The sequence below is a fragment of the Heteronotia binoei genome, chromosome 3 (genome assembly GCF_032191835.1).
Source record: "Heteronotia binoei isolate CCM8104 ecotype False Entrance Well chromosome 3, APGP_CSIRO_Hbin_v1, whole genome shotgun sequence".
Lineage (NCBI taxonomy): Eukaryota > Metazoa > Chordata > Lepidosauria > Squamata > Gekkonidae > Heteronotia > Heteronotia binoei.
In genome coordinates, this window is record NC_083225.1 from 65,913,599 (window position 1) to 66,201,956 (window position 288,358).

General features: G+C 41.2%; 1 protein-coding gene across 2 annotated transcripts; it reads right to left on the minus strand.

Moving 5' to 3' along the window:
• Nucleotides 1-12,837: 12,837 nt before the first annotated feature.
• On the minus strand, nt 12,838-177,585 carry ANOS1 (anosmin 1). Of its 2 annotated transcripts, XM_060233931.1 has the most exons (14): nt 177,187-177,574; nt 141,835-141,882; nt 89,879-89,941; nt 83,010-83,232; nt 73,433-73,617; nt 70,371-70,500; nt 46,993-47,198; nt 45,864-46,011; nt 39,981-40,070; nt 21,037-21,134; nt 20,307-20,478; nt 17,065-17,285; nt 16,794-16,932; nt 12,838-15,898 (listed from the first exon to the last, which is right to left on the minus strand). In XM_060233931.1, the coding sequence occupies exons 1-14, from the start codon at nt 177,409-177,411 to the stop codon at nt 15,840-15,842; spliced, it is 2,007 nt and encodes a 668-aa protein (XP_060089914.1). In that variant the 5' UTR covers nt 177,412-177,574; the 3' UTR covers nt 12,838-15,839. The 2 variants fall into 2 exon arrangements, with proteins under 2 accessions (XP_060089914.1, XP_060089915.1); XM_060233932.1 differs by lacking the exon at nt 17,065-17,285 and having other exon boundaries at nt 15,606-15,898; nt 177,187-177,585.
• Nucleotides 177,586-288,358: the final 110,773 nt, after the last annotated feature.

The following is a 288,358-nucleotide window of genomic DNA, read 5'->3' on the forward strand; positions in this document are numbered from 1 at the left end:
AGATTTTGATGGTGGAGTCTAGGGACTTTAGCATGGTACAATGCCATATAGTCCACCCTCCAAAGCAGACATTTCAATGAACCATCCTTCATAAGCAGCCATGAACTTATTTTGGTTATCTGGAGATCAACTGTAGTAGCCAGATATCTCCAGGTGTTACCCAAATAGGCAGTCTCCTAATTAGTTGGGGGGAAATAGCTTTAAGGAGACAGAGCGAGAGGGGGTAACTGAGATTTCCCACCTTTGTATATGGCAATTTCCTCCTTTAAGATAACTCTCAAATAAACCAGGCAGATGTTCAAGCAGGAAGGTTTTTATTTAAAGGAAAGAAGAAAACAAAAAATGCACACATACACATAAAAGCTGACTTAAGACAAAATAAAAAAGGAAAGAGGGATTTCATAAAGTATTTCAGGCCAGTATTTCATAAAGAGAAGAGAGGGTGCCAAGAACACACACACAGCACTGGTGGCTAGGTGTTCTTGAGACAGGGCAAAAGGGGCAAGCTGATATGATACCCCCAAAACAATAACTTGAAGAGTTTCTTGGAGATTGTGGGGGCGGGGGGGGGGAGGAATGGAGAGGCTTGATGGGTTTTTCTGAATTATGCAAAAGGCGTGAAAGACTTGATGACCCTGCAAATAACAGATGGAAAGCAATTGGTTTTATAAATAGATCTGAGAGTTGATTAAATGACGCTTAATTAGGGAAAGTGGGTGTAGAGGAAGTAAGGTTGGACTTGATCAGATTACTCCAACAGTGAGTCAACAGATGTTGGGAAACCCATTGTCCTACAGTTCTACATCTCTTCAGGGCATGGAGGGGGACATTAGCCAGTCAGCTTCTCTGACTCACCTTCCAAAATATTTCCCCAGGCTCTTATCTGGCTGGCATTCATTCATTTTAGCACCTTATAGTATGATTTTTGAGATATTCAAAGAAGGATGTTTCTGCTTCTCTAAGCTATAAACTATTCCTCTGCAAGAGGAGGGGTGTGACTGATAACACAGATGCCATCTGAAGGTTGGCAATCCCTATGAGTCCTAATCAATTCTCTTGTTTCTTACCACTCATAATGGCTGCCCTTCGATGCCAAAATGTTCCTATTTCTGTCTGTGTACCCTATTTCTATGCTTCTTCATAACATTTAAATATACTTTTCATGTACACCCGGATGGGGAGTTGTATAAACTCAGAATGTTTGTAGCCTTATCATCAAATGGGTACACATGATATTTAAATAAACAGATCCTGTGATGTTGCATCAGTACTTTGAACATTGGGTTATTCACAGAAGAGTACACGTATGTCTCTGCCCCCCTCCCCTAAGCATATTCTTATTAAATCTATTGCTATTCAAGTTCATGTTGCAAATGTAAGATTTTTATGCAAAGACAGTTTTGACTTCTGTATGATTCAGTTTGTCTGTATACAAACTAGTTTATCCATGGCATGCTAACAGTTTTCTCATAAGGATTCTATTGGCCAGTTGAATGGCAATATGGCTTTTAAATTATCCTACAACCAAACATTCATTATTAATGTCAGGATGTCAGGGTGTTATTTTTGAGAGTAGCCTTTTTTAAAAAAAGTCACAATGCATGTGGTCATTGTGAAGACGAAGAATAATTTTACACCCTAAAGATAAACTAACATGAACATAAACATTCTCAAAGAATTTTTACCATAATAAGCTTCAAAATATTTTGTTTAAAATAATCTAATAAAGGCTTCAGCAAACTGGTAAAAATGCTCAAGAAATTCCACGAACTAAAATAGTTTTTAACATAGCTGAGTTTGGAGGATCCCAAGGAAAAATAAACTGAATGGAATTTAAGATACTCCCTTCTTAAACAGTATTTGGTATTCAGCATACACACTTGCAATTGCTCAATTCCCAAAGTGATTTTGAGATGATGATTATCAAAACACTCTGAAACAACTAGTCTGTTCTTCTCACTTGTGACACAATGTATGAAAACAAAATGCAAATTATTCATGAGAGACATACCAAAAAGGTATGAAATGACTGAGTTCACATTTGTAGTTTCTGAGGGACAACCACATAGCAAAGATTTAAAGTAGTGTCAACGTTGTGTTGTATGATATTATCCAGACACAGGGAGCTCAAATAGCTTTTTGGGGGGATATCTATCCATCTAACTGCCTCTGTTATTCATTCACATCTGTTTAGCCAATGAACAAATAATGGTCCACAATCTAGATCACGTAACTCAAGAATAATTCTTAGGTCTTGCAGTGTTTGCCAAGCTATAGGTGACAATGATACCTACCAGAAAAATAGCTTTCAACCTTACTTACAGACCTATGGTCACATAGCAACCTTTATAAAAGAAAAAAAGGAAGAACAATATGTTCTGGCCACAGAAGTAAAATATTATGCTTAACCAACATATTATACACTATCTAAAATGTTCTGGTAAAAAAATCATTCTTCTTTGCTATTTTATTACTTTATTACTTATATATGTATCTTTATACCAGATTATTCATTTATTTTATTTATTTATTACTTCAGTCTTATATCCCACCCTCTTGGCAAGCGGACTCAGGGTGGCTGACAGTCAATTCAAAAAGCATTTACAATTGTAATTTAAAATAAAATAACAATTTAAAATACATTTTAAGGTGCTGTTCAACCTCAATATAGGTGGGATCTTCTCTCTTCTGGCAGTGATCCTGTGATGATCATAGTTCCTCAGCAGTGTAGGGTGGCAGTCCTCTCCCGGTTTAGGTGTTAAAGGCCTGCTGAAATAATTTTTTGCAGGCCCTGTGGAATTGAGAAAGATCCCACAGGGCCCTTATGGCCTCCGGGAGGGCATTCCACATTTCTGGTGCTGCCACTGAGAAGGCCTTAGCCCGTGTGGAACATAGTCTGGCCTCCCTTGGTTCGGGCATAGATAGTAAGTTTTGCGTCCCTGAACGCAGTGCTCTCTGGGGGACATATGGGGAAAGGCGGTCCTGTAGATTGGCAGGCCTTCGACCATATATTTCCCCAATGGGCCAATGCATGCCTGGAAAACAAATTTGTTATTGATTCCTTATTTTTTTTAAGTCTGTAGATTAGAAAATAGTTGCAAAAAGTATTTGGCTGACAGGTTTGAACCAATACATTTGGAAAAGTGTCAATATAAAGTACAATTAAACAACATTATAAAATCTTGTGAAATGTAGCCAGATATTCTCAAACATGACACATATTTGATGCAGATAAAAAAACAACAGCCAAAGAGTAATCCAAAAAGAATGTATACCTGTGGAGTGGCCAAGATTATTAAAAGGAGATGATAGGTCATTCTTCCTTTTGGTGTAGTGGTTAAGTGTGCGGACTCTTATCTGGAGAACCAGGTTTGATTCCCCACTCCTCCACTTGCACCTGCTGGAATGGCCTTGGGTCAGCCATAGCTCTGGCAGAGGTTCTCCTTGAAAGGGCAGCTGCTGTGAGAGCCCTCTCCAGTCCCACCCACCTCACAGGGTGTCTGTTGTGGGGGAGGAAGGTAAAGGAGATTGTGAGCCTCTCTGAGACTCTTTGGAGTGGAGGGCGGGATATAAATCCAATATCTTCTTCATCTTTTCTTCTATATGTCTGAATAATCACTAATAAGAAGAATGCAGGTGTTCATATACTGTGTTGAAATCAAATGTCTGTGAGAGCTCAGTAATTTCCCCGCCAAGAATTGAAGTATTTAATTAACAGTAAGCTATGATTAATGGTCATATCAGAGATGACAGAAGTCACTCAACTGAACATACCATGAAGTGAAGGACCAGCCTTGTCCTTTATAGCAGTGATTTTCAAACTGGTCCGTCCAAGGAACCCTATACATTAAGCATAGAAATTCTTTATATTGCTGTGAGTTCTAGGTAGCATTCTAGGACACATATTCAATCCATGTTGAGACAAATGTTGGAGATGTGGCAGCATGTGAGCAATTGTATTAACATAAATACTGATAACAGAGCATAGCTAATCCAATGAAGCTCTAGAGGGAATAGTAGTGAATTCTTTCTACAGTTCAGAGTTTATTGGATGCTTCACTTGTTTCCATTGCATCTGCAGTTTAGTTCTTCTGCCTTTGAAAAGCCTACAGATGTTTCTGTTTGTTTTTTTACAAATTCTGTTGTGGTGGTAAACTCTATTGAAAGCCTGCATATGTGGTATTGTATTATTTCCCCAACTCGGCTAACACATATGTAATCTAAGTGGTGTACAGCACACCTTGCACTTCTCTGCTACTGACCATGACAGTGAAAGATAAATTCTGGCATGAAAATGCAAGTGGAGCATTTAGTTTCTTTTAAGTGTGTCCTAGTTTGTTAACTATGCTGTAGTGCTGGAGTGGCCAAACTGCGGCTTGGTAGCCACATGTGGCTCTTTCACACGTATTGTGTCACTCTTGAAGCCTCACCACTGTTGGCCAGCTTGGAGAAGGCATTTGCCTTTTTGAATCACTTATCCAAACCAAAGCCAGCCAATGGCTTGGATAATGTATTTAAAATTAAAAGTTGCTTTCTTACCACCTCTCCCTCTCGGCCATCTATTTCCTTTCTTCCTTGAACATATGAACATATGAAGCTGCCTTATACTGAATCAGACCTTTGGTTCATCAAAGTCAGTATTGTCTTCTCAGACTGGCAGCGGCTCTCCAGGGTCTCAAGCTGAGGTTTTTCACACCTATTTGCCTGGACCCTTTTTTGGAGATGCCAGGGATTGAACCTGGGACCTTCTGCTTCCCAAGCAGATGCTCTACCACTGAGCCACTGTCCCTCCCCCACTGTCCCTCCTTCCTGTCTTGTGGCTTTCAAACATCTGATGTTCATGTCTTGGGGCTCTCAAACATCTGCTGTTTATTCTATGTGACCCTTATGTTAAGCAGGTTTGGCCACCCTTTCTTAGTACTTCCTTTTGGGGGGGAAATATCTTTCAATGAAATTGAGAATTACAATGAAACTCAATCCTGAGAAGGCAGAAGTAATGCTGGTTATGAATGCAAACACCTTGAAAGACATTTGCTTCCTACCTTTGACTGGGTTCAGCTGTGTCTTATAGACTTGATTAAGAGCCTAGAGGTTATACAGGATCCAACATTACTGCTGGAGAAACAAGTTAACAGAGCTGTAAAGAAAGCTTTCATTAAACTCCATTTAGCCCACAAGAAGGTTTGATGAGTCCTAACTTGCCTTAGATTCATGCCATGGTAATATTAAGGCTACTGTAATGCACTCTAAACATGTAATGCACTCTAAACATGTAATGCACTCTAAACATGCCAAACACTCCACTTAGGGTTGGCACCCAGAAGGATACTGGAGGGTGCCATCACAACAATGGCTTGATGTCATTTCCAGGCCGAACCCAGAAGAGATGTTCCACTGCCCTAGAAGTCATTGGAAACTCTGATTTCCCCCCAGAAATTATATCACTATCAATGCAGAGGTGATTTTTGCACTATTTCCTATAGCAGGAGACCTAGCAACCCTCAAAGTCAACTCAGAGATTCCTGTTGGCGCAGAATGTCACACCACCTCAGTTATTATCAGGACCTAGAAGGAGCCCTGTGGTGCAGAGTGGTAAAGCTGCAGTATTGCAGTCCTAAGCTCTGCTCATGACCTGAGTTCGATCCTGGCAGAAGCTGGGTTCAGGTAGCCAGCTCCAGGTTGACTCAGCCTTCCATCCTTCAGAGGTCAGTAAAATGAGTACCCAGCTTGCTGGGGGGAAAGTGTAGATGACTGGGGAAGGCAATAGCAAACCACCCCGTAAAAAGTCTGTCGTGAAAATGTTGTGAAAGCAACGTCACCCCAGCGTCGGAAACGACTGGTGCTTGCACAGGGGACTACCTTTACCTTTTTAGAAGGAGTATATTCTATAGCCATGCCTCTGGCTGCCCATCATTTACTGAGTTCACTTCAAGGTACTAGCCCTTCACAGCCTTGGGCCCTCATATCTGCAGACTTGCCTCCCCCCCATCATGACAGATTCATTCATCAGTGTAGACCCTTCCGCAGATACCACTCTGCAAATGGACAAGATCACCAATTGCCTGTACATGGGCTTTCTCTTTTGTGTCCCCTCCCCTCACTTTATGGAATGGCTTACCTGTTGAGTAAGAAAGGCTCCAAAACTCCTGAAAATCCATAAACCATGCATAGCTGAATTATTCATGAGAGCATTTTTACATAGGTAATAGGGCTATACTATGATGGAATGGTTCACAAAGATGCTTTAATAAAGGGAAAGGGACTGTGGGCTATACTGCTATGTATAATATGTATTATTGGTTGCTGTATGTATTATCCCATACTATTTCTGCATTGTTTAAAACATCATGTTAATACTGATACTTTTGTTTCAGACTTCTCTTTGGTTTCAGATTTTTGCAGTCCCAGTCCTACTGCATGTCCATCCTGTTGACTGTATTGGTTTATACTGGGTAACCTGCCAAATCTCATTGAGATAAGCAGACTTTAAAAAATATATATATATAATATAGAATTAATCTGTTATTTGTTTGCTCAACTGGACTTCCATCATGTTGCTTTCGGTGTCTAGAGGGCCAAAGGTTTTGTATCTAGCTTTTTTTAAATTGAAAAGCCTCCTCTCTCCTTTCCCTGCAACAAACCCTTACTTGTAAAAAAACCCCCAACCCTGAGGATCAGATCTCTAGGAAGGCATTCTATATACAATTTTCAATTCTATGTAGTTCTCAAATTGCAGTAATCATAGTCTTCATAATAATACATAGTCATCTCTAAAAGTATGACCAGGAGATAAAGTCGGGTTACCTGTTGCCCAATTTTATTGTAGCTATCTAGCTGCTTGTAAGGAAATCTGACACCTGTCGCATTACCTGGAATTATACATATTAGTTATACAGCAAAACCTGTGTCCATCAACAATCCACAATCTGCTTCCTTTGATTTTATTTCTCTTGAATTGTAATTGGACAGAAGCCAGTATTTTGGCTTTAGGCCTTTGTTGGGGAGACTGACTTTTTTCCAGGTAATAAAAATATTACACCAGTAAATGAAGCAACTCAAAAATTCTTCCTTTCTCCCACTACCCAGCAATGTAGTACCAAAGGTATAACTGAAGAACTAACTGCAATAATATCTTTTGCTATCACTACTGTCATTTTATTTGAATTGGCGCAAGATTACATTGGCTGTGTAGTTTAGGGAACCAACATGTATAAAATATTACTGCTAACATTGAAACATATCAGGCGATAAAATGGTATCTGTTACTGGACAGGCTGGAGTTTGGGTACTTAGCTTTCAAGTGCCATAAGATTCTTTAGGATGATTCAGTTGGTATGCTTAATCCATTATCACCATCCCTCCATTGCTTCAGAACGCTGAGCTGCTGAAAGAAATGGCAGTGCTATTTATGATAAACTTCTTTTCTTGGGAAACCTCGAAGTACTCTATAATACGAAAGATTAAAACCAATGCAAAGTCTTATGCATATTTCATTTGAACTGAATCCCCGTTGTGTTCAAAGTAATATGGAGAGGATTGTAACTTTCAACCTAATCATGGTTAGAGGTGCCATTTGCTAAGTATGCAGCTGTCATATGATTCCTAACTGTCTGAATCAAAACATTTATAATGCAAAATGGAATGGCAGGAAAAACTGAGAACATGGAAACATACGTATTTGGATGTCAATCTTTATGCACTCTCTCTCTCACTCTCCCATACACACACAAAGATGTCTACTTGGATGTTTACATATATCCTATCCATTCATAACACAATAAACTTCCATACATTTCTCAAATGCAGGGTTCCCCAGGGAACACTTATTTCCCTGATGTTATTTAACATTTATATGTGCCCCATCTGGTGCGAAGTTTCAGAGTGCAGATGACACCCAGCTTTTTCTGTTGATGTGTGGCCAACAAGACACAGTTCCCATGAATTTAGCCAAGGGTTTGGAGTCCATGGTTGGATGGTTAAAGTCAAGCCAGCTGAAACTGGATTGGATAAGACAGAGGTTCTCTGACTCAAGGTGGGGAGACAGCCAATGTTGGGTTGCCAACTCCTAGCTCTTGATAGGCTCCTACCATCAAGAGCCTGGGAATGATTCTGGATGCCACCTTTTCTCTGGAGGCTCAGCTCGCAAAAGCCGGCATTTCTTCAACTGCACTAGGTTAGGCAATTGGCTCTCTACTTGTCTTGACGCGATCTAGCCACCATAATCCATGCAACTATCACCTCCAGGATAAAAAGGTAAAGGTAGTCCCCTGTGCAAGCACCAGTCATTTCCACTCTGGGGTGACATTGAATCACAACATTTTCATGGCAGACTTTTAACAGGGTGGTTTGCCATTACCTTCCCCAGTCATCTACATTTTACCCCCCGCCAGCTGGGTACTCATTTTACCAGCCTTGGAAGGATCGAAGGCTGAGTCAATTTTTTTTATGTTTAAAACAATTTTATTGGTAACATATGGTAATAAATCTATATCTTACATCTTTTTTAAAAAAGCTTCTTTTATCTACCCCATATATTACTTTCTACCCACCCCTCCCCACGTTACTTGATCCCCACCGGTGTTATTTACTTAAAATGCAAATATTTAAAGGTACCCTTAACTATTAAAACAACAATTTATATTCTTTTTCTTTTTAAAACTTAATCATTATCAAAGATTGTCCAATGTTCTTTTATTTTTCACTCTTTTTCTAAATATCTTCTAAACTTTTTCCATTCCGTCTTAAAAACTTCTAAATCATAGTCTCTTAATATTCTTGTTAATTTGTCCATTTCACTCCATGTCATAACTTTTATAATCCAATCCCATTTCTCTGGTATTTTTTCTTGCTTCCACAACTGCGCATACAATGACCTAGTGGCTGAGAGCAAGTACCAGATTAAAGTTGTATCTTCTTTTGTAAATTTTTCCATTTGTAGTCCCAACAGAAAAGTCTCTGCAACTTTGTTAAACTCATATCCCAAGATCTTAGGAATCTCTTGCTGAATCATCTGCCAAAACATTTTAGCTCTATCACAAGTCCACCACAGATGGTAGAAAGAACCTTCATGCTTTTTGCATTTCCAACATCTGTCTGGCATATTATTATTCATCTTTGCCAATTTTTTAGGCGTTATATACCATCTATACATCATCAAAACAGTTTTCTTTAATACTTTGACATGTTGAAAGTTTCATAGAATTCTTCCACAAATATTCCCAAGTTTCCATCTGTATTTCTTTATTTACATTAATTTCCCATTTAATCATTTGCAATTTCACTACTTCATCTTCTGTAGACCATTGTAGAAGTAATTTATATACTTTTGAAATTAATTTATCATTGTCTCCAAGCAGAACTTTTTCCAATTCTGTTTGCTCTTTCCTTATTCCTTCAGTTTAATATCATTCTCCACCAAACTCTTTATTTGTTGCATTTGAAACCAATCATATTTATGATTCAACTCTTCAGCAGTTTTCAGTTCTATTTTGCCACTTTGTATTTTTAATAATTGATTATATGGCAACCACTTTTCTTCGCCTGTCTCAGCCGTTATTTTTATTACTTCAGCTGGCACTATCCATAATGGTCTTCTCTCATCTCCATATTTCTTGTATTTAATCCATGTATTTAGCAAATTATTTCTTATATAATGGTGAGAGCAAAAACCGTCCATCTTCTTTTTTCCATAATACAAATACGCGTGCCAGCCAAATTTATTTCCATGACCTTCCACCACTAAAAGTTTTTTGTTTAACAATGTTATCCATTCTTTCACCCACACTAAACAAACTGCTTCCTTATATAATTTTAAATTTGGCAGTTGAAACCCACCTCTTTTTTTTGCATCTGTCAAAATTTTCACTTTAATCCTTGGTTTTTTCCCAGACCACACAAATTCTGAGATTTTCCTTCGCTATTTATCAAATTGTTTGCCATCCTTCACAATAGGAATAGTTTGAAACAAATACATTATTCTTGGTAAGATATTCATTTTGATTGCAGCTATTCTACCCAACAATGACAAATTAAGCTTATTGCATTTTAACATGTCTTCATCCTTTTTATGCCTTAACTTTTCATAATTATTTTTAAACAGATCAATATTCTTCATTGTTATCTCCACCCCTAGGTATTTTACCTTAGAGGTGACTTCACAACCCGTTAGTCTTTGTAATTCTAGTTGCTTGTTCATCCACATATTTTTACACAGAATTTTTGATTTTTCTCTATTAATACAAAGTCCCGCTAGCTCCCCATCCTCTTGTATTTTAGCTAGCAGCATATATCATCAGCAAAAGCTCTATATTTGTAAGTAAATCCTTTTATTCTTAATCCTTCTATTTCTTTTTCTTCTTGGATCTGTATCAATATTTCAAGAGTCATTATAAACAACAATGGTGATAGTGGACAGCCTTGTCTAGTACCTTTGCTAATTTTCATATCTTCTATAAGATCTGTGTTTATACACAACCTTGCACTTTGTTCAGAATATATTGATTTTATCATTCTTATAAAGTTTTCACCCAGCTCCATTTTTTCCATTACTGCAAACATAAAGTCCCAATTTAAATTATCAAATGCTTTCTCTGCATCTGCAAAGAATAATGCTACTTCTTTTTCTGGATGTCTTTCATAATATTCTACAATATTTACAACAGTTCTAATATTGTCTCTTATTTGTCTTTTGGGAAGAAACCCTGCTTGATCTTTCTTTATAAAGTTTATCAAATCTTGTTTAAGCCGTTCTGCCAAGATTCTTGTAAATATTTTATAGTCATTATTTAATAGCAAAATTGGTCTATAATTTTTTTCGTTTGTGACATCTCTATCTTCCTTAGGTATCAACGAGATAACAGCTTCTTTCCATGTGTTTGGTACTTTCCCTTTTATTCCTATCGTATTCATCAACTTCTGCAATTTTGGTATTAACTCATCTTTAAAAGTTTTAAAATATTTAGCTGTATATCCATCAGGCCCAGGTGCTTTCCCATTCTTCATTGCGTTAATTGCTGCTTCGATTTCTATTTTTTTTCAATTGGATCATTCAAAACTTTTTGCATATTTTCAGTTAAGGGCTCTATTTTTATCTTTTGTAAATACTCATCCATCTTCTCTTTCTTTATTTTAACACCTTTAAACAATTTGGCATAGTACTTAAAAATTCTCTTTTTATTCCCTCTTGAGTAACCACTTCTCTTCCATCTACCACAATTCTGTTAATAATTCTATTTTCTCTCTTTTTCTTCAATTGCCAAGCCAAATACTTTCCCGGTTTATTTGCTCCCTCAAAGGATTTCTGCTGAAGTCTTTTCAAACTCCATTCCACTTCTTTATTTAACAAATGTCTCAATTGAGTTTGTAATATTGTAATTTCCCTTAAAATTTTCTTTTTCCCTGGCCTTTTTCTCAACTCCCCTTTCTTTTTCTTTATTTCATTTTGAGTGTCCAACAAATGTTTTTCTTTTACTCTTATCTTTATTATTCAAAGTAATCAACACTCCTCTCATTACTGCTTTATAGGCATCCTAGACCATCTGAAAGTCAATATCCTCTTTGTCATTCGCTTGGAAAAAAGCTTTAGTTTCATTTTCTAGATATGTCACTGTTTCTTTATTCTGTAGCAAATCTTCATTCAATCTCCATCTTCTCACCTTCTTGGACAATTTTGTAATCCACATTATTGGGTTATGATCAGCACCAATTTTAGGTAAAATCTCTATTTTCCTTGTTATAAGACCTAAATTTTAATTCCCCACAACATGCCAATTCTAGAAAAAGTTTTGTGTCTTGCAGAAAAGAAAGTATAGTCCCGAACTTCAGGGTTAAATTTCCTCCATATATCTGGAAAGCTGAGTCAATTTTGAGCAGGCCACCTGAACCCAGCTTCCACTGAAATCAAACTCAGGTCATGAGCAGAGCTTGCACTGCAATACTGTAGGGTACCACTCCGCACCTCCACGATAGACTACTGTAATTCACTCTGTTACAGGCCAACCCTTGCACCTGACCTGGAAGCTCCAACTGATCCAGAATTCAGCAGCATGGGTCCTTATAGGGATCCTTCAGACTGCATACATTCAACCTGTGCTGCATGAACTGCGCTGGCTCCCAGTGGAGCACTGAATCTGGTTCAAGGTTTTGGCTTTAACTTTTAAACCCCCTAGCAGTCAGGAACTCACATACCTTTGGGACCGCCCCTCTCAGTGTGCCCCTAGAAAAGCATGATGCTCTAGTAGTAAGAACCTTTTAGTGGTCCCCAGTCCGAGAGAGGTCTGGTTGTTCTCAACTACGACCAGGGCCTCTTCAGTCCTGGCCTCTGCCTGGTGGAACACTCTGCCTGAGAACATCCATGCCATACAGGAATTTCTACCTTTCCATAGGGTTTGCAAGGCAGAGATCTTTCTCCAGGCTTTGGCTGAGCACAGCAGTGGTTTGGCACTCTTGTATTCCCCCCTCCCCTTCATATTCTTTGATATCCCCATCACCCAGGGGTGGTGGGTATAATTCTTTTTCCTATGCTATCTGCATATTATACTAATTTATTGTTGATGTTTAAATTATTATAATGTTATTTTAATTCTTATTATCTGTTGTATATATTTATGATGTAAGCCAACCTGAACCCTATTTTTAGGGAAGGGTGGTCAGCACATTGAATTTAATAATTAATGATTAATAAAACTGTAACTTTTCCTGTTTCATCACTCTTTTCCCATGGACAATGAGAAACTTTCTGGGGCTAAGCATACACATCTACAATTCCATGTGCACACAGTAGCTCTGACCCAAACCTCAAATAAATCATCATTCCAGTGCAAATCGCATGAGTCTATGTTTCTATATAGAAGGGTAATTTATTAGTTAAACATATGTACAAAATCTAAACAGGAAAATAAGGAGAAACCATACAGCATATTATGTACAATATATTTTTTTACAAAATATTTTTACAAGAATCATTATTCTCTAAGTAATATGACACACACAAAAATCAACTTTCTTCTTTATAACGTATATAAATAAATATGGACTTTTAATTTTTAAGGAACCATTATAAGAACATGATTTCTACAGCCAATTTAGTTAACAGATAAGTAGTTCTGTTATACCCACACTACAATATAATTACATAGAAAGGAAAAATATTTTTACATATAGAACCTCTGTTAATTACTTTGTAAATTGTACTTTACTAATATATTCAATAGAGATGATACAGTCATACACTTCATGCCTATAACTGAGTTATGAGTTCTGGCATGCAAAACCATATAGATCCATCAACATCTGTAGGTATTAATTTATTTTTTAAATATAGTTTTGAAATTAAAAATAAAACATGCAACAATTTATAAGCTTCATATTCCTGCATTATAATACACAAATGTGTATGACATTTATATTTTGTGCATCCACAGGTCCTGATGAAAAGATTTAAGAACACTTTGCAAAAAAGGATACTTAAAAAATAAATAAGTTAGTATCTCAACAGTTTTAAAGATAAATGAGGGAAGCACCTTTTTAAAAAGAGGAATTACACACTGGAATAAAACCACTTGGTCCATATGTTTTTGAGCTCTGTCCTATGTTTTTTGAGCTTTGACTGAAGACATATCAACTCCTTAAACCATGTTTCTGTACAAAACAATCACATGCATACATTTCAGTGACTCCAATACAATTTTAGCATCTATTTAACTATTAAAAAGTGGGGAAAGTAACAAAGAAATTATATGGAAGGTTGCCTCTTTGGGTTTATAAGCTGGTTTTGTATGAGCTGATTCATACACTGATTACTCAAAACATGATTGCTTGTCATTGTGCTGGAGACGTAGGCATTTTATCAGCAGTGTGCATTATCAAACTGTAAAGATGCAAGTTAAACCACCTGAATGATACACAGAGTGAGATGTTCTATGTGGATGTCTAAGTCTTCTCTATTTAGTTCCATCAGTAACAAATGAAAAAAATACATTTGCTGAGATGTAAATGCATATGTCCCGTAGTATCTCTTTCAGCTACTCTATATGTGCAACTTAACAAATGTTCTGTCTCCAGAGTTTGACATGTCAAGTGATACTAGGTGAAATGATTTTTTTTTCTGTGATGGTCAAATCCAGATAGTATTTCATATATTTGAGTCTTAACAATAAGTGTTTCCATACAGTAACTGTTGGATAGTTGTTCTCAAACTTCATAAATACTTAGGGAATAACTCTGTCCTTGCTTTCCTGTTTTCATAACAAAGCCTGTAAATAGTAGTATGGCTTTTCTTTCCCTTTTGAAAGAAATTACCTCTCATCTTTCTAAAAATCTTAAAAATTACTAAAATAAACCTCTTTTTCAAGCTGTGGAGAAATACATGAACATGGAAATGTGGTACAACCCTGTTATTCACCAATTAGTGATGGGGAAGGACCACTGTTTCTTTTAGAATCGAACAGCTAAGTCTTTCATTAGCATACACTATATAGGATACAAATATGCTGGATAGATAAGAAACTTTCTATTGCCAATGTTAAATGATTTTTACAAAATAATGGGGAGAAAATGTGTAACCATGGGTTGGATCCAACCACCTTTTCTACTGGTTAAAAAAGAGAGATTGCCTTTGGCCACCAAAATAAGCTATGCTGAGAATGATGTAGACTTGCACGAAGAATAATCATTATAACCAGCAGGGGCATAGTTAAGAAATGACTGAAAAAGCTGGTTGGATCTAACCTATGCACTGCATTACTGAAAATATGTGTAATTGCTTGGGCTATGTGTAATAGTTTGTCTCAGAGAAGATGCTCACATAAATCATGGCACTGATCTCTGATAATTTAAGAACATTCCAAATTCTGTTATCCTGATATGAATGTTATATGCAAAAAGTTTCCATTCAACATGGAACTCTTCCCTATGTGGGGGCTTCCACTGAAGGAAAATACCTGTGTATGTTTTTGCATGAGCAAAGCTCCTACCACAACACAAATAAATGGGCAAGCTATTACCAACTGGCGAGCACAGCACATATTTTATGGACACGTATGAATTGCTCTACTGTTTGGTTAACTGTCTGATTAAGCAATGGAGAGGAAACATCTGGACTCAACAGCATCTTTGAACTCAGTATCATCATAGTCTTTTTCACAGATCTGTCTAGGTGACATTTAAAGATCATGATCCACAACCCACTTAAACCAAACTACTATTATTGTTTATTATATTTACATACCACATTTGTTTTTATGCACTGACTTTCTGCAAATGTTATCTGGAAATGTCAAGATTCACATATGAATGTCACATGTAAAAGGTGATAGTTACCAAATTTTGGCCATTCTCCTATATGGAAAAAAAATCTGATATTTCTTTTACTCTGCTGTCAGATTTAGATTTTATAAAACCAATATATGAACATAAGGAATTTGCATAATTAGTCACAAGGTTTGTTTATTACTGCCATTTATGCAAATTTGATTTTTTCAACTAATGATTTAACTTTTAAATCTTGAATAACATCAAGTTTTGAATAATTGGGATGGGGACAAAATTATTTGAAAAGAATCAGTGTCACACATTGTAGTCAATGATGATAATAAATCACTATACTTTTAATTTTCACATACGACAAATATTTTTTTACATGAATATAGTTGATCCTTACATGACACTTCAGTCTGGCATTAGTACAAATATGCTTCTTTTAGTCCATATGATGCAGATGTATCTAAACAATTCATCCACCAGAAGCGTATGTCATTCTGTAATTCAATATGTGTGCATTGTTCTGATCTTCTTGCAAGAGCTCAGTTTATAATTTTTCCAGCTAACAGATCCAATGAATTCTAATATTTTTCAGGTGGTGGCTTGTAGTGATGTGAATGGTGCTGTTTCAGATGCGGCCCTAAAAATGAACAATTGCTAAAGTAACTATACGTTTTAAAAATATATATATATCCAAAACCCTATGTTCATGTTTCTAGAAAAAAAATAATGCTGTATTCACTACCAGAAGAGCTACCAATAGTAGTAGTAGTAACAGTTGAGTTTAGCTCTATTGGTGCAAGAGCACTTCCTGTAATGGAATGACATTTTTGTTTGAAGAGGAGCAGGAGGAGGGAAATTTTCCCCAATTCTCCATTCCACTACAGACTTGCATATTGCCTTCCACACTGTTCCTGGGATTCTACTGACTAGTAGGAACATAATTTCAGGAGCTAGAGAAGACTGAAATTGGAAAGGGAGGCAGGGAAATTTTATCCTTCAATAATTCAAGTCCATTTGTGTTGCTTAGGGACTAACCTAGGATGAAAATTCAGCTCTCTTGCATTTCTGATGCCACCAAGTAAGTTTGTATGGGATAAGGAACAGTGAGCAGAAATTAGACTATCCCAAATAGAGATTGACGTTTTGAAGGATCTGATCCCAATTTGTAACAGAATTAAGGGGCTCCAGTTCTGCATTTTTCTACCATCAGGACTGAGAGTAGGGCTCACTATGGCTTGCAAACACCAGAATTTTCTTTTGTCCTCTCAGCCTATTCCAGTCTGAACAGCCTTACTGCTGCTCATTGGGATATGTAAAAAAGAAAATTGATTACACAGGGAAATTAGGAAAAAAAATCTGTGGCATAACCATTATTAAGTGTTGTGGATTTTAGATACATCATATAGTTTAATAAAACAAACATACCATACAGACTGATACTATACCTACTCTTTGTGTGTGCATAAGAGGGAAACAAGTCTCCTTCTGCACACACATGAGTTAGTCAATAGCTATAGCTGGTCAATACTCACTGTGTGGAGATGTCAGCAAATCAGGTGTTCGGAATGATTTTATTATGGCTGGTCCTTCTCCATTTGTTGTCAGCACTTGGACTTCTAATCGGTAAAGAGTTGATGGTCTCAGATTGGGCACAGTCAGAACATAGTGATCCTTAAAGGAAAATAGGAGCTGTTATCCCAAGAGGAAAATGGTATTGAATAGATTCAAAATTTTATCATCATTGATCTTACACAAGTGTCCAATCAGCTCCGCCCCCACATCTGTAAAGTAGCAGACACTTACTACTGGCAATATTTGTGACTGGGAAATAATACTGTTGGGCAAACTGTTTTGCCTGCTTTCTGTTGTGACCTCTGCCCAAGTGACCTGGAAACCTGTCATGGGTTGGTGAAGATTCTCTTTTGATATTTTCCAGGAAAAGTGGCCAGTAATATTTACAGCCTGAACAATGAAAGAGGCAGAGAGATTCTCAGGTTTTGCCAACACTTTGGAGACAATTGAAGCTGAAACAAATAACAAACAATACAATGTTAGTATTTCTGCCAAGGCTTCAAAAACAGTTTTTAAAAACAGGTACAGAAGTAGCAACTTGAAATCTTAAGGTTTTAATATTTGCAGTTTTGCTTAAATTAAGCAGCTTTTTCTCTCAGATATCTAAGAATACAGAATTTAGCAATGAATGTATTCTATTCTCTGCACTGTTCTGTTCAGTTTGGACCTTCTTTTTCTTTTTGACCTGTGCTGTTTCAGTCTAAGTTCTTCCTTTACCAGACCCTCCTTTTTGTTTAGACCAGGGTTTCCCACACTTTCCCCCCCCCGGGCCCAGTTATTTTTACACTTCTCCTTCGTGGCCCAGTAAAACTTGGGGGTAGAGCCAGGAGACTTTGGGGGTGGAGCCGAGAGGCAGGAAATGATGTACAAACAAGCCTAAAACTTTTGCAATATTTTGTTTAGGAAAGGCAGGAGAATGGTGGGATTTTGCAATGCAATTTTAAAAATAAAAAATCAAGAAAAAGCACAAGGATCACACAGCTGAAAACTAAAAATATAAAATGCTCTCATCCTGGGAAAACATGAAATTGCAGCCTGGAAAAACATGAAATAGCAGGGTATTTCAAGCTTCTCCCCCCCACAGGTCTACTCAGTTTAGCAATGGCAAGGAAGGAAGGAAGGAAGGAAGGAAGGAAGGAAGGAAGGAAGGAAGGAAGGAAGGAAGGAAGGAAGGAAGGAAGGAAGGAAGGAAGGAAGGAAGGAAGGAAGGAAGTGTGGGGGAGGAATAAGTCGCCCGCCCATTCCAGGCACGGTCTCTTCGAAGTGCTGGCGGCCTGCCGTTTTCCTCACTGAGGAGGTGGTTGGCAGAGGAAGGGGGGAGCTTTACAAAGCCTGAAATTTAACAGCAGTGGGGAAGGGAGGGAGAAGGAGGCAGGGGGGGCGATGCGGGGGGGGGCGGCAGCCAGGGGACGGGAGGCCCCAGGGCCCGGCATTGAGCCCTGCGTGGCCCAGTGCCAGGTCCCGACCCTGCAATTGGGAAATGCTGGTTTAGACCAAAATCTCCTGCTTAATCAAATCCTAGTGTGGACTACAACTCTGCCAGAAGAACAGGCACTTAACTTGGAAGTCTTCAAACTTTGCTAAGATAACTTTTGAGATTCTGGCTACTGTGTCCTTTTTCTCTTGATTCTCTACATACCTGGATTATTTTTATATATCCTATCCATGGATTTAAATAATGGCTCAACGACTCACCATGGTCTATTCCAACTGACAACTGCTGTCTAGAAAAAAATATCTTTCGTAACATTTGCTACTTGAGATTTTTTTCCCAGCAGATGCTGAATCTGGATCTGCTGACAATCTGGATTTTTTTCTTTTCTTTTTTTATAAAAAAACATTTTAGTTTGCATTTGAAGCATTTAATGTACTACTGAGCCAATCTCCTTCTCTTCCTCTCTTTCCTTCCTGAATACAACTCTTCATCTGTTTCCTCTTAAGAAATCTTATCTCAGTTCTGCTTACTTTGCTTTAAATTTCAGTTTAATGTTCAGTTAAAATGGCCTCAAATGAAGAAGCATTCCATCAAATATTACTCAAGTCTGTTTTTAAGTTGTCTTTGCTGCATTAAGTCATGTTTCATGTAACTTCTACTGTCAGTTTTATATACCTTCTAACATTTTTTGTTTAAAAACAGCTTTTTAAACAACCTGCTTCTCTTTCATGCATAGTTTTTATGCTGCTTGTGTTCAATGGCTTATTTATAAATGGCTTCTATTGTTGCACTGCTTTAATTGCAAGCTACATCAAGCAGGGCTCTGAAGAGGAGGCACAGAAATATCTTAAATAATAAAAAAATTAAAAAATATCTTTTTAGTGCATTTTGTTTTTTGCTTTCTTCTGAGATAGTTAACCTCTGTGTTAAATTCTATTTATGTTAATGCCTAATACAGTTTTGTGCAATCCATAATTCTTCCCTTCCCCTAGCAATCACCCTAAGAAAGCTCACCTTTTTTGTATTCTGTTGAATAAATGTAAACATTATCTTATAGCATATTATTAAACTGATATTCATACTTTATACAGATAATGTATACTGAAGACTGTCATATTTGTTTCTCAATTAAATGCCTGAAGAGGTGTGTGACAGCTGGAAACACAACAGGAATTCCACAGCAAAGAGTTTCAGGTACAGAGGAAGCCAACTAAATTCCTGCCTCTCACACAACTGTGAAAGGTACAGAGTTAAAAGAGTTAAAAGATTCAATCTGGCAGTCCTTTGTGATACATGTCTCTAGCCCTGTTCACAAGTTAGAGTAACACACATACAATCCTTGATTTTTCTTTAAAAGTGCACTGAATAATTCTTGTCACATTCAATGCATAGAGCTCAATGTATTGTTTCAACCAGGGGTGCCAGGAATGCAGTTCTGGCTGGCTAGGCATCTGGGTGTATGGCCTAATATGCAAATGAGTTCCTGCTGGGCTTTTTCTACAAAAAAAGCCTGGTTTCAACCCCACATTGATCCAGGTACAGGTCCCTGACTTCATTTACAAAGTGAACATGCATTGGCTCTCTCTCTCTCTCTTTTTACAAAGATGCACACTTGCACATGCAAGATATATGTATGTTCACTGTAGTATGTGGATAGGGCTTCTATGTTACAGATGAATGTTGTAAAATGCATTTCAATGACTGCATAGGAACTGGAAAGTGGCAAAGGTGGCTACATTCCTATATTCTAATATAATACTCTATACCACACAAGAAGTTTTATTTGTACAAATGTCCTCTCAGTAGGATACACTATACTATAGTAATTTTTGTTACTAAGAAGGAGTAAAGTAAAAAAATCATATGAAATCATCATATTGACGTTACAACAGCATGCAATTTAGATACCGGTATGTGGATATGCAGTTATTATATAAGATAACTTCTCTGCAATTATTCTGAATTTTTCAGAACATTTTAGAGAACTAACATGAATGTCTACAAATGAACTCTGAATGTTTGTCAGAGATCTACTTACCTCCTTCAGTAGGACAGCTTATATGCTTGTGTTTTTTTCCTTTAAGATCAGAACAAGATGGCGTAGCAAAGAAAATACTCTCAGCCTTCAACCGGCCTTTGGATCTTGTTGGTTGGACTGTAACTTTGTATTTGCATGAAAATGACAGATTCTGCAGAATTATATAATTTTCCTACAAGCAGACAGAGATTTTATAAGTAACTGACATCTAGACTCTATGGCATTTTGCTTTCCCCTAGGATAAATCCAACTTCAATTTAACCTCAACCTCTATCACATAGTGTGTATCAAGATGATCTTCATTTAGAAAACAAAAGATTCATTACAATATTTTTGTAAAATAGTTATTTATCATTCGATTAAATTGTTTTCTCTAGTTCTATTCACACTTGTAAGTCAATCATAAATCACTTCCATGAACTCTGGAGATTACTTACATTTGTTTTATGAATTGGACACTGTCAGTGGCATGGAGATATAAAATTATTTTAAACAAATAAACTTTGGAATCTGCCCATCTTCTACTGAACATAACTAGCACACTGTTATGAACCCAGCACCAAACATACTATGCCACTGTCCCCCTGAAAACAATTAAGAATGGAAGTTAATATGAGATTTTCAATAAGGTTTAAGAAGGACCATTTTCCTTCCGTGTGTGTTTTTTAGATCATTATCTTGTTTGCATTTTCAGTTTTCAAGTTAGTCAGAAGATTAAACTTCCACTTACATATGTGACACCACTGGATTTTTCAGATCCTTTTGTCTCATTGCGTGTACAAGATTCTGTGAACCACTGAACATGGTATCTACTCCTACCAGCAGCATCTAAATCAAATAAAAATACACATAAAATAGTCTTATGTGCTAAAAAGCTAGCAACTTTGACTGACCTCTGATTTAAAAGCAGGATAATGTTGACACCTAAAGCACTTTTATCATACATAGGAATTTCATTCTTATACTATGGAACAAGACTACATTCACATGATCAAGTAAAAATGGCACAGAAAGCCAATATAAATTAGATGCACTGAAGTTTAAGAATCACATTATTTCCAGTAAGAGGGCCAGCACACTTTCTGTTGCACAAAACAGAGACATGACAAAACAGAATCTGTACCAATTATCTGTTCATCAGTACTGGGTTAGCAATATGACACAATTTCAGAAAGCTAATGTCTAGGAGCGTGATGTTGACAACCTCCAGGTAGTTGCAGGAGATCTCCTGAAATTACAACTGTCTCGAAAGGTTTGTTTCCTTAGAAAAAATGGCTGCTTTGGAAACTGGACCCTATGGCTTATATCCTGCTGAGTTTCTTCCCCTCTGTGAAAAATACCCTCCCCATACTCCTGCCCCCAAATCTCCAGGTATTTCCCAACCCAAAGCTGGCAACCCTGCTGTTGTTTTACTGAGGCTGAATGCTTAAAAAGGTCTTAGAAGACGTCCATCTACAGTATTCACTTAGACTTTTAAGCCCAATTTTTCTACCACATCTGAGGTAAAAATACAAAACTACAACTTAGGTAAACAAAATCATATAGAACTTGAGGTTTACGGTGAACAGTAGTAGATATAATACATCTGAATCAATAAAAATCTGTTGTTTCTATTGACAGACTCACATTCACAGTCCAAGATTATGTATGTAAAATGTAACACAATGATATTGCTTTCCTGTTACATGTTTTTTGCAACTTTGAGACAGATAATGTATGCTTCAATGTTACTACTAGAAATTAGGGATGGGTATGAAATGGCTTACAAACTAAAGTTCATGATTACTCTTGAGCAATTCATGCTTCACGAAGTCAAATTTGTGGGATGTCAACCAGCACAAAATTTCCACAAACTTTCAGGTTGTTCATGCCAATTTGTGAGCAGAGACATTTCCAGACAGTTTGTAATATAATATTCCACTCAATCAAAATGTTTACAAAACTTCAAAGCAACAACTTGGAGGGCATATAGAGGAGCATCTGGGGAGAAGTCTCCTGAGAGTTTTATGTCTCTGGCTTGCACATGATCTGTTATCTACACTCCTGAACCTTGGTCATTTTGACTCTCTCTGCAAACTCATAGGGACAGGCATGCCATGAACCATGAAGTGAACCGAACTGCATTTTTTGGGTTTATGCTCATCCCTATTAGAAATTATCCATTGCTATCAACTTGGGTAATATACATTCATGAATCCTCTCTCTCTCGGCTTGGCTTCGCGAACGAAGATTTAAGAAGGGTGCAATAGTCCACGTCTGCTGCAGGCTCGCTGGTGGCTGACAAGACCAATGCGGGACAGGCAGGTCCGGCCACAGTGGCTGCAGGGAAAAGTCTGATTTAGGGTTGGTGCTGTAGCAGTGCGATTCTTCCTCAATCTCCTTTTGTCCTCAAGACCAGCTATGCGTGCGTTCTCAAAGGAAGAGACAGCCTGGTGGATGGTGTGCCTCCATGCTTTGCGATCTGAGGCTAGGTCAGACCACTGGTGATGGTTGATGCGACAGGTGCCAAGGGATTTCTTCAAGGAGTCCTTGTACCTCTTCTTTGGTGCCCCTCTATTTCGATGGCCAGTGGAGAGTTCGCCATACAGGGCAATCTCGGGAAGGCGGTGGTTTTCCATCCTAGAAATATGCCCTGCCCAGCGCAGCTGCACCTTCAACAGCAGTGCCTCAATGCTGGTAACCTCTGCCCGCTTGAGGACTTCAGTGTTGGTCACAAAGTCACTCCAGTGGATGTTGAGGATGGTGCGAAGGCAGCGCTGATGAAAGCGCTCAAGGAGTCGCAGGTGATGACGGTACAAAACCCAAGATTTGGAGCCGTAGATGAGGGTTGTCATCACAACCGCTTTGTAAACATTGATCTTTGTGCCTTTTTTCAGATGCTTGTTGCTATCAATGTTTAATGTACATATATTTTCCATATTTGCTGTAACAAAAATCCATGTAAAATAAATATTTAACAATATCTATTTTTAACTAAATATAGTGAAATATCCAGAACACCAGAAACATAACATAGCAGGAAATATTTTTAAGCCAATATGTTATTGAGAATCATTGTCAGGAATTGGAAGTTGTTGAATTATGTCATTTTTTATTACAGTCACAGGCCACTTAGAAGCAGAATAAATGCTTTTATAAAATTAGTTTGTAAAATCTTAACATACATCATTCGTCTAAGCTAATACTTTAAGGGTTACAAGATGGGTCCATCCCTGGGCTACTCATGAAGCTACTCAGGCGAATTGAATTAGATAAAACAAAGTACGGGGGGACCATTTTTTGTGCCTTCAGTTCTCACTTTGCTTCCCCCATCCCCAGGCTTTTCCAGCTCTTTTGAGATCAAGTTTGCCCCAAGATCTTTGTGAAGCTGATTCTGAGTTAGCTTTCTCCTAATGCATAATGTTTCTATAGCCTTTCTTTGTCCTACCCACCTCTAGCCCATTTTCTCACTGACTGAACTGTCTTAAAAACATAAGAACACAAGAGAAGCCATGTTCGCTCAGGCCAATGGCCCATCTAGTCCAACACTCTGTGTCACACAGTGGCCAAAAAAACCCCAACCCAAGTGCCATCAGGAGGTTCACAAGTGGGGCTAGAAACCCTTCCACTTTGCCCCCTCCCCCCAAAGCACCAAGAATACAGAACATCACTGCCCTAGACAGTTCCAATAATATGCTATGGTTAATAGCCACTGATGGAACTCTACTCCATATTTTTATCCAATCCCCTCTTGATGCTGGCTATACTTGTAGCTGCCCCATCTCCTGTGGCAGTGAATTCCACATATTAATCACCCTGTGGGTGAAGAAGTACTTCCTTTTATCCATTCTAACCCGACTGCTCAGCAATTTCATTGAATGCCCATGAGTTCTTGTATCGTGAGAAAGGGAGAAAAGTACTTCTTTCTCTACTTTCTCCATCCCATGCATAATCTTGTAAACCTCTATCATGTCATCACGCAGTCGACATTTCTCCAAGCTAAAAAGTCCCATGTGTTTTAACCTTTCTTCATAGGGAAAGTGTTCCAAACCTTTAATTATGCTTAATTACATTATCCTGTCATTATCCTTAATCCACTCCCCCCCAGAATGATTTCAGTTTTTAAAGGCTCAAAAATATTAATATAACACTCCAGTTTTGTAATAATAGTTTAAGCAGGTTCTCTGAATTCCCAGCTTTATTTTTTAAAAGTTATTAGCCCCTTCCCTTATAGATATATGTCTTTTTCTATAAATCTCCACAAGTGAAATGGCTAGAGTAGGCGCATCAAACTTACAGGTTGCAGGCCGCAACAGACCTGCCCAGGGCTTTAATCAGGCCTGTGGCTCTTTTATCTCTCCTCCTCCTTCTCCTGTCATCACCCTTTGAAGTTCTGAGGCTGCCGAAATTCCCAGCTTCTTCTGCCTTGTCTTAACCTGCTTTGGCAGAAAGCTCTTCTGAGTCTGCAAAGCTGCAAAGAAAATGTGGAATGGATTTTCCATAAAGTTCTCTGCATCCAGAGAGACTACTTTGGGAGTAATCTATCTGGGCCCAGAGGTCTTAATGGAAAATCCATTCTGCATTTTCCTTGCAACTGTGTCTGTACTGCAATATATTTCAATGCAGTGGAGTGATCTCCTTGCAAATAAAATGTTGATGCTTTGAATCAGCTTGTATCTGCTGAATGGACCTGAGAACTGGTACCTAGTGAGTACTCTAACTGGGAAACCACAAAGGATATTACACTGGAAAGCCATTGCCAATCTGAGTGGACAGGCAATGTTTGAAAGTGAGGATTACCTTTCTGTAACTTATAAGTAGATTCTTAGGGCTTTTTCTTTTAAAAATGTCATCGGGGTTTTGCTCAGCATAGCCAGCTAAGCAGTTACAAGTCTGTGATTTTTTGAGCTATGGATTACAGGAGCCATAAGATCCTAATTAGGTGAATATTTTTATTTTTATGTCACATTATCAGATTTCAAGCCCAGAAATGGGTGGGCCAGGCTAGCCCAGTCTCATCAGATCTAACCAATGACCACTTCTACAGATTCAAAATTATTGTACAATGCCTAATTTTAGGCAAAACATTGTATTGGACTGCTTATGTTAACACCTAAATGTAGAAAAGTCCAGATCAGCTGCCCATGCCAAGCAAGAGACTATTTCCAATAACTCCACTAATTTTCCTTTGCTGTGCCAGTCTGAATTAGTTCCTAGAGTGGCTGATCTATGCTGGCCAAGAGAAAAACAGCAAACCTCACTGGGGTGTGTATTTGGCTAAACAGAGCCAAACAAATACCCAACTACCATATCAGTATTTTCCAGATATTCTTTCAGCCAGTTAGTGAGTGGGCCATGTATTTGGCTAACAAAGGCTAATCCAAAATAATTCTGAAAATATTTAGCATTTTGGGTCAGCTGAAGATCTGCAGTTGAAGTGCATTTAACAGGACTGCAAGCCCTTTAAATACTTTCTGAGTTCGCTTACAAGTTCCTGGGGCTCACTTGTCCAGCAGCCAGGTTTAAACCAGACCACAGGAAAAAGCGAGACCAGGATTTTCTGTGCTTCCGGAAGTGGCATAGCAGCTCCTGGGGCTCAGTTATCCTGCAACCTGGTTTAAGCTAGAATGCAGGAGAAAACTTGCTGCTTGGAGAAGGCACTGAAAGGGATAAATCCCTTTAAACCCCCTCCCCAAGTGGTGAGTTTAAACACCTTTAAACCCCTTTCCCCAAGTGGCAAGTTCACTCACTGCTTGGAGAAGGTGTCCAAAGGGATTGATCACTTAAAACACCCTCTCCAAGCAGTGTTCAAACAGCTGCCTGGAGAAGGTGTCCAAGGAACCAAAAAACTAACAATTCCAATTATTTCCCAAATCCCAATACCACATCAATATTCGGATTTGGTAATATTGGGAAATACTGATTTTTTTTATGTTCAATATTTCCAAATCCAGAAAATACCAGTTTTCTGTACTGGAGGGATGACTTGCTCCTCTTTGCTGACATCCCAGCATAATGGTATAGTGAAATCACATACTACCAAGCTCAATCTAAGGAGAAAGAACACTGGTAAGCTCAAAGAAACTTCTAAAAAATCATTGAAGAACAATACAAAATATTTGTAAGATGATTCCTTATGGCGGCATCAGTTTTTGGATATGGCAACAGTAGTGATAACAAAAACCACTTAATTTTTATTCAAGTTTCTCCATATGCTAACAGTCTCAGAAAGAGAGAAATCAAGAACTTATTTACAATAGGTGTGAACAGAGATAACTGAGAAGCAGAATGTGTTGCTGAATCAAATAGTTCAATAGTTGGCAACAATGGTTTTCATTTCTTATGTAAGTGTTCATTTGTCAAGAAATAATTTTCATACCTGTCAGACAATCTACATCTATCGTCAGCAATGATATTAACCTGCTTTGCACAATTTTGTTTACAAATGGGATCTATTCAAAGCCTGATTTTTTCATCTGCACTCAATCAGCACTCTATTTGATCCTTAATGTAAACATTAAAAGACTTTGTACTTTGCAAGCTTGTACTGAAAACAAACAATGCTTGTAAATATAGTAAAGGACAATCTGAAGTAGATTTAGCTATTCCCCATTAATAAAAATTCAAGTTATTTCAGTTATGGCAGAATTTGGGATTAGGGAAATCATCATAAAATAAAAACATATGTAGGAGGGTCATAACTCGCAAATATCACTCCCCAGTCGTTTCAGTGAGGCTATGTTTAACAGCCATATAGTATTCTTTATTTTGAACACTATAGACAACTAAACATTCATATAATGAATATTAGTTCTCCCAAAAGGAAAGCTGGAACTGCATTCCTGTGATGATAAATTTAATAGAAACATTGTAAGGGATATGTTTGTTCTGCGGGAATGTCACTGAGCAAAGAAACAAAACTGGACACTAGCTGTGGTAACTGAAGGTGAGATTTATTCCAATTTCTCACCATAAAAATACAGCAATTGTTGTTTCAGTAAATGACAGCATATTTAAGTAAAGATCTAAGTGGCAAAAATGGATCATCATGGGCCTGAACAAGGAAATGAGGAGATGGAGATGTGGAGTGGCAAAAGGGAAGGTGATGTTGGTCATTGGTGATTCCCTGCTAAAGGGTTAGAACACACTTCCAGGCTGGACTCCTTGATTTAACAGTTGTATTACTTTTCCTGGATGAAGATTAGGAACATCATGGATAGGAGGATAAGGTTTATTAATCCCACTGATTATCATCTCCCTGTTATGATTCATGTGGGAATGAACAATGTGGCTGATCTCCATTGAGCATGTTAAAATGTTAAAATGGACTGTGAGGTTTTGGGGAGACAGTTAAAGGATTTGGGAGTTCAGAATGCATTTTCCTCAATCCTTCTCATATAGGAAGGGGGTGCAGCAGATCTTAGAAGTAAACTGATGGCTGAGATAGTGGTTTCTGATAGAACATTTTGGCTTTTACGTATCACTAATAGGATTCTCCTTGAAGATGGGGAATAATGTGTTTGGTCAGTGTTTGGCTAGATTCCTTAGTTATACTGATGTTGAAGGGGAATTAAGATGTTTGCTGAAGGGCTTTGGACATAGAGGGAGATTTGATAATATGGAGGCATTGGGGAAATGGATGGAGAACCCAAAATGACAAGGGGATGCCAGGCCTGGGGCATGAAGCTAGCTGTGCTTGTATACTAATGCCCAAAATATGGGGAATAAGCAAGAGGTGGTTGAATTGATAACCTGGGTGGAAAGATACTACAGATATGTGGCATTATGGAGACTTGGTGAGGTGATTCTTATGACTGGAGTGTGGTAGTGGAGTTGTTTTAAAAATGAAAGAGTTAAAGAGAAGGTGTGGCTTTGTATATTTGGAGAGGTTATGAGTGTCAGGGAATACTGGATGATGAATATGATGGTTCTGTGGAAACAACTGGGTCACAATAAAGAATGGGCAGACCAATGGTATTGTAGTTGCAGTTTGTTACAGACTTCTTGATGAGGGACAGGAGGAGGTGCTCTCCTCTTGGGACAACTGGCCAATGTATCCAAACAATATAACCTAGTGGCTATGGATGATTTTAATTTTACTGATATGTGTTGCTCTGTCAACTGCCAGTATTATGAAATCTCCTGCTATCTTCGCAGGATGTCCTTTTTCAAAAAGTAGAAGAGGCAACTATGGCATCAGCTATTTCAGATTTGCTTTTAACTAATAGGGAAGAGCTAGCAGAGAAGGCAAGAGTTGTGGGAATGGTGGGAAAAGCAATCGTATGTTATTAGAATTGTATGGGAGAGCCGGTTTGGTGTAGTGGTTAAGTGTGCGGACTCTTATCTGGGAGAACCGGGTTTGATTCCCCACTCCTCCACTTGCACCTGGAATGGCCTTGGGTCAGCCATAGCTCTGGCAGAGGTTGTCCTTGAAAGGGCAGCTGCTGTGAGAGCCCCCTCCAGCCCCACCCACCTCACAGGGTGACTGTTATGGGGGAGGAAGGTAAAGGAGATTGTGAGCCGCTCTGAGACTCTTCGGAGTGGAGGGCGGGATATAAATCCAATATCTTCTTCTTCTTCTATCTTCATCTTCTTCTTTTTATGGGATATTAAGAGTATTTGCAGTGAAACATGTATGCTGGATTTCACTAGAGCTGATTTTAGTAAATTAGAGAAATGGGAAGGATTCCATGGGGAAAAGTGTTGGAAGGGAAAGGGGCAAGTGAAGGCTGGGTGCTCTTTAAATGTGAGTTGCTATAATAATAATAATAATAATAATAATAATAATATAGGCTTAAATTATTGCTGTTCCAACAAGATGGAAACATGACAGGAGATCCAAGAACCTGGATGAATAGAGAGGTCTGTGATAGGCTGAAAGAAAAAAGTGTTATATTTAGAAAATGAAAGGAAGGGCAAATTACCAGGAACAGTATCTACAGATTGCTAAATGCTAAAGGGTAGATACCAAGGAGGCCAAGATTGGCTAAGATTAGCTAGATAAATGCATAGGAATAAGAAGGGTTTTTTATTTTTGTTTTTCTATTTATTTGAGGATTAAATGGAAAGTAAAGAAGGTATGTCAGCTACTAAGTAAAAATAGAGAAAAGTTGATGGAAGAGATAAAGCAAAAGCAGGAAATCTTACTGCCTGTTTTACCTCAGTCTTTTCTTTGAAGAACAGTACAGGCTCACATGGGTCAGTGGTGTGCAGGATTTGGGTTTGCAGGTAGTTATACGTATAGAGATTATTCAGAAATATCTGGATCCTTTGGATGAGTATAAGGGCCAGATGTTGTCCATTTGAGAGTGTTTAAAGAACTAGTTGGGAAATTGGCAATGGGGATAGGCATGAATCAGCTCACGAATTTTGGGTGATTCGTGGTCATGAATTTCCACACATTTTAAGGCAGTCCGTGGCGGTTTGTGAAGATCAGGAAGCAGGATGTTTTGATTGCCAAGTTAAAGGGTTAAGGATTAGATTTTAGGCTGGTTAGGTGGATAAGGACTTGGTTGGATAAGCACAGTCAAAAAGTGGTAGTTAAAGGTTCCTTGAGTGTTGGAGGCTAGTATCTAGTGGGATGCTGCAGGGATCAGTTTTGGGCTCAGTGCTTTTTAATATTTTATCAATAATCCAGATGAGAATGTGAAGGGACTACTCAGTAAATTTTCAGATGACAGCAAATTGGGTGGGATAGTGAATCCTCTAGATGATAGAGATAAAACACAACCAAGCTTGAATACTTTGGAAAAAATGGGCAGATGAGATTTAATAGATATAAATGTAAGGTCTTACATCTGCATAGAAAAAAAGCTAAGCAACACGTACTGGATGGGGGATACTCTTCTGTCATGGTGTCTTGGGTTTGGGGGGGACTGCAAATTGAGTATAAGTAGCCACTCTGATATGGCAACAAAGAAGGCAAATTCAATCTTAGGGTTTATCAATAAATATGTAGTGTCTAAGACACAAGATGTGTTAGTACCACAGTACACTGCACTGGTCAGAACCTATTTTGAGTATTATCTCTAGTTCCAGAGAACATTTTATAGGAAGGACATAAAAACTTATAGCAAATGCATAGGAGAGCAATGAGAGTGATTAGGGTTTTGGAGACTAAACCTTACTAAGGCTGCAGGAGTTGGAAATGTTCAGCCTGGAGAAGAGTAGGTTGAGGGAGGATATGATTACTCTTTTTAAGTATTTCAAGGACTGTCATTTAGAGGAGGATAGGGTGCTGTTTCAGTTGGTAGTGAGGATAGGGCATAATAATAGGTTTAAATTATGGATGGTGAAATGTTGACTGGATATTAGTAAAAACTTAATTATCAGTAGTTTAGTGGCTGAAGCAATTGCCTAGAGATGTTGTGGGTTCTGCCTCCTTGAAGGTGTTAAAATTAATACAGAATGAGTATTTGTCAGGGATATTTTACCAGTTTTCAAAAGTTTTTATTAGTTTCAGAAAAGTTTAGAAAATAGGGATCAGGGAAAAGGGGGGATGAAAGCACAATACATTCTGGCCTTGTTTTACATAAAATAATTTCCAAAAACAAAAGGATAATTCTACAGTATTTTCTTTATATAAGTTGTTTCATATTATTTTATCTAAACTATATATAAGCCATTTTAAAATTTTATAAAGTAAATTTACCAATTTCAGTCAAAATAAATTTGATAATTCAGTAAAGATAAGCGTTATAATATAAAGCACAGGAAAAAAAGAAAAAAAATTCAGATCACACCACAGAATCTTAAGAATCTTGAGTGTCCAGCCAGGCATACAATTTCATCCCATTTTTTCTTGTTTCTTCTTTAGACTTCCCAATCATCAACTGGGATAAAAATTCCAGCTCTGCTGTCTCTAAAACTTTTCCCACCAAGTCCATTTTCGTGGGAATTTCCTGAGATTTCCATCTCTGCGTCAGAAGGATTCTAGCTGCCGTATTAAAATGTGCCAACAGGTGTCTCATCTCTTTAGCATAGTCCTCTGGAAATATGTTCAATAAAAAAGTTCTGGTTTGAAATGTATCTGAGTCTTCATAATCTTCTGTAACATTTCATGTACCATTTTCCAATAGTCTTTCACCATCTCACATGTCCACCACATATGGTAAAAAGTGCCAATCTGCTTAGTGCACTTCCAACATTTGTTAGACATATTAGTATAAATCTTACACAGTTTCTGTGGGGTCAGGTACCATCCATACAACATTTTATAAAGGTTTTCTTTAAAAGTTACTGACATGGTTAATTTAACATTAAACTTCCAGAGTCTTTCCCATTGTTCTAATGTGATATTATAACCAAAGTTTTTTGCCCATTGAACCATGCAGTCCTTTACAACTTCATCTTGTGTCTTCATTTAATAATAATAATAATAATAATAATAATAATAATATTTTATTTATATCCCACCCTCCCCGCTGAAGCAGGCTCAGGGTGGCTCACAACATGTAAAACTTACAATTACAATATAAAACATTTTCCAACAGTATATGCAATTTACTAAGTAAAACCATATAATTACAATATTAAAAGCAGAAAATTACAATAATAATTAACATTTTCATTGCTGTACTCTAGATGTTCTCCTTGGTAGGTTATGATGGCCGAATATACGGGATCAATCCACATTTAAGTGAAGGCCATTTGAAAAAGGCTGGTCTTGCAGGCCGTATGGAACTCATCAAGACTCCGCAGGGCCTGCACTTCATCCAGTAGTTGGTTCCACCAGAGTAGAGCTGCGATTGAAAAGGCCCTTTCACACGTACTCTTCAATTTGGCCTCCTTCGGCCCAGGGATTGTCAGCTGATTTTGTATACCTGATCTCAGTACTCTCAGGGGCACATATGAGGAGAGACGGTCCCTAAGGCAGGCAGGTCCTTGGCCATATAGGGCTTTAAAGGTAATAACCAGCACTTTGTAATGAATCCGGTATACAATTGGCAGCCAGTGCAGCTCGCGGAGCTCCGGCTGTATGTGCTTTCATTTCAGGAGCCCTAATAACAGCCTACAGCCGCATTCTGCCCAGCTGCCGCTTCCTGGTTCGGCACAAGGGCAGCCCCATGTAGAGGGCATTACAGTAATCCAATCTCGAGGTGACCGCTGCATAGATCACTGTTGCCAAGTCGTGACGCTCTAGTAAAGGGGCCAACTGCCTTGCCTGCCTAAGATGGAAAAAAGCAGATTTGGCAGTGGCTGCTATCTGGGCCTCCATTGACAAGGAAGGCTCAGGTACAACCCCCAAGATCTTCACCTTGTGTGCCACTTTCAATGGTGCACCGTCAAAAACTGGAAGGGGGATTTCCCTTCCTAGACTGCCACGATCCAGGCAAAGGACCTCTGTCTTCATTGGATTCAGCTTTAACCTACTCAGCCTGAGCCAATCTGCCACGGCTTGCAATGCTAGGTCCAGATTTTTTGGGATGCAGTCAGGCTGACCATCCATTAGTAGATAGAGCTGGGTATCATCCGTATATTGATGACACCCAAGCCCATATCTCCGGGCAATCTGGGCAAGGGGGCATATGTAGATGTTAAATAACATCAGAGAGAGCACTTCCCCTTGTGGCACCCCACAATCTAGTGAGTGCCTCTGGGACAGCTCTCCCCCAATTGCCACCCTTTGTCCCCCTTCATCAAGGAAAGAGGAAAGCCATTGTAAGGCCAGCCCCAAATCCCTGCGTCGGTGAGGCGGCAGGTCAGCAGCTGATGGTCGACCGTATCGAACGCAGTCGATAGATCCAACAACATCAGCACTGCCACACCACCTTGATCCAGATGCCTCTGGAGATCATCCACCAAGGCGACCAGCACTGTCTGCATTCCATGACCCTGGTGGAAGCCAGACTGATTAGGATCTAAGATGGAAGTGTCATCCAGAAAACTCTCCAACTGTAACGTTACTGCCCTCTCAATGATTTTACCCAAAAATGGTAAATTTGAGACCTGTCGATAATGTGCCAATTCGGCCGGATCTGATGTAATCTTTTTCAGGAGAGGGCGAACCACTGCTTCTTTAAGAGGTGCTGGAAAACGCCCCTCTGAGAGGGATCTATTTATGATGTCCCGTATAGGACATCTAAGTTCTCTCTGGCAGGATTTAATTAGCCAAGAGGGACATGGGTCCAAATCGCAGGTTGTTGGGCGTACAGTGGAGAGGATTCCATCAACTCCCCCAGGCTAAGTGTGTCGAAGTGATCCAGAATTGAACCAGAAGACAGGCACGGAGCCTCGAGTTCTTGTACTGTATCCAATGTGGCGGGGAGGTCGTGGCGGGGCGACATGATTTTATCTGCAAAGAATTTCGCAAAAGCCTCACAGCCAATCTCTAATTCTCTAGCATTTGGTTTGCCTTGAGGCAGTATTGTAAGGTTCCCAATTATCCTAAACAATTGTGCTGGGTGCGAATTTGCAGACGCAATCTTAAACGCAAAGTAATCCTTCTTAGTGGCTTTGACTGCCATCTCATAGGACCTCATAAACTCTCTATAAGATGTTCTCGTCGCTTCGTCTCAAGTATGCCACCATTGCCTCTCTAACTGTCTGAGCCCTTGTTTCAGCTGCCACAGCTCCAGGGTATACCATGGAGCCAGCTTAACACGAGGGCGCAGAGGGTGTCAAGGTGTGATCTCGTTGATGGCCCTGGATAGTCGGCCATGCCAAGACTCAACCAGGTCATCAAGGGAATCGCCAGGGATCCCACAGAGCCATTTGGAACCACTCAGGGTCCATTAGACTCCGCAGGCGAGCCAAAATAGGCTCGCCGCCCATACAGGGTTGGGATGGTGCATCCACACGAGACTTGAGGGCAAAGTGGTCTGACCATGGCACCGCCTCAGCGGTAATACCGTCCACCAAAACCCCAGCTGCAAAGACTAAATCTAATATGTACCCCGCCTGGTGAGTGGGTGTTGTTTGAAGTAGATATGCATATAATTTGGAAATTAACTTTTCTTGTGGTCCCAGAAGGACTTTATCAAATAGGTAATGTTTAGTGGTGAAGCCTATTGCCTTGTCTTTAGCATATCTGGATTCAACTTGCATTTTCAACCACCAATTCATTTTAATGTCCATATTTTCCAGTTCTTCTTTGGTTTTCAGTTGATTATCTTTCCCCAACAGATCATCATACCTATAATTCTGGTTTAGTTTTAAAATATTTGGGTGAGTAAATGCTTCTACTGGTGAAACCTATCTTGGAATTTTTTTATAAATTTTAGGCTTTAACCATGACCAGGTATGATATAAAGATTTCCGAAACCAATGACTCTTAAAATAAGAGTGGTCTTCAAGTCTTTGATACCACAAATAAGCATGCCATCCCATAGTCAAATCATGTCCTTCTAACAACAATTGCCTCTTATCTTTCAACAATATCCAATCTCTTATCCACAAAAGTGCAGACGTTTTATAGCACAATTGCCAGTCTGGCAGACCCATACCTGCTCTTAATTTGGAGTCGTGCAAAGTCTTTAATTTAATTCCAGATTTTTTGCCTTGCCACACATATTTGACAAGCATTTTGTTTAGTTCTTGAAAAAATCCACTGTTTAAGAATATTGTTTGAAACAACAATAGTAGCCTTGATAAAATATTCATCTTTATTAGGGCTATTCTTCCCATTAAAGATAAGTTCAAATGGTGCCATTTTTCCAAAAAAAATTTAGTTTCTTTAAGTAGTTTGTCATAATTATCTGCTTTTAAATTACTACATCTGTTTGAAATCACCACACTTAAGTATTTGATTCTTTTGTCATACAAAAATCCTGATTTTTGTTGGAAGACCAGAATTTGTTCCGCCGTCATGTTCTTTGTCAAAAATTTTGTTTTATAGTAATTAATCTTTAATCCTGCCCAATAGCCAAATTGTTTAATCTTGTTTATTAGACAATCTATTGAGTCCATTGGTTGTTCTAATATAAAAACTAAGTTATCAGCAAATGCTCTAAGTTTATATTGTTCATCTTTTATCACAGCTCCCTGTCAGGGATATTTTATATCATCCTGCATGATGCAGGGTTTGGACTGAATAGCCTTTTGGTCCCTTTAATTCTACGCATATAACAAGATCAGAATCTTTGTGAATTAAATCACACTAAAATCCAGAGACCCCTGCTTTTGGGTCACACAATCTACCTATCTGACTCATGCTCTAAAGAGACATGCCTGTGTTTTCATGAAGACTCTGCACTGAATGTTCTAGTGTCCCAGGTACATAAGCAAACAACTCAAGACATACAAGTATTATTAATTAGAGAGTTAAAAACTGTCAATAAAAATGCCTCTCTGCTTAAAAATGAATATAGCTAGAACTCATTATCAGAGAGCAAAATGAATGGATAAGCAATTCTATTGATTCTATAACAGCAAAATATGTGTTTAAAAGGTCTGAGGCAGCAATCCTTAACAACGAATAGTCTAATTAGCTCTCCAGATGTTTTTTCCCTACAACTTCCATCGGCCCCAGCCAGCATGGCCAATGGCTGGGGCTGATGGGAGTTGTAGGCAAAAAACATCTGGAGAGCTAGCATTGGCCACCCCTGGTATAGAAAATGAAATTAAAGTGATGGGCCTGTCTATATAATCACTGTTCTTGCTTACATTTACTGCTGCATTCCAACAGATCAAAAAAGAGGATGTTAGACATTGAGCGCCAGAAGTTAAATAGTCTGGCTAACAAAATCTGCCCACCTCTGAACTTTGAGATTCCTCTCACTGTAGAGAAGATGGCCTCTTATCTATGTCTTTGCAGGTGCCACAATAATGCAGAGCGTTTTCTCTCGCTAGATGCAATGTTATGCCCGCTGCCATTCTTGATGGCAGATTCAATGAAATAGCCTATTCAGCTAGGTATTGCCCTTGTAAACAAAAATGTGTTGAGTCAATTTCTCATGTTCTCCTGTACTGCCATCTGTATACAGATCTACGTTATACATATTTATACCCTGTTTTATCCAGTATGATTGACTGCTCTGATGCACTTAAGGTCCATAGACTCTTGAATGATTTTTCTATCAATGTTACTGAGAGGTCAGCCAAGTTTCTGTACTCTGCTCTAAAGTTGTGCCAAAGGATATCACAAAAATAATTTCTGTTCATACAAGTGTACATGAAAATTGGTTTTTTATCCTGTTTTACACTATATTAATTTTGTGCTGTTATTTTTATGCCAATAAAGGCTGACTTGACTTGATTACTGAGAAAAAAGGAGCCATATGCTTTGGGTTGCCTAGCAACAGCCAATGAGGACTTATGTTCCTTAAAGCTATAGGTACTTCTTTTACCATTTTGGGTTTTTTAAACCCTTCCTCATGTAATCTTGTTGCCATTTTCAGGTTTGTAGAAAGATCTGTCTTGCCTGCCCACAGCTCCAATCATTGGATTTAAGTATCCAAAAATCTGGCCAATTTCACTATTAGAATATAAGATTATAAATGCTTTGATGTATGGTGGCCACAGAAAAGGCAGCTTGTAATGAGTTGGATCCTGTAGCAAAGGGGTGGCCACAGAAAAGCCAGCTTGTACAAAATTCGATCCTGTAGCAAAGGGGTTAGGGAAACCTCTGACTCTCTCCTCATACTGATCCTAGAAGGGGTCTCTTAGCACCCAAGATTGGCCTTTCAAAAGGCATTTGGGCTGCAGCAAGCATGGGGAGGCATTAAAAATCAATTCTGCTGACAGAGGTGGTATGTCAGTGATGGCCACCATTTTCTAATATTCCATTGACTTATATATTGTTTACAATATGAGGGACCACAGTTTAGTTGGCTGGGGACAGCATTTTGTACACAGATATTCCCAGAATCACCCCCTGGCATCTCCAGTGAAATGATCTCTGGTAGCAAAGGTTATAAAATAAATCTTTATAAACGGCAGTTAAAATAGACTATAGTAGGTTAAGATGTTCTTTGGGTCTGAATCAGAATAAAGCAAACACGTATTAAGTATACAGCCTCCTTCCATAGCCCTAATGCACAATCAGCACTCAATTAACTGCAGAACAAGAACTGCTTGTTCAGTTGTGATCTGGTGTCAGCTATACTAAAGAAAGTGATGAGCAAATCAGGCATGTCATGACAAACCAAGCTGTAGCCTTAAACCTCATTATGTGTTTACATGTGAATGTCAGTGTTGAGTCAAGTAAGATATTTCACTTTAAGTACAATAATAAGGCAACTATAATCAGCACTGCCAAGGAGGTATTCTTTCAGTATGTGATCCTAATTTTACAACACTCAAATGTTCACTGGATCTTAAGCCACTTACTGCAATATTGGGGTACATTCTTCTTCTAGGAACCTATTGAAAGGACAAAGGCCTTTGTGCTAGCTAGATGACTTTGAAACAGATGCTAAAGGAGTTTCCTAAATATTCCTAAAACATTCAAGCCATTCCAAATAAAGACTTTAGGACATGAGTCTCAATTTTATTCTGCCAGTTCACCACAGTGCAACTTCTCAGTCTTCAAAGATGGAAGACTACTACCAAATCTGCTTACACAGATAGGAATCTACATTTTGGGCACAAATGCACCGAAAGAATTTTACATCAGAATTTAAAACCTCTACAGATTTCTTAGGAAGGATCTGTGAACTGGACTTTACAACTGATTTTTTTAAAAAAAAACAACAACTCTGCCTAGCTTTTCTCTGAAGGCTACACTCGAGAACTCAACATAACATCCAATGAACTACCAGACCATCTGAATGTCAACAATTAAACAGTGTCAATGGCTCATTTAAACAATCTGGCTTGCATAATTTCATGAAGTACTGTTCAGTTAGAAACCTGATTCACTCACTACTACTAAATATTCCAAAGTCCTGGAGCAGCAACAGAAATGGCTCCAATCTGGGCTGAATGAGATTTCTCTGCTTTACAGGAAGGCACTATTAATAATATGTGGGAAGTCTTTCATTCCCAAATTAATATTTTTTGCAAACATTACTCCATGGTAATAATTTCATATGTACTCCTCTGAAGAAAAGCGCTTCCTTCGAAGAAGAGTTTCATTACAACAGTCCAACACAGCTGGATACTTTCAGCTAACTTTGTTGCTTGCAATAGTAAGCTACACAGTTCCATGGACTTGTTCCAATATTTTGTATAACTTTCTTGCCCCCAAGACATCCCACTCTACACTGTGCAGCCTGCATGCCACCTCAGCTCCTTTGGGGTCAAGTGTTTCAGAATCCAACTCTGCCTTTTAAATTAGCAAATATATCACAATTGCTAACTACACACAGATAAAAACCTTTAAAATGCAAGGGAGGCAATTTTCCATTTTAAAACCCTGAGCTTATTGACACAAAAAAGTCTTAAAAACTTTGCATCCAACCGCAATAGCTTCAATTATCCATTCATCAAATGGCAGTAAAGGGCGGGTGCTATGAGAAATCTTTCTTTTTATCAATTTTAGTCCTGCACATGACCCCAGTTGTCACATGCAGTTAATCTTGTTTGAGCACGCATCCATTTTTGGCAACAGACTCCTATGCATACTGTTGCCAGCGCCAAGGAGTTAAAAATGATTTGTTTGAATAAGTTAAACTGAGATGCATAAATAGCATATAATTGCAAATTTCACACAGCTAAAATAGCAAGAAAATCCACACACAAGTAATTTTTTCCTTCTCATTGACAAAACTTGAATTCATGCTCACTGCAACATCTACAGACTTTCTCTAACCCCAGCCCCAGACCAAAAGGAGCAAATGAAAGACAAGTTTTTCATCTCCAGAACAAATAATTGTCTCTGACTAAATACTACACAGTTCTACAATAATTATATCTAAGAATACTATTTTCAACCTACTTTATAGTAGCTCAAGTATATTCACACATCCAGAAGTAAATGTAGTTTTACTATCATGAAAACAGCATTTTATTCTAACATTTTCTTTTTTAAAAGACATTTTTAACAAGTGATTCATTATATTTCCCAAACCTGTTCAACGTGACATAGCGGATAAACTGGTAGATTTGGAGTAGACAGACCCATTTTGCCTGACTTACCTTGCAGCAGCAGTTATCCTGGCTTTGAAGGTTCTTCAAAAGATCCACTTTCACGATCCTGGGCCTCATTCAGGATTATGTTCCTTCTAATCTGGTATTCTATAGCATGATCACTTACTTTACCTAGAAATTTGTCTTTGTCATGACCTGAATATGCAGTTTCCCAATCAAAAATGATTACAGCACATTATCTTTAGCTAATTCCCCCCCCTCCCCCCATGTCAAAGTCTCCTAAGTGAGCAGGAAGACATTTCCACCTTATTTTTAGAACTGGTATTTTTATACATTGTGATCCTGCAGTTTGTGCCCCTAAAGTGTTAGTTTATGTACTTGTTGACATATAGAATTGGAATGGTTTCAGTAGAATTGGAATGGCTGTCAATTATCAAGCTTCCATTAAACTTTTAGGAATCATGACAAGTTGAGCATCAAACCCATTCACATAGGAAGGACTCCATGGAGTCTTATCCCAAAAGTGTGCTTAAAATGTGATTTTGTAACTTGAATTGCAAAACAGTGTATTCTGAAACTGTATTTATGACAATCCCACAAAAATCTATTATCTGGAATTCTTCTAGGATCTTCACTGAGATTCTTCTACTGAGACTAGGAAGGTATTCATAGTCCTGTCACCCCAACAAGATATATTTGCGCTAGTCGGAGAGAATTTTCACAAACCTTCTGTCTTCTTCCAATAAACTTTCACCTGAAGCTGCTCATCTTGATAGAAAGGTACTCCAACTTCAAGAAGACGAGTGGGTCTTCTTCCTTTGAAGGATGGAAGAGCATCAATTAATCCATTCTTTGTTTTCACTGCTATAGAAACATGTTCTTCTGCAAGATAAAACATAGCTAGGGAGTTTTCTACTTGAACAGATTTAAGGCAACTCTTGAAATGTTATGCAATCAACTCTTGAAATGTTATGCAAATATTATGCAGTCTGAAAATTCAACAAAATACATTTATTTATTTAGTTACTTTGTTTCTGCTTCACCATCCTCTATGATTGTGACCCAAAACAGCAAATGATAGTGTAGGCTCTACAGAAATCTACTTATATGCTAAATTTCTTACATAACTATAATTTCCAGAACTCTCTGGAGAAATCAAATAACAGGTAAAGTAGCACTCCGAATTTTACTGTTGGTGATGTTATTGGTTATTGATTATATTATTGGTTATTGATTATATAATTTAACTGATTATTGACTGTATAGAAATCTTGTCGATTGTTTTATGTTTTGATGTTCTTGTAGTTTTAATGGTTGTTAGCTTCCCTGAGCCTGCTCACGGGGAGGGCGGGATACAAATCCAATAGATGAAATGAAAAATACTGTGTGAAATGACAAAATCTTGCAAATAGTGGATTAAAACTGCATTATTTAGTATGTGTGAAAGCACCCTAAGGAAAAGGCAATCAAGATGAAGCAGATAGCATATTTCTGAAACAGAATTCAGACTGTTTTCTGAGGGAGGGAAATGATAAGAGTCCATAAAAGATTAGACTATGCCTTAATTTAGCTGTTAAGGTAACAGAAAAGATGCCCTTGAAGTAAACATAAACGGATGAAAACAGGAAGCCTCACATGAAGAGATTAATGTAACAAAATCTAGACTTGCAAAGATTTTGTAAAATGTACATACAATATGACTAGCAGCTGAGACTGGAAACTCCTAAGTATATAAAAAGGGGATTTTCCACACTTATTCTCTTTTGCACCTGTGTTCTACAGAATGAAGGGGAAACAACCGTGAAGTTATGAACCTTACTATACAAAAACTAAGTATTCAAATATTTTCCACATTTCTTGTAATCCAAGTAAACATTTAAAAACTCAGCAATTCCTTAGAGAAAAATGAAATTGTATTTCAGATAATTTGCCTTCTGTGTGCCTTGCTATACTCAAATATTAATAACAATTGTACTAGCACAAATTATGTAAGGCTTTATGTTAAAACAGTTTAACATACATAACTCTATAAGCTTAACTACACACTACAGCTAAATACATTATAAAATAAATAATATTAAATTTACAGTAACCATATATACTATAAAATTGCTTATTTATTTACATCATTATACTCTGCCTTTCTCCCCACTGGGACCTGAACAAGGTTATATCATTCTCTTTTCTTCCACTTTGCACTCACAATACTGCTGTAAGATAGATACATTGAATGTGTCACCTACCAAGGGCTCCCAGGTTTTCATGGCACAGAGGAGATTTCAACTTTGGTCTCCCAGTTTCTAGTCAACCCCTAACAAACATACCACTCTGGCTCACATAGGTCACTATCTGCATTACTACATTCTAATGGTCAAAATGTAGTTCAGGAGCCCCGTATGGCTCTTTTGCACATATTGTGTGGCTCTTGAAGCCCCCATAGTACCATTAGCTGGTTTGGAGAGGCATTTCTATCTTTAAATCATTTAAAGTTGCTTTCTTTCCACATTCCCTCCCCCCATTTATTTTCCTTCCTATCTTGCAGCTCACAAACATCTGACGTTTATTCTATGTGGCTCTTATATTAAGCAAGTTTGGTCACCCCTGTTCTACTACATAGTTGAGTCACAATGTGGAAAGCAGACTAAACAGGGCGTAACTAAATAACCAAACAAGCTCTTTGAAGGCCTTAGCACTTGCTTTGCATACAGAAGGTCCCATGTTTAGTCCTTGACAGATTTAATTCAAGGAAAGACTTTGATAGCTAGTGCCAGTCAGAGCAGACAATATCAAACTAAGTAGACTAATGGTCTCATGCAGCTTCATGTGTATAGGGTGTAACCACAATGAGAACCATGCTCATATGTTGTTGCATATGTATTCATTCAGATACAAGGAAGTACACACAGATTGGGCACTGAAGTTCAATAGTGGATTCCCAATATATGCTTTTTACCATAAACTGCTCAAACTATAGGAAACATGCACATGTATGTGAAGTAGCCCTTGATCCTTCTATTAATAGGAAACAATGTACACAACAATGGATGGGATCACACTGGGATTTGGCGCAGCTCTTTGATGCATGCCCAGCAATCACACAGCCTCACCTTGCCGCCAGGAAAGGCACAGGCTGCACACGCACAAGAGGAGAATTCTGTTTGGGGTTTACAGATGTTTTAGCAGAGTTGTGTGGAGAGAACCACAAAAACAAGCCAGGCAGACGTTTTAGCTTAAGAATAAAGTAGTTTACTTTTACTATGAGGAAAAGGTAGACTGGGATTACTAGAAAACAAAAGAAGGATTCATTATCCTATCTAGTCTCTAGACTACATCTCGACTCTCTTGAGTCCAAACTCTAACAGCATGGAGATCTGAGGGCTTTACACAAAGGGCAATAAAAACTGACCAAATGGTTTCCTCCAGACCACCTCCCAAATATATGGATTAGCCAATTAGGGCTTTGCTTCAATGGTCACTATACATAAGTGACACCTAGCCTGAGCGGGAAATACGTGCACACATTCTCATTGGCTCTACCTCTAACTGGCTAAACATCAGCATGCATACACATTCATTTAATTAACTCATAACAACAGGAAGTGAAATTGCAATAGAAACCCAACAAATTCAGACTGCTCCTGCACATGCAAGGTGTATGCACTGCACATCCCAGCCATTCAGACAGCCAGGAAATGCTCCCAGTCCAAGCCCATCCTAAGAGGATGTAAGTATGGGCAGGAATCTAGGGGGCAGATATGCATGTCGGATCATGCATAATCTGAAGGGAAGGCATGGCTATGTCATGCCAAGTTTCTTATGTGATCATACCCAATATAAAACTTTTCCTCTCTTCATGAATCCTCATTAGAACCCTGAGAATATGGGAGAACATATAAAGAACCCATCCAAATATGCAGGGCCCAACTGTGTGATCTTTCTTACAGAATCAGTACCATAAAATTTGAATATTCTTACAGGATAAGGGCTGACATATGTACAAATGAGTGATTGCTTGGCAGTATTAATAAATTTAGCTTGTTGAAGATCAAATTCAATCCCAGGGACTTCCATAACAGACCAATTTCATTTTCTTCTTTGATCAAGTGACAAGCTTACTGGATCAAGGGAATGCTGTTGATGTTGTTTACATACATTTCAGTAAAGCAAAATCTGCAAAAGTTCCTGCTATAAAAAAGCCCTGTTTTTATCAATGATCTAGATGAGGATGTGGAGGGGCTACTCATTAAATCTGCAGATGACACCAAATTGGGAGCGAATACACAGGAAGATAAGAGTTAGAATTCAGCAAGATCTGAACATGCTGGAAAAGTGGGCAGAAGTGAACGAGATGCAATTTAACAAGTGCTGAGTGCTACATCTCGGTAACAAAAATGAGAAACACACATACTGGATGGGGATACGCTTCTGGGTAGCAGTGTGTGTGAACAAGATCTTGGGGTATGGGTGGAATATAAATTAAACATGAGCAGCCAGTGTGATGCAGTGACAAAAAAGGCAAATGCCACCTTGGGGTGCATCAACAGTGGCATAACTTTCATATCACAAAATGTCATAGTTCCGTTGTACACTGCATTAGTCAGTCCACACCTGGAGTATTGTGTACAGTTCTAGAGGCCTCTCTTCAAGAAGGATATAGATAGAAAGAAGCGGGTGCAGAGGAAAGTGACGAGAATAATCAGGGGCCAGAAGACCAAACCCTATGAAGGAAGGCTGAGAGACTTGGGAATATTCAGTCTGGGGAAGAGGAGGTTGAGGGAAGACATGATTGCTCTCTGTAAGTATTTGAAGGGTGTCACTTAGAGGACGGCAGGGAGCTGTTCCTGTTGGCAGCAGAGGAGAGGACTCATAATAATGGGTTTAAATTAAGGGTGGGAAGGTATCGACTGGATATTAGGAAAAACTTTTTTTACAGGAAGATCTGTTTGACAGTGGAATCAGCTACTGATCAGGAATGCTCTAGGCCAGGGCTGTCAAACATGCATCCCGGTGGCTGAGTCAGGCACCCAGAAGGCTGCTATCAGGCCCCTGAGCAGCTGGTTGTCATCAGCTTCCTTCTCCCTCTCTCTTGTTTACTTCTGCTTTGCCAGGCTTGCTCAATAGCACAGGAGCCACAGAGCAAAGCTTCTATTTTATCCACTGGCTGTGGCTCCTCACTGGGGAAGAAGGGGGGAGGGAGAGCTTGCTTTGCCAGGCTCTCTCAACTGCACAGCAGAGCTACTGAGCCAAGCATTTCTTCCTTCTATCAGCTGAGGCTCCTCCTAGTCCCCTGGGAAAAGAAGGAAAGTACCAGAGCTTCCTTTGCTCAGTTCCTTGGATCACACGGGAGAGAAACAAAGCAAGCACCTTTAAGACTGACTGCTAATGTTGCAAGCATGTTTTAAAGTTTTTTTAAAAACCTTTAATTGTGTTTGTGTCCTTTATACAATTTATATCTCCACTACCTGGCATTACATTTTATGATGCTCACAGCTCAGCCCAACAAGGTCCATCCCTCATAACAAAATGAGTTCAACAGCCTGCTCTAGGCTGATCCTGCATTGATCAGGGGGCTGGACTAGATGGCTTGTGTGGCCTGGTCTAACTCTATGATGCTGTGATTTAAGACCCTGACACTTTTTGTCATAATATTAGGCAAGATAAACAAAAGCTATGTTTCAGACTCTTTATTAGCTGGAAACATGGTTGGAAGAATGTGTTAAGGATACTTTAATCTGTAACCTCTAAGGTTCTTTCCTTAACGAACTTTCAAGTGCTAAAAATTTCCATACCAATTTTTCTTCTTCTGAACTTCTAAGAAAAATGGCTAAATCATACCATACCCACCCACACAGACCCTTAAGGAAACCAAGGTCATAGTGTATCTATACTAGACAAGCTCCTGTTTTAAAAAAGAAATGTCCAGTGATAATGGAATTCTGGAGAAAAATTCTGCCCACTATTGAACACATAATTGGTCATAAAGTTCCCTTTACTCCGGACTCTATATTGCTCAACCTTTGGAAAAACATGGAAGTGCCTAGACACAAGAGTGATTTGGCTGCATTACTTATCTTAGCAGCGAAATTAGTAATAGCCCAACACTGGAAGGCCTCTCTCTTACCTACTAAACGTGTTTGGTTTTTAAAAATTTGGGACCTAGTAGTGATGGACAAATTAGCTACTGCTATAAGAATTTCTGAATCATCCGATACAGGCCAGGTAAAAAACTTGTTTGTGGAAAAATGGTTCCATTTTTTTGATTATGTACAATCTGAACAAAATACACTGTGTAAATTGCCGGACAAGTACTTAAATTTTGCTTTATATTAGAACAACACTATGCTTGGCATGTTTAGTAATGTGATGGCTCATGGATAGACTCTATGTTTGTTAGTGTTATAGTTGATGTTTGTTAAATGTTATATATGTTATTATTCTAATAAAAATTTAAAATTGAAAAAAAAAAAAAGAAATGTGATGGCATATATAAAAGCAAGCAATATAAATGCCATTCAGGCATGTAGCAAACGTCATTTATTGCATTTCTATCTAAATATTTCTTATTAAATACAGGTAAAAAATATTCAGCATTTTTAACATATAACTTACTGCTGTTAATGGCTGTCTGGGTAGAACTGAAGTAGAGAGAGACCTTGGGACTTTTCATGCGAACTTGACCCCAATATGTAACGGCTTGAAGTTCAACCATGTAGTTACTGTTAGGTTGAAGTCCTTCCAAGACTACATAATTCTGGGACTGCAGTTGAACAGATGTAAGAACAGATATAGTCTGTAAGGTGCCACTAAACTGCTTTTAAAATTATTTTGGTGCTACAGACTAACATAGGTATCCATCTGACCTCAGAACTACAGTGGCAGCTCAACTTGCCTAGGCCCTTTCACATTACCATTTTCAACTGCATGTTATTCGTCATTAGTCTGATTCTGATACAGGGGTGGGAATTTCACAAAGTATATTTCAATCCATTTTTGAGCCATATCTAAAGCACTCTGAACATTTCAAACAGCATCACTAACCCCCACCACCACCCTTTTCAGGGCATGTTCTTTCTATCTTTTTGGGGATGTTCTATGTTGTGTGCTATATTTCTAGACCAAAACAGGTATTTCAATGGTTCCGTTACAGCACTGAACCTCTGTTTTGGTCTAGCGCTATAGTGAGAAAGATGGCACTGTGGAAAAGTGGGGGAAGTGGCTCTTTTGGAAACTGCCGATGTTTTAGACAGCACATTACAGAAATTCAGAAGCACAAAGAAGAGATGAAAATAAAACAATTTTTTTTAAAAGACTCAGCCCCACTTTGCCACCTGGACACAAGTTGTTTTGTATGAAAAAAGATAAAATACAATATATTAGGAGCCAGAAGCTAAAACAGTTGTGTCTGAAATGACCAGCTGCTAAAATGGATTATAAAAGCTGCCTTGAAGGAATTTTGAATTCACCTAGCTCAGCAAAAGACTTGAAGATAGCTGTTATCTCTATAATACAATTAATATGAAATCAAATTACATATTAATGTTTGCTACTAAACAGTAACCATTAATAGACTTCATGTTCAGTACATCTCATTCATTCTCTAGAACTGTCTGACTTACAGTATATCTATCTCCTCTAACATTTACTTTTAAAGACCAAACGAATTATAAGATTCATACAAAGAGGAATGCCAATTAAAAAAAACTATAGCGATTAAAAAAAAATACTACACACATATTACCCCATCTGTTGTCTTCCTTCTCTTCTTTTTAGCTGGAACAAGTGACTTGCTGTTAACTGTCCAGCTCCAGAACACTTTGTAGTGATGGACTGGGATATCAGGTTCTTCAGGGAGATCCCAAACAATCCTTGCACTAACACTTCCATCACTGTTTGCAGTTGAGTTGGCAATCCGGAGATTAGACGGGGCAGGTGGAGCTGATGGGTCTGATAACAAAAAACAAAAAAAGGGAACTTAAAACACTGTTCCATGGAACTACTGTGCAATATTCCAGCACTTCTATTGGGGAGGGGCTTTTTGTGGATTCTGCCATGAAACTTTCATGTATAAATTGTCAAGTTAACTTTAGGTCAGAACTAAATAATGCAATATATATTATTAATATATAATAATGTAAGCTGCACCATCCTGAGCTCATTTACTTGAACCATCCAAAGTATACTATATGCCTTCATGTACCAACAGTGCCCTTCTACCATCTACACTGGACAGGAATGTTGATCTCTGCATAGGAGAATCAATGGACATATATTCTGATTTTTGCTGCCTTGGGGACCCAGTATTAGGTGGAAAGATAGCACAGAAACATTATAAATAAAAATTGGATATAAGAAATCGCAACATCCATAAACCAGTGGGAGAATCTTTTATTCTCTCTTAACATACTATCACAGACTTGAAATCCACTGCTCTATATACAATATGAATGTGCTGAATTAGAACTCATCAAGAAGTTAAACACTGTGTTATCCTGGCTTTAACAGAGACTTGGTTTTTCTTACTATGAACTCTAATAGCTCTATACGACCCACCTTTCAGACATTTTCATTAGCTGTTCTTAACATGTTTTTGTCAAACTATAACCTTGTAGAAATATTAATTTTCACTTACACTATTTATTATTCTTCATTGCTTTGCTTAAATATCTACCTCGTCATGCACTGTGCATAACTGCTAATTCTGTTGATTTCTGATGAGATTCATGCTTAATCTTTCTACTACTACTCATTTTTCTCCTTTACAATCTGCCTTTGAAATAGACATTGTGAAATTCATACCAAGCCTCTCTGCCTCAGCTGCTACCCCCATAAAAAGAATTCCCAGTATGATTTTTCTTCACATATCTGAAGAAGTGAACTGTGACTTACAAAAGCTTACACTGAAAAAAATGTTGTTAGACTTTAAAGTGCTTCCGGATTCCTGTTTTATTTTCCAAGAAAGAAATTAACCTCCAAATAAGATATATATTGAAATTATAACAAAATGCTATAACTGTACACAAGATCCTGTGAAACAGTTTTGGCAAAATCAGTAATAAAAAAAATCTGATTTACCCAAGTGAAGTTTTGTTAATGTCACCATGCCAATCAATGGTCTATAATACAAAACTGTTAACTGAACCCATCTTGCAATTTTGCTACATCATTTCACCGCTTCAGACTATAAAGTCTGATTATCAATATAATCTAAGATTCAGGAAATTACATTTTCCACACTGAACTACATGTAGAACTTTAGACCAAATTGCAGAGCAGACTTGTATTTTAAGAGATGATGGCAGTATCCTCATATAAAATGCATCCTGGATATTACCTGAAATCACACTCACTAGGTACCAGTTCAACATCCAAACACTTTTACAAAATGCGAAGGGTTCAAGCTATGGGGAGGGTATGTGTGAAAAAACACTGAAACACCATTGCAGTACTGGACCCAAAGGGATCCTAGCACAACCGGAAAGACAACTGATAAAATGTGTTCCAGATATTCACTGACTTTACCATTCATTTTCATTTCTCTGGCCTGCATCTGAAGCCATTCACTGAAGAGTTGCATTTTAGGGGAGTGGAAAAGGCAGAAGGAAAGTTCTGTTCTGTAAGTAAAATACTACTCATATTCTCCTCATAATACTATGAGGAACATATTGTAAAAAACATAAAGACCAACAATAAATTTTTTTTCAAATATATTAGAAGCAGGAAACCAGCCAGGGAGGCAGTGGGGTCCTTGGATGACCAAGGGGTCAAAGGATTACTGAAGGAGGATAGGGAAATGGCTGAGAAGCTGAATGCATTTTTTTGCTTCTCTCTTCTCAGTAGAAGATGAGAAGTGTTTGCCCCCCAAGGTCGGAATGAAGAGTCAGACACAATGCATTGGAATAAAATTTGGCCCACTTTATTAATTAACAGCATAAACAGCAAGGGGACCCCACCAGCGGCCTGGCCAGGGCTAGGGGTCACCGCGACCTCTCCCCTGCCATTAATGGGCGAGAGACCCAGCCCCCCCAGCTGGAGCTGAGCAACTCAGCTCCCTCCAGGCAGGCCCAGCAGGGAGGCCCGCACCAGAGGGCCCAAACCCAAACGCACATCTCAGCGGAAAGGCACCCTCTAGCCAAGCCTCCTGGACAGTCTGCAATCTCCAAACCCGGGTCTCCAAACCCCAAGGTTGTTCATGCCAGACCCCAAATTCCCCAAAAGGGGGATGCTTCGCAGTCCTCCCCTAGCCGCATAGTGTCCTAAACCCCAAAAACCTGCCAACTAAAGTGACCACCTATTTAAAGGCACCTTCCCTAAGCCAATTCCACAATCCACTGCACTGCTATGCAGGGTAGGCGAAAAACACACCCCAGCAACAGCCAATCAGCAGAGGCGTAAAAATTCCTACCCTGCTCCTCAAATGAGGCAACCAGCGAAGCCTGCATAACAGACAGGGCGGGTGGGAGGGCCGATTGACGAAGGACTGCTGGGGGAAAGCTGGAGCTAGCCATTAAAGCGGCTAGCCCCACCCCCCACATTGTGCGCCCAAACAGGCGAGCTCTGAATCCTCCCTCCCAGGGAGGCAAACAGAGCCGACGCAGCCTAGCAGCTATGCTGCAGGCTGCAAGCTCACGATTGCCTTCTCCAGAACCACTTATATTGGAAGGGGTGTTGAAAGACCTGAGTCAGATTGAGGTGACAAGAGAGGAGGTCCTACAACTGATAGACGAATTAAAAAAGACAGGTTGCTTACCTGTAACTGTAGATCTTCGAGTGGTCATCTGTGCATTCACACTCATGGGGATAGAGCGCCTGCACCGATCACCAAATTGGTACCTAAAAAGCCTGGGATTTTTTCATGCTCGGCACCAGTTTAATAGTCTCAGTGAGCCACTTTGAAAGCCGCTGAGACGAGATTCTGGAACCCAACTTAGGAGCAGCGTAAGAAACAAAAAGATGCTGGTTTTTACGAAAACTCTTGGAGCGAATCAAATAAAACAATAAGGCACGCTTAACATCTAGAGCATGTCACCTACGTTCCTTATCCGAGGAAGGTGTAGGATAAAACATGGGCAACCAAACGTCTAACTTAAGGTGAAACTGAGAAACCACCTTGGGGAGAAAAGAAATATCAGGAGCTAATATCAGGACACTCCAGAATCCTGAAAAACTAGATATGGGTAGTCACAACGCATAGCCGTGAGTTCCCCTGCATGACGTGCTGATGTGATGGCTACCAAAAAAAGCACTCTTTCAAGATAGAAGCTGTAACGAACATGTGGCCATTGGCTCAAAAGGATGCCGAGTCAGCCTGTCGAACACTAAAGTCAAATCCCACAACTGTGGGAGTGAACTCGACGAAGGATGAAGCCTAAACAAACCCTTCAAAAATCTCTTAGAATGAGGGTGTGCAAAAACTGAATGCCCCTCAACTGGCTCATGGAACGCAGATATTGCTGCCAAATAAACTTTAACAGATGAAAAAGCAAGGCCAGCATCCACCAGAGATAACAAAAATTCAAAAATCACCGATAGTCCCACCTGTTGGGGTGAGACTGCAAGAGCAACTAAAAACTGAAAAAACTTCCGCCACTTCCTATCATAGGAAGTGCGGGTAGACAACTTCCTGCTGTTCAGGAAGATGTGTTGGACTTTGCTGGAGAACTCACAGGGTCGATGAACCACGCTGACAGCTTCAGGTGAGGCACGTTGTGATGGAATACATGACCGTCCTGAGCTGAGAGAAGGTCTGGTTCCGCCGGAAACTGGTAGAAGACCCCCCTCGCCAGTTGGAGCAAGAAGAAGAAGATGATGATGATATTGGATTTATATCCCGCCCTCCACTCCAAAGAGTTTCAGAGCGGCTCACAATCTCCTTTACCTTCCTCCCCCACAACAGACACCCTGTGAGGTGGGTGGGGCTGGAGAGGGCTCTCACGGCAGCTGCCCTTTCAAGGACAACCTCTGCTAGAGCTATGGCTGACCCAAGGCCATGCTAGCAGGTGCAAGTGGAGGAGTGGGGAATCAACCCCGGTTCTCCCAGATAAGAGTCCGCACACTTAACCACTACACCAAACTGGCTCTCCCTGCAAGATCGAGGACCAGTTCTGCCGAGGCCACCAAGGAGTCACCAGGATGCAACATGGTCTCTCTCTCACGATCTTGTTGACAACTCTTGTCAGCAGTGGCAGAGGTGGGAACAGATATAGGAACCAACCATCCCACGGGAACAACAGACAGTCTCCCAACAACTCTGGATCCGTGCCCCCTCTGCAGCAAAAAAGAGAACACTTCCAGTTTCTGGCTGTGGCAAACACATCCACCTGAGAGTACCCCCAGAGCAGAAACACAGGTTGAAGGAAGCACCACTGTATTTCCCACTCACGTGGGGAAGCTGCACCCCTGCTCAGCGAGTCTGCTTGCAGATTGAGCACCCCTGGGAGGTGCGCAGCCTTCACAAAGATGTCATGATCCAGGCACTCCAACCACAATTCCAGTGCCAGCGCACAGAGCCGTCAAGAAACTGTCCCTCCCTGCCTGTTGATATAACACAGGGCAGTAGTATTGTCTGTTAGCAGAGCAACAACCTTCCCCGCCACCATGGGGCAGAAGGATCGAAGAGCAAAGTGAACTGCCAGAAGTTCCAGGTAATTTATATGACAGTGAGTCAATTGAGAAGGCCAGGGGCCCCACACACACACAGAGTCCATGTGAGACTCCAGCCCCACAAAGATGCATCTGTTGTGATCGTCACTGTTGTCGTAGGTAGGTGGAAGGAAGCTCCCTGACAAATGTTGTCCTTTGATTTCCACCACTGCAGTGTTCAGAGTGTCACAGGTGGAATTACAAACCTCTTCCGAGGTGAGTCTCTTAATGGTCAAAAATGTCAAAGAAACCATAGTTGTAGGCCTTTCATCCTCAACTTCGCAAAGAGCAGTACGCTTGTAGTCGTTGCCATCAGCCCCAGAATCCACTGCAGCTGCTGCGCCATGCCCCACTTTCGACTCTGTAAAAGCTTAACAAGAGTGATGATGTCCATCGCTCTCTGCTGAGGCAGAAAAGCGCGGTGAAGGTTCGTTTCCAGCAAAACTCCTATGAACTGAACTGTCCGTGATGGAGTAAGATGTGACTTCTCCAAATTGACCTGCAGACCTAAGGTGTAAAGAAGACAAGTGGTGGCAATATGGTCTGACAAACTCTCTTTCGACTCCGCCACAAGCAGCCAATCATCGATGTATGGAAAGACGACTATCCCTTAAAGCCGGAGGTGAGCAGCCACAACGCTCATCATCTTTGTAAACACCCGAGGTGCAGTGGACAGACCAAACGGAAAGGCTTTGAACTGGAAGTGTTGAGCACCTACTGCAAACTGAAGGAAACGTCTGAACGCAGGATGGATGCTGATGTGGAAGTAGGCATCCTTGAGTTCCAGCTTTGCCATCCAGTCCCCTTGGTTGATGAGGGGCAGAATTGTTTGCAGAGTGGACATTCTAAACTTCTGGTACAGAATAAACTTGTTCAGATTCCGAAGGTCCATGATTGGTCTCAGACCCCCATCCCATTTGGGAACGAGGAAATAATGAGAGTAGAAGCCTCCCGTTCTGACCTCCCCCGGGACCCATTCTATGGCTTGTTTTTGTAGGAGGTTGCTCACCTCCGCCAGCAGAGGTGGTGTCAAGTCTGATGTTTCAATAACGAGGCCTTCTTGATAAAAAAAGTTTCTAGTTTATTGTAACATGTTGCAAGACTGTAGAAGCAGACTGAGAGACTGGCGAGCATGCACAAAGAGCAAACATTTAAGGTATACATCAAAGGGATTCCTGAGGGAGGGGGCACTCTATGCAGGGCACATTCACACATTGTTGTTGTTTTATCGTTCTCAAGCACCGGCTGGCCTTGGGCGCTTTCTTAGCACCGGCTATCTCTGAGAAGGCACCACAATCTTGTTCCCATATTCCCAGTTCCAAGCACTGCTACATAACAAAGGAGGGGAGGGGGGAAGGAGAGCTTGAGCTAGCAGCATCTGAATACAGAGTGGTTTTACCCAGGATCCTTTTCCTGAACCAAAGTTTAGCACTAAACTCCTCATACATTATAGCAGACTTGACAGGTGGGGAAGGGGGTGTGGTGATTACCACAGATGGGTTCAGAATCTGAGCAAAGTCTATTTTGTAGCCTTCCGCGATGATGGAAAACGCCCACCTGTCCATAGAGATGGACTCCCAGGCCGAAAGGAATGGGCGAAGGCAGATAGAAGAAGTGGGGACGGTGACGCGTGCTACCAGAAAGTCAAAGGCCCTGCTTTTGGGGGCGAGCGCCCTTGAACTTGCCAGTGGTCTGTGCTGAAGCATATCGGTTTCTGTTGTTCCCCCTGTATAGGGACCTACTCTCAGGTTGGGCAGGGCGAGGTCTCTGCTGTTCCAGGGAAAACTTTTGATATGGCTTCTTGGACCAGGGTTTATGACACTGTTTTGGTTTAGCAGCTCTGGAAGAAGCTGGGACACCCAGGTTCCTGAAGGTCTTTATGCTCTTATCCATTTTCTGAAGAGCATTGTCCGTGGTCGAGCTGAAGAGGCCTTCACCATCAAAGAGCAGATCTTCAACTAAGGCCCTGGTGTCTTGCTGGAGGGCCGTTGATCTAAGCCAGGAGTGGCAGCGGAGGCAGACAGTCAATGTGATCGTCTTCGCTGACACATCTACCATATGCTTTGCTGCAGCCAGTTGTTGCTTGGCTACAGCAAAGCCTTCCTTCTGCAGCTTCTTCACAGCAGACCTCTTCTCCTCAGTCAGGGAAGACAGGAGCGGGGGTGAGTTGTTCCCACACGGAGTATTGGTATCTAGCCATGCACGCAGCATAGTTAGATACCTTAACCCCCAACGCTCCAGCTGAATAAAACTTTCTTCCCACATTATCCAGCTTCTTTTCCTCCTTGTCCGGTGGGGAGGAGTGCGTCTTGCAAACTTTTGATGAGGAGGAATGACCACCGAGTTTGGCTTCGGGTGGGTGAAAAGGAATTCGGCACCAGCCTCTTGGACACGGTTCATATGGTCCAGTCTTCTTGATGACACAGGTGTAGAAGCTTGCTTCGCCCAGGTCTCCTTCACCGCCTATAAGATGACCTTCGTAACAGGCAGGGCAACTGCCGTAGACTTATCCCGCTGCATGATGTCGAATACAGTATTGTCTACGATGGGTTGCCGTTGTGTCACCGGGAGGGAGAGGGAGAGTGCCATCCTCTTCACCAGGTCCCCATATGACTTCAGATCCTCCAATGGTGAAATGGGAAGATCCTCAGCAGTATGTGACACTGGCAAAGGTTCCAAAGCCCTGTCTGGATCATCGGTACCGACCCGACCTCGGAGTCCGACGATGAAGACTCTCTCCTCAAGGAGTGTTCCGAAAGCACCGGCATTGACGCTCTGACGGGTGACCAGATTGACACCGATGACCTAGCCTGGACTTCCTCCTCCACCACGCCGCGTCTTTCAGTTGGGATGGACAGAGATGCCAATGGATGCAACCTGGAGTGCTGTGAAATCCTGGACATATTAGACGCCTCGGATTGCTGGTCTCAGTCAACAAATTAACGAGGGGGGTACCATTGGTATGGCGGGTATGGGTAGGTGGAGGGAGAAGGCCACTGGTGCTGATCCCACGGTGGAAGCGGTGGGAAGTGATGAGCTATGGTGGATGGTTCCAGCTCTCTCCGACCCCTTGCCTGATCCAGCGGTGCAGACAGCTCCATCGGTACCGACACCTCCAAGACAGAGTTGCTCTCACTCCGACGCCATGACCTGGAAGAGTGGGAACGCTGAGTAAGGTCAGTCTCTTGCTCTGATGCTGATAGACGCAACTTCTGCGAAGCACTGACTCTCGACACTGAAGGGCTACGATGTGGGGACGCCAAGATTTTTCTAGGTGGAGCAGCCGGCATTGATGTCAAAGCATCCTGAGAAGGGGAAGGAGTGTGGGACGATCTCTTCTTCCACTTCTCCTTGGATTTCACCTTCTTTGGTACGGATGATTGGGTCCCCGAGTCATCCCAATGCTTCTTAGCTGGGGTGTCCACTGACCCTTCAGATGGTCATTTTGTGGAATGCCCGCGCTTGACCTCCCTATCCTGGTTGTTTATTATCAACCAAAGGCCTGGAGTATTGTGTTCAGTTTTGGACATCACATTTTAAGAAGGATATAGACAAGCTGGAATGGGTCCAGAGGAGGGCGACGAAGATGGTGAGGAATCGTTACAGCAAGAAAAAACAAGGAACACTCCCACAAATTAATCAGTAAAGAATATCTATATTAAGGTATAAATTCCTCAGTGGAACAGGCTTCCTAGGGAGGTGGTGGGCTCTCCTTCCTTGGAGGTTTTTAAACAGAGGCTAGATGGCCATCTGACAGCAATGAAGATCCTGTGAATTTAGAGGGAGGTGTTTGTGAGTTTCCTGCATTGTGCAGAGGGTTAGACTAGATGACCCTAGAAGTCACTTCCAACTCTATGATTCTATGTATATGTGTGTGGGACATATTTGTGAGTTTCCTGCATTGTGCAGGGGGTTGGACTAGATGACCCTGGAGATCCCTTCTAGCTCTATGATTTTTCTGAAACAGAGCCAACGAAAATGACTTTCACAATGTATAAGGAATTCCAATAACTTGAAGCAAATCTTCCACAATCAAGCTTGGACACAAAGGTATCCACAATGAATTTTAACAGGAATAATAAAGACTGATTCCAATCAAAATGTGCATACCAATTTATTCCATCGCCTTTATTAATTTCTCTATGGTATTTCGTTATCAACAGTTTTGGATTGTTCCTTTTTCAAGAAATGATAATATACATCCAAAAATGGAATCATGGCTTTGTATAAAATACATAGTCACAGTTTAAAAACCGAGGAACTTCCAGGGCTGGAACATGGTAAGCTGACCTGCTTCTTTTAGGAGGAGCAGACTGGAATCTTTGTTTTGGGCATAGAAGGCAATCTAATGCCTGCTGCCTACATTTTCCAGTAAGGAATCTGTCTAAGACACGCTTGGAAAATTTTAAGGGGACTTTCTTTGGCTGACGAGAGATCCCGGGGGGGGGATTTCTTTTCAGCTTTGAAGAATCCTCGATGAAGAATTGCATCCCATTGTCTACAAAGTATCTCCGGAGTCATTAAACTGACATAAACTCATCAATATTCCAGCTTTCTATGGATTATAATAACATCTGAAGGCAAAGAAGACGGTATAAAGAATAGACTTCGTTAAGGTAAAAGATCTTTATCACTGGGACTAAAATAAGACTGTTAAAAGATTTAAGATCTGGAACTATTTGCAAGAGCATAAAATCAAGGAGAAGTGGAAGGGGGTAAAAGTGGAGTTTTTGTAGTTAAGAGCAAGCAGAAAAGTGCAGAAAAATAACTGATGTTTGAAATTCTTGTGGCTTTGAAAAAAACTCCCAGCCATAACACAGCTGCAGACTCTTAACACAACACAGGAAGTGATGTTTTATAACTATCGTGGTATCTATAACCATAGAGAATGAGACTTCACGGCCAGAGTCAGGAAGTAAACACTGAAAGAAGAGGAATCTTTAAGCATCCGGGTCTTCTCTAGAGCCAGAAACCATAGAGAAACATCGGCAGCCATTAAAGAAAGGCCAAAGGTTTTGCACAAAATAAAGTGGAACTGGACTTTAAAAATTTACAGAACCGACACACGTCATCCCCAAAAGGTAAAATAGCTTAGATTATTTGTTTGAAATTAAAAAATAAGCCCTAGGAGAAAAAGAAAAACTTTTTTAAAAAGGGGCTTGGAAATATCTTGGCTACCATTTTGGAAAAATTAGGAACTTTAAAAATTAATATCTTGAGCTAGGAAGCTCAGAAGACGGCAATTTTGGACTTGCTGGAAAGGGCAGGCTCTAATCTACTGAATTCTGCCATCAGATTGTGGATTGGTGAAGTCAACTTAAGAACCCATTTTATGCAATGGGAGGACAGTGATTTCTGATCAGAAGCTGGGACCAAGGCTTACACGTCTGAGAGCAGCCTCGGTGGGGGAAGGAAACATGGCTAAGCAAGTTCAAGAACAATTGGATGCTATGGAGGCAAGACTGGTGAAGGTAATGAAAGATTTAATAACTGGAAGTGAGAAGAAATTAACTAAAGAAATAAACTCCAGTGCTGAGGAAGTCAAGAAAGAGATTAAAAAAGACATTGATGATCTCAGAAAAGAGTCTCAAGCAACAGCACAGAAGACACAGCAAATAGAAGTTAAAATTAAGGATCAAGATGCTACTATTAAGAAGATGCAGGAGAAAGCAATATTACAAGACTGTAAGTTAATGGAGAATAAGATCCACCTAAAGGGGGTGCCTGAAAATGACCAAGAGGATCTAAAGAAGTACCATTGCTACAATTATTGCTGAGTTTATGGGAGATGATCCTGAGGTGATGGGACATTTGTGTGACTAATCAGAATTTGCCAGAAAGCGCAAGCTACCAAGGGATGTGGTAGTAAAATTTACTACAAGAGATATGGTGGGAAGGAACTTAAAGTCAACAATTTGAGAGCCAAATGGTTGTGGAGGAAAGCAGAGTAAGGATAATGGAGTTGCCAAGGAAGGTCATCAGTGACAGAAGACAGTTCAAGAAATTGACAGACGAGTTAAGAGAGAAGGGAATAAGATACAGATGGATTCTACCTGAAGGTCTTAGCTTTGAGTATAAAAGACTGAGAATGGCAATAGTAGATACTCAAGGCATGGAGAGGTTTTTTGCGGACAATAAAGAGTTTGGGGGGAACAGAATAATTGAGAATCATTATGGATTACAAATTATTTTCTTGGAATGTAAATGGACTTAATTCACCGCAAAAAAAAAGAAACCTTCCATTGGATTAAAAAACAGAAATGTAATATAGTTTGTCTACAAGAAGTACATATTAAACGAATGGATTATAAATTTTTATGGAATAAACCTCTTGGTGAAGAATTTTTCTCATTGGCTAAAGAAAAAAAAGGGAGTGGTTTTTTACATTAAAAAAATTGTAGCCAAATTGATTTTTAAAGAAAATGAAGGTAGATTTGTTGTAGTGGAGGTGTTTATGAATGAGAAAGACTTTGTTATTGGGATTATATGCCCCAAATGGGACGAAAAATGCCTTTTTTAAAGACACTATGCAACAACTAGACCAAGTGACTTATGATCAAGTAATGTTAATGGGAGATTTTAATGGAACTATTAAGAACTCTTTGGACAGGTTTGGAAATAAAAAAAAACAAAGATGGCAAGCTGCCAAAGTCATTTTTTGAACTAACAAAGCAAGAAAGTCTGGAAGATATATGGAGAAAGTTAACCCTAACATGCGTGATTACACTTTCTTTTCAGCAAGGTATAACTCCTTCTCAAGAATTGATATGTTATCTAAGGATCTGGGACTTATTACTAATAAAATAGAGAGTCTTCCGAAAATAGGTGCAGACCACAATCCATTAATGTGCCTAGCTAAAGAAAAGAAAAAGGTGAAAAGATGGAGGTTAAATGAAGATTTATTGCAAAAAGTAGAAATAGTGACATCACTTGAAAAGGAAACCAAAGCTTTTTTGCAAATGAATGAAAATCAGGATGTTAAAATTCAGACCGTATGGGATGCGTACAAAGCTGTTATGAGAGGAATATTAATTACATTGAACAATAAAGATAAAAGAGCCAAAGAAAAACAATTGGTGGATTTACAAAAAGAAATAAGTAAAAAAGAAAATGAACTGAGAAAAAGACCAGCGGAAAAGAAAATATTGCAGGAGATTACAATTTTGAAGAACCAATTGAGACACTTATTGAATAAAGAGGTGGAGTGGAATCTAAAAAGGATACAGCAGAAGTCTTCTGAGGGTGCTAACAAGCCGGGGAAATATTTGGCTTGGCAACTGAAGAAAAAAGGAGAAAAAAATTATAAATAGAATTATTTTGGAGGGTAAAGAAATTGTGGATCAAACCAGAATTAAAAAGGAGTTTTACAAATTTTATGCTAAACTATTTAAAGGTCAACAAGTAAATAAAGAGAAAATAAAGAATACCTGCAGAGAATAAAAGTGAAACCCTTAAAAGAAAACATGGAAAAAAACTCTGAATGAACCAATTGAAAAAGTAGAAATAGAAGCAGCAATAAGTTCAATGAAATTGGGAAAAGCTTCAGGCCCTGAAGGTTTTTCAGCAAAATTTTATAAAGTTTTGGCAGAAATATTAGTACCCAAACTTCAAAAATTGATGAACAGTATTAGACAAGATGGGAAGGTGCCAAATACATGGAAAGAAGCAGTTATTTCATTGATACCGAATGAGGAAAGAGATGGCACGAATGTCAAAAAGTATAGACCGATTTCACTAGATGAAGAAGATGATGAAGATATTGGATTTATATCCCGCCCTCCACTCCGAAGAGTCTCAGAGCGGCTCACAATCTCCTTTACCTTCCTCCCGCACAACAGACACCCTGTGAGGTGGGTGGGGCTAAGAGAGCTCTTAAAGCAGCTGCCCTTTCAAGGACAACCTCTGCCAGGGCTATGGCTGACCCAAGGCCATTCCAGCAGGTGCAAGTGGAGGAGTGGGGAATCAAACCCGGTTCTCCCAGATAAGAGTCCACACACTTAACCACTACACCAAACTGGCTCTCTGAACTACTGAACAATGACTATAAAATATTTGCTAGAATACTAAAAGAAAGACTCAAACAGCATTTGAACATTTCTATTCAAGAGGAGCAAGCGGGTTTTCTCCCCAGAAGGCAAATAAGAGACAATACCAGAACAGTAATAGACATTGTAGAATACTATGAAAAGCATCCAGAAAAGGAGGTGGCTTTATTCTTTGCTGATGCAGAAAATTTTTTTGACAATCTCAATTGGGACTTTATGTTTGCAGTGATGGAAAAACTGAAACTAGGAGGTGATTTTATAAGAATGATTAAGACAATATATACAGAACAACAAGCTAGACTTTGTGTGAATGCTGACCTGACAGAACAAATGATAATTAGCAAAGGCACAAGACAAGGTTGCCCTCTATCTTCGTTGCTATTCATAATGACTTTAGAGATCTTGTTGATTCAAATTAAAGAGGTTAAAGAAATAGAAGGGTTGAAACTGAAAAGTTTTTCCTACAAATACAGGGCCTTTGTGAATGATGTGATGTTTATTAAGGAAAATCCATTACAAGTGACACCCTTGTTAAAGAAAATTAAAGAGTATGGAGACCTGGTGGGTTTTTATATAAAGAAAAATCGAAAATCCTAAGCAATCTGTCATCAAGCAAACAGAAAGAGTTACAAAGTGTTACTGGATGTGAAGTTACCTCAAAAGTAAAATATTTAGGTGTGGAGATTACAATGAGAAATATTGATTTATACAAGAACAATTACGAAAAGCTTTGGCATAAAATTGAAGAGGATATGTTAAAGTGGAATAAAGTGAATTTATCCATGCTGGGGAGGATATCCGCAATTAAAATGAATGTTCTACCAAGAATTATATTTCTTTTTCAAACTATTCCAATAGCGAGAGATAACAAACTATTTAATCTTTGGCAGAGAAAGATTTCAGAATTTGTATGGGCGGAAAAAAATCAAGAATTAAAATGAAAATTCTGACAGATGCGAAAGAAAGAGGTGGCTTCCAATTACCTGGTTTAAGGTTATATCATGATGCAGTTTGTTTGGTATGGATTAAGGACTGGATAACTTTGCTTAACAGAAAATCATTGGCATTAGAAGGCCATGGAAATATTTTTGGTTGTCATGCTTATATGTACTATGGGAAGGAGAAGATGGATGAATTTTTCTCACACCATTATATAAGGAGGAACTTGTTGAATACTTGGGAAAAATATAATAAATATGGTGATGAGAGAAAACCGCTTTGGGTTGTGCCAACAGAAGTTATAAAGTTATCTTCAGATCCACAGGAAGAAAATGTGTATCATATAAACAACTGCTAAAGATCCACAGAGGCAAAGTGGAAATGAAACCGGCCAAAGATTTGCAGGATAAATTTAATTGGTTTCAATTCCAACAGATGTCTTTCTGGTGGGATTACAAATGGAAAGCTTTCCGAAGCGAGACAGGACATAGTTGTGGTATTTGCTTTCAGCTCGAGAACATTGTATGCGCAAATGTGGAAGCAAGACAAAATACCAAAGAAATGGGACTGGGTCTTAAAACTACTAAACTGGAGTAAAATGGACAAATTTACTAGAATCTTGAAAGAATGTAATTTAGAGAAATTCAAAGAAGACTGGGAGAAATTTCAAAACTATGTGGAGAAAAACTGGAAAGAGCCATTTAGTGGTTTTTGATAATATTAATTGAACTTTTAATAGGAAGAGGGAAACTGTGATTATTGATATTTGATTTAATATGTAAGCTAGACGAATAAGAATCAAGTAGATGATAAAATATAATAATTATTCTTGTGTTAAGATAATGGTAATTTTTAGTGAAGATTCTATAATTGTAATTTAGATTGTTTTTTTACATATTTTAAATACCGGCGGAGGTCATGAATTAGAGGTGAGGGAGGGGGGAGGAAATTTTGTAATGTATTGGCTGATTATTTTTGGTGTTTGATAGAGTTATATTTCTCAATATATTGCAAAAATAATAAAATTGATTTACAGAACAATTAAAAAACCGAGAAAAATATGTTTTACAGGTGGAAAATATAACAACTATCATACTTACAGTAACCCCTGAGTACAGATAGTTTCCAGACAGATTACAAACCTCTACTCAGACTTCCACAACACAAAAGTGAACAATATATCATACCTTTGTAATTTAACCCCCCCCCCGCCCCCAATCTATTCATTTGGCAAGGTCATTCCATTCTCCCATGAAACGCCAACTTTCACAGGGGAAATTATTAACTTATCCATGTTTGTAAAAAGTCCCTTTGTCTTCATTTGGTGCATACACTTCCAGGACCAAAATCCTAATTCCAAGTATATCGATTTCTGCCTCTACTGATTTACCATGTTCATCTATCAATACCAAATCTGGCTTTAATTGGGGGTTAATACATAATACAACTCCATTTTAATGTTGACCGAAATAAATTCTTTGCACAAAGCTTTATAGACCAACAATTTTATATCCTTTTTTTCTAATATGAGTCTTTTGTAGGCACACAATATCTCCTTTTTTCAAATAACGAAATATTGTCCCCCTTTTGAGGAGCATTTCCTCTGTTTGTATTCCATTTTAACTCTATTTTAATTCCATAATTAAACTTTAAGTTTAGAAAAGTCCATACTTGTACCATCTACTTCAGTATCCTCCTCCTTTTCCAATTCCTATTGCACCTATAACGGGTCTTGTATAGCCTCTTCTTGGGTCTCAGTTTGCATCTCTTCAAACTCTCTTAAATCTTTCTAGAAGTTCTCTCACTGTTTGGTCAGAATTCAATCTGAATATCTGCTGTCTGAAAGTAAGAAACAAGTCTTCCAATTTATCCCAATGAAATTTTATCTTTTCTGTCTCAGTTTTTCCATTAGGAAAAGATTTTTTTTTTCTTCTATGCAAAATTCTGATAGATATTTCTTTCAGTATAATAATCTCTATATCTTTAATCTCGTATTAACATGTTGTTGCCACATCTTATCTCTGGTCATCTTCCTGAAAATAATGCACCTAAGTGTCCCTTTGGACCTTTCTTGCACAGGCAAATCTAATGTTTATTCTGTACACTTTGTTTCATAATCCATATCGTCTTTCAAATCCAAGAAGTTTGCCAATGTTCTAAGAATCCTTTCTTCAATAATTTCATTTAGGCTCCTGGAACAGATCTAAATCTCAGACTGATTTTTTTTTTTTACTCTGTCAGCTCCAGGACAGCCATTTTATCTAATTATTTTTCTAACTGTGTATCTGTGATTTCTAATTTAGTCTCCAAATCTTCCACTTTATTATTAATTTGATTGACCTCTCCAGAATTTTGCTTTATAGAACATTCCAGCTTTTAAATATCTAGTTTCATCTTTCCTTTCATTTTTGTTATTACTCATCTGATCAAATAACTCATTTATGTTATTACTCATTTGTTCAATATTAAAATTTAAAAAGAGTCTCTCTAACAAGCAGGGAAACAAACAGAAAGCAAACAGGTTTTTTAGCACACTCGGTTTCCACAGTCTGTAGCCAAATCCTGTTCAGGTCTTATCTTTAGGGTCGTGGGTAAGTTGCATTTTAAAAATGTTTTATTTCCATGGAAGCCTGTTCAGGAAAATATATTGTGCAGTTTATAAACCAGGACTGCTCTAGTATCTTAAATACTAACTGAATTTTATTACAGAGATAAGACTTTAGAAAGCAGACAGCAGCTTGTGCGAGCATACTTGCAGGAATATGGATACCATATTTTCAACTATGTACCTGACAAGTTTACCTATAATTCATAATCCTTTCAAGCATTAAGATGAGGGCATTCTGCTCTTATTTAGAGCTGGATCACCTCTCCAAAAGACACAGCAGACAAGTTTCCAACTCTGAAATACTTCCGTGGCACATGTAGAGGAACTGCCCATTGGAATAGGAACATATAAACCAGCTGTTCAACAATATAAAAAACATAACTGTTCCCAAGGGAACCACAGGAAATCTTTATTGCTACAAGTGGATGTCTGTTCAGATTTCACTAACATTCATTTTAGGTGTATGCAAGAAATTACATCCAGCGCAGGCAGTTACATCCTGTGAAAACAATACTTTCTCTGCTTAGTTGGCTCTTGAAACTTACATTGTGGATAATAACAATGTACTTCATCCCAAGGAGGAGAAGCAATAAAAACTGCAGTGGATGTTTCAGAATGTGAACAACAATGCCTGTTTTAATGCAGATTGTTCTGACTTTTTGTGTTCTGTTTTCATCACAACAGTCTACAGTAGTTGGCCACAGGATAGAAAAAACAAAATGGATTTATGGAGAAAGTCTAAACATGCAGCTAATTCAGTGTACACAAACTATCAGAGATGTTTGTTCTTTCCTTATCTCTTCATGTGAAAGAAGTTTGTAGCAAAACTAAGGCCTGATTCTTCTGATGGATTTATTTTTCCAGTCTGTACGCAAGTCTTTTTTTTTGAAGCTCTCTGTTATACATTCTCTTTATTATATTTTCACCATCTTATTTTATAAATGCAGTAGTTCTATATTTACATCTACATGACTGATAGCTTCATTCAAAATGTGATTAACTGTAACTCCCTGAAAGACAAACCTTACTAAATCTAGTATTAAGGGGGACTGTTGCTTTGTCCTTTCTCTTAAAGGTAAGTGATACAACTGTATTTATCCGATGAATAGAATTCATGTGTATTCAACTTTACACAAAAGCCTCTTTACAAGGTATGCAAAATCTCCACACAGCAACGTGCTCAAAAGACAGCTGTGTGAGAACAACATAATAAATCACACTGGGAAATGTAGCAATGCATGCATAACCAAATATATTGCACCATTAGGATCTCCATTCAGAAGACATAACAGACTAAACATTGTTTACCAGTAAGTACACTAGTGTGTGCTCCACCTTCTGCTGCTTCCATGGTACTCTGGATCACAGAAACTGGTTGCACTCCAAAAACTTAACTCCCTTTATATGCCAGTCAAGGTGACGTAAACACAGAACTGAGAGCTTAAACCTATAATGACTACAATGGGACTTAAGCTTATTCTTCTTTGCACACCAATGGCCATAAACACCAGTTGAGCAAAAAGTACAGTCCATATTACTATCTAATGAAAATCCTTTTCTAAATCTGAATCATTTAGACATATTGTATACATTTCTAGCTAAATGCCATAGTTTAATTTAAAATTAATTTTCAAAGGTCACCTTGTTACAGACACTGCTTTGTTACAAGCAATGCTTTACGTCTCTTAATTTTGATTGGGAAATTAGCTAAGAGACTAGGTAGAGTGAATTTATTTATTTAGGATTTGTATCCCGCCCTCTCTGCACTGGGGTACTCCATTTTTATCCGGCAGCGCCTCTCAGTAACAATTTTCACCCACAAAGAATAACAACAATGGTACAGATATTCACTAAAGAGTACTTAATGCATTCAAAAATAAAGTTGCTGGTCCTCCAACAAGAATATATAATTTGTCATAATATAAGTCTATGTTCTGTAAGAAAAAACAGCCAATGTCACACTAATTTTTAAAAGGATGCTGTTAAAAAGAATCCAGGGAGGACCCAGAAAACTGTAGAGTTGTTAATTTAACGCTTGCCCCAGAAAAATTGGTGGAAAGTATTAATAATGACAAAAATCACTAAACAAAAGAACAAGCCCCACTGAAGAGAAAACAGTTTCTGTGAAGTAAAATCCTGCATTCAACACCCCCGCCCCACACACAAAAGGGATAAATACCCAACCAAAAAATATAGCGTAAACCAAACAGACTGACAACACCAAAAAGAAACAATGTATGTTGCAATACTCAAATAAACCAATTCAGTTAGTGCACAGCACTTAACACCAGCATTTTAATATGTCAACCAGTCAAAAACGGAAAACTTCTCTCCTTTTCCCCATAATACTAGTTAGAAATAATCCACATTATTATTTCAAAACAAAACAATACAAACAAACAAAAAAGGGCAGCTGGGGCTCACCCTGGCATCATGCTTTATTCAATACATCTCATCATTTCAGTCCAGTTAATTCTGATGTTAAGATTTTTATAACTGGCATACAGTGTGATTAGATCTAACCCTTTCAGATGCATAATTTCTGCTGTTTTTGTCTTCCCAGTGCAGCACCCTGTTTCTCTCTATCTTAAGGATGACTGTGGTCTGATGTAGTAATGGGTACTAGTCAATTTTAGCCATTTGGTTATACTTCTGTAGTACAACTAAAAACAAAAAAGGGAAAATAAAACAAACTAGATTAAGTACCAAAAGGTTAAAAAACCATAAACATACAGACCAAATAATGTCGGACAATTAAAATTAACAGATATTAACAAATATACAAAAATGATATACAATGACATCGAAAAGTGACCAGTATTGACCATTACCAGACTTGTTTCAGCTCCACTGGTCTTCCTCACTGGTCAAACTAATAACAGTGCAGCATGGCTGCTGACATAATAATAACATTCATTTATCATAAACTGACGAAGGAATAAGTGTGCCTGACCGTGGCTGTGGATTCTTTAGAAAGAGATTTTTGGTCAGTGTTCTTTCCTTAGGTCCCAGATAATCATTATCAAATAACTTCATCTTGGCCCTTCATCTGAGGAAGGCCAATTGGTCAGGACAATATTTTTCACTTTTGGATGTCATTGAGTATTAACAATGATAATTCAGGCTATTGTAAGCACCAATATCTGTTTTTAATCTATTTTGAAATTAATACATGTATATTTGTTAATATCTGTTAATTTTTAAATTTGGCCTGAATGTTTATGCTTTCTTAACCATTGCATACTTTTTTGCTAGCCAGTGTGGGCCTGTTGTGACAGTGGCTACAATGGGAGAGAATGATCTTTCCAGCTCCTGACCTAGACCATTTTAGCAGCAGTGAAATTTCCCACATTGATATTTTTAAATCTCATTATCTGCAATTTTCCATGGCAGATTTTTTCTTACCAGGCGCAGACCCAAAGTTTTTCTCTTCTCACCCCATGTTTTCTGAATCCCATTTTAGAGCCTTTTTTTTTACCTTGAGACCAAACGGGCAGGGGTTTTTTTAGTGGGGAAATCCCTGAATTTATTTTTGCACCTCACAGCCATTTCCGGTTCCACTTTTTCATGCTTGCCCCACCTACCTAATTAATGTCACCACCCTTCTTTTCCGGATGCAGTCTTTTAAAAAATATATATGTACTTTTTGCATTATTGCACTGTTAAACTGTCAAGACAAGCAGGTCAGGCAGGTGCAGCTTGTTTGGCCAGCTTGTTGATTTTTTTTCCTGCAGCAAAACTTCAGCAAGTGGAATGCAGGGAGAACAGAAGGCTTCCTAACAGTCAAGCTGGGTGGAAGGGAATAAAAGACACATCAATCCTGGTTCCTTTGTTTAAAGAGGAAAGTTTAGGAGACTTAAGGAGGAACCTTCTGTAGTACAGTGGAAATATCCCAGTCTCATAACCAAGAGGTACTGAGTCTGAACACCAGAAATGGCATTTATTAAAAAAACAGTACTACCAGGCAACTGGTGTGGAAAAAGCTGTATTGTGGGATGAGAGCTGCAGACTCACCACATTGAGTGGGAGTTCAAACTAACACTTATGAGAGGTAAAATCATACTGCGGAAATAGTCCTATTCTACAGCACTGCAGATTTGTCACAGGAAACAATATAATAACTTTCTCATCTACAACTTCTTGCTTCTTCTGAGCAGATCTGGCACCTGGGGTTCTGCTGCCTGAGGCAGAACCCTAATGCACGCCCCCCTGTGAGTAAATTTTACACATGCGCAGTGTGATAACATCACCCAGAGATGATGTTGTCAACCGGTTTTTGGAGCAATGCCTCCTTTTTCCAGATACCAATGACTAGGCTGAGACATGTGGTTCAGAGAAACAGCTTTAATTTTCACTTTTGCAAAAGTGGAGAGGAAGACCAGGTAACAAGGCTGTCTCCCTCTGGCTAATTCGTGGTCAAGCCTGCGCTTTTATCAATTCCCGACGTCACAGATCCCTCCCTTCCCCTGTGGCAAACAGCCAACCAGAGGGCACAATCTAGCTTCTACGTCCGCTAGCTCAGGCTATGACCATATCAGATACAAACATCCTATAACCATATAAGGTGCAAACATCCTAAAGCATTGTTTTCCCCTTGTTTTATTCTATTAAGTACAAAGTTCTAAACCTAATATAACTCTACAACTAATACCTGCCCTAATGGCCTACTTGTTAGGATTATACTGACTTGGCTCACTAAGATTCTAAAAATGCTTTTACTAATATATTTTAAACTCAACCCATAAAGAATAGAAAGCAATCAAGACAGATCTTTAGCTCTCATTTCAGAGTTGCTATGAAGCTTCAAGAGGAAATGGCACTCGCCGCAAACCATACTGACGAGGACAGGAAATTGCTAGCAGAGAGATAGGTACACAGTTTTAAAGGTCAGAGGAGCAGTGGGGGCTCCTCTTCGGGGTCTTATACTTGGCGTCCCTGCTAGTTACTCATTTATCCTTTTGCTCATGCTAAATATTGATTATGCCTTCGTTTCCTAGCAAGCCTTAAAGCAAATGAGAAGCAGTTTTGTTTATCTTTGATTAGTAAGGGCTAAGATCTATAAGAGAACAGTGAGAGGGGCTGGTTCTGCAACAGATGTTAGCAAGTCAGGTACTAACTATTGCCCACAAACCACAGCAGGAAATTAGCTTGCAGAGCCAGCTCAAATGTCAGGCAGGTGTGCTATGTTTGCGGAAAGCATGGGGGGGTTCTTTTTCGTCTAAGTCTTATCTTGCTTTATATGTTTGAACATGATTGAATCAAGAAGAAGGTGGGGGCTCTCTGACTCCTAGTAGGTGATACAAACTGCTAACAAGCTTCTATAGGAAACTGCTTACCCGCAAACCACAACAGGTGGGAGGGGGACTTCTTGCTGCCTCATCTAGTGTTGAATATATGTTTTATATAGAGAAACATAATTGAATAAATGAACATTCTAATCATCATTATTAATTTCCTAACAATGTCATCACGCAGGACACTCGGCGCATCCCCTGCGCAGTGCTCGCCGAGCTCCCCCGACCCCTTAAAGCCAAGAAAAACACTCCCGGTCAGTGCTTTCACTCCCCATGAATTTTGAAGAGAATTCCGGCATGTGAAAAAGGTGTAAGGTCTGAGGAGAACAAGAGCATCTCAGCCTGTAGTACCAGAAGCTCAATCAGGATTAGGCCCTTGAAGCATTTTTAAATCCTTTTAAAATGGTGCAGGCATCTGCAGGTCAGACCCATGGATGCCATCAAATCCAGTTTGGTTCACAGTTGAATAATTTTTTTACAGAAAATACTTTATATGTTTTAATAGTTTATTGTGAATATTAGAGCATAAGAGTTCCACAGGCTTTGTAACTGTTATGATCATAACATTAAAAGCAGATTTTTGGACTTTGCAGGATTTTCCTAATGCTCATGTACAAGCCTGCAAATGAAATGTGATAAGTATACTGGTTCTCAGAATCAAGCAGAAACACAGTGGATTAACTAAAAAGAAACCCAAAGGTATAGCAGGATAAGAAGAGCTAACAAAAAGATTAGAGTACATGAATATTTGCATATCAGAGCAACTTGTACACTATTAAAGAACACTAAAGAGTGTAATGGCTTTTATGAGCATGTCTAGATTTTAATGTATTTGTAAACATTATTTAAATGCAGTGTTTACTATCTTTCTTGCATCTTAATTTATGAACTTAAGGGATTGACTGGCTTTTCTCAGAGACTCACTTAGAAGGTCTTCTGATCTGAGCCAGCAAAATCATCCTGGTACACTTAAAATGAAAACGTGTATTTTAAAAAAACCCTATATTTCTCAAGTTAAATCCAATTTTGTGAACTGTTTTTTTTCCTTAGCTTTAATTCACAGTGAAGACAACTTTATATTCTGAAATGAAGTTGGAAAATCTTCAGACACAGAAATGCTTTGCTTTGGTACAGTACATGCAGAGAAAAAAACAGAAAAGATATATTCTATATATGATGGTTTCCTGTTTTCTTAAAATCATAAGATGCTACAATGACTCACTGCACACTACCTAATCAACACTGCACAGCATCTAGCCCTGCAGATCACAGATCAAAACAAAGCTTCAGGATCAAAACAACATGTTCAAAAACTCTCAGATGCTTGTTTATTCAGTGTCATAAAGAAAACCCCAATTATTATTATTAATGCTGAGAGAAACTGAAAAGGGAGTTATTCATTCTGGTATACCTTGCAGAATACAATTTCAGTGGCATCTTCAAGGTACATAGTAACTTCACAAAAATGAGTCCAATCATAAACACAGAAAAACAACCTGTTAAAAACCAACAGATACAAAAAATATTAAGAAAACTGGGTTCTGTTTCTTGAGGAATCTAAAAAAATCAGGTGCATGAAATTAACACAAACCTTTTGAAGAGCGGAAGTGCTTGCTGGGAGCTGTGAAGCCTCTTGTTCCATGCACATTAATGGCCGCCACTCGAAACTGGTACCACCTGCTGGGCCTAATGTCAGACAATTGTACCCTCTCATCTGTGATCTGTAGAGAGAAGCGTTAAACATACTGAGGTTTTATCACAGCCTGTGTGTTTTATGCTGTTTTGTTTAGGAGACATGAGAACAATGGTAAAGTTTTGTTTGCATTCTTAATACCCATAAGTACAAGTTAAACTTTGTGAATTACTGCACAAAATCCATATTGTTTTGTACATTTCATTCTCTAGGACTAATTATCATCCCTCCATATAGTAAGACATATTTTTGTTGTTGTTCAGTCGCACAGACGAGTCCGACTGTTTGTGACCCCATGGACAAAGTCACGCCAGGCCCTCCAGTCTTCTACCATCCTCCGAAGTCTGCTCAAATTCGTGTTAGTTACATCAGTAACGCTGTCCAGTCATCTCATCTTTTGCCGTTCCCTTCTTCTTTTGCCTTCTGTCTTTCCCAAGACATATTTACTGATTGCTTTTACCTCTCATAATATAGTTTGTAATATGTAACCTAAGAGTTCTACTTATAAACACATAACAGCTATGTATATTTACTATCCACCAACTGGAAGTTTGATTTAGCAGCCTGACCCTGTCTAGCTGATTAAGAAAGTTCTTTTATTTGTGCCACCTTCGATTTCTGATCTGTAAAAGGGAGTTAAGAATGACCTCACTTATGGCACTGGAATTGAGCTGACAGAATGACCTCTGACACAACTGATCACTCCATTTTTCTCTATGGAGTTGGCGTTAATGTCCCATTGGTGGTTTCACTCCCTTCTATCTTACCCAATGCTGCATGAGTAAATGAGTGGGGTGTTATTAAGTGTGACAGGGTTCCATTCTCTCACACATACTTCTTAAAATATATATATGCAGCCAATGAATGAGACTGTCTGCAGTGTTGGCATAAGATGTCACCAATATGCAGATGATGCCCAGCTCTCTATATTTCATTATACAGGCTTCCAGATGCATCCATCATGGGTTTGAACTGGTGCTTTGAGGCTGTTGTCTGGATTCAGCATGTTCTACCATAGCCACTTGACAAAGAGGTAATGTTCACTGAGAGGACTGATATTCTAGAGGGATTGAATCTACTTGTCCTTGAAGGTGTGGAGGTGGTTTTCTCAGAGCACAAGAGCTTGGAGGGGGCTCATGGACCCTATTTAGCTCTTTGAAAAGCAGGCTGGAGCACCTTCCATCAGCTGTATCTGGTTTACCAACTCTCTCATGACCTAGACTCAGTTAACCTGGCCTTGTTGACCCATGCTTCTGTAACCTCATTGTTTGATTACTGCAATTTGATTACATGGAACTCTCCTTGACAACCATGTGGAATCACTGTTTGATTACATGGAACTCTCCTTGACAACTATGGTCTTCAGACAGCCATCTCTTTTCTGTCCCACCAATTCGGATGGCCTTCCTGGCATTGACCAGAGCCTGGGCCTTTCCTATCATGGCTCCTGCTCTGTGTAATGGCCTCCCTGAGAAGGTGAGGGGACCCGCTTCCTTGGACATCTTCAAAAGTGCTGGCACTGCAAGATGTACTTGCTCACCAAGGCTTTTGAGACTGTTTGAATGGCAAGCATCTTTTTAGAGGGGAGGGAGGGAAAGATTTGGGGTTTGTTATTTTATTAATGTTTTAATTGGATTATTTTTTAAAAAAACTATTATTGCTTCTAAATGAAGAAAAGAATATCCAGTGGCTGATATATTACCAAATGGTATCCAAACACGAAGAACAAATAGCAAAAGAAGAAGATCGCTTAAGAGAGAAAACAGCTTAGGGACAACTATTACTGGAGACTTAAAACACTGATTAGGAAAGCTATATAAAATGCTGTTGCAATATGAAACAGAAACAGAGCAAAAGAAAGACTGTATGACTAAATGGATGACGGTTTTTGGAGGCAATATTTCTATGAGCCAGTGGAGAAACTTACAGACTAAAGAAATTAAATTTACTGTGTCCCAAATTTTAAGAGAATTGGTATAAAATGTTTTTGAAATTGCAAAAACCAAGAGTTATAATAGAAAAGTCAAAGTATAGATGAAACATTTTACCATATGTAGCGGACTCGTAAGAAAGAAAGCAAATATTGAATAAAGCTTCATGAAGAGATGCAAAAGATACTAAAATTTAAGTTTGCATTAAATCCAAAAAACATGCTATTAAATATTTTACCAAGTGATATTACAAGAACACATAGTGAACTATTTAAATATATGGTAACCATGACAAGGGTGACATTTGCGCCTAATGGAAGGTAGAAAAATGCCTAGAGCTGACAAAATGGAAGAATAAATTAACTGAGTACTCACAATGGCAAAAGTAGTATCTTATTTAATAGATTAAATTAAGAATTTCAAGAAAAACAGAATGTACTTTTTGACTATATAGCTGAAAATTAGGACTAAATTGTTGAAGTAGAGAATGATTAAGATATACAGTTGGACAATACAGTATGGGCAATATATGTATGTAATAATGAAATATTAGATATGAAGCAGTGAAGAAAAGATAGAATAAAGATAAAGCAAAAGTGAAAAATGTAGTGTATATATGTAATGCAAGCAAGTTCTGATTGACAACTGTATTAAATAGATCAGTGTAGTATTGTAGTTTATGTAGGAATAGGGATTGTAGATAAAGTAGATGACCACAAATTACAGTCTATGGTCAAATTACAGTCTATGTTTATGTCTGTCTATGTAAAACGATCATCTATATCATATGTATAATTGTAGTAATACATATTTTTTGTGTTTGTAAAAATAAAAACAATCTTTTAAAAACTTACTATTGTGAGCTGACAATGATGAGGAAAAGGCAGGATAGAAATGTTTTAATAAATGAAACTGAGGTCAGGCAAAATAACACATACGCACATGTACTACATTTAACAAGTGATATATGATTATCAAATATATTAACAAAGAAGAACCTAAAATGAAAGATATTTAGGAAAAACTGACCTGTGCCACAGTTTGCCAACTGGTAGCATCATCCTCACTGGGATGAATCCCATAGTTCCATCTCCTTTGTACCACATAGAGAACAGGCTCAATTGAAATATTGAATTTTGAAGACCATTTAACTTCCAACTGTCCTGTCTGAAGTTCAGTAAACTTTAATTCCTTTCTGGGTTTCAAAGGGACACCTGAAGTATAACAATACATAAAAACAAGAAGTCTTTCCATACTGCACATAGAATGATTTTATCATATGATACACATTGCCTTGCTTAGCATATTTTTATTCTGCCCTTCCCCTCCTTCATTTTAATTCTCCCAACAGTCCTGAGAAGTGGATTAGGCTGAGAGTGAGTGAATTGCCCACCGACACCCTATTAACTTCATAGATATATTTAAACTTGACTTTCTTTGGTCCTAGTTCAACTATTACACCACACTATATTTTTATGGACATATATTAATAATTTTTTTAAAAAATAAAGATTTGTACTATCAGTCCGCATTCAAGAAAAGATGAACCATCTGAATAAATGTTTTCATAATTAAGTTTTAACAGTGACACATTTTGGCTCCATAAAAACAAAGCTAATATTGTGCAGTGGCTAGAGTGTCAAGCTAGGTTCTGGGAGACCTGGATACAAATCCCCACTCTACCATGGTGTAACCCTAGACTGGTAACTTTTTAATTCTTTCCTTCCATTTTATCCTAAAGCTGTGCTAACTGGCGAAAAAGAAACAGAAAGGTTGAGCTTTGACTTCAGAATAACTGCTCTATAACTTATGCCATAAATGGGACTGCCACTAAAAACAGAAATATCATTTCAAATCCTCTTCATAACATGCAAAATTATACAGCCAGACAATACAACATTGTAAAGGTATTTATCCCTGCTCCCCATCACTAGCTGGCACTGGTACACAAGAGTTGTGATAGTAGGATGTGGATAGGTTTACTACATCTTCGAAATACAGAAATGGTAGCCTCAAAACAATCTTACCAGATTTAGCAGCCAGTCCTTGTTTATTGTAGTTCTACTCTCTGAAACTGTATTTTCTCCCATTGAATATAGGGATTTTTTTGAGCCAGAACATACCGAAACACAGTCAGTGCTCCAGGTCAAAAAAAGGTCTCTGGCAGAGGGAAGGCATTAGGCAATCATGCACTCCCAGACCAGCATGGCTGCGAGGTAAACAGCCTACTTAGTTTTCAGTCCGGAAAGGCAGGGCTTGCTGCAGGAAGATGTAGGACAGCATGTGAAGTAAGAGCTGGGCCAGGCTGGGAGAGGCTGCAGGGAATGCAGCAATGAAGAAAGGGGAGGGATATCAGAGGGGCTGGGGCTTCCTCCTGCCCTCCTCCCAAAAGTTCCTCCCATGCAATCCGTGTATCTGCTCCTCCTCCAGCATCCCTTGCAGCATGATCAGAGTGCATGCTTCCTTGAGAGGAAGCCTCCTCCATCACCATGTGGCACATCCGCAAGTCACCGTGCGAGGCATCTGTGCCTTTATGCACCAATCCTTAGTGCAGACAAAGTTGGGAAGGCAACCTCCCAAGTCCATTTTTGCCGGATTGCATTTTGGAAGTTACTCTCAAGGAAACCCAACACGGGAGCATGCAGACCATGCTAATTCAGAAGGAAGTGCTGCTGATTGGAGAGAACTTCTCCCTGAAGCAAAAAAGGGCTAAAGTGTGGCAGTGAGTTCCCTGCATGCTTCTGACATCATTTGGGTGCTCTAAAGGAGCATATTGGCTGTGCATTGTGGTGTCCTGGTCCTGTGTGTGTAGGCTGCACAGTTAGCGAGCTTGAGTGGGGCAGCAGCAATCAAGCAGGAGGGATAAGCCACAGAGGGAGCAGCTGTGGCTTTGATGTGAAGGAAAGGAGGGGTGGCACGTGGGGGACTGAGTGGCTGGCAGACTGATGCCTCAAAGTTACATGTGCTCCCAGCAGCCCTTAGTTGGGCCAGGTGCTGCCTCTTGCCTCTATGTGCTAAGAGTTATGTGCACAGGCTCTGACCTTACACCTACCTTGATCAATTGCGGACCATGTGGTTATGCATACAATAAGATACTGTAGATAAGGCTGTAGAATAAGAAGCCTCAAGAATATCTTTAAGCCTTTGTCACTTCATTAAATTTTCTTGTGGTCCAAGCATTGTTCTCGTTTTATTGTATTATTAGCCAACATGTCTACTTACTTTTCTGACTGAAGAACATTCTAGGTCGAAATGTGTCAAGTTAAGTGTGTTCCCATTGTGGTTTTATGACTGTACAAAGCATATAGGTTAATGATACGCCCCTAAATGGTTTTAGCTTTCTATAATAAATGCATGTATGTTTGCTTATGATTTATTATACAGTTTGCTTTTAATGCTTGGCCCTTTAATTGCATATTAACCTTTAAAGCTTGAGGGGAACCTTCTCCTCTCTCTTTTCATTAGACAAAAGTTCCCATTTTCAGTCCTCCCATAAAGAAACAAAACTGCCTGCTTTTATAATTCCAACCAGCTTATGAGACTTTCTTTTCTTTTTTTTGTGTGTGTGGAGTTTAGAACATGAAGGCAAGCAAGATTGGAGAATGGATTGCACTGAGGAAGAGTGGGGATGTGTGGTTCTGTTAAATAAAAGCAGGAGAGATCCTGAGAGAACAGGGATGGCTTGTTAGTATCATAAACAACCAAAACAAAGGTATAACTGAGACATATAACAAAATTTTAAAAAGGCAAAAAAAAAATCTCAAAAATTGTTCAAAATAAAACCTGCTGGAGGGAGTGGCTGCAACCAATTTCCAGACCAGCAGCCATTACTTGTCTCTTGTCTCTCACATGCTCTAAATTTGAATAATTTTACCCTTTATAAAGCAAAAAAAATTATTTTGAAAGATGGCTCCTAAAGGTGGTAAGAAGGGGAAACAGAAGGAGAAAGAGCTTAATGTTTAACAGAGTTCTTCCCAGCTATAGACGGTCCATCTACCTCATCCGCAATGCTGGGGAGGAACAAGCTGATAGTTGAAGAGAGTGCAAACTTTTTAATGCAGGCATTAAATAAACACTGTCAAGAATTGACATCATAGAAATGCTGAAACCAGTGTTTCAACACATAGATGAGTCAGAAGAGCTTCACAAATGGACAAATCAGAAGGTAGAGACAGCTCTTAAAGTTACTGAGCTTAATATGCTTGGGCACCTTGGATGCTTGGGCACAGGAATGGATTTTGTCTTTAGACTATCATAGTTGAAAACTGTGCCTAAAATTCAGGGGTTCAAACCAACGTTGAAGCTGGAACAGACTTGAATATATTTATGATAAATTGGCTAGCAAGCACTTTAAGCCTCGAAGCTGTTGTTACTCCCCATTTTCAGAGAGCTTATTGCATTGGCAAGGTACATGACAAATCTACGGGACCTAGGAATAAGATATCGCTGGCTTTGTACGGGCAAGTTATGTGTTCGACAGGGTTCAACTTCTTAACACTGCCTCCGACTCTGACTCTGCTGAATTAATGCTGGCCACCTTAAATTTTTCTCCTCCTACTCCAACTGCATCAAGAGAAAGCAGAACCAGCAAAAGGAAAGAGCATTCTTCTCTTGCACCAGTGAAAACAACTTGAGTATGTGCTCCAAAAGAGCACAAAGATCTTGAAGACAGTCTGAAAGATCTTGTAGACAGTCTGTTTAATAATGGGATTTGGGTAATATAAAGTATTTTTTTCTGATGCTACAAGAGCGATGGGACAGTGGTAGATGTCTGGGTATGTTCCCCCAACATTTATTAGATCCTTGAAAGGTAGGGTTTTGCTCCTTTCCCGGCCCAGTGGCCTCTTAGGGCCAAGCCTAAGTATTAGAAGAATAATTAGTTTGTAGACCAATTTGATGCTATATTGTAAATATATTAGAATGAGCTAAGACTGAGAATCTTATAAACTTTATCAACGAATTTATGAGAGAAGAAAGAAGGAAGATGAAGATAAGTGTCTAAGTGAAGTTATGTTTGTTACCATATAAATGATTTGTTGGTGTTGTTAAAATACAAATTCTTCAATAAAAGATATGTAAAAATAATAAAACCTGTTTTCCAGTTTCTTCAATGCATCATACTGAAGTTAGTAAGAAAGCTGGAATGTTGTTGGTTTCTACGTGGTATAAGCAATAAAGCAGGGTATCTTAAAGAGACAGCTCCCATTTTCTTTTCTCTGTCATCACCTATGCAGAATATTTATAGCTAAATCAAACCAGTAGTCTTGGATTTGTAAAAATGTGAGGATGAAGGCAAGTCAGTTTCCACTTACTTGAAGTGTTATTGCTTAAAGTCAGTTGGTTTTATAAGTGTAAATATTTAGCCCCCCCCCCCTCTTTGCCTGAGATACTTAATCTTCTAACTCAGTCATTCTTTTCTTTTCTGGGAGGGATGGCAGCTCAGTGGTAGAGCATCTGCTTGGTGAGCAGAAGGTCTCAGGTTCAATCTCCGTCATCTCCAACTAAAAAGGCTCCAGGCAAATAAGTGTGAAAAACCTCAGCTTGAGACCCTGGAGAGCCGCTGCCAGTCTGAGTAGAAAATACTGACTTTGATGGACCAAGGGTCTGATTTAGTATAAGGCAGCTTCATATATTCATATGGGGGTATGTTCAACAACTCTTTTGGAGTTTGTATTCTTTGCAATTTAATTAAAGTGTTGTGCCTAGAAATTAAGCAGAAATAGTGCTGTTTAATATTAAACTGTACTATTGCCCTGTTAGTTCTGAGTTCCATAAAGTAATGTGTGAATTCTAGTAGCTCCTGTAGTATAAATCTAAAACAGTTTAAAGCAGGGGGTGTGGCCTAATATGCAAATGAGTTCCTGCTGAGCTTTTCCTACAAAAAAAGCACCAACTGGATATATACAAGTGTATATCTCCATTTCTTCAAACAACTCCAGACCTGCTAGGATTTGTATTCGACATTTGTCTGATCTACTTGACTCTCTCCCAACATGATTTATACATTTGGAAAGTCTGAGGTTTATCTTTCCAGCTTCTACACTTTCTTGGATAAACAACTGCCTTTTCTGGAGATATAAACCCTTCCCAGAAGTGTTTCAATTATACATATCTGCTACAATAAACAAACATATATATGTGATGAATAACCCTACATCACCAAGAATAAAAACCAGCATGCAATTCCTATTACCACATAAGTTTAACCCTATATATCAAAGAATAACCACCAGTCTTCATGTACTGTAACTAGTATTAACATCAGTTCATATTTCAGCATTTTAACATTCATCTTTAATTGTCATGTACAGTATTTTTTCAATCTGCATGCTAAAAAAATTCTATCTGCTTTTCAATAGTGTCAGTTGGATTCACTTGATTGAAAATAACTCAGCCCCTCTGGTGGCTGTAATTGTGTGCAGATGGACCTCATGGGCACTAAGAGGTAGAGCATAACACAAGTGCATTTTGGAAGATTCCAGTGCAACCAGAATTACTAATTTTATGTCCAGATGCATTCCCTCAGTCATTCAGAAACATGCTTTTTGTTGGGTAAAACAGTTCAGTATCATCCTTTATTGTAGCACAAATTAGTCTTCCAAACCTCACATGCTCAGTCTCTTAGGAAAGTATAAATCTTTTAGCCTTTCATGGGGAGCCTCTTTAATTAGTGACCAAGCCTATAGGTTTTTCTGCACGTTATTTCATCAGATCTGTGCCCATACTGCATTTTTCCCCATTTCCACATGTATTTTGCTCTCTCTATGGTTGCTTCAATCTATCCTAGCTGTTTCTTCAGTTGTTTCACGAGCAACTTTGAAGTGCTTGGAGAAAATCCAGGGGGGGGGGGGGAATCAAAGTGACCCCTATAGAAAGCAAAACATGTGGAAAACGAAACAGAAAATATCCGCAATCACTAAATTTTGGATTTTTGCCTTAATATGTCCACAACTTCCCTCACACACAAAAAAATGTGTATGTTTCAATGGTTTGGTCTGATTGTGTAAGCAAATATAACATTACTTAAAAAAAAAAAGCTTCAGATGATCCAAAAAAAGTGTTCTTGATCCATGCAAATTTAAGAACTTACCTGCTTATTTCAATGGAACTGTTAGATCACTTCCTTAAGCCTTTTTTATGACATTTCAGAGCACTGAGGTTAGATTAAAGCCAAAGTTTTATTATTAACCACTGCACCTAACATATTGTATTTCTGATGGGGAGGAAGGGGGAATGCAAAAGATTTGCTGTCAACAAGCTAGCAGCAGCTAATTTCCATCTAGGTGAAGTTTGTCTTCTTCTTCTTGAATGTACTTAAAGCTCTTAAGTGCAAGCCAAAGAGTAAGGCCATGGCTCACAGCCTGGGGCCTATGTCATGCAAACCTAATGATCAGAACTGGCCTTGTCTTAATTGCATTACTTGAGAAATTTTATTTCACTGTTTTTTTGTGAGCCACTTTGAGTCAGGAGGGCTATGTCATGAATGCTATGTGTTCATATATACAATCAGGCTTCCACAGTTGCAGCTTCCTAGTTATAGGCAGGAATGTCATGAACTTCTCAGCAAACCTGTTTATCAGACAAGTTTACTTTGTTTGACGGTCACAATAAGAAAGCGAAAAGATCAAGGATAAGTTTGCATCACACTGAGTAGCACTAAGAGCGCTACATTTTCAGCTGTTTTTTGATCAGAAGACAACTCACAGCTGAGATTTAGGTTCTTATCCACCTCAACCCTTAGCAAAATAACTACATAGTGAGGTTGCAAAAGGTGTTGGAGAAGCAGCCGCTGAAAGAATTGTTTAGTCCACTTGTATCTGGAGGGGGGGCTATGGTGCATTCGATAGTGTTAAGGGTTTATTAAATGTTTTCTCTTGCAATTCAACTTATATCTTGTTGTTTCTCTGTCACCTGTGTATTAGTATGTGTTAGTGCTTGTATTCTGAAGGCCTAGTTGTTGTATTAGTGGTCTGCAGTCAGTTATTGTCTTTCTGTAGAAGTCTTTCTTTTGCAGTAAAGGTCACTGAAAGCAAACACCAAAGTGTAGATTGAGTCAGTTCACAAATGCTGCCAACAAAAGGGACCTCTACCCTCCCCTACAAGCTTGGTGGGACAGCAGCGATGTTCCCCCCCACCCCCACTGCATTACAAAAGAAAGAGCTGGAATCTCTCGTTTCCTGCAGCTCATGCCCACAGGAATATTAAATACGAGAGGCAGTTGGTGCAAGGGCACTTGTTCCCACTCCCCCTCTACAAGAGTTGATGACTCTGGGATATACTGTTGGAGAATATGGACAGCAGTCTTCTTCCAACAATGGTTAAGAGATCAGATCAAACATTGGGGCTGCACTCTTTCCCATTTCCAGGATGGGAGATCAGAACAACCCAACCTTCAGGTGATCCTCTGTTGGGGGGTAGCTTGTGATGCCACCCTCCAAACACTTTGCAAGTGTACAGAGTAAAATTTCCATAGCGGAATATCAGAAGGCAACTCTCACCTGATCCCTAATCAGCTGAGAGGCTGCTTCTGATTACTGTAGTAGCCTGTTCTGGAAAATAAACTCAAACAAGCTGCAAACAGCCCCTTGACTCACTGGATGTCTGATCACCACTGGTGAGTGGGAAATGAGCCCAACTGGCTGATGTTTTGAGTATTCCTAATGACAAAGCAACTATCTGCTCTAGAAGGAAGAAAAAGCAAGTTCCAACTTTGGAAAGATTAAAGAGTCTTGTCTGTTCAGAGAACTGAAAAGCAGCACTATATACATTTGACCTTTCCTCAAGGTGTTGCAGTCATGAACTAACTAGTAATATTTGACAGAATTAGAAACATTATTTATTTTATTTATATCCCACCCTCCCATGCAAGCAGGGGAGTCAATATGGTCAGTCAGTATGGTCAATATGGCTGCAATACAGACTGAAATACACATGCAGGCTAAACTATGCTATGTACTGTTATTTGTCTAGGCTTAAGCAGGTCCTTTCTCTAGCTGTAAGGATCTGTCCTGCAAAGACTATGTCAGAAGGATGCATGATAAAATGATACCTGCCTCCCTGCTTACTGTCTGCTCTGAACTGCATCTTACAGCAGTGTCAAGGCAAACAAAAAACCTGATGCCTCCAAGCTTTAAATCTATGCCAACACATGATAGAATTTACTCTATTAAAATGATTATATAATTGCAATCAGTGTGGCCTGACACTATACAGTGTTACAGTATGACAACTCCAGTATGTACAGTATGACAACTCCATATTTTATAGCCACTTTTTATGTGATTAGATGTCTTATTAAAACTCACTTTAATCAAGTAAAAAGAACAACCACCATATAATCATTCTCTCATGATTACAGAGGGCTTAATCCAATGCCCACTAAAACCAGATAGCTCAAGCACTAATTCCATATCAGTTGTTGCTTTTCAACACAAATGAGGAATTTAAATTAGATTCAGTAAATTACATATACTGAAATAATATTTTGTCCTTGTTTTTATTAAAAGTAATCCAAATATTGATAAAGTGCTCTTGTAGAACATATGATCCATTCAGGGTCATTTTTATGTAACTTTCCAAAGGGATTAATAAAATGTATTTATGGCATATATACTTTATTATCACACCCATTTTTAAAGCAGTTTGCTGCGAATACCTTCCTACAAAAAAGCAATTATACAGTTTAGTCGACATGTGCCATATTCTGGTGGCTCAGGTAGGAGATGAACCAATAGACATATGTACATAGTGTACATGTTCAGGCTGCATCCCAGGGCAGAAGCACTGGTACTAATAATTGGAATGAAGTGTACATGCACACACTTTGTACAAACATAAGCACTGTGTTACAGCTACAGATAGTTGTAGTTGGTGCATGGACACTTGTTCCCATTCTCCCTCTACAAAAGCTGATCACTGGGATTTACTGTTACAGAATATGGACAATAGTCTTCTTTCAACAGTGGTTAGATCAATCACTAGGGCTTCACTCTTTCATATTACCAGTATTAAAACATGTTTAACATTAAGTTCATGGTTAAACATTAACTGGGGTTCACTATTACTTAGAAATTTTATCATTCACAACCATTTCTGAGTAAAACCAAACACTAATTGGCAGTAACCACAGTTAATACTGGCATAGTAAGGCTTGGGCCCAGATGCAGAAAAAGAAATGGACTTAGCACAGTTCTGTTTGCTCAAGGTCTTATGCAAAATCTTTCCTCCTTATATATATTTGCTGCACAATATCTTGCATAAGCAGGAATATAATATGCTTATTTAAGTGCAAGCAGCTACTGTGATCTTTTTCTTGCCCAAGAGTTCTAGCAGAAGAGGCAATTTTACTGGATCCAACCTGTGTAACAATTATTGTTAAAACAAGTGGGAAAGGGATGTAGATCAGATGGATGAAGGAGCACAAGAGCCCAGGAGTTTTCCCAAGTCCTTAGCCACAAGCTAGTTATGGGGCAGGCAGCACAGCAAGCCTTTATTTTTTTCTCTTTCCTTTTTTTCACAGTCCAATGCAGCACATAATCCTGCTCTAAAATGAAAGCGGCTTTACTTCTAGCAAGCTCTAAGAAGAATACCTCCTAACAATCTCTACCTTTGTACAGATTTTTTGGTACTTGGCACGTATGTCCACATCCATTGGAGCAGCATTTTTTCACGCCAGAGCATTCACTGTCAGCCTCACAGCTTTCAACACAGGCAGCCGCAAAGCCACTGGCCTTCTCAGGAGCAGGGCAATCTCCTTGCTTCACCGACAGGATGTATTTCAGAAATTCACAACTAGTTAGGCATTCATAGTTCTTCTTGGGGAAAAGAGGCTGAGAGAAAAATGACAGAATTGTACAAAGCATTTAGTAGAATAATGAAATACTGCTAAAATATTTCCAGAAAGAAATTTCAGATTTACAGCTATTGTAAGACTATCTATTATACAGCTATTTAGCTTCTACAAACAGCTAGTAAAATACACAAAGATGAAACTGGATTATAACATCCTATTTAATTCAATCAGTCTTTGTAGCTTTTCCTTTTCTATAAACTTTCATTTCCATTTTCCTTTTCTATGTTTCCAGAAATCTGCTCAGATCTAAAACTTTTAGAAACAAAGGAAACATATTAGCTTGAGAAACATATTAGCACAGATTGCTTTCCTCCTATCTTCCAGGTAGGATACAAGCTGTCACCCTGTGCACTTCTCTTCCTCCACTGTTGATAGCCAACAATGCAAGGCAAGAGCAAAACAAAGTGATATAACATCAGGCAGCTATATATCTAGTTCTGAACTTTATCCAAGAGGGTGGATAGGGAGGGGGGAAAACCTACAATGGGGCTAAGTACACATAGGGAGATATTCCTGCAAGCCTGGAGGAGCCCTCTCTCTCTCGGCTTGGCTTCGCGAACGAAGATTTAAGAAGGGTGCAATAGTCCACGTTTGCTGCAGGCTCGCTGGTGGCTGACAAGACCAATGCGGGACAGGCAGGTCCGGCCACAGCGGCTGCAGGGAAAAGTCTGATTTGGGGTTGGTGCTGTAGCAGTGCGATTCTTCCTCAATCTCCTTTTGTCCTCAAGACCAGCTATGCGTGCGTTCTCAAAGGAAGAGACAGCCTGGTGGATGGTGTGCCTCCATGCTTTGCGATCTGAGGCTAGGTCAGACCACTGGTGATGGTTGATGTGACAGGTGCTAAGGGATTTCTTCAAGGAGTCCTTGTACCTCTTCTTTGGTGCCCCTCTATTTCGATGGCCGGTGGAGAGTTCGCCATACAGGGCAATCTTGGGAAGGCGGTGGTTTTCCATCCTAGAAATATGCCCTGCCCAGCGCAGCTGCGTCTTCAACAGCAGTGCCTCGATGCTGGTAACCTCCGCCCGCTTGAGGACTTCAGTGTTGGTCACAAAGTCACTCCAGTGGATGTTGAGGATGGTGCGAAGGCAGCGCTGATGAAAGCGCTCAAGGAGTCGCAGGTGATGACGGTATAAAACCCACGATTCGGAGCCATAGATGAGGGTTGTCATCACAACCGCTTTGTAAACATTGATCTTTGTGCCTTTTTTCAGATGCTTGTTGCTCCACACTCTTTTGTGCAATCGGCCAAATGCACGGTTTGCCTTTGCCAGCCTGTTGTCAATCTCCTTGTCGATCTTGGCATCTGAGGAGATGATGCACCCCAGGTAGCTGAACTGCTGGACTGTCTTCAGAACTGATTCACCCACAGTGATGCAGGGAGGGTGATAATCTTCCTGGGGTGCAGGCTGGTGGAGAACTTCTGTCTTCTTCAGACTAACTTCTAGGCCGAATAGCTTGGCAGCCTCTGCAAAGCAGGATGTCATATGCTGCAGAGCTGATACCGAGTGGGAGACGAGTGCAGCATCATCAGCAAACAGTAGCTCTCGGATGAGTTTTTCCATTGTCTTGGAGTGTGCCTTTAGTCGCCTCAGGTTGAACAGGCTGCCATCGGTGCAATAGCGGATGTAGACACCATCGTCCTCATCTAGATCTACTGCGGCTCTTTGAAGCATCATGCTAAAGAAGATCGTAAAGAGAGTTGGCGCAAGAACGCAGCCTTGCTTTACACCTGTGCCTATTGGGAAGGGCTCCGAGAGGTCGTTGCAGTGTCTGACTTGGCCTCGCTGGTCTTCGTGTAGCTGGATGATCATGCTGAGGAACCTTGGGGGACATCCTAAACGTTCCAAGATTTGCCACAGGCCTTTCCTGCTAACGGTATCGAAAGCTTTGGTAAGGTCGACAAAAGTCACATACAGACCCTTGTTCTGTTCCCTGCATTTCTCTTGGAGCTGCCTGAGAACAAATACCATGTCGGTGGTGCTCCTGTTAGCTCTGAAGCCGCACTGGCTCTCTGGGAGGAGTTCTTCTGCAATGGTGGGCACCAGTCTGTTCAGGAGTATTCTGGCAAGGATTTTGCCTGCGATGGAGAGCAGGGTTATCCCCCGGTAGTTGGAGCAGTCTGACTTTTCCCCTTTGTTCTTGTATAGGGTGATGATGATTGCATCGCGAAAGTCCTGTGGTAATTTGCCTTGTTCCCAGCAGGTGACAAGTACTTTGTGAAGTGAGCTATGTAGTACTGTGCCCCCATGCTTCCAGATCTCTGGTGGAATTCCATCAACTCCTGCTGCCTTGCCACTTTTCAGTTGCTTGATGGCTTTAACAGTCTCTTCTAGGGTGGGGATCTCATCCAACTCTGTTTTCACCGGTTGAAGTGGGGTGAGGTGGATTGCTGAATCTTGAACTACGCGGTTGGCACTGAAGAGAACCTGAAAATACTCCGACCACCGGTTCAGTATGGATGCCTTGTCTGTGAGGAGCACTTGGCCGTCTGCACTATGCAAGGGACTCTGAGCCTGATATGATGGACCATATACTGCCTTCAGGGCTTCGTAGAACCCTCTTAAATCACCAGTGTCTGCACACAGCTGGGTTCTCTCTGCAAGCTTGGTCCACCACTCGTTCTGAATGTCTCGAAGCTTGCGCTGGAGGTTGCTACATGCAGCGCGAAAGGTTGCTTTTTTCCCAGGACAGGAGGGCTGAGCAAGATGTGCTTGGTAGGCAGATCTCTTTTTTGCCAGTAATTCTTGGATCTCTTGATTGTTCTCATCAAACCAGTCCTTGTTCTTCCTTGTGGAGAACCCGAGGACTTCTTCAGAGATCTGCAGGACGGTAGTTTTTAGGTGTTCCCAGAGTGCTTCTGGAGAAGGGTCTGTGGGGCAACTGAGGTCCTCAATTCTTGACTGGAGTTTTGCCTGGAAGGCAGCTTTAACTTCGGCTGACTGGAGGCTGCCAACCTGAAACTTCCTCCGAGGGATACCTCCTCTCCTGGGTGTGGGTTTAAAGTGAAGACGGAGATTGCAGCGTACAAGACGATGATCCGTATGACATTCTGCGCTGGGCATTACTCGGGTGTGTAAGACATCTCGAAGGTCTCTCTGGCGCACCAGAATGTAGTCGATAAGGTGCCAATGCTTGGACCGTGGGTGCATCCAGGTTGTCTTCAGACTGTTCTTCTGCTGGAAGATAGTGTTGGTGATGGTGAGCTGGTGCTCCATGCAGAATTCTAGCAGGAGGCGCCCGTTGTCATTGCAGTTGCCAATGCCGTGTTTGCCAAGTACTCCTTTCCAGGCTTCCGAGTCTTTACCTACTCTGGCATTGAAGTCGCCTGGAGGAGCCCACAGGTTGCATAAAAGTCTTAAATTTTACGAAGAAAAGGGTAAAAGAAAATCAAATTCCAAGAAAATTACATTTTTAAATTCTGAGATTTTGCAACATCTCCTCATAAAATCTTGGCAGCCATTTTAGTGATCCTAGGTAAATCCAAAATGTAGTTGTCATTCGAAACTGGAGGTTATGGGAACAGGAGGATGGGGAATGTTACAGACAAAGAAGGAAACTGAGAAAGGAAAGCGAAATATAGGAAGGAAGGAAGCAAAGAAATATCTACAGCAGGCAGTGCAAGGATAAGGACTCTTTTTCCACTGCCTTCTTTCCCTACATGTAGTTTGGTGTGCCAAATCTTTCTCTTGAAGCAACTTTTCACTAGAAGAAAGGATTTTGGAAAAATTATTTCAGATAGCATGTTGTTAGATTTTAACACAAAACTTTAGATTTTTTTTGTGTGTATACATTTTATCTTTTACCTCACCCAGTACTATCTTTCAAAATACTCATAATTTGTTCTTTAAGATAAACTGTATTCTTCCGTCATTCAAGAAATATTCAGCACTTCTGTTTCCAGGTGGCCTGTTACTACAATTTGAAGGGGCAGGGAGGTGCTCTTCTTATTCTGTTTCATTGTTTCAGAATGACTCAAAGGTTCCCTATCTTTCTTTTGTGCACACAGATCAGAAGCACACCTGCATCACAGATTGGGCTGGGATCCTCCACTGTAAGTCTGAGTCACAATGCTTTGTGAAAACAATAACAGGACTATATATATATATATATATATATATATATATATATATATATATATATATATATATATATATATATATATATATATTGTGTGCAAGTCTGACAATAACGTGGCAAACTGTGCAAGTGCCCTAGGCTTGCTTAACATAATTTCCATTTCCATTTGGCTAAGAATAATGCCAAATAAAGTGAAACTGGCAATTTGTGATTGCAGCTGACAAGGGCAGAGGTTAATCAAAACAAAATGTATCTGATATTTGTGATTTATGTTTGGGGTGACAGATGGGCAGGTGTACATGTCTGGGTATGTGCCTATATAAAACATCACAAATTTGCAGCTAGTTAATTAAAAATATTTTATAGTCCCTTGAGGCATAACATTCCTTTGAAGCTTCTCTTCTTCACCCTAGTTTACAGCTCATTTTTTCAGCAAAATGTTCAATGTACAGCTTCTTATTACTACCCTTTTAAGTTCCAAGTTTAGCAATTTTGAGCTTGAAGCTAATTAAACAAGGATGCTAGAAGATCCCAACTACAATAGGGAAAAGTTAATTCTCTCCATTCAGTCAGCTCTGTTGCTGAGTGACATATGCACAAGCCTAATATTTTTATTTTGTATTTATAGATCAGAGAATCTGGCTTCTCTGCCATGTTGTTTGTCACATCCTTCATGGAACAGAACTATCTTCAGACATTTTAAAGAAACATAACTAAACTGAAAGTAGAGCAGAAAAATTTCCACCAAAGCAGATAACCTTCCTGTTAAAAAGATAGTTCCCTGTGCAAGCACCGAGTTTTTAATGACCCATGGGGTGATGTCAAATCATGACGTTTTCTTGGCAGACTTTTTTCGGGGTGGTTTGCCATTGCCTTCCCCAGTCATCTACGTTTTACCTCCAGCAATCTGGGCACTCATTTTACTGACCTTGGAAGAATGGAAGGCTAAGTCAACCATGAGCTAGCTACTTGAACCCAGCTCCCTCCAGGATCAAACTCAGGTCATAAGCAGAGCTTAGACTGCAGTACTGCAGCTTACAGAGCCACAGGGCTCTGTAACCTTCCTGTTAGACATCTATATTATTTTATTCTTTTAATGCATGAATTTAAGAGCTGTTTAAAATGTGAGTTCTGCTGCTTTTGTTTGATGCAGTTACTAGGATCATTTCAGATGCTCTACCCCCAGTTATGCATCATCACTGAAACAGAAACAAGGCACCTACATATAGGTTCCATCCTCATGATTGGAAACATTAGAGAAAGCATGGGGATGGAGCATAAACATGACAGGATCAGGTCGTTGCACAGTTTCACCCCCCACCCCCACTCCAGTAAGGTTTACACCCTACGTATATCATCCAAAGATGGCTCTTTATTGTTTACTATAAGTGGACACAGATGCATAAAAATAAGTAACTAAAGTAAGGGCCCATGCCATTGTAGTCATAGCCTTAAAGATTTGAAACCTGAGGAGAGATGTGACAACAAGAATGACTAAATCACAAGACAGAACTACAGCTAGACAAACCATCTATACTACCATCTAGTGGCAAACAAACTGGGATGAAAAGAAAGTCTACGAACAACCTGGCATAATACTTCTAAAATAAATGGGAGAATGCATGCAATGAATTTAAAATCCATATATGAATAAGCTTATGATATTCCATTTTGATTTCCATAAGTGTTCATGCAACAAGATAGTCATCATAAACAGACAATCTGAAATGAATATTTCATAATCTAGTTATCGATATGTTATGCAGCCACTATAAAGCAAAGAACAATTCTGAAGTGTCTCAGGGACCATTGTTAAAATAACATTAGAGCCACACACAAAATTTTTGCTAAGAAAGGGAATTTGAACACATAGAGAAGATACATGGACACCTATGCAAAATTGTTTTTAAAAATCTATGTTCCAGAAAAATATGCACTGCCTCCAAATGTAATGTGCTGTCTTAGAAATGACACAGCCATAAGTCCAGACCATTCAGAAAGCAACTGGGGAACCCTTTGTATGAAACCACATTCATACTGGAGTATCTTCTACATATGGAAAGCTGCCACATCACTAAAAAGACTTCTAGTATAGGAAGGCATGCTTTCAAACAATCTTCAGTGTTGTGTACTCACAAAGATACTTGTAAATTGGACCTGCTTGTATGTTTTGAATTATTTATTTATTGTATTCATGGTCTGTCTTTCTCACTGAGACTCAAAGTACAAAGAGTGGATATCCCCTCTAAATTATGTTACTTTCTAAAATAAAATTAAAAAATAAAAGACTGTACAAGGAGCATTCCACAAAACACTTGCATTAATTTTAACAGAGGAAAGTAATGAGACTCATACTACCACAGAAGGGCTCCATCTCTTCATGTATACTAGCCTAATAACAAACATCCTCTCATCTGACATAATTTTATTCTATGTAGTTTATTTGTAATTTGTAACACAAAATAATAAAGAACAGATCTATTAGCTAGCTGTCATTAGCAACCAACAACTACACAGAACAGAACCTTGAGATAGAGATGACATACCTCACAGAAACTTTGGCAATGATTTTTCTTCAAGTCCCAGGACTCTTTGCAAGGCTCCAGACACTGTAAAGAACCATAAACAGTGTCAGGAGAAAAAGGAGATCACATTCACATCCTGTTCAGTATACCTGATATTGGATCTTTGTTTGAACCAATGGACAATAATATAACTTTTATTATGCAATTGCTGAGTGAAACAAAAGTTAAATTCAGATGTAAAGACAGAATGAGCTCCAAACTGTATATTACATCTGTGTTAAACCCAAGTCACTCTGATCCATAATAAGATTAATGTTCCCAGGACTTCCTACTCTACTTTTTTTTATGGCAAGTTCCATCAACATGCTTGTTTAATCAAGTTTCCAGTCATAGCTCCTTTTTACTTGATTGTTCCATACAGCCCAGGAACATCATGAGAGATTTAAGGAATTCCTTCTTGAAAAGCAGATAAGATAATGTAATAGCACTTTGCATCCACTTTATTATAAAATGGCAAAATGCCCACATAGCTATGATTTTTGCTTATTGTCTGGTTTCAAAATTCTATATCAGCAAATGTCTTATTATGGTACTCAAGTTTTCTGTACACAAACATTCACTGATTCTTCCTGCTGGCAGGTTGTCCCATAGCCATCCTTTTGCACCAAAACTCATGTTCTTAAGGTTGCCCATTTTGAGTCTGGAAATACCTGGGAGAGCCTGTGGAAGACAGAGTCGGGGCAGGGGGAGGTTAGCAGGATTTTGATGCCACAGAGTTCGGCTTTTGGAGCTATCATTTTCTCCAAGGAAACCAATCTCTGAATTCTGGAAATCAGTTGTAATTCTGGGAGAACTCCCAGTTTCACCAGGATGCTGACAATTCTAAACGTTTCTCAGGTGAGCTGAGAAAAGGGGACAGAAACAACCTCTGGGTCATACTAACCCTGGAATGCATTGCCATGTTCTTCCAATTCACCTCTTCGATATGTGTTGCTAACTTAGCATCCATGGTCCCAGCCGCTTTACCTTCAATTCATCTGCAGGTATTAGTGCACTCTGCAATTAGGCTCCGTGTATAATATAAATACCCCTTATTCATACTACTTAGATAGATCCAAGTGGGCAGTCGTGTTGGTCTGAAGCAACAGAACAAAGCAGTAGACAAGTTGTACCTCTAAGACCAACCAAGTTTTATTCAAAATGTAAGCTTCCATATGCTCTAAGCAGACTTCATCAGACAAAATTGGAATGGCAAGCCATCTTTAAATACAGAGAAAATGGGCAGTGAGTTGTTATGTAGAGGCATGGGAATGTTTTTAGAAGATTAAAAGAATCACAAATTGGGATCTGTGTTTGTTTGTTAGTATTGTTAACTAGGCTGTAACAACAGTGAAGGGTGATAAAAAGCAGACATGTCATAGATGTGAAGTGCCATAAATCTGGCTGTCGTTCTGCCTTTGTCAGTTGTGGGTTTAAATGGAGGGCATTAGTATCTACCTAGATGTTCTTGATAGTTTCTGGACTCTCATTATTTGTTATGATTATGAAGGCTGTAATTAGATGCAAAGATCTACCGACCCGTCAGCTTGACGTCTATACCTGGAAAAGTTTTAGACTAAATCATCAAACAGTCGGTCCTGGAACATTTAGAAAGAATGGATGTGATTACTAAGAGCCAGCATGGTTTTCTCAAGAACAAGTCATATCAGACTAACCTGATCTCTTTTTTTGAGAAAGTGACCACCTTGCTGGGGGAATGCTCTAGACATTTTTTATCTTGATTTCAGTAAGGCTTTTGATAAGGTTCCACATAGTATCCTTGCTGACAAGTTGGTAAAATGTGGTTTGGATCCTGTTACTGTTAGATGGATCTGTCACTGGTTGACAGATTGCACCCAAAGAGTGCTTGTGAATGGTTCCTCATCCTTTTGGAGAGGAGTGACAAGTGGAGTGCCTCAAGGATCTGTCCTGGGACCTGTTTTCTTCAACATCTTTATCAATGATTTGGATTAGGGAATAGAGGGAATGCTTATTAAATTTGCAGATGATACTAAATTGAGAGGGGTTGCAAACACAAAAGAAGACAGAAAACAGGATACAGGATGACCGTGACAGGCTGGAAAACTGGGCTAAAATCAATAAAATGAATTTTAACAGGGATAAATGTAAAGTTCTGCATTTAGGTAGGAAAAATCCAATGCATGGTTATAAAATGGGGGAGACTTGTCTTAGCAGTAGTATGTGCGAAAAGGATCTAGGGGTCTTAGTGGATCATACGTTGAACATGAGTCAACAGTGTGATGCAGTGGCTAAAAAGGCAAATGCAATTTTGGGCTGTATCAACAGAAGTATAGTGTCCAGATCACGTGATGTGATGGTATCGCTTTACTCTGCTCTGGTAAGACCTCACCTGGAGTATTGTGTTCAGTTTGAGCACCACGTTTTAAGAAGGATACAGACAAGCTGGAACAGGCCCAAAGGAGGGCGACGAAGATAGTGAGCGGTCTGGAGACCAAGTCCTATGATGAAAGGTTGAAGGAGCTGGGGATGTTTAGCCTGGAGAGGAGGCGGCTGAGAAGTGATATGATTATCATCTTCAAGTACTTGAAGAGCTGTCATATAGAGGATGGTGTGGAATTGTTTTCTGTGGCCCCCTGAAGGTAGGACCAGAACCAGTGGGTTGAAATTAAATCAAAAGTGTTTCCGGCTCAACATTAGGAAGAACTTTCTGACCGTTAGAGCGATTCCTTAGTGGAACAGGCTTCCTCAGGAGGTAGTGGGCTCTCCTTCCTTGGAGGTTTTTAAAGAGAGGCTAGATACTATAGCCATCTGACAGCGATGAAGATCCTGTGAATTTAGGGGGAAGTGTTTGTGAATTTCCTGCATTGTGCAGGGGGTTGAACTAGATACCCTAGAGGTCCCTTCCAACTCTATGGTTCTATGATTCTAAGATTTTCTAGCTTCCATATTGAAGACTCTCTTAATGGAAAAACAAAAGGAAGTTCTTTTTAAGGAAATAAAACGGGCTAAGTGACAGGTGTAAGAATGTTCTGCTGGTATCTCAGCTACTGTTGATTAGTGAGCACCACCCTTTGGTGAAAAGAGGAAATTCTATTCTTGAAGCCCAGAGCCTTAATTCAATTTGTTCCAGTTAAGATTTGGCAACACTACAACATATAGTAGGAACTGAGATGATGCGACCTAAAAACAATTAACTCAAAAGCACTTTTGAAAGAAATCCAGACTCTGAATCTCCAATGGTCCCTATATTTGTAGATGAAGCATATGGCTGGATTTAAGTTATTATGTTAGTAGGTCAGGCAAATAATGCAAATATTCTACAAAACAGAATACATAGAAGAGAGAAAGCGTATGTACAGCATGGATTCTACACTCTGGATACTTTGTTACAACTGTTATACACATCTAAAGATTTTTATTTCTTGTCAACCTGTTCATATGCCCAAAAGTACCAATTCATGTCAAAGCAAAACACTATTACAATTACCCCACCCAAGCTATATAAATGAAACAGAAACAACATGTTCTGCATAAGGCACTACTATCAACAATGCAATTATTTATATTCAGGGAGAAGAGGGAATAGTATGAGGCCTGTGATAAGAGTTCTATTGAACAAGAAGTTAACACAGCTCCCCAAGACTGTTGGGCCTTGAGATTGGTGCTCTAGTCTAGGCAGGGGTTCTAGTGGAAAAAGCTGCCAGCAGATCTCTATAAATGTTGTACTGATATACCAATTATTTCACTGTTGGCCTGTCTTCAACTTTTTGCGCTGTACTGTTCTCAAAGCCAAAATTCAACATTAAGGCACCTTCTTATTTAGAATTACCATTCAAAAAAGACCTTGGTATAACCTAACAGTCACTTGAACAAGAACAAAACAAAAACCCTTTATTGTTTCTAAAATAAATAAATCACTAATTTTAATTTTATACTGTTACTTTACTAAGTAATTATATATTTAAAAAAAAATGTTGAGGACACAGTTCTGATATGTGATACATATCATAAAAGTATATCTTTCCCACAATTTTTCAACTATAACTCGTCAGTGTCTCCATATTCTTTTAAAAAAAGAATTCAAAAAAAGATATACCCAAACATGACAAATTATAAGCAAAGAAGAATTTCAAAGTAATACATATTTTTTGCTTAAAATGTACTCTACACATTGCTTATTTGGTATCGTTAGATAATATATAAATGTATAACATATATACATAACTGCTTTAAAAATTACATTAATAGTGAGTATAATTTCTCCCTCTCCACATAATTATTCCAGGAAGTCCCTCTCTTTTTTGTATTAGATAATACAGACTTGTAATTAGTTATTAACCACCATAAGATGCGTAATATGCTTTCCATTTCTGCTGAAATTCTTCAATTGGTCTCTAATTTACTAAGTTTGTTAAATTTGCCATTTCAGCGTATTCAGCTAATTTATCACACCAGGCTTCTTTTGCTGGACAATCTTCTGTCTTCCAAATAGATGCAAACTGTGTTCTTACTGCTGTTAACATGTATCTAAGTAATTCTTGTGATGTTTTTTCAACATTATCTGGAATCATTCTCAATAACGTTGCCTCTGGATTCAATGGGAATTTAATTTTAAGAATGTTCTGAATCTCTGCATAAATTTCAATCCAGTTTTTCTGCATTTTTGAACCACCACATATGGTAGAACATAACATATTTCTTTACATTTCCAGCAAGTTTCTTTATAATTGTTGTCCATTCTGTGGATATGCATTGAAGTAAATACCATCAGAAGAACATATTGTACAAATTTTCCCTTAAGGCCTGACACGCTGTAAATGGACCTTTAGTCCATAGGCTTTCCCAATGTGAGAGGAGTATCTCTTTGTCAACATTTGCATCCATTTTATCATGCATACTATACCTTGTTCTGTCTCCATATCATAATGGAGTAATAATTTATAAAGTCATCCTGGCAAATGGTCTATATATTGTGTAATTATTTTTTCCAACTCAGCCAGATCTCTTACTCATTCTGTAAAATTTTCCAATACATTATTGTGTTCTTCAGACCTAATATAAATATAAATGTTCAACTTCTCAGAGGATTTTAGGTATCTTTTCAATTTATTTTTAACCATAATAATTTACTGGTACAGTAAAGTCGTTAGGTTATGTACTTGGCACAATACAATCAAAAGCAATCAGATTTTTTTAATGTTAGTTTTCCCCTGAAAACGGAAACTGATCCTAGATATTGTGACATGTCATTAAAATTAAGCTATTTGATTTGAAAACCTGATGTCACTCTAACGTAATAGTTTTTCCATTCCAAGCTATTGTAAAGTAGCTTCAGATACACACACAAAATGTTAAAAAAAACCCATCTTGTTATGGTACTTGCTCCTTCTTTAATAAAAGGAAGTGGTGCTGCCACTGCTTTATGGGTTCAAATAATTACCATAAACAGTGGAATCTTCTCATATATCCTTCTGCAAACTCATATGCAGAGGTAAAACAACAAAATACTTTATTTCCACTGTAGCACAATGGTTTTACAAGTCAAACAATAAGAAATGGAATGGGGAGCAGTCTTTGTCTACCCTGTGACAAGGTTTCTCTTTTTGGCTTCCCTTTCCCTTTCTAGCACTATCACAGACATCCAGGGTGACATATTCTGCATCACCAAATAGCAAGGTCCATAGGGCTTTTCACTTCAAATTTCACGGTATAATAAGATGCAGTGGTTGTTTCATTGTAAACCCTGAAAGGCCTCTCTTTGTCAGGCCTATTTGATGGTCAAGTTAAGTACCACATTCTGGCAGCAGACATCTGTGTTTTTTCCAGGGAGGGATGGTGGTGGAGAAAATGATGGAACAGTTAAAGAAAGCAAGTCTTTATTAATCTAAGCACACTAATTTGTCAGTGAACAAAAATAAAATTGCTCTCTCCTTAAGGGACGTAAAGATCACTTAAAGTCTACTGTGGTAGGGTGTGATCTTTTGTCATCATTGTTCTTATTACTGACAAATTGTTCATCATACCACTGACACTGCATGACTGCCAAGTGGAATATTCAGAATTTAACCTTTACATTTCTGTGCCTTATCTTGTAGGTGAAAGTAGCAGCTGTGAAAACTGTTCTTTCACACATTACCTTTGCAGTACAGGATCACCTTTGAACGCAACTTCACCAAACACTGAGAAGACAACATCAGAACACCTCAGTCATAGGGTTGCCAAGTCCCCTTGCCCATAAGGCAGGGGGGATTTGGGGGGAATTCCAAGGGTGGGCAGAGATGTCACATGATGTCCTTGACATGATGACATCACTCAGAAGTGATGTCATCGCCCTGGGGATACTGCATGGGAGCGCTCTGGTATTAGGGCAGAATTCTGGTTTTTTCCATCTTCACAACCAAAGGTTGCCCAAATACCAGAGCATCCCCATGCAACGTCATCACATCAGGAACATCACATGGTGACATCCCTGTTTAGGGGAGCAGTTTCCCCTGCCAGCCAGCCAATACATGGCAGAGATGAGCCCCACAACCAGGAGATGCCTGCTGGGACCTGGGAACTGGCAACCCTACATCACAGGGAAGGAATTACAATGTAGATCCTGCCTGAAACAACAGCAACATTGGCAAAGGAAGTAGCTATGTCCCAGACTCCTCCAATATTACCCAAGGCTTCTGACATTACCATCATGATATGGAAGCAGTGTCCCCTAAAATGCCTAGAGCAGGGTTGGTCAATGGTAACTCTCCAGATGTTTTTTTGCATACAACTCCCATCAGCCTCAGCCAGCATGGCCAATGGCTGGGGCTGATGGGAGTTGTAGGCAAAAAACATCTGGAGAGCTACTGTTGACCACCCCTGGCCTAGATAATTAATCCAGGGCAGGGGTGGAATTCTAGCAGGAGCTCCTTTGCATATTAGGCCACACAACCCTGATGTAGCCAATCCTCCAAGAGCTTACAAGTCTCTTTTTTGTAAGCTCTTGGAGGATTGGCTACATCAGGGGTGTGTGGCCTAACATGCAAAGGAGCTCCTGCTAGAATTCCACCCCTGATCCAGGGTATCAATACATGAATCATTACATTATTCATATCACCTTACAAAGAAATATCTTGACAAAATTGCAGGAATTCTCACAAATTCAAAATAAAGCTATGCCTTTAGAGCAGTGTTTGTCAAAAGTGGTTTGTGAAGCCTCTGCAAACAGGTTGCAGGCCAGCCATTCCCCAATGGCTGCCCTTTCCCTTGTTCTCTTTTCTATCTTGGAAATCAAGATCTGACCATCTATGTCATACCTTAGTTGGCAGTTTTTCTTCACTGTATATGCACGTAGATCAAGTTAAAAGTGTCCGGATGGTCACTACAGTGAGTGAGAATTTTAAGTGGGATTAAAGGGAGTAACAGAGAAGGTGAGGGTGATCAAAAGCTGGAATATACCTTCCCTATAAAAGACTGGAATGCCACTTGCTTGGGTTTCATAGTGGTGGCAGCTGCATCCTTTGTGAGATGTATGTTGGTTTATCAAAACCATCTGGTTAGCTCCTATAGAAAGGAAAGTTCCCCTGTGCAAGCACCAGTCATTTCCAACTCTGGGGTGATGTTGCTTTTACAACGTTTTCACGGCAGACTTTTTACAGGGTGGTTGCTATTGCCATCCCCAGTCATCAACACTTTCCCTCCAGCAAGCTGGGTACTCATTTTACCGACCTCGGAAGGATGGAAGGCTGAGTCAACCTTGAGTTGGCTACCTGAAGACCCAGCTTCCACTGGGGATCGAACTCAGGTCATGAGCAGAGCTTAGGACTGCAGTACTGCAGCTTTAACACTCTGCGCCACGGGGCTCTCTCCTATAGAAAATTGAATGATAAATTGATAGGTGTCAGTTCATAGCCTGCCTAGGACACACACACAAAAACACCCTTGAGCCAGCCCTGGATGAGTCACAATATCATATAAATTTGAAGACTGGGAACCAAGAAGGTTGGGAACTGCTCTCTTAAAGAATAATTAAACCATTGCTATAGTAGTTGACCTTTTTTCTCTGGGTAACAAAACTGTCAGAAACCTGAACAGCACACAATTTAGTGCAACTAATGTTCTTATTACTGTGGATAGTTTGCTAATAAATTACTGACCAGGTATTCAATTACCATTTCATTGTCACTATAGAAAAATTAGCTTAACTTAAAACAATTTTTAAATATTAGTTTAACTTAAAATAAAAGGTAGGATTTTTTCTGTTACTTCAAAAAAGAGAATAATTGAGAAACTGAAATGAATGAATGACAATGAGAGGTTCCCTAAAATGTATATTCCTATGCTCAGGGTATGTCAGCAACTCTTAAAGTTTAACTTCAACTCGATTTATTTATTGATTTAAATATTTATGCCTGACTGACCAGATTGCATTCAGAGACATGCAGCTGCCAGGAGATGAGTCAAGGGAGGGGTAGCAAGCATGCCACAACAGCAAGGCTGAACTGGGACTACTTATAGGAATGCCTGCAGATGTGGCAGTTGCTACAGATCCTTTCAGTCTGGTCTCAGGCCTGGTTATAGGACTGGAATAGCCTTGGTCATCCTGGTGACCAGCACCAGAAGTTGGACAGAGGGAGTACAACTCAGTTGATTCTGGTTTCAGAAGGTGGTGTACTTCTGGTTTCAGAAGGTGGTGTACTTCTGGTTTCAGAAGGTGGTGTACTTCTGGTTTCAGAAGGTGGTGCTGGGAACTACAGCTCAACCCCTTGTTCCTTGGCCTGTGCATGGAAGCAGTCTGGGAGTGGATGCACACTAATAAAATGAAGCTTAATCCTGACAAGACTGAAGTGTTATAGATGAGCAGAAGGACCGACTTAGGATTTAAGAAGTCACCCATTCTGGAGTGGGGTTGCACTCCCCTTGAAGGAACAAGTGTGCAGCCTGGAGTGTTCTTTGACCTCTTTCAGAGGCCCTTCTCAGATTAGGAAGGTGGCAATTCAGCAGAGGACCTTCTCACTCACTCCAGAACTCTCTCGCAAAGGAGACGCTTTCTCTTGCCATCCTCTGTCGGTTGATTAAGACTTTTTTTGTTTCATTTGGCATTCCCAAAGTGACCCCCCCACACACCAAATGTTTTCATTGTTATTTGTTTTCATATGTATTTTAGGTCTGGTTTAAATTACGTGGGTTGTTAGTTTTAATCGTTTTTAAACTGTGAGTTTGTTACGTATGTTTTTAATTTGTTAGCTTTTTTGGTGAGCCTTATGAGGGCATAAAAGTGGGGTACAAATGGCTGCTCTGGTGTGGACTCTATGGCATTATACCATGCTGAGTTCCTTCCCCTCCCCAAAACCCTCCCCAGGCTTCACTCCCCAAATCTCCAGGTAGTTCCCAACCCAGAGCTGGCAACCCTACACATATGTGTTCAATTTATCTCAATAAAAGCCCTCTAAGGACTGTTAAATCACTGGCAAACGTAGGCAAAACAATACCAAATATCAATATGATATACAGTGTTTGTAGCTATTCTATTACCCGTTCCAGAGAAAAAAAACACTCAATGTTGCTAGCCGTATTGTTTACATTCATGCAATAAATTGCTAAACATTTTTAAATTTCAATAACATTGAGGCAAATCAAATACAGAAATACATTTAAAAGAGTGATATTTTCCTACAGAAAGATGCAGACAGAACCTTTAAATACAGTATATGCTTTCATAACAAATCGTTGGGTAAAATGCCCAAGAAAACAAAACAATATGGAAAAGAGAAAGCAGTCTTGCATTGATCAATATAAATCCATTGTTTTCCAAGTAATCCTGCCTTAATAAGCAATTTAAACCCTTAGAGAATAACATCTATGTGAAACCATGAAAAATGTCTATGGGAAACCATGAAAAATGTCCATAATCTAGACCAGGGGTGTCAAATGTGTAGCTGGTGGGATGGATCAGGCCCGCGGAGGGCTCCTATCAGGCAGGTGAACAACTCTGCTTCCTTCTCCCTCTCTCACTTCCTTCTGCATCTCAGCTTGCTTTGCCAAGCTTGCTCAATTGCAATCTGTGTCCTTTAAAGTCTGTATTTCTGTTACCCGGCAGTACATTTTATGACACATCACAAATGCTTGGCCCAATAAGGTTTCATTTATGTGAGATCTGGCCCTCATGACATTTCACAATTCAATCTGATATTTTAAAGAGCAACATCAACTTTTCTATAAATGTCATTTCTAGTATACCCAGCTATAAGGAACACCTATCTGGGTATTTTTGCCACTAAACAGCATTAAAGATGAAATTTTAAAAAGATGAGAGGAAGAAGTCATTGCAAAATTCTGAAAGCTTCAACAAACATTATTTATGTTCAGACCAGATTTAGCCTCTGTTTTCTAGTAACACCTTAATCTTTTTAATTAGCTGTAGTTTTTCACCTTAATAGTCACTTACAAATTCTGATTTTAACAACTGTTTCAACCAGGGCTTTTTTGCAGCAGGAACTTCTTTGCATATTAGGCCATACCCCCTGATGTAGCCAATTCTCCAGGAGCTTACAGGGCTCTTAGTACAGGGTCTATTGTAAACTCCAGAATGATCACCATCTTCAAGTACTTGAAGGGCTGTCATATAGAGGATGGTGTGAAATTGTTTTCTGTGGCCCCAGAAGGTAGGGCCAGAACCAATGGGTTGAAATTAAATCAAAAGAGTTTCCAGCTCAACATCAGGAAGAACTTCCTGACTGTTAGTTCCTCAGTGGAACAGGCTTCTGAGAGCCAGTTTGGTGTAGTGGTTAAGTGTGCAGACTCCTATCTGGGAGAACCAGGTGTGATTCCCCACTTCTCCACTTGCACCTACTGGAATGGTCTTGAGTCAGCCATAGGTTTTGTAGTTGTCGTCCTTGAAAAGGTAGCTGCTGTAAGAGCTCTCTCAGCCCCACCTACCTCACAGGGTGTGTGTTGTGAGTGGGGGGAGGTAAAAGATTGTGACAGCTCTGAGATTCAGAGTATAGGGTGGGATATAAATCCAATATCATCTTTTTCTTCTTCTCAGGAGGTAGTGGGTTCTCCTTCCTTGGAGGTTTCTAAACAGAGGCTAGATGGCCATCTGACAGCAATGAAGATCCTGTGAATTTAGGGGGAGGTATTTGTGAGTTTCCTGCATTGTGCAGGGGTTGGACTAGATGACCCTGAAGGTCCCTTCCAATTCTATGATTCTATGAAAAAAAAGCCCTGGTTTCAACAGTTCTCTAAGGATCAGCTCACATAACCCCATGAGTGTATGGTACCATCTTACATCATTTCATACACTCTTTTCTCTGCAAATGCCAAGCCAGTCTCCACATACAGGGCCATGCTTTCAGTTTACCATAAGGCTTTTCGCAATGATATGCAAAAAACCCTAACTCCTATCAATCACCAGGGACTGCACATATAATTCCCACTGCATCCCTATATCATTGGACTGTGCATTACTATTGTGCTATAGCAATAATTCATAACCAGATTTTCCTGTGGGGACAACTCAATCTAGCCACAAATCTAGCCACAGCATAATATCCAATGGTGTGTGCATTATCACATTATCACTGACTCCCATCAGTCGGGCTTCCGCCCGGGTCATGGGACGGAGACAGTGCTGGTCGCCCTGGTGGATGATCTCCAGCGGCATCTGGACCGAGGCGGCTCGGCGGTACTGATGCTGTTAGACCTGTCAGCAGCGTTCGACATGGTCGACCATCGGTTGCTGACTTGCCGTCTTGCCGACGTGGGGATTCAGGGGTTGGCTTTACAATGGCTTACCTCTTTCCTCAAAGGTCGGGGACAAAGAGTGGCGATTGGGGGTGAATTGTCCCAGAGATACCCGCTGGATTGCGGGGTCCCTCAGGGAGCAGTTCTATCCCCGATGTTGTTTAACATCTATATGCGCCCTCTTACCCAGATTGCCCGGAGATATGGGCTGGGTTGCCACCAGTACGCTGATGACACCCAGCTCTATCTACTTATGGACGGCCGGCCTGCCTGTGTCCCAGAAAACCTGGACCTGGCATTGCAGGCCGTGTCTAGATGGCTCAGGCTGAGCGGGCTGAAGCTAAATCCGACGAAGACAGAGGTCCTTTGCCTGGGTCGCCGTGGTCCAGGGAGGGAGATTCCCTTACCGGCCCTCGATGGTGTGCCTCTGTCAGCGGCGCATAGGGTTAGGAGCCTGGGGGTGCTACTGGAGCCTACCCTAACTATGGAGGCCCAGATAGCAGCCACTGCCAAGTCCGCATTTTTTCATCTTAGGCGGGCAAGGCAGTTGGCCCCTTTCCTGGAGGGCGACGACCTGGCAACAGTGATCCATGCAACGGTCACCTCGAGGCTGGATTACTGCAATGCCCTCTACATGGGGCTGCCCTTGTGCCGAACCCGGAAGTTGCAGCTAGTGCAGAATGCCGCTGCCCGGCTGTTGTTAGGGCTCCCTAGACGGGAGCACATCCAGCCGGGGCTTCGGGGACTGCACTGGCTGCCGATAACATACCGAGTTCGGTACAAGGTGCTGGTTATGACCTTTAAAGCCCTTTATGGTCTGGGACCTGCCTACCTTAGGGACCGTCTCTCCCCACATGTCCCCCAGAGAGTGCTGAGGTCGGGGTCTCAGAACCTCCTTATAATCCCTGGGCCAAAGGAGGCCCGTCTGAAAGCGACCAGGGACAGGGCCTTCTCGATTGCAGCTCCCTGTTGGTGGAATCAGCTCCCGGAGGAGGTGAGGGCCCTGCGGAACCTTGAACAGTTCCGCAGGGCCTGTAAAACAACCCTCTTCCGGTTGGCATATAATTAACTGTGAGCAGAATGCCTGAATATTAAATCTTAAACATCAGATTACTGAATATTGGAAATTTGAAGGACTGATTTAAGGAATAGTAGCATAGTGTATATCGATGTGAGCTTTATGTATTTTTAGGCTTTTATGTATTTTATTGTATAATTTTAATTGTATTTAAATCGACCTTTGTTAGCTTTTATTGTTGTAAGCCGCCCTGAGCCCACCTCGGTGGGGTAGGGCGGGATATAAATCGAATAAAGTAAAGTAAGTAAGTAAGTTATCATGGGGTAAGGAATCAACACATATAGCTACTGCATATAATTACTGCAAGTATATTTTAAAAAAAAACTGAAAGATTTTTTTAAAAAAATTATGCCCATCCTATTCTGGAAACCTGGGAGATGGCTTACAGAAACATCACTGAAATTCATCTTAAATTTGAAGAATGGCAAATTACAAGAAATACCTAGAGAACTTGCTGGGTTGAAAGATATGGCAAATATAGCACTTGCAGCACAGAACCTGAAGATCCTTTGCCTCTTACAGAGAGGATGCACAATACACAGAGAGTGGCAAATAACTGTGCTTCATAGCTTCTGCTATGCATGTGATAGAAATGGTTACACTACTATAGTACACATCAATCTCCTGAAGCATTTACAGGATGGTCCTGTGCAACAGTAGCTTACTTATTTGCATAAGAATAAAGAAAGCTTCTTTGCTCAAGCTAATTATGTTCCAGGCACAAGTATCTACAAGCCAGTTACTTAGCAAGGCACTACTGAAGCTTCAGAAAAAACACTATATAATTATGCTTTGCCCATTAAAAAGATTTAAGGTCGCCCACTCTATAATGGGCAATTGTCATATACATACCAATGTTATAAGAAGATGATAAAGGGGGGGGGGGGAGAACCTGCTGCTCAGTCTACAGCTCTTAATTGCTTAAACAGAATCAAATTAGCATTCACAGCTTGTATTTCACTAACAGGCTTTCAAGCTGCAAATAATTTGTAATTCAAAAAAGGCCTCCGGTCAACAGACTGAGCATGTGAAACATGCTTTGCTCTTAGGAAGACCAAGACCTGTTGAACACACAAAGTATTAGTTTTCATGTTTTCTTTTCCCTTCTGAGCGGAAAACAATTAAAACTGCAGTACTATCTAAAATAAGTGGGGAATTAATCAGACAGTGAACTCATGTGTGCTAATTAGATGGTATCTCTGTTGCCTAAGTAGGTTTTTGATGACAACTCATCACTGAATGACACGGCTGTATATTATACAGCAAATCCTTCCACAGATTTTAAAATTATAACTCATTATAACTCATTGCTAATTTTCAAGGAAAAACTATTTGGGATAGGGTTTTGTAAATACCAGTTAACAGATTTTTCAAAATATTTGCCCTGTTTGAAAAACTGTACCATACATGTAAGGTTGCCAGCTTTGGGTCGAGAAATACCTGGAGATGTTTGGGGTGGTGCCTGAGAAGGGTGGGATTTGGGGAGGAACTTCAATAAAGTATAATATCATAGATTCCATCTTCCAAAATGGCCATTTTCTCCAGGTAAACTGATTTTTGTTACCTGGAGATCAGTTGTAATCCCAGGAGATCTCCAGCCATCACCTGGAGGCTGGCAACCCTACATGTAATGTCAGCTTTCATACCGGGAGAGGTTCCATTGCTTGTCCTTTTTGCTAAGACCTCTTGATGTATTTCATTACAAACACTGTGAGCATATTATGCAGGGGTCAAGTAGCACTTTAAAAACTGAATTGATCTTGGTGGTGTCACAGCCATTTTCACTGTGGAACAAACACTAAATGGGGCTGTTCAGACACACAGTATAATCAGTTGTTGCTGCTGTTTCATACAGGATTAAAAGAGGCTGATCAGACAGCAACATCTGCCTCTCAGTATTAACTAGTAGTAGTCCCGCCCCAAATCCTTCTCGGAACCAGAGTATTTTGTTACCTGCTCCTTTGCAGTGTTTTTTGAGTTCTCCGGTTTCACCTCGTAGTTTCCCCGTCTGGATAGTTCTCAACCAACTTCCGGATGTCTGAAGGCTGTCCTGGAGCAAAAGGAACCTCAGACATCCCGTTTATGGTCACCATTTTTTCTTTACTACTTAGCAATATGCGCATAACCGCATAACCACATAATATTTTCACTTATTCGCATATGCAAATAATGCATGCATGCACCTCATGCATGCATGCACATAATGCTCATAAAAGTGGAGGGAAAAAAGAACTGCATGGTGCCATCGTGTGGAAGGCAGAAGACGGTTTCACTCTGCAGAGTAATTCCAATTGCAGTATGGCAGTCTGATCGATAATATCCGGAACACTTATATTCAGAACAGATTTAACATGGACTCAACACGCTGTGTGAACTGGGCCAATAAATGGCTGATACAAAAGTTAGATGAAGATGGATGCAGTTGTCCAAATTCGGATGAAATCAAATTAAACATGGAACCACAAAACACATCACCTCTTCTTGGGAATGTAATCCTGATGCAGCTACTTCTCTAAAATTAGCTTACCCAGTTATAATTAGTATGTTTTCAAAAAACTGATATTGCCAAAAATCCACTTTAGCAATCTAACTATAAAGCAAGAATAAGTAAAATGTTCCTCCTGAAAAAACAGCAGGGAAATTGCTTGCAGAATGTATTTAAAAAGCCCTGATCAAGTCATAGCTGACTTATGGCTTCAAACTGAGACATTCAGAGGTGGAATTGCCATTGACTGGCTCTGCAAATTCCTGGTATTTCTTGACCCTGCTTCACTTCCAAGATCTGATAAAATTGGGCTACAGTATAGTATATAGTAACTGAAAAAAATAAGCCTTGAAAATTTGTCCAAGGTAAAATACTGGAATCCTTTGCTTCCCCCCTTCCCAAACCACAATGTAAAATACATTCTTACCACCATGATAAGAAATTCCACTAGCATTAAAAATACAAAACAAATTGCTCAGACAGACTTTCAATTGATGTATTTACAAATTTATAGATTTATTATATATAAATAATGGCAAACCAAAACCAGGGAATTCTCTGGCTCACATGCTCTCCTTCCCTATATCCACAGTTCAGTACATTCAAACATATCAACTTTTATGGCAAAGCATAGCATGAATTGTCATTACATCTGTGCCACAAATTCAGATTTATTACCTACAATTTAAACCGGGATGAAACTATAATTCTGAATCATAGTTAAAGTCAGACATAACAATGGTTTGCCATAGACCTTAAAATATATGTTTGTGATGCTTCACTCATTTGTTGGGGGAGGGGGACTTGACAATTTCGATACCAGTGTGGGGCCTAACTGTATAAACACAGTCAGTGGCCAGACATAACTGGAAGAGAACTGGGAGGATGTTTCATTAAATTCATGAGAAACAGGCGTCAGGCTCCCCTTGAAGCCTGGAGATCTCCTGAAACAACAACTGACCTCCACTCTACAAAGACCAGTTCCCTGTGAGAAATAGCTATTTGGAGAAAGGACTCTATGGCACTATACCTGCTGAGGTCCCTCCTCAAACCCTGACCCCTTCCCAGGCTCTATCCCCAAATCCCTAGGAACTTCCCAACCTGAGTTGGCAGCCTTAATGTGAACCGAGGAGAGAATTAAGAGAATGAAAATTCATGACTTATTATTATTTCTTTATATCTAACTACTGGCCTTCATTGGACTAGTTCTGCTGGATGCTTGGAATCACAAAACAGAAACTGCATAAGGAAATAAGGGATTTTAATTATTACCCTAATCAGAAATATACAGTGAGAACGGAACTGAAATGGAATTGTAGGTATATCCACGATATAAGAAGCATTCGTTGTTCAGTCGCACAGTCAAGTCTGACTCTTTGCGACCCCATGAACAAAATCACAGGCTCTCCTGTCTTCCACCATCCTTCAAAGCCTGCTGAAATTTGTGTTTGTTACATCAGCAACACTGTCCAGCCATCTCATCTTTTGCCATCCCCTTTTTCTTTTGCCTTCTGTCTTTCCCAGCATCAGGGTCTTCTCCAGTGAGTGCTCCCTTCTCATTTGGTGGCCAAAGTATTTGAGCTTCAGCTTCAGCATCTGACCTTCCAGGGAACAGTCTGGGTGGATTTCCCTTAGGACTGACTGATTTGATCTTCTTGCAGTCCAAAGGACTCTCAAGATTCTTCTCCAGCACCAAGGGGGAGTACGAATTCAAGCATTTTCCTGCAAGAAATCTCATACTCCCTCAAACTAGATCCAGACTATTAATCAGAGATTCTTACTTACTGTAAAGCTAACCCATTTTAGAAACAAACTTTGTCAACCTTGACCTTTAAAAAAAATTAAATCAATTTTCTGCCAGGCATCAATATTTGGAAAAATTGAATAACAAAAACCCACCAACCAGAAACAATCATCTAAAGTAATGTTCTTCTGCTGGTTGCAAATTTTGCTATATTTATGAAACAGCATATCCAGTTTCTATTCTTACAAAAATTGCATCCAAAATTTATCAGTAGCCAAAAAGCCTCAAACTGCTGCTTTAAATAAATATAACAAGTTCCAGATTTGCATAAACAGAGACTTTTGCTGAGTCCACACATTTGGTCCATCCCTCAGTTGTTACCTTGTGATATACATGGAAACGTATAATGCAATAATAAAGTATAATAAAAAGTTAAGCGGTTTTGCATTAAGCAAATAGAAGGGTCATAAAATTATTGTAAAGCAAAACAAGGGAGCCACTCCTATGAGGTCGGGTAGCATGTCATGTAATGGCATTTTTAAATATCTCTTCCCATTCTACTAGAAAGCAACATAAAGGGCAAAAGATGGAGGAAAGGAGCTTTTTAGCGTCAGAAGAAAGAAATGAAAAGGGTAGGTAATATACCTTTACAGTTTCCACTTCCATCCTAATAGCCAAATCCTTTCTCAGGGTGCTTGTTGGTATGAAAAAGTCCAATTCTATGAGCCCCAAAAGAAGGTGCACCCAAACTCCATTGTTTCTAATGAAGAGAAGTCATTTAAAAGGAGTGAGGTCCCTTTAAATATGATAACCAGAACTCCCTTCAGAGTTCAATTGTGCTTGACACAACATCAGTCATGGCTTCACCCCAAAATATCCAGATATTTTCTGAATCAGACCTGGCAACCCTTCTCTTAAGAACCCTAAGATCTCTCATAGGGTTACCAACCTCCACATGGAGCCTAGATAGCTCCCAAAACTACAAATTATTTCTAGATCACAGAGATCAGTTCCCCTAGAGAAAATGGCAGCTTCAGTCTCTATGGCATTATACTCTGCTGAGATACTTCACCAATCCTGCGCTCCTGAGGCTCAACCTCCAGATCACCAGGAATTTTCCAACCTAGAGTTGGCAACCCTATCTCTCAGGCTTCTTTCTACTGGGACTTCCCTCAGTGACTTCTCTCGGTCTTCCTGCTTTGGGCTGAAATGGAAAACAACTTCAGATTCTTTCAGCTGTCTTCTACTCGAGCCTGTACTCTACCATCAGCTCCTTGCTCCCCCAGTCGGAATGAAGAGGCAGACACAGTGTGTTGGGTATAAAACCAGGCAATTCAGAACACAGTGAAAATGTTAACCTGAAGTCTCCGTGACCTCTTAGGTAATACAGATATGTCATTTGTTTAATCACTAGGCCACAAACCAATCTGTTTGAAAACTACAGCTCTCTGAATTATTACTATATTCAGGACCTGCAGGATTCAGTATATTATAGTCAAGCTGGAAATCAAACAGTAAACAGAAAAAATCAAACAGAGTAAGATCTACTGAATTTTTATAGGTTTCTAATCTGATTTTATTTCTTACTGAAATACTTCTCATCCACATGGACTGGAACAAACTGAATCCATTACAGTATCTGCATGGCAATCCAGATCACAATTTCTATATTTGCCACACAATAATTTCCTTCTCATACCAACTGAAAAGCTTCATTGACTTTAGTGAAAGATTTGCTACAAGAACAGAGTACAGTTTTCAAGAATTTTGCCCATCATTAATTTTGTCCTATGAATCCTTTGAATCTGCCAGGTAGCACAACGGTTATTCCAGCTGCTGAACAGCAAATAAATTATTATGTCTTATGTGATTATTTCAGCATTATTTAAATTTTATGTATTTATACACAAAGGAAGATTTTCTTGAAGTAAAATTAAGTTTTCCATAATATGTTTTTAACAAAGGAACTATCAGGAAAAAACTGACAGTTTACATATAATTTTTTACAATAGTAGTTTAAATATAAGAATATATCCCACTTATTGAACTTGGAGGGGGAGAGTAAGCTGTCTTGAGAAGATAAAAAAGAAAATGTTAAAAAATGAAAACCTCTGCAAGTATCAAGTATCAAGTCAAACAAGCAGACAATAGATAGGCATGGAGAGATCAGCAAGGTGAGAGAGAATTTCTGCCTCTAAAGTAAAGTTTCCCTGTCCCTAATTCTGGCATTATTCTAGAAACATACGTTATAGAAACTGAGTGTACTTGGAAACATTTCCCTCCAATTACAGCCTTATTGAAGCTACATGTACAAACATCTGCAAGTAGTGTTGTATAAGTGCTCTGTCTAGAACAACAAGTGGGTAGTAAAACATTTAGTGAAACAGTAAAGGTTGATTTAAATCAGGGGTGGGGAACGTCAGACCTGAAGGCTGAGATCACTTGGTCTGGCCCTCAGGAATTGCTGGGCCAAGCCGAGTCATTTGGCGGCCACCCTGGGGCCTGGCTAGCCATCAAGGATCGTGGGGCCCAACTACGCTGTGCGGCAGTCTCCATGGGGCCTGGCTGGTCAGCCAGGATTGCTGTGGGGCCTGGAAAATTCACTGTCACAGTTCAGGTAAGTTTTCTCCTAATTTCTTTATTTACCTTTCTATTTCTTCTCATTTTTTGTTTCCCTTAATTCCCCTTTCTTCTCCCTCTTTATGTCCCTTTCTTTTTCCCTCATTTCTTTATTTCCCTTTATCCCCCTTTTTATTTCTCTTTCTTCCCCCACATTTATTTCTGTTTATTTTCATTTCTTCCCCCCAATATTTTCCTTTATTATCCTTTCTTCCCTCCATTTCAATTCCCTTCCCCCCCCCATTTCTTTATTTTCATTCCTTCCTTCCTCTCTCTCTTTCTCTCTGTGGAGTCTGAGTGGTGGGCATTGTGAAGGACTGCTGCTGGGGTATGTGGGTGCCTTTAAAGGTCTGCTGGGAGCAGCTGCAGTTTCTGCATGAAGGCAGGGAGGGACATAAGAACATAAGAGAACATAAGAACTCATGCTGAATGAGGCCAATGGTCCATCCAGTCCAACACTTTGTGTCATGGTGGCCAAAAAAACCCAATGCTATAATATCCTTTTTGAGCTGCGGTGACCAGAATTGTACACAGTACTCTGAATGAGGCCGCACCATCAATTTATACAGGGCGCTATGATACTGGCTATTTGTTTTCAATTCCTCCCTAATAAGGGAGGAGTGGCAGGGGTAGGGGGGTTGGAGCCAGCTACCACCAGCTCAATTTGCACTTGATTATCCCAGATGATGTGGCCTAATATGCTAATGAGTGTGTGGCCTAATATGCTAATATTAGGGGATGTGGTATAATATGCTAATGAGTTCCTGCTTGGCTTTTTCTACATAAAAAGCCCTGGACTTAGGCACCCCTGGGGGGGGGGGGTGCGCCAAATTAGGATCTCCTCACATGACTTCAAATAGAAAACAATTATTTGCATTAATTTTGTCAGCCTGAATAGTTGTCCCTTGATGGAGCACTGTTTTTTAAATTGATAATTTTGTATGGCCCACAATGATGTTATAGATATCCAAATGGCCCTTGGCAGAAAAAAGGTTCTCTACCTCTTAAATAAACAACAACCCCGATGCATCTGACTAGACATTCCCTATAACGCCAAAGACTCACCGCCCCCCTTTGGGCGACGGATGTCTTCTGCTGCCTTCTCTCCTGCAGCCTTTTCCAAAGAGAGAACAACTTCCCTTTCTACCTAGTCCCTATTTATGCTTTCCTTCCAGGTCCTACCCCTCTGGGTTAGTTTTCCCTCCAAAATCTCTGCCACTCATTCAGAGGGACAGAAGAGATCCTGGGAGATGTAAGCCCACCAGCAATTCCAATATAGATTTCTCCAGGCCTGCAGTCCGCACTAGGCCTAGGATCATGACAACACCCATAATAGAATTCAAGGTAAAATACACAGGATTTCTAAGTCTGTCCCAACTCAGACTTACTTAGCTTCAGCAATGTTGCTGAAGAGCCAGTCTGAAGTAGTGGTTAAAGCAGTGGACAATAATTTGGAGAACCAGGTTTGATTCCCCATTCCTTCACATCCAGTCAGCTGGGTGACCTTGGCTCAGTCACAACTCTCTCAGAGCTGTTCTCACAAGAGCCGTGATCTCAGATTCTCTCAGCCCCATCTACCTCACAGGGTGTCTCTTGCGAGGAGAGGAAGGGAAGGAGATTGTAAGCCCCTCTGAGACTCGAGTGAAGGGTGGGGGTATAAAACCAACTCTTTATCATCACATGTTAAGGTTTTTGTACACTATATAATTAGGATGCCCTACCCCTAATCCCCATTACTACCTTAGCAATCATTTATGGACATACGCTTCTTTCCTTGTATAATCTAGTTTAAAGGGAGAGAGAGAACAGGTTGATCAAATTATTCTAAGAAGGAAGGCCCATGAAACCCACACATCTCATGTACCTGACTTGTCCACCATCCACTTTGCCATGACTGGAGGCAGCTCAAGCCTCAACAGCAAGTTGTTGCCTCCCAAATTTACCTTTGAATACAGGGTGTCATCAGGTCTCTGATGCATTTTCCCTGGCACAGTGTATCTACCAACAAAGCCAACCCCCAGGAGAGCCTGCTGCCTTGTTGGTGACACAATTGGCATTTTTTCTTGTTGTCACTGATTACTGGGGTCTTTTGATGAAAATATGTTTTGTTTCTTCAGCAAGTTTATTGCATGCTTAAATTTAGCACCATCCCTCTTTAGAAATCCAGGTAAACCCTATGCTTTTTTGCAAGCAAGTGCCTCTGAGCTTGTTAATCCAGTTACTAGTAAAACTTTCAAGAAGACACTGTAACAGTTTCACACATACACCCCCAACCTTCTGTACTGCTGTGAAATCCAGTAGCTAACAAAGGTGGGGGAGAGGAGATGTGAATACTTAAATACCTGCTTTTTAACACTCCTGAACATCTGAGAATGATTTAGCCTTTTGAGAAAAGCTTTCTTTGATAATCATGGTGAGAGGCATGACGATGGAGCAGGACAAATGCACAAAAGATAGATCTACTTAGGTAGCAAACTGGAATCACATTTAAGTGGACATTTATAATTTGCTAGGAAATCTGTAAAATGATTGCCTATCATCTATTTATCTGATAGTCACATATGGCCCCATCTGCAGACATCTAAATCCATAGATTGGGGCTACACAGAACAGAGATTTTTTTCCAAATGTGGGGTACCCCCCTCCCCGCAATGTTTGCAGAGAAAATCTTAAAATCTACTAAAAGAGTTACAAATAAAAACAAAAACAGATAAAAGTTGACTGTACAGAGGACTGTTTACTGAATGCAGGCATTCCGGCAAGGGGAAGGGTGGAAGGGGAAAAGAGACAATTGCACACTGCCAAGCTACCACAGACAACAAGAAGGAAGATGACAAAAAGACTTCAGCAGCTATTGTACTTCCACTCCCCCTTAGCCAAGTTTCAGGTCGCTTATCCCCAACCGAGGGCAGGGTAGGGAGAGGAAAAGGTGTTTTAGCATGCTTCCCACAGGTGAAAATGACACAATTACAGCAGAAACCACCACAACTGTATTCTTCCCCCAAATAGCTCAGGCAAGTGGAGGAGAAGGAGGAGCCTTTGCTGTCTCCAATTACTTGATGCAACAAAGAATCGATTCAACAAAGAATCCCCCATCCATGCAACAAAGAACCCCCTCATAAATTCCAGCAAACAGTGCTCCTTTGCTGGTTCGAGGCAAGCAGGGGAGGAGAGAGGAAGGACAGGAGCCACCATCGCCATCATCATTCCCTTCAGAGCAATAGAGAGGACAAATGGTTGATCTGAGTCTGGGTTAGAATGGGAATGAACGGGGGGGGGGGTGGTACGCATGCGCTGAGGAAGCCGGCTGTCTGCTCGTCCTCCTCTTCGGATTGGAATTTTAAATAGCTCAAAAGAATGTAAATAGCCCTTTGGCAAGACTAATTGAAGAAGGACCTTACTTACGAAGGTCTGAAGAACGTAAGAATTCCTTTCTGGGGTCCCAGAGGGTAAGATAACAACTCTTATTATCAAATTAAGGAGGCAACGCCCAGGCTAATTACTCAGCGGTTGCGTGTAGCTCCAGAAGAGTGAGAAACTATGGCTAAAACCATTAAGGAGTTATCAGAGCAGATGTCTGCTTTCCAGGCTTCAATAATGTCATCCCAGGACCAGATAAGATCCGAAATTAAGTCAGTGAGAGAGGCAGTTTCAGAACTTGCAGCTGAACTCAAAGACACACGGAGCATAGCTATCTCAGCTAACGAGCTAGCTTTATCTAACAAGCAGAAGATAGCCCAGCTGAATACGCAGCTTGCAGAACTCTCTGACCGTAACAGAAGAGCAAATTTGATTCTGGGTGGAATTTCAGAGGAAATAAATAATAAACTGCTGGAAGGAACTCTTATAGACTGGATGGGTGAGCAAGGAGTTACTCTGCAATCTCAGGACATTGAGAGGGCTCATAGACTGCAAAGGAGACAAGATGGAGGTGCCCCAAGGGAAGTTATAATCAAATTTTCAAGGGAAAAGACTCAGCAGACAGTTTTCAAGACTTTGAAAAAAAAGAAAGATCTCTCTTTTAGAGGAAGGAAAGTCTGGGTGAGGGAAGACTTTTGTCAGGAAACCATCAGAAAGAGGAGGCTAATGAGACCCTTTGGGCAAAAATTATATGACAATAAGATCAAATTCTCTTGGGGGTACCCTTCCTCAATAATTATTTTTAAAGAGAAAAAAAGGCTGGTGGCTCGCAACCCTAAGGAAGCAACAGATTTCCTTACTCACCTGGGCATCGCCACAGACGACCTGAGAGACCCGAGAGAGGAAGAAGAAGAAGAAACAGTGGATGTCGATGTGGACCTGGGGAAAGGAAGCTCAAGCAGACAAGAGAAAAGGCCAAGGACGGACTACTAAAGGGAAGTATAAAACTATTTGAGCTAACTTTAGGTAGAAGCTAGAAGGGGAGGGTCTGGGTGCGTACTCCCTGGAAGGTGGAAGACAGGATGATTGCCTCATCCAGAAAGTTGTCTGTGCCACAGGGGAAGGGAATGGGGGGTGGGTTTTTAGTAAGAATTAAAGTAAAATACCCTCAGCCAGTAGGGCCCAAGTTTGTTACAAATAAAGAGAACGGATAGGTCTTTAAGAGTGCTTTCACTGAATGTGAATGGCCTAACATCAAATCTTAAGAGATTTAGAGTAATTAAAATGGCTAAAGAACAAAGAATTGATCTGTTGTGCCTACAGGAAACTCACAAAAAAAAAAATGATAGAAAACCATTGATAAAAGACTTGAGGTGGCAGGTTTTAGCAGAAGCAAGAGGGTCTTCCAAAGCCAGAGGGGTAGCTACATTGATTCGTAGGGATACTAAAGTGGAGGACATTGAAAAATTAGTAGATAAGGAAGGTAGATATCTGTTAGTTAAATTTAAGCTGGAAGCCATAAAAATCACTATAGTAAATGTTTATGCACCAAATAAAAGACAACAGAAATTCTTAAACTTGGTTTTTAAGAAGATACAACAGTTTTCAGAGGGCGAACTAATTGTAGTGGGTGATTTAAATATGGACATAACCAAGAACAATAGTATTAAGCTAAGAGATTGGGGCTTGAAGGACGCTCATGAGTTTACCGACACGAGACCCAGCCCGACACACATTTCTAGTAGACATAAAACAGCATCCTGCTTAGATTATATAATTTTGGAAAAAAATAATAATATGGCGGTTAAAGAGATTAAGACCCATCCAATTTTGATTTCTGACCATGCCCCTATAAGTATAGAACTAGAACTAAAACTTCCCTCGACAAACAGACCTTGGAGATATAACAACCTGGTAATGGCAAAAGAAGAGGATAGGGAATACTTAATGACACAGTTAAAATTATATTTTAGGGAAAATAGAGGTACTGTGTCAACTAATATATTATGGGATGCTGCTAAAGCGGTAATAAGGGGCCATTTGGTTAGGAAAGAAAAAGACATGAAAAGAGAATGGTATAAAAAAAGGCAAACGAAACTTAATGAATTGGAGGAGTTACAAAAAGAAATAATGGGAAAGTGTAATCCTAGTTTACAGATTAGAATTAAAGAGATTCAAAAACAGTTGGAGGCCCTAGATATGGCAACAATGTGGGAAAAGGAAATAAAGGTTAGGAACGACTTCCAGAGGAATAGTATTAATACAGCAAAAAGGTTAGCTAATAATTTGAAAGTTAAAAAGGCAAAACAATCAATTAGAAGTATAAAAATTAATAATAATACAACTCAAAACTCTAAGGAAATCACTAAGGCATTTGAGGATTTCTATAAAAAGTTATATATGAAAAAGAATATAACGGATGTGTGGGACGCACCTAAGCTAATCATAGAGGAGGAACCGAAAGCCTTACTGGAGGGGTGAGATTGCACTCCAAGAGATAAAGGAAGTAATAAAAGCACTCAAAAAAGGTAAATCACCAGGGCTGGATGGCTTTACTTCTGACTTTTATAAAGAAATGGTAGAAATCATAGCACCCGAATTGCAGGTAGTTTTTAACGAAGTCTTGGAAGGAAAGAAAGCCCTGGACTCATGGAAGGAAACAGAAATAATTTTGATATTAAAGCCCCAGAAAGACCCGGAAGAAGTAGGTTCGTATAGGCCCATTAGTTTACTAAATCAAGATCTTTGCTAAGGTTTTAGCAAATAGACTTAAGAGAGTTATCCCCTCAATTATAAAAGGGGACCAATACGGCTTTATTGAGGGTAGATCTATTGCTCATCCCATTAGAAATATTTTAAATGTACTGCATCAGAAAAAAATAGCTCTGTTAAAGTTGGATGTTTACAAAGCCTTTGATACTCTTTCACATGAATTCTTGTGGCAAATATTAAAGAAGATAGGTTTAGAGGAACGGTTCTTACAGGCCATACAGGAAATATACAAAGGTGGTAAGGCAAAAGTAAGAGTCAACACTGATCATTCACAAGCGTTTCAATTCAAGGGTAGGTAAGACAAGGCTGTCCACTATCCCCGCTCATATTTATAATAGCTATAGAACAACTAGCAGAGCGAATTAGGAACGCGGGGAGAATAGAGGGGTATAAGTCAGGTAACGAAGAAATGAAAATTAATTTATTCGCGGATGATATCATAGTAATTATGTCAAACCCCAAAGACGGAGTTAAAGAGATTAAGATAATTTTAGATGATTTTGAAAAGTGTTCAGGGCTAGGAGTGAATATGGCAAAATTCAGAAATTCTATGCCTTAATGTTAATAGAGAGGAAAAACAGGAAATAAATAGGATTACGAATATAGGAATGGGAGCCAAGAGACTTAAATATGTAGGGATAGTCCTGCAAAAAAATATGGACAAAATGATAAAGGAGAACTATGGTAAAGTATGGAAGAAAATAGAGAGAGATATGAATAAATGGAATCATAAAATACTAAGAATATCAACTAGAATAAGATCCCTTAAAATGTTCTTGATACCAAAGTTAATGTATTTATTCCAAACGTTGCCCTTAGGTTTGAGGAAAAATCAAATTGAACAATGGAATAAAGCAATTAAAGTGTGGATTTTTATTAATAAAAACTGTAGGTTTCATAAGAGAATTCTATATAACCTTAAATAAGAATTAGGTTGGGGAATCCCAGATTTAAGTAAATATTATGAGGCCTTCCAACTAAGAGCGTTACTAGAACTGAGTGAGGAAAAGGTACAGAAGTGGATTAATTTCAAGAATGCAGTTAACAGTGGTATTGGAAGATTTGGTATTTTTTCCACAGTGTTGACAAAAGATCTAAAATTAGCAATAGGGCCCAGAAGAGCATCACTAGAAACCTGGATGAAATGGTACCCACAGTGGCTAGGAAAGGTTTCAAGATGGAACCCCCTAGAAGCTATTGTAAAGGAGGCACAAGCTATAAAATGGTGGGAAAGGCTAAAAAACAAAGGCTATTATAGAGTAGGCGATATGTTTAGGGGTGGTAAACTAAAACCTTTACAGGAAATTACAGAAGATTTAGGTAATCAATACTGGTTAAACATAGCAGGCTTACATAAGATAGTTAAGAAGATCAGTGAAAAGGGAGAGCTTTGGTTAGACGCTCCAATAGAAGAGATGTATAAAGTAACGGCCAAACAAAGGAAGGGTCTAGTGGGGTTACTATACAGAAAAAATGATTTCAAATAAAGATAAAATAATAATATATTTACAAAAGATTTGGAGTCATGAAGGTCAGTTAACAGAGAGGTTGGCTGGGAAAATCTTGGAAGGACTAGAAGGGATTAAAGTAATCAAATTTAAAGAACTGGAATATAAATTTCTCACAAAATGGTATAAGACACCCGCACAAATAGCCAATATATTCCCAGGAATGAGTTCCAAGTGCTGGCATTGCAAACAATCTAAGGGTTGGTTTGCACATATGTGGTGGGAATGTGAAGAGGTTAAGCCCTTCTGGGGGGAAATTATTGAATTTATTAGAAAAGTCTGCAATGTACCATTAACCATTGGCTTTAACATGATGTTGTTAAGTACAATAGGAAGTCCGGCACTAAGTAGACCCACTCAAAACCTTGCCAAGGCAATGATATTAGCGGGGAAGGCGGTCATCGCTTTGGGGTGGAAAGATAAAAGTAAATGGTCAATAGAAATCTGGCACAACTATTTGTTTGATTACATACAGTCTGACATCGTGGCAACAATCAACAAGGATTCCACGTGGGAAGATAAAGTCAAGGAAATTGAGACCAGATGGAACCCTTATTTAGAATGGATCTCGGGAGAAACAAGGAAGGACATTCAGTGGAAGATCAAGACTTTGTGCCCTTGGCTGAGGGGGGAAGACTAAGAGTAGATGGGGAGGGGGGGGGGAAGGGTTATTTGTAAATGTAACCATCATATGTTGTAATGGTCAATTTTACAAGAATTAATAAAACATAAAAATATTTATAAAAAAAAGAATGGGAATGAACGGGGGAATTATAAGGGGGCAGGTGGGGGTTCAAGGCAAGCAGGGGAGGGAGAGGAAGGACAGGAGCTACCATTGCCATCATCTTTCCCTTCAGAGCAACAGAGAGGACAAATGTTTGGTCTGAGACTGGGTTAGAATGGGAATGAACGGGGGAATGACAAGAGGGCAGGTGGGGGGAGACAAAAGCAAGGAGGCATGAATGGCCAGGAAGAAAGGTGGAAGGAGACAAAAAATGAGGGAAAAGGGGTGGGGGAGAGAGCAGGAAAGAATGGTAGAGGGAATGGGATGTCCCTTCCCTGCAAGTTATTTTAATATTGTAATATTCACTGGTTTATGAACTGGTTCATAAACCAAGAAAGTCTGTGGAAAGTTGTGATTTGTGAACCTCATGAACCACAAACCTCTGTAAACCTTCATTTTTCCAGTCCATTAATCATTTTTTCTATATCCAATGGCTTATATTCAAAGACACTGACGGATTTCACACTCACCCTTCTGCCACTCTCATGTCCATCTTCTCAGTGTGGCATCCTCCCGATTAACCAGTATTTGTTCCGGGGCTGCAGCAAACATCACATTTTTTGCACAGCAAATGGAAACCACTAAAAACCAGTTTCTGTTTGCTGCATGAAAACAGCAATGTTTGTTGCAGCCTCGATGTAAATAGTGGGAAATCGGGAGGATGCCATGCTGAGAAGACGGACATGAGAGTGGCGTAAGGTGAGTGCAAAATCGGCCACTGTTTTGTGAGTAAACAGATCATAAAGGAAATAAAGCTGAGACTGGTTGTTCACTTCAAGAAGGAGACCACGTCATCCACTTTGAAAGAACTGAAGTCCTTTCTACGGTCTCACATTATCATACCCGCCTGATCAGAGAAGCTATTGAGATTTACAAACACCAGCACAATTTTAACAGAAAGGAAGAAGGCATTTTCATCCACTAATCTTGGTACCCAGCTCTGCAAAACACCCTACAGATTATAAATTGCAGAAAGTCTCAGAACAACCAGCAAATTCCACAGAACAATCAGCACAGTCAACAACCATCTTCCTTATCTTCAAACCCCTTCCAACCTTCCCAGCAATTAACACAGAACAATGGTCACATTCAACAGCCAGTTTCCTTATCACTACCCTTCCAGGAAGCCCCACCTAACAATGGGCACATCCACAAACCAATTGCCCTTTCATCACACCCCCTCCAGCCTACAAATAGCAGCTCTCCAGCAGCCCTGGCCCCACTCAATGCACAGCAGCCAAGAAGGTCTGAGCGCCTGCTCCGGCTGCAACGCTATTGAGGATGTTCTCCGCAGCTGAGAACGAAACGTCTGGAAGGAAAACTTTCTCCAGTAGAACACGGCACTTGATCCCGAAAGATTCTACAAACCCTAATAACATTAATAAGTAACAATGATAGATGTTTTCCTCCAAAATGTATACTGGTTCTCTAATATACTGGGCTAAAAAAATGGCTATTGTGAAACACATCTGTTGCCGCAAACATGGATCGTGGCTGCTGGATATAGAACTAGGATAAAAGTTCTAAATACCTCCTACATAGGACACGTTTTCCAAAGTCCTGTCTATATACCAGGCACCTTAGTGCTCAAATGGACAAAATATTTGGAATTTGTGAATAATGTTTCCAGCATTTTTTAATTCTTCTCTGAAAATCAGGTTCATTCAGGCATAGTTTGGATCAAAACCATAGCAAAAGGAGAGGAAGTTTAAGCCTTTAACACTGACAATTGTCTGTTCTGAAATTGTTTTTAGCTGCATTTTCTTGCTATCAGCAACCAGTGGAATGGGAATACCAGAAACCTACAATGACGGCTAGGAATGCCAAATGACTCCATTTTGATTTGCTACAGGAACCAGAAAGGACCGTACCCTGTGATCTAAATGTCAGCTCTGCAAAGAGATTTATATCTAGAAAACAGGAGGTTGAAAAAACTGAATGTAATAGATGTTGAAATAAACACACGAGATCAAACTGTATAGGAGACATTACGTTATCAAGTCAGCAAAAGACAAAATCATTTATTTGGAACTATTTCATTTAAAAAATACATGGAAAATCTGCTAAAGCTCTGTACAGTTCTTCTGAATATGAGACATATGCAACTAGAATGAAGAACTTGTTGAATTATTCCACTAATAGGGTTGCCAGTTCCAGACTGGGCAATAAATGGAGATTTTGGAGATGGAGCCTGAAGAGAGTGGGGTGTAGTGAAGTGAGGGATTTTAATGGAGTATAATGCCATATTGTCCACATTCCAAAGCAGCCATTTTCTCCAGGCGAACTGATCTCCATTGCCTGGAGATCATTTGTAATTGCCTCCATTTGGAAACCACTTGGACGCTGGCAACTCTATCCACTAGACTTCCACACTTAACAGTTGTTCTTACTTTGCTTTATTATTATCCTAATTTTTTTTTAAAAAAAATTGAATATAGGCCATATCTTGGTCTCCCAAGAGAAAAGCAAAAAAAAAAAAAAGCAGCAAATCAGTGATTCATTCATATTTATAGAAACCTTTCCCAATACTGTTAAAATATACTAGAAATCTAAAATTAATTTAATATTTTCACAATAATGTAAAAATTAAAAAATTAGTTGAGGGATAAGTTTCTGTTGTTCTAATAAGGTTGACTCTTTAAAAAATACTTAATGATTAATTTACAATAGCCTAGCCCTGATTATTATAATAACATCTGACTGTGAACATTCTGGAAGCTACATTTGCTCAAGCTGAATTTAAAATATTCAGGTTATATTTAGAATAATCAGGACTTAACTGAACATCATTTACCACATGCTTGTGCTGGTTCTCTAACTTACCCTTTCATATTATTCCCTTACATTATTTACATTCCATAACATTACTGATTTAAAAATCTATTTCTGAATTAATTCTCATTTTTTTGCAAGTTAATCCAAGTAATGCATATGGATTACATTATAAAATGCAAAATCTTCCTAACTGCTCAGGACAGTCCACAAGAACCAAATCATGTCTTAGCAGAGAAGGATGGCGGATCCTTCCCTGTGGCTAGATCATGAATTTGTAACTTAACACACTGGAACCAATACAGTGACATCAAAAAATACTGATGTGAACTTCACTGTTCCAACTGATACTTAGTTTTAGTGGAATTGGTTCAGACTAATGCTTTTCCTCATTTTCAGATTCTTGTGCTAATTAGTCTATAAAATTGGCTTACAAAAGTTAAGCTATTTATACATTGCCAAGAAATCACAATAAACTAATGCTTAACAATATCAACCTGGATACAAATCCCACTGAAGTTAGCGGCACTTTGGTTTGGAATTGGAGTGCTGATTGTTTTCATTGTACTCTAATAAAGCCAAAGCAACCCCAAAAAAGCTCAAAGCTCATGGCTTATATACTACAATTTTAAATGTAATAAATTGTATCTTATACTAGAAAAATATACTAGCATACTGTACACACTATCTTGTTACAAATAATATGTATGTGTGTAAGCCTAATTTCGAAATGTCACCATTTTCCCTTTCAAAATACTCCACTTTTGGAAACTGCAGGAACTTCAAGAAGTCTCACTGTTTTTATGAAAACGAACAAGTTTTTGATACAAGAATGAGAACAGAATTTTATCTAATAGCTTTATTCACAGATTTTTACAAACTAACTTTTAAAGGATAGAAATTCTCTTTTAGACAAGGTCAGATTACTTAAACTGATTCTTATGTCCTAAAGTGAACAAACCCTGCTGCTAATGCCTGTATTTGTGCATATAAATCTCTGGCTCTGTCCTATTCGCCAAGAATAGTCCATCTAGGTTTGGTTTAAAAACGGTGGGAAGTCGACCTACACAACAGAGTACTCTTGTAAATGACTAGAGGTCAATGTTATTATCTCTGCTGGCTACCAATGATGCATTTGTTCCACCCTATATAGGAGTCATTCATTTATAACAAGCTCCTCTGTGTTTTGAAACTGCTAGGAGGAATGGGTGTGAGGAGTTTATCTTCTTTCGATGAAACATAAGGTGATTCTCTCCATCCCAAAATAGAGATCCTTAATATTTAATGAATCAATGAAAAGATAATTAACTATGTTATAAATTAAAAGAAAAAAACAATAAAGAGGAATGCTCATTATATTACACTAGTAACAGAAACACCATCCATTTGTAACAAATTTAAATTCTTACTTTATACATATTCATTTCACAAATGAAGAAAACTCCACTGTTGCTTTGTCTTTAAATTCAATGCATACTAATAAAGGAAAATAGGACCCTTGCAATTTTTTATTTTATTTTAAAAAGTTTGTATGCTCCCTTTCTGCACAGTTAGGGCTCTCAAGGATGGAAACAATTAAAAATACATTAAAGGCAGCTTTTGGAAACAGTATATATGTATAAATCCATCAATTAAAAATAAAGATAAGGCGGATCTGGAAGTGTACACCAGATGAAACAGAAAAGTCTTTACCTGCTGGCAGAAGATAATGATTGACAAGGACAGACAGGACCTGTATTTGTGCATACCTAGATGTCTGGTACCCTAGGCAAGGCTAACTTCTGATGCCCCCCTGCACTGATAATTTTGCCGGGTCACATGGAGGGTGCCCAATTTGGTGCACCCAGATGGCTGGCACCCTAAGTAATCACCTAATTTGCCTAGTGGCAGGGCTGGCACTGAGGACAGATAAACCCTATCTCCAATTTTATACAGGCCTGAAGTCCAGATTTAATGTCAGATAGAATGGCACATCCTAAGAGAGCAGCACTTCATAATTCCAAGGTGTATTGTTCCAAGATAACCAACCTGTACAAAACACGCTGGCATACAAAATGATATCTTGGGCTAATGGCAAATTTAATCAGATATTTAATAACATCACAAGTTTCCTTGCCTTGTGCAAGCGGAAATATGCACCTGCTCATCAACCATTCTGACTAAACTCTGCTTAGGAATGCCACCTCCAGGTTTGGAAATACCTAGAAAATTAGCGGGTGAAGCCTAAAAAGGGCAGGGTTTGGGAAAGGAGGGACTTCAATGGGATACAATATCACTGTCTACCTCTCAAAGCTGCCATTTTCTCCAGTTTAACTGATGTCTATAACCTGGAGATCAGCTGTAACAGCAGGGGATCTCCAGCTAGCACCTTGAAGCTGGCAACCTAAGTAGGAAAATCTGAATTTTAACGCACACTGCATCACACATAAATGAATATCACACATAACTGAACAACTAGCATTCAAATAGAAAGCAAGTTAATTATGAATTATGAAAACAAGGTAATTATGAATACACAAGCATCAACAAAAAGAGAACAGATTAGCGTTTCTCCACAGACCTCCACTGTTTCAGCTACCTTTCTATTTATTCCAATATACTAAATGAAGTGTTGTTTCTTGTGCTGCATTTACAGCAAGTGGTATTTTTAGGTAGAAAGTGATAAAAAGTAACAGTTAAAGCTTTCCTTACTATGAGCCAAAGATGTCAACACCGATAATATTATGTCACTGCCTCGAAACGTTACAGCACAGAAAAACTTGACAGCCTTTCCAGGCTCTGTTTACTGTTCTTTCTGCATTCAGGGTACCTGTGATCCATAATCAAACAAGGGTACAGTGTCATGTTATCCACATACACAATAGAACTGGGCACAACAGTGGAGCTCATATAACTAGTAGTACACAAGATACACTTCATTTCAACCAAAGCCCTGTGGAAGTATTTATCTCACTGACTGGCTGTCAGCTTCCATTTTATCAACAATAAAAATACTTTGGCTTGGATCCTACCTAGAATGTCCATGCACACAAGGAGAGAAGGGAACTTTCTCTCTCCTGCAGCAGTCTAAAACACCCTCTGAAATGCTACTCCTGAGGGACTGAGAACTTCCAAGAATAGCTTGCAAGGAAATTAGAAGTCTTCCATGAGAGGGGACAGTCAGTAAAAAATCAACACACCCATAGAATCATGGCTTTTTTTGAGCAGGAACTCCCAAGAATGCAGTTCCAGCTGGCTTGGCACCATAGGGTGTGGCCTAATATGCATATGAGTTTCTGATAGGCTTTTCCTACAAAAAAGCCCTTTGTGAAACAATGGTGATGGCAGAGGGTGTGGCCTAATATACAAATGAGTTCCTGATGGGCTTTTGATACAAAAAAGACCCTGCGTAGAATAACTTCTCAGTGGGACAACTGACTGGTCAAAGCAACAGAACAAAGTCTGAGTCCAGTGGTACCATTAAGACCAACAAAGCTTTATTTAAGGTATGTGCTTCCATGTGCAAGCACACTTAGAACCAGATAGGCACACACAATTTAAAAGGTATGAACATTAGGTAAATAAAAAACAGGGCTTTTTGTAGCAGGAACTCCTTTGCATATTAGGCTACACTCCCCTGATGTAGCCACTCCTCCAAGAGCTCACAGGGCTCTTCTTACAGGGGCTACTGTAAACTCCAGGAGGCTTGGCTACAGCAGGGGCGTGAAGCCTAATAAGCAAAGGAGTTCCTGCTACAAAAAAAGCCCTGAAAAAGGAACTGTTCCAGAGAGTAAAATTTGGTCTAGTCTTCTGCTTGATAACAAAGCTGTAATTGTTTATAAATTTATAAATACCAAAGGTTAAAACTTGCTGAACTAAAAAAGGTTGATTAAACACAAGAGCTAAAACATCTAAGAAGATTGACACTTTTACAGTTCAGCCTTTCTCTTGACAGATGTGCCGAACACAGAGAGTTTGTTTCAAGTGACACAAGTTTCTTAAAGTTTGAAACTGCTCCATACTGTCCAATAACGTGCCATCATTCATCAAGTGAAAGTAGTAACAGAGACTTCAATTTTTCTTAAAAAAATTATAAATCATATAATTTACTGTTTCATGATGCTGTACGAGCTTTCTTAGTATGATTGACTGGTATATTTCAGTTTTTCATGACAGAAAGTTGGAAGCACACACTGACCCAAGTTCTGCAAGAATTACTATACTGAATTGTCTTGTTTACAACACTGTTATCTTTTGCAAATTTTAAAGTTTAAAACTTGAATACATAACCACAATACCGATACAGGGAAGATTCATTACAATAGTTGTGAGCTTAACCATCGACTACACACTGGGTGGCCTTGGATAAAACCCTGCTTACTTTAAAAGATTGCTGCAAGAATAAAAATCCAGATATATTGCACAGAGAAAAGGGCAGAATACAACCATTGTAATAAAATTATCTGTTTGCATTCTTCAGCACAATTTTGTAAAGCAGATTAGTATTATCATCCACATGTTGCAGATGGCAGGATTTACAGAATAGCGTCTTCCATAAAACCAATTTAGTTAAAACACAGCTGAGATTTGTACTATGGGTTTTCTGACTGAGAGCCATGCCTTTTAGTTGCTGCATTACCTACCAATAAATAAAGATCTCTGCTGACAGACAGTCAATTATGTGATGTGTGAGCAAAACTCATCAGAAAAAATGTGTGAGGCTGTATGTTTGCCAAAACACTGGCCTGCAAATCCCATCTGTGAAGCAACACAAAGTATAAAAAGTTTACAACCAACGGCGCAGAGAATTTGCTCCAATTCTTTATGACTATTAGTTCAAAAACCTTTTGCCTTTGCAGTTGCTATGGTCAAAATTTATTTATTTCTGTTAATTTGTATTTGTGGCAGGGAATATAGCTTTTACTTTAGAGATAAATTTCTATTTCAGTAGCAAGTTTTACATGCTTAGGTCTTTTAAAAATTCAGAACTGCAAGTCTTACAATCAGAAATAAAGATTAAGGATTTCTGTTTGAAAATGTGCAAAAGGTAGCTGAGAGACTTTGCATTATTGTCATGTAAGTGTTCATAGCCATAAGTGTTAAGGTGAGAAAACTTAATAAATATACAAGTACTCAACAGACCACAACTTAAAGATCTCCCCCCGCCACCAATCATTTCTTGAGATGTAGTCTAAGAAATATTTCATGAATCTGTGGTTTCTCAAGGAAGATATTAGATGCTATTAATTTCAGAGATTTAAAACCATATGGTGTTAGCTGTCTTTGTCCCGTACCTCCCTCACAGCTACTTTTGACCCTGCCTAAATTTGCACTCAGCATTTAAAGTCCTTCACATCCGTATCTACCACCCAGTGAGTGAATAATGAGAATTACAGATATCAGCCAGCACGGCAGTCCAGAACCAAACAAATATTAACAACCATTAAGCAGGCCAATGCCTTCCTGCTGAGCATGGCCAAACCTCACATCAGTACATTTGCCACCCAAGAACAGAATAGCTAGCTCACATAATAGTAAATGAAAAGATCAAATTTTAAGAAAAAGAAAAAAGAGTGTGTTGGGTATAATTTTTATACAACACTAAACTCCATACAGATGCTGATACTGTGAATTAGGCAGATCATGAGAAGGAGGGCAGGAAGAGTTGCATGAATGCTTAGATCTCATGGCCCTTTCTTACATCCCCAGAGAAATGTTGATTGCTACTATGGGGTCAGTCAGTAATTTTTCTCCAGGCCACTTTGCCAAGGGATCCTGGAAGCTTCTGCCAACTTCCGGGCATGGAGCAGAGGTCACTGGGGATGTGTGTGGGGGGGGGGAGGTATTTGTGAAGTTCCTGCATTATGCAGGGGGTTGGACTAGATAACCCTGGAAGTTCCTTCCAACTCTGACTTTATTATTCTATGATCACACTGTCTTGGAAATGAACTTTTCTCACCTCAGTGGAAATTGATCATCTGTATCATTCTGCAAAAAGAAAATGTTTTACCACATACAACTAGTGTTCCCTCTAAGCTGAGTTAGCATGAGCTAGCTCACAGATTTTTAGCCTCCAGCTCATACATTTTTGTCTTAGTTCAGGAAGCATGACCCAGAGCACACTAATTTCTACAGCAGCTCACAACTTTAATGTCAGTATTAATTAATTTTTGCTCACAAGACTCTGTAGCTTAGAGGGAACATTGCACAACCAATCCTGCTCTCTGACAACCCCCTATCTGAACTGAAGGAAATGGCCTCTGATATGACCATAGTACTAGGCATTGGATCCATACTAAATCAGTGATACAGAACTCTTCTGCTTCCCCTGGAGGACAGGTAAACCTGAGGAATGTAATTGGGATGGGAGGTGGAGGGTGGAGTTTCTTTGTAGAGAGGAGATAGAATTGGAAATTTCTGTTAATGGAAATTTAGTGAGGATCCTAAGCCAGTAGTATGCAAGACCTCATGACAGCCAAAGCGAGTGGAATGTAAGAACTCATGATAGTCAAGGAGCTATCCAAAGAACATCTTTGCCCCCGTTACTATGTCACAATGCACTTTAAGTTTTTGACTGGCAGACAATAATCTGTGACTGAGGATGTTATCAGCACTGTCCTTAGCATGATTAAGTGGTCCATGCTTTTTTTACTCCATACAGATAGAAGGGCAGTTAGGCTGGTCTGCCATTTACATGCATGGATTTAGCTGATTTTCTAAAGTCTTTAGGGAAAAATAATTTATAAACAATATGCCTGACAGTCTGCTGATCCCTGGAATTTAAAAAGACTCCGGTACCCAGGTACTCCTAGATATATAAGAAACAAGTCAGCTCCATGGTGGCAGTGAAGCGGTGGGAGGGCTGCAATGGCAGCAACATTCTTCCCAGAAAAAAATAATATTTTTTCTTAATTTCCTATCAAGGATAGCAGTAGATTGTCACCATATTCCACTCATTTCACTACTGTTATTATTTATGCTTTAAAAAAGATGTATATCCCACCTCTTCCAAATGCAGACCCAAAGCTCTTTATTACATTTCACCTCTCCCACTTTATTATCAAAGCAATCAGGCTGTGAGATTTAGAACATTTAATTTAAAAGCATAAATTAAAACCAGGGGTAAAATTCTAATTAAAAGGCTTTTTTACTTATTTATTAAAGTCTTCAAACATACACAGATTGTGATGATGTGCCCCAGATGACCCTGCAAGTTTCCACATCAAAACAGACCTAAACCTAATTTTCTTAGGTACTAGTATGACACTCTACCACTACTCACCTGGTCTAACCACTACACAACTGGTCTCTGGTTTACACATGAACACACACAGGGAACTGAATTACAGCCCAGGACAGAATGTTGGTTCTTAGTGACCATCTTTGATGAGTGAGGGCTGCTTGATATATACAGAATTGCTACAAGCTTCACTTAAGTTTCTCATTTGTTGTTGTTCAGTCGCACAGTCAAGTCCAACTCTTTGCGACCCCATGGACAAAGTCACGCCAGGTCCTCTTGTCTTACACTATCCTCCGAAGTCTGCTCAAATTCGTGTTTGTTACATCAGTAACGCTGTCCAGCCATCTCATCTTTTGCCGTCCCCTTCTTTTTTTGTCTTCTGTCTTTCCTAGCATCAGGGTCTTCTCATTTGGTGGCTAAAGTATTTGAGCTTCAGCTTCAGCATCTGACCTTCCAGGGAACAGTCTGCGTTGATTTCCCTTAGGACTGACTGATTTGATCTTCTTGAAGTCCAAGGGACGCTCAAGAGTCTTCTCCAGCACCACATCTCAAAAGCATCTATTCTTCTGCGCTCGGCCTTCCTTATGGTCCAGCTCTCACAGCCATACATTACCACTGGGAATACCATTGCTTTGACTACATGGACTTTTGTTGGCAGAGTGATGTCTCTACTTTTTATTATACTGCCCAGGTTCACTATAGCTGTCCTCCCAAGGAGCAAACGTCTTTTAATTTCATGGCTACAGTCACCATCTGCAGTGATCTTGGATCCCAGAAATGTGAAGTCTGTCACTACTTCCATGTCTTCCCCTTCTATTTGCCAAGGTGTGATGGGGTCGAATGCCATGATCAATTTTTTAATGTTGAGTTTCAAGCCTACTTTTGCTCTCCTCTTTCACCCTCAACAAGAGGTTCTTTAGGTCCTCCTCACTTTCTGCCATTAGAGTGGTGTCATCTACATATCTGAGGCTGCTGATGTTTTTCCCGGCAATCTTAATTCCGGTTAGCGCTTCATCCAGGCCAGCAGTCCGCATGATGTACTCTGCATACCGTTTTTGTCCTTTATCATGGCCATCTTTGCACAAACGTTCCCTTGATTTCTCCAGTTTTCTTGAAGAGATCTCCCGTCCTTCCCATTCTATTGTTTTCCTCTATTGCTTTGCATTGTTCCTTCAGGAAGGCCTCCTTATCTCTCCTTGCTGTTCTCTGGAAAGCTGCATTCACTTGGGTGAATCTTTCCTTTTCACCTTTGCCTTTCATTTTCCGTCTTTCCTCAGCTATTTGTAAAGCCTCATCAGATAGCCACTTTGCTTTCTTGCATTTCTTTTTCTTTGGGATGGTGCTGATGGCTGCCTTCTGTGCAATGTCATGAACCTCCGTCCATAGTTCTTCAGGCACTCTGTCTATCAACTCTAGTTCCTTAAACCCAGGCCTCAGAATCAGTGGGAGCTCACAGGAGCACAGTTCCTGAACCTTTCTGAGAGTTCCACCTCCTCCTTCTGAGAGTTCCATCTCCTTGTCCATTTAATAGTATGCGCAGCTGCATAACAATTCCTGGATGAGCTCCACCACCTATTTTTCTACAAAATGACTGCTGCTTAAATTCTTCACCTTCAATGTATATTCATAAGGGATGTGATCACGGTCAAACCTGAATGGCCCAATGGCTTCCCCAGTTTTCTTCAGTTTAAGCCTGAATTTTGCAATGAGTAGCTCATGATCTGAGCCGCAGTCAGCTCCAGATCTTGTTTTTGCTGACTGTAAGGAGCTTCTCCATCTTTGACTGCAGAGTATATAATCAAGCTGATTTCTGTGTTGCCCATCAGGTGATGTCCATGTGTAGAGTCGCCATTTAGGTTGTTGGAAGAGGGTGTTTGCGATGACCAGATTGTTCTCTTGACAAAATTCTATTAGCCTTTGCCCAGCTTCATTTTGTTCTCCAAGGCCAAACTTACCAATTGTTCCGGTTACTTTTTTACTTCCTACTTTGGCATTACAGTCCCCTATGAGAGGACATCTTTTTTTGGTGTTAATTCTAGAAGGTGTTGTAGATCTTCATAGAAATGGTCCACTTTAGCCTCTTCAGCATCAGTGGTTGGGGAATAGACTTGGATTACTGTAATAGTGAATGGTTTGCCTTGGATACGGACAGAGATAATTCTTTCATTTTTGAGACTGTATCCCATTACTGCCTTCCTACTCTCTTGTTAACTATAAAGGCCACACCATTTCTTCTATGGAACTCTTGCCCACAGTAATAGATGTAGTGGTCCTCTGAGTTAAATTCACCCATTCCTGTCCATTTTAGTTCACTGATTCCCAAGATGTCGATGTTCAGTCTTGCCATCTCTTGTTTGACCACATCCAGCTTACCTTGATTCATGGATCTTACATTCCACGTTACAATGCAGTATTGTTATTTGCAGCATTGGACTGTTCTTTCATCATCAGACACATCCACAGCTGAGCGTCCTTTTGGCTTTGGCCCAGTCGCTTTACTCTTTCTGTGGTCTTGCCCTCCGCTCTTCCCCAGTAGCATGGTCTAAGGTGGTTGGGGAAACTATGTGGCACAGAGGGACTCAAAATTATAACAAATATTTATTTACAGGCATTTTTTTTAAAGTGAACAGAAGCAACAAATCATAGTAGGGGGAAAAACGCTCCTTCTCTCCCTCTTCTAATACTTGCCCTGACCATACATTCCAGAACAGACTCACCAACTCAACTGAACTGACTGAATTTCAACTCAAACTGCCGGCTTCCCTGCCGTTCCAAATCTCCAATATAAAACCTAGTTCCCGCCCAGGAACTGGTTTACCCTGCTTCAGACTTCTGGGAAACTAGCCTGAAAAACTTCCTGTCTCTCTAGGAGGCCTCCTCAGAATTTCTGGTTCCAGGCAGGAGGGGAGGGGGGAGGAGGATGAGACTAGGCCAAAGCCTTGCCTAGAGTTTAATAGACTCCTCCAGGCAACTCCCAGACAAGCACAGGCCTAAAATGGTGTTTCTCCTCAGTTTGTTTCAGCCAAGGTGAGTTGCCTCTGCTGCAAGTCGGGGCTGGCCCCACTGCTGGACAATATAAAGTATACAAAACATACAATTTTTCCACCAAATAATTCACATTGGATTATTATATGCTCTTCAGCAAAAAGTGGCAGAAGGGATTTTCCTTTTCAATGTAAGATGCTCATGGAAAGTATTCTTGCACCAGAGTAATGCATCAGCACTCGATGAGCATAATGGTGGCATACAACCACTCATATAAAACATGTATCAGTTTTCCCCAGGAAGAGGGGGGGTGCAAATACAATCAGCAAGACATTTTTATTACTCTAAATTTTCCATATATGCACCTTGCAAAATATTGACTTCCTAGATTTCACACAGTTCCGACTATGGAGAGAATAAATAGTAGGGAATGAGAAATACAAAGGTTAGAATTCGATGTCTGGGGAAATGGGAAGGTTGTGTAAAAATGTTATGCAATAAATCTGTTACTTTAAAACAGACTTAACTGTTAATTTATCTAGTGTCTCAAAAGCACCATCTGTCTTTAAAGTGTTTGATCAACTCTGCTTCACTGCTGATTGAACTACCGTTAGATGCCACTTAATCAACTGCTTTCTAGATGGCAAAGATTTACAGCTGATTAGCCTGCATAGTTCAGTTGCTTCTACTAAAAGTTCTAGGAAAGGATTATTTTTGTGCCCAAATAACTCAAAAGAAAGGAAGCGCTTGCTCACAGTCTGCAGATTGAATATCTTGGATTCTCAACACAGTGCTCACTGAAGCAGATAAAGCCATGTTAAAGAAGCATTTAGTGCTTCAAAATGCCAGCCTTAATAAGTATCTTTTTGTGTGCAGTTCTTAAAAAGCTTTGGTGCTCAACTTCTTTCTTCCCTCTCTTTATTGAGTAGGAACTCACAATAAATAGCCAGTGATATAAATCCAAGCCACAAACATTTCTTTAGGAAAGTTCTACAAACCTTGCTCCTGAGCAATAGAACTGAGAAACTGGTAAAAATTCTGTATCTTCTGAGGTAGAAAGGGGAAAAAAACTATAGTGAGTAATAGGTATTTTGTCTATGGCTAACCACATTAAACATTTAAAATTGAGCATAAAGTAACCAGATAACTACTTTTATGAAACACTAGACAAAATTCAGTAATAGTAATGGACATTGCATGATACTGCCTGCATAATTCCTGAATCATAATAGTATGGGCTTACCAGAAATTTGAATGAGTAAATGAATGATGTGTGTGACTAAATGTACATAAAAGCCTCCTTAATGATAAATTGCTATTTTTTTCCCCTCTTTCGACATAAGAAAGCGAGGGAAAGGAACCAAAATGACCATCAGAGTCAGCTTCCTCAGTTCTGGCGAGCAGCCACATCACAGTGCAATTCATACTCTTAGCCTTTTTTTCAAAAAAGTCCATCTCCTTGATTTCAGTTGTATTTGCTGTGAAGTATAGTTAGAAGCCCAGATTTTACTTATATGTAATGAAATTTCAAATGCAAAATAATATATTCCCTTCAAGTTTCTGATGGACTGCATAGCTCGATCCACAATAACCTGTACTCTACATGTGCTGATAAATAGCAGAATATATGCCAGTTGGCTACCAGTTCTGAGAGCACAAACAAATCAAACACACTGGAATATGGTTTAGGACAGTGTGGCACCTTTGAGCACCATAGTGTTCACTCATGTTTCTTGGCACTCATTTTCTTCTTCCAAGTGCTTATTTTCAAAGCTAAGACCCAGTTCTGGCTTTCCTTGAACTCAGTGGAGCAGGAAACAACCTCAGAAAACCCTAAGAAACATCACATTTGCGTCCATCAGGCAAAAGCCACACAGAAACAACTTTCTCCATAATAGGGCAATGCTTGGTTTGGAACTTCTTGAGTTTTGACATGGACCATAACCATAAGCAATATGAGTGCAGCTGTACTAGAGAAAGAAAATGGTTCACCTTCCCAACATTTACAAGCTTTCTGTGTCTTCTGAAATTGTGCTGCTGCAGATCAGTGGCCCAAGCAGAACAGGTAGCAACTTGGGAATCTGCAGCAAGTACAGGAAATTGGCTAAAACCTCCCTCTCCTCCACAGATAGAAGAGCTTTTCCACAAGAAGACCTACTATTGCACCAACACAACAGCACCTTAGGATCCACATCTATGTGATGTGACATGTATTTTGCCTGTGGACTTGCCCCTAAGCAGCCATCAAATCTCCAGTAGTGCCTACAGCTCAACAAGGTTCAGAATCACTGATTTATTGTTAGTCCAGAGGTCACTTCTTCATAAGCAGGTGTTTCTTTAGAACCTAACAGTCTTGGAGTATATAGTATTCACTCATGTGAACAGAGCAACATGGCTATTTCTTCAACTGCAATTTTGTGTCTTCTGTGTATTTCACAAATGTTTGGTAAGACAATAAACAGGTCCTGACAACACTAAACCCTTCTGTATTTGCATGAACTTTCTCATCCACCAGTTTGCCAATCACTGCCTTAGTGTGTTGGATCAGCTTTGGTCACGTGAAAATAATCCAGGATATATTCACATCCAATGAAGCAGTTCTTTAATACAATGACATCTAATGATTTCATGATGTTGCCTTCAGAAGGCTTTTGCATCTGGTCAGAGAAGAGGTACAGGACTGGCTTGCTCAAAAACTATACACTTAAGTGGCATTGAGGGCATTTTACCACTGATCAAGAATGGCTTATTCCTAATAAAAACCGCAGAGAGCATTTAGCCATCAAAATCCAGAAGGTCTGTGCATCTGGCAAGAGAAGAGGTTCAGAACTGCCTTGTTCTTACATTAATATATGAATTGAGAGCATTTTGCCATCAAAAAGAATGTCTTACTCCTAATATAAATATTGTAGAAAGCATTTTGCCAGCTAAATCTAGAAGGCTTTTGCATCTGGTTAGAGAAGTTCAGGACTAGCTTAAATTCCTAATATAAAAATATACACTTAAGTGGTATTATTATTATTTATTTGTTTATTTATATTCCACCCATTCCCCCAGTGGGGGCTCAGAGCGGAGTACAGCAAATAGAAATAAAATCATAATAAAATCTGCGGGATCTGCCTACGTTCCGCAGGGCCTGTAAGACCGAATTGTTCCGACAGGCCTTTGATATCTAACTGAGAGAGAGCTGCCACTGGACATCATATAGAGCACCATGTAGAGTACTGGTGGTCACCACCGAATTTGCAGAACCGCCTATATTGTATTGTATTAATACAGCACCATGAAATGGTTTTAAATAATTTAAATATGTAATTATGTTTTATATGTTTTATTGGTTTTAATGGTAGTAATGTAATGTTGTGAGCCGCCCTGAGTCCGCTTGCAGAGAGGGCGGGATATAAGCTTAATGAATTAAATGAATGAATGAGTGAATGAATGAATGAATGAATGAATAAATAGGTAAGTTTTTAACAACAATTAACCATAAGAATTATCCACTTCCATTCAGCTTTGTGTTGTATCTCATTGTAATTACCATGGTTTATTCCAAGATGAGAGATCTTGAAGAAAATAAAGATGTTGCAGAGAGCATTAACATTGAATTGTAACAAGAAGCTGATAACCCTGAAGAAAACAGGAATACTCCTGAGGAAGTTTTTTGACGAAATAAACCTATATCCGGATGCTCTTTGGATGGACCTTTCTTGTAATATTGTAACATTGTAATGTATAAAATGATTATATGTTTCTTTAAAAGGTTTTACTAAGCATTGCTAGCCAGTACATCACAGTGTTTTTTGTATCGTCTGTAATATGAACTATGATCCTAGGTTGTTGGATCAGCTTTGATAGTGAAATTAATCCAGGATATATTCACATCCATGATTACATGACGTTGCTTTATACTGAGCCCTATATCTAGGGCAATATTGTCTAATCTGACAAGACGCAGCTCTCCAAAATCTGAGGCAGAGGGTCTTTCAGAATATTCTGGATTGTTGTTTGTAAAATATCCCCCCCCTTTGTTGAAGAATCTTTCCCCCTCATTTTTACAAACATTTGTTCTGTACATGGAGGTGGATGCCTCTACTTATTACAGTCCTAACATGTGTATGCTAATTTGGGCAACAACACCTTCATAGGTACAGTGCAGCTCAGAATATAAAATAAATCCACAGTCCATCATATCCCTAATCTTTTATATATAATTCTCCTTTTGTCTTGGCAAAGCCAAGCTCCAGCATTGGTTGGGACTCGGTGGAACTGTGGTGCATCAACCTTTGGCCCATCAAACCAGCAATCAACTGCTCTTGTGTCCCTGACTTTGCTCTCCTTCACCCACAACTTGCCCCAGGACAGATGAGGTTTGGCCCTCTGGGCAACTAATCTTGCTTCTCTCAATAAAAGCAACCAAGCTTGGTTCTCACAACAGAAGCTGGTGTGGGAGGCACTTTAAAGTCCTACTTTAGCTGTGAGGGAGAACTCACTGGTTGACTTCACTCCTATCTCCCACCCAAGTGGTTGTTGCTAGCCAGCCAAGCTAATTCTGTCAGTAAAAGGCAAGCAACCTTGGTTCTGGCAGTTGCTGCCTCTCCCTACTCTCCCATTGGCTACATTGCCTGTCGCTCTATTCTACAGAAGAGAGAGAGAAAGCCTTCTCTTGACTGGCAAAGAGATGGAGGAGGAGGGAAAGATACATAGAGAAAGCCTTCCCATGATTGGCTGAGGGAGAGAGGAGGAGGGAAGGCTTTGTCTTAATTGGCTGAGGACTCTTCCCTATCCTCCTCTGGGAGGGAAACAACCAATGACAGTTGGGCAAATGGTGTACTGTCGCAGTAGCCAGATACAGAGAGAGACAGAAAGGGAGGGAAAGCAAGAGACAGAGAGAGAGAGAGGTCGAAGACAACATTATCAGAAAGAGACTATTGGTCTGAAAGGTATCATTAAAGGCCTCTGAGGGAGAACTCATTGGAACCAGTACTGATTAGGACTGCTAGTTTCAGGTTGGTGATAAATTCCCAGAGATTCTGTGGTGGAGTTTGAGGAGGGCAAAGGAATTAGGGCTTCAGAGCAGGATCTGCCAGACCCAGGTTCTTGCTGGGGAAGCTGACTGGGTGATAACAGACCAGTCACACACTTCCAGCCTCATCTACCTTGCAGGGTTGTGGTGCGGATCAAAGGAGGGAGATATAAGTTTCTTTGTCCTCTCCCGACTGTAGAGAAAGACTGTCCTTTTCCTAAAGAGGCTGCAGGGAAGGGGGAGGCAATGGAAAGCTGAAGTCAGGGGGGGGCAGATAAAGTGAAGGAGATAAGAGTTGCCAACTCTAGGTTAGGAAATTCCTAGAGATTTAAGGGGTGGAGCCTGGAGAGGATGGGGTTTGAGGAGGGGTAGGACCTCAAACAGGTACAATGCCCTACACTGCACCCTCAAAACCAGCCATTTTCTCCTGGGGAGCCACTGTTACCAATCTTCAGGTGAGGGCTGGAGATTACTCAGAATTACAGCTGCTCTCCAGATGGCAGAAATCAGTTCCCCTTGAAGCGGGGGGGGGGGGGGTGAATGCATACAATTGGGTGGGTGAGAAGACAGCAAAGAGGGGAGCTTTCGTATTTTTCTTCATAGCAGGCCTTCTTCCTAGTCAAGTTATATTTCTTAACACTTTTTCAGCTGTGATGCCGCTCAACAGATGACAGTAGCCCAGCATACTTCCCTGCCGCGCTGGTAGTTCCTGATGCTTTTTAAAAAGTTCATAGCTATGTAATATTCTAACTACTGCAGGCTAACAATCCCCTCAAATGCACACTAATCAGTTTGATAATACTGTCCCAGCATGAAAACACAGAACACTTACCATAAGAATGACACTACTGTGGGCAGGGCAAATCACAACAGAATTTCAGGATGAGTTTAATGCTGGAGGCACAAATGAGAATTATGCAGTTTATTTCAGTGGATTTTGACAGATGGAAGGGTAGCAGCAAATCTCTAATTGTGTAGATCATTAATTCATCTTTCCACCTGCATTCTCACTAGCAAGAACTCAGCTGGACACTTTGAATAACAGCTCACAGGAAAAAATTTAAAGCATAAACTAGTTTACAAAGCAACTTCAGACTTATATTCTAGGAAAGAGTATTTATTTGGCTACTATGTTAGCAGTCAGACCCCTCATCCCACAGAGGGGCAGTTTAGCAGTTAGAGAAAGGCATAAAAGCACATTATACAAATGTCACCTCAAAAATCATAAATATACACTGTTGGGCCTAAAAATGACACACAAAATGGATGCCAGCCAGAGAAAAGCCTGGGGAAAATAGTCAGTCAGAAGCGGCTGACTGACTAACGACCCTCTCCACACCCTGAGGAGATACAGAATTATAGAACAATGGGTCTCCCAAGATAGGTCTCCAGACCTCCAACAAATCTCATCATGAGTCAGCCTTGTTTTCCGCTCACCCATTTACCCTAATTAGCCCTATTCACACAACCTCGTAGTTTTTCCATCCGATGCTTAAAGAAGAGAAGAGATTGAATTTATATCCTGCCTTTCACTGGAATCTCACAGTGGTTTACAATCTCCTTTCCCTTCCCCTCTCCACAACAGAGATCCTATGAGGTAGGTGAAGCTGAGAGAGCTCTGAGAGAACTGCTCTTGAGAGAACAGTGACTGACCCAAGATCACTCAGTGGGAGTATATGGAAGAGTGAGGAATCAAATCCGGCTCTCCCAGATTAGAGTCCATGCACTTAACCACTTCACCAAACTAGCTAAAGGGTCATCAAGAAACATTAATACCTATAGTTCACCTAAGGTAAACTCATCAGAACTTCACCCATATCGTTTATCTCCAGAAAAGCAATCAAGTTATTGTTTGGGGGGCATACATGTCAGATTGCCCCAAGGAACATTTTTCCTACAACTGCCAGCACTCTGTGCCATAGTGGTCTTTATGTGTTCTTGACATCAAACATCCCACACATCCCACATGGGTGCATGTGGGCCACCTCTATTTGCTTCATGAAACATTGGCCATTTTGCTGCTGCCTTCCATGGACCTCTCTCGCTGAGACTGGTATCTATTGCCTTCCCCAAAATTACTTTCTCTCACTTCCTTTCTGATTTCCTATTAGCTAGCTGGTGTGTTTTTCTGTGTGTATGTATGTGTATTTTCCCTTTTATTCTTATTTCATTAAGAACCCTTTCCAATTTAATACTAGACTGATTTATTTTGCAAGTTCTCTAAGGGAAAGCTCCCCATACAAATAGGTGATCCCAATTACCCACCTCTCTGACTCCATAAAGGTAATTCCTTCCATCAAAAAGGAGACTGCCTCTTTAGGTAACACCTCTATTTGTATCCTTATCATCTTTACTTTCACAAAATCCTCTTATTCTGAAGACTCCAGATGGCTTTTTGGACCCACAATCAAGTCAATCAATCAATGACTACTGTCAATATATTGTTAACATGGAGCCAAAAGAAGAAGCAGCTGAACTGAAATTCACAGGACATCATGATAAATTCTCACTTATTTTCAATCCCTTGTAAATATCACTGCACAAGAATCTTAAATTATGCAATCCTACCCTCCACCCCTCACGTGGCCAGGGCTATCTAGCAAACCTAGCACAACCCCCCTCCCCAAAAAGACACCACACAAATAAATCATCCTTCTATAAACGTCATAAAATCATTCTATAAGCTCCAGCTGGGACAAAATCCATCCCTCTTATTGCACAGATCTCAGAGAATTGGCTGAACAACTTTAGCCAGTTTTCCTAACAGCTGGAAAGTGTGCACCTGTCTCATTGCCTCTGTGGCAAAAGCTCCACAGAACAGGGATAACTACTACAAATGCCCATCCCCTGGCAGTCCTGACTGTTCTGTGTGTTGAAAACACTAACACCCAAGTGAAAGACTGGAGTTGCTACACAGTTTTGTATGGGGTAAAGCAGTCCTTCTGGTAGCTTGCATCAGCAGAATAGACAAAAAGGACATGTTTGCTTGGATTCCCCCACTTCACTATAACTCCCTGAATGCTGAGAGTGAAGTTTTGACACAAACAGCTCACTGTTTGGTGAAGAAGAAGGTGGGGGAAGATTTATCCCACAAATATTTGCTGCAAACTTTTCTGGTTCATCCAAACTATTACAGTTACACATCAACACATGGAATGGAAACTTATTTTGGCAGTATCTCTGCATGTGTGCTCTGTCTCCAAATAGCTTCCCAAGACAATACCTTATAGAATTTTCTGAATTTCCCTATCCTCGTGTCATCTATTCTACCACCAACTATAAATCTTTCTTACTTTTCTACCTAGAAATCACTCATCCAAATTTGCCCCCCAAGGTCGGAATAAAAAGTCGGACACAATACATTGGAATAAAATTGGGCCACTTTATTAACTTAACAGTGTAAACAACAAGGGCACCCCACCAGCGGCCTGGCCAGGGCTAGGGGTCACCGCGACCGCTCCCCTGCCATTAACGTGCAAGAGACCCAGCCCCCCGGCCGGAGCTGAGCAACTCAGCTCCCTCCAGGCAGGCCCAGCAGGGAGACCCGCACCAGAAGGCCCAAACCCAGACGCACGTCTCGCCGGAAAGGCACCCTCTAGCCGAGCCTCCTGGACAGTCTGCATTCTCCAAACCCGGGTCTCCAAACCCAAGGTTGATCATGCCAGACCCCAAATTCCCCAAAAGGGGGATGCTTCGCAGTCCTCCCCTAGCCGCATAGTGTTCTAAACCCCAAAAACCTGCCAACTAAAGTGACCACCTATTTAAAGACACCATCCCTGAGCCAATTCCACAATCCACTGTAGTGCTATGCAGGGTAGGCAAAAAACACACCCCAGCAACAGCCAAACAGCCGGAGCGTAAAAAATTCCTACCCGGCTCCTCAAATGAGGCAACCAGCAAAGCCTACATAACATACAGAGCGGGCGGGAGGGCCGATCGTCGTCGAAGTGCCTGGAAGGGAGCGCAGAGCTAGCCGTTAACACGGCTATGCTCCACCCCCCAGAATTGCGTGCCCAAACGGGCGAACTCCTCCTCCTCCTCCCAGGGAGGCAAACGGAGCGAAAGCAGCCTAGCAGCTACGCTGCAGGCTGCATGCTCTAGAATCTGTCTGCTTATATGCAATAATTCTGTTAACTAATGTTTTGTTTTTGCTCAGATCATTATTCTAACCCTCTATAAATAGCAATCAGTTCTAACAACAACAGAGTAGTAGTCTGAGTACAGGATTTGTTCAAAGAAATCAAAAGTTGCTTTAAGTACGCATTGCATTTGCATTGTCTCTATAAACTCAGCAGTGACATTCAACTGAATGGATGTTACGTTTAATATCTGCAAAGGCCATTCAGCCACTCTTTTTATATTTTCTTGCTTCTTTTTATCCAAAGACTACTCAGATATCATTTTTTTAAATTCAGATCGACACAGAATCATATTTGATAAATACTTAAAAATAAAGAGATATCAAAAAAGAAGAAAGGATATTAAACACCCCTGTTAAAAGCTTTGCTGCCCAACAAGATCTGGGTTGTTTTTCATGACATATTAATTGGACAGTATTTCTTTAAAATTAGCTATCTAGAAATTCTGTATGAAATACAGCAGTATACACAGATTGATCCAGTACAATCTGGAACAAATTGGGTCTGAGATTAAAAAGAGATCATGTGCAAACTTCTCTCATAAGAGTTCTATTATTTATTTAAAAGCTACTCTTTCCATTAGCCATTACGCTACTACAGTATAAACCAACAATTGTCTTCAAGTTTAAATTTCTGAATCAAACCAACAGCTTACAGTAGGATCATATTAAAAGTATTATGTTTCTTAACATGAAATGCCTCCATTCATTGAACAAAACACTGTACCACCAATTATCATTCATACTGCTACAGAGTTGATGTTGCCCCATTTATGATAGATTGCTCAGAAAACTTTCTACTAAAATTAAATTCTGGCATGTTACAATGAACATTATTGAATTACTACATAATTATGGAGGTTTGAATTGAATAGACATCTCACCATTTCTTACTACACAAGTTTCACTTTCTTAGGTGAAATTCTAAAGAAGGGAATAAATATTTTATAAATGAATGAAAAGAGCAGTCGGTGACTAAGCCCTGTAGTTCCACTTTGACCCTCTAAAGCTGAGGAATCATTGTTGTTACTCTATAGGCAACTTAGCAGGTTGCTGTCCAGTGGAATCAAATGGATATTTGCTCATTTATGTACTAATCTTTTGAAAGTCAACATACACAAAAAAGCAACAGAAAGACGAACAGAATTCTGAAAAGAAATTAAATGTTAAGGATATTAAATTACCATAAGGAATAAAATATTGGGCATCAAAGTACATCTATGAAGCTGTTTTAACAGATCAGTCATTCTCTTTCCATGCAGTAAATACCATTAGAAATGCCTTCAGTTCATGTTCAGCTCTGGCAGGATTTTTAATACTGGATTTTAATTAACATTCTTTTCAGTATTTTATGTTTTTATTATGCTTTATTTTGTAAAGCACCTCATGCAAGTCTCCTGGAGAGGCACCATATCTTTTTTCTAAGTAAATAAATTAACTGTAAAATTAATGGACAAGATCCAGGCTTTTTAAGACCACTGAATTGTATGGAAGAGAGTTAAGTATGTACTAAACTCTTTCACCAAAGCCAAAAGGATTTAAAAAGTACTTAATCTGGATTTAACCAATCTGTTTAACTTTATAATAAACCTTTAATTACTTTCATTAAGTGACAGTAATATACAGCAAGCAATTATACATATTTTGTGTCACTGATGATAACCAATTAAGACACCAATAAATAAACACTGAAGAAAAATCTCCAGTCTAATTAATATATATCTTCCTATAAATGAACTCCATACCTTAGAACATTGTTTGTGATTCTGACACCAGACCAAAGATCCATTATTCTGGAAAAGAAAGAAAGAAATCAGAACTATTAGTGATATCTTCAAATAACAGCTATAATCAGCTTTCAAAATTTAGAATTATTGAAATCAGGAAGATTAAACTGGCAGAGGCCAACCATGATGCTACCTGATCATATTTGTAGGACGACTTGCTATTCAGCTTCTACTCTTGGGAAAGTAGCAGAGACACACATATGCACAGACCAGAAGCTTCTTTACATCATCAGAACAAGGTGCTCAAAGGGCAAAAGCACAGCCCATCCTGGTAGGGATGGTAGCATTAAAATCTTTCTTGTCTGTCTTCTCCGTAAGACATGAAGCTTCTTTCTAGCAGGAGCACAAGGTACTCAGAAGATAAAAGCAAGGTCTACCCTGATAGGGATGGTAGTGTTAAAATATTTGCTTCCTTGCCATCTGCATACCCTGTAAAAGAGTTCTTGCTGTATAAGGAAGGAATGGCTATCATAATCAAGGCAGCCATTCACACACTTCTCTATATTTTTATGCTGGGAGTGCCTCTCAAAAGTATTACTTACAATCAAAACTAAAAGAGTATTCACATCACTTGGGAGCCAATTCGCATATTGGCCAGCCTGCATTCACCTATTACAACAAACCATAGTTTGCTAACTGCAATCTTTGGGCTTCCCATCTCTTCCCCACCCCTGGATGTGTGTCTTAGAAATCAATTATTTATTTGATTTCAACAAACTACAATCTGCAGTTTGAAAAACAAGCAATGGATTATCACAAATGCCGAACTTGTTAATTTCTGAGTTGTGCATGAGCCTATGGGTACCTAAAGAATACCTGTATAACAAACAGCCAGCTTATGTCGTCAATGGCACCATTCAGACAAATTCTGGTTTGCATATGACCAAAAAAATCCAGAAAGTCCTCAAACTAATATGCTCCCTGACCTGGATGGCCCACGTCTGCCCCGTCTCCTCAGGTCTCAGAAGCTAAGCAGGATTGGTACTGGTTAGTTCTTGAACTGGGGACTACCAAGGAAGTCTTGGCTTTGAAACTAGACGACTGGGAAGCACTGCAAGGATGGGCAGGAACTGAGACAGGTGCAGTGGAAGGGGAGGGATGGAGCTTGAGCCGCACTGGCTCTTATAATATTTAATTTAATTGGTGCCCCACCTCCCCCCCCCCATGAGAAAAAAAATCCTGGTTACAGATCTGAGATTAATCCAGTTCACATAGGTGCATCTTATATCTCTAAACTGGCATAATAACTACTGTAAAATACATGCTATTAATATCAAACTAAGCTTATTTCAATTATTTACAAAAAATGATTATGGCTACCCCAAATATTTTTTCTCATAAGATCATTACAGTTTTAAATATTCGTAATGCTCTTATGGTTGGCGGAGACTCTGGAATTTATTTACAATGTATTAAGGCACATATATAAGTAATGTGAAACATAAGACTTACAAATGCTTATAAAAAGGACAGGCATAGAAGAAATAAAAGTTTAGGAGGATGCCATAAATAACAAACACTTAACAGGACTACTTTAGCAGTCTCAATGCCAGCCAAGAATTTATTATTTCCTTTTTCAAACCTAGCCAATGGTAATGTTAAAGTAATATTTCATGCGCCACTTTCTATTCCTTCCTCCTTTCTTCTAAAGATCAGGAGTGACAGAAGAAAGCAATGATTGCAAAAGCAGATTAGTTGCAACTGGCTGCATTATTTTACAGCTTTGCAGCTTTTCATAAATCAGATTAAACACTACATCTGAATTTAGTTCTGTTACCTGGAACAATACTATAGAAAACAGACACTAGTCTGTTATTTTTCCTACTGAAAGCTAGTATGTAGAAAGTTTTAAGCACAATGACTTTAATGTACAGCATCTGCTTATAAAATAGCATGAAAATATTATTTATATGGAATCCTACTTTCACCATCATTTGCAACTACGGGGCTGTAAAAGAACTTGACAAGCCTATTTGATATGCCAAAACACGACAAGTATTAACTTTATAGCAGGAGCATAAAAACTAGATTGCCAGATCAGACCAGAAGTCCCATCTGCTCCAGCATTCTGTTCCAAACAGTGACCAACCAATTGCCCTAGTGGGCCAACAAACAAGACACAAAGGCCAAGGCATTGCCTTGGTGTTGCTTTATAGCACAGGCATCCAGAGGTTTCCATTAGGTACCATGGCTAGTGGCCAATGATGAACCTATCTTTCTTGAATCTGCTGATCTCATTACAGCCATTTATTCTTGCAGCTATCATTACAGTCACTGGCACTGAATTACACAATTTAATTATCCATGGAGTAAATGCATATTTCATTTATCCACAGCATGAATCTACTGTCCATCAACTTATTGGATTCCTCAATGAATTATATTATGGGAGAGGAAGAAAGTTGTCAGAATAATTTCTTTGGTGGAATGTGCCATAAAGTCTCATATGGCAACCCCATAGGGCTTTCAAGGCAAGAGCTGTACAGAGATGGTTTGCCATTTCCTGCCTTTGCATAGTGACCCTAGACTTCATTGGTGGTCTCCCATCCACTTACTAACCAGGGCCAACTCTGCTTAGCTTCTGAGATCTGATACGATCAAGCTAGTTTGAGCCATCCAGGTTATAAGGACCCCGCTGCCGCCTCCAGCCAAGACCCCTTTAGTCAGTGGGATCCCGCTCTTATATTGGACTTGTTTTAATAAGCACCCCCTTTGAAAGCCTGAATGCCAGGGGATCTGGAACTCAGGGAGTCTCATAAAAGAACCTGGGTACATGAAGGACCAGGAAAGAGGTGTGCTAGTATTACAAACTGATTAAGTGCAATCTCTCCCAGCTCAAGGTTCTCAATAACAATAAGATTTCACTTCATTTTCAATAACAAAAAACTGGCATAATCCAGAGAGGTCTGTTTAACCCAAGGACATTATTTTGAGATATCTTCACTGAGATCCACACTAGTATACACAGACTTACTCCTGCATTGCTCATTCTGGAATCCCTTTTAAATTCAATTTCCCCTTCTCTGGGTCCAATCTGGGTAACAAGGTCAGGGTCATATTTTCTCTACTCCATGTATAATTGTATAAACTTGTATTGTACTCCCTCCTCAGCTGTCTTTTTTCTAAGCTCCATAGTCACAGACTTCTCATACAAAAGGTCTTCAAACCCCTTAAAATCATTTTGGATGCTTTCTTCCACACTTTTTCTGCTTTGCAATCTTAAAACTGTATGCAGAATTTTACAAAGCCACACTACAGATCTATGCAGAGGTATTACAAAATTATATAGAAGCATTATAATAGCAACTGTTTTAATTTGAATTCCATTCCTAATAATCTCCAACATGCCTTTTTTACTACTTCTACACTGTGAGTTGACAATTTCACCACATTATCTACTACAATCTCACAATCTCCTTGCATTTCAGTATTGGCTCACTGAGACCCTGTCACCAGCAGGGGGCTTTGAGGGGGGCGTTCCTGGAGGGTGCAGGGACACACAGAACTGACCTCATCATGTTGGGGACGCAGCCCCTTGAAAATGGCCAGCAGCACCCAGTTGCAAAAACCATTTGAAGGAAATTTTCCCTTTAAATGGCATTCTGCAAGTGGAGGCTGCCTGTGCCTGAATTCCAAGTGGGTTGCAGCCAGCAACTCCTCCCCATCCCTATTCTCTTGTAAAATTTAAAGTGTCTTCCAGCTAATTGCTAATTAGCTGGAAGGCCTTTTATATCTTGCAGAAAAGGAAGGAGAGGGGTGGCCTCCAGTGGTCATTGTTGGGTCAGGGCTTCCCCCTGCTGGTCAGCTGGCTGGTGGTGGGCAGAAGCCTGCAAAATCAAGGGATCCTCCACTCCCACCTGGGGACTGGCAACCCTACTGAGACCCCATCAACACATGTTTAAAGGTGTTCTGACATCATTTTATCTACATTGGACTTAACTATCATGTTGTTGAGCTTATGCTGCTACACAGTACAACTTTAGCAACAATAAAAAGAGATAGCATCAGGTAGGTAGTTATGTTAGTCTGTAGTAGCTCGAGAACAAAATTTGAGTTCAATAGCAAACAATGTAAGCTTTCGCGAGTGATATCTATATCTAAAAAAGTGAACTTTCACTCATGAAAGCTTGCACCCTGTAAAATTTTGTACTAGACTCAAATTTTGTTCTATGTACAGGAGACTGTATGAAAGATAAAGACTGCTTTTAACTATTTATGATAGTTTAAAAATGTACTTTGATCTCTGTGATTGACAGAACTGACGGGCAGAACATCTAGCAGTTTTGTTAATAAATAGAAGATCTCTTTGGACTATGAGGTAAATTCAAGAGCTGGATCATTTTTATTTATAGTCCACCTTTCTCACTGAGTCTTAAGGTACATTAACACAGATCAGTACAATCAATAGGATGAAGAGACAAAATAAACAATGTTAACAAGATGAGGATTTTGGAAATCTGAACATGATTAAACATGACACAGAGATATAATGCAGTGAAAGTGGGATAAAAAATACAGCAACAGACAATACATATTAGTGGAATAAGCCACAATCGCACTGTTTCTATTGAAACACTGTCTTCAATCATTTTCTTATAACACAGCCCTGTTCCTTTATAAAATGCCCCCCCTGAACAGTTCTGTTTTGCATAAACCCAAAAGTGTGGCACCTTCCTGACCTCATCAGGCAGGCTATTTCATAAGGCCCCTACAAAGAACACTCATGTATGGGCAGTGGCACCTGTAGAAAGCCATGTTCAGATAAGCAAAGTTGTCATGGTGGGCCACAGGTATAGAGGTGACCCTGCAGATATGAGGGCTCAGGTACATACTTTGTATGTGATGGCCAGCAACTTGAACTGAACTCAGTAACTAAAGGACAACCAGTGGAATGACAACAGAATTGGTGTAATATGCAAACACCATCTAGCTCCTGATACTAACCAAGCTATGGCATTCTGCACTAACTGGAGTTGCAGAGCTGATTTTGAGGGGAGACCTATTTAGAGTGTAGTACAGTAGTAAAGTCTCATTGTCCCCATGTAGTGGATCCAGATGGTCAGAGCATCTGGGTCAATGTAGGCCAGGCATGGCCAAACAGTGGCTTGGGAGCCACATTCAGCTCTTTCACACATATTGTGTTGTGGCTCCTGGAGGTGATGAACAATGAAAATCTGTCATTAAGCATATCGAAAATATCCCCAGCATTACCTTTCTGATGTAAATTTGATTAAACTGCTCTGATTAATCAAATATAGCAAGGGTGGCCAAGGGTAGCTCTCCAGATGTTTTTTGCCTACAACTCCTCTCACTGGCCATGCTGGCTGAGGCTATGGGAGTTGTAGGCAAAAAACATCTGGAGAGCTACCCTTGGCCACCCCTGAATTATAGAGTCTTTCTTAATAGATGCATATTTACATGATTTGAAACAAATTATACAATAAATCAATTGTGTATTCAATCCAGAACCAAGAAGAAGACTGCAGATTTATACCACGCCCTTCTCTCTGAATCAGAGACTCAGAGCAGCTTACAATCTCCTATATCTTCTTCCCCACAACAGACACCCTGTGAGGTGGGTGGGGCTGAGAGAGCTCTCACAGCAGCTGCCCTTTCAAGGACAACTCCTGCGAGAGCTATGGCTGACCCAAGGCCATTCCAGCAGCTGCAAGTGGAGGAGCAGAGAATCAAACTCAGTTCTCCCAGATAAGAGTCTGCACACTTAATCACTACACCAAACTGGCTCCCATACAACTCTTCAACCCAGTTCAGCCATATTATTACTACTACTATTATTACTATTATTATCATCCCACCCTGTCCCATGGGTGTGGTCAGGGTAGCTTACCATATAAAATCCATAAAACGATAAAAGCAATAAAATTGTCCTGAGACCTGTTTTGTTTAACATCTTTATAAATGATTTGGATGAAGGAATAGAGGGAATGCTTATTAAATCTGCAGATGATACTAATTTGGGAGGGGTAGCAAATACAGTAGAAGTTAGAGTCGGGATACAGGATGATCTTGGCAGGCTGGAAAACTGGACTAACACAATAAAATGAATTTTAACAGGGATAAACATAAAGTTCTGCATCTAGGGGGTGGGAAATCAAATGCATAATTATAGGATGGGAAAGACTTGTTTAGGCAGTAGTTTGTGTGAAAAGGGGTGTTAGTGGACCATACACTGAATGTGAGTGGGCAGTGGGATGCAGTAGCTCTGGTTAGACCAGTTACTCTGCTCTGGTTAGACCTCACCTAGAGTATTGTGTTCAGTTTTGGGCACCACATTTTAAGAATATAGACAAGCTGGAATGTGTCCAGAGGAGGGCAACAAAGATGATGAGGGGACAGGAGACCAAGTCCTATGAGGAAAGGTTGAAGGAGCTGGATTTGTTTAGCCTGGAGAGGAGATGACTGATATATGGTAAGTACCTTTCAAGTACTTGAAAGGCTCTCATAGAAAGGATGATGCAAAGCTGTTTTCTGTTGTCCCAGAAGGTTGGACCAAAAGAAACAGGTTGAAATTAAATCAGAAGAATTTTTGACTAAATATTAGGGAGAACTTCCTGACAGTCAGAGTGGTTCTTCATAAGAACATAAGAGAAGCCATGTTAGATCAGGCCAATGGCCCATCCAGTCCAACATTCTGTGTCACACAGCGGCCAAATATATATATATACACACACACACACACACACACACTGTGGCTAATAGCCACTGATGGACCTCTGCTCCATATTTTTATCTAACCTCCTCTTGAAGGTGGCTATGCTTGTGGCCGCCACCACCTCCTGTGGCAGTGAATTCCACATGTTAATCACCCTTTGGGTGAAGAAGTACTTCCTTTTATCCGTTTTAACCTTTCTGCTCAGCAATTTCATGGAATGCCCACGAGTTCTTGTATTGTGAGAAAGGGAGAAAAGTATTTCTTTCTCTACTTTCTCCATCCTATGCATTATCTTGTAAACCTCTATCATGTCACCCCGCAGTCGACGTTTCTCCAAGCTAAAGAGCCCTAAGCGTTTCAACCTTTCTTCATAGGGAAAGTGTTCCAGCCCTTTAATCATTCTAGTTGCCCTTTTCTGGACTTTCTCCAATGCTATAATATCCTTTTTGAGGTGCGGCGACCAGAACTGCACACAGTACTCCAAATGAGACCGCACCATCCATTTATACAGGGGCATTATGATACTGGCTGATTTGTTTTCAATTCCCTTCCTAATAATTCCCAGCATGGCATTGGCCTTTTTTATTGCAAACGCACACTGTCTTGACATTTTCAGTGAATTATCTACCACGACCCCAAGATCTTTCTCATGGTCAGTCTCTGCCAGTTCACACCCCATCAACTTGTATTTGTAACTGGGATTCTTGGCCCCAATGTGCATTACTTTGCACTTGGCCACATTGAACCGCATCTGCCACGTTGACGCCCACTCACCCAGCCTCAACATAACCCTTTGGAGTTCCTCACAATCCTCTCTGGTTCTCACCACCCTGAACAATTTTGTGTCATCCGCAAATTTGGCCACTTCACTGCTCACTCCCAACTCTAAATCATTTATGAACAAGTTAAAGAGCATGGGACCCAGTACCGAGCCCTGCGGCACCCCACTGCTTACCGTCCTCCACTGTGAAGACTGCCCATTTATACTTACTCTCTGCTTCCTATTACTCAGCCAGTTTTTGATCCACAAGAGGACCTGTCCTTTTACTCCATGACTCTCAAGCTTTCTAAGGAGCCTTTGATGAGGAACTTTATCAAAAGCTTTCTGGAAGTCAAGGTAAACAACATCTATTGGGTCTCCTTTGTCCACATGTTTGTTCACCCCCTCAAAGAAATGTAGCAGGTTAGTGAGGCATGATCTTCCCCTACAGAACCCATGCTGAGTCTTTCTCAATAACTCGTGTTCATCAATATGCCTACTCATTCTGTCCTTGATAATGGTTTCTACCAACTTCCCCGGTATTGAAGTCAGACTGACTGGCCTGTAATTTCCTGGATCTCCTCTGGAACCCTTTTTAAGGATGGGGGTGACATTTGCTACCTTCCAGTCCTCAGGAACGGAGGCAGATTTCAATGAAAGATTACAGATTTTTGTTAGAAGATCCACAAGTTCAACTCTGAGTTCTTTCAGAACTCTCGGATGTATGCCATCCGAACCCGGTGACTTATTAGTTTTTAATTTGTCTATTAGTTGTTGGACCTCCTCTTTTGTCACCTCAATCTGACTCAGGTCTTTCAACACCCCTTCCAACATTAGTGGTTCAGGGGTGGGCAAAAAGTTCTCATCTTCCACAGTGAAGACGGAGGCAAAAAATGCATTCAGCTTCTCAGCCATTTCCCTATCCTCCTTCAGTAATCCTTTTACCCCATGGTCATCCAAGGGCCCCACTGCCTCCCTGGCTGGTTTCCTACTTCTAATATATTTGAAGAAATTGTTATTGTTGGTCTTTATGTTTTTTGCAATATGCTCCTCATAGTCCCTCTTTGCCTGCCTGATCACAGTCTTGCATTTGATTTGCCACAGCCTTCAGTGGAAGAGGCTTCCTTGGGAGGTGGGAGGCTCTCTTTCTGTGGAGGTTTTTAAGTAGAGGCTAGATGGCCATTTGACAGCAATGCTGATTCTGTGAATTTAGGAGTAGCGCAGAAGGGTTACGTGCCCAGGGAATTGCTGTTTCCCACTCTGGGGTCAGGCAGCAATTTTTCGCCAGGCCAGTTTTTGTCATCTTCTTGGTGTGTACCAGGTGTCACTGGAGGTGTGGGGGGGGCAGTGCTTGTGAGTTTCCTGCATTGTGAAGGGGGCTGGACTAGACCCCTGAAGGTCCCTTTCAACTTTATGATTCTTTGGATGGCAGTAATAAATAATAAAAGAAAACCCATGCCTCCTGTCATATGGGTACAGGCACCCCCCAAAATTCCAGTGCCAAGATTAATATCGAGAGCAGCAAGATACTGAGGAAGGAGCCAAGAACAGAGGAGGCCAGAATATTGAACATCCACTACATCAACCAAAGGCCTGGCAGAACATCTCAGTTTTACAGGCCCTGCAATAAGTTCTGCGGTACTATGTATGAAGTGCGACTGTTTGTGCTCAGGCACTACACTTATTCAAAGGTACATAATGCTCCCATGCAATGAAAAGCCTAGGAAATACAAAACACCAAGGCCTGGTACTCATAGAGGCAAACATGGACAAGAGACAATATTTCAGATTCCAACCAGACCCACAGATGCATACAGTCTAACAGCTACTCTCAAATTCTTCTTCCCAGAATACCCACTGTCTTCTTAGTCTGGTATAAACATAGGGTTGGATTAACCTATAATTATTCAGATTACTTTGGACTACTGGCAAGAATCAGGGAATAGATTCTATAAAGCCTACAGAACATTACACAGCAAACTGGCAGATAACTGAACCTTTGCTATGATGCTAGCATTCATTCTTCTGGCAACAACTTGAGGCTGGCAACTGTAGTTTGGGTTATGGGGTGTTTGCAAGTGGTCAAAACAAATATGAAAATAACCATGCTGGATAACACGCTGAAGTTACAGATGGTACATGAGGGTGGGGCAAGCAGGTAGCACAAGGAACTGAGAACTTCTACTCCATCTCCCCCCCACCTTCCATTTCTGGAGTGACACATACTGACACCTTCTCTCAACAACACAAGAATACATTTATTGTTTTTTCTTTAGAAGAGCTTATGAAGAGCAGAGGGGTGAACAAGCACAAAGGGGATACCAATGTATTGACTATTTACAGCTAAGGAGAGCTGAAGAGCTGCTCCACAAGGATTACAATATCCCACACTCAGGTTTACAGAAATGACAGAGAGATGGAATAGCTCACTAAACCTAGGAATTTCAGAATCTTAAAATAGTGTTAGCATGTCTCTCAGGATTTTCCCCCTCTGTTTCCTCACAAGTCACTATTATGTTACTTCTTCGAGGTAAGCTGCCTCTGTGTGGGCACTTGAGACCTAAAGACATAGTTCTATTGATGTCTTAGCCCTGAGGTATTTTTTTCCATTGTTGACTTTTTTCTCTCTTTTTTCTCTTTTGACCCACTTTCTCTCTCTCTGAGAAATCTACAGCTTCCCATTGGCTGGAAAACGGAAATTTTCATACACAGATTGTCTATGATGCATGGAAGGCAGAATTGGAAGCCATCTATCACACTAACAGATGACTAAACAGGTATAATGCTTTGGCTGATATATATCAGCTTATTACTGAGTACAGTGGAATACACTCAACTTCTGAACATGGTAAGTTATAGCACTCTGGTGTTTAGTTTTCTTGGGATGGGACAGTATGTTGGCTTCTGTCTTCTTAGTCCAGTATAAAGCCTGACATGGACTAACCTATAATTATTCCAAACCATTCCAAACTACTGCATATGAGAGCTCATGATGCGCTATGGTTCTCAATGTCATGACCCTGAGCAGAATTCCATGCAATTCCTGTTGCTTTGAAGACCAAACATAATATCCCATGAAAGTCATTTCTAGGTGTAGTACTCCTTTAACAAGATCGTCCATTTCTTATACAGAAAGTTTCTCGTTCTCTTTCTGCTTGCTGCTCCTGCACTGATTTCTGGCCCATGTCAAATGATAGGCAAGGCATGCCTAGGTCCTAACTGAAGATTCACAACAAGCTTGTATCCAAGTGTGTGTTCTCCACAGTAGATCCACAAATTCTCTTTCTGTCCATCATTCCCCTACTGATATTAAACTCCTTTTCTGTCCATCACAGATGTCTAAAATGGAGGATAAGAAAATTATGCAAACCCTTTTCGATACCACTGAAGCAAAACTCAGGGTTTAAGCTGCTTAGACTGAGCCTGATCTCAGACTGAAGCAGTCTGTTTCCTATCAGATTTGCCTAGTTACTGTAAGGCAGGGGTGTCAAACTCATTTGTTATGAGGAACAGATCTGACATAAATGGGACCATGTTGGGCTGGGCCATGTGTGTCATAAAATGTAATGCCAGATAGCAGACTTAAAAACTTTATAAAGGCCACAAAGACAACTAAAGATTTTTTTCTTAAAGCATGCTTAAAACATTAGCATGCTTGCAATATTTTGTTTTAAAGTCTGATAAATGTCATGTCTTGCTATGAATTATTGCATCAAAAACTGCAGGTACTGTACCAATCTTAAACATGTTATTCAGGTGTGCACATCTGTAAGTTACAAACCTATTTTTGATTTATTGACCTTCATTACAGAGATCTCAAGGTCAATGCTTTAAGCCTAAGACTCAGAGGAAAACATGAAGCAGCTGGGCATTGTGAGCTTTTGTACATAAGTTGTTTCATGTGCTGGTCAAGAACATGTGAAGGCACCATAGCACAGACTGAGTGCTATGCGCTTGTCTACAAAACTATAGTCTTGGAAACTGAAAGAAAAATCAAGGGAAATCTGCTGAGTAAACCTGGGCTGAACGCATCCTGGGTTGTTGTTATTGCTCCTCTAAATAGTTCACTTGCTTTCCGACAGAGAAAGACTGGAAGACATGAATACAGTGAAAGAGGAGAACCCAGTTGCACCCATAACAAACCCAACAAAACACTCTCTCTCTCATACCTTCAATAAAACGTTGCTACTCTTAAAAGTGCTTCCTTTATATCTCTCACGATGGTGGGGATGGGCAGAGGAAGCCCTGATGGCTCTTTCCCTGCCTCCCCAGGGTACAAGAAGAGGGAGGAGCTTCACCACTAGAAGGAAGAAAGGCTTGGCTCAGTAGCTCTATGGTGATTGATTGAGCCTAAGAAACTTACACAGCAGAGCTATAGAGCCAAGCTCCTGCATTGGCTGATGCTCCTCCTCCCTTTGGGAAAAGGGAGGGGGAAGAGGGAAAGAGAGGAGAAGTGCTTTGCTGGCTGCTTAGTGTAGAGGAGAAACACAAAATGGTGACCAGGAAGCAAGCGAGGGAGAAGGAAGCAGACCATGGCCAGTTGCTGGTGGGCCTGATTGAAGCCCTCTGGGGGCCAGATCTGGCCTGTGGGCCATATGTTTGACACCCCTGCTCTAAGGCTTCTGGATTAATACTGCTCAGGGCCTGCTCCTAAATGTGCCAACTACAGGAGTCTGATCTAGTCCACTAAGATCATTACAGGGCAGAAAAACTGATAAACAGTTTCCCACCAACTGCCATGCATGGTGGGTGCTGTTCATCATCTCCCTGTTAAGTTACTTATTCAGATAAACATTTGATGCTGCTTCAGTCTTAAAGATTCTTTTCCCACTACAGTATCTTTCCAATTCCTAGGCCTTTTGCTCCATTTTTGTCATTCTCATAATTATTGAAATAATAGAAAATATATTGATATAATATAATATTGATAATAGAAAAAGAGCTTTCATTTTGAACAACTGAGTAAAAAATTCAGAGTTTATCATGTGCTCTTCTTCAATGACCACTCATCTTGTTTCCAACAAGGTATCTTGCACCTGGGCATGCATCAATCTTGACCTATTCTACCTAAAAAAACAGGGATCCACCCCACCATGCAAAATTCTTTTTAACAATTATTGTACTTTATTCTGTAAACTGCTATTTTAGTGCTTTTATTTCTTACAGAAGTATGATTATTTCATTGTTATCCTTAGTCACCAGCTCAGTTTCCCTTCAAGTAAACAAATCTATTCCACCCTAACCTCAAGGTTACACACAGTTAACGCTTCCAACTGAAGAGAATTTCCAGAAGCAACACGATAAGCTTTTGTAAGTAACTTTTGGAAGAGAGCACATACTGGATATTTATGATGAAACATTAATTCTATTTACAAATATACAAAGCAGAACTTGGAAAGGGTGAATGCAATCATATAAACAGATAGGTTCAGATTCCCAGAGAGAAACTTGTTCAGCTTGTTCCTCATCAAGCCCCCTTCCCCATTTCAGCTGGCCAGCAACTACTTTTTCTTTCCATCTTCATCTGTTGAAAATTTAATTCTGCACTCTCTCTAGTTCATTAATATAAAATAATTATTTACTCCACAAATTATTATAATGTGGACATTATTTCCAGAGGATGCTGACAAAGTTCCTTTAATGGAACCTTTGGTTAGGGCAGGCAAAAGCTAAAACAAAATCCTGGTGAACGAATTCTCATGACCCTAGGCTAACTAGCCATCACCAGTTCTTTTACTAACTTGCCAGGCAGGAGATTCAAGGCCAGGACCTCCAAAGGTAGTGTTATCAGAAGGGCTGCCTGTTTCACACACAGGCACAAATTAGGAGTCTCAATGCATGAATGAGGTGATAGTGTAGGAAGGAAGAGTGTAAGTTTGATCATATCACCTCTCAGTCATCTCCTCTCCAGGCTAAAAATACCCAGCTCCTTCAATCTTTTCTCTTAGGTCTCCAGACCCCTCGCCATGTTTGTTGCTCTCCTCTGGACACATTCCAGCTTATCTGTTGTTGTCCAGTCGCACAGTTGAGTTCGACTCTTTCCAACCCCATGGACAAAGTCACGCCAAGCCCTCCTGTCTTCCACCATCTTCCAAAATCTACTCCAATTCATGTTTGTTACATCAATAATGCTGTCTAGCCATCTCATCTTTTGCCATCCCCTTCTTTTGCCTTCTGTCTTTCCCAGCATCAGGGTCTTCTCCAGTGAGTGCTCCCTTCTCATTTGGTGACCAAAGTAGCTGAGCTTCAGCTTCTGACCTTCCAGGGAACAGTCAGGGTTGATTTCCCTTAGGTCTGACTGATTTGATCTTCTTGCAGTCCAAGGGACTTTCAAGCTTGTCTATATTCCTCTTAAATTGTGGTGCCCAAAACTGAACACAATACTCTAGGTGAGCTCTCACCAGAGCACAGTAAAGTGATACCTTCACTTTGCATGATCTGTACACTATACTTCTGTTGATACAGCCCAAAATCACATTTGCCTTTTTAGCTACTACATTATGCTGCTGACTTATGTTCAGCGTATGATGTACTAAGACCCAAAGATTCTTTTTGAATATATTACTGCAAAGACAAGTCTCCCCCATCCTATAATTATGCATTTGATTTTCCCCAATGCAGAACTTTACATTTATCCCCATTAAAATTCATTTTGTTTTATCTCAGTTTTCCAACCTGTCAAGATCATTCTGTATCTTGACTCTATCTTTTACCACATTTGCTACCCCTCCCAATTTAGTATCATCTGCATATTTAACAAGCATTCCTTCATCCAAATCATTTACAAAGATGTTGAACAAAACAGGTCCCAAGGCAGCTCCTTGAGGCACACCACTTCTCACTCCTCTCCAAGAAGATGAGAAACCATTTACAAGCACTCCCAGGGTGAGATCTGACAACCTGATTCACCTAACATTAATAGGATCCAAACCACATTCTACCAACTTGTCAACAAGATGATGTGAAACCTTATCAAAAGCCTTACTGATATCAAGATAAACTATGTCTGCAGCACAGGACATGTGCAAGGTGAGTTCCCCTCCCCAACAAAAAAATAACACTGGTAGCTGTAGCCAAGAAAGACTCAAAATACTGGATTCAGACTGAAGTCCCAAAGCCCAAATAACACCACAGAATACAATAAGGTTTATTAAAAGAAATAGGCAGTAAATGGCAAGGTTAAAAATAATATAAGCTAAACAGTTAACTCACAGTGCTTATACAAGCACTGGTTCTCTAATCCAGATGTTATCTGATCAGAGTGAGACACTGAGCCCAAGGGCAGGTGTTTCAGCCCTACAAGGGCCAACCTGGCTCAAGATGTCAAAGACAGTATTACAAGTCAAACAAAAGAAGTGTCTATACCAGAATGAGAAACTGCCAACAGTTAGCATTACCCTAGTTGACCAATCTAATGTGTTACCAGCTAGGTGACCTAGCCAATCAGATGGGTTGGTGGGCATGTGACCACGTATTCTGCAGCTGCCAGAAACACAGTTAAGCAAGCCACCTTCCCCCACCCAAGGTTCTTTGCATTAATGAAATGGAATGTGGGGGTGAAACTTCCTCCTTGAAGCTGATAGGCTCGTGATCTCACACCTGTACCTGTTTCCCATCTCTCTCTCTCTCTGAAATTGCAAGATCATTAAATTTCCCAGACAGAAGCTTTCTAAAATTTTGCTAGGCCAAAACCTGAGCAAAAGTTTTAAAAGCAGAATTTGAAAAGTCAAGAAATGGCTAGGAAGGCCAGTTTCTTGACAAATGTAGTGATGGCCACAAGCATAGATGGCTCTAAAATGGGATTAGACTGACTGATAGAGAATAGATCTATCAGTGGTTACTAACATGGTGACTAAAGGGAACCTCAAAATTCAGAGGCAGTAAACTTCTAAATACAAGTGCCAGCAAACAATCTCAGGGAAAGGTCTTGGTCTCTATGCCTTGTTGTTGGCCCTCCCTAGTAATTATCTGGCTACTGTATAAGGGAGGATTTTGGACTGGATGGACCAGTGATCTGATTTTGCAGAGTTTTCATCATGTTTTATATTTACCAATACAATGCTACAGATAACTGCTGGAGATCCCAATTCCTGGAGGTAAACTGTCCGTTTAGGGGCCCATCCACATTCACAAAGAAACTTTGTTGTGTTGGGGGAGAGGGGTTAATCAAAGGCCCTGTGCGTACACACACATACATACACTTCTAAACCATATACTGCTGAAGAATGCAGTCAAGGTCTTCTTCAATACTTCTCTTTTCATAACCAAGAATGACAGAAAATCCATACTCAGCAATATGGAAGAAAGTCTCTTGAACAAGGAACATAATTTTCATCTTCTGTTTTCTTTCATCACTGTGCTCAAGGACTAAGATTTAAATTGCAAACTCATGAAGTTAACGATCAATGCTTTTTGCAGGCACATGATGATTTGATGCAATTTGACAAAATTGATTGCTTCAAATGGAGAGGATGCATCATCCACTGTTAAAAGAATGGCAGGCAGACCAATTTACTGTACAAACAATGAGCTATTTTAATGGGTTTCAAGCACTTAATGTTCTACAATGACTAAACTTAACTTAAAAATATGGAATAATAATCTGAATATATTGGAAGAATGGGTTATGAGTCACTGTATTCTTCCATTTATTTTCTTTTATTGAAATATCACATATTTTAATGTTATAGATGCATGCCCAAAACCCATTCATGGATTTCCAGGCAACAAGATAGCTCTGGTTCAGAGAGTTCTTCCTTCAGCACCCAAGTCTCCTTGTAGAACAGTTCAGAAATATGTTATGACTTCTTCAGAAACCAGTGAAAGTTCACCCACAGTATCAGTATGGTAAAATGGTTAGTGTCAGATATGGGAAGACTGGGATTCAAATCAAGATCACACTGTCATGGAAGTTCACTGGGTGATCTTGGGCTAGTCATTCCCCCTCAGTCTAACCCACCTCACAGGGTTATTGTGGCTAAAGAAGGGGAAATGTTGTAAATGGCTTTGAGTCACATCGGGAAGAAATACCAGGCATAAATATGAAAATAAATGTAATAAGGAACATACATTCTCAGGCTGCACATCTACTATGCACCCAAACACAATAGTTTGTCTTCCCTCATAAAAAGTAATCTTCCAATACCTGACTTACAACATTAAACCCAATGAAGTAAAAACAACATATAAACAAATAACAACTATAAATACTAACATTAAAACATTAACGTGTGTGGCTATCACCATACCACTTTAAAACAGCCCAAACACATGGTTACCCTCCAAGGGCCAACCTAAATAATTCAGCTTTGCATGCCATACAGAAATGAAAAAAGTCAGGCAGGGCATGGCTGTCATCCAAGAGTGCATTCCACAGGGTAGAGGCCACAACTGAGAAGGCCCTTCTCCTGGTAACAGCTAAGCAAGCTATCCTGGGGCCAGGCACCTGCAAGAGGCCTCTAGTCAATGACTGAAGGGAGCATGGGGGGCTGTAATGGGAGAACCAGTCCCATAGGTATGAGGGTCCCTCCCTCCCAGGCTTAACCCCCAAATCTCCACAAATTTCCCAACTTGGAACTGGCAACCTTATCAAGGTAACACAGCAAGGTATACACACTGGAGGGACTTCAGGCTTTAACAAGAACTGATGAGCACACATGAGTCTCTATCTACAATCCCTATGTGAAGCATCTGGTCATAAACAAGTACCGTATTTTTTGGTCCATAAGACGCTCCGGACCATAGGACGCACCTTCCTCTTGGGGAGCGATCCGCTGCCTCCACCTCCGATCCCGGCACTTCCCCCGCGCCTGCCTGCCTGCCTGGCTGGCTCCAGCTCTGCTTCCAGCAAGCGCTGGGATCGCTCCACGCTGCCCCCCACCGCAAACCCAGCGCTTCATGAGTGCCGGCTGCGGAGGGGGCGGGTGCTTCCTCTGTGCCTGTCTGCCTGGCTCCAGCTCTGATGCTTAAAGCAAGCGCCAGGATCGGAGGGCGGAGGGAGCGATCCTGGCGCTTGCTGTAAGCATCAGAGCTGGAGCCAGGCAGACAGGCACGGAGGAAGCATGCTGCCCCCTCCACAGCCGGCGCTCGCGAAGTGCTGGGTTTGCGGTGGGGGCAGCGTGGAGCGATCCCAGCGCTTGCTGGAAGCAGAGCTGGAGCCAGGCAGGCAGGCACGGGGGAAGCGCCGAGATCGGAGGCGGAGGCAGCGGATCGCCCCCCCTCCCGGAGGAAGGTACGTCCTATCGTCCCTTCGCTCCATAAGATGCACACACTTTCCCCCCTCCTTTTTTTGGGGGGGGGAGTGCATCTTATGGTACAAAAAATATGGTACTTTTAAGAACATAAGAGAAGCCATGTTGGATCAGGCCAACGGCCCATCAAGTCCAACACTCTGTGTCACACAGTGGCAAAAAATGTTATATACACACATACACTGTGGCTAATAGCCACTGATGGAACTGTGCTCCATATTTTTATCTAAACCCCTCTTGAAGGTGGCTATACTTGTTGCCGCCGCCACCTCCTGTGGCAGTGAATTCCACATGTTAATCACCCTTTGGGTGAAGAAGTACTTCCTTTTATCCGTCTTAACCTGTCTGCTCAGCAATTTCATCGAATGCCCACGAGTTCTTGTATTGTGAGAAAGGGAGAAAAGTACTTCTTTCTCTACTTTCTCCATTCCATGCATTATCTTGTAAACCTCTATCATGTCACCCCGCAGTCGACGTTTCTCCAAGCTAAAGAGTCCCAAGCGTTTCAACCTTTCTTCATAGGGAAAGTGCTCCAGCCCTTTAATCATTCTAGTTGCCCTTCTCTGCACCTTCTCTAAAGCTATAATATCCTTTTTGAGGTGCGGCGACCAGAACTGCACACAGTACTTTAAATGAGACCGCACCATCGATTTATACAGGGGCATTATGATACTGGCTGATTTGTTTTCAATTCCCTTCCTAATAATTCCCAGCATGGCATTGGCCTTTTTTATTGCAAACGCACACTGTCTTGACACTTTCAGTGAGTTATCTATCATGACCCCAAGATCTCTCTCTTGATCAGTCTCTGCCAGTTCACACCCCATCAACTTGTATTTGTAGCTGGGATTCTTAGCCCCAATGTGTATTACTTTGCACTTGGCCACATTGGGGCATCTGCCACGTTGACGCCCACTCACCCAGCCTCAACAGATCCCTTTGGAGTTCCTCACAATCCTCTCTGGTTCTCACCACCCTGAACAATTTAGTGTCATCCGCAAACTTGGCCACTTCACTGCTCACTCCCAACTCTAAATCATTTATGAACAAGTTAAAGAGCATGGGACCCAGTACCGAGCCCTGTGGCACCCCACTGCTTACCGTCCTTCACTGCGAAGACTGCCCATTTATACTCACTCTCTGCTTCCTATTACTCAGCCAGTTTTTGATCCACAAGAGGACCTGTCCTTTTACTCCATGATTCTCAAGCTTTCTAAGGAGCCTTTGATGAGGAACTTTATCAAAAGCTTTCTGGAAGTCAAGGTAAACAACATCTATCGGGTCTCCTTTGTCCACATGTTTGTTCACCCCCTCAAAGAAATGCAACAGGTTAGTGAGGCAAGATCTTCCCTTGCAGAACCCATGCTGAGTCTTCCTCAATAACCCGTGTTCATCAATGTGCCTACTCATTCTGTCCTTGATAATGGTTTCTACCAACTTTCCCGGTATTGAAGTCAGACTGACTGGACTGTAATTTCCCGGATCTCCTCTGGAACCTTTTTTAAAGATGGGGGTGACATTTGCTACCTTCCAGTCCTCAGGAATGGAGGCAGATTTCAATGACAGATTACAGATTTTTGTTAGAAGATCCACAAGTTCAACTTTGAGTTCCTTCAGAACTCTCGGATGTATGCCATCCGGACCCGGTGACTTATTAGTTTTTAATTTGTCTATCAGTTGTAGGACCTCCTCATTTGTCACCTCAATCTGACTCAGGTCTTTCAACACCCCTTCCAAAATTAGTGGTTCTGGGGCGGGCAAAAAGTTCTCGTCTTCTACAGTGAAGACGGAGGCAAAAAATTCATTTAGCTTCTCAGCCATTTCCCTATCCTCCTTCAGTAATCCTTTTACCCCATGGTCATCCAAGGGCCCCACTGCCTCCCTGGCTGGTTTCCTACTTCTAATATATTTGAAGAAAGTTTTATTGTTGGTCTTTATGTTTTTTGCAATATGCTCCTCATAGTCCCTTTTTGCCTGCCTGATCACAGTCTTGCATTTGATTTGCCACAGCCTGTGTTCCCTTTTACTAATCTCACTTGGACTGGTTTTCCACCGCTTAAAGGAGTCCTTCTTACCTTTTACAGCTTCCATTACTTTGTTTGTTAACCACGCAGGCCTTTTCTTATGCCTGTTTGTGCCTTTCCTAACTTGTGGTATGTATTTTATCTGAGCTTCTAGGATTATAGTTTTAAATAGCGTCCAAGCTTCCCCAAGGGTTTTGACCGTATGTACCTTTCCTTTCAGTTTCTTCCTCACATGCCTCCTCATCTCAGTGTATTTACCCCTTTTAAAGTTAAACGTGGTTGTGGTGGTCTTTTTGGACAACTCCCTATTTATACAAACGGTGAAATCAATAACATTATGGTCACTGCTCCCAAGCGGCGCAATCACTTTTACATCTCTCACCAAGTCTTGGGCATTACTTAGGACCAAATCCAGGATCGCCCCACCCCTGGTAGGTTCTGAGACCATCTGCTCCATAGCACAGTCATTGAGAGCATCAAGAAACTCAATCTCTTTCTCTCGACCAGAACACATATTGACCCAATCAATCTGCGGGTAGTTAAAATCACCTATTACAACACAGTTTTTACGTTTAGCCGCTATCTTTAAGCCTTCCATCATATTATAATCGTCCTCTCTCTTTTGATTTGGTGGGCGATAACAAACTCCCATAGTTAAATTTCCTTTTGGGCCCTCTATTTCAACCCAAAGCATTTCTAAAAGTGAATCTAATTCTCTGATCTCAGCCTTACTGGACCGTATATCCTCTCTGACATACAGAGCCACCCCACCTCCAACCCTTCCCTCCATATCCTTCCGATATAGCTTATATCCAGGAATCACCGTGTCCCACTGATTCTCCTCATTCCACCAAGTTTCTGAAATTCCCACAATGTCTATGTTTTCTCCCAACACTAAACATTCCAATTCACCAATTTTACTTTGAACACTTCTAGCATTTGCATACAAACATCTATAATTTACCAGGCGAGCTAGGCCCGCCACCTTCCTCCTGCCGCCTCGAGACACTGGCAGACAGTCCATATTGTTTGTCACCTTCACAGTGGACAACTCCGGTCCGTTACCCGGTAGAAAAATAGTAGCTAACCCTTCATCTCTTTGAGACGAGTCCTCCCGAACCAGAGACATTTCATCTCCTGTCGGCTTTCCCCCAAGATTTAGTTTAAAAACTGCTCTGCCACCTTTTTGATTTTAAGCGCCAGCAGCCTGGTTCCATCCGGGGACAAGTGGAGACCGTCTCTTTTGTACAGCTCCCGCTTGTTCCAGAAAGCATCCCAGTGCCTAACAAACTTAAACCCTTCCTCCTTACACCATCGTCTCATCCACACATTGAGACTTCTAATTTGCGCCTGTCTCTCCTGCCCTGCACGTGGAACAGGTAGCACTTCCGAGAAGGCTACCTTGGAGGTCCTGGCCTTAAGTCTCCTGCCTAGCAGCCTAAATTTTTCCTCCAGGACCTCACGACTGCATTTCCCCACATTGTTGGTGCCAACATGCACCACGACCACAGGCTCCTCCCCAGCACTGTCTATCAGTCTATCTACTACACGCGTAATGTCCGCTACCTTCGCACCAGGCAGGCAAGTCACCATACGGTCAGTACGCGGTTTCGCCACCCGGCTGTCTACTTGCCTAATGATCGAATCACCAACTACCAATACCCCCCCTCTCCCCCTGCTCAGGGATGGTTCCTTGGCGCGAAAGGATTCCCGCTCACCAACCGAAGAAGAGGTCCCTTCTGAGGGCGCATTCCCCTTATCCTCAGCATGGTGCCCTGTTCCTTCTCGACCCTCACGCTCTCTGGCAGCAACGGGGCTGCTACGTTCAGAGCGGGGCTCATCTAATACGCCCCTGAGAGTCTTCCCCAAGTGCCTAACTGACCGTCTCTGCTTCTCCAGGGCAGTCACCTCGGCCTCAAGGGTACGAACTCGTTCCCTGAGGACCAGGAGCTCCTTGCATCGAGCACACACCCAAGACTTCTGTCCTTTGGGCAGATAGTCATACATGTGACACTCAGTGCAAAACACTGGAAAGCCCCCAACCCCCTGCTGGCATTCTATCTTCATTGTATATATATATATATATTAAAATATACAGTCCTCTTTAAATGCTGTTTAAGTGGCTCCCCTTCTGGCGGGTCAACTTACCTTACCTCAACTTACCTTATTGGGAACTTACCTTATTTGGAGAACAAGGAAGCCAGGGATCTGGGTTCCTGCTCCTTAGGGAGCCCCTAGGCGAAGAGCCACAGGCCAAGAGCCCTTTAGCTCTCGCCCTTCGGCTCGCGCCAAAGGCTCGCGCCTTTGGCAAGGCGCAGCTTAAAATGCAAAGAGGTGGAGCAGAGGCACTCCTCAGCAATCACTCTCAATCAGCAGCAATCACTCTCAATCTCTTTCACCCTTAAGGCAGTCAACCAAACAAAGAGCAGTCAACCAAACAAAGAGCAGTTCCCCAGCTATCACACCTTAGAATTTTAGGCAGCCCCACAAACCTTAGAATGTAGTCCTTCAAAACTCAGAAATTCTCAGCAATTTCTCCAGCTGTCTCAGCTATCAGAGCTGCTCTGCTCTGCTCCTCTCAGACCTCTGTGAGATTTTAAGGGATATATTGCTGTTCTGATCATTCCATAGCACTTGCTATTGAATTTTCAAGTTGTCCTTCAAAACAAAAATAAGATCACTAGGTGAGGCCCCTGCATGTCAAACAGCTATCTAGACTGCCAGCCTAGAAGCCTCTTTGTTGCCTTTAATGGTATATCAGGAAAATCGTTTCTAGCTTAGCCTTATTCCTGCGTTCTACATGCAGGTAGGCCTCATTTGGGGCAGGAGCTCACAGGAGTGGAGTTCCACGACCTCTAAATTTTATTGTGCTCTTTCTTTCTCACTCCACCCCCCCCCCCCCAAAAAAAGAACCTTGCTTCTTGGCTCCATTGCTCAAACCCTCCATGAGAATTTTGCTGAACTCTTAAGATTTGACAGACTTTCTAATATTTTTCCCCACAAAAAATGGTAAAATAGCCAAAGCATACAAAGCAGATAGATGGAAATCTTCATCATGCCACTGCAGTCACATAGGAGAAAGTAATTTTAAAAGTATGATGGGAGTAAGGTTTTATTATGACAATTATAATTCAAGAAGCATTTGAAGGTAGATGCTGAGCTGATATAATTTAGTACACTTTTCCATGATGTCAGGGGTGTATGGCATAGGCAAATGAATTATGCAAATGAGTTGCGATAATGAGCTCCAGCACCTCTTTTTCTACAAAATGACCCCTGCATGCAGGAATCTGCATGGGCAAGCACTCAGACATAATGCCCTTACTGTCTGAAGTGATAAAGCAGGATTTCCCACATCACAAGGAGAAGTGATCCAAACTATTGAAGAATTTAGAAAAAACAGAAGATGCTGCTTTCAAATCTAGTTGCTGGTAAAGTTGTTTACATTCAGATTTTATCTCAACACTTCAAGCCTAGACTGGTTTCATGAAAAGGATGTTGTCTCAAAATAAAAATAACACCATATAGCTGCTTTAGCAAAGAAATGACTAGTTTCATTCAAATACCAAGCCTTATGTCAGAAGCAATCTCAAAATATGTAACTACATTTTTTTTCAGTAGCCAGTAAAAAAATTAAATGTTACATTTTTTAAAAGGGTAAAGGTAGTCCCCTGTGCAAGCACCAGTCATTTTCGACTCTGGGGTGACATTGCTTTCACAACGTTTTTACGGCAGACTTTTTATGGGGTGGTTTGCCATTGCCTTCCCCAGTCATCTACTCTTTCCCATCAGCAAGCTGGGTACTCATTTTACCGAACTCGGAAGGATGGAAGGCTGAGTCAGCCTGGAGCTGGCTATCTGAAACCAGCTTCTGCTGGGATCAAACTCAGGTCCTGAGCAGAGGACTCCAACTGCAGCTTTTGTAGCACTCACATGCTTCTCACTCTCTATGTACCATTTTCCTTTACACAGAGCTATCACTATGTTCTGAAAATTCCCCCCTCAAAAAAAATCTTAAATACAAGCTGTAAAAAAAAAATCTTCCAGACATCTATTTCATTTATGAACTACCACTGCCTTCTTGTGGTTTTTGGAGTATTTTTGCTACAATTTTTATAGCGTTCATCCCACAATGAAAAGTTTTATTCAATAAGCAAAATAAGATTAAAGCAAAATTTTGAAATCAAACTAAACACCAAAATGAATATTAGATTTCAACCCATTTACAAGGGCCTTACACCAATTACAATACAATAAGACACGTCTTCTTCATGTCACCTTTATGCCTAAATCCGTAGAACTTAATGTAAAATGCATCCCACAGAGGTTTGTTTGTAAACAGTCAACAAGACGGATACCAATTATTTCCAAGTTGCCGTATCATACAGCTACTGAAGAATTAGAGGAGGCCCTCTAGAAAGGACACTAGCAGCTACCAGGCAAGGCAAACTGCCATCCTGACCAACTTCTGCCTATGAATTGATTGACAGCAAGGGATAAAAAACCTAAACAGCCAAAAACAATGTCTGTATGCCACCTGATGTACAGTTAGTCTTGCATCAGACAAACCGCTAACAAATGCAAATGGACTTACTTGATCCCTTTTTCTGCAATATCTGTCATGTAAAATATTTTACTTATATATGCTTTGATTTTAAAAACAAAGGACTTTAGGTATGTGTGTACACATGACATGTTCTAGTCTGATGGGACCAGTTAGCATGAGTGCATATCAGCATGTTGTCTTCTGTGCCAGAAGAGGACATGAAGATATAAAACATCCAAATGAAAAGGAGGTTGCCTAAATCTAAATCATAGCACAACTGGGCCCATATTGGCCAACCCATATCTGCACTGCACCCAGGTGCTCTTGAGTATCACAGTTCTATCTAGCTCTTTCATTCCCAGTCTTATAGTAAGCCTTCAACATGTATGTTCCCATCTATCAATAGCTCCACATCCCTAACCACAAAGCACCTCAGCAACAATGCTAAGCTTTCTCAAAACAGCAGACATAACTAATTAATAAGAGCAACATTTTCTGAGTGTAAACGTATTTAACATAATATGTGTACAGATGACAACTACAGTATGGTATAAACCATTAAACTATAGGCACAGGCGTGAACTCAAACAGGAGAGAAGCCAGATCATGTGTTTCTAATTTCAGTATTATAACATATGATCTGCATGAAAAAGCAGGGCTGCCAACCTTTCAGATGGGGGCCTGACAATCCCCTGGAATTACAACCAATCTATAGACTAGAGACTAGTTCCCCTGGAGAAAATGGCTGCTTTGGAGGGTAGAATCTATGAAATTATACCTCACTGAGGTCTCTCTCTTCACCCAAACCCCACATTCCTTCTGTAGTCTTTTCCAGTTAAAAAGACTTGCAAATGTTAGGAAAGATCTTTCTCTACCTGAGATCCGGAAAAGCTGCTCCCAATACATAATACTGAGTTAATAATTATTTGTGTTGCTATAACATATTCATGTAGATTTTTTGAACTGCAGCCATCTCTCTTTCTCTACACCATGACCATCCCCCTTCCTAGCAGAACTCACATGCTACCTAAGCTCCTTGGAGGAAGGGAAGGATAAAAATGCACTAACTGCATCAACCAGCTTTGATAATTTAAGATATAATACAGTATGTGCTTAAAGTATTAATAGGTAGCATTGCAGTCAAGACACTTTACAGAACAGGCCTTAAGAACATAGATTTCAGTCATTTTTCCTCAGTCATGATACATTTCAAAATCACTGCCCACCATTTTAATGCCCTAATAATACCCTGACAGCACTTAACACACACGTACTAATACCTTCTACATTAAAACTTACACTTAATATTCTATGTGAATTATACATGACTGAAACAGCAGGAACTAAGTTGCATATTAGGCCACACCCTCTGACAACACCATTGTTTCACACCATTGTTTCACAGCAGGAACTTATTTGCATATTAGGCTACACCCTCTGATGCCAAAGCAGCCAGAACTGTGTTCCTGAGCATTCCTGCTCAGAAAAAACCCTGATTGAAACAAAGTATGTTGTACCCAGCCCAACTACCAAATTTTAACAAACCACTTTTCTACAGATAAATGTAGGAACAACAACAACAAAAAGCATCAAGCAAGAGATGATGCAAGGGACAATCAGCAAGAAAATAACAAGAATTATGATGACTTCCCACTTCTAATTCTCTTCAGCATTGCCCCCAACCACCACATTATTGTTACAAGGACCCCATGCTGACTTGTTGTTCTGCCCTGGTGAAGTCCAGAATTGAAATATAATGACGAATATGGTAAAGTTTCAGAAATGTTATCTATACTCTGGGAAGATGCAGTTGGCCAGGGACTATGGCAGGGGTGGTCAACGGTAGCTCTCCAGATGTTTTTTGCCTACAATTCCCATCAGCCCTAGCCAGCATGACCAATAGCTGGGGATGGGAGTTGTAGGCAAAAAACATCTGGAGAGCTACCATTGGCCACCCCTGGACTATGGCATTAGTCAGATCACAGACTCTTTCAATTGGGGGGGGGGGGAGAGAGAGAGACTCTGACTGACTGAGAAGTGCCATCAAGTCACATCTGACTTATGGAGATGTTATGAATTAATGTCCTCCAGAACAACCTATCCCTAGCCAAAGCAGAGGTTGCCTTCACTTCCAGCATTTAGGAAACCTTCTAAAATGTACCTAAGAGGGAATCTGTTGTACAGTGAACTGCTTTGGGACAGATTTGTCTGTGTTTTTAGTTCATATGCTCTTTTTGTTAATGGTCCTGTGAAGTTTTGTATCCTTGCAATTTACTTTTGTATGTAAATTACCCTGAGATAAAATAAATAAGGTGGGATATAAATATTTGCAAAAATAAATGCAGCATATTATTCTGTTACACAGCATTTTACTTGATTTCTATATAATATTCACCATCTTTCGTAAGGAGGTCCTGTGATGCTAATGTATTCTTTTTTTTTCTAGTACAGATTATTTTTGCTACTATAAAGGGGAGGTGGTGAAGGAACTCAAATTAACACTTCATTTTATAAAATATTATATATTGAACCAGCCTTCAAATAATATTCTTGTCTTATAGTCCCACAAATCCCAACACTCACTTCAAGGAAATTATAACTAAACAACATCTGGAAAATCAGTCTGGTTTTCAAGCTGTCTTCCAGGTTTATTGGGGTTCCCCCTCTGAGGTGCTTATTAAACCAAATACCCTTTAAAATGTGTTGAAGAACGCTAGTTAATCACCTAAGTAATCTGTATTTAAACAGGGAGTTTGGCTTGCAAGCAAAAGTAAGTTTGCTTCTAAATTCTCTTATATTCAAGGGACAGGGAATTACTTTAATTAGATCGCCAGGATCAAGGATACAAAGGTAAGAGGTAATTTACTTCTCCTCCACCAGTCACTAAGTCAGGTTTTAAGGCATCAGCTTGTTCTGGGCAACTAGATTTCTTTAAACTTGTCATTTACATATTAATTTAAAATGCATTTATTTATGATTACAGAAAAAAATTAAGAATGCCAAATACAAATATACAACACAGTAGACCAAACTGATGTTAACATTCATGATGCAACTCTTTTCAGATGTTTAGTCATGATGCTGTGAACACACATAGAGGGTGTTTACACCACACAACCCTGATTATAGGTAGAGTCACAATTTCTTCTGAAAGTGACTATGTGTGAATTTCTATCTTCACATCCAAGTTCCAGGCACCAAATTATTCTGTTGCTTGCCATGGCTGACCCAAACACATGGTAGTTAAACATGTAGTTAAACATGTAGTTAAACACATGTTGGCCTTTTCAGAAGAAACAATTATCACACATCTCTTGAATACCTCATGTAGTATATCCATCTCATATGTGATTGATATATTTACAGTATTTACAGATTGTTTCACTTTACTTTACTTTACTCTATTCGATTTATATCCCGCCCTACCCCACCGAGGTGGGCTCAGGGCGGCTTACAACAATAAAAGCTAACAAAGGTCGATTTAAATACAATTAAAATTATACAATAAAATACATAAAAGCCTAAAAATACATAAAACTCACATCGATATACACTATGCTACTATTCCTTAAATCAGTCCTTCAAATTTCCAATATTCAGTAATCTGATGTTTAAGATTTAATATTCAGGCATTCTGCTCACAGTTAATTATATGCCAACCGGAAGAGGGTTGTTTTACAGGCCCTGCGGAACTGTTCAAGGTTCCGCAGGGCCCTCACCTCCTCCGGGAGCTGATTCCACCAACAGGGAGCTGCAATCGAGAAGGCCCTGTCCCTGGTCGCTTTCAGACGGGCCTCCTTTGGCCCAGGGATTATAAGGAGGTTCTGAGACCCCGACCTCAGCACTCTCTGGGGGACATGTGGGGAGAGACGGTCCCTAAGGTAGGCAGGTCCCAGACCATAAAGGGTTTTAAAGGTCATAACCAGCACCTTGTACCGAACTCGGTATGTTATCGGCAGCCAGTGCAGTCCCCGAAGCCCCGGCTGGATGTGCTCCCGTCTAGGGAGCCCTAACAACAGCCGGGCAGCGGCATTCTGCACTAGCTGCAACTTCCGGGTTCGGCACAAGGGCAGCCCCATGTAGAGGGCATTGCAGTAATCCAGCCTCGAGGTGACCGTTGCATGGATCACTGTTGCCAGGTCGTCGCCCTCCAGGAAAGGGGCCAACTGCCTTGCCCGCCTAAGATGAAAAAATGCGGACTTGGCAGTGGCTGCTATCTGGGCCTCCATAGTTAGGGTAGGCTCCAGTAGCACCCCCAGGCTCCTAACCCTGTGCGCCGCTGACAGAGGCACACCATCGAGGGCCGGTAAGGGAATCTCCCTCCCTGGACCACGGCGACCCAGGCAAAGGACCTCTGTCTTCGTCGGATTTAGCTTCAGCCCGCTCAGCCTGAGCCATCTAGACACGGCCTGCAATGCCAGGTCCAGGTTTTCTGGGACACAGGCAGGCCGGCCGTCCATAAGTACATAGAGCTGGGTGTCATCAGCGTACTGGTGGCAACCCAGCCCATATCTCCGGGCAATCTGGGTAAGAGGGCGCATATAGATGTTAAACAACATCGGGGATAGAACCGCTCCCTGAGGGACCCCGCAATCCAGCGGGTATCTCTGGGACAATTCACCCCCAATCGCCACTCTTTGTCCCCGACCTTTGAGGAAAGAGGTAAGCCATTGTAAAGCCAACCCCTGAATCCCCACGTCGGCAAGACGGCAAGTCAGCAACCGATGGTCGACCGTGTCGAACGCTGCCGACAGGTCTAACAGCATCAGTACCGCCGAGCCGCCTCGGTCCAGATGCCGCTGGAGATCATCCACCAGGGCGACCAGCACTGTCTCCGTCCCATGACCCGGGCGGAAGCCCGACTGATGGGAGTCAAGGACGGAAGCATCCTCCAGGAAACTCTGTAGTTGCAACGCCACTGCCCTCTCAATGAGTTTACCCAAAAAGGGTAAATTCGAGACCGGCCGATAGTGTGCCAATTCGGCCGGATCCAGTGTTGGTTTTTTTAAGAGGGGACGGACCACTGCCTCCTTAAGAGGCGTTGGAAATTGCCCTTCCATCAGGGATCTATTTATGATATACCTAAACTCCCTCTGTTCTGTTTCATCTCAAAAACATTTACTTTGCTATTTTAGTACTAATATAGCATGCATGTACACTAACACACACAGTGAAATACAAAACGTGTGCAACTCCCAAGTCTATAGAACAGCCCTAAAGTTTGTATGGTATTCCCAGTGGATGCTGGCCCAGTAAAAAGCATCATTTAACCTACTTTACATCCTTTGAGACCAACTGGCAAATGTCATCAAAGCAAATATATCAAATCAAGACTAGGGAGGATGAATCAGATATCTCTTAGGACATGCAGGTTTTGTCTTTCTCAGCAAAAGGCTGCTGCTCCTGCTGTTCAGTTGTACCAATGTTTGGTTTTATTTAAGATCTGAGACAGATAATGAGTTATTATCATCAAGAGGCATCATTTACACTGTGAAGACCTTTTGAAACTGCTGTTGTGGAGCAGTAACAAAGAAAAGGGTTTTCATGGCAGAACAATGACACACACACCTGCTTGGCCTTGTCATTGCTTGTGAGTCTCAAACAGAGAGGGTGTATTATGTTTACCACTCTTCTCTCCTGGTTTCCTTCTATTTCTCAGTTTTAAAAAGTGCAGAAATCTTAACATTTATTAACCTCACATCATTTTTAGTACATTATTGTAGGGTTTAAAAAAATAAGTATTTAATCCCCCGTAATTTAGATAGATGGCATTGTGTTGTTACTGGTTAAAGTCAGCAATTTGCAATTGATTGCAAAAAATAAAAAAACCAAACAGTTATTAAGTCTTAACTGAGTAATTTGCAGCTTATTTCACCCCAGCTAATTAAAATGTAATCACTATTGTTTGGCAATGTGCATCCTGTCAGCAGTTTTTACTTCAGAAAGAAATCATGCCAAGAAAGCACACACATAAAAAGGCCTTTCACTAGAAACTGGCTGGTGTAAATTGCTTCCTTTAGCCAGAAAAACTGTAAAACAAAAAGAGTTACAACCAACTGACAACAGTTTTTTAAAACAAAAAACTAATCTCCTTTCAAGATAATTAATTGGGTTTAACGATTTCCTGCTTTTGATATATCTTCTGAAGAAAAGATATGTTCATAGGCAGGCAATTTTTGGTTTTAAGATCCAAGATATCAAGGACTTACCGTATTTACTTGAAATGAGAAAATGACCCCAAACATAAAACGACCACCTCAATGCACTTTTCGTTAATTACTGTTAATAAATGTAATCTGTATGCCAATACAAGATAACCCCCATTTTTTCCTTTTGATGGCATACCTGGGGGGGAACTAGTCTTGAATCTGAGTAAGTATAGACTCAACTGGACTTCTAACCCACCCCCATCATAAATTACTAAAATGGATTACAATATATATGTAGCCAGGCAGCCAGACAGGTGCATATCTATGCCCATACACACAAACACACACACTTTATTTACATTGTGTTTTTCAAACAACAGAGTGCATTCTTGCATCTTTTGCTTTACCCTGGTTTTCTGGACCACTGCATCTATAGATGTTGGCACTGGAATAGATGGAAGAGATTGTAACACCCCACAATGGAGTGTCCCTATAAATCCAAGTGTTTGGTAGGTTCACAGGTATGAAGGCCATCCAAGCATTTTCCCACTGATTCAGCCTCTCAAGTCATTATTTGATTTGGTTAGGCCGCTTCCACATGGAGATTTCTCTCTGCCTTGGTTTCCAAACAGGAGGGAAATATTTAGGGCGCTTCCAAATGCTAGGATGCAGTACTTGTCCCATACCCAGGTTTTCTGTCTCCACAATACAGTCTTTTCCAAACCTGGTTCATTCTGGGGCTTTTGGAAATAATACAAGAGTGGTGGTACACATCCAGAAGAAATGGTATGCACAGTCCTGCCCTACATTGGCAGCATTTTCCTATCATTACATTCTTGTGAGGTGCAACATTCTTGGAACTTTTTCCCTACCTCATCACAAAAGTCTTTTTAAGGTACGTAAATGCTGTAGCAATCTATTGCTGCATACCTATTTGAAATCTTAATAGAAGCACTAAAGCAACATGTTAAGAAATATAGAGACAGCAAGTTGCTATGACAGCTCTGACAACAACACCCCAAGAGTCAATGAGAAGTCCCTATGGAGCACACATGCGAGAGAAAAGTAAAGATAACGGCCACATAAGGAAGGTCCATTGCGAATGCTATGCCTCTGCATTTGCAGAGCGATGAAAGCATCACAGAGAATCCTTGCCATATACTCAGGTACTCTGGAATTATCACATACATTATATATTTCCATGAGGAGCTCCTTAGGAGCTCCTAGTTCTAATTTCAATTTAGATGGAAATACAATGGCAGAAAAGGGATTTTTGGTTTACTGACTGTATGAATGGGAGTCTTCTTTTTTTTTTACTTTGTCCACTCTCTGCTGAGCTTCACATTTTAAAAAGTACATATGAGACTACCAAAATATCTAAAAGACAATGAAAAGATTTTTTAAAAAATGAACAGAAATTCTGATAACTATTATTCAGTAGTCTGTTTATAGGATTTTGACCAACTCGCCCCCTAAAAAAGATACTGCTCAATTCTTAGCATATTTACTCAGCACCAAATTCCACTAAATTCAAAAGAATATAGTTCCTAGTGAGCAACACAGACAGCAATTCTAATCTCATTTTATTTTCTTTGTTTTCACTACCTGACTCTTTCTTAAATCCTTGTACGCTTCATGGTTGATATGAAGCAGTGTATATAGTAGGAAGTAAAGATGGCTTTTGGCATAAACCACATTTGGGGGTTCTAGCTTACTGGCAAGTAACCTACCAATTTTGACACTCATCAGTCAAATGAGGCCCCAGCATTTTATTATCTACAGTACCTCTTCAAATCCTAGCTATTTTTTCATCCAATCTTTTCAACAAGGTCCTAGGAACATATATCATGTTTGACCATTCTAATTATACTCCACAAAAGATGAATACATCACTACTGAAAAGGGTAAACATTTATGACATACATTTAAGGAGGGTACATTTGCAGCAATACAGAACTAACACAATATTTTTACACTAAACTGAACTTCAACACCATCAAAGTCAAAATGCCTTCAGAAGTGATTGATATGATACATACAATTATCACAAGAGACATCAGTGTGCTTGGGTGTTTTTAAGGGCACTGAAATCTATCCAAATGTGTCATGTTATGATGCTGCAACACGAAATATGCCAGATTTTACTCTATAACCCGGACAGACCACATCTGTAGTAATGTAATAGGCAGTTACATCTAGGCTACAACTCTATGCCCTTCAATACACACAAGAGTCATTTCCAACAGGGCTTATGTATGCTTAACTGGATGTTGCAGCCTTGGGGCATATACACACCATGGCAGCTTCCTACACCGTTGATTGAGCATTTTGAGATAAGCACAGGAAACTCACAAGAAAAAAAAGAACCTTGTTAAACAAGGTACCTTTATTCCCATCTTGGTTATCACAGAGCTGGTCATGCAAGCTGCACAACCCAGAACTGACACATGGCTGATTATCTTCTACAGAACAGGCTGCCAGGAAGCAAAGATGACCCAAGCAGCACTAGCAGCTCCATGCATACATCAAATAAACTTTGGAATCCTTGCAGAAACTCTGTGCAGATTCACAATAACGCTATCATCAGTCTCTCATGTGCTACTCCAGATTTTTACATTAACTGTGGTTGTGCACAGCTGAAAGTGGGAGGAAAGGATGTGTCATGGATACAGACGGTAAGGAATGCAAAACTTTCTAATGCCACCGTCTTGCGATTTTACAAGATGCATCCGCAGTGAAATGTTAATTCTGTTTTCTAGTCTATAGAATGGTGGAACAGTTACTTGCACTGATGACCCTAACAGTGTCTAGCTTGTGTTCTGCACAGGTGTTTCATTCTATTTGTTTAGATATTTATATAAACACACTTCTCTTACAGCAGCTCATGTCACCCCTCTTCAGTCTTCCATTTAATCCTCACAACAACCTTGAAATCTGAGTGTATGACTGACCCAAGGTCACCCAGCAAGTTTTCAAGAACTGGAAGCATGGAGACTTGAACGTGGGTCCCCCAAATTCTGGTCTGACACTCTAACAGTATACCACACTAGCTCTCCATAGATACCATGTTACCATTTCACCTTTGGAGGTGGTACAAAAGGAGATAATCCACTGACCTACTTTTTCACTGTACAGACACAACCCCTCCAAATAAAACTTACCACCTGCTATAACGCTAGGGGGAGAGAGTTATCAGACAGCTCTCATTTCTGACAACCAATCTCCATAAGCAGCTCCTCATCCAGACTTCAAAACACTAAAGAGAACAGATCCATATCTTTTCCTGCTTCATTTTCCTTTTCTTGCCTCACAGACAGCCTCCAACATAGAAACCTAGTAAACATATGAATGTTCAAAGAGAACGATTCCAACATCTTGCCTGTGGCAGAAAGCACAGAAGCTGTACTTACACACCCTCTATTACCAAAATAACTACAAAACAGAAATGCGAACTGTGACATCTGCAAAGACTGACTGATGAAAAACTAACTTCCCTTCTCAACACTGGCGACATCTCAGCAATTTTTAAAATGCCCTATTTTCATACATCCCAATCACATGCAGTTAGGCTGGCTGATACAACAAAACTCATTGGTTTCAGTGGAACTCTGCATAGCGAGTAAAGTTAGCGCTCTTGCCCAAACCAAGAAAACTGATCTACTGCTCTAGATCAGGACTATGTTCAGCTAAAAGATTTTGAAAAATTACACATCTGCCTGCTCTCTCTCTTACTCCCTCTTTTTCTGTCTTCTTCGCCCTCTCTCACACACCTTTCCACTGAAAAGAAGCCAGTAAAAAAATTATTGGTGCAGGGGAAATCCCCCATGTACCACTCATCTTTTCAGTGCCCTTATAAATCCAAGCAACTTGCACATAATGTCCCTGAGAAAACATCACAACAGGCTGGGTATCTAAGATGCTTACCTGAACCCACACTCTCATTAACCAATGAATACAGAATAACTATCACAATCATTAATCTGGATAGTAAATAATCACATAAGCACTAACCAAATGTCTGAGAAAGAGTACTGACCTCTTTACCACCGACAGGAACAAAAACTATAGTGGAATAACAAATGGTGGCTAAGTGACAGCAAGTATGGTTACTTCAGATCCAAACTTAGAAACGTAAGACTTGCAAGTGTCACCAATTCTGTATTGGATTGATACAAATTAGAAGCCTATTACCATACATAATCATGCATTGAAAAGGATGGGTGGTGACTCTTTTTTTTATTCAGATCTACACTTTGCCACACGGAGTATTTGTACTTTGCATCGCTACACACTTGCTTGAAATCCCTATGACTTAGACTAGGGTTACTATCGTCTCCCGTTTGCAAGGCCAAAACAATACTGTAAAAGCCTATTTTACCCGAAAACCACACAGAGACAAATAATTTTAAAGTCAGCATGAATTTAACCCGGAGCAATTGCGCTAGAAGGGCTGTGAAGGAAATTCCGTCAAGAATGAAGGTCGGAGTCCCTCCTCGCGTGGACACCAGCGCGGTCCTCCAAAAAGAAGGCACCCCCCTCCCTCCTCCCTGCCGCCCCGACGGCGTTTCCTCGCAAGTCTGGACTGATTTCGGCGGGGCGGCTTCACTTCCCAGGCAGCACATTGAGGATTCCAAGCCTCGTCCTGAGGCAAAACCGCAGCGGAGTTCCCTGAAACTTCTCCCCCCCGCACGTGCGGACAGACCCGTAGCTTTCGTGCCCGGCGGGTTTACTCGGAAGTAAGCCATACTCTGCTCTCTTCGAAGAGCCGCGCACAGGGCTAGCCCTCGGCAAAAGGCACTGGCCATTTCCAGCCAACCCTCCACTCGGTCCCAGCTCGGCGCTGCGCGGGAAGCGTGGGGCACGCGTGACCTCTTTCTCGGCGGGGCAGCGCGGTTTCTTTCGCCCTACCTGGAAATGCTTGAAAAAGGCGGAGATGCGCGTGATCTGCAAGCTGAGGCACCTGGACGCGCATCTGGCTCCGTAGACGCTGGCCGCCGAGAAGGACTCCTCCTGCCTGCGAGCAGCGCCAGTAGCCGCCTCTCCAGCGCCGGCAGCAGCGCCCAGCAGGCAGCCCCAGGCAGCCGTAATCCAGAGGAGCAGGGTCACAGGCGCGCCGGGCTCCTGAAACCCCATGGCTTTGTGTGCGCGCGCGAGAAAGGAAACCCACCCGAGCCGCCCTCGGGACGCGCTGCTTCACCTCGACGCGCTGCGAGGAGGGAGTCGTCGACGAAGCCTGACCGCACGGCACAAACTCCGCCAGAAAAAGTTCAATCATTCAACTCTCTTCACCTCCTGCCAGTCTCCGGCTCCCCGCCCTCCCACGAGGGGGTGGGCAAAAGGTGACAGACGGCCGCGCGATTGGCTGCGGGAGCCTAGAGTGACAGGGCGGGCCGAGCAAGGCGGGCGGGCAAACTGGGCGGACGGCGAGCAGGTCGCGCGAGCGGAGGGGCAGGGGCGAGGACAGGCAGGGGGACTCGTGGGGAGAAGTTGCGCTCTAGTGGGACGCTGCGCCTCTGCTGCCCTCCAAGTGGCGCATGCACAGGTAGGGATCCTGACACCTGTCCCACACGTGCAGACTCTTGGTTTTGGGCACGCGCGTAGGGGGGTGGGGCTGGAACAGTGCGCGATCCTGTGGGGCAGCTCTTCGGAGGTTTCAGACTCTGCTCAGTAGGGAACGGCACTCAGACTGCGCCCAAGGTATTGTCCGAGGACTTACGATTCCTTGCACGGGACTCGAGACCTCTTGGAAATCCTATGGAAGCCCCCTGTGACTTTCCTTAAAGAAAAGGTAACTAGACCTGTAACAATCATGCATTCAAACACTGTCTTACATTCCTTTAGATGCAAATTCTTGCATCTTCTGAACAGACACGCCTAGCATTTAAAAACTATAATTATTTGATAAAACACCTCGGAATGTTGGGTGGAGCTGCAGCAGGTGAAGCTTTAATTTGCTTGCTTCTAGAAGCGTTTGCTCCAGGTCTAGATTTGCCTTCTTTCTGTCGCCAGGAGAGCAGAAGCAAGTCAGAATGGATAGCAGTGAGCACATAGACCACTGGATTCTTATTCAGTGAGCTGCAAGAAGATGGGGAATGGGCGTTCACTGAAGCAGTTACTTAGCTGAACACAGCCAAAGGTACAATCTATGGAAAACCCATTGAGATTCAGACATGTTACAGAATATATATGAAAACCCATTCCGTCTCAAGCATCTATGATTATTGTAATTTGCAGCATTCAGAATGTCTGTGCATTCAACACATGAAGCTGGAACCCATTCTTGTTTGCGTGGAAAGTAATCCAGCATTTTGGTGGTGTTTACCTCCATGTATACATGTATGTGCAAAGGATTACAGCCTGGAAAAGATGAGTGTCATCCTAGATAGAGTAAGAACCTCCAAAGGCTATTGAAGTCTACAGTGACTGTAATGGTGTCATTCTATTAACTACATTAGGATTCTGAGTAAAGCTGTTTGGGTTGGCACTGTGTGTTTTTCTGTAAGTGGTTAATGTACATTTAAAACATAAAGAGCATATGTTCATGGGGAGAGACTATGGCTCAGCGGAAGAGCCTCTGCTTTGCCTGCAGAAGGACCTCTGGTTCAATTTCCTGCATCTCCAGTGAAAAGGACCAAGTAGCAGGTGACGTAAAAGACGTAAGACATGGAGAGCTGTTGCCAGTCTGAATAGGCAACACTGACATTGGTGGACCAATGGTCTGGTTCAGCTTAAGGAAGCTTCATGTGTATTCATAAGAATTTATAAAGAACACAGCTGCACAAGCAGAATGCTAATGACTGCAGCGTTGGTCTGTTTTTTAAATACTGTAAATGTTGTGTTAGCTAAGCAGGATTGGTATTTGTATGGGAGACCACCAACAGCTACTCCTGAAGACTTTGCAGAGGAAGGCAATGGCAAACCATTTCTGTTCCCCACTTGAAATACTTTTTCCAGGGTTGCTGTAAGTCAGTTGCCCTTTGGGGGTGCATATACATATATGTATATATTATAAATGTAATAAAAATATGTTTTCATACAGAATTAGATCTGATGCATGAAATGCCTGTAATAACAAATGCAGAATTCAAAACAGTCAAAGCATATTCATGGCTGTTTGGAAGCCATGCTGCGCTCAAAAAGACTTGTTCTGGACCAGCATTTAATATACCTTGTTGCATTTTCTTTGTCCAAATCCAACATTTCTATGGTTGAGTGACATATTAGCTCATTCATGCGATTCAGATTCTCATTTGTTCCGTCCTTGGAGCTGTCATATTTGTACAGCAGCACATAAGACATAAGAATCACAAAATGCTGCAAGAACCATTGGCATCCAAAACCATTGCCAGATTGAATGTCATCATTGAATGAAACATGTGCATTGTCATTGGGAGGTAGAAGCAGGTTGGGCAAGAGCTATACACCACCATAAAGGATCTTCCAGCTCCAAAAGCTTCTGGGAAGGTTTTGTATAGTCCTTACTCAAAAGGTAAGTTACCCGCGGTTTTGCTGTTGCAACAACAGCAGCAGCTTCAGCCGCTGCTTTTGCACCGCACCCATCATAGCGTAGTAGGACTGAGCTACAAATCTTATTTTTGCAAAGACTATTTTAAAAAGAAGTGTGGAGAAATAAGATCACAGCAATCTGATCTTAAAACATATTTATTTGGAACTAAGCCCTGTTGAATTTAGTGAGACTTACTTCCAGTTAGTATGCTTATCCTAATTTCATGCTGAATGTAGCAGGTGAAATTTGTAGAAAACCTCAATGTGTTGTTTAAACATGAAGTTTGGAAATCATTAAGGCCAGTGCCCTTGGGTAAAAACAGCAGTGTGTAAAATGCCAAACATCTTGAGCTGATAAAAATTGGCAAAGAGAATGGCTTGGATCCTAAGAACTGTGAACAGAATGGAGTTTATGAAGGAAACTTTGCTGCCTCCCCTTCCCTCTGGATCTCCCCCTTAAAACAAAAAAAAGCTCCTGCAGGTTGGAGAACCCTTGGGAATGGTTGGAGGGGCTGAGCTACAAGAATCACCTTCTCTATGAAAACTGATCCAATGGAGTGAGAACTCTCACAAGAGACAGCTTATCTCCAGTTACGACCTTTCATATTACCCAGTTACCCTCACTTTCAGGAGTAGCTGTTTGTGGGTGCAAAGATCCCTTCTGTGAAGTCAATTCCAGTCATGATTCTTAGAATCCAAGCCCATTTTTAGCTTCCCCCCCCCCCACACCTTTCTCATATGGTGCTCAGATGAGCTGGAAATGTGATTGAGCCTCAAAGTCATTGACTTGTGCAAGAAGTGAACCTGTTAAGCTACTTAGTACCATAGTCCTTTTCAGACATAAAAGGATGTACAATATCAGCTGCTGTGATTGGCAGGCAGTATGATGCTTTTGGGTTTGCCAGGATGGGTATAAATAGTAGTAGCTGACCTTTTGCCCTTATGGAGTCAGCAGAGTATAATTATCTTCCATCAGCATACCAGACCTTAGCAACTGACTTCAGGGACCCAGAGAATCAGGGCTCTTTTTCTAGCAGGATCTCTTTTGCCCCCTGTATCCCGGAGCTTACAGTAGGCCCTGTACTAAAAGCCCTCTAAGCTCTTGGAGGATTTGCTACATCAGGGGGGCATGGCCTAATATGCAGATGAGATCCTGCTAGAAAAAGAGCCCTGCAGAGAATACAGGAGGTGGCAACAGGCACCCTCTGCCCTGGCTGGCCCTGATACATATATGTATACCTCATGGGTTACAAATTATGAAAATTTGTCTTTCTTGTTATAAATTAGCTTTTCTTCAGCTGTGATTTTAAACTCTTAGACTCTTATTCTGCTGAGACATACTATGCTGAGATGTGCTTTACTGAGATGTACTTTACTGAGTGTAATAAACGATGAGACAAATGAAACTAATAAAAGCTTCTCCTTTTGTGCAAGACATCTGTGAAAAGAAGCAAAGTCTTTGCCCCACTCACTGGTGCTTGCAAGTTGCAGTTGTGTTCCCTGCTGCTGTCAAGTACCTGTATAAGGCAAGAAGGGTTTTTTTTTTTTTTTTGCTTCAGGCACTGTAACATGGCCAAACTGCCATGAAACTCAAACAGGGTGTGGTCCATACTTTCTACCTGTATCCTGACAACTTCTGGACATAAAAGTTAGAGGGCCATAATAATGTCTGGCAAAAGCAACATCATCCTGAAATGTTATTTATTTGTCACTCACCCTTCTCACTGAGACTCAAGGTGGATTATTAACTCTGTGATTAAACAGTATAAAACAACCAGTGAACAAGGCAATGAGACTAGGATTACAAAACAAAGTGAGCAACAAATCCCTAAGGCAAGGTATTCTATAAGCAGTGTAGAAAGTAGAATGCAGCAAATGTATAAGAAAATGCAGTAAAGGCAAGATAACTAATAATCATTGCAGTACAGTATAATCTTGTTGCATTATAAAGGTACCTTTTAGCACTGTTACATTTGTCTACAATTCTAATCCCATTATAAAAAGAGAAGTGAAAAGGCAAAACAGAAGAACTTCCTGAAAGCTGCCATTTTGAGTCAGAAAAGGATGGCTACATATTTCCCACTGAGACCTATTACAAGAAGAAAAACTCAATTCATGTTTGAAGACCATGCAGAAAAGAACTGACGTATGTGCATAGGACTAATTATTTCAGCAGTACTTTATACCAATGTGACTCAGAGTTTCAGATTAGGATCTGAGAGCGCCAGGTTCTAATCCCCACTCTGCCATGGGAGCTTGATGGTGGCCTTGGGCTAGTCACACACTCCCAGCCTAACATATCACACAGGGTTGTTGTGAGGGAGACGAAAAGAACAACATAATCCACTTTGAGGGAAAAGACGGGGTGTAAATAACTGAAATATTATCATGGCTGGTAGTCTACACGAATAGACCAACAACAATGAAATTTATGTGCAAGAGTGTTCATCTCATTGCTGGCCATCTACCAAAGCTGCATTGCTTTTAATGGAATGTGCATTTGGATGCACACTCAGTGCTCATTCTGTTGAAAACAGTGTAGTACAGTTGCACATTCACATGCAGATGCTGTCTGTCACAGTGCATACTTAAAAAGTGCATTGCTTTCAGTAAAAAACACTGGGTGTGCATTTCTTTTAAAGTAAACTAGTACGCACTCATCCCATTAGCCCTGTGTGCTGTGTCCATTTCTATGGGAGGCAGTGTTAGGACTTGGGAGACATGGTGCAATCCTTGATGGCTACTTTGTCTGGACCTACTTGTACTCCTTTGAACTGTTAAAGGATGGCTTCAGGCACCTCAAATAATCATCTGCCGCATGCAGACTCTCTTCCTGGTCACCAGCTCCATAGAGCAGGCCAGCAGGAGGACCCATGACTTTCTCTCTCTCTCTCCTCATTCTCAGAATGTCTTCGTGCATCCTTAAACCTAGTTCTGTTTTTCTTTTGGTACCCTTGCTAGAAAGGATACAAAAAGCTTGGCAGCTGGTCCCCAGAGTCTTTGGCACATCAGCTCTGCATGCTACTATCTGCTGCCAGTATGTGAACACTGTACATGTACATCTGATTTTTCTGTATACTGAACTCGTCTCACGACATTCAGGAAACACACACACACACCAACCCATTCTTTTTTGCATTATCCCCTCCCGGAAAGACTGAAAATAGTGGAAGTAATGAAACCTAGTACCTTCAAGTAAAGAAGATGAAGCTCACTAAAAAGCTGTGCGCACACTTACTAAAATGAAGTCTTATTGAACAACATGGAAACACTACTGCATGAAAATGCTTAGGGTTACTCTGTATAGAAGATATTATGCAAAAATTTTCCCTACCTGAGAAATTTTAATAAAACTTTAATGTGCCATGAAAATATGCATAAGAAACACATTTATTTAGAAATGTCTTGATTTTTGCTGTGATCTTATGCATATTTTCTTTAGATTAAGCACAACAGTAGTATTTCTGTTGTACAAGATTATCCTCCTGTTTGTGGGTTCTTCCCCCCCCCACACACACACACAAAGCAAATGTACTTAGGATTCAAATTCAGATTGCCCAAGTACTTAGTAATATGGATCCGTTTGTTGCCATTACAGTGATGGAAATAACTGTCATTCCTAAATACATGTTTATGAAGTCAGTTCAACCCATCTCCCTGCAGTTCTGAAAACAGTCCACTCCATTGTGTCTATTTGTGACTTTTAGAATTGGATTTCCAACAGGCCTCATTTTGGGCAGGAGCTCTTTCTTATCCTTCCCCCCTCCAAAATACTTGCTTCTGGGCTCCGCTGTTCAAACCCCCTGTGAGAATTTTGCTGAACTCTAAGATTTGACAAACTTTCCAACATTTTTTCCCCACAAAAAAATGGGGAAATGACCAAAACATATAAAGCAGACAGATGGAAATCTTCATGCCACTGTGGCCCCATGGGAGAAAGTAATTTAAAAAGCATGCTGAGAATAAGGTTTTGTTATGGCAATTATAATTCAAGAAGCATTTTAAGGTAGATGTTGGGCTGATATAATGTAGTCTACCTTCCAGTGATTTCAGGGGTGTGTGGCATATGCAAATGAGTTATGCAAATGATGGTGCTAATGAGCTCCTGCACCTTTTTTTCTACAAAATAACCCCTGATTTCCAAAGTTCTGGATACCTGATGAGGCCAGCACCTTGTAGACACTCAGTGAGTCTTGGAGTGACGAACAGAAATGTGATGGAATACATTATGCTATGGGAGGAGGCCTGACAGGTATGAGTGATATAAAGTTTCATGCTGAATTTTATTGGTTGAGAGAGAATACTGACTTCTGGCAGACTCACCAGTACATGCACTTAGAATGGAGCCTGCATTTTGTGCCCTTTTGCCTGAGGTACCAATAATGAATTCACAGAAAGCCTATTGAATTGCAACCATAACCTTATTGTAGGGTATTTTGAAAAGTGAAATTACCCCTCCCCCCAAAAAAATAACAATTTCTATGAGGATTTGATTTCTGAAAAATCTTACATTATGAGTCCTGTGACACCCATAAGAAATTGCTTATTCTTTACACATTTTTAAATTTGCCAGTAACTAATGAGTTCTCTTCCAGTGATCTGGTTCATTGACACCAGAGGTGAACCAGCACGCCCACCTCACTAACTGCAAAATTACTTAATGGTTTGTTTTTCATCACATCTCTTTTCCAGCTTTACCTTAGCATCTCTTTTCCAGCTTTACCTTTGTTGAGTAGCTATTGGGGAGGGAGGAGTAAAAGGAGTTGACTGTGAACCTATGGATTAAATGGTGAATGCATTCTTAAAGTAAAGTTCAAATCATAGTCCTTCTTCCAAAAGATTGTCTTGTCTCTGACCTCTAATTATGCACTTACAGTATACCCTAGTTCTATTCAGATTTAATACTTATTTTCAGATGTCCACAACTGATGCAGACTTTGCAATGTAAAGCAGTTTAGACAACAGATTCCGGGGAGCTATTCTCTTATCTCTTATCTTTCTGTGCCATGTATAAATAGAATAGGGTGGCAAATTTTATAGATGCGCTGCATTTGGCCCCTGGAAAATCCAAGACTGATTTCTGCATTCTGCTCCATCTACCCCCTATGTCCCATCTCCATGTTGCCTCCAACCCCCCGCCATGGCATTAGGTTCCTTCTTTCTAGGGTTTAAGCAATTTGCTCATCAAGGAACTCTGGTCCTTGTTACAATTGTGCACACTGAAACATTGCTTGTCTACTTTGATCTTCTTAACACTCATTTTATTTTTTAAACTTTCCCAAGTTCACTGAAACATCTGTATCTGTAGATTGTGGGGGGGGGGGGGGGTAAGTTCAGAATTAGATATATTATATAAGTAGTTTCATTACAGGCAAGGTGCTTTAAAAATTTTGCTGGTGTATTAAGAAGACAAAACATCATGCTTTGTGATATTTCTATTACCCAGAATTATAAATTCACAGAAAGATTTCTGCAATTGATTCATAGCGTAACTAAGGCTAGAATGGAACAGTAATTTCACAAGTTTGAGTGGATCTTTTTGAGGGCAGAAAAGGTAGAATATTAATTTTACAAAATAAAGGATCTTTATATTTACAATCACTGATGTCTCCAGGATTTTTTTAAAAAATACCGTAATCCCTCAAACATTTTTAGAAGAATCACCTCAAAGACAACCAACAACTTGTTGAAATGTTGGAAGACAGTTAACAAACAACTTTTCACTGTTCAGATGAGTGTCAAACAATCCTAACATTGCCGATTTGCAAGTTGATAAGTTTCCAATTCCATTTTTAAAAACCTTGATAATGTAATTGCTTTGCAATATGGATTCTGTTTTTCATAGATAAAAATCTGTAGAAAAGGCAAAGGGCTTTTATTCATTTTAAACTGCAGGCACACAGAGCTTATGCAGTTGGTTGTGTTGGAAAGGTCACAGTTACCCAAGATCATCAGTCTTGCTTTGAATTCCTTTTAAGTAATAGCTTGGTTGTTCAAACACAAAAGACTGGCTGTTGAATGCCAGTAAAATTGGATTCCCACATAAAATGTTGCCTTCCAAAGGGAAGTAACACCCAGACCTAAAGCACATTTGCATGGAAATAAGTCCTATTGATTTCCACTGAACACATGCCTGTGTGATATTTTTAGGATCAGATTGTGATAAATGGCAAAAACTACTTATACTTAAATCCTATATACCTTTCCTTAAGGACACAGCTTGTTGATTCCAATGGAAATCACTGGCAGAGCTTGCTTTGAGCCAGGGCATGTATTTTAAATGTCCAAAAGTATCTCAGTCTTATAAAATGAGCAGTGTTAGTAACTGTAATCCTATGCAGTTACTCTACTCTCCCTATTTATTTTTCTAGGTTTAGACTGGAATACATCTGTATTGGATTTTGCTATTAAAAAACATGGACCAGGCCACTTGGCATGTGCAGAGTGTATTTATCAGTCACATTTATTTTATTATAATATTTATAAACCACCTTTTCCCCACATAGTAGATTCAAGGCAGACAAAAGTATCTATTAGTGCATGCACACTAATAGATAACAATTACAACTGTTGTAACTCTGAAGCATTGTGCCATCATAAACACCAGACTACGACATGTTTAAGTATGTGAAGTGGCCTGAAGTGGAAAGCGAATCTTTTAATATAGGTATGTATGAGACAAACATGCTGGCTAACAAGTATAGAACACTACTATGTATCTGAGACAGGGTATGGCTTCCTAGCAATACAAACAGTCAGAAACCCATATTTATTTCCATAATGTGTACAAAAACCTGGAGTAACTATGCTATACTCTGCATTAATAAATAAAACAGAATAGAATAAAAATAAATAAATATGAATATGAATTTACACATTAATACAGATAGTCATTTAACAAGTAACTTTTCACTCTTCATGTTAGCTTTGATAAGCTGGTCCTTTTCTAACATCCTGGCAGGAATGAAGAAACTTTAATGAAGCATCTTCACCCAGTCATAAGAAGTACAGAGGTGATCAAATTATCCTTACTATTACAGGAGAATATTAGAGGTAATCAGCTTACCAAGTAAATATTTATGGAATGCCAGAGGGAAAAAAACTAGCAGCCTAACCAAAAATAAAAATAAACAGTACCTGCCCCACAGATCTATGCTCTAAATAAAAACTCCCCACATAAAGAAAGCTTCCATTTTACCTTAGCTTCTAGGAAGTCAAAGGAAAAGTAAATTAAAATCAAAACCTGCAATTTTTAAAGTGCATTGGTGTGAACTTCAAGCGCATTTTTGTCCTGCAAACAAGGAGCTGAAAGTTGCATACAGTGTCTTCCCTTCTTTCTGCCCCCAAACAATAGATTAGGTTATATAATAGATTAGGTTGATAGCATACAACTGGCCTAGGGTCTCCCAGTGAGTGTCATGGCAGAGTAGAGCATTGAGGTCTTTCAGATCCATTACCTTGTATCCTAACGTGTGTATTAGCAGTTCATAAATATGTGTTGAACCAAGTAAAAGTGACTGTGTTACAGTAATCTGTGATACACTGTGCCAGGTAAATGGTCAGGTACATTCACCTTTTGCCAGGCAGCAGGGCTCCCAAACCACAGAAGCTCAGTGGATATATCAACCCCCCCCCCCCCCCAAAAGTCTGCATCGGCCACTGGTGTGGGATGAGGGTACAGAGTTGCCAGATCCAGGTTGGGAAATTCCTGGAGATTTGGGGATAGAGCCTTTGGAAGACAGGGATCTCAATGGGGTACAGTGCCATAGAGTCTATCCACCCAAGCATCCATTTCCCCCAGGGGAACAGATCTCTGGAGATGATCTGTAATTCCAGAGGATACCCAGGTTCTACCTGGCATTCCTAGGTTTACAGCTCAAATTATGGTTTGCCCTTCCAGATACACAGGCAAACCTCCTTGAAAATCGTTTTCTATGTTATTGTTTCCCATCAGCTCAGCACTCTTGTTGCTAAATGGAGCAGCTTCCATTTAGCTATAATTATGCTTTCTCAGTTCATACGTTATGCCAAAGCACAGTTAAGTTTCTATAACCACAGTATGTCATGATATTTGAATGTAATTTCAAAGGTTACCTGGAGATACGAAATCCAGCATTTTAGAAATAAAGCCATGCGTTACAAGCAAGCAGGTTTCGGATTATAGCTCTAGATACTTTGCAATCACTCTGTAAATAAGGCATGCAGAGAAGCACCCTGTTCAACACAAAGGCACATTTATAGGTATCAGTGTATACTTACATTGCAGGGAAAGGGATTAAAGGATTTGAGTCACAGAACACAGGTCTGGAAGTAAGTCAAATGTACAGTTTTCACATTCTTTGCAGTCATACGCGGACAGGTTGTTTGAATTTCTGATAGAGGTAAACTAGACCTTTTGAATTAACAAGTGATAATATTAACAATATATTAACTAAGGAAACTTACACTTTTGGATGAAAAGGTTTAGATACCGTTATGTTTTGAGTTAAAGTGGATGGTTTAAAGAAATTCTCTTGTCAATCTGTTTTAACTGGATAGTATTTTTAATAATATTGTGGTATGACATTCCAATTATGTTCTTATTTATATACTAAAAATACATGTTTCTAAGATTTAGAGAGTTTATTTTGGAGCAGTGTGAGGGGGTGGTACATTTTGCCAATAAAATAAAAGCTAGGGCTAAGTTAAACTATCAAATGAGAAGAATTACCTGAAGCCATTCATAATATGAGACTAGTCTCTAGCACTAGAAACTACTTCTCTATTTGCATCTGAATGAGTAAATCTGAGCTTTTCTGAGAATACCAGCCTTACAAAAGTTATTGTTTTTCTACAGAAAACAGTGCCACACACTGGTAATAAGGAGAAATTAACAGTGCCTACAATATGTATTATTCAAAAAGAATTATAATTTTAAGTTTTTAAATCTTAATTGCAAATGTGTCTAAGGTAATTGTGTCTTTACAAGGAATCAGTAAATGCACAAAGTTTATCTCAGAAATCAAATGTCTTCATAGACTATAATTTTCAAGGGATGGACTGATCTTAAACAGAATTTGGTGGTGCTTATTGCCTGGGGAAATTACAAATACTGATGCAGTCAGCATGATCTATTAGCAGAAACTGGCAAAAAAGTTATGGGCAAAATTTAGAGCCATCATGGATGTAAAGGACAGTATGTCTTCTCTGCAACCTTTGCAATTATGTAGGAGAGGGAATCTGCAAAGGGGCTGCTTTTGTCTTCTGCTCTTTCTTCCAGAATTCACACAGAGTGATTAAATGCATACATTTTACCTTTGGACATCCTAACAGAGGTCCAGGAAACTTAAAAGTGCACTGCAGAAATGCTAGGAAGTGCTTTTCTTTCCCTCCCCCTTTTTACCCCCTTTTACTATTTTATTCTTTATAGAATGGATATATGATTGGATTACTCAGTATGATGGTGTATTTAAACAACTGAGCAAAATATATTTATGCATATTCAATACATTCTTGAGAATGAAAGACAGTAATGGCTCAGCTGTTCAGATGGACAGGTGGCAGCTTTTGAGGAATTAATTTTTTCTAAAAAAAAAGGTATTCTTTATGGATTAAACATCATTTATTTTTAATGCTACATCATATCAAATCCATTGAACATTCCAAGGACAGAAGAGAGAAGTTAATCATTACATGTTCAGTTTGCACACCACTCACAGCTGGCACAAGCAGAGTCCCAAGTATTTGCTATTCTGTGGAGATATTACAGAGATTCATCCCTTAACACTGGCATTGCCAATGCTGGAAACCTTTTCAAACACAGCCTCTAGCATACCCAGTGTGCTGCTCTAAAGCCTCCCTAGTGTTGTGGAATTCTCTAAGAGGAACTGTAGAAGAACAATTTGGTATCAGAAGCTCTATTACAAGCCACGGAAATAAATTTGGCTGGCATGCATACTTGTATTATGAAAAAAAGAGGATGGATGGTCTTTTCTCTCACCATTATATAAGAAGTAATCTATTAAATACATGGATAAAGTATAAGAAATAGGGTGATGAGAGGAGACCTTTACGGATAGTGCCAGCCGAAGTGATAAAGATAAGGTATAAAACAGCCGAAGAAAAATGGCTATCATATAATCAGCTATTGAAAATACAAAGTGGAAAAATAGAACTGAAAACTGCTGAAGAATTGAGTTACAAATATGATTGGTTTCAAATGCAACAAATAAAAAGTTTGGTGGAGAATGATATTAAAACCAAAGTAATAAGGAAAGAACAAACAGAAATGGAAAGAGTTCTGCTCGGAGATAATGAGAAATTAATTTTAAAAGTATACAAATTACTTTTACAATGGTCTACAGAAGATGAAGTAGTGATATCTCAAATGATAAAATGGGCAATTAATGTAAATAAAGAAATAAAGATGGAATATTGGGAATATTTGTGGAAGAACTCTATGAAACTAGCAACATGTCAAATATTAAAGAAAATTGTTTTAAGATGATGTATAGATGGTACATGACTGCAAAAAATTAGCAAAGATGAACAACAAGATGCCAGACAGGTGTTGGAAATGTAAAAAGCATGAAGGTTCTTTCTACCATATGTGGTGGACTTGTGAAAGAGCTAAAATGTTTTGGCAAATGATTCAGCAAGAGATTTCTAAGATTTTGGGATATGAATTTAACAAAGTTGCAGAGACTTTTCTGCTGGGATTACAAATGGAAAAATTTCCAGAAGAAGATAGAACTTTAATATGGTACTTGCTCTCAGCTGCTAGGACATTGTATGCGCAGCTGTGGAAGCAAGAAAAAATACCAGAGAAATGGGACTGGATTATAAAAGTTATGTCATGGAGTGAAATGGACAAGTTAACAAGAAAATTAAGAGACTATGATTTGGAGCTTTTTAAGTTGGAGTGGAAGAAGTTCAGAAGATACATAGAAAAAGAGTGGAAAATAAAAGGACATTGGACAATTTTTGATAATGATTAAGCTTTTCATTTTTTTCTTTAAAACAAAAGTATAATTTTTGGTTTTTTAATAGTTAAAGGTACCTTTAATATTTGTTTTTTTTAAGTAAATAACACTGGCGGGGGTCAAGTATCAGGGGGAGGGATGGGGGGAAAGTAAGATATGGGGTAGAAGAATTTCTCTTTTTTAAGTCTTTATAAGATGTAAATATAGTTTTGCTACCATATGTTACTAATAAAAATTGTTTATTACAAAAAAAAAAAAAAGCTCTATTACAAAATGTTCAGGAATTACTGCCATTTCTCCAAGCTACACTCAGTTACGGTGGAGGGCAGGCGTCTCCTAACAGTCCTAAAGCTCAGTGTTTTTCTTCCATGTTTTACTTTTTGCTGTTACCTACATGCTCAGTGCCTCAGGTGCTGTGAAGCGGCAGGGTATACATTTTCTAAAATTTACTGCAGCCTAGGAATCCAGTGAGAGCTGAGCTGGGCTGCAAACTCATTTCCATTTGGTCTATTTGTGTCATTTCGGAAATAAAATGTTTTTTTAAAAAATCAGAAATAAAATAGATTGCTTTTCTCCCCCATTTAGGATTGTATGTATAGGATACATCTGAGTGTGGCAAGGGGCAGATCACAGGTTTACACTGTGCCCAGAGAAATGATGCCTGGATTTTGCTTAGTGCAGAACTAATCTTTATGTTGGCAAACACTGTTGAATTTCTTCCAGTTAGTGATGCTTCAGAGACAGGGGTATTTGCAAAGGAGAACTGGTAGCAGGTGAGAGTGCTTTAACCTTCCTTGTCTTCTCCTGTCTCCCCCCAAGACAGAGAAGGAGCATTTGCTTAGAAGGATCACAGTCAATTTTTCCGCCAATTCCCCATGCAAAGCCTTGTTCCTGTATCAATATAGCACAACACAGATTTGGGAAATGTTACTTAATCACAAGGATACATTATAGTGCATTATTACTAATCATTTTCATTTTTATTTCACCTTTTCCCCAATAAGGCTCACAACCAAAATACAATAATACAAAACAAATGAGCAAACAAATGTCATCAGTGTAGATGGTATTGTAAAGACTAAGCAGTTTAGCATCTTCCCAACTAGTCATTTTTTAAAAAAAAAAACTCTCTAATTTAATAAACTGCCTGGGGGAACTGTATTTCAGAGATCCAGGAAATGTACACATACCCACAAAAATGCCAACCTCAGGAATTCCTAGCCAGGCCACAAATCATGTAGATAGTACAAGTTTCTGTGAGATCAGGGCTGAATTATTTTTTGTTCTTGTTTTGCAATAATGAACTGGCAAGAAACGATATGAAGATGCTCAGCAAACCATGTGCGTTTATACACATATATTTTCCAGTGTCTTGCCTGTTGTCAAGTGGAGAGGCTGAGTGGGTGACTAGTTCTGTATGCACACCTGTCTGCAAACCCAAACACAGCTGCTGGATCTAATTTAGTCTTGCTTTGCAAGTGCCCAATTAATGTGTGGGTTTTTTCAGTAGAAGTGCCGCCATGAAAATGACACCTTCTCAAAAAGTGCTTTGTTTCCTGTGTAACTGTTTTCTTTGGCTGAGATTCTGATATCTCTAGACAGGCAGAAACTACCTTATAGCCTGTCCAGAAAAAAATGTATGTTTTCAGTTCACATTTGAACAAGAGAAAGAATTCTGGCTAGACGGCTGATAGAATATTGATGATGCAATTGTTTACTAATTTTACTCTTAAGTAATCCTATTGACTTCTAGAATTACAGTGTATTCACTGGCAGAAACAAATGAGATTTATGTGACTTTAGGTCATTATGAGTAAACATCTGACATGGCAGGTGGGATGGTGAAACCTTTGAAAGGATTTATTAGTTTTCTAATCATTTGAATCGTTTGACAGATTACAGACATGGGATAAGTCAAGGAAGTTGTGGTGAGTGTTGTCTGTCCCATGACAAAGCATCAGAATCACTTCATCAAAATCCTGTGTCTACTTCATCACATCAGTTTGTACAACATGCTGGCTTTCAGAATCTACTCTATCACAGGAACTAACAGCTGCTGTTGGCAAGGACCATTTTTCATATATGAATATGAAAGTCTTCAGATATTTGGATGCCCTGTTAACTTTAGATCTGCACAGGACACTACCAGCGCAATCCTATAGGGGAAAGGCTGAAAGTGCTTTGAAAGCCAACAAACCGCTACGCTGGCAGAAATGCGACTTGTGTCATTCTAACTCCCTCCCGCCAGCACAAGTGGGAGTTGTGCCATTCCCTGGTTGCCTCAGCATATGCCCACCCATGGCTACTAGTGGAGCGGTGCCATGACCAGCCAGCGGCAGAACTAAGGCACACAGCACTATTCCAGCATATGAGAGGGCGGCGCCAGGGGCATTGGCTCCCTAACACCTTCCAGCCTGGGAATGCCCCCCGCGAGAGGCGCAAAGTTACAACAAGGCAAATCCTGGCATATCCCATAGAGACCCATGTATCTCGAAAACAAGGTTTGCTGCCGCTCCTGGCTCAGCCTCGAAACCCTGTAGGGAGCTGACTAAACGGCACACCAATCCCCGCATGCCCTGGACAGGATGAGCCCCCTCTCTAGCACCCAATCACAGCCCCCCCTCCTACAAAGCCTCCCGCTCTGGCCTACCACAATTCTTTAGGTAGGGTAGGCTGCATGGCATGGAACTCTGCCACGGAGTTCCCTGCCGTGTGGACTTAGTGTGAGAGTGGGAGCACTTGGTGGAGGGAGCTGCACAGAGAAGGCACGTTGGCAGTACAGTGTGAGCTATTTGACTCGCACAGAGAAGAGTGAAGTCTCTACTCCATGGCTAACCTTTTCTGTTTTCAAGCCCCAACAGGTACTCGCCCTCCAGAGTGTTCGCACATGGATGGGTGTGACTGCGCATCCTAGCATTGCCCCCCTCCACTCGCTTGAGGCCGGGCAGAATGCCAGCATCTTGGGCGATGAAACCTGGCATCCTCCAGCCCTTGCATGCTGCTGAGCCCCCCCCCCAGTCTGCCCTTTGCCTTGTTCCCACCCCTGGTGGGGCAAGGGGGGCCAGAAGCTGCTCCATTGCCCGTGGGGAGGCAGGTCAGTGACTGTCCCTTTAAGAGAGTCCCTGGCTTTGACACAGTCCCATGCAGCAGCTGCCATGCCTGTCAAATTACAAGCGAGCCAGGAATGCTGTAACCCAGGACAGGTGGGTGTGCGTTGGCTGGTTACATCATGTGCTGTGGGGTTGTATGTTTCCCCCACACACACCTCTGCTGCCCTTGTCAGGATGGGACCTCCCTGGCAGCCAGTAACATGGCGCTCCACCTCGAGTGCAATGGGTCTCTTTCTCTGTTTTGCAGGTGCAGATTCAACAGAGCGACTTCCGTGTGTGGCGATGCAAACTCCACCCTCCCCCTCCATTCAGCCAGCTGTTCCTGCCCCCCCCTCCAAGTGCAGCCTGCTCTGCATGACTTTCCAACTTCCACCTGGGATCCTGTTCTACTTGATTGCAACACAATAAAACCTAATACGTGCAACTACTTTGTCTCTCCTGCTTGGCTTGTGCTTCGCTCCATCCTGCTGCTTTCCTCCTCCCACCCTCTGGCCACTCTGTCAGTGGGCTCCCCAAGGGAATGCCTTGGAGGGTGGGCGCACTTGGTTCTTGTGGATGGGGTGGGGAGAGGACTATGAGCCACCTCACTGCCCCCGCATGGCTGGACAGGGGAGAGGGGTCTTCACCCCACACATCCCATGGGAAGGATGTACCAGGTGCTGCCCTTCAGCCTGACTGGCCTGACAGCCTGCCTGCCCCCACAGAGCTGTTGTGCTCATAGCACAACCTGGGGGGCTATAATGGAGTGGATGCATGGCTGATGCCTCGCACTCTGAGTTCTGCAGACCCAAGGGGAGGAGTTCCATGCACACATGCGGCACAGGGGGTCGCTGAGTCCACGTTGGAGGGCAATTGCCTGTTGGACTTCGTGGCAGGCTGGGACTCTCATTCCCATACACACATTCTGGCTGCTGTCTTTGGAAGCAGACTTCTGCACTTTGTACTTCCTGTTTGTTTGTGGCAAGCCATAAAGCACGTGCCTCTGCCCATCTGCCTGCCATTGGAACGAGACTCTGACGGTGGTTGTGGGGATTGCCAGCCTCTCAGGTGCAGGTTTCCACCTCCCCTCCCGGTCATGTGCAACAGACTGGCCAATCCTGTGGTCTTGCACTTCCCCTTCCCTCCCCCCACTCCACCTTGGCAGTGAGCCACTAGCACACGCATGGGCGGGATCACCATGGCAACAGCTTGTCTCTCGTGCTCACACTCTGTCCCCCTCCCCGCCTGGCATAACTTCTCCCCTTTGGAAGCTGACTAGCGCCGCCCACGTTAGTTCTACGCTCAGGCAGGGCTATGCCACGGATCTCAGGATTGGGCTGCCCAAGAGGTGAAATGAAGAACTTTAAATGTCTTATGCTCTATTGTTTTTCATGACTACATGATTGTTCAAACTTGAATATCTGTTCTATGGGAAAAGCTTGAATTTCCAGTGAATGGAAAACTTGGGTGTCTTATGGTAAAAGGTAAAGGTAGACCCCTGTGCAAGCACCGAGTTGTTACTGACCCATGGGATGATGTCACATTACGACATTTTCTTGGCAGACTTTGTGTTATGGGGTGGTTTGCCATTGCCTTCCCTAGTTATCTACACTTTACCCACAGCAAGCTCATTTTACCTCAGAAGAATGGAAGGCTAAGCCAACCTTCAGTTGGCTACCTGAACCCAGCTGGGATTGAACTCAGGTCATGAGCAGAGCTTGGACTGCAGTACTATAGCTTGCCACTCTCCATCATCCTATGGCAGATATGTTAAATTTGCAAGCAAAGTTAAGGTGCCCCATGAGCTGCTGAAGGTCCAGCGGAGACACCTTCCAGCCTGTGTCCCATCCCAATGGTTGCAAGCAGTGGGGCCAAGTTGAAACATCCGCCTCCAACATTGGTGTTGTGCAATGCCAGGTCCATTAATAATAACACCTCTGTCCTGCAAGATTTCTTGCTAGAACAGAATATGCACCTGGCTTGCGTGACTGAGACCTGGGTGTGAGGTGGGGAGACAGTTGCTCTCTCCCAGGTAGCTCTCCCTAGGTTCTCAGTCCTTCACCAGTCACGGACTAGCGGACGGGGGGGGGAGAGAAGTAGCGATGTTCATCTGGGAGGCTTACTCCTTCCGGGCACTCCCGGCCCCAAGGATCACCGGTGTTGAATGTACCGGTCTGGTGGTTGAGGCGCAAGAGAGTTTGGCTATTTGCCTGGTGTACCAACCGACTGCTGCACCAGTCAATGCCCTGCCAGCCCATGTGGAGACCATAGCAGGCTGGGTGTGACTTCTAGGGTGACTTCAGTGTCCATGCCGATGACATGGGCTCCACATTGGCGTCAGCATGGATGACCTAGTGTCATCCATGGTGGCATTGGAACTCTCTCAATATGTAACAACTCCCACCCATCAGGCTGGTCACTTTCTGGATTTGATCTTTGCAGTGGGCATGACAGTGGACCACATTACTGCTGATGCAGTGCCATGGTCAGACCACTGTGCCCTGAGGGCCCGTTTGAATATCACACTCCAACCCTGTTTGGGCGGTGGGTGTATTTTAGCCGACCTGTGGAGCCAAATGGACCCTATGCAGTTCCAGATGGCTCTTCGGGATCCTTGGCCCTCTGGCAATTCTCTAGATGAGTTTGTGGAGACCTGGCATAATTGGCTCACCACGGCCATTGATGAGATCGCTCCAAGGCGCCCTTTGAGCCTCTGTACAAAGCTGGCGCCCTGGTATACGCTGGGACTATGGCAGATGAAATGGAGGCTCAGACGGCTAGAGAGGCAGTGGCGGCAAAGTGACAAGAACAGCCTATAGGTCATAATAATAATAATAATAATAAATTTTATTTCTACCCCGCCCTCCCCGCAAAGCGGCTCAGGGCGGCTAACAGTAAGTAATATATTAACATAAATAGTAAAACATTAGATTATGAGATCATATATGAGAACCTATGAGGTGGCAGTCAAGGCTGCTAAGAAAATATACCTTGAGACCATGATTGCATCTGCAAACTCGTGCATCTGCAAACTCGTGCCCAGCACAATTATTTAGGACAATTGAGTCTTTAATTACGCTACCGCAGGGTATTCCAAATGCTAGAGAATTGAATATCGGCAGTGAGGCATTTGTGAGTTTTTTCACAGATAAAGTCTTGTCACTCCGCCGTGACCTTCCTGCCACTTTGGAAACAGTAAATGCACTCGATGCTCCATGCGCATCGTCTAGTCAGGTTTTGAATTCTTTCACTCCACTCAGCCTGGAGGAAGTTAACAGAATTCTCTCCACTGTGCACCCAACTACCTGTAGGCTGGACCCCTGCCCCTCTTGGCTGATAAAAGCCAGCCGAGACGAGCTACGGGTTCCCCTAAGGGAAATTGTCAACAGGTCCCTTCTTGAAGGAACCTTCCCTCAGCCTCTTAAAGAGGCCATGGTTCGCCCATCCTTAAAAAGCCATCTCTAGACCCGGCTGAATTGACAAACTACCGACCGGTGTCTAACTTGCCGGTTTTAGGCAATATTAATGAAAGAGAGGTGGCAGTGCAGCTTCAGAGTTTTCTGGATGATGCTTCCATGCTTAACCCACATCAATCCAGTTTTTGTCCGGGTTATGGGATGGAGACAGTTCTGGTTACCCTCATAGATGACCTCCAGAGGCATCTGGATAGAGGGCTCAGCAGTGCTGATGTTGTTAGACCTGTTGGCGGTGTTGGACACCGTCGACCATCAGCTACTGACTTGTTGCCTCGCCGACGCTGGGATCCAGTAGTTGGCCTTGAAGTGGCTCTCCTCCTTTCTCCAGGGTCAGGTACAGAGGGTAGTGCTAGGAGACGAACTATCCCGACAACACCCACTTATTTGTGGTGTGCCGCAGGGAGCGGTTCTTTCTCCAATGTTATTCAACATCTGCATGCGCCCCCTCGCCCAGATTGTCCAGAGGTATGGGCTGGGTTGTCATCAGTATGCAGATGACACCCAGCTCTATCTGCTGATGGGCGGCCAGTCTGACTCCACCCTAGAAGATCTATCCGCAGCACTGCAAGGTGGCAGGGTGGCTCAGACTGAGTGGACTGAAATTAAATCCGATGAAGACGGAGGTGCTGTATCTGAGTCATCGTGGTTTGGGACCAGAGGTCCATTTACCAACCTTCGATGGAGCGCAGCTCATGCTGGCGCCCAAGGCTAAAAGCCAAGGGGTGCTCTTGGATCCTTCTTTAACAATGGAGGCCCAAGTAGCTGCCACTGCCAGGTCAGCCTTTTACCATCTGCGGATGGCAAGGCAGTTGGTCCCCTTTCTCGAATGCGACGACTTGGCAACAATGATCCATGCTATAGTCACCTCGAGATTGGATTACTGTAATGCTCTCTACATGGGGCTGCCCTTGTCCCAAATCTGGTGACTCCAGCTAGTGCAGAATGCTGCAGCCAGGCTGCTTATGGGAGTTCCTTTACGGGAACACATTCAGCCTGTGCTGAAAGCACTGCACTGGCTACCGATAATGTACCAGATTTGCTTCAAGATGCTGGTTATCACCTTTAAAGCCCTATATTTTACTGCACTGTGGCAATCCTGAGACCTCCGAGTATAGCTAACCACCAGAATTTAAATCGCTGCCTGAAATTATGATTGTAGCACATGCAATTGTTTTAAATTGTTTATATGTTTTTATTGTTGTTTTATTGTATCGGTCACACTATTGTGTTTCTGTCAACCCTTGGTTTGTGATTTGCCCTGAGCCTGCCTTTGGTGGGGAGGGTGATATATAAATTAAATAAATAAAAATAAATTCAGTTGATTATCTTGGATTAGGTTTTTTTATGAGCTCTTAGGATGAAATTTATTCTTTAAGGCCATTAGAAAAATAAGAGGCATTTGACATTATGCTGTTCTTCGGGATAGCCATGCTTGCCTTTTACAATGCATGCACTATAGGTGGATATCATGCAATGCTATGATTTATTGATTCTCTCTTATTTTAAATGAAATACAGCCCAAATGGATTTACAATTTATTTATTCATTTGAATATTTACAACCCACTTTTCTCTTCAAGAGGGACCGTTGAATTCGTTTTTCTCAGTCTAGTTTCATCTACTTGCCCTGGACTGATTTTACTGGAGGGGAAAACTTGATTACCAATAAGTTTTCCACAGATCGGAGGTGTTGATTTTCAGGAGAAAATGACCAATGGGAAAACGATGTTAAAGTTACACAGTCTCTCCTCTCTACCTCTCTCTTCCTTTAAATCATTGTAACAGCTGCTGAATTTTGTAATAAAAAGAATAAATATCATGTCCCTGAGTCTTGGTTGTATATACATGCTGTTAGTGTAGTTCAAACAAGGCAGCCATGGCTCATACATACAGGGAACACCTCAGGGACATGGCCCTTGTATATTGTGCATGTTCAGCCGGGTTATATCATCATTAAAACCCAAGCTTTAATTTGAAAAATAAACATATAGTTTGTGGTTTAATATTTACTACTCTCTTCTAAAAAGTAGGCTTTTTGTTCTATAAAGGAGCCATTCACAAACATGTAAATCATTTCAAATTCTGGGCTGCTGGATTTCACAACTGGATACACGACTAATAGGAGTATAAGGTTGCAAAAAGGTCCTGTATGCCAACTAGATTTTGCAACTAGTACTTAGGCATGTGTCAGAGGTTTCATTCCAGCTCCCCACTGAGGCAGGAAATGACAGATAGTCATTTTGACAGACACAGGTTCTGGAGGTGCAGGAGTAGGGATGGACATGAACTAGGAAAATGGAGGTTCATTTTGGTTTGTGGGGCCACACGAACCTTCACAGACCTTCCTGTTTACCAAACCAGTTTGTAAGATACATGATATGGTAGAACAGCTCCCCTCTAGGCTAGAGATGCCAAACTCACAGCAAGTCTCCAGCTGACTCTCTTCTACCTGCCCTCCAAGTCTGGTGAGGATTGGATTTAGGGGGGGGAGTCAAGTTATGCTCCCCAAAACCACACATCAAATGCACAAGGAAGCTATTGGTGTTTCCAAAGCTGGAGAATTCCACCTCCTTGTTGCTTTGAAATTTGGTAAACAATCTGATTGACTTCTGGTTTCCAGCTTGAGCTGGGCAGTGGTGTTGCTGTTTGCTCTGTGAAGAATTCCTTTTCTTAATTGTCTTTTTAGCTGTTTTTATCTTCTGGTTTGATTCCTAGTGTCACTGGCTTGATTTGTTTTATTGTGCAGTAGCCTCAAATTTTTAATTTTTGGTTCTGTGTGGTTTTTTTGTTTGATCTTACCAGTTGAGTGTGAATAGGTACTTACAGCTTGTGTTCTACTTTGGAGTACTGTTTTAGCAGGAGAGTAGTCTTTTGATTGTTTTCCACTCCACTAAGTTTTTAATAGTTGTTAAATAGTTATATGTTGTCGAAGGCTTTCACGGTCGGGATCCATTGGTTGTTGTAGATTTTCCGGGCTGTGTGGCCATGGTCTTGGCATTGTGAGACCTGACTTTTTGCCAGCAACTGTGACTGACATCGTCAGAGGTGTAACCCAAAAAACTGGAGTTCTCTCTAGGTCAAATTGAGAAGAAGTTGGTAGGCAGGTAATTTATATTTATTCAGGTGGGGTAGGGCTGAGTCCCAGTGTCACTGGCTTGATTTGTTTTATCATGTATTAGCTTTAGTAACTTTAATAACTCAATGGAACTTTAATGACTTTAATGGAAATTTCATGCTGGTTGATCTGCCATGAACTTGTTCATGAACCATGAACCAGTCAAAATTTGTCATGAACTTTAGTTCATGAGCCAGTTCATGCCCATCCCTACATTCTATGCATTGCAGCCAGTCATAGCTGAGCATGAGCATAGTATTATCTAGGGGTAACTCTTATGAACTATATGTTACTAACCTAAATGTTTTAGTGTTTTTATATTTACTACCTTATGTACTCTGATTGGATGGAAAGGTGGCATAAAAATAACAGCAACAATGTGCAAACCACAAACATGCACTACTGTAGCAAGACCTGTCTACAACAGTTCAGGCAACTCAGTTGATCTGGCTTAATATCCCTGATGGTACATCATGATTGACTCTTTCCTGCATGGCAGCTCTGAAGGTGGAAAGAAAGATGAGATGCAGATGTTCAGATATATTCCATTGACTTCAAGGGAATATTTTAATTTAGTTCTTTAATACATTTATATACTGCCTTTGTAAAAAAAAAAATAGGCAAGTCCAAGTATAAGCCCTTTGATAACTATATAGCTGTTAAACAACTTTTGTTGGTCTTAAAGGTTAGACCAACATAGCTTTCCACCTGGATCTATATAGCTGTTACATAAGGACCCAATGGAATGTCCATCCACTACAGAAGACATAGAGGAAAGATAGAGACCAAAGGGCAGCCAATCCCAAGCAAGTCAATGTAGACAGCTTCACTATCTCACCTGTCTCTCTTTGATGCAGCCATATGGAGATACTGCACCATCATAGGGGAGGGACGGTGGCTCAGTGGTAGAGCATCTGCTTGGGAAGCAGAAGGTCCCAGGTTCAATCCCTGGCATCTCCAAAAAAGGGTCCAGGCAAATAGGTGTGAAAAACCTCAGCTTGAGACCCTGGAGAGCCGCTGCCAGTCTGAGTAGACAATACTGACTTTGATGGACCAAGGGTCTGATTCAGTATAAGGCAGCTTCATATGTCCATAGGAGGTAGAAGTCCCAGGGAATCATAAGATCACTGCTCTAATCCCCCATCTTTCACCACCATCCATCCCATGGTCCAGTTTTTGCCCTTTGCTGTGATAGTTCTGTATTGTTCAGCAGCCCTTCTCTACAAGAGTATAATTTCACTGACATAATCTTTGGTTTACAGCATAGCACGGTGTTTCATTTATTCAGACTTTCTAAGAAGGTGTCATATGCTACCCAATTAAACTCAAGGATAGGATTGTTCAGTGAGAAGGGCGGGATATAAGTCCACTAAATAAATAAATTCTGAAAATACTGCATTCAGATTGCACTGATAAAGTACAAAAAAGCCAGCATGTTACCAAATGCAAAACAAATCACACACTATAGTTTTCAAACAGCAAATTAATTTCATACCTATACCTTCTTAAACCAAACACAGCAAAGCTACATTCAGGCAAGAGCACTTTCAAGTCCTTAATTGAACCATACAAGATAGATGAAAATGAATACAGTACACCAGAAGAGTTATTTGAGAACTGTGGCCTCACCTTTCTAAATCAGGATATCAACACATGAAATTATATTCCCCACCACAGAATGTTCTTCTTAACTAGACAGATGTCAGCTATGTAATACTATATAATAATGCAATATTTACCATAAAAACAAAATTAAAAGCTATGCTTAACAAAATCCAACCTACCTTCCTTATGTTTCTGTTCCTCATTAATGTTTATATGAATTTGTGGTTCTATCTTAGTAATAAGCTGCAATATTCAAAACAGGAAGCTTGTTTTCAGTATAATGACATGTTTTTAGCTTGTGTTCTGTGACATCTGTCAGACATCCCAAATCTGGTCCCATAAAGTAAGCATTAGATATTTGTGTTCACCTTATTACTAGGTTTTAAACCTAGGGAGCTCAAATTCATTTCTTTCAGGCAATCTCCAGGTTTAGTTTTTCCAGGTCTAGGAGGCAGCATCTTTGTACCACACCATTGTAACAGAAATTAGACTACGATAATGCATAGGTCAACTTGGAGACTTCAGTTCGTACAGAATGCCACAGCTCAGTTACTATCAATAATAATAATAATAATACTTTTTATTTATATCCCGCCCTCCCTGCCGAAGCAGGCTCAGGGCGGCTCACAACATATTAGTTCAATACAATACAGTAAAATCATATAATTCAACAAATATTATATTATAAAACCATCATTTAAATCGACATTCCAATTAAAATTAGCAGTATGGTGCTAAATTACAGGTTTTTAATAAATTGTTGGTGGAATACAACAGCAGCGAATCTATCATTTGCTCAGCATTCAGCGAAGGCCATCTTGAAAAGAGTAGGCTTGCAGGCCCTGCGGAATTGGTCAGGATTCTGCAGGGCCCGCACTTCATCCGGAAGTTGATTCCACAGGTGTGGAGCTGAGATAGAGAAGGCCCATTCCCTTGTGTTCTTCAATTTGGCCTCCCTCGGCCCAGGGATATTCAGCTGGTTCTTTCCCGCTGACCTCAGTGCTCTCTGGGGTTCGTATGGGGAGAGACGGTCCCTCAGGTAGGCAGGCCCTTGACCATATAGGACTTTAAAGTAATAACCAGCACTTTATACCGAACCCGGTATGCAACCGGCAGCCAGTGCAGCCCACGCAGCCCCGGCTGTATGTGCTCTCACTTCGAGAGCCCTAACAATAGCCTAGCCGCTGCGTTCTGCACCAGCTGCAGCTTCCGGGTTTGCATGGATCACTGTTGCTAGGTCCTGGCGCTCAAGGAAGGGGACCAACTGCCTCGCACGTCTAAGATGAAAAAACGCAGACTTGGCAGTGGCCGCTATCTGGGCCTCCATTGACAATGAAGGCTCCAGTAGAACCCCCAAGCTCTTGACCCAGTGCACCGCTTTCAGAAACACACCGTCAAAAACCAGGAGAGGAATTTCCCTTCCCAGAGTGCCATGAGCCAACCTGCCATGGCTTGCAGTGCCAGGTCCAGATTTTTTGGGATACAGTCAGGCCGTCCATCCATTAGTAGATAGAGCTGGGTGTCATCCGCATATTGATGACACCCCAGCCCATACCTCTGGGCAATCTGGGCAAGGGGGCGCATGTATTAATTTATTTTTAGTTTACATTAGACTTTTATCCCGCCCTCTCTGCAAGCAGACTCAGGGCGGCTTACAACAGTAGATGTAGATGTTAAATAACATCGGAGAGAGAACTGCTCCCTGCGGCACCCCACAATCTAGTGAGTGCCTCTGGGACAGCTCTCCCCCAATTGCCACCCTTTGTCCCCATCCATCAAGGAAGGAGGAAAGCCACTGTAAGGCCAACCCCCTAATCCCTGCGTCGGCGAGCCGATGGGTCAGTAACCGATGGTCGACTGTGTCGAACACAGCCAACAGGTCTAACAACATCAGCACCGCCACGCCGCCTCAATCCAGATGCCGCTGGAGATCATCCACCAAGGCAACAAGCAGTGTCTCCGTCCCATGGCCTGGGTGGAAGTCGGACTGGTAAGGATCTAAGGTGGAAGTGTCATCCAGAAAACCCTGCAACTGTAGCGCTACTGCCCTCTCGATAATTTTACCTAAAAATGGTAAATTTGAGGCTGGCCGGTGTTTTGCCAATTCGGCCGGGTCTGCTGTACTCTTTTTCAAGAGAGGGCGGACCATAGCCTCTTTCAGAGGTGTTGGAAATCACCCCTCTGAGAGGGATCTATTTACAATGTCCCGTAAAGGACATGTAAGCTCCCTCTGGCAAGATTTAATCAGCCAAGAGGGGCATGGGTCCTGATCACAAGTTGTTGGACGTACAGTAGAGAGAATTCCGTCAACTTCCCCCAGGCTAAGTGTGTCAAAATGATCCAGAACTGAACCAGAAGATAGGCACGGAGCCTCCAGGTCTTGTACTGTATCCAATGTGGTGGGAAAGTCCTGGTGGAGCGACGTGATTTTATCTGCAAAAAAATTCACAAAAGCCTCACAGCCTATCTCTACTTCTCTCATATTTGGTCTGCCATGAGGCAGTGTTGTAAGGTTCCTAATTATACTAAATAATTGTGCCGTGCGTGAATTTGCAGACGCAATCCTAGCCGCAAAGTAGTCCTTTGTGCCTTTGACTGCCATCTCATAAGACCTCATAAACGTTCTGTAGGATGTTCTCGTCGCTTCATCATGAGTATACCGCCACTGCCTCTCTAGTTGTCTAGCCCTTGTTTCAGCTGCCATAGCTCCAAGGTGTATCCTGGAGCCAGCCTCACACGAGGGCGCAGAGAACGTCGGGGTGCGATCTTGTTGATGGCCCTGGATAGCCGGCCATGCCAAGCCTCAACCAGGTCATCAAGGGAATCGTCAGGGGGCCAGGGATCCCGCAGGGCCATTTGGAACCGCTCAGGATCCATCAGACTCAGCGGGTGAGCCAAAATAGGCTCTCCACCCATACAGGGTTGGGCCGGCACCTTCACACAGGCCTTAAGGGCAAAGTAATCCAACCATGGCACCGCTTCTGTGGCAATATTGTCCACCAAAATCCCGGACGCAAAGATCAAATCTAACAATGTGACCAGCCTGGTGTGTGGGAGTTGTAACAAATTGGGAGAGTCCAAGTGTCGCCATGGAAGACACTAGGCCCATCACCAGACTGGAGGCCGCATCATCTCCCAGGACCATCAGCCTTTGGTATTCCAACGCCCAGCCTGCCACGGCCTCCATCAGGGATGGTAAGGTGCTTGCCAGTGTGTTAGGCAGATGGTACACCAGCCAGATCATCAACCCCTCCCCAACATCCCACGCCAGTCCGGCACATTCAATACCATCGATCTTTGGGGCCGGGAGAACCCAAAAGGAGTAACCCTCCCGTATGAATAGCGCCACCCCTCCTCCCCGCCCACTAGTCCATGATTGATGAAAGACTGAGTAACCTGGGGGAGTCATCTGGGAAAGAGCCACCGTCTCCCCATCTTGCACCCAGGTCTCGGTCACGCAAGCTAGGTCCATATCCTGCTTAAGCAGGAACTCCCTAAGGATCGAGATCTTTTTATTGGCCTGGCATTACATAATGCCAATGACGGAAGCGGGCTATTCCTCTTGACCCCACTACCTGTCACCGTCAGGATGGGACGCAGACTGGAAGGAGGCCGAGCACTGTTGTGTCTCCGTCTTCTTCCCTTATAATTCTGTCTGCTCCCACCGTCATACCTTTCCCGCCCCAGGAGCACTGGAATCCCCAGATCGGGCATCCACACCTGCGTCTGGTGTGGCCTTCACTAATACCAAGACAACCTCTCCCCCACACCTATATTATCTTAAAACTTAACCCCCCCAACCTCCCACTTCAAAACCCCAATTGTCCAGCACATTCCTAATTTAAGCAATAGTTAATTTAATTAAAAAGACCCACCCTAAAACTCCCCTCTAATTGATAAGCCAAAAAAATATTTAATTTCATCAATAACATATTAATAAAATAACCCCCCCCACACAATTTCTATCCCCAACAATTAATATGCTAAATATATATATATATATATGCAGTGCTAAGCAATTAAATAATATATCTAATTAAATAACTAATAACAATTCTAATCCATTTAGTGGCTAGCAATATAAAACATTTATCTCAGTGGAGAGTGGAGTGGAAGTCCAAGTTACCAGTAGGGAGGTAGATATTAAGTACTCTTCTGAAAGTGCCAGTGCTCATAGATGTTCATAAAGTACAGTCACAGTTTATATAGATACGTCTTTGTTGTTGACTGGGGCCTGATGGACCTCAACAGCTCAGGTGACCCGGGGGGGGGGGAAATGAGACCTCCCCCGTGTCCTCCCTAACTGCCAATCCCCTGCACCCCAATGCACCAGGCCTCCTCACGCCACTCGAGCCCCGTACAGGGCTTCCTGGTCATGGGTTCCCAGCCGTCAGCCCAGCCGCATTCCAGCAACGCCCGCAGAAACAGAAGGATGGGAGAAACAGAACGAAAACTGGAGGGCTCCACGAAGGCGAATGCACCGGGAGATGGTCCGCCTCTCCCGCACATGTCGTTCGCACCAAACCACGCCGGGCTCTGTCCACAGCAGCCTCCAGCCGCGCCATGCTGTGTTCCTGCTGGTGCCCGTGCTCTCACCCGAGCATTAACACTGGATTGCTACAAGAGGCTGGTAACCCTGGTGGCTGCCATCTCTCTTCCAATCCATTGAAATCAGGTGGCTTAGATCAGGTGGAGATTGCATATTACTCCCATTCCGCAGTCAGTTAAATGGCTGCCCATCAGTTACTGGGCAGTCACCCCATGTCAGAATTCCAAAGGCACCCATGGGCTCAAAAAAGGTTGGGAGCCCTATCTAACATGTCATGTTGATACTTACACTTTGTTTCAGCTTTCTGCAATCCTAATACTATTATATTGCTCACGCAGTCGCATTGATTTATATGGTGCAAACCATCTCGATTGTCAGTGCAGACCATAGATAACTTAATAATTCCCTAATGGAAATGGCAAAATCTAGCATTTCCATTGGTTCTGCTGTGCACTCCATCAATGATTGGCACATCAACCGCCACTCAAGAGAACCTGCATGCCATTCGCTGGGCCTACTTTGTTAAAGGCAATGCTTTAAGTCTCTTATTTTGATGGGGAAATTAGCTAAGTGACTTGGTAGAGCGAATTAGGAGCAAAGACTTTTGCTTTCAATAATACGGAGCTCAGGTTTTCAGCCAAGAATAGACCACACATTTGTATCTTTTATAGTGTTTACTTAAGATATATATCAAGAGGATGTATACGCACACACATGTGTTGTATAAACACACACACACAAGAGTCTAAGAAAAATAGAAGTTATCGATAGAGGAATTCAAGGGTCACTGAAGCGGATAATATTCACCTGATCCAGAAGAAGAAACATCCGTCCAAAGGAAATGCACGGAGAGGAATGCGAATGACCAGCGTGTTGCGTCCTATAGACCCAATTACAGGAGCAATGGATGGTACAAACTTCAAATGGCGCCCTACAGAATGCACACTGAAGTGGGGTTCTGACCCACACTTTATTGGGGGATGAGGGTCAGTAGTTACAAAGGGTCTTTTGATGTTTCATAGATGGCTATCTTGAATCGCTATGTTGGGGAACTTTGCACATTTTGCTAGGATGATAAGTTTGGAGAAAATGCATACTTTGTTACCAGGCTTTGTCTGACACTCGGAAAGGATCAAAGACTTAAAGGTAGTATCAATCAAGTTATGCATTAGATTGGATTGTAGCAAAGTAGAGGTGATAGACTGGAGGAAGAGACATTTGGCAAATTCCAGAAGATCAGAGTGAGAGTACTACTTACCCGTAGTTCCTATGTCATTATGCATCCCGTTTGGGCGGGGATGCTGGAGGGGGAAATGGGTGAGATTGTGTTGAGATACAGACTGCAGGCGCCGACCAGGCTCTCTACTGGGTCCACTCAACCTATTCTAGATGGAATGCTGTCTTGGCCTGTCTTTGGTCAGATTCCATTTTGTTTACCAAGAATAGGAGACCCTCTCTCTATATTTGCACTGGGGTACTCCGTTTATATCAGGCAGCGCCTCTCAGTAACAATCCCTCCTTTGCAGTTGTGCTTATCTACAAATATGATGACCGCACATTCATGATGCCGGGCAGCGCTGCCGTTGGGGAACTTTTCTTTCCAGGAAAAAGGCACAAGCAACAGAGGATGAGACAGCAAAAGTATCAGAGTGTCATCTAAAAAAAAATGGGGCGCCAACTCTCTAAGTGTTCTTTCTTTCTTGGGACCAAATCCAAAATACCAAATTAAAATGGAGGGTCAAGGGGACACCTTTTCTTCTGGATCTGCGCTAACATGGGATTATATTTGAATAGTAATGGTTAATAATAATAATAATAAATGGCTTATACATGAGTACACTGTGACAGAATGAAGCTATATACAGAAATAGGATGGGTACTTATTAAATCAGTTTACCAGAAGCATCAGAATCATTCATGCAAAATGTGAACTATATATATATATATAGGCTAAATACATGGCAAGTCTGGCAGGCAGTCTGCCTTTGACCCAGGTTAAAGAACAACACTCGTCTGTCTAACATAGTTTCCTATCTATACCCGAGGTTCTTCATTCTTTACACGCTTCTTCGTGCTGGTCGGCACAGTAACGTCTTTTCTTTTCCATAATACATTGCCTTTACACTGAGACGAGAGGCTCAGTCCCTGGAACTTGGAGCGGTTGCCCCAGTGACTACATGCTCTCCTTTTAAAGAATATTGAAGCCTCATGGGGAACGTACACACAGATCCCTGGGTTTCAGAGAGGACGATCACGACCCTGCATAAAGGCACTTGGAAACATAAAGCAGACTCAAATGTTAGCTCCTTTTCAGTTGAAGCATAGCTTTAGGGGAAACCCAGTTTTATGGCTGCAGGGCTTATCAGCAAGACTGGGCTACACTCCTTTCCAAACAACATGGAGTTTTGTGCAGCAACAATATGCAGACTTGGGAGAAAGCTCTGATAGGGTGACAGACCCCTAGTATGCAAAATGAACTGGAGCATGATGGGTTTATTGTCGGGTGGGCGGAAGAATTTATTTCTAGCTTATTCAGTGACAAACATAATTCCTAACCTAATATTACAAGGTTCTATCAGTCCTTCCCAATCGTCTTCTGGTGTTGGTGCAACATACCCATATTTATTATGAACAAAAGGAACTTCATGCTGTAAGGTTGACTCTTGGCAATGCAAACCTGCACTCTCATTTCTCCTTCCCGCCATTGATTGGGGCCCGTGTGGGTCTCGATTTGACAGGGGCCCCTCACTCCCATGCAGACTGAATCCTAACCAGTAACAGGCCAGGGAAAGTCCATTCCTCCCCCCCTTTTCTCCCGGGGACCTCAACACCAAGGGTCCCCTCTTTCCCAATTATAAAAAGAGGTAGAGAGAAAAGAGAAAAAAGTGCCTGTGCGGTCCCTTTTTCTTGATGTCATGAGGGGGGAATGGTTGGAGGTTTGCTTGCATGGCCAAGCTTCCTGACCCTATTCCCACAATCCCTCAGTGTTTTTCCTTATTTCTTCCGAGCATGCTCCATCTCCTTCAGGACTGTGCATATGTAAAACAGTTATCTAAAAGCTTTATGGGAGAATATATTACAGGCTCACTCTGGCAGTGATCCTTATTACTAGATACTGTTATAATACATACTTATTGCATATGCGAGGGTGTGCAGTTCCATTATCTATTGGCAGCAGGATTAGGCAGGCTTATATTAACATTTCATTATGAAAGTACATCCCTGCAAGGTAGGCTGTGAGTGTCAGCGATGTTTCTGTATCTGGGGCAATGGCCTCCAGTGAGTCTATCCTGACCTGGACTTGCCTGACAGGAAAGCAGGAGTGCCTGTCGAACTGGTGACCTTTCGTTGTATGTGGCCATGCATACGAGCAGTCTAAGCTTTCCGCATAGTCCGCTTGAACATCAGAGATGACAGTATCTATAATGTGGAGCCACTACAATACGGAAACTGCACTGGGTCAATCCCCTAATCATGATTAATGTTTATTTAGCCCCTTCTAATGGTGAGCTGGAGTTTGATGCTGTCTGGGAGAAATTTTCTGACTATGTGACGTCTTTGTCTAGGAAATTCCATACTGCTCAGCTCATGATTTTTGGTGATTTTAATGCTCGGATAGGCAGTAACAATCAGAAATGGATCTCTCATTTTGGCTTTGAAGCGGTTGAATCCCCTCCACTACAACTATGTTTACCCCGTTGTTCTAAAGATACTTTAACCAATAAGGCGGGTCTTAGATTAATTGAATTCTGCATAGCGCACAATGTTATAATATTTAATGGTCTCTCCAAATTTCCAGCTGCAAATGACTTTACTTTTTTTTCCACAAGGGGTTGCAGTGTGATAGATTTTTGTGTGGGCTCATCCAACCTTCTGTCATCTATCGATAACTTTTACATCGATCCGCGCACAGAAAGTGACCACCTGCCCCTAACTCTATCCCTACGATTGGATCTGGAGGTTAATATGGTATCACCTTCCCAATCCATGAAGGCCCCTGAGAATGTTCTAAAAAAAATCAAGTGGTCCCCGGCCCTAGAAAGGGAGTTTTCTTCCCTCTTTGGCTCTGAAGCGCTATGCAGATTAAGGGATTCAATCATTAATTCCAATTCAGATGATTCAATCCTTTCAGGATTTTCATTATTAATTGATTATTGTAGTGCCAAAGCTAAACCGGTGATCTTGTCTAGGTCTAGTTTCTCCAGCTGGTTCGATACAGATTGTTTAGCTTGGAAACAAGAACTGAGAGCTCATTTTAAAGAGGCTTGTCACTCCAAAGACCAATCAAAAATTAAGGCCTACATTGCTTACAAGACAGCCTACCTGGAGCTTACTACATCCAAAAAGAAAGCTTTCTTTCAGAATAAATGGGACCAACTTTACCACTCGATAAAATCTAACGATAATAAGGCCTTCTGGAGAATCATTTCAGGTAATCTAAAAAACAATTCTGTTACTGACCCAAATATCTCTGAGCAAACATGGGTTGATTACTTCTCTAACATTTTTGCTGCCCCATGTGTATCCCCTCCCATCTTAGCAAACCCCTCAGTTACTGATATGCCGGTCTGGCCTCCAGTAACTCTAGAGGAAATCAGTGAGTTATTGAAGGATTTAAAAGCGGGTAAAGCACCTGGCCCTGATGGCCTTCCCGCTGAGGTATTCACAAAGTTTGCCGATTGGTGGCTCTTGCCCCTTGCAAAATTGTTCTCTTTTATCGATCTGCATGGCTCCATCCCTGACTCTTGGCTTGACTCTATAATTATCCCAATATACAAAAAGGGGGGGTTGGAGTTACCAGAAAACTTCCGCCCCATTAGTTTATTATCTATAGTGGGCAAATTGTATGCAAAACATTTAGAACTCCGATTAACTGACTGGATGCGCCTAGGCAACATCATAGGTCCTGAACAGATTGGCTTCTCCAAAGGCAAATCTGCTATGGATCACTGCTGCACTCTGGCCTTCCTTGCTGAAAAATATATGCATACCGGGTCAAAAAAATTATATGCTGCCTTCATCGATTTGAAGGGTGCTTTTGATTCAATAGATAGAGCCCAACTATGGATCAAGCTAGGTTACCTGGGAATGGACCCTCGTTTGCTGTTTCTCTTGAGGAAACTTCATTCTAATACCTTTTGCCAAGTGAAATTTTCTTCTAGCGGTGACTTGACTAGTAAAATCCCAGTGTTAAAGGGGGTAAAACAAGGTTGTGTGCTGGCCCCACATCTTTTTAATTTATTTTTAACTGACCTGGCACAATTTTTGACCCCTATCAATGGTCATCCGCCTAAACTTGCAGGCCGAGCGGTCCCCTTATTACTTTATGCCGATGACACTACCATCCTCTCTTGTACAAGAGTGGGCCTGCAAAGGTATTTGAACGCCTTTTATGACTACTGTAATTGTAATTCACTCTCTATCAATTATGCCAAATCTAAAGTAGTTGTCTTTTCAAATTGCTGGGGCCCACAGAGATGGTTTATTGGCAATTCAACAATCGAGCAAACAAAAAATTTTAAATACTTGGGGATCACTTTTAACTACAAGTTAAGCTGGGTTTCACATCGTAACAACACCATCAACTTGGCTAAGTGTTCAGCTGCTCAAATTAAACAGTTTTTCTTTGCAAGGGGCAACCAATTAGTTCCAGCAGCTATTAAAGTATTCAAAGCCAAAACGCTTGCCCAAATCCTCTATGGTATCCCTATATGGATCTCAGCTTTTACCAGGAAAGTGGAGGGCATTCAAGCCTCATTCTTTAGACAAATTCTTGGTTTGCCAAAATGTGTGTCCTACTTTGCTCTCTGCTCTGAAGTGGGTCAGTCTTTGGTGGAGACAAAAGCCTGGATTGCAGTGTTTAAATTCTGGCTCAAAATTCATTTTAGAACAGATCCCAACAGCCTTCTTGATTGTATGAAAAGAGACCCATATATTTCGTCCTGGACAGCACTGCTTCTGTCTAAACTCAATCAATTGGGGTTAGAGGTAGATGATTTTTCTACCTCTGAAGAGTCATATATCTTCAGATGTATTAAACTGAGACTGTGGGAATTGGAGGAAACGAAATTACGGCCAACTCTCCCTTATACTTGCTCTCCAGCTTCCTTAGGTCTTTATGCTTTTTGTGGCAAAATGCCCAATTATCTATCAGACCTAACCACTCCAAGTCATCGCAGGGCATTTATGTTGGCCAGACTAAACGCGTTTCCCTCCAAAGTTTTACAAGGGAGATATCAGCGAGTCCCTTTAGCCGACAGACTTTGCTCCTGTGGAGCGAATACCCCTGACTCAATCCAGCATATATTGCTTGATTGTTCTTTTTACCATAACCTCCGTAAAGATTTATTTGGCAAGCTTTCTTTTTCTCCAGATTTGTCTATTCTGCCACCCTGTTATTATTTATTGAGTGATACTGAGGGGGTGGTTAGTGAGGCTGTGGCAAAATTTCTGGCTGACATCCTTAAATTTAATTCTGACCATGTTTGAATGTATCTGTAAGCTCGGTTTTATTTTGATTTTATCTCCAATGTTTAAATTTTTATATTCTGTGTATTTTTATCTGAATCTATTATGCCATTAAAGGTTTGGTATGGTATGGCACTGGGTCAATCACACTGACCCCAATTTTTGTTGAAGGCACAGTCTTCAGGTTGAGAACCTGAAGAAAAGATTTTGAGCATAAACAAAGGAAGGGGGGGAATGGAACTGGTGAATTTCCTTTTCCCACATTATCATTTCCTCATTTGCAGCAGTTCCAGAGGTGGGGAGTATGAGAAGCCTTCAATGCGTTTGATCTGCTTGCAAACCCAGCAGACTACTGCAATGAAAGCTACCACTACTACGATTTGAAAAATTAAGATTACAACAGTGGGGTGTAGCATAACATTAAGTATGTCCCCGGCCGTGGGGCTCCACCCAAGTAATACTTCGCACCAAGAATGTTTTGCATCAGAAATGATGTTCTCTGAGATTTTTGCTATACAGGCTCCATTGTGCAAAACAGTGAGCGCGGCCTCTTCCCCCGCTTCTTTAACTTCCTGCAATGCTTGACTCAAGAGGGGGTGAATGAGCAGGCTGCGAATGAAGTCTAAACCGAGACCAAGGGAGACGGGAGAAATAGATTGATACAGTGCAGGGGACAAAGCCATTTCCTGTTTTGTCCATATTGGGGTGGAAAAATTAACGTCTCAGCCATGTATGGTGGAAATATTGCAAAAACTTCGATTGATCTTGGGGAGCATGGGCTGCACATAAAGACAATTTATAATAGCATAATTACAACTCGTCCTCAGGCACATGCATGCTTGTCCCACATACACCAAAGCTGACTGGGACTCGTTCATGGAATCATACTGGCATTGTCCTGAAACCTTTATCCCTGGTTCAGGCAGGGGTGGTGCTCCTCGAATGCATCATCTTCACATATAAATCCTAACTTTTTCTTCTGTCTACACCCTTGGATATTAATGGTTTTCCAGTCGGAAGGGGTATCTCTAGCCCATCTGTTACTATCCTGGGCGTATCTGAGTTCATTTGGAGACCAAGAGGGACAACCGGATATGCGATAAAAATGTCACTGGCATCCACAGTGGTAATTAACAGTCAACTGCTGCAGAGCCCTGTCCAAAACACTTTTCTCTAAAGACCACCAGCTTTCTAATTGCGTTTCTCTCTAAGTCATGTGCACCTTTAGGTGTCGAATTTCTCGGGGGATGTGACCATCCATGGTTTGCCTAATTACACCCATGGCATTCGCTGAGTCAAGGGCTTGTGCTTGGGTACAAATGATTGCCCACAAAACATTTTCCTGAAGGGAAAGTAGGTTGTCTGCTAAGAAGTGAAAGTCTCCTTCTATTATTTGCTCCCAAGTAATTAACATTGAACTAATAGCATGTTGTACGCCAGCCAAAGAATGCATGGATCGTGTGATAGGCTCTCCCAGCTTGGATGTGTCTGCGGCAGACCGTGACAATTTATTAGACAACACTTCCAGATTGGCTGCATCTAGGACTGCCATGCCTGCTCCAATGGGTGCTACACAGTCTGCAAAACCCCGTTTTGACTTCTTGGGTTTTGCTTTTAACTGTAACATATCCATCCATTTTTCCACATCCATTTCACCTGACTTAATGTAAGTAGCGCACTGCTTAGGGCAGAGCGAGGTATCTAGTTCTTTTAGGTCAATTTTTTCTACTTTGGCTGACATTTGTGGCCTGATTAAGACCGTCTCCAACCAATTTTGTTTCAAAACATGGGATCCTACCACTGGGTATTGGAAATTCTTAAGGGATCTTACTTCATTTATCAATGGATTAAAGGCTAGAGTTTCAGCAAAACACTAAACAACTACAATATGAGATTACAGTGTCCAACAATTAGGATATGGAATACCGAAGAATGTCATATACTGTTCCCAGTAAAAACAAAAACACTAGAGCAAATACTTAACACATTGAAAAAATGTCACGTTACAACAGAGTAAGACATGAAGCGAATATGTCATATTGAATATCATTTGGATTGATACTGTGTATTGGAACCTTATGAATAAATGGCAACCATTTTTGTAAAAAACATGAGTCACTTAATTCTGGTTTAGTCGGATTAACATCAAACGTTATCTTGTCTAAAATAAAATAGTCCCAAAGCTTCATGAGCCAAGTATGTTTCAAGGGAGCCGTAGTTTTTTTCCATACTATGGGCAGAGCATGTTTTGCAACTACAAGCATAAAAGAAATGAGCTTTTGCGTAGGCTTAGGAATCTCAGAGTCTTCCCATAAGTTTAACTAAGCCAGTTCTGGGGAGGGAGAGAGAGAGAAATCTGTCATAGAGACTATTTCTGCGTAGATTTGAGTCCAAAAAATTTAATGAGTGGGCATGTCCACCATGAGTGGAAGTAAGAGCCTGTATGTCCAGTTTTTGTAACACTGGGGAGAGGCTGATGAGGTAATATGGGATAACTGGGTTGGAGTCAGGTACCATCTCGCTGTTACTTTATATGTTTGTAGATAGACATTTAGAGCTCTGGATTTATAAACTGAAGAACTCCAAATCATGTGCCATTGATCATCTGTTAAAGTTTGTTGGATATCAGCATGCCATGCATTTAATAAATTTTGGAGATCATCCCTTTAATAGGTATCGAGTCATGATAGAGAATTTTTTCAAATGCGGACAAAAGTACTCGTAGATAAAGCGGTTCAAATTGGCACTCCTCCACTGCAAGAAGGAGATGGGAGATGTCGCAGGTGTAAAGTCTGCTCTTAGCTTGGGTCAGGCCTGCACTCAATCTTTGGTTCAGGAGAAAAGCATCCTGGGTAAAGCCATACTGTATTCCACTGCTGCTAGCTTGGACTCTCCTCACCTCCCTCCTTTCCTTTGTTATGTAGCATTGCTTTGAAATGGGAATATGTGAACGGGTTTATCGTGCCTTCTCAGGCTTGGCATCGCGGGAGGTTGGAGCCAAGAGATGCTCAAGGCCAAACCAGGCCTGAGAAAGAAATTGTAACATCAATGTGTGAATGTGCCCTGCATAGTACCCCTCCCTCAAGAATCCCTTTGAAGTGTACCTTATATGATTGCATTCTACTGTATAATCTTTAGTCTTTCAATCTTACTGTAGTCGAGAACCATGATATCAATAAACTAGATACTTTGTTTCAACGAAGACTCGTTATTGAATCTGCCGACTTGACAGCAGGTACAAACCAAATGTTGAGAGAAGAGAAGTTGTAAATGTTGAGAGAAGAGAAGTTGTTGGTGCTATGCTTTTAAAACATTTGTGCCAAACTTGAAATGCAGAAGCAAGAAAGACATTATTATAAGTAACAGAATTTACTTGTGACCTTCCAAAGTTCCTCTTGAAAGAGAGCTGGATCAAGATAGCAGGATTCTATTCATTTCCAGTCCATTTGGTATGAGGAGCGGTAATGCTTAACAAGTCCAGAGAGGATAATTGCATCGTAATACAGGGTAAGATCTGGGGCAGCCAGGCCGCCTTCCAAAATGGGACGGCAAATAGTGAAGAAGTTTAAACAAGGTCTTTTGAACTGCCAAAGAAACCCATGTAGTTGAGATTGCCACTTTTTGAGGGTAGGAGAGGGGATACAAATTGGGAGGGCTCTAAAACAACAAATAATTTTGGTAGTATAACAGATTTAATAATTTGGATTCTTTCCAAGAGTGACAGAAATTTACTATTGCAAGAAGAAAGCAGTGATTTGATGGTTTTAGATATTTCCAAATGATTTACCTTAACTAGATTTTTAAGATCCAGTGGAATGGAGACACCCAAATATTTCCAAGATGTGCGGACCCAAGCGTAATGGAACTGTAGTTGGATATAACAGGCTAGGCTTTGTGATATATTGATTGGATATTAACAGAATTGAGTTAATACACGGAAGGGAGACTGAAAGGTTTGATAGGTAGATGGCTAAGTCATCTGCGAATAGACTTAATTTAACTTGCTTGTTTGCGACAGTAATACCTTGGATTGCCGTGTCCTCTCTAATATTGGCTGCTAGGGGTTCTATGGCAATTTCCAATAATAAGGGGGATAACGGGCATCCCTGTCAAGTATCCCTGGATAGCTTGAGAAGCAAAGAGTTAGCATTGTTTATTTGAAGGATTGCTTTGGGTTGGTATAAAGTAAATTAATAATCTGCCTAAAGTTATCTCCAAAATGTAAAAAGCCTAGCACTGACTAGATACTTTTTTGACATCTAAAAAAAGAATTCATGCATTCTGGATGGAGTTATGTCGACAAAATTGAATAACATTGATAGTTTTTCTGATATTGTCTGTGGGATCACGGCCTGGAATGAATCCCGATTGATAAGTTCCTATATATTCTTCAATGAATTCATTTAACCGGTGGGTCAGTATGCTGGTAAAATTTTTATAATCGGTGTTTAGTAAAAATATTGGGCAGTATGACTTAGGATCAAGAGCATCCCTACCCTTCTTGTGGAGAACAATAATTTTAGCCATAGACCATGAAGGGGGTACAAAGCCAGTGCTCAGGACATGATTAAAAAGATTTAATAAATATGAAGAAAGGGATGTGTAATAAAATTTTAAAAATTCAGATGTAAAACCATCAATTCCTGGAGATTTATTAGTTTTTAAAGATTTTACTGCTGCTAATAATTTTAATTCATCAATTGGACGATCTAAGTAATCACGATGCGAATCAGATAGTGACCTAAGAGAATTTATTGATTTTTTAAAAAATTGAATTAATTCTGGGGAGGGATTATGTGAACTATATAATTTAGAATAACATTCATGAAATATGTGCAATATTGGTTTAGAGGAAATGTGCAATTTACCTTTATGGTCTTTCAGACCTGCCACTCCCAAGTTCAAAGGCTCAATGTTTGACTTTCCATGCTAGTAAGTGCCAAAATTTGGGACTTTTGCAGCAATATGATTGTCTTAAAAATAACAGATTTCGTTCTATCTTTTGGGTTTCAAAGGCTTTCAATTTTTTGCGTTCCTCTAGGAGTTGTTTGTATACTCTGGAGCTGCAAGTACATTTGTGCAAAGCCTCTTAAGTTTTTTGATGTTAGCATATATTTCCTGTACAATCTGTTTGCGCTGTTTTTTATGAGCAGATGATAGAGAGATGATTTTCCCCCTTAGGACAGCCTTACAGGCATCCCAGATCATAGGTAAGGGAATCTCATCCGTCAGATTGTGTTGAAAGTAATCTACCAGGTCTGCTTCAATTTGTTTGGAGATTTTTTGTCTTTTAAAAGATTATTAAATCTCCAAATATAACTCTTATCCAAAGGTTCCGAAGTGCGTAAAGTACTGAGAACCGGGGCATGGTCAGACCATTGGATAGGGTCTATGGTAGAAGTAAGAAGGCTATTACAAAGGGATTTAGAACAAAAGATATAATCAATACTAGTATATGTGCTAAATTGGGCTGAATAATAAGTAAAATCACGTTCACCTTCATGCAGGAATCACCATGAGTCTACCAGATCAAGGTCATCCATAATTTGATGCAAAGCCATGAATTGATCTTTTAATTTAGGGAAGAGATTAGGACCAGAATTGACAGACAGTTTATCATGCAATTTACACATGAGATAGTTAAAATCTGCGCCCAACAAAATGGATCCTTCACAAAAAAGTTTCAGTTTGGCCATCACCTCTGGAATAAAATCCAGTTGCCCAGAGTTTGGTGCATATACAGAGACTAATGTCGTCATAGTGCCATTCAGAATGCCTTTGACAAATATGTGTCTACCCTTTTCATCTTTTTCCACATCTTGGCATTGAAAAAGTGTAGATCTAGAAATTAAAATGGCGACTCTTCTAGACTTAGAGGAGCCAGAAGCATCAAAAGTAACTGGAAACCAGTTAGATTTAAGCAATGGATTTATATTGTTTCGAAGGTGAGTTTCTTGCAGAAAGGCAATGTTAACGTTCTGCTTTTTAAGATAAGTAAGTATATGTTTAGCTTTAATTTTATTATCTACCCCACAACAATTGAGGGTGAGAACCTTTAGGCTACTATCCATTAGAGCCTTCAGTGTGGATATAAACAATGCTAAAAAAACAGAAGGGACTGTAGATTATTACTCTGCATATAAATGTCACTGATGATATCCAGTCATCAAATGACTCTATGAATGCAGAAAACCTTGTTGTAGGAAACAGAGCATATAGTTAAATATTGGAAACATTACAATTACAGTTTAACACAGGTACCAATGCACCAACATAACCATTGATGCAAACAGTTGTAACAGATGAGGAAAAAACAATGAACTCCACCCCTAACCCTCCCCCTCTGTCATCAGAGTTATTAAAATGTAGGCTAAGCCAAAGAAATAAAAAAAGAAGAGAAAAACCCTCCCCCCTATGAATGTAGGTCGATCCAATCTCAATTGGTGTGGATGACATTGTGTACCCCAAATCGTTCTCTGAAGCAAAACAAAAGGTGCCCTTCTTGCATGCCAACACATTTTATTGAGAGGCAGAGAAACATAACCCCCCTATACTCCTTCCACCCCATTTCCACCTAAGAAGAAATGTTTATTAGTAGATTTAACTAATAATAATAATAATAATAATAACAACTTTTTATTTGTATCCCGCCCTCCCCGCACAAGCAGGCTCAGGGCGGCTCACAACATCGGAATGCAATACAATATAATAAAATCACATAAAATAGTAAAATTAATATGCAGTTACATTAAAATTAATATTAAGGTGCTAATAGATCTTAATTCAGTAGAAGAGAAGAAACATACACAGCGACATTATCTTAGCTCAGTATGGGCGAAGGCTATTTTGAAGAGGTATGTCTTACAGGCCCTGCGAAATTGATTTACACATCGCAGGGCTCGTACCTCCTCCGAGAGTTGGTTCCAGAGTAGTGGGGCCGCAACGGAGAAGGCCCGATCCCGGGTGGTCTTTAATCTGGCCTCCCTTGGCCCAGGGATATTCAGCTGGTGCTTACCAGCTGACCTCAGTGCTCTCTGGGTCTCATATGGGGAGAGACGGTCCCTCAGGTAGACAGGCCCTCGGCCATATAGGGCTTTGAAGGTCATGACACAGTCTGTTCTTCATGGTTGTAATGACTGCAATCTTGGTTCCAGAGAAATGTCAGGCGTATGGGTTGTTTACGTCCTTTTGGAGGCGAAGAAAATGCAAATCTTCTCTTTTGTGCAAATCTTCTCTTTTGTGACTTTTGATCCATGTCCATTGGCACTTCCAATTGTAGAGATTGCAATAGGTGAAAGCTGGCATCCAGATCTTCAATGGACCAAGCTTTGCCGTGGTAGTGGACCAGCAGCTTTTCCACAGGTGACCACCAGTACCGAATGTTTGCTGCGACCAGTTTCTGAGCAATAGGTTTGAAGGTGCACCTCGTGTTCAGTGTTTTGGCCAATAAGTCCGGAAACGCAGAGATATTTTTTTCTTTAAATGGCAAGCCGACTTTTTCACGGGTGTATTCTAAAATTTTCTTACGTACTCTGAAATCAGGAAGCTCAATAATAATAATAATAATAAAGCACTGTGCAATATGATGGTAAGGAGAATCAGATAGGGTGGCTGACATTTTGTAGAGCATAGTACATTATTAAGCACTCTGCAGCAAATATAGTTGCAACTTAAATAACATTGCCTGGCAAATTTTAAAAAGATGACCTCAAGATTAAATTGTGACTGATTAAAATCAAGATTCGGGGGAAACATCTCAGACTGGGCGATGTAGCCCCTTAGCTCTTGCTTTAAAAAATTTCCATGCTTAAAGATTTTCTGTCAGGTAAATGGAAAGAACCCCCAAAGACCTATAAACCTTATTCAAACACGTGTCAAATTTGAAATTAACAAGCACTAAAGCCATCAATAAGGTTTTGCTTAATTGTAAAGAGATGAGTCAGAACTTTTTATAAGGGAATGAATTTAGCAGAAATGGACTCTTGAGGTACTAAAAATATTAGAAGTCTTTAATAGCATTCCATGAAGCAAGAAGCTGCATATGATATCTTAAGAGAGTGGGGTTTAAAGATACCAAGGACCATTCATCTTAGAAGAGCACTTTGGTGTGTACAAATAGCACAGCAAAGTATCATAAGAACATGTGAGAGAATTTTTTTGATAATATTTCAGGGATTCTAGAAATGCAAAGAATGGATGATAGGTAGGGAAACAGACCACATAGACCCCATCTGATAATATCCATTCTGGTCATAGAATATAGAATTATTAATCATGTTATTTGCTGCTACTAGTTAATGAAACTCCCTGAACTCTTGTACAAGGATTGTGGGTAGAACCTGAATACCTATGTTTAACTAGTAGTTTTAACATGCAGTAGTTGATGTTATCCTGCATTTTGTTTATTTTACTGAATTTTACTATTTACTATCCATTTTTCATTTATATGCACTGAAGACTTTTGTTGGTGTGGAAGTCCATATTCCATGTTTCTGAGTGTTAATATATACTCAGTGATACTTTATATGTTATGGATTGCAGCACAATAATCCTTTTTTAGTTCTATTTTTTACATAAACCTCTGTACCTGAATACAGATTTTTGGTTTCTTGTTCTTGTTTCTTGCCCGTACTTTGTTCATTATTTAGCCATCATTAAGGTGCTGGCTTTTGGCCCTGAGTAGTGCCATTTGATACTCCCTGTTGCAAAAGCATAAGTAAATGAGGGATATTGATAAATAGCATGCGTAGCCACTGCACTTGAGAAGCTGTGTTGTAAGTAAGGTCCCTACCATCCTGGCTACCACCTATGGTTTCCTTTCACCATGGACCTAATCTTATACATATAATTATGTAATGGTGATGGCCAAAAGGAGTTCTCCCATTGGCTTGGTGGTACATTCATGCAGTCTATAAATCACTGGCCCATCATGGCTCAGTCAGCGTCTGACTATTGACTACTAGTGCAATATGACTGGCTGACTATTGACTGACCTCCCTGCCTACTGCAGGCCTAGGAATGTTGAGCAAACCACCAAAACAGTCCTACCTCAGAGAAAGATGCATCTCCGATGCTACTCTGTGTCCTCTCTGTTAACCAGCCTCAGAAAGGGCTGCTGTTCTACTGTGGCCTCACAAAAGGCATCATGGCCACTTGCAGCAACAGACCTCAGCTGCCCCATCAACATCCCACACAGATGGCCTTCCAGCAGATGCAGCCTCTGAACGCCACTGAAATAGCCAGGGAGCCGCTGGCACCACTGTAATATGACTAGGCAGCAAGGCCTGGCCCTGCTGGGAGCATTTCCTCAGAGGCCATAGTGGCCACCTCTTTCCTGTCACTCTCTCCCTCCCTCCTCACCTCAGGACAGATGAGAATTAGCCCACTGAGGAAGCTGCTAGCCAAAGGCCGTTGCTAGGGAGTAAAGGGGGACCCCCTCAGCTGAATATAATGCCACGCAATCCACCCTGCAAAGCAGTTATTTTTTCAAGGATGGGGAGAGAGTTCTGTTGTTTGGAATTCAGTTGTGATCCCAGGAAATCCTCAGGCTCCACCTGGAGGTTGGCTATCCTAGGTCTGGCAGCACTCTTTGGGTGACTCGATGCCACCTGACTTAACTAGGCCGGGCTGCTTGCTCCTGTTCAGCAGCAGCCTCCCTATAACAGCCAGTGTGACTTAGCAGCTGCCAACTCCAAGTTGGGAAATTCATGGAGATTTGAGGGGTGGATGGTGGGTGAGGGTGAGTTTAAAGAGGGGTGGATCATGGCTGCTGCCAGCAACAGACCTCAGCTGCCCCATCAACATCCCACACAGATGGCCTTCCAGCAGATGCAGCCTCTGAAAGCCACTGAAATAGCCAGGGAGCCGCTGGCACCACTGTAATATGACTAGGAAGCAAGGCCTGGCCCTGCTGGGAGCATTTTCTCAGAGGCCATAGTGGCCACCTCTTTCCTGTCACTCCCTCCCTCCCTTCTCACCTCAGGACAGATGAGGGGTGGATGGTGGGTGAGGGTGAGTTTAAGGAGGGGTGGGACAGGTACAATATCATAGGCTCCACTGGATTCCAGCCTCCAAATCAGTCATGTTCTCCTGGGGAACTACTGTTGCCAATCTCCAGGTGAGGACTGGAGATCACTCAGAATTACAACTGCTTTCCTTGAGATGGGGGAAGTGAATGCCTTCACATGGGTGGATGGGAAGACAACCGGGGGGGGGGGGCAATTACCCAGAGTCTCTTCCTAAAGCCCATTGCATTTCTCTTAACAACAGGCCTTATTCCTAGTAGAATAAGATAAATTGATACATAGTAAAAATAAGGAATCGTTTACCAAAGAATCCTATCTCATTCTTTCCTGTCAAATTTATACCACAGTCAGTAGCCCTGTTCATGTTACAGTGAAGGCACATACGTTCTGCGTGTATGTGTGTAAATCTATTCATAAGAAATTGTGGACCCAAGTTTACTTGGACCAGTGTAGCAGTTGAATAACATGCTAGGCTGTACATGTGTTGAATGTAACATGAGAGTTACTTGATTTGTGTGCAAGAGATGCCCCATACGTTACAGTGAATATATAACAATCTCTTTATAAATGACACTGAGAACCATGTGGGGTTTCAATCACATGTTCAGGTGAACATATTTTGACTGTAACTTGAGAAATATACAACACATGTATAAAGCAAACCCAAGTGTACACCAAATGCAGATTGTACATGTGTTCACTGTAACTTGTGAATAGGACTAGTTGTGGTATAGATTTGCTATCTGATTACTGTGAATACTTTGGCCCAAAAGGAATGGAATAGTGGCCTATGACGGAGAAATGTTCTTCAAAGGAGATAACTTTTTTTAGATTAGAAGATGCTGCAAAGACAAGGAAAGTTTGCCTTCCCCAGCTACAGTGAATCACTGTTAAAAGGGAAGGAGGAGACTGGAATGTCAGAGGAGAGAGGAAAGAAAACAATTCAACTTCTGACCAACTATGGAGTGGTGGGAGAAAAATCAGGAGAGTTTGATGGGAGAGGAGTTAGGAGGTATCCTGTTAGGCAAGGAATCCAGCAAGAACTTTAGGACCGATTCCTCACTAGCAGTTGCTCGGCTCCCGAGTTTCTTCCTTCCCTAGCTCAAATGATCAATTTCCCACCAGTTGCTGCACGGGTGCATTTTTATCTTCAGCTCCCTCCAATTTCCCTTGCAGCTTCCTGCTCTTGTTTTTTAGAGTTCCAGAAGCTGTGAGAGAAATTGGAAAGAGCCACAGATCAAAATGCGCCCACACAACAACTGGTGAGGAATTGACCACTTGAGCTGAGGAAAGCAGAAACTCAGGGATGGAGCAACTGCTAGTAAGGAATCAGTCTAGGTGTTTGATAGAGATGTAGGGTTTGGGTTAGGGATGCCAGTCTTCAGATGGGGGCTAGAATTCTCTGAAAACTACAGCTGATCTGTAAAGTTAATTGTCCTTTTTTCCTAATTAAGAATGTTAGTTTATTAAACTGCCATCACTATGTCAAAAAAGTCATTTAGATAAGGGTGTTAATGATGCGCATATTTATTTGTGTTTAATTTATTAATAAAGCAAGTGATAAAAAGCATATGATCAATCACTTAAAATTCTTTAACCAGTCGACAACCATATTTGCAATACCTGCTGGGATGTATTATTCATGTTTTCTATTTTGGGAAAGATAAGGTAGGTGGAAATCCATTTACATTGTCCTTGATGCTGTTATAGTCAATCTTGAAACCTGATGTAAGAAATGGAGGTTAAAAATGAAATTCCTTGGTTTCTATGTATTCTAATTTATCAGCATAAAGATATTTTCACAAACAGCAGTTGAAGAACAAACTATGATTATTCCCATTCTTTACTACACTTCCCCCACATCCATGGCTTATTTTAGCAGTTTGTAAAGATGTCATATTTGGTCATTGGTCTTTTTAAGTATTGGATTCCTTTAATAGGAAAATCAATGTCATAAAAATTCTTAGCCTATGGGGAGAGGTGACCTTCTATAAACATGTAAATGTCAAATTCTGGCAAGAATGTTTTTAAAAAAGAAATCCCCAGAGGAGGAAAGAGAACATTAGTTCATGTATTTTGACACTGGCAGCCTTTTTTAACTTGAAACTAAAGGTGACATTGAAGTAGTAGTCCTAGTTACCATATGTCAGCCATGTCTCACTTTTGTTTTTTTCAAAAGACTTTTGTCTTCTTCAGGTTACCCACAGAGGAATGCACACAAAACATCAGAACTGAAAAAGAATGGGTATTCATGCCACTCTGGCATACTTAGAATTCAGACTAAGTCCACTTGCAGTTCCTGCCCCACTCTAAGTGAAATTACACTTGATGCATCCCAATCAAATTCATGTTTAATCACATCCAGTTTTACTGATGTTTGCCCTCAAGTAGGTGCAACTATGAAATTACAGTAGCCACCAAAACCACTGATGTATTGTCAAGGTTTTACATCGTAGTTACAATTTGTGCAAGCAACAATTATTTGCCTGGTCCAGATTTTGAGTCATCCTGTAGCTCCAGCAAGAACAATATACTTCTATTTATTGCTGCTAGTATGAGAGCCATCCATAAAATCCAGGCCATGCCTATGGCTGCTCTTCATATTATTGTGCCTCCCTGACCACACAAAACAGGATTATTAATGCTATGATAACAGTAACATAGGGACACCATGAGAACACGGCAAATGATCTAAGGAATTATTTGTTTTAGTTCAAAAATATTCTGATTTTGTTCTTTTTTAGTAAAGCTGACAATTCTCAGTACAATTATTGAATTATGTTTCATCACATAATTTTCTGATTTTCCTGGCTTCCTCAGAAGCTCAGAAAACATAACACTGAATCAAAGCATCCATATATCTGAGCAGTAGTGTTACCAATCAGATCCCTCTGCACTTTGAGGGGCAGTTCAGTACTAAGAGCGAGACACCCTTCTGTAAGGTCACCCCAAAATCATATGTGCAGGGCACTGCTTGACCTAAAAGTGTAACTTACATTGATCTGGTACAAACAAAATCGATGCTGGCCAGGTAAGATACCTGGGAAAATATTTTGGTAGGTGAATCACAGAGGCCAGCCAGCTAATGACCCTCATCACCCTAAAGAGATGCATAATTTAGTTTGAATCTTACCAAACTAAATTATGCCATGAGTTTAAAATATTTAAAGTTTCGTTTTAGCACAAAACACATGCTATATCAAATAACTTCTACTGCAGAATTGCATAGTGAGGCAAAAAGAACCTCACCTCTTCCCACAATACATTTCACAACAGTAACAGATTGCTTGATATGGGAAACCCTTCCTCTCTGAACTGTGCTGGATCTTATCTGAACTGGTGCTGACCACTCCTAGCTGATGACCATTAAAGCTTTTGCATTTGTGGAATTGTTCCTTACCTCAACACAGACAAAAATGGCCTAAACTTGTGCATACGAGCTAAATTCAAGGCAGAAATTTGTTCAAGAAGCAGACTTGGCATCCTAGGCTTGACATATGACAAATTATTCTTGGATAGAGGTCAACTATTTTTCCATAAGGAAGAAACACATTAGCCATCATTTTCATGGCCAAATGTCAAGTATAACTTATCTTATATAAATATGGAGCTTAAGTGATTCATAACCATTAATATACAAATGATTAAAACCAGGCAATGTGTCACATTGCCAAGAAAAGATCTAAGGATTTTGTTATTAGGGCCACAATCCAATACAGTTAAGCATGCTTAAATTCATTAAAATCAATAGGCTTAGATGTGGTTACTCTGTGTGCGATTGTGGCATGAGTTTTTATGTGGAATTTTTACATGAAAGCATGTTTCTTCTGTGATTGCCATAATGCATTTTTCATGATACACCTTTCCCCTTCTGCCATCACTTGTACTGACTTTTGGAACACAAAATAAGTAATCAATATTTTTCTGTCCTTGAATTCCCTCTTTATAATCACAAACTCATGGTCTAAATGTTTTAATTCCTGAAAAAGAGATATACTAAAAGTGTTCTTCTAAAGAACAAAGACAGAAGGTTGAATCCTATGAGCCATCGGCGCCAGAAGTTTGCAGAGTTTTGGTCTTATCCACCTTCCACATTCCTCAGCATTCCGTTGTGATTCTTAAAAAGGTGATGCAGTTTTGGGAGGCACCATCATGGAAGAGATGCACTTTAACATCAGCAGGAGAGACTGCAATGTGGAAGGGGAACTGGGTGAAATTGTGATAAAGGCATGTACCATTTTACAAGTAAATCATAATTAATTTGCACATTTTTGCTTTATTTTAATTTCTAATCAATGTAACCCAAGTTTCTTCCACCAGCCCACTGAGGGGAGAAATTTATTTATTTATATAAATTAAACTTTTAGACTACCCTCCCACTGTATTCTCAAGACTCCCTGAAAGTTTACGGCCTTAAAGGTCAGCACCAGTACCTTGAACCTAATCCAGTACTCCACTTGGAGCCAGTGCAGCTGGAGAAGCACTGCTTGGATATGTGCTGTCCATGGTGTTCCAGCAAGAACTCATACTGCCGCATTCTAGACCAGCTACAGTTTTTGGATCAGCCTCAAGGGTAGCCCTATGTAGAGCAAGTTCCAGTAGTCCAGTCTGGAGGTGACCATTGTGTAGATTACTGTGGCTAGATCAGGGCAAGACAAGAAGGGGGGCAGTTGCCTGACCTTACATAGCTGGAAAAGTGCCAATTTTATAAGATTTGTGATCTGGACCTCCACTGATAAGGAGATATCCAAGACCGCACCAAACTCCTGACAGTTGGTGCCAGTATCAGGGCAGAGCAGGGGGCACCCCAACCCTGAGTCCCACCACCCACCACCAAGCCATAGATGCTCCATCTTTGCAGGATTTTGTTTCAACCATCCCACCATGGCCAGCTGCTGATCTCTGAAGAGTGCAGTTCTCCTAAGGTCCCTTCTCAGGTCATTCTCTTCTCTGCCTTGGACCCAGATGGCTTCTGCCTCTCTTTCTTTTTTCCCCACATAAATCTCTGTGTTTTTCCCTCGGAACTCCTTTTTCCATCAAGATTCTCCTTTTCCTTAGCCCTCTCCTACAGTTTCCCCACAGGGACAAAATACCTTCCTGCCCAAACTCCAACATAGGGCCTAACCCACAGGGTTACATATACACTGTGGAAAGGAAGCTGCAGTTTTGAGAAAAGAAAGCTGTATTTTTACCTTATAGTACTTTTTAATGTCCTGTATATAGTGACAGTCCTGTAACAATCATATTGATGAATACAATGTACATTATATATTATGCAAACATTTTAACTTAGCTCATTGTTGTTCATGTAATTTATTGTCTCTTCACAAAAGAAGCTGGGCAGCCTGCTACACCAGTTTAGACACCAGATGGCAGTACTTCCATTATTCTAATAGGAAACCGAAGAAAATCTCTTTTACAAGGGGCACAGCAGAATCAGCTGGTGCCACAGAAAAGGCTGAGTTATGTGCACAGAATGTTGCAAATGAAAGCCATCATTTCTTAGTTTTTCTCCAGTTGAATCATAGATGCCATTTTTAAAAAATCAAAATGTTGTTTCTTGTGGACAGCACTTGCTAAAAAACACACACACATATATAAAACACTAAGCATCTAATAATGATTGTCTGCTGATATTAGAATGTTCAGAGAAAACAGGAATTTTGCAAATGGACAGAAAGCCACCCTGAAATTTAAAAACCAATGAAACACATAAATCGCATGAGAGACGTTTAAAGCTGTTTTCAGTGTCATGCATGAAAATGCTCAGAGTATAAAATTCTACAGATTAATGAAACCCATACAACTGACTTCCAATTACTGCATCACATTCAATTAGAATGCTATTTTATGAATTAGCTTCTTAGAGCATAAGAATATAATAAGAGTCCTCCTGGATCAGACCAGTAGTCCACCTTGTCTCACACAATGGCCAACCAGTTCACACAGTGGCCAAGACCTTCACCTGATATTGCCTCCTGGCTCTCAGATTTAGAGACTTAGTGCCTTTGAATGTGGAGGTTCCCCACAGTCACCATGGCCAGCCATTGATAGATTTACCCTCCATGAATCTAACTAATCCCCTTTTAAAGCTGTTCATTCCTTTGGTCATCACTACCTCCTTGGTCAGCAAATTCCACATTTTAATCACACTTTGTATAAAGTTGTATTTTCTTTCATCCATCTTGAACCTACTGCCAATCAGTTTCATTGGATACTCTCCAGTTCTAATATTTTGGGAGGGTGAAAAATGTCTCTTTGTCAACTCTCTCCACCCCACAAATAATTTTATAAACCTCTATCATGTTCCCCTTTGGTTGTCTCTGCACTGGAAACCTTTTAAATGCAATTTTTCAACATTATATTATCTTCCCTTCTTAAATATCACAATGTTTTAAATGCAGACTTACAAAGTATCAAAAATTATTTGTGGCACTTTTTTTTCCACAGCAGAAACTCATTCACAGAGAGGAATGAATGAGATGCCCCGCTACCAGCAGGGAGCAGCAGGAGTCAAGTATCTCAGAAAGTGGGAAGGGAAGATGCATAATCAACAGTAACACCAACTGTCACAGGCTGGGTACAAGCAAGAGAGCAAAGTCCAAGTCCAGTCTGGGGTCAAGTCAAAGAGTTCAAACTGAAGCTGGGTCAAGTAGCCAAGTCAGGAGGCAGAAAGTGAGGTCATTTGGAGCCAGAAGACAGCCAATGACAGCAAGCAAGAGCGCAAAAGCTGGGGTGGGCACAGGTTGTCATGAAAGCAACTTGTTGCTTCCACAGGAAGCCCAGCCCTGAGCAAGGGGCTAAATGGGCCTCTGGTGATGTTCCAATTAGCAAGTGGGGAAGCTCCTGCTAAAACTCAGGACTCAGCGACCTCCTTCCACATAGGTGTGTGCAGGGCTTTTTTTCTACCAGGGCTGTCACATGGGAGTAGGTCAAGTAGGCGGCTGCCTAAGGTGCTACCTGGCCTAGGGGTGCCATGAGGCACCCCCTCTCTGCACGCTGCACACCCACTGCTGTCCTGACCTCAGAAAGTCTGGGCAAAGTCAAAGGGCATGGCAGTGAGCATGCTCAGGGCCCAGCTCTGAGCGCACTCATTGCCATGCCCCCCCACTTTGGCAACTTGGAGAGGCTGATGACATCATCAATGTGTGTAGGAAACCAGGCAGAAAGAGATCATCCCAAAAGAAAAAAAAAACAATCCAAAGCAGAGGTGTGAAATTAAGTGGGGGGAAAGGAAGGGAGATTAGAGTCAGACCACCAGGAAAATGAGAGAACAATCCCAATCCCCCACCTCGCAGCAAACAAAAAATGGCCAAGGAACCCAGGACAAATTGGGAAGAGGGTCATATATATTACCTCAGCTTTTGGCAGGAAACATGGGATAACAATCTAATGGGTGAAAAACTAAATAGAAAGACCAGTTCAGTCAGCTCACATAGGGGAGTTGTTCGACAGTCAATGTGCAACACACCAATAGACTTCCCCTCTTGTCTCATCTAGGTACTGTAAGCCAAAATGCCCTCAATAGAAATTGGGGAATTGACAGGTGGGCACCTTTGGCTTAAAAGGGATCTAGAATCTATGTATACAGGATTCCACTTCCAGAAATTATTGCTAAATTTACAAAGGACACTAATTAAGTAAAACAATTATGAATTTATTACAGAAAAATATAGAACACACTCATACAAGATAATAGACTCATATAACATACATACAGACCTAATAAAAATAGAGAGAAATGCATAGAGGTAACAAAAGGATGGAAAATCAGGGTGATAATTACCGATCGTAATCTTCAATGAAGGCTGCAATGGTGACAAATGAGGATAATGGGGAAGGGGACCCTCAACTGGCCAAGAATTGGGGATGTATCTAAACAGCAGGAATGGGGTACTGCTAGATGCACTTCTGTGGGGAGTTGGGACTGTGGTTATAAGGACTACCTTGAGCCCTTAGGGGGTAGGAGGTACAGGGGTGGATGACAGGTGGTCAGCTGGTACATGACCTCAGAAAAAAGGGGAGGCTCTGCAATGACCACAAGGGCTGGACTTATGCGGTAGCCAATAGCCAGTTTATTGGGGGTACCTGATTGGATGCCCATACCTGACCAATGAGCAGATCTGGCCCTGGTTACCTGATTGGACTTCCAGGTAACAATGGGCCAAAGGGAGAGGCTCCAGGATGACCATTAAGGGAAAGAATGGGTGAAATTATTGGGGCAGTAGTGATTAAAAGGCTATCAAAACTTATCTAAAAGGTGACAATGGATGGCCAAATTGCTACCCAAGGTAACACCCAATCTATACAAAGAAACTTGGCCTCTGGGTGAAGATGTTCTTCCTCTTATTCATTCCTCTACTGGCACCATCCTTTGTCTTGAGTTCTGTTGGACAAAGGTTTTAGGCAGTCTGACAGGATCCACGCCTAAGATAAGCTTGATTGCCTTATGCATAGGTGACATCTGTTGAGTACGTGAGCCTCCCACTTTGCTGTCATGGAGTCTGGCACTGCAGGAAGATAGTTGCTGGTGATGTTAGCCTACCAATATGGATTCTATGGTCAAGGCTGGAATCCACTTGCCCGGACAGTTCCTGGTGGCGCAACTTCTTCCGCTGCAACAGCCAAGATGGTGCATGCACGGAGCAGCTGGAAACCCATCTTTCCTCCTGGTTAGCACTCCTCCAGAGATACGGAGTGCTGCTGCAACGTTGTGGCTGCTAGTACTCACATAAGTCCCTTACGTTCTGGTAGACGAAACCCACGTTTTCCTGGCAGATGTGTGTGTTGAGTCTCCAGGCACCCTGGCAACCAAACGGGAGACTATGATGTTCTGAATTAGGGGTCTTTTTCACAGTACAAACACTTCTGGAAAAATCATCTGGAAAGGAAGATTGAATCATTACAACCTATGGTGAACCTCTGTCTGCAGCCACTAAGTCTGGTCTGCTTCTTCACTGAAAAACCTGGAAGTCTCTGAACCCCGTCCAACTGCTTTTCAGTAGTACATTCTTCATCCTGGTATTCAGAAGAAAACTTAGAACCTAGGTATTATTTTTATTCACATTTATAACAACAAACATCACTAAATATACTAATTAGGATGTGAACAGTGCCCTCTGTCATTTCCATTGTGTTTTAAGTTTCCCTTCAGTAGAGTTCCTCTTCATTAAAAAGTGAATTTTTCACTTTGACAGCTTAAGGCTGTGATTCTAAAACTATATTCCTGGAAGTAAGCCCCAATGAATAAAATGGGATGGATGTATTTCTGAGTAGATCTGCTTAGGCTTGCTTTCTAAGTCAGGTACAGTGAAGTGTATTGTTGATGGTGGTGACTCACATTCAAAAGAATATTCACTTGTTTCTGCAGCAGTAAAAGAAATAATTTATTTACACTTTTATTTTAAATGCTCAGGTTTTTAAAAAATGAATGCAAAAAGTTATGGCACATGGCAGATGAAAACAAATTCATCACAGATCTTCTGGGTGTGGAGTTAATTGCAATTTGCAGACAGAAGAAATTCATTAGAAGTACTCACTATTTATGTTCCCTGATTTCCATGACAAATGAAGCAATTATTTTATTTCAGGGATACAAACAGTAATTCATCACCATTTCAGCTTATTAATTCTAATGTTTACTATTCCATATCCCATGTTTATCATATTTTATTGCTTGTTGATGAAAATTTAAGCAGGATTCTCTCAATTGTCTTTGCACAGCCACTGCCATAAAAATAAAACATAAAAAACACATGGAGTCTTAAATGCTGTCCAAACTATTCTGTTTCTCTTGTCTTAAGCTGGGGAAAGACCTTAAGTAGCCCATTTTCAAACATAGGTATTCATTTAACCCAGCCTGTCATCTTCTGTCTGAACCTTGGAGATATCCCCAGGGTGAGTTTTCTACCCAAGTTTTCTTTCTTTCTTTCTTTCTTTCTTTCTTTCTTTCTTTCTTTCTTTCTTTCTTTCTTTCTTTCTTTCTTTCTTTCTTTCTTTCTTTCTTTCTCAAAAGGCATAGAGAAGTGGCAGTACAATTTTGTCTTGTTTGGGCATTGCTTGCCGCACAGTAAGTCTCTGAAGTATGTCCAGTAACTACCTATAGTCTGATCTGTGTAAACAGGAAATCACCGTGGTAGAAAGCAACTCCAGAAATCTATGCATTTTGCCATTGGGGTTTTAAAAATGATTTTATTAAGAAAACACTGCTTCTATAATCTTCATGACAACCTGTTGACCCTTCTTGAGAACTTGAAGAATATTTACCTCATCTCAGAGATATTTATAGGTGGGTAGAAAAATAACCCAAGATACAAAAACCTTGGAAATAATTAATTTTAGGTGTTTTTAGAGGTTTTTCTTTAAAATTAATGAAAGTTTATGTTGGTTGTCTAATATATTAGATTCAAAATACAGTTTTGGTTGTTGCAAAAAAAAAATACAGCTTTGGGAAGGAACCAAACTCGTGTGAGTTATTCAGTATGCTGAAGGCAAAGGGTATGCCAGTGCAAAAGAAACATTCTGGTTCATGTCAAGTGTGTTTTCAGGATTTTAGTACTACGACATTCAATGATAACTCCCACATCCAACACTTTTGTCTTTGTGTTTCTACTGCACAATACATTGGAATTTTGTTTGGGTAGAAATATATACTACATGCAATATGTGTAAGGTTTCTTTTACAGGGCTGATGTATTTGTAAACTCCTCTTACCTGTCTTGGACTCTTGTCCTATCCCTAGCTTTGCAGCAGAAATTCTGTGCAACCTACATTTTACATAGAAAGCCCATAAAGTACACTGTATTGCATTATTTTGGAATTTTATTAGAATGTTGTTTCAATAATGCAATGCTCAATTATTTGAAGAAAACTTTTCTATGTGTTGCCTGCAAATACTCAACCCAACGTGATCTATGTACAGCAGTGCCTTGGATCACTAACAGCAGAGGTGGTCAAGGCTCAGACTTTGCCTGGAGGAGGTTGTGGCTCTTGGTTATGATTAAAAACATTAAGAACGTGTGTGTGTGATTGTGTGTTTTGAAGATAACATAAGTGTTGATAACTTTGCACAGTGTTTGAAATAGAATAATTTGGCAGCCAAGAATATGAAACCACCAAGTAGGACAGGTAACTACGGTTTGAAGATAATTTTGAAAACATATAGGGGTACCTTAATTAGTAAAAAGTACTACTACTTTAAGTAAAAAGTACTACTAATAATAAAAAGTTCTACTACTAATGAAAGAAGAACATCACTACTATTTAAGAAAGAACATCAGCTCCAAGATCATCACTTTCAAAGACAGAAGTTGATTTTGTTGATGAATGGGCATGGGTGGAGAAGGGGCTATTGCTCCCTTCCCCCCCCCCCCCCCAGCCTTTTTCTTGATCCCAAAGAACCCTTAGTGAGAAGTTATTTGAATAAATTTGGAGCTACACATGGAGTAGTTTAAGCCCTCCCATCTCAACACAGACACATTCATTCTGTTTTTGTAGTACAGTATGTGGTAGAGTATGAGCTTTCATGAGTTACTGCTCACTTCTTCAGAAGTATCTGAAGTATTTGAAAATGTATCTGAAGAAGTGAGTAGAAACTCACAAGAAGCTCATATCTTACCACAACTTTTGTTAGCCTTTAAGCTGCTACTGGACTTCTCCTACATGAAATTGTCTTATTGAATACGAGCTTGGGCCCATCAAGGTCACTATTGCCTAAGAGTGGCAGCAGCTCTACAGGAACTCAGGTCGAGGTTTTCATATCACCTACTGCTTGATCCTTTTTAATTTGAGATGCCATGGATTAAACCTGGGGCCTTCTGCCTGTGAATCAGAGGTTTTTCCACTGAGCCACAGTCACAGCTGCTTCCCTACATGAATGGGTAATGTACTGAAGTGACAGTGAAATTTTTTTACCAAACAGCAGTTCAGTTTTCCAGTATATGGATGCAATGTAGCCTTCTGATAAGCTGCTTGTATCAGCCTGCTAAGTGATAAGAAAGATTTTACCTGCTCAGAAATTCAGGCAATTAAAAGAATAACAAAAGTTTTCTCCCATCATGACAAGATGATGCCAATGGCAACCTTTCCATGATACATGCATGGTGTAACAAATTGCTACTGAGTTAATTACCTAACTTTATTTAAAATATCTTCACCTTTTTCATGTAAAGTAGATGCCTCATCACGGAACCCCTTCCCTAAGAAAATGCTGCAACTTGGACTTGAACTTATAACCTTAGTTTTGTCTTCCGTCATACTGCCTTTTAAATACCACACACTGGTTCATTGAGCCACTGGAACTCTCAGCTTGCTGATGTTCATTGAAATTAGGGCTGTTCATTGTGAAGGAGACTGCTAGCAAGAGGTGATAAAAGCAAGAATAGTTTCAAATTGCACCATTGGAATTCAGTTTGAGATCACACCTGCTAAATAATGCAGTTTCAATCCAATATCAATGCAGTTTCCAACTGGAGTTTACTGTATGAACTGGCAAAATCTAGTTTGACAGTGGATTGAAACAGTGTTATTTAGCATGTATGATTGCAGCCTTAATTTCAATTCAAGCCACTGTGGCAAGATAGATCATGTATTGATCTTACTCCAAAGAGTCTGAGGGAGAATACATAGCCTTTGTCACCTCCATTCTCTTCATAATAACTCTGAGACAGAATTACTAGCCCAAAGTCACCCAGTGAACTGCATGGCTAAGTGAGGATTTGAAACCAGATGTGTACTAGTTCAAAATTTTAACCAATCTAATACACTGGCCTCTACAGTTTAGTTAAGACTAACCATAGTCTTTCAAATTTCAAACCTTGGTTCCAGATCCTGGTTTGAGGTATTGTAACTAACCATATTTAATGGTGTGGCCCATGTTTGAATGATCACGCTAATCAAAGTTACTTTAATTAAACCATGATGCTTGAACTGAACACAAGAACGAATCTTACAAGTTTATACAACAAGAACTGCTGCCCATCTAGCAACAGTTAGAAAATGGCTTGGCATACTAGTGCCATCTAGTGTTATGCTGTATGGCACTGTTGAAATTCAGGACAGTTTGAAATTGAGGATTTTTATTTGTTCTATCTGATATTATATTTCAGTATCTTAGATATGGTCAGTCAAAACTATGTTGGTCCAAGAAGAATATAAATTGCAACCTGCATGTTAAAAATCTAAGTTGTCTTAAGTCTCAGTGAGAAAGCAAGACTATAAATAACTGATACCTGAAGAGGTGAGCAGTGACTCAAAAAAGCTCATCCCCTACCACAAGTTTTGTTAGTCTTTAAGGTGCTACTGGATGTTTACTCTTTTCTATAAATAAAGTAATAAAGTAAGGATCTACTTGCAACTTAATTCTTCACCACATATGTATCTAATAATATGGATACTCATTCAGTATTTCATTTAATGAGATACCATTGTAAATGTGATCTATGGTACTGATACCCAGCACAGTATTATTTAGTTGGCAGCCAGTGCAGTATATTGGTTAGAAAGGCTAGGATGAGAGAATTCAGGGTTCTGATCCCCGTTCAGCCATCAATTCATTAGTCAAGTCACCTTTTCTCTCTCTCTCTCAGCCTCCCCTATCTCACAGGGTTGTTACAGGAATAAAGACATAGGCTCAAATTTGTATGTCATTCCTGAGTGACATTGGCTCACTGCCATTTCACTCAGTTTAACCTATTTCACAGGTGTGTTATGCCCCACTTGGAGAAGGAATATAATTTCAGGGGTGTAAATTCAGCCTTTTCTGTTTAAACGTATCATTCATCCAGCTTCACTATTTGTTACAGTACTGTGGTTTCTTATCAGCAAGCAAGTATATTTAACAACAGGAATGAGAAAATAAAATTACAATTATAGCAGTGTAAACACTGAGCACTTACATTTAAAGGACAGCTGGGCAAATCCCTTTACTAAAGGCTTCTGTTTAAAGAAGAATATGAATATTTGCATTTCACCTGTTTTCTGTGCAATGTATAACAGTGAGAAAGATTACTGAAGTGAAATGTATTGATGTCAGGTGAAGTTATACTTCTGCCAAGTTAGGAGAAAATGTTGCATTATGTTGTATTCTTTAATATAAAAAAGGGTTCACACCTCCTTTTTTCTCTCTGTTTAATAATAACATTCTGCACTAGATGGCAGTATAATGCTCTAAATTAGCAACAAGGTGGGGGAGGGAGAAATGAAATGTGTGTCTATAACAGAAGCAAAATAATTAATCTTTGCAAATGTTCCTCTGTTTTCAGTGGTCTCTCTTACAAAGTGCATCTCATTTCCAGCTTAGATTCAATCTACGTGTTGTATTTAGCATACAGAGGCCATTTGAAACAGACATCACCCAGTGACTTTACCCTCTTGCCATCATAACATGAGGCTGAAAAAGACATGGTAGCAATCACAGATAAAAACACATTTCACGTATCATGTCTAAATGCACTTGGTCTCTGAAGTGGCCGATTTACATGTAACGTTAGCATAGTAAATTATCAGTTCCGATTGGTGCATCATCTGTATGCTAGTTCAACCACAAGCTCTGCTCCTGGCACCATGAAGGACCGTCTGCCTTTTTATTTTTAACATCACTGCCTGAACATTCATGTGTTTAATCATTCATCACCTGATTATTATTTTAAAGGGGTTTTTTGTGAATGGACTGACAAGAGCATTTATATCTGATGTTTGTGTGGAATGTTACCAGGTGTAAGTGCTTTATCCATAGCTGCCAATGTATGTTTTAGCCCATATAACGTCATGCCCTCTGTGAAATGAGGATAGCATGCAAACATATACAAGTCAGGACCAACAATGAGTATTAGTTCACTGTGACAGGTTGGGAATAGCAGAAGTAGGCACTAAAATATTTTTGATGGGGAAAACCCCACTCAACCCAGTGGCACTATCCTCTCAATTGTATAGATTCTGGATTAATTGAGGAATATTGCCCACATGAAACTTTCCCATAATACCACCTAGCCCAGCAGTGGAAGAGGCCAAAGAAATAATCCTTTACTGGCCTACCAGGGTTTGGCACTATTTACCCCCAGGTTATGAATTGTCAGAGCCGGATTAAACCCTGTGGAGGCCCCTAGGCATTCAAATTCTTGGGGGCCCCCTCACAAATTATCTCCAAATATGTTTTTAATTTTACCACAATTTTAATAAACCAACTTTATTACACAAAACAAACATTAACAATTATGTTATTAAACAAATTAACATAACAATTATAATTATTAAATATCCTTTAAAAATTTAACTTAAACTAAATATTATTAAACTAAACAATGAGATTATACAATAACAAATAAAATATCATTAAACTAAATAACAAGAATTATTAAACATAATTTAATAATTATTTTGCCTTTTGTATTTTCCTGTCAAACAATGAGGAAAATCTTCGCCTTCTGTGCCTGCCTGCAGATCTAGGAACTAGGCAGTGACCTTTCATTTCATTATCTCCTCCCCGCTGGCTAAGCCTTTGGAGAATATGACCACGTTCCTCTTTTCCCAGATTCCTGATCTGGAACAGAACAGAAGTCTCCGCAATAACACCCACCTCCCTTGTGGACCCTTATATCTCCAGTTGATGCAGTCAAGGCCCTAAATAACTGCCTGGCTGCTTTAGCTTAATGTCTAAGAGTCAGGGGTGGCCAAACTGTGGCTTGGGAGCCACATGTGGCTCTTTCACACTTATTGTGTGACTCTTGAAACCCCTACAACCCTGGTGGCTGACTTGGAGAAGGCATTTCTCTCTTTAAATCACTTACCCAAGCCAAGCCAGTTGGCGGCTTGGAGAATTAATTTAAAGTTAAAATTGCTTTCTTTCCACCTCTCCCTCCATCCTCTCATCTATTTTTCTCCCTCCCTCTCTCTCTGTCTTGTGGCTCCCAAACATCTGATGTTTATTCCATGTGGCTCTTACATAAAGCAAGTTTGGCCACCCCTGCTAAGAGTGAACAAATTGAAACTATACCTTGGAAAGACTGAAGTAATGCTGGCTGGGATGGTGGAGGTTGTGAAGGATATTATGCTCTCCACTTTCCATGGGGTTCAGCTGACTTAGAATCCTTGGGGTTATACCAGACCCAACATCATTGATGAAATAAGTTAAAGCAGCTTCAAAAAGCACTCCCTATCAACTTAGCCTAGCTTGTGAAATGACCTCCTACCTTGATACAGCTGATCAGACTACACACATACATACATGACCTCAACCATCTCAGCTGACTTTCTGGAAGGCTACAGACCATGGATGGATGCTCCCTGCAACTTGCCAGTGCCTCCGTCCCCCCCTCTCCATTTTAGCAGACCAAATAACTTTCAACCCAATTCTATGCACATCTAAAATGATCATCGATTGCTCTCTTCTTAGCCTAAAGAGATTACTCCATAAATAAGAGTGCAGAGGACTAAAGACCAAAGCTGCCTTCCCCATCATTCAGAGTCAGCTCTTTTATTCTCCATCTTTAGAAGTTGTATTTCTAATGGTGAGCAGCACAGCTTTCCTGGGCTCATATGAAATGGTTCCTAATTGGATATCAGCTACAATACATCATATTCATACTCTATGAATATGAGAGAGCCAGTTTGGTGTTGTGCTTAAGTGCACGGACTCTTATCTGGGAGAACTGGGTTTGATTCCCCACTCCTCCACTTGCACCTGTTGGATGGCCTTGAGTCAGCCATAGCTTTTGTAGGAGTTGTCCTTGAAAGGGCAGCTGCTGAAAGAGTTCTCTTAGCCTCACCTACCTCACAGGGTGTCTGTTGTGAGAGGGGGAGGTAAAGGAGATTGTAAACTGCTCTGAGATTCAGAGTATAGGGCGGAATATAAATCCAATATCATCTTCTATATTCTTCTATAATATCTGAAATGTAAATAACTTGCATTCCAACACAAGACTCTGCAGCACGGGGGGGGGGGGGGGGCGCAGGATTCATTTACAGGTCTGCTCTCCAAAACTCACAGCTGCAAAACAGCAACCAAAGGGGAGGGGAAGCAAATTTAAAGTGCTCAGAACAGAGCTGATGGGCAAAAGCCCCACCAGGATGGGGCAGGGGGAGGGGAGGGAGCCAGCCCTCCTACAGCTCAGCTCAGCTCCAACTGCCCAGTAGTTTGGCTCAGATATCAACAAACCGTGAGAGACTTGGTCCCAATTTATAACAGAGACTTGAAAAGAAAAAGGTCTAAAGCCCCATCGCAAGTTCAGAGGGGGAAGGCAGTTCTCTAGTGGCAACTTGGCAAGGGGCAAATCTTCCTTCCCCTCTGGGAGGCTTTTCTCTCTCTTTTTTGCACCACTGGAAAGCATGTTCTTCTGAAGAGGCAGAGCTCAGTTTGCTCATCAAGGAGCAACCCTACAGAAGTCAATGGTATGTTACTCTCAAGTAAATGCCCACATCCCGTTGCAAACTTCAGCATCATTTCTTAAAAAAAAATCAGACACTTGATGTGAACAAAGTGCACACCTTCCAGGCTCTCTGCCGACACTGACCCAATTCCTGCCAAGCTAGTCCCTCTTCTCTCTCCCTGCAAGAATCAGACATCAGACCCCCCACAAACCAAAGACAATGCCTACTGCACACTAGCATCCAGAAGCCAGTCGTGGTAAGAATTCCCTGTACTTTCAGCATCCTGACCTGGAGGTGGGAAGGGAGGTGAGTTCTTTCCTTACAAGCCCCTTCCACCAAGCCTCCTCCCCCCCAAAAAAACCATCTCCATTTGAGGGTTTTCTACTTTCCTAATTCCAACTGTCCTTTGCGCTTCACTCTCCCCCCCCAAAAAAGCCTCCAGCTCCAGGTTTGCAACTGATAAACTCCTCCCCCTCCCCCGCACCCTGAGGAAAAGCATCTTTCTAAACCCAAGTAATCCGAGGCAAGGTGGTCTGGGGGAAAGAAAGGGAGACCCAATTGGCAGCCAGCTGGCAAGTGCATCATCCTAGGCATACACACACACACACACACACACACACGGACACGGGGGGGGGGGGAGGCAGAGCTTCCATGTGCGACTGCCTCCCCTCCCCTGGCCCATGACCAGCCTAAGCAACTGTTCCCTGACTCCCTCCTGACTCCCAGCTTCTGGCTGCACCATCGTGCCCCAGGCCTTGTGCTTACTGGACGGAGGAAGGAGTCCTTTGCTGCCACACACTTGGCCAAGGGCAGGAGGCTCTTGTCCTGTTAGGACTCCACAGCGGGCACGAGTGTCGTTGCTTTGCCTTGTGCCTTCTCTTGCTTGCAGTGTGTGCAGCAGCTGCTCCGACTCCACACTGCACAAGACCAGCCGGGAGGTTTTTTTCTGCAGCTGCGCAGCCCAATGAGGCAGGCCCCGGGCTGAGCGGAAGGAGGGCCATGCTGGTGTAGCATCCTGGGGATAGGCTCTCATTGCATGTGGGGATGGGGCCCCTAACAGTGATTACAAACTGTGTTGCCTTGCTTTGCTTTCTCTCACATCTCCACCAGCAGCCTGGGGAGTGGGGAGGGGATAGATTTGTGTCACTCACGTGGGGCCCTCCAAGTGGGGTGGGCCCATAGGCAATCGTCTCCTTTGCCTAACTGTTAATCCGGCTCTGTGAATTGTGATGGTGTTCCTGTGGTGCCCTCTTTCTGACCTTGAAAAAACCCTTAATATTGAGAACAAAAACCCTTAATATTGAGAACAAAAACCCTTAATATTGAGAACAAAAACCCTTAATATTGAGACCAAAAACATTTTATGGTGAGAAGAAAGTAAACTGAACATAAGAACATAAGAGAAGCCATGTTGGATCAGGCCAATGGCCTATCCAGTCCAATGTTATAATATCTTTTTTTGAGGTGCAGTGACCAGAAGTGTACACAGTACTCCAAATTAGGCTGCACCATTGATTTATACAGGGGCCTCACAATCCTCTCTGGTTCTAACCACCTTGAATAATTCCATGTTATCTGCAGAATTAGCCACTTCGCTGCTTACTCTCAACTCCAAATCATTAATGAACAAGTTATCGAGTTTACCGTGGAGAAAGAAAAGAATGGACAACTTGCCTTTCTTGACGTCCTCATTACCAGGAAAGATGATGGAAAACTCGGCCACACTGTATTCAGGAAACCCACGCACACCGACCGCTATCTAAATAAGAATTCCAATCATCATCCTCGCCAAAAACGTACAGTTGTAAAAACCCTCATCCACCGAGCATCATGCATCTGTGAACCAAGCCAACTCCAGCAGGAACTACACCACCTCAACCAGTCACTGCAGGCCAATGGATACTCCCTACAAGAAATTAGAAGACCCCTCCATCCCAAGAGACCACCCACACCAAATCCCGAGCCATGCACAAATGTAGGTACAGCCTTCCTGCCCTACATAAAATCTGTCACCAACCGCATTGGCAAAATTCTCAAACACCACAATGTTGACACAGTCTTCAAACCCACACAACAGATCCGCCACTTGCTGCGCTCGGCCAAAGATATGAGAGATCCACTTTCAACCCCTGGAGTTTACAAAATACCCTGCTCCTGCGGTGCAGTCTACATTGGCACTACCCAATGCAGTATCAACACCCGCCTCACCGAACACGAGACACTGTCGCTTGTTTCAGCCAGAAAAATCAGCTGTAGCTGAACATGCACTTCAAGAAGGAGACCACGTCATCCACTTTGAAAGAACTGAAGTCCTTTCTACGGCCTCACATTATCATACCCGCCTGAACAGAGCAGCTATTGAGATTTACAAACACCAGCACAACTTTAACAGAAAGGAAGAAGGCATTTCCATCCACCAATCTTGGTATCCTACATTTCCATCCACCAATCTTGGTATCCTTTGCAAAACACCCTACAGACTATAAATTGCAGAAATTCACAGAACAATCAGCACAGTCAACAACCATCTTCCTTTTCTTCACACCCCTCCCAACCCTCCCAGCAATTAACACAGAACAATGGTCACATTCAACAGCCAGTTTCCTTATTACTACCTTTCCAGGAGGCCCCACCAAACAATGGGCACATCCACAAACCTATTGCCCTTTCACCACACCCCCTCCAGCCTAGAAATAGCAGCTCTCCAGCAGCCCTGGCCTCACTCAATGCACAGCAGCCAAGAAGGTCAGAGTGCCTGCTCCGGTTGCAATGCCACTGAGGATGTTCTCCACAGCCAAGAACGAAACGTCTGGAAGAAAAACTTCCTCCAGTAGAACACGGCACTTGAGCCCGAAAGATTCTACAAATCCTAATGATGTTACCAGCCGTGAAAACCTGAAATCTTTGATAAGTTAAAAAGTATCAGATGCAGCACTAAGCCCTGCGGCACCCCACTGCTTACCACCCTCCACTGAGAAAATTGCCAAGTCTCTGTTTCCTATTAATTAACCAGTTTTTGATCCACAAGAGGACTTGTCCTTTTACCCCATGACTCTTGAGCTTACTTAGGAGCCTTTGATGAGGAAATTTATCAAAAGCTTTCTGGAAGTCAGGGCAAATAGCATCTATTGGGTCCCCTTTGTCCACATGTTTGTTCACCCCCTCAAAGAATTCTAACATGTTAGTGAGACAAGATCTTTCCTTACAGAACCCATGCTGAGTATTCCTCAATAACTTGTGTTCATCAATGTGCCTACTCATTCTCTCTTTAATAACAGTCTCCACTAGTTTGCTGGTATTGAAGTCAGACTGACTGGCCTGTAATTTCTTGGATCTCCTCTGGAACCCTTTTTAAAGATGGTGACATTAGCTACCTTGCCTGGGGCGCCACGCCCCCTTGAGCCAGTTCTGTTTATACCTTTCTTCACAATGGGGCCCAAAGCAGCTTACATCGTTCTCCTCTCTTTCCTATTACCCTCACAGAATCCTCCTTGTGAAGTACTTTAGGCTGAGCATGTGTGACTGGTCCAAGGTCCTGCAGTGAGCTTCCACAGCAGAGTCAGCATTCAAACCTGAGTCTCTCCAATCCTATTCTGAAAGTCTTACCATCCACTACTGTACACTGGTTTTCACGGGGTGGCTGCTGTAGAACAGTAGCAAGAAGCCAGACTTGGGTGAGTCATGGAAGTTGCATGGTAGCAAGTTATGCGCTAGTTGACTTGCCCCTCAAAAGCCAAAACAACCCTGGAAATGGACCTGATATCTCTCCATGCTTTTTACTGACAGAAACTATGGTTGGAAGGCTTGGCAATACTATTGTGGATACCTAGTAACAACCACTGAGAGCACTGATTTCTTAAAGCCATAGGCACTGGTATTATTTGGGAGTGGTTAACCCCCCAGTGTTTGTTGTTTGTCTGTCTGTTTTTAGATGTCAGTTTTTTTGGCCAACCTGGAGGTTTTCCCAGGTTTGTAGAAAGATCTGTCTTGTCTGTTCATGGCTCCAGTCTCTGGATTTAAGTAGCCACAGATGGGGCCACATTGGAATCAGAGATGATGATGATGACGATGACGACAACAATGGCATGTACATTTGGAAAGATCAGTCAATGCCAAACTATGTTGGCCTTTGAACGCATGTACATTTGGAGAGATCAATAAATGCCAAACTATGTTGGCCTTTGAACGCTGTCATTTTTTCCTCAGGTTTCCTAACTTTTGAGATTCTTGACTATGACCTTTTTAAACCGCATACCTCAACCTGCCTCATAGCTTCCAAATAACCCTGAAGGCTACATATGAGAACCATAAACCAGTGTGTGCCACACTAAACAGTCCACTTCCACCTGAAGTGCCTGGAGACAGGACAAGATCCCTCACCTGCCTAAGGAATGTCTAAATGGTATCTGATTCAAACATCAGTTAGATTGTTCTTTATTTACTCTGCTCCTCCCCCTTCTGTCTCCCTCCAAGTATTCTCAGGGTCCTGATTGGCAGTTGCTGGCTTTCCTTCCAGACCACTAAGGAATAAAGGGGATTGGCAAATATGAAAAAAGGATGGATTTGGTTCTGTCACACTCAGCCATTACTTAATCCTGAAGTAGTGCATGTTGAAGTAATTTGTGAGTTGGCATCTTTGCTTGCTCTAAACCAGAAGATCAGTCACATTAGAGTCAGCCATATTGTCCCATAAATTCATGCATATGGACTGCCTCATGGAAGGTCTGGGCATTGTTTATTTTTATTTGACTTTATTAACTTTCTCCAAGGACCCACAGCAGCATACATTGTTCTCCTCTCCTCCATTTTATCCTCACAACAACCTTGTGAGGTAGCTTAGGCTGAGAGTGTATGACTGGCCCCAGGTCCATCCAGCAATCTTCCATGGCAGAGTGGGGATTTGAACCTGGGTCTTACTTTAATCACTATACTATACTGGCTAGTAGCTACATTGTGATATAGAACTGCTAACTGGCTAGAGAACAAAGATGGAGTCCAACACCAGTAAAGCGCCATAAACACTGTCTTGGAGGCCTTTGGTCATCTGGTCTAAACCAAGGCTGTGGTTCATATTTTTAAGTGACTGTACACACTGGAAAACTTGGATCTTGTCTCTGTGTAATGTGTGAAATGCCCTTAAGACAACAGCAACAATAATATATCTGGTCAACCTTCAGTGTTGAGCTGTACTAGGAGAAGAAGGTAGGCAAACACAGTGGTCTTTTCTTATTCAGTTCAGTCACCTCTTTAGATTCTCATTCCAGAAATTCCTCCAGCTTAGTCGTTACATACCTTAGAAGTCAAACTTATCCCTGAGCCTTTGAAAGGTCATTTGTTTGCTCAATAGAAGATTAAAACAAAAATAAATCCCTTTGGTAGGCGAAGGACATGCTTATGTAAGGTAATCCAGCAGACACTGAGTAAATTGCATTCGCCTGGATAAGAGCCATACTTTGAATACCAAATTCTGGACATGGCCCACTGCCCAGGTGTAGCTCTTGTGCCAGTTCCTAGGGAGGACATTGATATTCATAGTGTTATTTTTAAGGTCGGTCTGCCACAGGATATTTAAGTTTCAAAGAATCAAGGATGTGTGTTGAGCAAAAGAGTCACCTCTATACACACACACACACATAACTAAAGCTCCACATACAGATCAGTGGGACTTAAACAAGCTTTCAGCCTCTAAAAACATCAAAAGCTATAACAAATATTAGCCACTACTTAAACACTGGAAAGTGATCTAGTGCCAGGAAAATATCTTATACTTCTAATAATGAAATTTAGGGACTTCTCAGCAATGATGAGAAACTCAATCTGAAAACATAGAACAATAATTTGCAGACCTACTAGACATATGAAACACATGGTACAATGCAATTTTTAAAAATTACTCAAGTTCTATGGCAGTTCCTTGGGTTGACAATATGTCTCACTCTTATTTTCCTGGCTAAACTAAAATGAGTTTGCATAGCCATTTGAACAGAAATCACATTATATGATAGAATGGAGTTAGACAACAAGTGTACATTATCTAAACTATGCATAAACACAGGATCCAACATTACTGCTTTCAGAGAGTTACCAGAGTTATAATCCTCCATCTAATATGAAAAGTTAGCTACAAAAAAGACCACAGAAAGACCCCTAGTCACTGGGATGATGTCTTTGCTTAATCTGTTATGCAAATTAATTTCTGATTAAGCTAATATAATGAGCTTCTGTTGTGCTTGCCACCTTGGAGAAATCCACATGACACCCTGTAGTAGGATAATTCTATGGTCTTGTAACTGAAAATAAGTGCATCTGTCATCAAATGTCTTTGCTTTGGCATCTTTCTTTAATATTCCCAATTTACAATGAGGAGATCTTGCATACAAAACTAGCCTCACGTTGTGTTGAACACTGTCAATATTTACCACAGTTCTCTTATATATTGTGCCAGCCCCCACTCCTGGGATTACACTGGAACCAGACTAAAGTAACCAGTGCAAAAGAGAAAGATTCAACAAGCTTCAACCATTCCCCAGCTGTTGCTTTCAGGAAACAGTTTAATAGCAGCAAGGACTACAATAAATGCTTTCTTTACTCTGAGAATTGTGAAATGGGTGGACAGCCGCCCTGAGCCCGTTTGGGGAGGGCGGGATATAAGTGCAATAAATAAATAAAATAAATAATAAATATTTTTAAGAGAATGGAAGCTGTTATGGACTGTCCTCTAGTTCTCAAGCAAAACCCCCCCAAAACCCTGGACTAAACATGTATACAGAATTATCCCTTAATCCAGAGTGTGGATGTGCTTGGTAGGCAGATCTCTTTTTCGCCAGTAAATCTTGGATCTCTTGATTGTTCTCATCAAACCAGTCCTTGTTCTTCTGGCACCTGTCACATCAACCATCACCAGTGGTCTGACCTAGCCTCAGATCGCAAAGCATGGAGGCACACCATCCACCAGGCTGTCTCTTCTTTTGAGAACGCACGCATAGCTGGTCTTGAGGACAAAAGGAGATTGAGGAAGAATCGCACTGCTACAGCACCAACCCTAAATCAGACTTTTCCCTGCAGCCACTGTGGCCGGACCTGCCTGTCCCGCATTGGTCTTGTCAGCCACCAGTGAGCCTGCAGCAGACGTGGACTATTGCACCCTTCTTAAATCTTCGTTCGCGAAGCCAAGCCGAGAGAGAGAGAGGGATGTGGCAAGATATGCAAATGTGTGTATACAAAGTGCGAGGGAAGAGTTTAGTGTTACCAACAGATCTGGTTAAAAAAAAAAAGGCTTAAAAAAAGCCTATTTCCATATATTAACTTTTTATGAAAGGGTGAACAAATGTATTATTGTGAAGATCTTGAACATATATGAGCAGGAAACAAATGTTTTTTGTATGGATCAGAACAGAATATTCCCCCTGTTTGTACAGAAGTAAGCCTTGTGGGTTTTTCCCTCTGTGAGAGTTTAGCGAGAAGGGTATTTTGTCACTGTGGGAGAGCCATAGGGGAGTTCTGAGGAAAAGGACAGTGGAGAGGTGGGTGGGGAAGAGTGTGCTGAGGAAAATAGAAATTTCAGAGGAGAAAAGAGGAGACAGAAGCCAACTGGGTCTGAGACCAGAGAATAGAGTGATCTGAAAAGGTGCCTCAAGAAGGCTTCAGCCGGTGGAGATCTGAAGCAGCACGCACAAAAAGAAGCCTGAAGAACACCACTGCTGCCAGCCAAGCCCCTGCAGGCAGAGCGTGAGGGTGTGTTCACACTATACTAAATAATGTGTTTCGCAACTGGATTTTTGCTATTCCTTCACAGTAAAACTCCAGTTGCAAAACACATTATTTAGTGTAGTGTGGTTGCATCCTGAGAGACTTGAGTTTGATTAAAACTAGTGAATGGAAAGTCTGGGAGTTGTGTTTGAATAGTTTTCTCCCTCACCCCGCCCCTCCTATCTTGGTTATCCTTTCTGTTAGCAAGTGGAGGCTAGTGGGCTGGAAGCACCACTACTTTATTTTGTCAATCCCTCCCCCCTTCCATTAACAAACCCAGGTCCCATTATTTCTTCCCTCATCTGGGGTTGGTGAGAGAAACTGATGTTACACAGGTATTGGCAAAAATCCTGGCTTGAGTTTTAAATGTGAAAAGGTGATAGGCTGCAGTTATCTATTAATAGTCTGCAGGGAGGAAAGACACTCTGTATATTCTCAAAACTGCAGTGCTCCTTAATTTTAAGAGGTTGATGTTTCCAAGTTGATATGGTAAGTAAAAGATATCAGCGTCTCTCATCTACCTGTTTGTCTCTTTATTACAATTTTCCTTTGGTCTGCCCTCTGGAAGACTTAATGCAGATATGTTGGAAGAGATCCATATTTAATTGATCTTCTATTTCTTTTGAGAGAGAAAAAAGAAATGGGATTTGGAGACCTAGATCTCACCCCCTTTTCACCAAGTTCTCAATATTTATTTCATTTCTCTAAAACATTTTATGCCATTTTTTCTCCCAGCGTAGAGTCCCCAGGAAGATGATCAAAAACATTAGACATTTTTTAAAAAAAATACATAGCATAAAAACAATTAAAACCAACAATTAAACAGACCACCTCCATAGTTAAAACACATTTGCAGGAAAGAGGGTCAGTGAGCAAACACCGGATGAAGATGATTATGTCTTCACCCAGTAGCAGAAGACAATGAGTAACCGGGAAGACAGAACCACTAGATTCTACATAGAAGAGGCTGGATAGTCTAGAAATAGCATAGGAATTGAGGCCTACTACTCCTGAGGAGAAGGGAATGTTCCTAAACTGCTAGGTCTTTCCTAGTAAATGTAGAGGCCTTCTATCATGTCATGAAAATGTCAGGCTCAGTCAATGTGCTGCACAGAATGGATTATAGTATAAATCCTCCATTATAATGAAGTCCTCCTAGCATACCTTTAAGATGTCCTTGAACTGCAGTACACGTGCCCAAAGACAGCACACACTTTGTTTTGCAAAGCAGACAGGAGTTTTGGTGAATTATTCCAGAATCCACAACAATTCTTACATTTAGAATCCAACAGTTCTTCCCTCTCTGCTTCTGAAAGGAATACCAACAGCAAATTGGTTTTAGCAAAAGGAACTGCCAAGAAGTACCCAGCTGTAGACACTGAAACTCAGAGTAACTGAATCCAATGCATTCTGTTTAGAAGCCACTAGTGCTAAGTTCTTCAGGAAATGAGAACAGGTGTTAAATCCCCATCTGTTTTGGAGCCATGGAAAGGAATGTATTCATAGAAATGAGATCACTTCTTACCAATCTCCCACCATCTAGCCAGCCAGCATACTAAGCAACATTATTTGTCCACCACTGCAAAATGAAAATCCTGGAGCAGCTTTGTTGCTGAATTTAGCCTTGCTGACTTGCTGTAACAAGCTCCAAATCCATAAATATTACTCAAGCACAGAAGACTCAGTTCCTCCAAGGTATATTTCAAGGATCCAAGACACAGAGGGACTTTTTATGTTAAGTAAAATCACAAAGATGAGGAAAATGCTATTTTGCATAAAATGGGGACTAATGAAACTATACATAATTTATATTAATCAATATCCTTTCTATTGACAAATCTATGGAAGTAAGGATAGTCCCATATGGTCTATTTCTTAATCTGTGTCACTATCTCAGAACTATAATGATATCTGATTATGAATTGATTGTTATTATTATACTAATTAATACCAAATGTAGTTGATATCTCAGTGACTTTAAACATCTTTTGAAACTGTGCTTGTCTGTTTTGTGAAAGCTGGATAAACATTCCAAATATTTGTCTCTAGTAAGCCAATTCCAACACCAACAATCACTTGAATGCAGGCTGAATTAAAAGTTAAAACTGGTCATATGATCTGGCCAGAGCCTGGAAGCCACAGGAAAGGTAAAGTTAATTCAGCAGTTCTAGCTTAGAAATACAGAGTACAGGTATGTATCTGAGAGGTAATCCTCAGAATACTTTCCTAGGAGTAAGCCCTATTTAATGTAAAGGGGTTACTTCTGAGTAGACCTGCTTAGGCATGCTCTCAACATATATTTTGATAGCCACTTAAGGCTTTTTATTTTTAATTTTCTGTAAGGATACAGAAAGAAAAAAGGGGAATGAGGAAAAGGGGAGAAACATATTAAACAAGCTTTGTTATAATTACCCAAATGCACAATATATGGGTAGTTATATGAATATTGAGGATATTTCTTATTCAGTGTACAAATATGTAAGAACAGTTTAGCAAATACATGGTATTACATGATATATAAGCATAACAACCTGAGAATATTTCATGAGAACGTATATATGTATAAGATAAGATAATATACATATACTGTTACTATTAGATATATTAGATAAGATAATATAAATATACTGTTACTATTTAAAGGTCCAATATAGTCTCCTACTAAAGTCTTTATCTGTACTGTATAATATTCTCTTAATTTCTTAACATTGTTATCCTATCATCAATTTGATCTACTATAGAATATAAGTAACCTCATAAGTGCCATTAAAAAGTTTTAATGCTAGCATTTGTTATATTAAAAGAAAAAACAGTTACAACTAGAGCTCTTGAAACTTTGTTAGATCTATCATAAAATATTACCATATGCCAAGTTACCAGCCTACACATTTAATTACAGTCAGCACAGAAATAAGCTTTGATTAATTATATTTTGACTGTTCACTAACCACAAACTTGTTAACTCATATCTAGGGGTGTGCATTCGGTTCGGCCAAACCGAACAGACCGCTGAATACCCCCTGATTTGGAAGTTTACGGTGTCATATACTTCCAAATCCAATTTGCAGGCATTACACGGTAGCTGTATACAACTCCCATATACTTCCAAATCAACATTCAGAAGTCAATGTAAAAGGCAGGAAAGGAACTTCTGCAGCCTCAGGGAAGCCGCTTGCCTCCCTTCCTTCTTTGGAAGCCTTTTTCCACCTCTCCTATAGCCTCCCTGGGATCAGGGAGGGAGGGGGAGAGGAGCCCCAGCAGCCAATCCAAAACATGCATTTGCAAAATGCATTGCAAATGCATGCTTTGCAGGGCTGTGTAGCTGATGGCTGGACTAATCCCCCAGCCATCAGCAACACTGTTGTTCTTTTGTTTACTTGGATATCCAAGTAAACACTGTTCTCTGGCCAATCACAGAGCAGTGGTATTTTTTGAAACTGCTCTGTGTAGGGCCAGAGAACCTTTTTAAGGAGTCTGCCTGGCTGGATTCCATTCCATTGCTGCTGTGTTGATGTGAGAGAGAGATTGTGCTGTGCTGGCCCTTGGCCTCAGCTGCTGCTGCTCTCTCTCAGCCTAGCCTGACCTGCCTGAAGAAGAGAAGACATCTAAGGTAAGACAGTCTTGGGGTTCTTGTTTTTATTTTAGTTAGGATAAAAGTAAAAGGACTTTTTAAAGACTCAGAGTCCCTTTACTTATCCAGATTTGGGTGGGTGGTTAGCTTATTTGGGGTTAGGGGGTTCTGCTGGGGGTGGGGGCCTGGGGTGGGGTGTTTCCAGTTTGCCTATATCTTACTTTAGTGAGAGGACTTTTAAAAGTGCAGTGTCCTTAGGGTGAAGGTTTTTTGGGGGGAGGGGTTGGTTAAGTTCCTGTATTGTTAAAAGTCAAGTTTTTTACTGTTTTAAAAAGTTTCTGTGTTTGATTTGTTGCTGCTGTGTTGTGCTGCTGTTATTCCTTTTCTCTTCTGGTTCTGGTTCTTGCAGGGAGGGGGCTGTTTGACCTAAAACATCAGTTTTTTAAGAGTTGAGTTTGTTGGCCTTTTCTCAGTTGGATTTGTTTGGATCTGTTGTTGTTGGTTTTGCATCCTGTCCTGTTGTCCCTTTTCCTGCTTCTAGTTTTTTTTGTGGGGGGGGGAGGTTTTTGACTGATTTGGCCTGAGGTTTTTTATTGTTAAAAGGTCAGTTTTTTAACAGTTGAGTTTGTTGGCCTTTTCTCAGTTAGATTTGTTTGGATCTGTTGCTGTTGGTTTTGTATCCTGTCTTGTTGTCCCTTTTCCTGGATCTTGTTTTTTTTTTTGGGGGGGGGGAAGGGTGTTGACTGATTTGGCCTGAGGTTTTTTATTGTTAAAAAGGTCAGTTTTTTAACAGTTGAGTTTGTTGGCCTTTTCTCAGTTGGATTTGTTTGGATCTGTTGCTGTTGGTTTTGTATCCTGTCTTGTTGTCCCTTTTCCTGGTTCTGGTTTTGGAGGGGGGGGGTTAAAAGTTAAGTTTCTTTCTGTCACGTTTTGGGTTTTTTTAATTACCTCTGGTTGGTGTTTGGGGGCTGTGTGGGGTGGGTCACTTTCATGTTTTTATAGTTATTTTTGGAGTCTGAGGGTGCTTTCAGTTTCGCTAGGGCCACTAAATAGGCTGCCCCACTAATAAAGGTGTTTTTAGGGATGTGCTTCTTGAAATTTAAAAAAAAAAATTAATCCAGTTTAGGGCTTTATCTTCTTTCAAAATTCAATTAGGCCAGATAGGGGAAATTTAAAAAAGATTTTAGGTCTCTCATAAAAAGCAGCGTGACTACTAGGCCACATCACGCTCACTTTTAAAGAGACTAGGGTTGCAGTGCATCTTGCTTTCAGCCACTGAAAGCTGGTGCTTCCTTAGATTTCCATAGTGTAAACCACAGCTTCTCACTAGTTATAGGGGACACCTGATTTCTAGTTTGCAAGGAAATCCGGTTTGTCTCAGGATCTAGTTAGAAGTTTAACTAGGATGATATAACAAGGATTGCCTTCATCTCAAGATAGCCTTTTAAAAACTGTAGCCAGGTAGAGGCAGGATCACCTAGTCTCCTAAACTTTACCAGACTACTACTACCTCAACCCAAAGAGGGACAGGTTAGGGACAGAAAAAAACAAAAAAACAAGTTTTGATGGGAGGGTTTTTAAAAGGAAGTCAGGGCACCTGTTGGTTCAGGGTACAGTGTAGTAAGTTAGGTTTGTAAAAAATCCCACTCAAAGTTCAGATTGTGTGAAACTGGCCAAGGGTGACATGAGTGAAGGGCAGCAGAAGAGGGGCCCTGGGGGCAAGGCCAAGGAGAAGACTAGAGGGGTGGAGGAGAGGGGGAGGACCCAGTTTCCCCCCACACCTGTGCATAGGGCCTCTCCATAGCCACCTTCCAACACTCTGGCTGGAGTGTGATGAAGAAGGCCCGCCTTGGGCCCTTCATCAAGGCTGTTGCTGGGGCGGGGCGCCCCCAGCAGAGGTGCCATTAGGTGCTGGCACTGAGCAGGGGTCTGCTGCTCGGGCAGTTTCTCCTCCAGCTGATGTCGCTCAGCCTCAGCACCCAGAGGAGGGGCAGCAAGAGCAGCCATCCTTGGAGATGAGCTTTGGGGACAGTTTTCTGTCCAAAATGATCACCCCAAGGAGGGTGCAGAGTGTCATGCAGGAGCTGGAGTAGAAGCTGGTTGAGAAGAACCAGCCCCCTTCTCCGGTTCCTTCGGGCACCAGCAGTCCTTCGGGGATGCCCAGGAGGGGAGGGCACATGGGGTGGAGGGGAAAGAAATGGAGACACACGAGGTGCCTCCATCTCCACCCACTTCCCCCCAGCGGCAAGCCCCTCCTGCCACCAAAGACATGATGTGTCTGCCCCAAGCACCTCACAGGAGGAGGCTCCGGACACCCAAGCTGCTGGTCAGCTTGGGCATTCATACACCTCCGAAGTCTGGAAGCATTTCCAACTTATGGAGGATCCACGCTATGCGCAGTGCCAGCTGTACAGGGCCTGGATCAGTTGTGGGCGGGATACTGCCCATCTGACTCCAGGGCGGATGAGGTACTTCTTAAGCAGGGTAACAGGCTGGTGCTTGGGTGCCCAAGCAGCCAACACCACCTAGCCAGGAGGTCCATCCCACTGCGACTACCTCCAGAGCTCTCCAAGAGAGTTCCACAACAGGGCAGGGATGCCAGGCATCTCTGCCTGATGTTTGGTGGGGGTGGCACCTGTGTGAGATGTTTGGTGGGGGTGGCACCTGTGTGCCAAGAGGGGGAATCAGGTACGGCAGGAGGGTGGTCGTCTGGAACCTTGCCAGGTCGGCTCCCATTTTCAGTGGTTGAGAATCCTGGGGTGCTAGGGTTGCTCGAGTACCTGGCGCCCTGGTACAAAGTTCCTGCTAGAACCACCATTAGCAGGTGGTGTCATCTGTTTTCAGGGCAACCAGATCTGTGGTGAAGGAGTATTTGCCGGGGGGACGGTTCATTTCACCTCAGATATCTGGAGCTCCCAACATGTATTTGAGGTGTATATCTCCCTGACTGCGCATTGGTGGCAACCCAGTGAGCTGCAGGGTGGGGGTGGCAGCAGCAGCAGGCAGGGTCAGGGTCCCCAGGCCGGCTATTGCTGGGCCTTGCTGCACGCTGAAGCAGTCGATGCGCTGCACACACCGGACATTCTTGGAGCCATCCTCTCATGGCAGTTAGAGGGCTGGGTAGGCAGGGACGTCGCCACAGACTTCATGGTGACTGATGGTGGCTCCAAAATCAATGTGGCTGTCCAGCATCAGGGCCTAAAACGCCTTCCTTGCGTGGCCCACCTTCTCCACCTCGTGGTTAAGGATGCATTGGGCCAGATGAAAAGCCAGGATTGTCAGTATCTAGCCGCGACCCATGAATACCAACTTCTGCTCCAGAAGTGTCGGCACATCACAGGTCACTTCTCACACAGCAATACAGACTCATATCTGCTGCGTGAGAAACAGACACTGAAAGGCATGCCAGGGCACCGCCTGATCGGTGACATCAGCACATGCTGGAACTCCATCTGTGCCATGCTGGAGCGCATGGTGGAGCAGAGAGCAGCCCTGGATGCCTCTGAGATGAGGATTGCGTGGTCATTTCTCAGACTGTGGAGGTTCTTGGGCCCTTCAAGACCCACACAGAAATGCTCTCGTCTGATACGGCAAGTATTGCACTTGTCATCCCCAGGGTCCACATGGCCCGTGAGGACCTGGCCTCATTTCTAGTGCCAGCTCAAGGCCGTGCAAACGTTCTTCCAGCGGAGCATGCCCTGGTTGTTAGGCTGCAGGAAGGGGTTGAGGCCCACTTTCAGACTTTCACCCAGGATAAGGTCTACATGATGATAACCATTTTAAACCCGCGCCTTAAGGGCACAATTGCTGAGTGGGCCGACGAGCTTGATCGCTGGCGAGATGAGCTCTCCCAGAAGGTCAAGCGCTGCAGAGTCAGGGCGGGCCCAGTACCAGTAGCTGAGGAGGAGGGCGGGTGGAAGCAGCTCATCTGCTACTTCCACTGCTGTTCATCCCCAACTTCCCCGGCTAGGCAGTGTTTCCCACCAGACTCACGCCAAGAAGAGTGCCGAGATGACACTCATCGGGCAGCTCGTTGGCCCCTCTGGGAGCGGTAGGCCCCTGAGAGCAGAGACGGGTGCTGCAATGGTGAGGGACTATCTCACACAACAAGTTGCAGAAAACATCTCCTTTGGACTACTGGGTCACGAAGGAGGTGGTCTGGCCGACCCTCTCCTCCGTGGCCAAGGCATTCCTCTCATGCCCACTGACAAGCGTGCAGAGAGAGAGCGTCTTTTCACATATGGGCGAGATTGTCTGCCCACATCACAGTCTCCTGCAACCCTGGACAGTTGAGCAGTTGGTCTTCCTGAAAGTCAACTTGCCTCTGTTCGGCTCCCCGAACGCAGACTTTGAGAGTGAATGATGTGAGCACCTACTTGTCCCTGCATTCTCTCTTGGTCCGTGCTTGGAAGGTGGTTGTAAAACGCTCTCCCACTAAACATAGACTAGAGTCCAAAGACAGCCCAAAAATTCACTCACAAATTGGCAGTGCACCCCTCCACCCCTCATCCATCCCCAAACCAAAAGTGAATGCTGATTTAAAATCTGCAAAGCAATCCAAATTTCCCCAGTCCCCATCCACACGTGCCTAATAATACTGAAACGGCCATTGCAGCCCCCAACTGTAACTGACAGCACCCACAGGCCCAGCCAGGATAACCCAGGTTTTTTTTCAGGGGCAGGAGGAAGAAAGAGGGAGGTGCCAGTGATGATGACAGGCAGCCAGCAACCATACGAATGCTGAGGTCCCTCTAATGGGACAGTGATAGCTGGTGTGTTGCTGCTGAGCTGAGAGAGAAGGAATGGTTCCCTTCCTCTCACACAATCTGAGGCCCTTCCAGTGATCTTCCTCATTTGGGGTGCAACTCTGGCTCGCCTCCTCGTGGTGCACCCTGGGTAACGCAAAAGAGCCTGGATTAGCCAACCATCCATCACTCAAGGTAAGTCTAAATGCTTCTTGCTTTGTGTCAGATACAGAATGATGTGGAGCTAGGTGTGGTCCACTGCTTCTCTTGTTTGAGAGTTGTGTTGTTAGGGGCAGGGCTGCAAAGCTGGCATCTGTAGATTGTGTGTTCTGTGGCAGGGAAGCCAATGTGGCCTGTGTTCCTCATAATTTTAAAAAATGTTTTCCCAAGAGCTTTGATCGAAAGATACCTATTTAAACAATCTGGCAAATCTGCTGCTTCTAGTCTTATTGATCTTTCATTTAGGTTTTTAATCCAGTCTGAGATCCAAAGTAGGCAAACTGCTTGATAATGCAGTTTAATATTACGGACAGTTAAACCTCCTGTCTTTTTTTCATCTTGTAAGACTTTGAATCTGATCCTTGGTTTTTTGTCACTCCATATGAAAGTGTTAATCTGTCTCTGCCAGTCTTTCAGAATCTTATCATGTATCTCAATTGGTAACATCTGGAATAAAAAGATGTTTTAGGGTAAACCATTTATTTTTATTGCAGAGATTTTCCCAAGCCAGGACAGGTTTAGGTTAGACCATCTCTTCAGATCTTCTTGAATATTTTCCGAACCTTTTCGTAATTGTCATGAAAAAAGTGTTTCTTTGTCCCCGGACATATTAATTCCCTGGTATTTAACTGAGTTCTTCACCATACAACTAGTGGCCATTTTAGTGTTATTTTCTTCTTGTTTTGTTATAAATTTGGGAAATATTTTTGTTTCTTCTTGTTAATTTTAAATCCTGAAAACATTTCTATAAAGTCCAAAACAAATTGTATTTCATTTTGCGGATTTGAAATTGTCAATACTACATCATCTGCAGAACTCACTTATGGCTTCTTAAAAGACATTAGGATAACTAGAATTGAAAAGGAATTTTTAAAAGAACTTACTTCATTATTTCTGTCATTTTTGTCACTCTGCTTAGGAAACATTTAGTGTACTTTTCTAAGAGGCCTTTTTCAGTCTCTTTCACACACTGTTCTTTCTTCCCTTCCTCTCTCATGAAACTGTATTGTTCTATGTTGTATGCAACTGAGTTCCCGTAAATGCCTACTTATGGTCTTTTTTCATTTGGGAGAAGAAGTTTTCTTCTATTTATGACAGTTTTAGGGGTGTCAAACTCATGAGGGCCGGATCTGACATAAATGAGACCTTGTTGGGTCGGGCTAGGTGTGTCATAAAATGTAATGCCAGGTAGCAGAGACATAAGCATTATAAAGGATACAAACACAATTAAAGATTTTTTTTAAAAAAATTAAATAAAAGATTAGCACTCTTGCAATATTTTATTTAACAATCTCTGATAACTGAAGGACGCAATAGAGAGGGAGAAGGAAGCAGACTTGCTTACAGGCCTGTTAGGAGCCCTTGGGGGGCCTGATTTGGCCCTTGGGTCGCATGTTTGACACCTCTGGTTTAGGGTGTGTCATGGTATGCTGTGTAACTTCCTCCCTATGGAAGCTCATGAAAGTCACATCCAACCCTTCCTGTACCAGCAAGCTGATAATTTTTTCTTATCTCGTTGCATAAATTGATATTAAAATAGCTACTGGTGGGTTTTTTATTATGTTACTTACACATTACTGGATTTAATTTTTTGGAAAACCACTAGCAGTCAATGTTTAAGCAAAGCAGAGTGAGTGCATGAATTAATAGTATAGTTCTTATCCAAATATGAATGTGTCTGTATCCTAGAAACTTTAAAATAAAAGAAATCTTACTCATCTTGTGGTGATGAGCAGGTAATGAATGGTAACTACAAGAAAAGGAAAGTACAAGTTCTATATATGGAATCCATTTGCATTGAACCATTATATTTTCAACATTGGTCATTTCACTGAACAAACCAATATGCTTTATATTTCCATGAATGTCACTTCCGAGTTCCTCTTAAATTGCAACCAGCTGTTTGCAATATTTCCTGCTTCCTCCAGAAAACAATGACTTTTCTAACATTCTTCTATATGGAGGATGAATTATGAGAAGCACACAGACCAAAAAAAGTTGAACTACAAATTGATGCCAGTCACATGCTAGTCAAGGCAAATCACTCACTCATGCACATACACACAGACGAAAAGAAACCCTGTTTTTGTGTGTGAATCCCATAAAAAAATGTTTATGATTGTTCCTGTATCAACAAAAACTCAGGCAGGACATTCTAGCACTGGGATTAGATCATCTTGTATGGTACAAAAAATGGATCTTTCAGAAGCCTGTGTTTGTTTATATCTTGTTCTTCCTTCAAAAAAAACTTACATAAAATTTAAAAAAAATCAGCAACTCATAAGAAACCAATCACTCAGTCAACCATTCCAAGTGCTGACAGAAAGAAATCTATTATATTTTTAACATAATTAATCCTCCTCAAAGCTCAGTGAGAAATATGGGCTATAAATGAAATATATTAATACAATTATGTTCTTTCCAACTATTGTCTGTTGCGGAGTTACTAATAAATCTGCATATGGTTATGAGGCTAGGTGATTTGCATCTCGTTATGATCATCTGGACCTGAGATGGATAGCGTAGGCTAGTCCAATCTTGTAGATCTTGGAAGCAAAGCAGGCTTGACTCAGGTTACTATTTGGAAGGAAGATCACCAGGGAAGTCCAGGGTCACTATGCAGAGAAAGACAATGGCAAACCACCTCTGAACATCTGAACATCTCTTGCCTGGAAAACCCTAGGGGGCTGCAATAAGTCAGCAAAAAAAAAAAAGATAGTCTGGTTTTCATTTTGAGGATGATGCTATTAGTATAGTTTAGTAAACATAATCCTGGAAAATATCTAATGAACTAGTGAGAGTCTAAAGACAAAAGACTAATTTAGATATAATGGCAAATAATTGTTTGCCACAAGAGCAGAAATAACATTATCTAGTGGTACACAAAATTCTTACATTAAAAACAGATTTTATGCTTAAGTCAAATGTTACAGTTTTCCCATAGTAATGTGTGTTGCACATGGTAAAACAACTGTATGCAAATCATTTAATATGGAATTTTCACATGGCATGCCTTAGATTTCCCATGATAGAGATTCCTGACATCGAACCTCCAAGGCTCCTGAACAACATGCGTATTTTTCCAACAAAATGCAATACACATTTTATGCATAAAAATAAACACTATAAACAAAAAAAAATGCCTGTTGGTTTATTCACTTATAAAATCTAACATCTGGATGCAGAGATATGAATGAGAGATTTAGGAAAATTTTCGTTCAGAAGAATACTTCTCAAACATGTCCTTCAACTGGTTACTTCCCTTTGAAGAATTTAGGCACATTGAGTGTGGTCAGATGGGCAGGTTGCTGTGGCAATATCTTGGCTTTAAATAAGCTGCTTGAGTTTGGGAAGGTTTCTGTCAATCAGACAGCACCCCCTAAACCAACATCATAGTGCCATGGGCCTGTGGTTGGTCATTCACATCACTAATGCATCGCAACCACCAGGGCTTTTTTTGTAGCAGGAACACCTTTGCATATCATGCAACACACCCCTAATGTAGCCAATCCTCCTGGAGCTTTCAGTACACCCTGTACTAAGAGCCCTGTAAGCTCTTGGAGGACTGGCTACATCGTGGGAGTGCAGCCTAAAATGCAAAGGAGTTCTCGCTACAAAAAAAGCCTTGGAACCACCAACCCATCGCAACCACCAACCACTGTGTTGCGTTTTTTCCTGTCCCACCTTGAATGCCCAGAAGCAGACAAGAACACATGTGCTCCTGACTACATTCTGTGGAGGCAATGAAGCACACATCACTCTGGGGCAGAGAGGAAATGACATGCCAGAAACAAAGTGGAACAATCAAACTGCTCATGTATTTCCATGGCCCGCCCAGGTTACCAGAATTGCTTTGTCAAGGTGGCCACCAGAATTTGCCAGTGGCTATTTAATCCATGTGGGAATAATTTTAGCATGAGGTAGGGACAAGTGGGGCACAGGAGCCAGATTTGTCACACCCATTTGATCTGGAGGGGAGGGGTGGCTGTGTTGAGCCAAACTGCTCGTGTGATCACACTCACGTAGCAGTTCAATAACCATGCATTTCAGTATCCAGTTCCTAGGACTATTGAAGTCTTATGCAAGATACTGTTCCCTAAGCTACATTTTCAGATTTTAACACCTACATTTAATGTGCACACATATATACATTTTTCAAAGAAATGTCCTGGGTGTATTTAGTTACAATACAGCAATACATTTAAACCTCTTGACAGTTTTCTATGCAGTGAACAAAATTCCACTTTTAAAAAATCCTATAATTGTCAAATACATGTAGATACGCAATTGTTTACCAGTGCTGCAAACAGCCACGCTCTTTTGCGGAAAAAAACCTCCTTACAAGAAAGAAAAATTGCAGCACTTAAGTTTCAAAGGCAGAAAATTAGCAGCTTGTAAAAAGGACCCTGCTGTTAGGAAGCTCCTCATATCAAAGAGGCAGAGAGAAATGGGGAAATGACTAATGCTTTGGCCAAGAATACAGCAGGCCTTGAACAATTACTGTAACCAATCTGTTCATCGATAGGAAGAAATTCTTAATGGTCTTTCTCCATTATGCAGACATTGAACCATCTTTCTTTCATTTCTACTCATGTTGTTTTTCTTCCATCCAATCAATATTGAAGACAAAAGCATTCAAAGAAAAACAATCAACACTATCCTAGATAACAAATCTGCAACTCAAAACTGAATTGCTTTTAGAGTACTAGAACACACAATTGAATCAAAGCAAGCGTTTCATTAAAAGGCATCTACTCTCCTGTTGCAAGAAGAATATTTGCAGAAATCAGAATTTCTGTACAGCTTTGGTTGCACTTTTGACCCTCTGTGAGAGACATAACAGTATGGGTTTGGACAAAGCTGATTATCAATCCACTGATTTCAGAATCCTTGACAATCAAAACAAGCAAATAAAATTTTTACACTCCGGTTCTAAACCTGTTTAATGGGAAGTACCTCCAGCTGAATTCAATGGACCTAATTTTCTATAAGCATACCTAGATTTCCAACTTTAGACTGTTGTAATGTAATGTAAGCCATTTACATTATTTTTTTGTTTTTACTCTAAAGCTTTTTGCCCAAGGTAGTAAAATAGGTGCTCCAATTTCCTTTAACTACAGAAAAAGAACAGAACATGCTTAGATTTTATGTTCTCTTTAAGCAAGATTTAGAACAAAAGTTTACTGAGGTGCTTCAGAATTACTCTTATAAAATAAAGTTGCATCACTGTTTTCAAGTGTTCTATCTTCACCAGACAGAAAGGTTTCAGCCTTACAGCCAGAATTACATGAAAACCTACCCCTTTCTGTGCTTTTTCCCAGAATGCTATTATATACATTTATCTAGATAAGTTGCTAGTTTTGCAAAAGTGTAGTCAAATCTGCAGGAGCATACTGCCAATTTAACTTGCTAGGAAACATTCTGGAAGGCCCCCAAACTGGAGGGCAGGTGGAAGATGCTAATGGCCAGTCCATGCTTGCTCCAGCCAGCAGTAGCACTGAAAGAGACAATAGGCATGCCTAGATCCATCATAATCATCACTGGTCATTTCCAAGGGGAAATAAAGTTCTCTGTAGAGTGGAGGAGGGGGCTGCTAAACCCACATCTGGAATACTTTGTGATGAGGAAGAGATAGCTGCTACCTCTTCTTCTTTGTAAACTGTGTTGGGGAAGTGACAGCTTGCTAAGACTCTAGTTAACATAAATACTACTGAAATGATAGTTTAGTTCACTTGTACTGTACACGGTGCTGTGGTGTATTTTCTACTGTTTGGGATTTATTGAATGTTTTCTCTTGTAGTTCAGCTGACCTCTTGTTGTTTCTCTCTCTGCTGTGTGTTAGTGCTTGTACTCTGAAGGCCTCTGTGTTGCATTGATGGCCTGCAGTCAGTTATTGTCTTTTTGCAAAATTCTTTTACAGTAAATTCATACAGGCAAACTCCAAAGTGTGGCTTTGATTATTTCCTGAACTCTTCCAATGAGATGAATGGTCCAGGGACAAGCTCAGTAGTTATCATTTTATTGCCTCTTTATGATAAGGAGGTCTGGCTGGGAATGAGGCAGCCACCACTTGCCTTGCAGGGAAGAGGGATGAAGCTTTATTAGGTGACTAAATCCAGAAACATGGCAGCGATGCAGCCAGTGAAAAAGTAGGGTAAGCAAGTGTCATATATGACCAAAAACCTAGGTTTCTATTACACTGACTGGAACAGGTAGCTAAGATGTCTTCATCTGTTTTTCCAGGAAATGATGCATATAGTGCTCAGTCTGTACATGCCCAGTCTGCTGCTGCTTCCTTGCAAGGACTCCTTTTCCTGAAAGAGGATGGGAGTCATTCCCCCATGCTGAAAAAGCAGCAAGGCTCCTTAAAAGAGAGTCTTAGTGTGGTGGCTAACCAAACAGGTGGTGTAGCCATACCCCTAGCTCTACAGCATTCACCAGTCAAGGATGGGCACTTCCCTGTCCTGTGGAGGGTAATAGACCAGGAAGAACAGAGTCATGAGCACTGGTCTATAGAAATAGAAATACACCAGTATCTCACAAAATCTATACTTGGCTTTTATTGTCTATAGAATGTTTTCTCTCAACCCATAGTAAAGTAGAGTAAAATCAGGACAATTTGGTATCATCCAGTCAATTGGACTGAGTTATAGGCTCCTTGTAACCAATTGCTGCATTTTCTGTCATGTATTCTGAGGTGATCTGGAATCTAGGTGTCTGTGAGTTACTCTAGGCTCTCCTGCCCTTTCAAAGAGAAGGAAGCTGATTCTTTCTGTCAGGGGTTGTTGTTTTTTTGTAACAAGAACTCCTTTGCATACTAGGCCACATACCATTGATGTAGCCAATCCTCCTGGATCTCACAGGAGGCTCTGTACTAAGAACTCTGTAAACTCTTGGAGTATTGGCTACATCAGGGGTGTGTGGCCTAATATGCAAAGGAGTTCCTGTTACAAAACAAGTCCTTCATTTCTGGAGTCAGAGATTTCAGCACCCAGGCCCCACTTGTTTTTGATTCTTGAGGAGACCTGGAGAATGGTTCTGACTTTTGTCCGAGTATATATGATTCCTACCTGCTGGTCTTACCTTTCAGATTACAGTTCATCTGATGACTCAGTATCCATTTTAGTAAAGTAGAGAATGGTTTACATCACCACATTTCCCATGGGCTTTGGAGAAATCACCAAGCACAGGTCTTGCCAAGAACAGCTGTGTCATTTTATGATTTTCATGGAAGGATCTGAACAGAAAAAATCCCTAAACTGTTGGAGAGGGTTTGTGTTTTTTACAGTCATATGCATTCCGGTGCAATGTATTTTCTCCAAGGTGTTGAAAAGTACACATAATTCCCACAAAGTCTTTCAAAATGTGTGTGGCATCATTTAATCTTTGTGCAAGCTCCTTTATAAACCCATAAAATATTGTCTATACTTATCTGGCACGAATTAGAAGCAAGAAAGCTATCAGCACAAAGCATACAGATAAGATCTACTTTTCCAGCAGGGTCAAAAAAAGAACTTCAGCTAAAGTCTGACTGTCAGGTGTACAGATTTATTACTTGAAGAAGAAAGAAGTCAGGCAAATACTACCATTCTAGGATCTTGCTGGAAAAAAAGATATCAAGGTTTAGCAAGCTTCAAGTTGCTTTAGAAAATATCAAACCCTGGAGCTAATTAAATGTCACACTGGGAGCTCCTTAATTGCTTCTGGGGCTTGGAGAAGCAAATTCGTTTATCAGCATTTAAGAAGGCAGAGGTTATACTAGTGACCAATCACTCACAAATTGATATTTTTGGAAAAATAGTTTCCCCCCAATAAAAAACACCTTACTTTAGCATTTTTATAGTAGGCCATTTATATTATTGTATTTTATTAAGACGTTAATTGCTACGTCTAGAAGTGGCTGGTCCACATGCCAATCACAAAAGTATCAAATAGGGGTGTGCATTCGGTTTGGCCGAACCGCATAGACCACCGAATCACCCCTGATTTGGAAGTATACGGCACCGCATACTTCCAATTCCATTTTCATGCCATTAAACAGGAGCCGTATATGGCTCCCCGTATATTTTCGTATAGATATTCGGAAGTATACGGAAGTCAACGGAAAAGGTGGGAAAGGAGCTTCTGCAGACTCAGGGGAGCTGCTTGCTTCCTTTCCTGCCTTTGGAAGCCTTTTCCCGCCTCTCCCATAGCCTCCCTGGGATCAGGGAGGGAGGAGGAAGGGGACAGGAGCCCCAGCAGCCAATCCAAAGCATGCATTTGCAAAATGCATCGCAAATGCATGCTTTGAAGGGTTTTTGGGTAGCTGATGGCGGGGCTAATCCCTCAGCCATCAGCTACATTGTTGTTCTTTTGTTCTTTTGTTTACTTGGGTATTCAAGTAAGCAGTGTTCTCTGGCCAATCACAGAGCAATGCTATTTTTTGAAACTGCTCTGTGTAGGGTCAGAGTCTGCCTGGCTGGACTCCATTCCATTGCTGTTATGTTTTGTGTTGGTGTGAGAGAGAGATTGCGCTGCGCTGGCCCTTGGCCTCAGCTGCTGCTGCTGCTCTCTCAGCCTTTCTTGACCTGCCTTGAGAAGAGAAGACGTCTAAGGTAAGACAGTCTTGGGGTTGTTGTATTTATTTTAGTTAGTAAAAGGACTTTTTAAGACTCAGAGTCCCTTTACTTATCCAGATTTGGGTGGGTGAGTACTGGGTAGCTTATTTGGGGTTTATAGGGGGTTCTTATAGCTTATAGGGGGTTCTGCTGGGGGTGAGGGCCTGGGGTGGGGTGGGGGGGTTGCCAATTCGCCTGTATCTTACTTTAGTGAGAGGACTTTTAAAAGTGCAGTGTCCTTTTACTTTTCTTGATTTGGGTGGCTTGGATTTCTTGGGGTTAGATTGAAGGGGTATTTTGGGGGGGAGGGTTTGGTAAAGTTCCTGTATTGTTAAAAGTTAAGTTTTTTACTGTTTTAAAAGGAGGCTGTGTTTGATTTGTTGCTGCTGTGTTGTTCTGCTGTTGTTCCTTTTCTCTTCTGGTTCTGGTTCTTCAGGGGGGCGCTGTTTGGCCTAATTTTCAATGTTTAAAAGGCCACTTTTTTAACAGTTGAGTTTCTTGGCCTTCTCCTGTTGTCCCTTTTCCTGGTTTGGGTTTTTTTTTGGGGGGGGGGGAGCTGGCACCTGGGTGAGAGACCCAGAACCAGCATGCTTGTTGTGCTTGGCCAGCTCTCCCCGTGTTGTTTGGGGCAGGGCTGGAGAGCTGGCATCTGGGTTTGCTGCAGCCAGGTCTGCAGAGCAGACCTTGAGCAGATTGTGTTTTGTGTGGCAGGGTTCATAGAGTAGATAGATGTATATAGTGCATTTGGGTCCTATAGAGATTTTCTGGTGTGAAGTTAGGTTTGGCTTTGGGTGCCCCAGGAATTGGACCCCCTAGTCCAATTTTTTTTCTGGCCTTGTGGGTTTTGTGTGGGACAGTGCCCTGAAGCTGCACAGCAGTTTGGGGGGCTCTCCTCAAAACCTCCTGCTTCCCAGAGCCACTTTTCCCATGACAATTACAGTGAGGAAGTGGCTCTAATTGGTTTTTTCTCACCATTGGGAGCAGTGTTCCTTTTGGGGTGCCCACTGTTGGGTGCAGTCTTTTTGGTCCAGGGGAGTTTCATGCTAGGGAGTCTGCTGAAGCTGCCCTGCAGTTTTGGGGCCTCTCCCTCAAACCCCCCTCTGGCCAGAGCCACTTTTCCCACAGCAATTATAGTGGAGGAAGTGGCTAAGTGGACTTTCACCATCATTGGTGGCAATGGGCCTTGGCCCAATCTTTTTGGGACTTGGGGGTTTTATAGGGGAGCGTTTCTTGCGGGTTCCCTGCAGTATTTGGGGCTCTCCCTCAAACCCCCTGCCCCCCAGTAGCCTCTAATTATGCCCTACATTGATATTGATTTCAATGGCCCATAGGATATAATGGTGGGATAGGAGCACTCTCTTTGGGTGCCACTGGAATGGGACCCCCTGGCCCAAACTTTTTGGGACATGGAGGGTTTGTAGGGGAGAGTCTCTTGAAGGTCCCCTGCAAATTTGGGGGCTCTCCCTCAAACCCCCTCCCCTCCAGGCGGCTTCCAATATAACCTATTTTGCCATTGATTTCAATGGCCATAGGGTATAATGGGGCCGTATATTCGGAAATAGCCGCACATCTACCGTATATGCGGCTATTCCAAGTACGGTAATAGGAAATACACGGTATTCCATATCTTTTTGGCCTCGTGTATTTCCGAATCCGTGTTATTCCATTTTTTTTTACACACCCCTAGTAACTGCCCATAGCCCCCGCTCCAAGGCATTGCTCCATCCACCCACTTTGCAAACTGGCAACCCGACTGTCCGCTAGGTCTGGCCGCGAGAAACACGGAATGAGAGCCGAGCCAGGATTGGCCGAGGGGGTGGATTTTTCTCCAGTCGGAAAGAAGTGCTCCGAATGTGTCACTAGATGCTGGGCAGATCCGTCGCCGGCAGCCTGTGCTGGACTGTAAAAAGGGGGAGCGAAAAACTTGATGGTTTGGAATTCCCCCCCACTGAGGATATGCTGGACGAGTGTATGTGTGTGAGATACACTAACTCTGGTATTGCAACAGTGAAGGAGGAGAAAAAAAACGTATTTTAAAGACTATTGCACATCGATTCAATATGCTAATTTATTCCTTCATATTTTTGCAGTGGCATCTCAGTTATTAAGGAGGCCCGTGTGGCGTAGAGTGGTAATGCTGTGGGGTGACATGATAAGAGGTTTACAAGATGATGCATGGGATGGAGAAAATAGAGGAAGAAGTACTTTTCTCCCTTTCTCACAATACAAGAACTCGTGGGCATTCAATGAAATTGCTGAGCAGTCGGTTTAAAAAGGGTAAAAGGAATTACTTCTTCACCCAAAGAGGGATTAACATGTGGAATTCACTGCCACAGGAGGTGGCGGCAGCTACAAGCGCAGCGATCTTTAAGAGGGGATAGACTAAAAATATGGAGCAGAGGTCCATCAGTGGCTATTAGCCACAGTATGTGTGTGTGTGTGTGTGTGTGTATCTATATATGTGTGTGTGTGTGTGTGTGTATATTGGCCACAGTGTGACACAGAGTGTTGGACTGGATGGGCCATTGGCCTGATCCAACATGGCTTCTCTTATGTTCTTATGCTGCAGTACTGCAGTCGGAGCCCTCTGCTCACGACCTGAGTTCGATTCCAGTGGAAGCTGGTTCAGGTAGCCAGCTCGAGGTTGACTCAGCCTTCCATCCTTCCGAGGTCGGTAAAATGAGGACCCAGCTTGCTATGGGGAAAGTGTAATGACCATGGAAGGCAATGGCAAACCACCCCATAAAAAGGTCTGCTGTGAAAATGTTGTGAAAGCAACGTCACTCCAGAGTCACGGCTGGTGCTTGCACAGGGGACCTTTCCTTTCCTCAGTTATTACATGTGCATCAGTGGGTTTTGAGAATTTCATTCATGCTTCATGCAGACTTGTGGGTGCTGTTAAAGGAACATGTTCATTCAGTGCTTGGTGGCAACAATCGGTTCACGCATCAAAGGCAAAAGTTTACCAGAAGGAAAAAAATTAGGGGTGTGCATTTGGTTCGGCCGAACCGAATCAACCGCCGAATCACCCCTGATTCGGCTGTATATGGAATCTCATACAGCCAAATCCAATTGGGGCCCATTATGCGGGAGCCGAGTATGGCTCCCCATATACTTCCGTATAGATATTCGGAAGTATACAGAATTCAATGCAAAAGGTGGGAAAGGGGCTTCTGCAGCCTTAGGGGAGCTGCTTGCCTCCTTTCCCGCCTTTGGTAGTCTTTTCCCACCTCTCCCATAGCCTCCCTGGGATCAGGGAAGGGGGGAGGGGGAAGAGGAGCCCCAGCAGCCAATCCAAAGCATGCATTTGCAAAATGCATTGCAAATGCATGCTTTGCAGGGCTGTTGTGGAGCTGATCCCCCAGCCATCAGCAACATTGTTGTTCTTTTGATCTTTTGCTTACTTGGGTATCCAAGTAAGCACTGTTGTCTGGCCAATCACAGAGCAGTGCTGTTTTTTGAAACTGCTCTCTATAGGGCCAGAGAACCGTTTTAAAGAGTCTGCCCGGCTGGACTCCTCCATTGCTGCTGTGTTGGTGTGTTGGTGTGGGAGAGAGATTGTGCTGTGATGGCCCTTGGCCTCTGCTGCTGCTCTCTCTCAGCCTTACCAGACTTGCCTGGAGTAGAAAAGACATCTAAGGTAAGACAGTCTTGGGGTTCTTGTTTTTATTTTAGTTGGTAAAAGGACTTTTTAAGACTCAGAGTCCCTTTACTTATCCAGATTTGGGTGGTGGCACTAGCTTATTTGGGGTTAGGGGGTTCTGCTGGGGGAGGAGGCCTGGGGTGGGGGTTTTTTGCCAATATGCCCATATCTTACTTTAGTGAGAGGACTTTTAAAAGTGCAGTGTCCTTTTACTTTTCTTGATTTGGGTGTGTTGTGCTGCTGTTGTTCCTTTTCTCTTCTGGTTCTGGTTATTGCCGGGGGGGGGGCTGTTTGGCCTAATTTTCATTGTTTAAAAGGCCACTTTAACTTCTCCTGTCATCCCTTTTCCTGGTTCTGGTTTGGGGGGGGGGGGGGAAGCTGGCACCTGGTGAGAGACCCAGAACCAGCAGGCTTGTTGTGCTTGGCCAGCTCTCCCCGTGTTGTTTGGGGCAGAGCTGGAGAGCTGGCATCTGTAGATTGTGTGTTCTGTGGCAGGAAAGCTTGCACCTGGGTGAGAGACCCAGAACCAGCAGGCTTGTTGTGCTTGGCCAGCTCTCCCCGTGTTGTTTGGGGCAGGGCTGGAGAGCTGGCATCTGTAGATTGTGTGTTCTGTGGCAGGGAAGCTGGCGCCTGGGTGAGAGACCCAGAGCCAGCATGCTTGTTGTGCTTGGCCAGCTCTCCCTGCGTTCTTTGGGGCAGGGCTGGAGAGCTGGCATCTGGGTTTGCTGCAGCCAGGTCTGCAGAGCAGACCTTGAGCAGATTGTGTTTTGTGTGGCAGGGTTCATAGAGTAGATGTATATAGTGCATTTGGGTCCTATAGAGATTCTCTGGTGTGAAGTTAGGTTTGGCTTTGGGTGCCCCAGGAATTGGACCCCTGGCCCAATCTTTTTGGGAATTGGGGGGTTTGTAGAGGAGAGTCCCCTGCAGGTCCCCTGCAAATTTGGGGGCTCTCCCTTAAACCCCCTCCCCTCCAGGCGGCTTCAAATATACCCTATTTGCCATTGATTTCAATGGCCCATAGGGTATAATTGGGCCGTTTATTCGGAAATAGCCGCGCATCTACCGTATATGCGGCTATTCCGACTACGGAATTCAGAAATATACGGGATTCTGTATTTTTTTCCCCCGTATATTTCCGAATCCGTGTACTACTGAATTTTATTTATTTATTTATTTTGCACATCCCTAGTAGCAAACCCAGGCTACCCAGAGACAAGAAAAGGATTTCTATCACTTTAGGGTACTCTTCAGGTATGCTAATACACATAACCCTGAAAACAGGTTGTTGAGGAATGAGTATGCTTTGTGAGTTATTTAACATTGAAGGACAAACAAGAGACAGTTAAAGCTGAGGAGGGGAAATTAGCTTGCTTACATCCATGAGAGTTGGCTGGATATAACGCGAACAATTTTGGAATAGGGATTTCTGAATTGATCCACCTTCTTTGATTACTTGAGGGCCCCCAGTTTGTACTGATATAATTTATACACCACTAGCCTTATAACAAATATCAGCTACTCACCTCAGTCATCAATCTTGTTGGGATAGTCGTGTTTGTTGGTTGCAGCAAAAACCAACAAGAATCTTACAGCACATTAAAAGATTGACAAAATGTTATTCTAGCATACACTTTTAAGGAGACTTGTCAGATTCAGTGAGCTGATCCTTACTTTGCAGTCATTACAGATAGTGTAAGAAAACAAACTGCAGGACCACAAAACCTAGGAAGTACAGGGTGAAATGTAACTATGCTGTAACTACCCTGTAATTGCCAAACTTGACATCACTGCCCATGTTTCACCTGTTAATCTCTTGTGGCCATATTCTTCATTGAACTTCTGGGCGGGAGGGATTGTCCCTTTTCTACATAGGTCCTTAAATCAGCTTGAATGATCAAACCAATACCAATTTCAAAGGGATATTGACAAGATTATGTGGAACCACATTCACAGTAAATCTGAACGCTAACCACACGGCCATCTGACTGACCATGCTACAAGAAGCAGAGCCAGGAGAGGCTATGAGGTCAACACCAACCAGATAAGTGGAAGTGGAGGTGAGTGATGGCTATGATGACCTAGTATGAAAGAAAACATACATGTGCTCTCTAGAAATAAATTAATTCAGGTGTCAACATACCACTCAGGCTGTTTCATCCTTCAGAAAACTGTATTGCAACTGAAGCACAGGATAAATATACATATATGAAGACAGATAGTCCATCTAGCCTAGAATAGTTTTTACAGTATTCTCCAAAGTCTCAGAAAAGGGACTTTCTTATCCCTCCTAACAAAGATGTAAAATGGAGATGCTGGGTAGGAAGTTTGGACAAGCATATACTGTTACCATTGGGTTTCTAAGTCAGAAGAGAGCTGTCTTTCCTTACCCTGAACGTGGCTGATTAGTATTCTCCTTTTGAGTCCTGGGAATGAAAGAACAGCATTACTTCTGCTTACCTTTCCAACTGACAGAGCTATTAGCCTTCTTACTAATGTGAGCAGATTCATCATACAGTCAGTTCAAATCTAATTTGTTTAACAACTGTTTGGAGAGCTTCTCAGCTTGGCATTCATTCAAGATCAGATAAAAATATACCTGCCTGCATATCTTGAGCAGGATCTCACAGTACATACAGCAGGACTAGCATTATAGCATTTGGCACTCTCTGCTCATCTGGATGAGATGAATGTCAAGAAGGCTAGATTCAGAAGGACTGCCCTCACCAGAGGGGGGATCTCTTTTCCAGAACTACAAACAATAACTTTGGTAGATTAGAAATGCAAGAGACTGGTGAACATTTGACAGATGCATCTTCAGAAGGTTAAGACTGGCTTCCAGGAAGGATTTCATTTAAGCAGAACACTAAATCAGAGTTTATAGCACTGAAACTTCATTCCCAGAAATGTCAGCATTCAGAACAGTAATTCCAGGAACTGTATCATAGAACATGGTCTTAGCCCTAGCTGTTGGGTTAAGAATTAAATTTGAAGTTCAGAATCGAAAACAACAAAATTAATTGCCACGGTGAAATTTCTATGTACATCTTTCTTTTTAACCCTGCAGTAGATGGGGGCAGGGGAGTCAGCCAATGGGAGGCCAGAGGTGCTGACTGAGCTGTGATGAGCCACAGTCTGACCACCCCTGCTACAGAGTCTACCATTCAAAGCAGCCATTTTCTCCAGGGAGCTGTTTAAAGCAGGAGATCTCTAGGCCCCACCTTGAGGCTGACAACCCTATCAAATAGGCAAGGGCCTTTTCTGACATACAGTATGTATATTATGTATGCTTGGAGATTCCAGTTCATAAAATGAAGATGTCATACAAATCCCAGATAGTCTTCAAGCCTACTGTTAGCCTCATAGATTGTTCCTGAAGGCAATCCTGTGGTAGCTCCCACAAATACAAACTGGGCCATGGTACTTAGTTTATGTTCATTCCAGTTTTTAAAATAATTTTGTTTTCTAGCAAAATGAAATAGAGGAAATGAGTAAGTGGTAAGAAGCAACAATAACTTGTTTGGTGGATGAGAGAATCCCCTGGTGGCATACAGTGCATTAGCTATGCGCAGTCTGTCTGGCTGTTCCCAGGTGACCTTCCATGGGTTTTCCCACCTACTTCAGAGTAACCCTCAGACTCAAGGAAAAAAGGTTGCTTCACATTATAACCTTCTCCTCTCCAAACTCTGTTAAGTTAGGCTCCCCAAGAGCACTGACATGCCCTGTTCTGCCAAGCTCTTCTGTGTTCTAAATGCCTCTCCACATCCTGGACATGCTCCCACAGCCACCACCCGCTTCAAGCTAAATCCCCAGCCTCAGCTGGTAAGACATCACCATTGCCAGAGTAACAGTGACATTGCTTTTCATGGCTGCTAAAGGATTGACTGTCTGACACTGCCATGTCCTGAGATTAGCACTGTTTCTTAACATTTGCTGGGGCTTTAATTTGTTATTTGCTGACTTCTGGGTCCTCTCATTGTGTGATCTTTGAGGTGTACTTTCTGCCAACCCTCTCTTGGCAAGCAAATGTTGTCTTGGGTGTTGACTGGAACTGGCCTCCTGACAGCCACATGTAGTTATGGGAGGCACAGAATCTCCAGTGGTCAAAATAGTAGAAACCACTAAATGTGCTCTTTTAAGTACACAAAAAATGTCAGTGTTTTCTATATTTCAGTACTGAAAAATTAAAAATACCTCTGAACAGTGGGAAACACAAGATAAGAATAACATTAGCTGCACATACATGCATATGTGCATGCACACAGAGAGAGAGCTCTGTGTCATCCATTTTAGGAGATTTTGTTAAATATGCTGTAGCTGTGATTGGTCCCCAACTTAGATAGCTGTGGGGGAGGAAATCCATGGCTACAAATCTAGCCCCCTCTTTGGGAAAAACAAATGAAAAAGCAGAATTGCTTTGCTTTTGAGATATCTGGCCCTGTCCTCTGATATTGCCTTTCATAGTCCATCTGCACTGCCTGCTTCAGATATCATAGGGCACAACAAAACACACTGTCATTATCACTTATACTGAGAAGTGTGGGTGTAAATAATGGGCCATTTGTAGAACTCAGAGAGATCTCCATGGAAACGCTTAATCACTGACATTTAAGCTCCTGGTGGTGCTACAGGGAGCAGCTGACTGACCTATTCTAGCACTTTATCAAGGTAGAAAAAGAGGGCTCTGTCTTTAACAGCTAGCTGTGATATGCTGACAGCTATATCTTATTGTATCTTTCTGCTTTCCCCTTTCATCAAGAATAACTTTGGATTTTTCTGTCACTCCTTTCTTTGACCTTTTCTCGTTCGGCATTGCTTCTTATTAAAGAATTAAATTTGGCTTGAAAAAGAATTTTGAAATATGTTACTTTGATGTGAGAGGTCATCATTTTCCTACATGCTGTTCTATTGCTGCAACAAGTTTCAGAATTTTTACCCTTTCTTGGCATCAACTTCTTCCTGCTTATAACGCAAAGGACTACAACATGCAGCAACAGCAGTCACATATGTCGATTCACACATTGTGGAATGCAAAGGCTGGATCTAAGTCCCCTCATGTGGCCTGTGTAACAGGTACATACTAGTTGCATGATCGCGATGCAATCATCATCACTCTACACAAGAACAAAGGGGAAAAGTCAGACTGCTCCAACTACCGGGGGATAACCCTGCTCTCCATCGCAGGCAAAATCCTTGCCAGAATACTCCTGAACAGACTGGTGCCCACCATTGCAGAAGAACTCCTCCCAGAGAGCCAGTGCGGCTTCAGAGCTAACAGGAGCACCACCGACATGGTATTTGTTCTCAGGCAGCTCCAAGAGAAATGCAGGGAACAGAACAAGGGTCTATATGTGACTTTTGTCGACCTTACCAAAGCTTTCGATACCGTTAGCAGGAAAGGCCTGTGGCAAATCTTGGAATGCTTAGGATGTCCCCCAAGGTTCCTCAGCATGATCATCCAGCTACATGAAGACCAGCGAGGCCAAGTCAGACACTGCAACGATCTCTCGGAGCCCTTCCCAATAGGCACAGGTGTAAAGCAAGGCTGCGTTCTCACGCCAACTCTCTTTACGATCTTCTTTAGCATGATGCTTCAAAGAGCCGCAGTAGATCTAGATGATGACGATGGTGTCTACATCCGCTATTGCACCGATGGCAGCCTGTTCAACCTGAGGCGACTAAAGGCTCACTCCAAGACAATGGAAAAACTTATCCGAGAGCTACTGTTTGCTGATGATGCTGCACTTGTCTCCCACTCGGTATCAGCTCTGCAGCATATGACGTCCTGCTTTGCAGAGGCTGCCAAGCTATTCGGCCTAGAAGTTAGTCTGAAGAAGACAGAAGTTCTCCACCAGCCTGCACCCCAGGAATATTATCACCCTCCCTGCATCACTGTGGGTGAATCAGTTCTGAAAACAGTCCAGCAGTTCAGCTACCTGGGGTGCATCATCTCCTCAGATGCCAAGATCGACAAGAAGATTGACAACAGGCTGGCAAAGGCAAACCGTGCATTTGGCCGACTGCACAAAAGAGTGTGGAGCAACAAGCATCTGAAAAAAGGCACAAAGATCAATGTTTACAAAGCGGTTGTGATGACAACCCTCATCTACGGCTCCGAATCGTGGGTTTTATACCGTCATCACCTGCGACTCCTTGAGCGCTTTCATCAGCGCTGCCTTCGCACCATCCTCAACATCCACTGGAGTGACTTTGTGACCAACACTGAAGTCCTCAAGAGGGCGGAGGTTACAAGCATCGAGGCACTGCTGTTGAAGACGCAGCTGCGCTGGGCAGGGCATATTTCTAGGATGGAAAACCACCGCCTTCCCAAGATTGCTCTGTATGGCGAACTTTCCACCGGCCATTGAAATAAAGGGGCACCAAAGAAGAGGTACAAGGACTCCTTGAAGAAATCCCTTGGCACCTGTCGCATCAACCATCACCAGTGGTCTGACCTAGCCTCAGATCGCAAAGCATGGAGGCACACCATCCACCAGGCTGTCTCTTCCTTTGAGAACGCACGCATAGCTGGTCTTGAGGACAAAAGGAGATTGAGGAAGAATCGCACTGCTACAGCACCAACCCCAAATCAGACTTTTCCCTGCAGCCACTGTGGCCGGATCTGCCTGTCCCGCATTGGTCTTGTCAGCCACCAGCGAGCCTGCAGCAGACGTGGACTACTGCACCCTTCTTAAATCTTCGTTCGCGAAGTCAAGCCGAGAGAGAGAGAGAGAGAGAGTTGCATGTTCTCTTCAGCCACTGCATGTGTAGGAATTGATTTGGATAATAATTGTGGTGAATGTGGAAAAAGGACTTCAGCCCCTCACACAGCATTTTCCCAACTTGCAACAGTTCCAGAGATGTGCTGGTTGGCTTACTGGAAAAACTCATCTGCCCACTCCTGAGTTTCTCCAACAAACAAAACAGCAGTTCCCCAGAACATCTCAGCCATGAAAATTTGTGGAGGGTAGTGGAGGGCTGTAAAGCCTCACAGACAGGAATTGAGGACATCCTGCCACTCAGATGCGACTGTTACACTGGCAACAAGGTGGGGACAGAGACCCAATCTGTAATGATGGAATATGTGAACTATACATTCTAGGTTCTAAGAAGATAGCTGCTTGGATCAATTGAGAATAATGTATTATAACAACAAAATTGTTTATTTACAACATTTATTAAGCATCTTTTTCCCTTGTGGAACTCAAAGTGACTTACAATGTAAATTAAAAATTATAAAACCAACAAAAAGTCACAATTTAAAAACTCCAATTAGGACTACCAACAATAAAAGCTAAATCAATTAGTTGCAGTCCTAGATAAAACTGTCTTCAACTGCCTCTTGAAGATTGACAATTAGTGGAAGCTGTCATGGAAAAGGCCTTCTTTTGTGTACCACCAAATAAGCGTCTTTGATTGATGGAATAAGAGGGCATCTCTCTGCTTGCTCCTGCTTGGTAGTTTGCTTGGTCTTTTGCCACTAGAGGGCTGCTTAAAGATGGACAGTTAAAGCTGCCCTGGGGACAGCAGGCAGGCGGATCTACACACACACATCTGTCTGCCATCCCCGTCTTGCCCCCAAGCCATCCCCAGCTTACTGGGAGCAAGCTCAAAAAGGCACCACTTTGAAAGTGGTACCTTTTCACTGGGGCACCTCTGAGGTGCCTCCCTGGCCGTCTGGATGGCTGGGAAGAAGAAGAAGGTGATGATGATGGTGATGATGGTGGTGATGATATTGGATTTATATCCCTTCCTGCACTCCGAATTTCAGAGTCTCAGAGAGGATCACAATCTCCTTTATCTTCCTCCCCCACAACAAACACACTGTGAGGTGGGTGAGGCTGAGAGGGCTCTCACAGCAGTTGCCTTTTCGAGGACAACCTCTGCCAGAGCTATGGCTGATCCAAGGCCATTCCAGCAGGTGCAAGTGGAGGAGTGGGGAATCAAACCCAGTTCTTCCAGATCAGAGTCCACGCACTTAACCACTACATCAAGCTGGCTCTCAAGAAGAGAGAAGGAGCAGAGGTGTTCTGGCAAAAATGTCATTGTAATATATTGACAACTATGGTAATTTCAAATTCACTCCCCCGCACACAGGTGCAACCATGCCATGGAACCCTAAGCAGCTCAGAATATCGACTGAGCACCAAATCAGCATGCTCTCCTGCTCCAGCCTTGCCCCTTACACAGTAGCCAATCCAACAGGGCGAGACAACACTCCAGTTGTGCAACCAGGCACCATCAAGCTCTTGCACCACAGCAGAAGCCATCCTCTGTCCCAGACATATACAGCATCCTGGCCATTCCCTCCCACTGCCAACTAGTGGCAAAGGACCAAGCAGCGGTACCTCGGCCACTATCATGAGCCTGCAGCCTGCAGCGTAGCTGCTAGGCTGCGTCGGCTCTGTTTACCTCCCTGGGAGGGAGGAGTCAGAGCTCGCCCGTTTGGGCATGCAATGTGGGGGGTGGGGCTAGCCGCTTTAACGGCTAGCTCCACCTTTCCCCCAGCAGTCCTTCGATGATTGGCCCGCCTGCCCTGTCTGTTATGTAGGCTTTGCTGGTTGCCTCATTTGAGGAGCCGGGTAGAAATTTTTTTGCCTCGGCTGATTGGCTGTTGCTGGGGTGTGTTTTTTGCCTACCCTGAATAGCAGTGCAGTGGATTGTGGAATTGGCTTAGGGAAGGTGCCTTTAAATAGGTGGTCACTTCAGTTGGCAGGTTTTTGGGGGTTAGGACACTATGTGGCTAGGGGAGGACTGCGAAGCATCCCCCTTTGAGGAATTTGGGGTCTGGCATGATCAACCTTGGGTTTGGAGACCCGGGTTTGGAGATTGCAGACTGTCCAGGAGGCTCGGCTAGAGGGTGCCTTTCCGTCAAGACGAGTGTCTGGGTTTGGGCCCTCTGATGTGGGCCTGCCTGGAGGGAGCTGAGTTGCTCAGCTCCAGCTGGGGGGCTGGGTCTCTCACCCGTTAATAGCAGGGGAGCGATCGCGGTGACCCCTAGCTCTGGCCAGGCTGCTGGTGGGGTCCCCTTGCTGTTTATGCTGTTAATTAATAAAGTGGCCCAAATTTTATTCCAATGCATTGTGTCTGACTCTTCATTCCGACCTTGGGGGCAAACAGACAGCTGACTCAGGGCGGCATCAAGCTGACCCAAAACTCTGCAGCATCTGGCAAGCATCAATATCATCTGGCTGATTCCACATGATGGCATATCCTTTCCTGTCCAGAAGAAGTAGGCCCTGGAGGTGCTAACACTGTTTCTCTTCATTACAGGGAGAAGCTGACAGTATGCTGAGTCAGGTGAGGAGGAAGTGGAAACCTCCACCCCTTGCAGCATTGGAGCACCAGTCACAGCAACAGTACCCCTTTTGCCAAATTGAGGCCCCTGTGGGACTGTCTATGGCCCTTCATTTTGCCATGATATAAGGTTATCAACTGCTCCTGCATCTGTTTTTGCATCTGCTTAGGAAGATGTTCCAACACTGATAACACTTTGAAAGCTGTCTAACTGCTGCCATGACCCCAGAATGCCTACATCTATGCCAGCAGAGTTTGTGTCACTGCTCTGCCAGCATGCGGATGCTTTGCTCCTGTGCCAGTGGGACTTAGTGGCACAGCACTGCTAACACCCTGTGCCAGTGTAAATCACCCTCCAAGTTACACTGGTATAGGGGTCAGTTAGGTTCCTATTCCGATTCCCTCTCTCTGGGGATTACTCTGATAGTTACTCTTTAATAAGAAGAATGCTCAATGATCCATTCACAGGTCTTCCAGTATCATATTATTCAATGCTTCAGCATACTGTTTTAATTTTTAAAATTTCAATTTGATGTGAGTTCTTCCCACTCTAGTGAAACTGTGGTTGACTGTTCTCAACTATTTTAACAAATATTACTGTTAGTACTGTTAGTAGTAGAGTTCCCTCTAAGCTGAGTTAGCGTGTGCTAGCTCACAGATTTTTAGCCTTCAGCTCACACTTTTTTGTCTTAGTTCCGGAAGTATGACCCCAGAGCACAGTAATTTCTGCAGTAGCTCACAACTTTAATACCAGTAGCTCACAAAGTAGAATTTTTGCTCACAAGACTCTGCAGCTTAGAGGGAACTTTGAGTACTGATGCTTGTTTTTGCATCTATTGTGGAAAAAAAACAGGATTAAAATGGTGTAAAATATAAATAGCATAATCATGAATACTAACAACGAGAATGGGTAAATAACAAAAACAACAAACAAACAAAGGCACATCAACTTGTAAAAATAAAGAACAAAAAGCATATTTATTCATTCTTAATTGGACCCAGAGTGCAATTCTAACCATACATAAACCTAAAACTAATTCCGATTCTTCCCCCCATGGTTTCTTTTCCTTTTTAAGGATCATCCTTTTGGCTAGGGGGAGGGGGAGTTCCACGATTGGCTTTTCTTCACATTCCTGGGGCATGATTCATTCAGCCTGATTAAAAGTTTCACCACTATTTCAGATATCTCAATTATTTTTGCCAGCAACATAGCATACTTTCTGCCTCACCATTGTCAAAGGCAGGGGAGGGCTACAGAAAGACAGCAGGGATGGCAAGATAAATGAGGGATAAACTTAGCATGCTGCCACCTTTCACTACTGAGCTGTTCATTAGAAAGTGAAAGTCAGCTGTGTTCCGACTTACAGCTGTTATTAATTCTGAAGGGTCTGGAGAGATTTCAGAACAGTCTGTTTTAACCTTATGCAGTTATAAATATACTTAGCATCTTCCCCACCAGAACAAGGTAAAAATTCCAATTTATAATTTAGTCATATATTATCCAGAACTTATGATACTATTCAGAGTACAAACTCTTCCTCTTATCTCCTGGGTTTGGGGGTGGGGCATTTGTACAGAATGTTCCGTCATCCAATGTCACAGCACTAAGGCTGTTAAACCAACAGCTAAACAATAACTAACGTTATGAAAAGAACCCTGTATCTTATTTTGCTATGACTAATTAGAACAGGAAGGACTGCCATTGATTATTTACCCTGTCTTCCACAGATACATCTCCATGGTTAAGGAGGGAGAAATAAATGAATGCTGTCACAACAGGACACATGTTCATTTCTAAGCTCTGTACATAATGGCCTAGAGATGAAACTGAGTTTCCTTGCAGGTTAAGAAATGTTACTTTTGGTCCTGCCTCTCCTCACTACTAGTATATCACACATTAAATAGGAAACCTCAGTATGTTTAAAACTGCGCAATGCAACCAGTCCTTTCAGGAGGCAGGCAATAGTCATTGTATTTGTTTCCCACTCTTCTTCTAAGGAGCTAAAGACACCTTCAGACACTTTCTCATCTTGGCAGATTACAAGGACACATACCGTCTGCATTGAACCTGGCTTGTTGCCAGGCTGAGGTGTACACCTCATTCCTCTCTCCTACCCCTCAGAATCAGAGTAAAATGAGAGGGGAGGAAGCTAGTTACCTGTACTCATACAGCACAGGTAACTGGAATTAGCTTTTACTGTGTGAGAAAGATGGAAGGAGCAAGGTGCATATGCACAGGGCTTCTGAGAGGGGGCACAAAATTTGAGAGGCGAATCAGCTGGGGGACTAGCATCATGCTGCATTCAGCTGAGCACCCTTCCATTTTTTTTAAATGCAGGTCTTGCAGCCACTAGGGGGGCAAAAAAGTCTGAGCATATTAAAAGGCACTCTGACTATCAGCAAGAAACTCAGACAGATTCCCCACTCACCTTGTTCTGGTCTCATTGCTCCTTTTCCTGCAGCACTTCTGCTGGATTTCCCATAACCTGCCCCAGGCGGGGTGAGTTGCCCTGCCTCTTTTCAAGTTCCCTCTGTGGCAGGCAGAAACTGGTTTTCAAGGGATCCTGCCTGCCACTGAGGGAACTTGAAAAGAGGCGAGGCAATTTGCCGCCCTGGGGCAGCTAGTGTGAAATCCAGCAGAAGCGCTGCGGAAAAAGGAGCAATGAGACTGGAACAAGGCAAGTGGGGAATCAGTCTCACCTTCCTGCAAGACAGAAGCCAACTTGCCTAACAGATCAACCAATCCAGCACTGGAGCAAGACAAAACAGTACAGGCTGGCTGGCTGTTACAATAATTGCCAGCCTGCAGACTGATGACAAGGTCATCCTCCACCCCCAATAGTTTAGCCTTTCACTCTTTTCCCTGCACCCAACTCAGCCTGATCTTGTAAAGCAGTAGTCAGGGTATTACAGCAAGATAAAACAACCTTTCCTTTTCTTTTCTTTAATTTCTCCCCTTCTTTTCCACACTTTTCTCATTCATTTATTTCTCCCTCCACCAAATTTTTTTCTGTGCCCCACCCACAATTTATGTTCAATTCTTGGTCTCACATTCTTCTCATCCCTATCCTGCTTGGCAACAGAATGTACTAATAGTACAACAGCAAACCTTTGTTAATATTATGAACAGAAGGGTGGGAGTTAATATTTCCCCATGATCTAACAAAGTAGTAAAATGAAGCTCCCCCCCCTCCTCCACCCTGCAGATGCATTGTAATAGAACATTAATCTGTTGTGTTAGTGGAAGACTTAATAGCCGTTTTTAAAGGCTACTTTGCTATATGACAAATGAAGTAATCTTTTGGAAATTAGCTTTATAATAATTGTCATACCCAATTTTTCTCCCCAGTGCAGTACCAAAGCTGTATTGTTCTCTTGTCCTCCATTTTATCCTGGATGAAAGTGTGTGACCCAACAACCATCCATAGCAAATTGGGGATCTGTATATGAGCGACACATGACAGGTTGCTTAAAAGCTTTCTATTACACATTGCCTATTTTGAAGATAACCTGATCCAAGACATTATGATTCACTTTATTTTTGGCACTACAACTTTTATCATCATTCTGTGATTGCTGGCCAGTTTTCAGACATGTAGCATTATTTTCTGATGAGTTATCCCTGAACAAAACAGAGGCCCTTAGCTTCCATTGCAAATAGCATCGGGCGGGGGGGGGGGGGGAGGATAACCTGGGCCATGGTATTCCTATGCCTTTCATTTTTGGCCCTGGAATTCCTGCAATCTTCCTGCAGAAGGTGGCCAGTTTTGAATCTCCCAGCTTATTCTTTAATGAGTCATGCCTGACATTAATGAACAGATGGAGACACAGAATGATTCTAATATTACTATAGATTCACAGTAACAGCAAGCAAATTATGGTTGCCAGCATGATCATCGCACTGGCGGGGGACATTTGGGAACAGTCCAGGACTGAGCAGGGATGTTGATGATCCAATGATGTCATGTGGAAGTGATGTCACCACGCTGGCGATGTAGCCTGCTTTTGGGGCAAACTCTAGTTAGAATTGGGCTCCACCCATAGAGTTTTGTCCAAAAGGCAGAGCATTGCCTTGAAATGTTGCCAATGCAATGACATCATTCTGCATGATGTCATCATGTCCGGGACATTGCGTCTGATGTTGCTGACTGGGGGGCAGGGCTTCCTCCACTGGCCAGCTGGCCAGCAAAAGGTAGAAGCTCCCAAAATAAGGGATTTTCCTGCCTGGACCAGGAGTCTGGGAACCCTAAAGCAAAGTGATTTGTATTGTTATGATATCTGGTTTGGATCAGGGTCATATGAGGGTAGAGCCTAGGTGAGATATTTGTCCAGGGGCCTATGGTGCCCCTTGGCAGTTCCGCATGCATAGCCTGGCAACAAGCTGGGTTCATGTATATTTTTCCTTAACAATGATCACATGTAATGACCAGTTTCAAAAGGATAGCAATCTCTTGTAAAAAGTAATTTCTACAGTGCAAACTTGCATAAATGCAGCTTCTAATTCAATTTTGTATTTTCACTTCCATAATACTTAAATCTAAGCTTTCTTCCTAGAAATTCAGGGTGATATATTCAATGCCAGCTAGAGCATATGGACTAGCATATGCTTTTCTTCTTCTTTTTTTTTCAAAAACAAATCTTAAGTAATTAAGCAAGATAATGCATGCAGCACAGTTTGGGTGGGGGAAATGAATTTGCCTGAATACAATGACAGATGTTAAAATATTGTTAACAGTCATGAGAAAATAGGTCAGTGTAGTCATGCTGATTCAAAATGTCCATCATACAGTGAACAGGTATTTTAAGATACAATTATCTCCTTGAAGGCTGCATTTTTATTCTACATGCTATATTTAGAGAAAATTGTAGCACTGAGGATGCTGGGAGGGAAGTGATCAGAAAGGTTTACATCAGAGTTTTATAAGGGATTGGAGGAAATGAAGAGCAGGTAGGAAAATCACTTACCCATTTGAGTAATTCTACCACAAAAAAAGTGCTTAGCATGTGGAATGGTATGTTCAAGGTTAATTCTGACAATGCAATCTCCTGTCACCTAGCAATGATATAAGAAGCAATGTCAAAATAGAAAGCTTATGAAGAATATCAATTCAAAATGTGAACAGAAATTTTAGCTTCAAGCTCTCAATGCCAAGGATCAATTCTCCACCTAGTTGTTCCATCTGCCTCTGACTTCTCTACTGAGATGGGGGCTGAAGTGAAGGATAGCTATGGTTCTCTTTCAGTAGCAAAGTTCTGAGTTTGACTGTCAAACCACAGGGGTGGAGCCAGGAGACTTTCCCATTCCCTAAAATAAATAAAAATATAGCACAGTAGTTCTCCTGAATACAATCTTCATTTCTTTGTCCCCAGCAGCTGCACTTTCATTAAATAAAAGAGAACACACACACACTGTCTCTCAAAGCAGCCAAAATAAACACAGTTAGCAAGCACACACTTTTGTGATCACTGGGGCAATTTACTCACAGGATTTAATGAAAGTAACCATCTGCTGTATCTGTAAGCAAGCAACTTCTTCTTAACCCAGGAAATGAAAGAATAGCTCAGGGGGTTGAGTTTTCCTCCAAACAAATGGACTGAGAGCCATGTGGCTCTGCCTGCTTGCCCACCCCCCATTCAGGTTTCTTCAGAGATTTAAAGGTACACAAACCTTTCATAGAATCATAGAATTGGAAGGGATCTGCAGGGTCATCTAGTCCAACCCCCTGCACAATGCAGGAAATTCACAAATGCCTCCCCTTAAATTCACAGGATCTTCATTGCTGTCAGATGGTTTCAAAACACAAACCCTTCCCAGGCTTCTTCTAAGCCTGCTAAGAGTTAAAGGCACATGGTGCCTGTTGAAGTGGGTCTTCCCCCACTCGCCAGCTGGATGGTGGCAGAGAGGAACCTGCAAAACCGGGGGATCCCACACCTGTACCTGGGGACTGTTAAGCCTACCTGGAGACCTCCCAGAATCTCCAGACTAAAGATCAGTTCCCCTGGAGAAAATGGCAGTTTGGAGGATGGGTTGTATGGCATTCTAAACCTCTGAGGTCCCTCTCCTTCCCAAATTCCCCACACCCCACCCTCACAGGCTCCACCTTCAAATGTCTCAACCCAGACTTGGCAACCCTAGTCCCTTAATGGATCCTCTTGCCTCTGTCAAGGCTCCTGGCCACCTGGCTGTTGGTAGCCTCTACACCCTTACCGGAAGATTAGGTTTTGAGGCAGGTAGGCCTCAACTTGCCAAGGTTACTGTTCTAGTCAGGAATGTCCCTGTGAAGGCCTGGCTCCAACGACCTATGTCTTGCTGACTTCCTGCCCTTGCCAAATAGCTGTCAACCCCCCCCCCCCCCTTCCTCCCTTCTTCCTGCTCTATTTTTTAAAATTTCTTTTTCCTCTGCAACACCTATTAAGCATTGACTGCAAAGGAGGTCTGTGGTCCTAAGGCAGCCCTTAGCCCACAAAGAGGTAATACTGACAGTCATTTCCCCTGCCTGCCCTTCAGTTAGCCTCAGGGGCTGGGCTGGTCTTCCCTTCTCTTGGTAGTCTCCTCACTTGGTTCCCAGACTTTCCAACTGCACCCCACTTAAGGATAGTGTGGAGTATGACCCTTACTTAAAGAAAAGAGAATCAGTAAATAAGCAAGATTAATAAAAGAATACGTGGCAAAACTAAAAACAGGTAATATGATGAAAAAATGTCCCAGCCAGCCTCTGAATATTTAAAGGCCTTGGAAATAATTTGTTGCTCTCATACTATATTAATAGGTAAACTTATTATTCAGTAGAAATCAGATCTTAAAAACAGCGAACAAGATTTTTGTCTTATTTCAGCAATCATTTAATTCTCCTTTCAGTACAACACAGAACTAGTTTTATTCACTTGATTATCTGTAAGGTGGCAGTACTAAAAAATAATAAGTCTTCAGATTTATCGCATACACAAGTATCATAAATGGGACTGCCAGCAGGCCAGGTGGTATATGTCCTGTCTTTTATATAGAGTCTCAATGTGTGGAAGCAGGTAGCTAAAGCTTTTTATGTCATAGAGGTAAATAACATCATATGGTACACTACATAACATCCCTTGGGCCTCTGTTAAAGGGACATATTCATTTTTTCTCCAGATATTTAGCAATCCTAGACACAATTTGCAGCAGGCTTAGTCAATGGGTTGTAAACTGGGTATCACCAGCTGCATCACAACTAAAGACTCCCATATGTGACTGTCAGTCTCCAAGGCCACAAGTATCTCTATTTGATTACTAAGCAAACAAATAATAAAAAGCCTAAAGTACCATTCAATCTCTACATTGCTCTGAGAATAAAGTCTGATGAAGCTTCTGGTTCATTTCTTAGCTCTAGAAGGCCACACTTTACCCTAGCATGATTAGTCTGTGTCCTATAGTGCCCCTCCCTGCCCCCCAGAAAAAGCATAATAACGCTGGGACAAGGAAGCACCATAGACTGTCATTCCAGAGAATCCCCAGTAACTGTCACCACCCAGCAACCACAATGTCTCTGACCATAGTGCCAACCTAGCCATGCATCAAAGGGACCAATTGATAGGTAGCAGTGACAGCAGTGTCACAATGATGTCACTTTACCTATTCCATGCCCTGCCACACAGCTCTCAAGTATGCTGCCAGGAAAAGCCCACAACACCACAGCTAATGACATTGTTTATTGTTTAGAAGGGCAGCAGCAATGTGTTTAAGGAGCTTAAATTTCATAACACCACAATTACATACAGTGGTAGCAGTATTACTACTGCTTTTGGCTAGGAAAACTTGAGAACAAATGACAGCCGTTCCAGTCACACCAAACAGATCCTTAGCTCAGTGACTGGGAAGTACATGAATGCACCACCCATGAGCGGCAAACTTTCTACTACCTCAAGAAGAAGATTTTGTGTTCTGCTGAGACACCAAGGATTCTGCATGGTCAATATTATGACATCCATATATGGTAGCAACTTGGTGATTTGCCACCAGTCACACCACTGCTGTATATTGCCAGTGCAACAGTAATCCTTCTCCAATTAAAACTGTGCTGCTGGCACAGTGGAACTGAGTGGCGTGCCTATTCCCATCCAGCAGACTTAATTTGAATTGCTCTGTAATGGTGTAATCCATGTCAGGATCTAAACATTCCTAAACGTGTGGGTACTAAAAGATTATTTCAATCATCTCTTCAACTCATCTCTGCTGAATAGCTCCCTAAGAAAAATGTTCAGTGCTTCAATCTCTTGCAGATAAATGGCACTTAACAGGGAAATTAGTATATAATATATTCCTCCCACACAACATTTTGAAAAGAAACTAAAAAACAAAACACGTTTTTCTCCCACATATTATACTATTTCAGTTTGAACAATTATCTGACACACATTTTTATGGCTTTTTTGGAGATTAGAATGTCATGTACAGAAAATGGCTTATAGAGGAAGAAGTGAATAGTGGCTTTGCCCGCAATGCTCCAGTAAAAGCCCAAAGTTGTGTTGTTTGCATTAAATAAATAACAACTAGATGAAGATCAAATGATGCATTGCTAATTAAGTTTGCCTGATAAAACTATTGAGTGAGTAAACAGTTCAAGTGTTTTTTTACTATAATATAGCTCAATATAATTCATGAAATTTGACCTGCTGCATCATAAGGCTACTAGAGGTTTTTTGTGGGGTAACACATGTTGATAGCTCTCTTTCCTTGAACATGTGAAAATGTATGAAAAGACCACTGGTTCCGCTGGCCTGTTAAGCTATAACCAAATTGGAAGCAGCTTTGCAAGGTCTCAACCAGATGCAAAAAAAAAAAAATTTCATTGCAGGCACAAAAAGTCATTTGCTACGATTTACCTGACCATGTAGGATAAGAAAAAACAATACAATATGAAGCAAAAAACTCACTACATTTCTCATTTGAATAATTCATTTTCCTCTCAGTTTCACATATTACCATAATGATTGTTCGAGCCCACATTTTCAAGGTCATGTCTTTATATTAAGAATTAAGAACTGAGAAAATTGCTTTTCTTTTTACTTACACCTTTAACTAACATAAAGCCAACAGTAAGATGAATAGAAGCTCAAATTTGAAAGCTCCTTACTCTTGACTTCTGCTAATGATGACTCTACAATTATGGGGGCTGAGCTAAAATCAGAAGCCTTCACCGTCTGATGTAAAGTGGAGCTGACACAAGATCCAGTCCTACATTCATTACAGTGAAAAGCAGATTTGTTTCAGCTGCTTAAGAGCTGCAAAATATGAACAAATATTACACACATTTTTATTAAAACTCTTAATACTTTATTTGCACAGAAAGATAAAATACATATGTATGCACTTTACAACACAACCATGCTAGAAGACTTCTTTAAAACAAAATCTGGGAATAACCCCCATAAGACCAGCATAGGAAAAGGTTAGGGAATTATTTTTTTTGCACCAGTGAGAGAAGGAAACACACATGTACCATATAAATCACTGACCACCATTTGCATCATTATGCATCTCTCTTTGCCTTGACACCAAGGTTAGTAACTATTGCTCCTACAAGAGCTATGAAACCAAGTGGGAACCCTGCACAGCCCTCTTTAATTCTGTCCTTCCAGTGGATTCCTCAGCTTTTGCACTCTCTTTCCTCACTCTAGATTTCCAGGCGACCTCTGTGGTGGAGGAGAAGAGCTTGCAAGCCTGCCTATTTCCCCATCCTTCCCTGCTTCACACACGATGGAAATAGTCATGTACCTATGGGTCAGCGCTCAGATGCTAACTGAGGTCCTGATGCTAAACACGCTCACCTGAGAGTAAGCCTGCATGAAGTTCCTCCTCAGGCTCTGGAAGCTGCTCAGTATGAATGAAAGAACCACATGTCATTCCTGACCTGCAGTTTGGCCACCCCTTTATTACATGCATGCACTTTCATGCCATATTGTGGGCATATGATCAAATCCCAACTGGAGTGCATTATCAATCTATACTTATAATGAAACATCCCTGTGACGGTAACAAATGGGTTAACAAGAAAACTAAGGACGCATAGAGCCTGTGTCCGATGACCTGAGGGTGAAGGCCAGAGTGCTCAGAACTCTCAGAGGTGAT

Excerpts from the sequence above, each read along its gene's own strand:
- ANOS1 (XM_060233931.1), bottom strand. The coding sequence starts at position 177,411 with ATGGGGTTTCAGGAGCCCGGCGCGCCTGTGACCCTGCTCCTCTGGATT. Across the intron at positions 47,199-70,370 it reads GCACTTCCGCTCTTCAAAAG|ACCCATCAGCTCCACCTGCC; the intron begins GTTTGTGTTAAT and ends TTTTGTTATCAG. Across the intron at positions 17,286-20,306 it reads AAGCTGTCCTACTGAAGGAG|CTTCAATTGTCTCCAAAGTG; the intron begins GTAAGTAGATCT and ends TATTTGTTTCAG.